This window comes from Artemia sp. Qi Xiang Cuo, chromosome 9, assembly GCF_049724085.1.
Source record: "Artemia sp. Qi Xiang Cuo chromosome 9, ASM4972408v1, whole genome shotgun sequence".
Taxonomy (NCBI): Eukaryota; Metazoa; Arthropoda; class Branchiopoda; order Anostraca; family Artemiidae; genus Artemia; species Artemia sp. Qi Xiang Cuo.
Genome location: NC_142802.1, coordinates 31682097 through 31970454, shown reverse-complemented (window position 1 = coordinate 31970454; position 288358 = coordinate 31682097). Strand labels below are relative to the sequence as shown.

The 288358-nt window shown below is 35.8% G+C and overlaps 5 protein-coding genes and 1 non-coding gene across 10 annotated transcripts in view; 2 read left to right on the top strand and 4 right to left on the bottom strand.

The window, feature by feature from the left end:
* LOC148948577 (endoplasmic reticulum aminopeptidase 1-like) overlaps positions 1-12463 on the bottom strand; it is a 76877-nt gene extending 64414 nt beyond the window's left edge. Inside the window, exons 1-3 of the mRNA XM_089093994.1 lie at positions 12371-12463; positions 11336-11494; positions 7984-8172 (exon numbers count right to left, since the gene is read on the bottom strand). Coding sequence (XP_088950120.1) covers positions 7984-8172; positions 11336-11494; positions 12371-12455 — 433 coding nt within the window. The 5' untranslated portion in view covers positions 12456-12463. The remainder of the gene's footprint in view (positions 1-7983; positions 8173-11335; positions 11495-12370) is intronic.
* A 15023-nt stretch (positions 12464-27486) lies between these two features.
* Positions 27487-100942, top strand: LOC148948576 (lysosomal alpha-glucosidase-like). The gene is made up of 3 exons (XM_089094480.1): positions 27487-27619; positions 69705-69876; positions 98587-100942. The coding sequence occupies exons 1-3, from the start codon at positions 27499-27501 to the stop codon at positions 100808-100810; spliced, it is 2517 nt and encodes an 838-aa protein (XP_088950606.1). The 5' UTR covers positions 27487-27498; the 3' UTR covers positions 100811-100942.
* A 3588-nt stretch (positions 100943-104530) lies between these two features.
* LOC148948575 (protein CFDP2-like) lies at positions 104531-105007 on the bottom strand. The gene has a single exon (XM_089094969.1). It carries the CDS (start codon positions 105005-105007, stop codon positions 104531-104533), a length of 477 nt encoding a protein of 158 aa, XP_088951095.1.
* Positions 105008-125508: 20501 nt separating this feature from the next.
* On the bottom strand, positions 125509-165932 carry LOC148948573 (protein transport protein Sec61 subunit alpha). The gene is made up of 8 exons (XM_089094479.1): positions 165776-165932; positions 151400-151533; positions 150065-150275; positions 147850-148107; positions 143085-143252; positions 136005-136144; positions 127617-127865; positions 125509-126000 (listed from the first exon to the last, which is right to left on the bottom strand). Exons 1-8 carry the CDS (start codon positions 165780-165782, stop codon positions 125737-125739), a joined length of 1431 nt encoding a protein of 476 aa, XP_088950605.1. The 5' UTR covers positions 165783-165932; the 3' UTR covers positions 125509-125736.
* Positions 140543-140615, bottom strand: TRNAV-UAC (transfer RNA valine (anticodon UAC)). The gene has a single exon. It is a non-coding gene; the product is annotated as a tRNA-Val (tRNA).
* A 199-nt stretch (positions 165933-166131) lies between the features above and the next one.
* On the top strand, positions 166132-264692 carry LOC148948572 (F-box only protein 42-like). Of its 5 annotated transcripts, none has more exons than XM_089094476.1 (10): positions 166132-166247; positions 175867-175993; positions 179548-179673; positions 188793-188915; positions 235737-235867; positions 246471-246637; positions 254411-254535; positions 256119-256276; positions 258352-258518; positions 263254-264692. In XM_089094476.1, the coding sequence occupies exons 2-10, from the start codon at positions 175867-175869 to the stop codon at positions 263639-263641; spliced, it is 1512 nt and encodes a 503-aa protein (XP_088950602.1). In that variant the 5' UTR covers positions 166132-166247; the 3' UTR covers positions 263642-264692. The 5 variants fall into 5 exon arrangements, with proteins under 5 accessions (XP_088950602.1, XP_088950601.1, XP_088950600.1 ...); XM_089094475.1 differs by having other exon boundaries at positions 166133-166259; XM_089094474.1 differs by having other exon boundaries at positions 166133-166265.
* The last annotated feature ends 23666 nt before the right edge of the window (positions 264693-288358 follow it).

Here is a 288358-nt window from a genome sequence, read left to right as displayed (position 1 = left end):
CGAAAATTGATCTGATTATCAGAAAAGCTGTAAGTTTTTTTCATCATGGTACTATTATCAGTGCTAAAGAGTTTCTGTATAAAGAGCTGAATATTCAGAGCCGGTGTGTGAAAAATGCAAAGGATGAAGATAATGTATTTGACATTTGTAAACAGTTAAATCAGGCGGCAAAGGATAATTCGCCTGTTCCCACTTTTGTTATATTTTCACCTTCTGAAACACCAACAATCGGGGAGGCAGTCTCGGCTACTTTAGTCTCGAAAGTTAATGAACTCTCTCGGAAAATTTACGGCTTTTTAGAGAATGCGACACATTCAGGCCCTGTTTGGCCAGCTAGAATTGATACCAACGTAACAATTAGCCCTGTCCCAGCTCCTACGTTTGCCGTTATACTAAAAAACTGTCCTGCAAACCTGACCTCACCTAATGCTCGTAAGGACTTCGTCGATAAACTTTGCCCTGAGGCCTCAGGTGAAATAAGTGAACTTAAAAAATTGGCTTTGGAATGGAAACTTGTTGTTAAGTCAAAGCGTGCAGCGAATAAAATTGCCGAGAATGCTAAAAACAGTACCTCAGGTATCTCGGTGAGTGTGAAATCCCCGCTTTTTATAGGGATCCTGAAAGGTGTACCGATCGAATACGATGAGAATCAAGTAAAATCTCTTGTACCAAATTGTGTGAAAGTTTCTCACTGCAGAAAGTGCTTAGCGCCGAAGTTCTGCTGTAAATCAAAACAAAACCTCAATCTGCTCATGGGCAATTATGCGATAGTCCGCAACTAAAAGTTGTCTACACTAGCATGTGTATACATCTTTACATGTGTTTTCTAGTGTTATTAAACTTAGTCTTTGGCCTTACAGTGATCCACTCCGTCACTCGGATCTCACTGTGGATCATGCGATCACACCTCAAACAGTGCCTCTCCGTGTTCGGGAAAAATGTTCTGTCTAGAATGTGAAGTTACTGGCAATACTTATTAAAATGTAAAGTGTCCCAATAACAACAGTCAACTAGCAAGGCCCATGGTATGACATGGATGTGTCTACTACTACGCAAGCTGTACTTTCGTGGAATATTAATGGTGGACTTTTAGTCAAAATTCCTGTGATAAAAGGTTTGCTTTCGAATTGTGACGTATTGTGCTTGCAAGAGCATTTCTTGACGAGTCATAGTTTAGGCCTTCTGAAAATTGGCAATAATTTTGCTAGCTACTCGGTGCCTGCTAAACAATCCGCTTCCAGTGGCCACCCCTCGGGTGGTATCGCGATGCTTGTTAGGACCTCGTGCCGGTCGAGTATTTTTGATTCATGTGATTTTTTTCTTGCTGTCCGTGTAAAAGAGTATGTTATTGTAAACGTCTATCTCCCAACAGATTATCGCAATGACCGATCGGAATTTTTATTTACTTCTGCGTGTGAGAAACTAGGGTCTTGCCTTTCAAAGATTTGCCTGTTAGGTAAGTGTTGCATTATTATAGGAGATTTTAACTGTAATTTAACTGACGCCTCGTTATTGTGTACTTCTATTTTGTCTGGTATTTTTGACGATTGGCTTAGGATATTGCCGAAAGATCTTGATTACACTTACACACACCATTCAAGTCATGTATCGAACCTTGACCATGCAGTTTCTTCTATAAATCTCCAAGTGTCACCTATTCACATCGTTACTGATTTCCAACTATCAGACCACCTTCCAATATCTGCATCTATTTATTTTTCCTCTGTTCAGTTTCCTCCCACTACACAACCACTTCAGCCCCACGCCCAATTTTACAGGGACTGGAAAAATATCCAAGATGACCTTTTTGCTGCAGTAACTAATTCTGTCCTTCATAAAATTCATGTTCCGTTCCGGCTGCTCATGGAAAATCAGCAAGTTGATGCAAATGAAATACGGATGTTGCTAGATATTTATCCTGCACAAACTGGCCATGCTCTCCGATGCACAGAAAAAGCCAGTATACCTCTTAAACGTTTACGTCAGGGTGTCACACAGCACTGGTTTAGTAATCCGAGCCTAGTGGGAGCTTGGAGAAAATACAAATTTTGGTACCATTTGTGGCTCCAGTGCGACCGTCCTCGCTCTGGCTGGGTTTCTGACATTCGTCTTTCTAGCAAAAGAAAGTTTGCAAGAGAACTATGTATCCACATGAACCAGATAGTTGAAGAGACATCCCAGTAAGCTTCTCTGTCCCAACCTTCCTTCTGGAGAAATGTAACAAGATATCCTCCAAAGGCCCGACTATCTGCTCAATTTATTCCTGATTCTGAACGGAATTCATACTTCTCTGCTGAATTCTTCCCACCAGATGCCGCCCTACAGTCCGAATATGAAGATAAGCTCGATAAATTTCTGTCTAGGTGTCCAACCGATAATTTTGTTGTTTCAGCTGATTCTGTACTGCGAACAATCCAACGCCTAAAGCGTAAGAAATCTTCTGGCATCGATAAAATAAGCGCTCTTCACATTCTGCATGGAAGCGAGCTTCTGGTAAACCATATTGCTCTTTTGATGCAGATGATTGTTACCCAAGGAGTTGTACCGTCTTCTTTCTCAATCGGAGATCTCACTCAGATTCCAAAGAAAGGTAAACTCGCAACCCAGTGCTCGTGCTTCCGCCCTATAACAGTGGCCACTACCTTCTGTAAGCTTTTTGAACTTCTGTTCATTGACCAACTGAACGCAAAATGCTATGTTCCACCTAACCAATTTGGATTCCAGCCACGTCTCGGTTGTGCCCACGTTTTGTCGGTTGTCGCGAACGCATTGATCGATGCTGATGCATCAGGCGAAACTCTCGTGTTGGCTGGGCATGATGTTCGTAAAGCGTTCGACTCTCTCATTCACGCCGCTATGCTACTCCATGCAGCAAAACGTGGAGTGAGCCCCTCATATATCAGAGCCCTTCGAGACATGTATTATCGTCTTAATGTTCGCCTAATACTTCACCCATTAGCTAAAGTTGACGGCTCTCAAGTCTATGCACCAACCCCTAATATTTTTGTCAATGTTGAAAAAGGTACCCGTCAAGGTGCTGTTTCTTCCCCTTCACTCTTCAATAATGTAGTTCTTGATGCACAGTCAGCTGTTCCCACTTCATTCATCTTTGCCGGTCTTGATTTATCTCTCGTATGTTATGCAGACGACATTCTGAATGTGAGCCGCACTATCCAGCGCATAAGCGAGACTTTCGCAACGCTACAATCTGAGTATGAGAAACTAGGTCTTCAGTTCAATGCTGAAAAGTCCGAATTTGTATTCTTCAATTGGAAGCAAGCGTCACCAAGGGATATTCCCCTCGGAAATAGTAGGATCAAGCGAGTAGATCATATCATCTTCCTCGGTCTTGCCATTGGTTCGTCAGTAATGCACACGCGACAACTATTAATTGCTCACATTGAGCGTAGAGTTGGGTTATCATGTGCTTCTTTTGTAACTAATAAGTTACGGTTCAACCGCCATCTTCTCTCGAAACTTTTTAACTCTGTCGCTCTACCATATTATTTGTACATATCGCCGTTTTGGAAAATGCTCACAAATTATGACAAGTCAAAAATTCGTTCAGTTTTCTTCCGGTTCGCAAAATATCTTTTACGTTTTCCCTCTTGGACGCGTAATTCTTATTTGATTAGAAAATTTAGCATTGGTGACCCCATTATAGCCGTGGAAAAGCGAATTCGTGCTTATAATTCCCGTTTAATGAAATTGAATCATCCCTGGTCGTCAGTATTAACCCATTAGTTAAAATGTATTTGTTGTGTTTTTTTTTTTTTTTTAATTATTTTTTTTTTTTTTTTTTTAGTGTTTGTTTTCGCCCTTAGTGTAATTAGTGTTTGGTTGTTTTTTTTTGTTTTTTTTTACCAATTACGGCTTGATGCAATGATGTTCATATTATTTATGTTTTTTCAGTATTTAGGAGCCTAAAAAAAAGAAAAGAAACATGTCGCGTACCTACAGAGCAGTGTATAATTGTGTTTTTCTTTCTCGTTTTGTGAAATTTGTTCCAACTGCTGATTTATATCTTAGCTCCAGCGTTCGTTACTACAAACCACATGTATAACTCCTAAGTTTATGTGTATTGCTTTTTTTTTTTTTTTTTGCTTATTTCTCCGTCTTTTCCTTTTTTTTATTACGGGTTTTACAATAAATAATAATAATAATAATAATAATATTTACTACAATTTTTGGAGTTTCCCATATGTTGCAATTTGGTTAAAAATATTTGCTAACAGTTTAGCCATTTTGTCTGAAAAAGCTATAATTTAATTGATCAGGATGTACAAGTGGCAAGAGCTTGATTTTTTAAGCTGTTGGATTTGGTTTATAATATCGGAGTGAGGAATTAGGGAGAAGGAGGTATTTAGAGTAATAGATAGGGTTGGGCAAGTGGAAGAAGGGAGGCTTTTTTACAATTGAAGCGGGACTTGACTTAGGTCTCCTGCTGGGTGCTACTCGGCGTAGAGAGTGACGTCTGCCTCCTCCATCCACTTCAGTTTCAGTCTATTGCAAGGGTTTGCGCTTCACTGGTCTGATATTTACCATCGCTAGGAACTCGGATACACTGTCAGATCATCGCTTCTTTGGTTGGCCCCGAGCGCGCTTCCAACCGGGTTTGACAGGGTCAAAGTCAAAGATCATCTTTGCAGGTAAGGGCGGGGGCATTCGAAGTAGATGTCCAAACCACCGTAAGGTATGCTCGGCTGCTTGAGTAGAAAAACGAGACTGCTTGGTGAGATGCAGCAGCTTCTCGTTACTCATGAAGTCGACCCACTGTAGACCTTCTATCATTCTCAGACTCTTCAACTGGAATCTATAGATAGCCATTAGGATTGCGGGGGATGCTTTCCAAGTCTCAGCTCCAAAAAGCATCACACAACCAACAAGGGCGTTGAAAATTTGAAGTTTGGTGGAACAACTGATATTCGGTTTTCGCCAAAGGTCACGGTTCAACCTTCCCATGGCAGAAGACGCCTTGGATAGCCTTGCTTGCAGCTCAGGGAGAAGGGAGCCATCTGAAGAAATCGTGGATCCCAGGTAGGTAAACAAATTGAAGCGGGACATAAGTTTAAATCATGGTAATCTTATTAGAAGCTTCATGAAGATGAAATTTTAGAAGGATATTTTCCACACATCTCTTAACTAGTACTGTAACACTGCTTGGGCTTATTAGAATATAAATTTTTAGCTTTGTTTTGTGAAATATTTTATTAGAATATTACCCTCTGCAATACAGCCTTGCTTAAAAGGTTTTATTTTTCTTTGAAGAGAAAAAACTTTTTGGTCAGAGAAAACTTTTCATTCAAAGGCGTACCAGCAAAGAGTGGATCCACCCTAACAATAGATCCTTCATCAGAGGATCCACCCTAACAATGAAAAAGATGTGTCCTAAATACTATCGAAATTCCTAGTATTTTAACAGTCTATTCCACTATATCCACTACTTCAAAACTTTCACAATTTGCTACTTTCATCTATGTATTGGTTCAGCTAGTGAGACTAAGAACACTTTTTTTTTTTTTTTTTTTTTTTTTTTTTTTTTTTTTTTTAGGACAGATTTCTAAATATAAAGTTACTAATAAAAATTCAAAAGCAAATGGAAGTCCACCACCACTGAAAAAAAAACTACACAGAGCTTGAGCCCCACCCCCCAGATATTTTCGAAAATCTACAAACATGATATATGTATCATATATCATGTATATAAAGATAGAACTCACCATGGACATGTTTTAACCTTTAAAACAATTTAGAATGATTAAGATTAAGTGATTAAGTAGTTTAGAACAAACTACTGTGCCAATAGCTGTCTTTCTTCTTTTGGTATAGCTACACTACAAAATACATGTCCAACACCAGGACCAAAATCAGAAATAATTTGCTCCAGGTTTTCAAGAATTAACAAGGTTTAAATCAGCCTGCTTTTACCAGTTTTTCAATACTAAAATTTAGAGACCAAAGAATACTTACTCGTCGATGCACACAGAGAAATTCTTTAGATAGGGGCCAGTGGATTTTCCCCATGAGGAGCAGAGGGTAGCGAGAAAGGCTATATTTTGGCATAGTGTTTCTATTTTTCAGGGGAGGCAGTCCTTCAGACCATTTGAAGGGGATGGGTTAATCCCTCCTCTATCTTCCGCTTGTGCAGTTATGAACTTTGTTGTTTTACCATCAAAATACGAAAACGAAAAGCTAAAAACACCCAGGAAAACTAGCCTATTTATGGCTGTCGCCAGTACAATAGATTGCTTCTTTTTAAGATTCTACTGTCATAATTTCTTTTTGTGTCATATTGAATAGTTAGTTAAGATCAGCTTTCGTTTCAGAGAGGACGTGAATGATAAGTTGGTTTCGATTTACAGACTTCCCGAAAAGTTTTTAGCAACGAAGAAAAATAAATTTCATTTTATTCGTTATACACAGCTTTGACTGATTTAATTATGATCCACCTATTTACTGATGAAATTCCTAAAAATTTAAACAAAAGTTCAAGCAGAACAAAAGAAAGCGAAACAATTTGAAATCTTATGTTCAGATATACACAGTAAAATATATGGTTCTTTTCCTTGAATCTTTCTAAAAAAAATGGAAAAAAAAACTTTATTTTCATGTCAACGTGTCTCAAAAACCTGAAACTTTGATTTCTCAGAAATACTCCAAAACATTAATACCATATGAGCAACCTATCGTTCAACTCAGTGTTGAGGCTGATTTTACTTTCTTTCTTTTCAGTCATGACTAGTTGCAAGAGCGTTCTCTTAATTTCTTCAATCCAATAACTATAAGTGGCCTCACTTAGCCATAACAGTTTACAGTAGCATTTCAAGGTCTTATTTTACCAGCAAAGAATAATGCTAAACAGACGAACTATTCCATAGTGCACACTGAAAGTCAATCCCAATGCAATGAAAACAGAAGAGTAAATAAATAAGATTTATTTTAATCCTACTGCTTTGATTTATTCGAAATGGCTACCATATAATTCCATTTTTCTCTCCACATATAACAGAAAGTCTTGGGGGATTTCTTCGATTTCTGAGCCAAACCATTTTGGCTCGCATTGACATTTTCTATCAGTGTTATCTTAATAGCAATGACATTATGACATAATCAAGAGCGATATGCCTCCCACACATTATTATAATTTGTTTGGCATAAAAAAGAGGTTTACACAAGCTTAGAGACTCGCAATGAGCCTCGAAAGCCAGTCGGTGACAGATATGCTTTCATATGTTGAATGTTTTTATCATGTACCTACTAATCTCAATAATAGACATAATTTTATCTACAACAGTGAGCAGTCTACGAAACCTATCTATCCCTAGAAATCTATGTTGTCACTGGATTCATTGATATCAGAAGTTTCCATGTGCCCCCTTCCCCTTCACCCGCATCCTCTAGCTAAACCAATGGGCTCTTGAAGTTTCCAAAACAATGATTAGGCTTATAATGAGGCATGAAAGCAAGTCAATGCCTCAACTGCTTCTGTCAAACAACCACAAAATTTCAGGCCTCTAATAGAGTGTATAGAACAGAAATCAGCTGATGCTATGATTTAAAGTGACAAAAGCTAAACAATAACAGTGGCAGCAGAAAATCAGACAAATATTGTATATAGAGTTTGGCATCTTCTCACTCCGAGTACATGTTTCATTTCTAATGGTGTTTCACTAAGAATGCCTTTTCAGAAACTACAATTTGCTTTTTCAGAAACTACTATTATTGGCATACCTAATCCACGTTGACAAAAATCAAGTAACAAATGTTTTAACTGATTTCCATTAAAACTAGGCATAGGAAGGAAAAGCAAGGGTACAAAACCCGCCTGAAATTACAACATGTAGCTCAAAAGCTGAAGTGACAAAAAATCCAGAGAAAAAAACAATGGAAAGGGTGAGGCAAATGGTACAATTTGCGGGAATTCCAGCACAAAAAATAGTACGACGGTCAGCACAAAGATCGAATCAAAACAGCACTATTTACCTTTCAATGCTCTAGTCGTTAGATTTGGTCTTATTTGTATCCTGTACTTCAGTGGTCGAATAAATTTGGGTAGCCTTATATCTTTCCATGGATACGCCTCTCCCGTCGTTGTCAGATAATTCGATGAAGGCTTTCGCAAGCGATATCCTTTTGGTAGTGGAGGTGGGATAAACTCTGGGTACTGACATCCTACAAAAAGAGGGAATGTTAATTTAATACTCTCGAGAAATTGAATACACCTTACCTTTACACCTTAGATCCTTTACGGCTATTTGTAGCACATGAGTAACAAAAGAAGAACAAATACAAAGAAAAAGACAATTTTACCCGAGTCTAAAGACTCAGCCTTAGAAAAAATTATTTGTTTGTTGGGTTAATTCTTTCCTTAATGGTATTAGGTATATGAATACAGTAGAGACGAGCTTTTTCCCATTTTACAATGGAACGTCTATATCAGTATTCAAGGTAGCATAAACACAGATCCCATGGGAAAATCTATTCTATTTTATTCTTATAAATTATCAAAGCCGACAAAGATGTAGCTAAAAGAACTCCATTAGTCCAACCATTATAGTACATGCCTACTATTTGGGACACGTAACCGTTAGTGATGCTGTATGAACGGTTTTTCCCATGCCATCAAGGTCCGACCATTACAATACCAGACGGAGACATAACCGTTTGTATTAATGCATAACCAGTCTTTGACATACCGTCAAACCAGTAAAATGCCAGACAAGTTTTAGGAAATGACGGTTAGGAAAAAATTGTGATAGCCATTCTTTCCATTTCTGCTCATATGTGACCATCCTTGGCTGAGAAAATACAAAAGTTTCATGTATTTACAGATAGGGTTTTGAAATTTCCACTTTAGGGCTAGGTCTCCAGACATATTCAATTTGATGATGCAATTCTCAACTAGATTACTCTTTTTGGGGGTGTTTCTTTTTCTTTTTCAAAACCAAAGTGAATATATGATAATCAATTTTCTTTGGTAACTTTAAACGTGGGGCGATTTACAAACTTGGAATAAGCATAAAAGTCTGACTCTTTTCATGCAAATTTTGGCAACAAAATTCCCAGTGTTTTTGAAGTTTTGGTTTTTACTGACACACGCTGCTATACACTTACCGTTGATAACAATGAACTGTTTGATGACAAATAGAACAAAACCTTTTGCAAGTCAAAAATCTCCTTCTGTATTAATTTTTAATAACACAACATTTAAATATTTAAAGAGGTTTAAAGGCATTAGTTGGTAAAGTTATAGTTGGTGAAATACAAAAACAGGTTATAAAGATTATAAATATCATTTTCCATTTCAGACATCTTACGACTGGTGTATGAACACCTCTTTTGATCGATGACGACCACAAGTTTTAAGTGCATCCTAAAAGAGTTTTTCTGATAGCATCTCCTGTTTCTGTTTGCGAATAAAAAATCCATGCTCAATACGTAGGCTACGTGTCTAAGCACGAAAAACAAAGCAATACACAAATACGCATAAATAAACCATCTCTGTTGCTTTTTGAATACTTTGATTTTTCAATCAGGTGAGGTATGCCAGAAGCCATCCACAACCTGCCCCCTTGCATGATAAACATTGATGTCATCAATGCAGTACTAAATAATGACGTGAAAAGAATCGATCAGCCAGAGATAATAGACGGGGTTGTCACTTGCCATCCTAGCAGTTAATCACTCGTTTAATGATTTATATTCCTTCCTAGTGACGGCTCTTTCTCGTAGTGACACCTTGTGATTTTTGATTGGTCGTCAGCTCGGATATGTAGACTAGGCTAACCCCATATTGTTTAAAAAACTATGTTTGGGCCTTGCGATTTTTATCATTATCAAAACAGAGAAAGGCTGAGGACAGCAGAAGAATTTCAAGGAGGACTGTTCAAGAGTGGTGATTGACCAAGGGTCAAATACCTAAGACTATTTAATAACCACGGATCACTGCAAGAAAAACATCTCTTGCTATAAACAAGGCTGGTAAAACTGGAAGTGAGAGGGCTTCCAGATCAAGGTCCCTCGAGGATCGTGCCGAGGGGGGGAGGGGAGACGGTTGCAATGGCAAAGACTTTTTACACAGTATTATGCTGGTCATTTGATAGTTCACATAAATTTTTTCAGGGGGAGGGGCAACGAGCTTCATATAACCCCAGGCACCAACAGGCCTAGGAATGGCTTTATGTAGAAATGCAAACCAGTAAAATTGGTGGTAAGTTACTAAAGGTGGCAGCCCCAAGTAACTTTATACTTTGTCTTTCTATTAAGCCCACTGAATTAGTTCACTGAGATTGCCACACCATTAAACTTGAAAAGATGGTTTGCTCAACTAATTATGTACAGAAATATATTTTTTGTCTATATAAAGAATGTCCACAAAATATAAGTACATGGGGCATTTCACAATTTTATTGATTTGTGTTTTTTTTTTTTTTCCAATTTGGATGATAGCTTGGTCAAAGACTGTCCGATCGGCCTCTTCGATTCTGCCTACCTCATGTGCTCCCCCACAAAAACTTTAGGATCCTTTGGCTTAGGAAACGTTCCCCCAGAGTTGCAAGCTGCTCAGACAGGTAAGATTAAACCGTTCAATCAGAGAAGCAACAGTAACATAAATACATGACAACAGGGAAATCCCATATTTAGGCCTTACCAGACTTTGCAAACACTCTGTATAGTTGACTGTATTTTTGGTTTTAAGGTTTTACGATGTTCTTATTTCTGTGAACATAGGAATCAGATGAGGAAAACTTCACGGACTGGAATGTTTGAAAACAAAAACAGAATCCTATTACTGATTCGAATATCCAGAAATTTAGTGATATTTCAATTTGTAATAAAAATTAAGTTTCACAGAAAATTCTTAGATTGGGGACAGGGAAAGGAATACTTCTTACACGCAGTGTTTACTGGTGGGATTGTAAGACACCCAAAGTATGCATTATGACTTGTTCATGAATGCCGGTCTAAAGGATTTTGTAGCTAAAAATGAATCTAAGTCAGTCCAGCTTTTGAAGTTAGAAAACAATCTCTATTCCCATTTCGATTGAATCTTACTATTATATTGGAGTTCTAGCGGACAATTCCGAGGAACACGGAATAATTAAACAACTGGTCAGAAGAAACATAATAGACAGTTGCAAACAACTGTTCTAATGAAGTGCCAATGTAATATGACCATAAATAAAGAATTTAACAAAACGTGAATGTAAAAATTTATAGCAAAACTGTGATCAAATTGGAGGGAAAAGAGAAAAAAAGCCCAAGTTTGGAAATCCACTTAAAAAACATCTTTAAATAGCAACGGGTTTTCTTTTCTAAAATAGTATGTCCTCACCTATTGGCCTTGCAAAGGCTATTATAATTGAGATTAAAAAGGAAGAAGCAATGACTACTATTAAGACAATGATTGCTTGTTTAGGAGTACATGATGCAATAACTGGCTTCTCGTAAGTAGCTGCTCGATTCGCTGCAGCCTGCTGATGTTCTCTGTCTCCTAGAATAATACATTTTTATTTCACATATCTATATACATTTAAATATTACAAAGAAAAATCAATAAAGGAGAGAAAATCAAGCGAATTCAAAAGCAAAAATATCAATCAAATAAAAAGGACAATCAACATTAGTGGTATTCCTATCATATACATAAAAATAAAAGTGATAGGGACATTTGTAAAAAAGAGTTTACTTTTACAATGATTCAAAATATGTAACTTTTCGGTTAATATTTTTGTTCCTGTGAAAAGTAAATTGCGCTAGAAAGAACTGACCGGTTTCGGAAAAATGAATATTGCGCCTTTCTCTGAAGAAAGGGGCATAAATCATGAAAAAATCATATCGGTGGCAAATCCAAAACATCAGGAGAATTCTTATCGTTTTTAAATCCATTTTGATTTTCAAACCCTCAAGAAGCAACATCTTCCCGCAGCTATTGTATTATATATTAAGAAAAACTATTTCTGGTATTTATGATGGAGGCTGGAAGCATAGTACCCCTCCAGGGTGGAGAGTCTTCAAGTATTAATCTTGTCCTTCTCGGTCAAAGATAAAAACTATAAAATATTCAGAATGTTGTGAAATTCACCAGCCGAATTTCACTAGACTAAATTAGGCAAGAGAGCCAATTTGTCATAGACTGAGTTCATCAACCACATTCTCAACTATTGATTTATCAGTACTTAGTACTCAAATTATCTTACATAGCATTTCAATTTTTCCGTTAGCGTACGTAGTTTTGCCTATTTCGTTTACTAAAAAAAAGGAGAAAAACATTTTAATTTGTTTGCTGGTATCTTGTAAGTGAAAAACTCACTTAAACTAAAGAAATTTTTTTTTTACAGTATTTCAGACTTGCTCTCTTCTACTAGACCTGTTAAGAATGCCACATCATCGACTTCATTTTCATGATCTTGATCTTGATATACTCTATTATTCCCTACAGCGGAGGACGGCATGGTCACAACAATAATTAGAAACTGAACTTAAACTAAATCTCAAGTTTCCTAGGAAAATAGAAAGTCGATATAACCTCCTTGCGCAGTCTCCAATACCTAATGAGATCTCGTATCTAACTTGGGAATAATTGCTACTGACAAGTGAAAGAGGGGAGCCTTTTTAAACATCTCGCTTGTTCTCCGACATCATTATATTTGAGAGTTTTCATTATGCCGCCTTTTGATTCTAAGAAAACACTTCAGTGAACAGTATGAGGTACTAATGTTTTCGCTTGAATGTTCAAAAGGGAACTACTCTTTAATTACAGCACCAATGCCAAGGATTTATTTTTACAACGGTTTATTTTTGCAAAATCCGAAAAACACGGGCATTGCTGCTAAGGAAGAAGGAGTACATTCTCTCAAATTTGGAACTTTGAAAAAATAAAATAACTACAAAAGACTTCGTCACCAACAATTACCTCTGGTCGTCTTGAAGGAACTGGGAAGACGGAACATTTGCCTCCTAGATTTTTTGCCTCCCTCTTCCCCCCTAGATTTTCAAAAATAGCTTTTTTTGGTATTTTCACCGCAAAATGGCTATTTTGTATTTTCACTAAAAAGTTGATTAAGGACAAAATTGGCCCCCCCTACATTTTCGTGAATTGGCACCACTGGTTCTCCATAGTATATAACAGGAAAAAATGTATGTTTTTAAAGAAAAAGGTAATTCTAGCAGACAATAAACAGAAATAAACCAAAGGTAGGCTGTAGCCCCTAAATATTTTTTTCCATATTGCAATAGATTTTGCACCTTCTTTAAAACAAAGAAAACTTTTTTACTTTTCTAGTCTTCAAAATATAATAGAATCCTGTAGAAGGCATGTATGCGGGGGGAGAAGATTTTTAGTCCTTACTAAGTGTTAAGATTTTACGATTCTCTCGACAGTTTTTTAAATTTTTACTTGCTTATGATGTACCTATTTTTGTCTCGGTTTTGAATTGGTACCCCCTACCCCGAATAAGTTTATCCGTATGTGTCAGAGCGTTGCAAGCGAGTATATTAAAATTGTCAAAGTTTATTTTAATTTTAAGGATTAGATATTTGTACTGATTTTTGACATAACAGATTTCCTGAAAACAAAATTATACTAAAATCATAAATAATGTACTAATTAGCATATAGCATATAATTGTTAGAGTGCTTTGCGTCCAGAACTATCAAAATACAGGTAGGTAAGAACAATCTTTATACTTAACTTCTAATAATTCTATAAAAAAAATGCGTAGCCCAATAAAACAAAAGCAAAAAATACTAAGTGTTACAAAATGGGATTCGATAATTTGGTTTTCAGCTGTCGTCAGCTCTTTTTAGAGCAGACAATCAATATAAATCGTATTTCCCCTAATCAGGAGGCATAGAAACTAAAATATAGGACACGCGGGTTTTAAGAAATGTTAAGCCACAGCAGGGTCATCAATTGACACAATCCGTCGTGACAAAAGTTTACCGAAGTAGCCCAGAAGCTTCGCCGCTGGGCCCCGGCACTCGGAGCGCTGCAGGCTTCTTTATATAGATTCTCACTGTCGCTTGTCTTTTAAACGCAGACGATTTGAGCCTTTTCTTGATGTCATGACGTCGAAAAAGACCTTAAATTAAAAGTGGTGCCTTTATAAAACTACATATTTTTTGTTGGACCTTTGACTTTTGCCTTACCTTAACTTTTGTCATTATAAATGGCATATTGATGAACGAGGGCTTCTTTTAGTTGTCCGCGTAGTGGGAAAAAAACTTCTTTTTCTTCTGACAATTTTGCAAGCCCAGAGTTTTGATTTTCTTAGGCATTATAGGCAATGACAACCAGCTTTCTTTGTTTTAATTGTTCCGATGGTGGGACAAAAATTTCTTCTTTTGCCTTGGCTTGTCTTTTGTCATTATAAAAGACGTAGCACTGAACCTTTTGTTTCTTACAATTGTTTAGGTGATGGGAAAAAAACTTCTTTTTCTTCCAACTATTTATCCAGTCCATATTATTTATTTCAAAGGTATGGTCGGTATTGATGACCTTATCCATGTCAAAATCCAAAACCCAATCATCATCGCTATCATTTTCAATTTATTTGCTTCGTTACACCTCGGCTTATCTTTCTTCATTTCGAAATACATATCTCCGAAACTTTGTTTTCTTAACAAAGGTATGGTAGGCACTGATGACCTTATCCATGTCAAAATCCCAAACCCTATCATCATCGGTATCATTTTCAATTTTGATTCTCGCTGTCCAGGTTGATTTTCATTGACTCGCTGCTCTTCATTTTCACTTTTGACAATTTAGCAATGGCCTTTTCTTTTAGCTGTCCGTGTTGGTGCTGTCGCAATTGATGGTCCAGATTGTCAAATTTCACGTCTTATAACGTTTGACAGTTCTGGTGTTGGTTCCAAAGAGTCATCATTTATACTAACTGCAATTGCAAATTTTCGGTTTTTGGTCTTTTCAATAGTCATTAAATTATATAAATAACTGTTGCGTTGGAAACGCAACAATCTTATTTATGCTATGCATGATTTCATATAAGAAAATACTTACAGGATGCCATATATGATGTCATACGAAATGCTTATATGATGCAATAACATAGTACATGACATCATTTGCAAAAATAAAAATTAAGGCTCTTTACGATTTTTCTCAGACTTCTGACCTATCTAGATCGTTTTTTTTATGCGAAAATATCCAAAGATACTAATTTTCCCGAAAAAATATGAAGCCGTTTTCTAGAAAAAATACATAATTATTACTCACGTATAAATATAGTATATATATTTACACATAAACACATTTATATATATATATATATATATATATATATATATATATATATATATATATATATATATATATATATATATATATATATATATATATATATATATATATATATATATATATATATATATATATATATATATATATATATATATATATATATATATATATATATATATATATATATATATATATATATATATATATATATATATATATATATATATATATATATATATATATATAACCAACACCTGAACTATCAAACGTGATAAGACGTGAGGTTCGACAACCTAGACCATCAATTGCGACAACAACAATACGGACAGCTAAAACAAAAGCCATTGTTAAATTGTCTGAAGTAATCATAATCCAAAAACGTGTCAAAAAAGAAAATGAACATGGTTGGAAGATATGCGAAGACCACAATTAGAGCGTGTTAAAAATGAAAATGAATAGCTAAGACACATGCAGTTAGAGGACATAGGACACCGAACAAGTGATGGATTCAAAAATCAGAATGAAGAGTCGTGAGTCTATGAAAATCAACCTGGACAGCGAGAATCAAAACGTGTCAAAATTGAAAATGATAGGGATGATGATTGGGTTTGGGATTTTGACATGGATAAGGTCATCAAAGCCAACCATACCTTTGCTAAAAAAAAACAAAGGTTCGGCGATATGTATTTCATAATGACGAAAGATGAGCGGAGGTATAATGAGGCAAACAAATTGAAAATGATAGCGATGATGATTGGGTTTGGATTTTGACATGGATAAGGTCATAAATACCTACAATATCTTTGAAAGTCAAAAATATGGACTGGATAAATCATTGGAAGAAAGAGAAGTTTTTGTCCCACCCCCTGAACAATTGAAAGAAACAAAGGCGGTCGTTAATGCTTCCCATACCTTTGAAGAACAAAAACCTGGACTAGATAAATCGTTGGAAGAAAAAGAAGTTTTTGTCCCACCCCCTGAACAATTAAAAGAAACAAAGGTTCGGCGACATGTCTTTCATAATGACAAAAGACAAGCTGACGCAAAACTTAAAGGTGCAATAAAAAATTTTTTTTTTACAAAAAAGGCTCAAAACTACAAAAAGGCTCAAAACTTCAAAAAAGGCTCATTCGATTGGAAATTCAAAGGGTTAGTGCCCTTTTTAATTGTCAAAAGTGATTGAAGGGCAACTAGCCCCCCCCCCACACGCCCATCATTCCCCCAAACACATCCAATCAAAATTTTGAAATAGCCATTTTGTTCAGCGTAGTTGATTTCCACATAGAAAATATGTTTTTGAGGAGGACACTCCCCTACAACCCTCGGGGCAAGAGTTTTAAGATATGCCCTGGGGGCACACAAGGTTTTTATAGAAGGCGTTGTCGCAGAGACTTCAAAAAAGGCTCTTTCGATTGGAAATTCAAAGGGCTAATGCCATTTTTAACAGTCAAAAGTGATTGCAGGGTAACTAGCCCCCCCCCCCCGAAAGCCATCATTCCCCAAAACACATCCAGTAAAATTTTTGAGATAACCATTTTGTTCAGCGTAGTTGATTTCCAGATAGAAAATATGTTTTTGAGGAGGACACTTCCCCAAAAGCCTCGGGGCAAGGGGTGTAAGTTATGCCCTGGGAGCACATAAGGTTTTTATAGAAAGCGTTGTTGTACAAATTTCAAAAAGGCTCATTCGATTGGAAATTCAAAGCGCTAGTGCTCTTTTTAATAGTCGAAAGTGATTGGAGGGCATCTAGCCCCCTCTCTCACCCACCATTTCCCCAAACTTATCCAATCAAAATTTTTAGATAGCCATTTTGTTCCCCGCAGTTTAAAGTTTGGGAAATTATACCGTTGAGCAGGACACTCCCCCCAGAAACTTCAGGGCAAGGGTTATAAGTAATGCCCTGGGGATATATAAGGTTTTTATTGAAATCTTTGTCATAGAAACTTGAAAAAGGGCTAATTCGATTGGAAATTGAAAGGGCTAATGCTCTTTTTAAAAGTCAAAAATTATTTAAGGGCAACTAGCCCCCCTCTCACACCCAAACTTTTCCCAAAACAAATCCAATCAAAATTTTTAGATAGCCATTTTATTCAACGCAGTTGAAAGTTTTGGAAATTAGGTCTTTAAGGATGACAACCCATCCCCCCACAACCTTCAGGTCAAGGGCTTTAAGCTATGTCCTGGGAGCATGTAAGGTTTTTATAGAAACCGCTGTTGTAAAAACATCAAAAAGGGCTCATTCGATTGAAAATGGAAAGGCCTAGTGCCCTTTTAATAGTCGAAAGTGATTGAAGGGCAACTAACCCCCCTCTCACGCCCACCATTTCCCCAAACATATCCAATCAAACGTTTGAGATATCCATTTTTTTAAACGTAATCGAAAGGTCTAGAATTTGGGTCTTTTAGGATGATAACCCCATCAGAGCCCTCAGCGTAGGGGTTGTAATTTATGCCCAGGAGCCATATAAATTTTATATAGAAAGCTGTTTTCGAAATTCCAAAAAGGGCTCATTTGATTGGAAATTGCCCTTTTTAATAGTCGAAAGTGAGTGGAGAGTAATTAACCTCCCTCTCACGCCCACCATTTCCCCAAACATATTCAATCAAAGTTTAGAGATAGCCATTTTGTTCAACGTAGTTGAAAGTTCTGGAAATTATGTATTTAAGGATGAAAAACCCCCCAGAGTCCCCAGTGCAAAGGTTGTAAGTTATGCCCTGGGGGCATATAAGGTTTTTAATGATAAAGCTGTCGTAAAAACTTCAAAAGGGGCTCATTCAATTGGAAATTGAGTTGAAAGTGATTGGACAGTAACTACCCCCCCGCTCACCCCCACCATTCCCCCAAACACATCCAATCAAAATTTTCAGACAGTCATTTTGTTCAACGTGGTAGAAAGTTCTGAAAATTAGGTCTGTGAGGATGACAATCCCCCCCCCAGCCTTCAGGGCGAGGGTTATAAGTTATCCCCTGGGGCATATAAGGTTTTTATTGAAGCGTTGAAACTTCAAAAGGGCTCATTTGATTAGAAATTGAAAGGGCTAGTGCATTTTTAATAGTTGAAAGTGATTGGAGAATGACTAACGCCCCTCTCACTCCCACTATTTTCAAAGACACATCCGATCAAAATTTTGAGATAGCCATTTTGTTTAACGTAGTTGAAAGTTCTGGAAATTAGTTCTTAGAGGACGACAACCACCCTCAAAGCCCTTAGGGTAAGAGTTGTAATTTATGCCCTAGGGGCATATAAGGTGTTTATAGGAAGTGTTGTCGAAGAAACTCAAAAAGGGCTCATTCAATTGGAAATCAAAAGACCTAGTGTCCTTCTTAATAGTCTAAAGTGATTGTGAGGCTTGACATTTTCATAGGCAGCGCGATGGTAAAGAACGATTTAATGCCTAAGTAAAAAACGATAAGGGCAAAATGTATTAATTTTTTTTTTCTTCTTCTTTCTCCATACCCGGGCACTTCGAATCCAAGGAGTTGTCGTACAAACTTCGAAAAAGGCTCATTCGATTGGAAATTGGAGTGGCTAGTTCCCTTTTTAATAGTCGAAATTGATTGGAGGGCAACTAGCCCCCCCCCACGCCCTCATTCCCCAAACATATCCAATCAAAATTTTGAGATGGCCATTTTATTCAGCGTAGTTGATTTCCAAATAGAAAATATATTTATGAGGAGGACACTCCCCCAAAAACCTCGGGGCAAGGGTTTTAAGTTATGCCCTGGGGGCATATAAGGTTTTTTTTTATAGAAGGCGTTGCCGTAAAAACTTCAAAAAACGCTCATTCGATTGGAAATTCAAAGGGCTAGTGCCCTTTTTAATAGTCAAAAGTGATTGGAGGGCAACTAGCCTCCCACCCGCCCATCATTCCTCCAAACATATCCAATCAAAATTTTGAGATAGCCATTTTGTTCAGCGTAGCTGATTTCCGGATAGAAAATATGTTTTTGAGAAGGACACTCCCCCATAACCCTCGGGGTAAGGGTTTTAAGTTATGCCCTGAGGGCATATAAGAACGACGTTGGCATAATGTATTATTTTTTTTTTTCCTTTAGATCAAGGCACTTCGTGTCGAAGGAGTTGTCGTAGAAACTTTGAAAAGGGGTCAGTTAATTGGAAATTAGAGTGGCTTATGTCCTTTTTAATGGTCGAAAGTTATTGGAAGGCGACTAACACCCCTTCCACGCCCACCATTTCCCGAAACACATCCAATCAACATTTTGGGATAGCCATTTTGTTCAGCGTAGTTTATATCCGGATAGAAATTTTGTTCTTCACGAGGACAATCCGCAACACCCCTTAAGGTAAAGGTTACAAGTCATGTCCTGGGGGTTTATATGGTTCTTATATAAAGTTTCGTAGATATTTTAAAAAGAGCTAATTTGATTTAGAATTCAAAGGGCTGGTGCCTTTTTTAATAGTCAAAAGTGATTGGAGGGCAACTAGCCCCCTCCCCTCCCCAACACCCATCACACCCCCAAACACATCCAATCAAAACTTTGAGATAGCCATTTTGTTCAGCGTAAATGATTTCCGGATAGAAATAATTTTTTGATGAGGATACTCCCACAAAACACTCAGGGCAAGGGTTGTACGTTATGCCCTGTGTGTTTATAAGGTTCTAATTTAAAGTTCCGACGTATAAACTTCCAGAAATGCAATTTCGATTGGAAAATTCAAAAAGCTATAGCTCTTTTTTATATTTGAAAAGGATTGGATGACTACTAACCTCCCTCTAACACCCAACATTTCCCAATAAACATCCAATCAAAGTGCTGAGATAACAATTTCGTTCAATGTAGTTGTAAGTTCGGTAAATTAGGTTTTTGAGGATGACAATCCCCTCAAAGCCCTCAGGACAAGGGTTGTAAGTTATGCCCTGGGGGCATATAAAGTTTTTATAGAACGCGTTATCGTAGAAACTTCAAAAAGGGCTCATTCGATTATAAATTGAAATGGCTAGTGCCTTTTTTAATAGTCGAAAGTAATTGGAAGGCAGCTAACACCCCTTCCACGCCCACCATTTCCCCAAACACATCCAATCAAAATTCTGAGATAGCTATTTTGTTCCACGCAAGTAAAGTTCATGAAATTATACCTTTGAGCAGGACACTTCCCCCACAGTCTTCAGGGCAAGGGTTATAAGTCATGCCCTGGGGGCATATCAGTTTTTATTGAAATCTTTGTCGTAGGAACTTGAAAAAGGGCTCATTCGAGTGGAAATTCAAAGGTCTAGTGCCCTTTTTAATAGTTGAAAGTGATTTGACGGCAACTATCGCCCTCCCCCCCCCTTTTTCACCCACCTTTTCACCAAACACATGCAATCAAAATTTTAAATAGCAATTTTGTTCAGTGTTGTGGATTTTCAGATAGAAATAATGTTTTTGAGGAGGACACACCCCCACAGCCCTCAGGGCAAAGGTTGTAAGTTATGCCCTGGGGGCATATAAAGTTTTTAATGATAGTGTTGTCGTAGAAACTTCAAAAAGGGCTGATTCAATTGGGAATTGGGAGGGCTAGTGCCCTTTTAAATACTTGAAGGTTATTAGAAGATAACTAACCCTCCTCTCACACCCACCATTTCCCCCAACCCATCCCATCAAAATTTTCTGATAGCCATTTTGTTCAACGTAGTAAAAAGTTTTAGAAATTACGTCTTTGAGGATGACAACCCCCCAGCCCTCCGGGCGAGGGTTCTAAGTTATCGTCTGGGGGCAAATTAGGTTTTTATTGAAAGCGCTGTCGTAGGAGCTTCAAAAGGGCTCATTTGATTAGAAAATTGAAAGGGTTAGTTCCCTTTTTAATAGTTGAAAGTGATTGGAAAAAGACAAACGCCCCTCTCACGCCCACTATTTTCCCAGACGCATCCAATCAAAATTTTGAGATAGCCATTTTGTTTAACGTTGTTGAAAGTTCTGGAAATTAGGTCTTAAAAAATGACAACCGCCATCACAGCCCTTAGGGTACATTTTCATAGGCAGCGCGATGGTAAAGAACGATTTACTGCCTAAGTAAAGAACGATATGGGCACAATGTATTCTATTATTTATATGCATTTTATTATTATTTATTTATTATTTATTTATTATCAATGTATTTTTATTATTTATTTTTTTCTTCTTTCTCCATTCCCGGGCACTTCGTAGCGAAGGAATTGTCGTAGAAACTTCAAAAAGGGCTCATTCGATAGGAAATTGGAGTGGTTACTGCCCTTTTTAATAGTCGAAAGTGATTGGAGGGCAACTAGCCCCCCACGCCCATCATTACCCCAAACACCCCCAATCAAAATTTTGAGATAGCCATTTTGTTCAGCGTAGTTGATTTCCAGATAGAAAATATGTTTTTGCGGAGGACACTCCCCACAACCCTCGGGGCAAGGGTTTTAAGTTGTGCCCTGGGGGTATATAAGGTTTTTATAGAAGGCGTTGTCGTAGAAACTTCAAAATAGGCTGGTTCAATTGGAAATTAAAATGGCTAGTGCCCGTACTAATATTCGAGAGTGATTGGAGGGCACCTAGCCTCCTTCCCACGCCCCTCATTCCCCCAAACACATCCAATCAAAATTTTGAGATAGCCGTTTTGTTCAGCGTGGTTGATTTCCAGATAGAAAATATATTTTCGAGGAGGACACTCCCCCACAACCCTCAGGGCAAGGGTTTTAAATTATGCCCTGAGGACATAAAAGAACGATGTTGGCACAATGTGTCATTTATTGTTTTTTTCTTTTAGAGCAGGGCACTTCGTATCGAATTAGTTGTCGTAGAAACTTCGAAAAGGGCTCATTGAACTGGAAATTGAAGCGGCCTGTGCCCTTTATACTTGTCAAAAGTGATTGTAAGGCAACTAACACCCCTTGCACGCCCACCATTTCCCGAAACACATCCAATCAAAATTTTCAGATAGCCATTTTGTTCAGCGTAGTTGATTTCCAGGTAGAAATTGTGATTTTGAGGAGGACACTCCCCCAGAGCCTTCAGGGCAAGGGTTGAAAGTTATACCCTAGGGGCATATAAGGTTTTTATAGAAGGCGTTGTCGTAGAAACTTCAAAAATGCTCATTCGACTGGAAATTCAAAGGGCTAGTGCCTTTTTAATAATCAAAAGAGATTGGAGGGCAATTAGCCCCCCTCCCTACGCCCATCATTCCCCCAAACACATCCAATCAAAATTTTTAGATAGCTATTTTGTTCAGTGTTGTGAATTTCTAGATAAAAATTATTTTTTTGAGGAGGACACTCCCCCACAGCCCTCAGGGCAAGGGTTATAAATTATGCCCTGGGGGCATATCAGGTTTTTAATGATAGAGTTGTCGTAAAAACTTCAAAAGGGGCTCATTCAATTGGAAATTGAGATGGCTAGTGCCCTTTTTACTAGTTGAAAATGATTAGATTGTAACTAACCCCCCTCTCACGCCCACCATTCCCCCAAACACATCCAATCAAGATTTTCAGATAGCCATTTTGTTCAACGTGGTAGAAAGTTCTGGAAATTAGGTCATGGAGGATGACAACCCCCCCCAGCCCACAGGGCGCGGGTTGTAAGTTATCCCCTGGGGGCACATAAGGTTTTTATTGAAAGCGTTGTCGTAGAAAATTCAAAAGGGCACATTTGATTGGAAATTGAAAGGGCTAGTGCCTTTTTTAATAGTTGAATGTGATTGGAGAAAGACTAACACCCCTCTCACGCCCACCATTTTCCAGACACATCCAATCAAAATTTTGAGATAGCATTTTGTTTAACGTAGTTGAAAGTTCTCGAAATTAGGTCTTATAGGACGACAACCACCCTTACAACCCTTAGGGTTAGGGTTGTAATTTATGCCCTAGGGGCATATAAGGTGTTTATAGGAAGTGTTGTCGTAGAAACTCAAAAGGGGCTCATTCGATTGGAAATCGAAATACCTAGTGCCCTTCTTAATAGTCGAAAGTGATTGGAAGGCTTGACATTTTCAAACAGTTCGTGGTAACGAACTGTAAGTAAGGAGCGACCCGGCTCAATGGTAACCGAAACTCTAAAAACCGGAATTTTGGTACCAATAGATACATCAAAAGAATCAGACTTTAATTTTAATTTCAAATATATAAATTTCATCAAGTTTAATCTTACCCATCAAAAGTTACGCGCCTGAGAAAATTTGGCTGATTTTTGAAAAAAGGAGGAAAGACCCCCTAAAAGTTATAGAACCTTAATGAAATTGACACCATCATATTCAGCGTATCAGAGAACCCTACTGCAGAGGTTTCAAGCTCCTATCTACAAAAACGTGGAATTTTGCATTTTTGGCCAGAAGAAAGTTCACGGGTGCGTGTTTGTTTGTTTGTTGTTTTTTTTCCCAGGGGTAATCATATTGATCCAGTGGTCCTAGAGTATCGTAAGAGTGCTCTTTTGAACGGAAATTATAAGTTATAGTTCCCTTTTTAAGTGACCAAAAAAAAATTAGAGGGCAACTAGGCTCCCTCACACGCTCATTTTTTTCTCTAAGTCACCCAATTAAAATTTTGAGATAGCCATTTTGTTTAGCATAGTCGAAAATCTAATAAATATGTCTTTTACGATGACTTAATCCCCCACAGTTTCCAGGGGAAGGGCTGCAAGTTATGAACTTTGCCCATTGCTTGCATATTGTATTGATTATTAGGAAGTATACAGACATTTTCAGGAAGAATTTTTTTTGGTGGGGGGAGGGGGGCTAGAGGAGGGGGCTACTCGGGAGAATCTTTCCGTGGAGGATGTTTCTTTGAGGTATGGGACATTTCTATGAAGTGGGCGCCGGATTTTCAAGCATTATTTCAAAAAAGATCAGAAATTAAATTAAAAAAAAGTTTTTTCAACTGAAAGTAAGAAGCAACATTAGAAATTAAAATGAACAAAAATTATTACGTATATGAGAGGGTTCTCCCCCAAGTCAATACCTCGCTCTTTACGCTAAAGTTTTTTTTTTTAGTTCTTTCAAAAGAGCTATATATTCTAATTAAACGGCCTTTGTGAATCAGGGGTGTGTAAATAAATTTTTTTTTTTAAACTTTTAACGTAAAGAGCGTGGCATTGACTAAGGGAAGAACCCCATCATATACGCAATAACATATACGTAATAAAAAAAAACAATAAAAAAAAAACAAGTGATACGACTCAATAGTAATCGAAACTCTTAATAACGAAACTTTGATGTCAATAAATGTATCAAAAGAATGGGCTTATAATGCTGATTCTAAATATACAAATTTTGTTAAGTTTAGTATTACTCATCAAAGGCTACGTTTTTGAGAAAACACCTGATTTTTTAAAGAGGGGGGAAACATCCCCTAAAAGTGAAAAATTTTTAATGAAAATCACTGTCAGATTCAGCGTATCAGAAAACCCTATAACATAGGTTTCAAGCTCATATCTGCAAAAATCTGCAACTTTGTATTTTTTTTCCAGAAGAAAAATATACGAATATAGAAGTTCGTTACGTAAGTTAATTTGTAAATTACGTCAGAACCAAATTTAGAGACAGCCATTAAGCAAAAGAAAAGTAACATTTTTATGCAAATTTTGTTTACTTATTCAATGACGGTGAGCCAAAATAAAAGCTGCATTAACTAAAAAACGATCAGAAAGTAAATAAAAAAAACAAGTTTTTTAAAATGAAAGTAAGGAGCAACATTAAAACTTAAAACGAACAGATTATTCTGTATATGAAAGGGGCTGTCCCCTCCTCAATGCCTCGCTCTTTACGCTAAAGTTTGACTCTGTCTCACAACTTTATTTTTTAAAACAATACAAAACTATAGCGTAAAGAGCGAGACGTTGAGGAGGGGACAGTCCCCTTCATATACGGAATAATTTATGTTCGTTTTAAGTTTTAATGTCGCTCCTTACTTTCAGTTTAAAAAACTTGTTTTTTTTTATTTAATTATAGTAAAGATCGATGTGGGTATAATGTATTATTTTTTTGTTGTTGTTGTTGTTTAGACCAGGGCACTTTGTATCGAAGAAGTTGTCGTAGGAACTTCGAAAAGGGCTCATTCGATTGAAAATAGAAAGGGCTGATGCCCTTTTTAATAGTCGAAAGTGATTGGAGGGAAACTAATCCCCCTCCCACGCCTACCCTCCCATTTGACTTTATGTTTAAAAACTAAATGTTGCCATAAGATTAAATCAAAATGCACTGTGTTAATGCTAATTCCCAACAAGGCATCTCAGCAGTATCCTAAGAGCGACTGAGGGTATTATTTCAAATTTTCGGGGCTGCTTCTGCTCTTAAAATTTAACCAAATCAAAATAGCGTAAGTCTATCCAAGCTATCAAAGAAAGTAAACAGAGTTTTTTGCGAATAGTATCAAGTTTTCCATTTCAGGTCGACTAGAGGAGGTATGAAACTAAATTAAACACTACTATTTGTTTCCAGATTTTTAAGAGGGTGTATGTAGTTAAAAACTGCTGAAAATTTTTCTCCAGCATACAAATAGCAGGCCAAACTATAAATTCATAAAAAAACAAAAATTTTTAAAGTATTATTTTCTTTTTCTCTGAAAAGACTAAGTCAATATACAACGAAATGGAATTAATAAAAAAAAATTTCCACAAAATAAGTTTTTCAAAGAAAAGTAAAGAGCTACATTAAATAAAAAATGAGCAAAAATAAAATCAAATAATCTACCAAGCATGAAACTACCACAAATCAGCATCGATAAATAAAGGAAACCCAAAACGAACAGAAATTACAATAAATAACCGAGTCAAACTCAAAACGAGTCGAAATTAACATAAGTGGGGCTCAAAACCCCTATGCCTTCCAAAGGCCAGAACATAATTTGCACTTCACTGAAAAAAATACAAATGAATATGCATTGTCAGTTTAATACACATATACTGATATTTAGTCATCAAAATGTTAATTATCATTTGATTTATTAAAGTCATAAAAGTAAAACATTTATATTTTTTTTCCGTAAAGTGCAAATTATGTTCTGGCCTTGGGAAGGCATAGGGGTTTTGCGCCCAACTTGTTTTAATTTCTGCTCATTTTGAGTTTGACTCAGTTATTTATTTTAATTTCTATTAGTTTTGGGATTCATTTATTTATCTATGCTAATTTGTGGTAGTTTCACGCTTGGTAGATTATTTGATTTTATTTTTGTTAATTTTTGATTTAATGCAGTTCTTTACTTTTCTTTGAAAAACTTATGGTTTGAAAAAAGTATTTTTAATTAATCTATATATAGAAGCCTGCCACGTGCCGGGGCCCGGCGTTGAAGCCACCGGGCTCCCGGTACTATATATATATATATATATATATATATATATATATATATATATATATATATATATATATATATATATATATATATATATAACGAACAAAAGAAGCAGCTCTCCCTAAGTCAAGAGGTTAATGATGTAAAGGGTCAACAAATAAAGGCTTGTAAACATGGAAAATCTGATATTTCAATCTTCCTATTATTTATAATTAGTCATTGCCACAGTGCCACATCTTTTGGATAAGGAATTTAATTTAATAAAAAAAGAAAAAAAAAGATGCACAGAGCTTCAGTAAAAAAAAGAACCTATATTTTTGTATACACGTAAAGAGCGGTTAAAAATTAGAAAGCGTGAAAACTAAATATGGAACGGATTCACATCACCTGTAAGCGTGAAAACTAAGTATGGAACGGATTCAAATCACCTGTTAGAATAAGTATCGTACCTGTTATCAATTCTTTTGTATTTTAAGAAAAGGGCAATTTGCATCCCGGCATGGTTAGCAACGGTTATCATCATAGATCCCTGATAATTTTTGAATATTTTAATTTCTAATTATTCTTTGCTTGTGGCCAAACTTCGCTTTTTGTTTAATTTTTTCACATACTGCTGCACACATATTTGCGTACAAGTATACGTACGTACTTCATGCATACGTACGATAAATCGGGCTCTATACGTATTTTGCCTTTTGACAGCCAGCTGGAATTCTTGTTTTTCCCAGGAAAGATTATAATATTTCCTCTAAAAAAAAGTTTATTTGCTTCTTAGCTCCTAGCTACCACTGATTCGGAGTTTCTTCATTGTAGCCCTTTAATATCTTCAAAGTACTTCTAAAACTACTTTTATAAACTTAAGAATGCAAAGCAAGCTTAACAAAAACAAAACTGATAACGAAAATTTCTTATCTTAATAATTGAAATAACTCGAATGATGAAAGCAACTTAGATAATCAGTATTTTAGAAAGTTATCTATGAAATAAGTTTTGCCATGGGATGGAAAAGGCAATTGCACTTGAATTTCCGGAATTCTTTTTTTAGCAGGGATTCTACTACTTCAAACGAAACAATCATTTCTGAAAAGAAAGAAAAACCTATCAAAGAAAAAAGAAGTAAGTTTTCGTGCTTTCAGACGCTTCTGCTACTACTGCTATTACTGATAACTTACTGCGGCATAAAGCCGCCTCAAGCCAACACAGCTATGCAGGCTCCTCTTCCCTCCCCCCTCTATTCTAAGCTTAACTATTCACCCCCCCTTGAATTCCCTACTTCCTTTAAATCTCTTCTTATGACCTCTTCCAATCCTATTCGAATCCGTCCTGGTTTTTGTTTTTTGGAAAGCTGGCTTTCCAAAAGTACGATTTTTGGCAAGCCATCATCGTTCATCCGTAAATCACGACCTAATCAGCTCAGTCAATCTTTCATTTTCATTATAGCCCTAGAAAATCGGATGGAACTAAATCTGTCACACAGTTAATTGATTCACAGACGGCCATTCAAAAAAGTACCGCAAACTTTCCCTCGGACAATTCGCCTAGAAAGATTCTAGCATATCTTCCTCGATTTCGAAGCACCCACGTTCAAAAGCCTTATTTGACCATTTTTATTACAGCGGCTTTTAGTGTTTTAATCTTAAACCTTGGAAATCGGCATAACAACATTATAAATGTTCTAAGGTATTAGGTTTTAATATAAATCATTTACGCTAAGATTTTCAGGCCCAAAGAGGGGCTGGGCAAAATTCTCAGCCCCGAGCCTCCTTTCAATTCAATTTATTGAAATAAAAAATGAAACATAACACCAATAATAGTATGGATCCTGGAGAGTGGTTTATAAAACAATGAAAAAATATAAGAATTGTCGTCAACACCTATATGAACAATTATTGAATAAATGCATCTATTATTTATAGGTTGCGAGAATAAGGATTCACAGTGTAATAGCCTGGTGAATTTTAGACTTGACCGGAAGTAAAGAGAAATGTCACCAGAGGACTTGGTTAATTTTCTTTCAATATGAATAGCTTGAAAGCCAGGGAGGGAAAATTCATTGTTATCATCAATTTCTGAAAGCCACGTCTCCGTTATTCCAATTACGTCGAAAGGGCAGTAACCGTTAATTAAAATTAAATCTTTAAAATTAGTCCACTTATCTCTTATGCTTCTGATGTTAAAGCAGATTATATTAAGTTTGGTCTCTTCCATTAGCTTAGGTTTTTCATTTTTTACAAAATCAAAAGTGTCGAGATATTAGTAGAGATGCCTTATTGAGTCCGACGCCCACAATACCCCTTCGAATCCCGATCCGGACACTTTTTTTAAAAATTCCGACGCCCACACCAAATAAGGGCATAGAGTCATTAGGGAGAATGATTGCGTAATGGGGTCAATGACCTCTTTCACCAGGTGTGTTTTTGGCACGCCCTCAGCGAATGTCAATGTTGTTGTTATTGTTTCCGAGGCAAAATGCCAAGGTCAATGTTGTTGTTGTTTTGTATAGAGTCATTAGGAAAAACACGTGGTTAATGGGGTCAATGTTGTTGTTGTTCGAAGCAAAGTTAATGACACTTCCTTCCCGTTCGAGGCAGATGTTATGATCCGGAAATAGTATTTGTTTTTGTTTCCGAGCCAAATGTTGTTGTCGTTCGAAGCAACGTTAATGACATTTCCTTCCTGTTTGAGGCAGATGTTATGATCCGGAAATAGTATTTGTTATTGTTATTCGAGCCAGATGTTATGAGGTTCCCGGAAACAGTTAATGACACTTCCTTCCTGTTCGAGGCGGATGTTATGATCCAGAAATAGTATTTGTTATTGTTATTCGAGCCAGATGTTACGAGTTCCCGGAAAGAGTTAGATCATGTGTTTCCTTCTCAGCCAATCAGCGAGTCGGTTACATCCCCCTTCTCAACCAATCAGAGGGCTTGTTACATATGGTTCTCCCCGTTACATAACAATTCGCCCTTGAGATTTCATATATAACGGACATGCAATGTGACTAAATTATCAGAAAGTAGTTTGACACTGTGTAAACAACCTGACAATGGATAAAACAATTAGCATAATTGATGAGCTTGAGGCCTTGGCAGCCGCAATTGGCAATGTAAGTGCATTTTTATTTTCAAACAAATTTTCCTTCGACACCCTCCAATATATTCAGCTAAAACGTAAATTTATTCCTCTACCCCCCCTCCCCCACCATTGTTTTACAATCCCAAATTCTCGCAAAAAGAAATACCATTTCGATAAATTCCTTCCCTCTACATTTCCACCTAAATCCCCCCACCATTGTTTTACAATCCCAAATTCTCGCAAAAGAAATACCATTTCGATAAATTCCTTCCCTCTATATTTCCAGCTAAATCCCTCCACCATTGTTTTACACTCCCAAAGTCTCGCAAAAAGAAATAATTATCCTTCCCTCTATATTTCCAGCTCAATCCCCCCTCCCTCCACCAATGTGTTACAATCCCAAATTCTCGCAAAAAGAAATAATTATCCTGCCCTCTATATTTCCACCTAAATCCCCCCCCCTCCACCATTGTTTTACAATCCCAAATTCTCGCAAAAAGAAATAATTATCCTTCCCTCTATATTTCCAGCTAAATCCCCCTCCCTCCACCATTGTTTTACAATCCCAAATTCTCGCAAAAAGAAATAATTATCCTTCCTTCTATATTTCCAGCTAAATCCCCCTCCCTCCACCATTGTTTTACAATCCCAAATTCTCGCAAAAAGAAATAATTATCCTTCCCTCTATATTTCCAGCTAAATCCCCCTCCCTCCACCATTGTTTTACAATCCCAAATTCTCTCAAAAAGAAATAATTATCCTTCCCTCTCTATTTCCAGCTAAATCCCCCCTCCCTCCACCATTGTGTTACAACCCCCAATTCTCGCAAACAGAAATAGCATTTCGATAAATTCCTTCCCTCTATATTTCCAGCTAAATCCCCCCCCCCCAAACCATGCAATCTTTATAGTCAATGTAGATATATTCATATACCCTCAACCCCCCCCCAAACCATACAATCATTATAGTCAATGTAAATATATTCTTTTTACCCTAACCCCCCCCTGTCTTACAACCCCAAATTCTCGCAAAAAGAAATAGCATTTCAATAAATTCCTTCCCTCTATATTTCCAGCTAAATCCCCCCCCAAACCATACAATCTTTATAGTCAATGTAGATATATTCATATACCCTCAAACCCCCCCCCCCAAACCATACAATCATTATAGTCAATGTAAATATATTCTTTTTACCCTAACCCCCCCCCTGTCTTACAACCCCAAATTCTCGCAAAAAGAAATAGCATTTCAATAAATTCCTTCCCTCTATATTTCCAGCTAAATCCCCCCCCAAACCATGCAATCTTTATAGTCAATGTAGATATATTCATATACCCTCAAACCCCCCCCCCCAAACCATACAATCATTATAGTCAATGTAAATATATTCTTTTTACCCTAACCCCCCCCCCTGTCTTACAACCCCAAATTCTCGCGAAAAGAAATAGCATTTCGATAAATTCCTTCCCTCTATATTTCCAGCTAAATCCCTCCACCATTGTTTTACAATCATATTCTCGCAAAAAGAAATAGCATTTCAATAAATTCCTTCATTCTATATTTCCAGCTAAAAGCGATCACTTACCTTTGTCAATTTTAATGAAAATGCCGTTCTGTTTTGACATAGCGTGAGGCCTAAAATTAGCAGTCACCCTTTTTCCGGCTTACAAACGAGGTCAAAGGAACTACGCTTCTTTCAAATTAAAACACTTTGAGACAATTGTATTTTCGTAACCTATATGGAAGGAGAGAAACAGATTAATTTCAATATATTTAGGATATTAAGTGAAAGGGGGGAGGGGGCAATACATCGCTTCTAACAGCTTCGTTGTAAGTAAAAGTAAGGGGGATTCTGTGTATAGACATGTACGCCCATTGACAAGAAAACTAATGTGTAAATATATAATTTTTTCAAGACTTCAATAAAGTTTTTTTTATGTTCCCAGGCTTGAATCCAGGATTTTTGTTGGGGGTTAGCGATTTTATTAGACATAGAAAAGATTATTGCTTCTCTTTCGATTGAATAAAACGCATGATTAACTTTATGAGAGGGATGGATTAATTTTCTTAAATTTAGGGGGGGAGAATATGGGTTTTGTGCTTTCTTAGTGATAAACTAAACAAAATAATGTTTAATAACTTTCTTTCTTTAAAAAGGGGAAAATTATTTTGATTTGATTTTTCTTCTCTTCTTTAAGGCGAATTATGAAGAATTTGCGGACACTGCTTTGATGAGACCTATGGCTGGCGCAAATAGCGAAGAATGCGTGCCCCCTCCTTCCAAGAAAGCGAGGGCCAATAATGCGCCCCCTGTCATGCAATATGATCGCTGGCCAAAACCCCCCAGCTCCACACTACCTGCCCAAGTGCAGCCACCTACGCAAGCCACTCTTAATCGAGCCACAATGCTGTCTGACCAAATATTAAAGAGAGAGTGGACGAATAGCTTCACTTCCGAAGCCCCACCCATACAAACTTTTTCTACGGGCTCAGAAGCCTCCCTGGTTACACAAATCACAGCTCCCATACCAGAAATTAACGTCACCAGTCTCTTTGCCATCAAACATGCACTACCTGGTCCTTCAAGAGCTGACCCAGTTGCAAAAGATCATGAGGTTACCATCCAACATGTACTACCTGGTCCTTCGGGCACACAAGCCCAGACGGATTATGCAAATGTAAGTATTTTTTCCTACATATCTTATAGAAATATATAAAAACAAAACTTTTATTTTCAACCCAATATAAACTTGTCTCAGAGATATATCTAAATATAATTTTTGCAAAGAAACCACTCTTTTCTCTGTTGCTTCACATATAGTTTTAGATACCTTTGAAACTCAAAATACTATTTTTTCTAATCTTTACTATTTTCTCTGCTATTATCACATATATTTTAGATACCTTTGAAACTGAATGCTCTTTTTCACGTAATTTTAGAGAGAGATTATTCCATCTGTCGCATATTGACGTTCTAATTTACACTGAATATTTCTATCGTGCCAAAGATTTTAGTGAGGGGAAACCGAGTTAACGGTTCAATCCTGGAACACTCGCGTTGTGGCTTACAATAATTGCGAGCTAATGAAGAGTTCACCGAACTTATAGAACGGGATTAGAGAGAAACTTGGACTTATGCAGTCTAAGAAAATATTTCAACTTTTTTGGGACATTATGTACACGGCTGGGCGCCGCGGCGCCGAGGGGTCGGGGGCGTGCTGGGGGGGCACGGTTCGGGACGCGCCGGGGGGAAGCGCCACGGGTCAGGAAAGTGTCACAGGGATGCGCCACGGGCTGGGGACGCGTCGCGGGAAGCGATGCGGGGCCCGAGAAGCGTCACAGGGATGCGCTGTGGCTCCGAAAGGCGCCAGGGGTCAGGGAAAGCGTCACAGGGGTGCGCCACGCGTCAGGGAACCGTTGGGGGAAGGGCCACGGGTCAGGGAAGCGCCAAGGGGCTCGAGAAGCATCGCGGGAAGCGAAGCGGGGCCCCAGAAGCACCACAGGGATGCGCTGGGGCTCCTAAAAGCGTCCCGGGTCAGGGAACCCGTCCCCGGGGTGCGCCACGAGACAGGGCCCCGTTGGGGGACGGGACACGTGTCAGGGAAGAGCCACGGGCTCGAGAAGCATCACGGGAAGCGCTGCGGGGCCCGAGAAGCGCCAGCGGGATGCGCTGTGGCTCCGAAATGCGCCCCGGGCCTGGGAAGCGCCACAGGGGTGCACTGTGGGAAAGTGCCACTAAAAAAAAAAAATAATTTAACACTGAAAATAAACGATCAAATTGTCGCCTTCTATGTCATATCTTAGATTATCTTCAGTTGAATTAACCAAATGTTATTAAGCAATAATAATCCAAATTTTAAAAGCAGTAGGGATGATTTGAACACTTTGAAAATAAGCTATTTTTTCATTTGTAGGTTGTCCTGGTTCCATACTCCCCATCCCCCCCCTGCTCGTCAGTTGGAGAAGGAGAGGAGGCCCACGTGGAGCTCCCCAGCAATTTACTATGGGATGATTTACATCCAATTCCTTTTAATATTGATGAGTTTTTTGCTGATTTTTTTAAAGTAGATAGTAGCACAGTTGAGCTGGTAGACTTGAGCCCGAATACTTTACAAATTTTAAATGATTTTACAGGGAACCCTCCTCCCACTGATTACCCACTTCAAACACCTGAAGTGGAACAGAGTCCGAATATTGTTGAACAACTGGGGGGAGGGGGTAATATACAAGAGGGAGAGGAGGGTACAACTCTCCCAGACTTTCAGCTGTCCAACAGAATTTTAAATAATATAGTTGTTTTCACTGCAATGTTTGGTGACCCTTTTAATTCGCTTTTTGTGGTAATTTTGTCTTTGACCCCGTAAGAATTGTGCATGCCTATGTAGAAAAAATTCGTGCACTTCTGGAGAACCAAATTCAATTGTGGGGAGGTAGGGATTCAATTAAGGTTTCCATTGTTCTAAAAGTGTTCTATTTGAATGAGGGAAAAAGTGAGGTTTACTATCATTTTGTACATTCCGAGATGCGTTTGGTTTATTCAAATTTAGAAAATTTTGAGGGTGTTTTCATAGATTGGGTGGATCAAATTATAACGCATCTCGAGAACTATAACGAAAATGGAAGTGGCTCAGTAGTTCTTTTTTTTTAAAATTTAAGCGTAAATATATGTAAATTTAAGAAAGATTTTATTTTAAGAGGGGGAACTGGGGGAGGGAGGCCAGTAGAATTAAAATATAATCCAGATCTAGTAGGTTGTCAAGGTGTCCAGAATATACGTTTTGAAACAGATCATATGTGTTTCAGATATGCTTTCCTCATATCAGCCTTTCAGCCTCTAGCAGATGACGCTACCAAGACGAATTTAGACAATTGGGCTATACATGGGAAGGAGGGGTCCCATTTCCCCATTGTAGATTTTTCTTGCCTAGAGGGGAAATACCCAGTAACGCTAAGATCCATTGACATGTTTGAAAGGGCTAATGCCCACTTACATATCGGCGTTACTGTGGTACAATTCGAAACAGAATTTGAAGATGGGGTTCGTTTAAAAAAGAAGGGGGTGGTCTTCCCCGTAAGGGGTCCCTCAGTTGATTTGGTTAAACACTGGGTTTGGTTGCTATACACACCACCCAGTCAACCGAACACAATCGGTCATTTTAACCCTCTCACTGACATTAGTAGAGTTCTGGGGGGGGGTAAGCGTAGGGGGGAATATTTCTACTGTCCAACATGCCTCTCTAGATTCCGTAGTGATATAAAACTACGGAATCATATGAAGCACTGTAGCCGCCACGGATATCAGACAGTGGAAACGGTTTCAAGGGATAGGGCAATTCTAGGATTTAAAAATTTTCAAAATACCCTTCTCCAGTGCAACAAAATATCTTTGGACTGTGAAGCTAAGCTGGTGGAGGTGAATGACCCCCAATATCCAAACCGAGTCAAAGAACATCAGGCTATTTCAGTGTCCTACGCCCACGCGCAAAGAGACAGTTCTAACACCATGCGGTTGTTAGAAATAGTTGAAACATTGGATGAGCGCGAGTGCATGGTCAAGGAATTGACTAAACTGATTAGCACGGCTAATGGTGCTATTTCTCGTTTGAGAAATACCCATTATCCAATGGTGCGGTCTGCAGAGGAGCGTCTCGCGATTAAAAATCAAAAAATATGTGGGGTTTGTAAGGGGGAGTTTGCAGATTTCATGGGTAAAGGGAAAAGAGGGGGGAGGGGGAAAGTCAGAGATCATGACCATTTGTGGCAGGAAATATCCTCGGGGGGTAGTAATTTTAGGGGGGTAGCGCATCAATCGTGTAATTGAAATGTTAGCCAGCCGTTTTGTATCCCTGTTTTTATTCATAATTCCAATTATGATTTAAAATTTATTTTACCGGCACTGGCACGTATGCAGAGGGAGGGAAGGGGAGTAGATAGTCCATGGGTAAATAGTTCATTTATATACAACATCATTCCCAAATCAGCTGAGAAGCTATTGCTTCTCAAGCTGAAATGGCAGGTAGTGGATAATGAGCGTTCGTGCTGGAATAAAATTAGGTTTTTAGATTCCTTTTGTTTTTTTCCCACGGCATTGAGTCAATTGATTCAAATGCAAAAAATCAACAATTTTTATAGTTGTCCAGTGCTTAAACAGCACTTTCCAGACGGTGAAATGTATGATATGTTGACCTTCACAGGTGTATACGCATACGACTATTATGGCTCTGGCGCAAGCTTAAGCGAGTAAAAACTACCTCCAATTGAAGCTTTTCACAATTCACTGACCAACAGTGAATGCACAGCCAAGGAGTATGAGTTTGCCAAGAAGGTGTGGTCCAAGGGGGCTTGTAAAAATGGGGGGGATTATTGTAGACTGTACTTGACCAGTGACGTTCTAACTCTGTTGGATATAGTCTGTAAGAACACAGACCAGATCTATTCGGAGTTCGGGTTAGATATAGGCTATTATTTTTCCACACCTTATTTAGTGATGGATTTAATTTTAAAAATTAGCAGCGAGGAAATAGGCCTAATCATAGATGTAGATCAGCACCTTTTTGTAGAGCGTTCAATGAGGGGTGGGTATGCTTTTCACGGGGACCGCGTCTTATCAACCGATCCGAGCGGGCAAAGCACCGGTGTAAACTCAAATGCAGTGTTCTTGGACATGAACTCGTTGTATCCCTCGGCAATGTCCCACTACTCTTTGCCGTGTGGGAACTATCAATGGCTCGACACTCCTTGTGAATTCCCTGACATTAACACCGTCAAAGACAACGGGCCGCAAGGATGGTTCTTTGAAGTTGACGGTCACATTCCGTTGGCGCTTCACGACTCAGTCAAAGATTTTGTCTTTCCCTGTATCAATCGGCCGGTGAGCAGGGACTCTCTGAGCCCCTACAATCTTTCATTGGTTGAGGATATGGGGATGCACTGGACCCCTCTAAACAGAAACTGATTGCTTATTTGAACCAGACCTTTTATATTTTTTGTCACCATGTGATCGTTAATTGTATGGTTAACAATTGCTACGAACTTATCAAACTACCTATTTTCTTACATGTTAAGCAGCGACACTATTTTAACACATGCAGTGACACTTTTGTTGACACACGCTATAGGGCCCATTCACTTGGTTTAACGGACACGTCTAAACTCATCCAAAATTCAGTGTTTGACAAAATGCGCGAGAGTTTACGTAATAGATCTTGCTGCGATGTCGTGACTGACTCTCTAGTGGGTGAACGACTTAGGGCCGATCCCACTTTGACCCCGGTCTCGTGCATAGAGACCCGCATTACTTTACGAAACAGATGAAATATGCAGTCGGTACTGAACAAGACGATCGCAGGCTGCAGTTCAGTACTGTAACTGTCCAAAAAGCTCATGTTGTCGCTCTTTTACAATGCGTGCACGGTGCCCTGGCCCCGGGAGGGGGAGGCTCAAGTTTACTAGGGGGATACAGATTCTCTGCTGTTAAAGGTAAATGGGACTGAATTGGATTTATTGGGTGATTTAGAAAAGGGGGAACACATCAGCTCGCGGATGGATTTCACCAACTGGAATCCATCGCTCTACCCCGAGCTGGTGAAACGTCAAGCTCCCAATCAACTACTAAAATAAAAATTGGAGACGGGGAGGGGTTTGATATCTAGGGGGGTGTTCTCGTGTCTCAAAGTTTAGTGCATTGAAACTCATAGTGGAAGCGAAAAGACGACATGTACAGGGGTACTTACACATTTTGTAAAGAGCAATTTTAACATGAGCGTGTACAGAGACTGTGTAGAAAGTAGCCTAGTCCCGAGAGCACAAGTGCTTGCAATTCGCTCTCTACAGTATAGAAATTATACTGTGAGAGTGGAGAAGAATGCAATGTCGTGTATATCTGACAAGGTCTATTTGCTCGAGAATGGTGTGAGTGTCCTACCCCACGGCCACTACCGTATTTCAGATCGAGTTGAATGCATTGACTATCGCAATCAACTTGGTCTGGATAAATTAACCTAACCAACTAACCTCCACCACTCAACCTGTTCATCTTACCCAAGCACTAACCACCACCACTACCCCGTAGCCGTGACGACAACTATTCTTTTTCCCGCGCGGTTCCCGGGGGGGGGCCTTCCCGCGGCCGCCCAGGGGTGGGGGTGGGGGGTGGGGGGTCCCGCCCGCGGCCGGCCGGCCCTCGGCCCCGTGGCCCCCGGGGGGTGGGGGGATCCCACCTTTAAATTTATCATGTTCAACTGTGCTACTAGTTCCAAGTGTGTGTATTTTCTGTTGTACAAAAAGTGTTGTATAGAAAAGTGTTTAAGTTGACAAAAAGTGATGTATAGAAAAGTGTTGTTGATGATGGACAAAAAGTGTTTTTTATTGTACAGAAAAGTGTTGTACAAAAAAGTGTTTAAAGACAATAGGTGCTTATTTATAAAGTGTTATCATTGCAGCTCATGTTGAACAAATAGAGTTTTCATGTTGACCGTGAAATTTTGTCACTTTGAACAAATGTTATTATTTTTATCGTTGTTCATGTTGAATAAGTGTTCATATTGCTGTAATAAATGATGCCATGAAATGTTGTTTATGTTGTTCTTGAATAGACGGGAAAATTATTGCTACCTACTCATTGAGCACATATGATTTAGAGTTAGTTGCAGTCTGACTGTTGTCCCCAACAGCATGTATCAATTTAAAACACCATTCCGATCGTTTTTGTGTGGTCCGTCAATGTCGGGGAAAACAACGCTTTTAGCTAGAATAATTCAAAATTGCCATAAAATGATTTTGGAAAAGCCGAAAAAAATCTACTATTGCTATAGTATTTGGCAGGAGTCCTATGATAAAAATAAAAGCTATTGCCACAGCATACCAATACAATTCATACGAGGACTTGATGTTTTCAATAGTATTTAATCAAACTCGTGGCTGATTATTGATGATTTAACTGAATCCATTGAACAGTTCTCACAGGAAATGCTGCAATTGTTCACTGTCCGATCTCATCATGAACATATTTCCATAGCCCTAGTTTTACCCAATCTGTTTCATCAGAGCAAATGTATGCGAACCCTTGCATTGAATTGTACCGTCTAAGTTATCTATTGAGCCGTTCGGAATTCTATCTCGCAAGTAACATTTAAAAAACATATATATACTGGAACCTCTACATATCTTTTGTAAGTGGACAAACCGGTGCTTATAAAAGCCAATGGGTACAATTTTTTGGATCTTAATAAGAGTACACCCGAGGATCTACGTGTAGTCACCGAGATTTTCGACATTGAAATTACAGTATATCTTCTTGTGAACAGTAGAAAAGTCTATTAGTTGACGTTATGACATTGAAGAAACTACAAGAACAACGGCATTTATTTTCCCTTTAGGCACTTCAAAACCATAACTAAAAATAAACTAAACTAAACAATACTAAAATCTAAACTAAAACTAAACACTAATCTAAAACTAAACTAAAACCGAACTAAGCTACTAAATTAAAACTCTAACTAAAACTCTTTAGCAAACTGTAGCTAAACTAAAACTCTAATCTAAACTAAACTAAAAGTAAACTAAAATTAAACTAAAAATCTATACTAAAGTAAAACTAAACTAACTAAAACTAAACTAGAAATAAATTCTAATCTCTAAACTACTAAACTATAACTAACTAAAACTAAACACTAATCTAAAACTAAACTAAACTAGAAATAAATTATAATCTCTAAACTACTAAAGTATAACTCTAACTAAAACTAAACACTAATCTAAAACTAAACTAAAACCAAACTAAGTTACTAAATTAAAACTCTAACTAAAACTCTTTAGCAAACTGTAGCTAAACTAAAACTCTAATCTAAACTAAACTAAAAGTAAACTAAAACTAAAACTAAATATCTAGACTAAACTAAAACTAAACTAACTAAAACTAAACTAGAAATAACTTATAATCTCTAAACTACTAAACTATAACTCTAACTAAAACTAAACACTAATCTAAAACTAAACTAAAACTAAACTAAAACTCCAAACTAAAACTAAACACTAATCTATAACTAAAATTAAACCAAACTAGGCTACTAAATTAAAACTCTAACTAAAACTCATATGTAAAACGAAAAATCTTAGCTAAAAAAACTAAAAGTAAACTAAAACTCAAACTATAAATCTAGACTAAACTAAAACTAAACTAACTAAAACTAAACTAGACTAACTAAAACTCTAAACTAACTAAAACTAAACTAAAACTAAACTAAAACTCCAAACTAAAACTAAACACTAATCTAAAACTAAAATTAAACCAAACTAAGCTACTAAATTAAAACTCTAACTAAAACTCATTTGTAAAACGAAAACTCTTAACTAAAAAAACTAAAAGTAAACTAAAACTCAAACTAAAAATCTAGACTAAACTAAAACTAAACTAACTAAAACTAAACTATAAATAAATTCTAATCTCTAAACTACTAAAGTATAACTCTAACTAAAACTAAAAAATAATCTAAAACTAAAATAAACTAACTAAAACTCTAAACTAAAACTAAACACTAAAATAAAACTAAACTAAAATATAACTAAGTAAAACTAAACACTAATCTAAAACTAAACTAAACTAACTAAAACTCTAAACTAAAACTAAACTAAACTAACTAAAACTAAACTAAAAATAAATTATAATCTCTAAACTACTAAATTAAAACTCTAACTAAACCTCTTTAGCAAACTGTAGCTTAACTAAAACTATAATCTAAACTAAACTAAAATTAAACTAAAAATAAAACTAAAAATCTAAACTAAAAGTAAACTAAACTAACTAAAACTCTAAACTAAAACTAAACACTAATCTAAAACTAAACTAAACTAACTAAAACTATAAACTAAAACTAAACACTAATCTAAAACTAAACTAAAACTCAAAACTAAAACTAAACACTAATCTAAAACTAAACTAAAACCAAACTAAGCTACTAAATTAAAACTCTAACTAAAACTCTTTAGCAAACTGTAGCAAAACTAAAACTCTAATATAAACTAAACTAAAAGTAAACTAAAACTAAAACTAAAATCTAGAATAAACTAAAAATAAACTAACTAAAACTAAACTAGAAATAAATTATAATCTAAAACTAAACTAAACTAACTAAAACTCTAAACTAAAACTAAACACTAATCTAAAACTAAACTAAAAATCTAGACTAAACTAAAACTAAACTAACTAAAACTAAACTAGAAATAAATTCTAATCTATAAACTACTAAAGTATAACTCTAAACTAGAACTAAACACTAATATAAAACTAAACTAGAACCAAACTAAGCTACTAAATTCAAACTCTAACTAAAACTCATATGTAAAACGAAAATTCTTAACTAAAAAAACTAAAAGTAAACTAAAACTCAAACTAAAAATCTAGACTAAACTAAAACTAAACTAACTAAAACTAAACTACAAATAAATTCTAATCTCTAAACTACTAAACTATAACTCTAACTAAAACTAAACACTAATCTAAAACTAAACTAAACTAACTAAAACTCTAAACTAAAACTAAACACTAATCTAAAACTAAAATTAAACCAAACTAAGCTACTAAATTAAAACTCTAACTAAAACTCATATGTAAAACGAAAACTCTTAACTAAAAAAACTAAAAGTAAACTAAAACTCAAACTAAAAATCTAGACTAAACTAAAACTAAACTAACTAAAACTAAACTAGAAATAAATTCTAATCTCTAAACTACTAAAGTATAACTCTAGACTAAACTAAAACTAAACTAACTAAAACTCTAAACTAAAACTAAACACTAATCTAAAACTAAACTAAACTATAACTAAGTAAAACTAAACACTAATCTAAAACTAAACTAAACTAACTAAAACTCTAAACTAAAACTAAACACTAATCTAAAACTAAACTAAAAATCTAGACTAAACTAAAACTAAACTAACTAAAACTAAACTAAAACTAAATTCTAATCTCTAAACTACTAAACTATAACTCTAACTAAAACTAAACACTAATCTAAAACTAAACTAAAACTAAACAAAATATAAATTATATCACTAAACTAAAAATTAAAATAAAACTAAACTAAAATCTAAACTAAACCAAACTGAAACTAAACTAAATAAAGGTAATAAAAAAAAACTTAAAATAGACTAAAATCAAAACTAAATAGGTAATAAAATAATAAACTAAAAATCTAAACTAACCCAATCTTCAATCCTATTTTTCTAATTTTTCCGCCCCCCCCCCCTAATTGACTTAGAAGGAGATGTAAGCAGGTCTCTGATTGGCTGAGAAGGGGGATGTAACCGACTCGCTGATTGGCTGAGAAGGAAACACATGATCTAACTGTTTCCGGGAACTCGTAACATCTGGCTCGAATAACAATAACAAATACTATTTCTGGATCATAACATCCGCCTCGAACAGGAAGGAAGTGTCATTAACTGTTTCCCGGAACCTCATAACATCTGGCTCAAATAACAACATCAAATTCTATTTCTGGATCATAACATCTGCCTCAAACAGGAAGGAAATGTCATTAACTTTGCTTCGAACGATAACATCATTTGCCTCGAATAACAACAACAAATACTATTTCTGGATCATAACATCTGCCTCGAACAGGAAGGAAGTGTCATTAACTTTGCTTCGAACAACAACAACATTGACCTCATTAACCACGTGTTCTCCCTAATGACTCTATACAAAACAACAACAACATTGACCTTGGCATTTTGCCTCGGAAACAATAAAAACAACATTGACATTCGCTGAGGGCGTGCCAAAAACACACCTGGTGAAAGAGGTCATTGACCCCATTACGCAATCATTCTCCCTAATGACTCTATGCCCTTATTTGGTGTGGGCGTCGGAATTTTTAAAAAAAGTGTCCGGATCGGGATTCGAAGGGGTATTGTGGGCGTCGGACTCAATAAGGCATCTCTACTGATATTCACAGTTAATATGGCTTAAAGGGCTATCAGGGCTAGCTAAGGGGTTGTTGCGCAAATTATTTTGTTCATCGTAATAGTTAAAAACAACATTATTGCACAGTGATAATTTCGTGAGAAACGTAAAATCTTGCATAGTATACATTTAAACATCCATTGTGGTAAAAGTCTCATCATTTGCTTGATTTGAATATTGAGATTCTTCTTCAGCCGACGAATTATCGTTGGTGGTAATTTTGGACTGGGATGGAAAGTTAGCCGTTTTTTTCTTAGATTTCTTGCCTTTGACTAGGGCAGTGGCACCGATTTGATTTGCCGTTGAGTCAGCGGGCTTAACTAGCTTCGATGTGGAATCTATTTCATTTTTGATGGAAGATAGTTGGGCTATAGCTGTTTGCAAGATGTCATCACCTAGGAGTTTGGTGATAGCTTTCTTCTTGAGAATATTTTTGGTTTCCTCAGGTTGACCTGTCAAGACGTCTTGTTTTGAAATAAATGACGCTTGTGATTTTTAAGTGAAGACGCGAGATCAGCCTTGTGAACTTTTCTTTAGCAAGTACCAGTGCTAATCCTGGCTTAGGCGACCAGGTTTTAGTTGAAGATATAGTTTCCAATTCAAGGTCTGTCTTGTTTTTATTCCTTAGCCTAGAATGTCCCATCCTTGTAATGAATGCTACAGAAAATGTGGAACTGGGTCTTTCCAATGTTGTAAGTGCAATGCTTGGTTGCACCCTGCTTGTGCTGGCAGTAAAAAGTAATTGCCTTAAAAACCCTAATTGGTTATGCGTTCAATGCCGAGCGTCGATGGTTGAAAATGACGTGATTAATACCATCGATAATAAACCAGAAGTGGTTCAACCAATCGAGGCTGTAAAATCCTCTGTTATTTCGGATGAAAAAAATTCATCCATCTCCAACGAAAATCAACTTAAAATGATCGTTCGAAGTGGTATTACAAATCCCCCTACTATACCTTGTGCTTCAAGTAATGTCAACAATAGTTCTGATGGATCGATTGATTCTACAAAAATAACTACAACCCATCATTCCCAAATTTCCCCCCAAATCTATGGTTTCAGTAAAGGTGAATCGGCAAGCATTGCAGAAACGGCTAGTGTCTTCGAGCCCCATACCTGTGAAGATCGCATAAAAAAAGACGCGGAAATCGTCAATCTCAGGAAACGGATTACTAATCTTGAATTTCTTTATGATAGTTTATCTGATCTTTATGAACGTCAGAAAAGTGATCTTTTCAAGGACAATGAGATCAAAATGTTAAAAGTCGGTTTTCAGCTAGCAATTGTTGATGCTATACATGCATTAAAATCCCCTACATCGCCCAGTGTTTCTCCTTCAGCTGATACTTCTAATTAAAATATGCATTATCCAAATTCTTCAAGTTGCGTAAAAACTGTAAAACCCTTTGAATCTGAAAACGTCACTATATGTAATCAAGCAAGTGCTAGTTAACTTCCCTTGGCAGAATTTTTTCAGGGGATTAAAAAGGTTACACAAACTAATTCTTCTGACCTTGTTTTAACTGAAGATACTTTATTCTTAAAATCCAGTAGTAATGACACATCTTTAAAGATTGACAATGATGTGGAACTTACAAGCAGTAATTATCACCCAATGCAATAATATATTCAAAAAAATGAGTTCAGTGATCTTAAGTGCAATCAACCGAATGTGTGCTTTAGTTTTTAAGACAGTAGATGTATGTCTAGTAAATGTAAATATCTACAAATTGGTAAGTTTCATGTTTTTAGCCGTTGTATGAATAATTTTTTCAAATACCCCCATGTTGATATCTGCAAACGCTTTTCAAGTGGAAGATGCTTTGGCTGTGCAAAACATCATATCAAATTGCCCATTAAGAGTCGTAGTAGGTTCCACAAAACTGAGCAACAAAACCAACGTTTTTTAGGGCGACGCCGACAGTATTCACGACCCCCCCTCCTCTAGGTCGTGTTCCATTCAACTTTCAATCTTATCCCCCTGCATACCCGATACAGCGCAGTATACCTCAGGAACCCATCCCTCGAAACAATCCTCCGCCCCATATACTTACGCCTGCCCAGTCAGTCCAACCCCCACAATCACTTTACTCAATTCGGACCATCCCCAAACCCCCCCCCCCTTACTCATTTTCCTCCCAAAAATCCCCTTCCTTTCGACTCCGTTCTTCTCCGTGCGTCCAAGAAGTTACCGACCGGTTCTGGACTCCACCCGTTATTTGCCAAAACAAACCCAACCCCTCCCCTCTCAGACACCCCCACCGTACTTCCCTCCCTCAGCATCATCTTGCCCCCCCCCCAACCCCCATATAAAGAACACTCCCAATTTGACTTATTCCCAGATCACCAGGAAACCCTTCTCCCTTCCCTTGCACTTTATCCCCCCTGGCTACCCTCCCAGTATAACTCTGGTTTGAGAGTAAGCAGGCAGAATGATTCACAGTTAACACATCCAAGCAAAATTTCTAAAACTTCAAATAGTAAGACGAATTCCACCGCAGTTCCATCCCAACTTAATAATATTCCCATAATTCGTTGGCTGTCCTCCTTTTCTCTCAAGCCCGGTCCAGTCCCGCCTTTTAATAATGCCTCAAAACCACACCCTTACCCACAACACCCTTCTCATAAACTTCAACCCCAAATAACTCCATCACGAATTGAAAAAAATCCCAATACCCAAATCGGTTTAAATTTCCAACTTTCCTACTTACCAATTCTGAGAGCCTGAATTTTGAAAAAATTACCGAACTCGAGGGTATCTCTGAAATTCATAAAATTAATATTATTGCTGTGACAGAGGTTCAGTCCCAGAACCCAGATTTCCTAAAAATCAGTAATTATACTCAGTTCATAAAACTTCGCTCTCCCGATCACCCTCTCGGGAAAAAAGGGGGTGGTATATTATTTTTTGTCCAAGATAACCTCCAACCTAAACTCATCCCCACCCCCAACTTATCAGATCATGATGAAATCCTATGGCTAAGTCTTAGACCGAAAGTACTTTCCCGCCCTTTCAATTTAATTGTAACCACCGTCTTTTATCATTCCCCTAACCAATGTATTGACCAGAAACGCAAATTTATCCAACAATTTCTTATAAGTGCTGACTTTGTGTTATCAAAGTATCCGAACGCTGGTATTTGCTTACTTGGTGATGCGAATGACCTGAGGATAGACTCTATCTGCACCTCTCTTAATATTAAACAACTGGTTAAAAAATCTACAACAAAAGGTAACACCTCTCTGGATGTTATTTGTTCAAACATGAGTAAGTTTTATAACTCCCCGCAAGCACTGCCACCACTAGGAGGCAGTTACCACTATTGTCTTCTTTTTTCTCCCTCCTCAGCCATTGAACATTCCTTTTCTACCTCCATTGGGGTTTGCTGTCCCCTCAGTGACGCAGGACTTTTTTCTTTTGGATCATGGTTGACCAGTGAAAGTTGGCCTGACCTTTATAATTCTAATAACCTTGACGACAAAATTTTGATTTTTCACAAAAAACTAATTGATTCCTATTTATTATGTTTCCCAGAAAAAAAAAAATCAGAAAGTGCTCCAGTGATAAACCTCATATAAATAATCACATAAATATATTAATCCGCAAAAAAATAAGCTTATTTAAGAGGGGTAATTTAGCTGAAGCAAATAATTTAAGAAAGGAATTAAAAAGTCAAATTAGAAAAGCTGCCAGAGTCTATTATAAAAATAAAATTAAATACTTGTGCCATGATAAACCAAAGAACTGGTACTCTGAAATTAAAAAACTTACCGGCAAGAGTCAAGAACAACTAAATTTTAATATAAATGAACCTCCAAAGACCACAGCTAATAACCTCAATAAGTTTTTGGCTTCAATTGTCCAGAGTCTCCCGCCACTATCTTACGAATTTCCAGATATTACTGTTCCTTTTTCACTCCCACATATTTCTCCACTTGATGTTGTAAAAAAAAATTGAAAAACTAAAACGATCAAGCATTTGCTTTTTAGATATTCCTGTTCCTCTGATTAAAGCTTTCAGTGATTACCTCTCAAAACCCCTATCCACCCTGTTTAATGAAATTACCGAATCTGGACAGTTCCCTCAATATTGGAAACAAGGCTTTATTACCCCAATCAAAAAGAAAAATCGGAAGCCTGGTTTTGATGGCATTTGTCCTAGTACCATCACCTCAATTTTTTTAAAATTGTATGAAAGTTTTCTCGCAGACTGGCTTAAGATGAGAGTTCTCCCCCTCATTGTTCTTAGACAGTTTGGTTATCTTAAGTCCATGTCAACCTCTCGTTACCTGATCCATCTTGTTGATACCATGAGTAAATTACTTGAAAAACCTAACACTTGGCTTAATCTAATTTCTATTGATCTTCAAAAAGCTTTCGATTTGATTAACCACAATTTACTCCTAGATAAACTTATAAATGAATTCCACATTGAAACTTTCTTTGTTAAGCTTGTTGCCTCTTTTCTTTCTAATAGATCTCAAGCAGTTAAATATTTAAATTGTTTCTCAGATTATCTCCCCATATTTAATGGCATTCCTCAGGGGACTATTCTAGGCCCTCTCCTTTTTTGACTTATGATTAATAACCTTTCAACCCTTTACGACAATAGATGGAAACTTGTCGATGACTTGACAGTTTTAGAGATATGTCATAAAAACATCTTTAGCAAACCAATGGGCATACTCCAAGATATTGCCTGTGAGGCCTCTTCCCTTGACATGACAGTTAACCCTTCTAAATCCGCAATAGTCTCAGTAAGTTTCCTTAAATCCCCTCCCCTTTTTCTTGCTCCTATACCTCCTGAAACTTCTGTCACATATCTTAAACTCCTTGGCGTTACAATTTCTTCCAATTTGAAATGGGATGCCCATATAGATAATATCCTACGACAAGCAAACTCCTCGCTTTCCCTCCTTAAACTTTTAAATAAATTCAGTTGCCCCCAATCACATTTACTACAAGTATACATTTCTTTTGTGCGTCCCATATTAGAGTACGCTTATCCTGTGTGGCACCCTGGCCTCTCTAATGAAGCAACACAAAAAATTGAAAGTGTCCAAAAGAGAGCTCTAAGAATTATTTTTAAAGAGGGCAAGATACCGTATTTGTATTTGTTAAATATTTCAAACCTAGAGACCCTCGAGAGACGAAGAAATAATTTGTGCCTCTGTTTTGCAAAAAATGCCATAACAAACCCTCGGACGGCAAGTATTTTCCCCAAACGTCACTCCCCATCCAGATTACGGCCGCCTCGAGCTGTTTCTGATCCCATCCCTGTTTTGTCCCCCATTCACTGCGTTACTTCGAGATATGAAAGAACTTTTGTCCCCTTTATTACAGGAAAAATGAATAAAATGTCCCAATAGTTTCTTTTTTTTCTTTTTTTTTGTCTCCCCCCCCCTTCTTGACCAGTTTTTATTTTTTAACTCTTTTATTAACTTACTGTAGTTGGATTATTGACACTTTCTTAGTGTCTCTTTTAATTCATATTCATTTATGTCTCGCTCTATTTTTTCTGTGCATATGCGTTTATTCCCCCCTCCCTTTTTTTTATGTCCGTTATAATTATTTTTCCGATTCGTATTTGTGTAAGCTTAGTTTAATCAGTTTTTATCTTTTTAACTTTTTCATTGACTTTTTACAGTTTTAATTATTGACTGTTAAATGATTGTTCATTATGATTTTTCTATTTCATTGTTGTTGTTTCATTTTTGGCAGTTTTAGTGCTACCATTTATATTGTCGACTCCGAAGTCCGAATTCGGCCCTTTGTGGGTTTGTGATAGTGATCTTTTTGAAATAAATATCTTATATAAATAAGTCTTTGCCATTCTTGGCAACTTTAGGATGAATCTTTTGGAGGGCAGGATGTTGAAGTAAACCTAGGTACGGGATGGGGGGACTGACTAATACCTTGAGTATGAACATTGTTTGCCTCTTTAGGAAATGATACTGTATTTGAATCTTCTACAACAACTGTTGCTTGGCTTCTACTGGGCCTATGGGGTGTGGTTTGCCGAGGGATTCTTGCAGCTACAACTGAGTAGGGTAGGTTCATTTTATCCGATATTCTAAGGATTACGACTCGCTTTTGGTGAGCCGGGCAAGATTGTTTTTGGAGGACTCTGCGTCCCTTACGGTTACGATTTCTGCAGAAAGGGTCTGACTCAGGGCATTCACTAATTGCGTGGCCTCTTCTCCCACACTTAAGGCAAGACGGATGGGACTGTTTGTAGTGTTTTTTTTGCTGTTGCCGTGGCCCAGACAAGTAGAGCATTATAGGGGCTTAGGCTTATAAATCTTATAAAAAAGGGACATACCGTACAAGAATATTTCTCTGTTTAGCTCAACTTTGCAGGAAATGAGGATTGAACGGCTTGGGTGAAGGACTCCTTCTTTGTTTAAACTTAGCCTTATTGCAGTTGAAGGATTTATGAGAAGGCCTGAAGAATCTATTAGTTCAGTTTGTATTTCCTCCACTTTTACACTCCACTATCAACACCATAAAGCACATACTTGTGTAACTTTTCCACATTTTTTTTTTGTGGGTAAAATTTTCGAGCCATCAAGAATTATTTCTTTGGATTTGGACAGGACATGGTCTGCCGCCTGAGAAGACGTAAAGTAAATATCAATAGACTTGTCCTGCTTGAAAACAAGTTCAAAATTTACCTTGGCTATCAGAAAAATAGCTTTCCTAATTTGCATTATTCGATCTTTTGAAAAGGGTTGACCATTGATTTTATTGATTGAGACAGTAGCCTATAATAATTGGGGTAATGTGTACTACTAGTTTCTGGGACACTTGAAGGGAGGGGCTGCACTATCACTGGCGAACGAGTTTCATCCTTTCTCCTCTTTTTGCCAGGCGTCTCACCTCTTTCATTGGGGTTAGTTGTGGCTAATGCCTGAATTCCTGACAACTGGCTAACTGTTTTCGACCGCGTAGTTGGGGGGGGGGTCTAGAAAGAGCTTTAGAAGTAGGTAGGAAGGGCGACTGGCCAAGGGTTTCAGTGGGAGTATCCTTCTCGGGTGGTAGCCTTGGGGGCTGCTTTTTTCCCGACATTTATTCTGATGAGACACTACAGATTCACGAACTGTTACTCAGTCTTAATTCAAGATTACTTGACCAAAAGTAAATATTCAGTTTTGGAACTAATTTATTCACTATGATAAATAATAACTCACTTTGTGTGAAGTGAACAATCCCTCACAATTAAATCCACAAGTTAATTGCGCAATCTAACACAATACAGTACAAAGATAATCCGATTAGGTTCATAAGTTAGTTCCTTTTAGTTCAGATACTAAACTCATACTTCAAGGGGCACATTTCAATTTTTTCTAATGTAGAAGTTTATATTAAAAGCTTGTTGTTTGTTTTTTATTAAACAAAAAAAACAAGTTTTTTTTAACTGAAAGTAAGGAGCGACGTTAAAACGAACATAAATTATTCCGTATATGAAAAGGGCTGTCCCCTCCTCAACGCCTCGCTCTTTACGCTAAAGTTTTTTATTGTTTAAAAAAAATAGAGTTGTGAGAAAGTCAAACTTTAGCGTAAAGAGCGAGGCGTTGAGGAAGGGACAGCCCCTTCCATATACGGAATAATTTCTGTTCGTTTTAAGTTTTAATGTAACTCCTTACTTTCAGTTAAAAAAACTTGTTTTTTTTTATTTAATTATATTAAAGATCGATATAAATATAATGTATTATTTTTTTGTTGTTGTTGTTGTTTGGACCAGGGCACTTCGTATAGAAGGAGTTGTTGTAGGGACTTCGAAAAGGGCTCATTTGATTGAAAATAGAAAGGGCCCGGGGGGACCGGGCCCGGAGCCCCCCCCCCCCTGCGTATGCCCCTGCCAGACCCCCTCCCCCTCCCCACTACCAGGAAAAATCTCCCCTGAAAACGTCTGTACTGTATACTTCCCCATAACGAAGACTATATGTTAACATTGGGTAAAATTCATAACATTCAGCACTCCCCTTGGGTACTTTGGGGGATTAAGTCATCCTAAAAGACATTGTCATAATATTTTCGATCATGTTGAACAAAATGGTTATCTCAAAATTTTGATCAAATGACTTTGGGAAAACAATTAGCGTGGGAGGGGGCCTAGTTGCTATCCATTTTTTTTGGTCACTTAAAAAGGGCACTAGAACTTTTAATTTCCATTCCAATGAACCTCCTTACGATATTCTAGGACCACTGGTTTGATACGATCACCCCTGGGAAAATAATGAAATAAACACGCACCCGTGATCTTTCTTCTGGCAAAAAATACAAAATTCCACATTTTTGGAGATAGGAGCTTAAAACCTCTACAGTAGGGTTCTCTGATACGTTGAATATGATGGTGTGATTTCTATTAAGGTTGTATGACTCTTAGGGGGTCTTTCCTCCTTTTTTCGAAAATCAGGCAAATTTTCTCAGGCGCGTAACTTTTGATAGGTAAAATTAACCTTGATTAAACTTATATATTTGAAATTAGAATTAAAATTTGATTCTTTTGATGTATCTATTGGTATCAAAATTCCGTTTTTTAGAGTTTCGGATACCATTGAGCCGGGTCGCTCCTTACTTACAGTTCGTTACCACGAACTGTTTGATTTAATATACAGTCGGAATATTTTTCTTAAGTTTATTTATCACCTTTTTTGTTGCATCCAGGCCCATCCAGTAGCATAAATTCAAAAGACGCACATAGCCAAAATATTTCAAAAATAAAAATAATTACTGGATAACAGTAGAACTCTCAAGACTTTCAGGGAGGTACTCCCTCCCCCTTTAATGCAATTTTAAGCAGAAAACAAGAAGTTATGTGGAATGAGGACTTTTTGTGAAAACGTAGGCTAAAATGAAACCAGGAGGGAATTTTGGCTACATGATCAATATGCGTCCTCGTCAAAATACAAAAAGGAATAGTTTTTCGTTAATTGATGATTTGACACCCTTTTTGGATTTTAGTTTGTTTTTTATACAGGCTGTTTTTATTATACTTATTGAGCGTGACTTTCTTTGATCACTTCTTCAATTTGCCCACCTTCAATTTCACTGCAAACGGCTCTTAGTCACATAAATGAAACTAATTAACAACAAAATTCCACAAGTGAAGTTTGTGAAATAAAAGTAAAGAGCTACATTAAACCAGAAATGAGGAGAAATAAAGTCAAACAATTTTCCAAGCGTAAAACTACCGCAAATTACAATCAATAAATACCTAATCAATAAATGAAACCCAAAACGAACAAAAATATACAATGAATAATCGAGTCAAACTCAAAACGAGCGATAACTAGGATGAGTAAGGTTGAACCCCCCCCCCTCCTCCCCCCTTGTGCCTTCTAAAGATCAGCACATAATTTACACTTCGCTGAAAATAACCCCTATTTTGCGCTGAATGTTTTTATTTTTCATAATATCAAAAAAAAAACATCATAACCAAGATTACTGAAAAGAATACATGAATGTGGATTGATAGTTTAATATATATATGCATTGACATTCATTGTCAAAAGTCTCAAGAACTTCGGATTAGCCCTATTCATCTTAGTTTCTGCTCGTTTTGAGTTTGAATCGGTTACTTGCTGTAAATTTTGGTTCGTTTGGTGATAGCAGTAGTAGTAGCATTAGTTGTAAGCAGTATAGTATTCATATTGTGCCTTTTTTGTCAGGTTCAAGATCCCATCCTCATCCCATAATAGTTTCAACTTAATATTTTAAGCCGTTTCTGAGATATTGCTGATAAGTCCCGTTGATAAATTGCATGTACATAATGTGTTTTTATATAACTCAACATTCTTCTCAACAGTTTCTGGAAGTTCCACATTCACACAATTAGTTTTGGTAATATCATAGGCAGCGCGATCGCGCTGCCTAAGTAACGAACGATGTGGGCACAATGTTTTTTTTGGTTTTTTTTCTGCATACCCTGGCACTCCGTATCGAAGGAGTTGTCGTAGAAACTTCGAAAAGAGCTCATTCGATTGGAAATTGGAATGGCTAGTGCCCTTTTAAAACTCGAAAGTGATTGGAGGGCAACTAGCCCCCCCCCCTACACCCATCAGTCCCGCAAGCACATCCATTAGAAGTTTAGAAATAACCTTTTTGTTCAGCGTATTTGATTTCCAGATAGAAACTATCTTTTTGAGGAGGAAACACCCCAACAACCCTCGGGGCAAGGGTTTTAAGTTACGCCCTGGGGGGCATATAAGAACGATGTTGGCACAATGTACCATTTATTATTTTTTTCCTTTAGAAAAGGGCACTTCGTATCGAAGAAGTTGTCGTAGAAACTTCGAAAAGGGCTCATTCAATTGGAAATTGGAGTGTCTTGTGCCCTTTTAAATAGTCGAAAGTGATTGGAGGGCAACTAGGCCCCCCCACGCCCATCATTCCCCCAAACACATCCAATCAAAATTTTGAGATATCCATTTTGTTCAGCATAGTTGATTTCCAGATAGAAAATATGTTTTTAAGGAGGCCACTCCCCAACAACCCTCGGGGCAAGGGGTTTAAGTTATGCCCTGGGGGCATATAAGGTTTTTATAGAAGGCGTTGTCGTAGGAACTTCAAAACAGGCTTATTTGATTGGAAATTCAAAGGGCTAGTGCCCTTTTTAATAGTCGAAAGTGATCGGAGGGCAACAAGCCCCCCCCCCACGCGCAACATTCCCCCAAACACATTCAATCAAAATGTTGAGATGGCTATGTTGTTCAGCGTAGTTTATTTCCAGATAGAAAATATGTTTTTGAGGAAGACAGTCTCCGACAACCCTCAGGGCAGTGGTTTTAAATTATGCCCAGGGGGCATATAATGTTTTTATAGAGGCCGTTGTCGTAAAAACTTCTAAAAAGGCTCATTCGACTGGAAATTCAAAGGGCTAGTGCCCTTTTTAATATTCGAAAGTGATTTGAGGGCAACTAGCCCCCCCCCACGCCCATTACTCCCCAAAACACAACCAATTAAAATTTTGAGAAAACCATTCTGTTCAGCGTAGTTCCTTTCCAAATAGAAAATAGGTTTTTGAGGAGGACACTCCCCCACAACCCTCGGGGCAAGGGTTTTCAGTTATGCCCTGAGGACATATAAGAACGATGTTGGAACAATGTACTATTTATTATTATTTTTCCTTCAGAGCAGAGCACTTCGTATCAAAAAAGTTGTCGTAGAAACTTCGAAAAGGGCTCATTCAATTGGAAATGGAGTGGCTTGTGCCCTTTTTAATAGTCAAAACTGATTGGAAGGCAACTAAAACCCCTTCCACGCTCACCATTTCCTGAAACACAAATCCAATCCAAATTTTGAGATAGCTATTTTGTTCAGCGTAGTTGATTTCCACATAGAAATTATGTTTTTGAGGAGGATACTCCCCCACAGCCTTCTGGGCAAGGGTTGTAAGTTATGCCCTGGGAGCATATAAGGTTTTTATAGAAGGTGTAGCCATAGAAACTTAAAAAAAGGCTCATTCGCTGGGAAATTCAAAGGGCTAGTGCCTTTTTTCATAGTCGAAAGTGATTGGACGTCAACTAGCCCCCCCCCACACCCATCATTCCCCCTAACACATCTAATCAAAATTTAGACATATCCATTTTGTTCAGCGTACCTGATTTCCAGATAGAAAATTTTTCTTTGAGGAGGACGCTCCCCCACAACCCTCGGGGAAAGTCGAAAATTTTAATAGTCGAAAGTGATTGGAGGGAACTAGCCCACCCCCACGCCCATCATTCCCCCAAACACATCCAATAAAAATTTTGAGATAGACATTTTGTTCAGCGTAGTTGATTTCGAGATAGAAAATATGTTTTTGAGGAGGAAACTCCCCCACAACCCTCAGGGCAAGGGTTTTAAGTTATGCCCTGAGGGCATATAAGGTTTTTATAGAAGGCGTTGTCGTAGAAACTTCAAAAAAGGCTCATTCGATTGGAAATTCAAAGGGTGTTTGCCCATTTTAATAGTCAAAAGTGATTGGAGGGCAACTAGCCTCCCCCACGCCCATCATTCCCCGAAACACATCCAATCAAAATTTTTGAGATAGCCATTTTGTTCAGCGTAGTTGATTTCCGGATAGAAAAAATGTTTTTGAGGAGGACACTCCCCCAAAACCCTCGGGGCAAGGGTTTTAAGTTATGCCCTGAGGGCATATAAGAACGATGTTGGCAAAATGTATCATATTTTATTTTTTCCTTTAAAGCAAGGCACTTCGTATCGAAGAAGTTGTCGTAGAAACTTCGAAAAGGGCTCATTCAATTGGAAATTAAAGTGGATTGCGCCCTTTTTAATATTCGAAAGCGACTGGAGGGCCACTAACACGCCTTCCACGCCCACCAGTTCCCGGAACATATCCAATCAAAGTGTTTATATAGCTATTTTGTTCAGCGTAGTTGATTTCCAATTAGAAATTATGTTTTTGAGGAGGACACTCTCCATAGCCTTCAGGGCAAGGGTTGTAAGTTATGCCCTGGGGGCATATAACGTTTTTATAGAAGGCGTTGTCGTAGAAACTTAAAAAAAGGCTCATTCGATGGGAAATTCAAAGGGATATTGCCGGTTTTAATAGTCGAAAGTGATTGGAGGGCAACTAGCCCCCCCCCACACCGATCATTCCCCCTAACACATCTAATCAAAATTTTGAAATATCGATTTTGTTCAGCGTACCTTATTTTCAGATAGAAAATTTGTCTTTGAGGAGGACGCTCCCCCACAACCTTCGGGAAAAGGGTTGTCAGTTATGCAGGATGTTGCCATAATGTATTATTTATTTTCTCCATACCCAGGCACTTCGTATCGAAGGAGTTGTCGTACAAACTTAGAAAAGGGCTCATTCGATTCGAAATTGGAGTGGCTAGTACCCTTTTTAATAGTCGAAAGTGATTGGAGGGCAACTAGCCTCCCCCACGCCCAGCATTCCCTGAAACACATCCAATCAAAATTTTTGAGATAGCCATTTTGTTCAGCGTAGTTGATTTTCAAATAGAAAACATTTTTTTGAGGAGGACACTCCCCCACAACCCTCGGGGCAAGGGTTTTAAGTTATGCTCTGAGGGCATATAAGAACGATGTTGGCAAAATGTATCATTTTTTATTTTTCCCTTTAAAGCAAGGCACTTCGTATCGAAGAAGTTGTCGTAGAAACTTCGAAAAGGGCTCATTCAATTGGAAATTAAAGTGGATTGCGCCCTTTTTAATATTCGAAAGTGATTGGAAGGCAACTAACACCCCTTCCACACCCACCATTTCCCCAAACACATCCAATCAAAATTTTGAGATAGCCATTTTTTCAATATCGTTGATTTCCAGATGGAAATTATGTTTTTGAGGAGGACAATCACCCACAGCCCTCAGGGCAAGGATTGTAGGTTATGCCCTGGGGGCATATAAGGTTTTTAGAGAAAGTGTTGTCGTAGAAACTTCAAAAAGGGCTCATTCGATTGGAAATTCAAAGGGCTAGTGCCCTTTATAATAGTCGAAAGTGATTGGAGGGCAACTATCCCCCCCCCCCACGCCCCTCATTCCCCCACACACATCCAATTAATATTTTAAGATAGCCATTTTGTTCAGCGTAGTTGATTTCCACATAGAAATTATTTTTTGGAGGAAGACACTTCCCCACAGCCTTCAGGACAAGGGTTGTAAGTTATGCCCTGGGGGCATATAAGGTTTTTGTAGAAAGCGTTGTCGTAGAAAATTCAAAAAAGGCTCATTCAATTGGAAATTCAAAGGGCTAGTGCTCTTTTTAATAGTCGAAAGTGATTGGAGGGCAACTTACCCCCCTCTCACGCACACCTTTTCCCAAAACAAATCCAATCAAGATTATTAGATAGCCATTTTTTTCAACGTAGTTTTAAGTTCTGTAAACTAGGTCTTTGAGGATGACCCCCTCACAGACATCAGGACAAGGGTTGTAAGTTATGCCCTGGGGGCATATAAAGTTTTTATAGACCGCGTTGTCATAAAAACTTTAAATTTAAATTCGATTAGAAATTGAAATGGCTAGTGCCCTTTTTAATAGTCAAAAGTAATTGGAAGGCAACTAACACCTATTCCACGCCCACCATTTCCCCAAACACATCTAAGCCATTTTGTTCCACGCAGTTAAAATTCAGGAAATTATATCTTTGAGCAGGACATTCCCCCCACAGTCTTCAGGGCAAGAGTTATAAGTTATACCCTGGAGGTATATAAGTTTTTATTGAAATCTTTGTCGTAGAAACTTGAAAAAGGGCTCAACTAGCCCCCCTCCCTCGCCCACCTTTTGTCCAAACACATCTAATCAAAATTTTTAGATAGCCATTTTGTTCAGTGTTATGGATTTCCAGATATAAATTATATTTTTGAGGAGGAAACTCCCCCACAGCCCTCAGGGCAAGGGTTGTAAGTTATACCCTGTGGGCATATAAGGTTTAGATAGAACGCGTCGTCGTAGAAACTTCAAAAACGGCTAATTCGATTGGAAATTAAAATGGCTAGTGCCTTTTTTAATAGTCGAAAGTGATTGGAAGGCAACTAACACCCCTTCCACGCCCAAAATTTCCCCAAATATATCCAATTAAAATTTTGCGATAGCCATTTTGTTTCACGCAGTTTAAAGTCCAGGAAATTATACCTTTGAGCAGGAAACTCCCCCCACAGTCTTCAGGGCAAGCGTTATAAGTTATGCCCTGGGGGCATATAAGGTTTTTATTGAAATCTGTGTCGAAGAAACTTCAAAAAAGATTCATTCAATTTGACACTCAAAGGGCTACTGCCCTTTTTAATAGGCAAAGGTAATTGGAAGGCAGGTAACCTCCCTCTCGCCCCGAGCATTCCTCCAAAGACATCTTATAAACATTTTTATATAGCCGTTTTATTCACCGCAGTTGAAAGTTTTGGAAATTACTTCTTTAAGGATGACAACCCATCCCCCCCACAACCCTCAGGGCAAGGGTTGTAAGTTATGCCCTGGGAGCCTGTAAGGCTTTTATAGAAAGCGATGTTGCAGAAACTTCCAAAAGGTTAAATACATTGGAAAACTAGAGTAACTAGTGCCATTTTCACAATTAAAAGTGACTGAAGAGCAACTAGAACGCCTGAAACGCCTGCCGGTTCCGAAAACCCAGCCAATAAAACTTTCGAAGTGACCAATTCCTTCAACGTAGTAGAAAGTTCTTGAAATTAGGTATTTTAGGATGATAACCCCCTCAGAGCCCTCAGTGCAAGGGTTTTAACTTATGTTATGGGGGCATATAAGGTCTATATAGAAACATGTTGTAGAAATTTCAAAGGGGCTCATTTGATTGGAAATTGAAATTGCTCTTTTTAATAGTCGATAGTGAGTGGAGAGTAATTAACCCCCCTTTCACGCCCACCATTTCCCGAAACACATTCAATAAAAGTCTAGAGATAGCCATTTTGTTCAACGTAGTTGAAAATTCTGGAAATTATGTATTTAAGGATGAAAAACCCCCCAGAGTCCCCCAGGGCAAAGGTTGTAAGTTATGCCATGGCATATATGGTATTTAATGATAGAGTTGTCGTAAAAACTTCAAAAGGGGCTCATACAATTGGAAATTGAAAGGGCAAGTGCCCTTTTTAATAGTTGAAAGCTATTGGAGGGTAACTAACCCCCTCTCACACCCACCATTCCCCCAAACACATCCAATCAAAATTTTCAGATAGCCACTTTGTTAAGCGTAGTTGAAAGTTCTGGAAATTCGGTCTTAGAGGATGAAAACCACCCACACAGCCCTTAGGGTAAGGGTTGTAATTTGTGCCCTGGGGGCATATAAGGTGTTTATAGGAAGTGTTTACGAGGAAAATCAAAAAAAAGTAATATGATTTTAAGTCGAAAGGCCCAGAGTCCTTTTTACTATTAAAAAGCGATTGGAGGGCCTGATGTTTCTATACCAAAAATCGATACGGGTATAATGTATTGGTTTTTTGTTGTTGTTGTTGTTTAGGCCAGGGCACTTTGTATCGAAAGAGTTGTCTTAGGAACTTCAAAAAGGGCTTATTCGATTGAAAATAGAAAGGGCTAATGCCCTTACAATAGTCGAAAGTGATTGGAGGGAAACTAAACCCTCTCCCAAGCCCAAACTCCCATTTGGCTTTATGTTTAAAAACTAAATGTTGCCTTAAGATTAAATCAAAATGCACTGTGTTAATGCTAATTCCCAATAAGGCATCTCAGCAGTAGCCCAAAAACGACTGAGTATATTATGGTCAAACTTTAGGGGCTGCTTCTGCTCTTAAAATTTAACCAAGTCAAAATAGCGTAAGTGTATCTAAGCTATCAAAGAAAGTAAACAGATTTTTTTGCGAATGGTATCAAGTTTTACATTTCAGGTCAACTAGAGGAGGTATGAAACTAAATTAAATACTGCTATTTGGGTCCAGATTTGTAAGAGGGTGTATATTGTTAAAAATTGCTGAAAATTTTTCTCCAGCATACAAATAGCAGACCAAACTATAAATTCTTTAAAAAAACGAAAAGATTTAAAGTATTATTTTCTTTTTCTCTGAAAAGACTATGTCAATATAAAACTAAAAGAAATTAATTAAAAAAAATTTTCCCACAAGATAAGTTTTTCAAAGAAGAATAAAGAACTCCATGAAACAAAAAATGAGCAAAAATCAAATCAAATAATCTACCAAGCATGAAACTACTACAAATCAGCATTGATAAATAAATGAAACCCAAAACGAACAGAAATTACAATAAATAACCGAGTAAAACTCAAAATGAGTAGAAATTAACATAAGTTGGGCTCAAAACCCCTATGGCCTCCCAAGGCCAGAATATAATTTGCACTTTACTGAAAAAAAATATAAATTTTTTTACTTTTATAACTTTAATAAATCACATAATATTAACATTTTGATGACTAATATCAGTATATGTATATTAAACTGACAATGCACAATCATTCGTATCTTTTTCCGTAAAGTGCAAATTATGTTCTGGCTTTGGGAAGGCATAGGGGTTTTGAGTCCAACTTATGTTAATTTCTGCTCGTTTTAAGTTTGACTCGGTTATTTATTGTAATTTCTGTTCGTTTTGGGTTTCATTTATTTATCGATGCTGATTTGTGGTAGTTTCACGCTTGGTAGATTATTTGATTTTATTTTTGCTCATTTTTTATTTAATGGAGTTATTACTTTTCTATTAAAAACTTACTTTGTGGAAAAAGTTTTTTTTTAATTAATTAGTACAAATAGCAGGAGTAGTTCTACTATTAGTAGTAGCAGGCATATAGGGCATATTTATTCCTACAACACATCCGTCAAATTGCCCTGAAAGTTTTAATTTAATACTCTAAGCCGTTCGGATACTACTGATGAGGTCTTTTAACAGCCTGCATACACAACTGCTACTACTAACAACTCACTGCAGCATCAAGCCGCCTGAAGCCAACACAACTACGCACGGCCCTCCTCAATCCTAATCTGTTAAACGCCTCCTTCTTTACACCCTCCAGGAAGTTCCAATTTCCCCTAAATCCTTCCGTACGAAGTCCTTCCATCCCAAACTGGGATGACCTGTTTTCTGTTTGGCTCTAGACTACTACTACTACTGCTAACAACTCACCGCAGGACCAAGCCACCTGAGGCAAACACAGCTACGTACTCTCCTCCTCCTTCCCAATCTATTCAAAGCCTGCCTTTTTACACCCTCCCAAGAAGCTCCGATTTCCTTTAAATCTTTCTTTATGACGTCCTCTCACCCTAGACAAGGACGACCTGCTTTCCATTTAGCACTAGATGGTTGGCCGAAAAAAAACAATCTCCGGCAATCTGTCATCCTTCATCTGCACAACGTGCCCTAGCCACCTCAACCTTTCTTTCATTATAGCCCTAGAAAGCGGTATTAAAAATTTTTTGTACAGCCTACTGTTTGAAATACGGTCATTCAGCCGGGTCCCCAGAACAGTTTGTAGGCAATTTTTTTGGAAAATATCTGACAAATCTTTGTCTGCTTTTTGAAGCGCCCATGCTTCAGAACCATATTTGACCACTGTCATCACTGTAGCTTCCAGGATTCTTATCTTAGATTGCAGACTTATCTTCCTATTCTTCCAAACTTTTTTTAACTGTCAAAAAACACCCTGAGTTTTGGCTATTATACTCTTAACATCTTCACTGCCCCCACCGTCTTCACTAATGATACTACTAAGGTAAGTGAAGCTGCCCACCTGATCAATCTTTTCGTTACCCAGCGTCACCTTTTCATCTTCACTTATTCCTAGCCTTAGTTACTTAGTCTTCTTAGCATTAATTTTCAAACTTATTCTAGCATCCTGAACTCGGAAAACCTCTAAAAGTTCATTCATTTTGCTCACACTTTCATCTAGAATGCTTAAATCATCAGCATAATGTAAGTCCAGGAGATTTTTTGATCCCCATTTGATTCCATGGTCTCCGATTGCCTTTCCTGTGCTCTTTAAGACAAAATCCTTCAAAATAATCCATATAATGGGGGATAGGACACAACCCTGCTTAACTCCTGATTTAATACAAAACCAGCTGCTAACCTCATTTCCTACCTTATCCGCTGCAGTGTTATTCTCATACATAGCACTAATCACTTTACTGTATTTGTCTGGTATACCATACAAGGATAAAACCTTTGCTAAAGATCTTCTATCAACAGAATCAAACGCTTGCTCATAATCTATAAAACTAAGGACCCAAGGTGTTTGACAACTCATTCCTCAATTATTAACCTAAGAGTGAAAATTCGGTCGACACATCCTCTACCTTTTCTAAAACCGCACTGTTCTTCTCTTAAAACTTTATCTACAGCATCTCTCAATCTAAAAAGTATCACAAGTAATTTCCTACCTACATAGACAAGACTAATGCCTCGATAATTACCACACTCACTCTTATCACCTTTCTTATAATCGTTAGGTACTTCCCCTTTTTCAAAAATCATATTCACAATCTTCAGTAACTTATTTCTAACCTCAGGGCCACCGTATTTAAGATTCTCATTTACTTTTTACATTATAGAAACTCATTTACATTATTTTTTAATCCTTTTAGTACTGTTGCTAATTCTTCTACTACTGCTACTACTACTAACAACTTACCGCAGCACCAAGCCGCCTGAGGCTAACACAGCTGCGCACGCTCCTCCTCCATCCCAATCTTTTCAAAGCCTCCCTTTTTACACCCTCCCAGAAAGTTCCCATTTCCTTTAAATCTTTCTTTATGACATCTTCCCACCCCACACGAGAACAACCTGCTTTCCCTTTAACACTAGATAGTTGGCCGAAAAGGAGAATCTTCGGTAATCTGTCATCCTTCATCCGCACAACGTGCCCTAGCCATCTCAACCTTTCTTTCATTATAGCCCTAGAGAGCGGTATTGAACCACATTTTTCGTATAGCCTATTGTTTCAAATACGGCCAGTCAGCCAGGTACCCAGAACAATCCGTAAGCAATTTCTCTGGAAAACATCTAGCAAATCTTCATCCGCTTTTCGGAGCGTTCATGCTTCAGAGCCACATTTGACCACTGTCATCACTGTAGCTTCTAATATTCTAATCTTGGTTTGCAGACTTATCTAAATTAAACGCTAATAATTCTTCCAGACTTTTTTTAAGTGAAAAATTTCTTCCTAACAAAACAAATCTTCGTTCACAACCAAGGTATGACAAACTTTTTCACTCCCCTCTCCCTTTTCTTTTTCAATTCTATATTGTTTTAACACAATCTTAGAATGTTACACACACCTTTCTCTAACTCTTTCTTAGATATTTATGACTATCACATTCCTATCTTTAATGGAATTTGTACTGGATTAGCAGCTCCCTCTCTACTTGTGAATGTAATAGCACAAAATTTTACTATTATGCCGTCTAGCTGAATCTTCCAGATCCTTGGCAATTTTATCCATGGCATCCACTTATACCTTCTTAGTTCATATTTTAATACTTTCTCCACTTTCTTTACATCCTTTTTGTTTTAATATGATCTATCACTCAGATTATTCTTGTACAAGTCCCTTCTCCTTTCTATTATACATAAAGCTTTTTCCCTAATATTCTTAGCTACAGTCCTAGCTTTCTTCCCTAATACAGCTTCAGCAACTTCACAAATTATGTTTCTAAAATTATTCCCATCTTCCACATTGTCAAATTTTAAACTTTCAAGTTTATTTTTCAACTGTTCCTGGAATGTTTCTATCAAATTCTCATCCTAGAGTCTACCAGCATCATAACTTCCCGGGAGGTAGTTACCCTTTCGAAATTTCAGCTTTAAATTAACCCTAGACACTACTAGATGGTGATCTTTATTTTTAAAATCAATAACAGCACTCCTACATACACTAGTATCTTGTATTGATCGTGCCAGTCTTCGGTTTACTATAATATAATCAATAAGGTTTGCCGTCTTACCATCACGTGAATACCTTGTTAACTTATGAGCCATTTTACGAGCAAAACCGTATTGTTATATACTAATATAACTGATACCTTGAACTTTTTAGTCATAAAATGAGCAATTAGTATTCTATTATTAATACCTTCCCAGCCTAAACAAGACTTAGCAGCTTCCTTATTCATCATCAGCCCTACTCCCTGTCTATGTACTCTATCTTTCCTGCCTGAATAAATAAATTCTATATCACCTAATTTCATGCTTCCTACCCCTAGGATATGACTTTCTGAGACTCCTAATAAGTCCAGTTTGAATCGTCTAAATACGTCAGTAAAATGTCGATACGATAGTCATTTTTAACGTCGTAACATTCCAAGTTCCAATTTTCATATTCTTTAAACCATTGATATTATTTTGGCCTCAGGAAAAGCAATGATCCCGGATACCAGTGCAGGACGGGGATAACATCTTCTCAAGTTTACACCGAACTGCTTAAGCCGGCTTAGAACCGGACAGCAAAAAGCTCTATACCCTAGACCTAGATCATTCCTGGGATATTACTAATGAGCACTTTTGACAACGTGCAGAGTGTGTTTTACCTTAATTCAAAGTCCCACTGGACACTTCCTGAAAGTTTCACCTTCCTACCCTTATCATCAGTTCTAGCAGTCATAGTAAAAGTAGCAGAAGTCACAACAGTAGTAGTAGTATGCAGAGGGTACCTTTTGGTTACCTCTCAACACGCCTTGGAAGTTTCAACTTAATACTCTAAGCTGTTCCAGAGAAATCACTTATAAACTCTTTTGGCAACCTGAACGTACACTGTGTGTTTTGATTTAATTCAACATCCCCCTAAACATATCCTGAAAGTTTCACCTAATTAGGCTTAGCCTCAATAGAAGTAAAAGTCGTAGCATTTGTAATAGAAACAATACTGGTAACATGCATATAGTGCCTTTTGGTTAGTTGAATATTCGTCTTAATATACCCTGAAAATTTCAACTTAATAGTATAAGCCGTTCCTAAGATATTGTTTTCATGCCATTTTGACAATGTGCATGCATATAGTGTGTTTTATTTTAGTTGAAGCTCCCCCTGAACATTCCCTGAAAATTTCACCTTAATACCATTATCCTCACTAGTTGCAGGAATCGTAGTAGTATGGACATACTACATTTTAGTTACTTCCAATCTTACCCATCATACCCTGGAAGTTTCAACTTTCAAAGCTGTTCCTGAGATATTGCTGGTACACACTTTTGACAATCTGCATGATCATAGTGTGTTTTGATTTAGTTCGATATCCCACTAAACATTCCCTGAAAGCTTCGCCATAATGCCATTTTAGTTACTTCCAGTAGTTAAGGCCATTTTAGTTACTACATTTTACTTACTTCCAATCTTACCCATCATACCCTGGAAGTTTCAACTTTCAAAGCCGTTCCTGAGATATTGCTGGTGCACACTTTTGACAATCTGCATGATCATAGTGTGTTTTGATTTAGTTCGATATCCCAGTAAACATTCCCTGAAAGCTTCACCATAATGCCCTTAGCTTTAGTGGTAGCAACAGTTGTAATAGCATAAGGAGCAGTATGCACATACCACCTTATGTTTTTCTTCAGTATCCCCCTCAACACATGCTGAAAGATTCATCTTTTTTCTGTATTAATCAAAAAAACTTTTTGCACAAAATAAGTTTTTCAAAAAAAAAGTAAAGAACTCCATTAAACCAAAAATAGAATCAAATAATTTACCACGCATACAACTACAACAAATCAGTGTCAATAAACAAATGAAACCCAAAAGAAATATAATTTAAAAAAAGTAAAACTCAAAACGATTAGAAATTAATCTGAGTATGGTTCAAAACCTCTGCATTTTAGAAGCTATAATATAATTTTTGCTTTACTGAAAAACATTCAAATGAACTTACTGAAAAAAATGTGCATTGTCAGTTTAATATACATAAGCTGATATTCATTCCTTAAGATCTTGATTAATTTTTGATTTCTTAAAGTTATAAAAGTGAAAATATTTAAAAGAATTTTTTCAGTAAAGTACAAATTATAATCTGGCTTTTAGAAGGCATAGCGTTCTATGATTTAGAACCCTACTCAGATTAATTTCTGCTCGTTTTGAGTTTGACTTATTTTAATTTATGTTTGTTTTGGGTTTCATTTATTTATTGATACTGATGTGATAGTTGTATACTTGGTAAATTATTTGATTCTATCTTCGTTCATTTTTGGTTTAATGGAGTTCTTTACTTTTTTTTTAAAAATTTATTTTGTGCAAAAAGTTTCTTTGATTAATTGCTCGTTTTTGATTAACTGTTCGTTTCATATTGACATGGTCTTATTCAGGGAAAAAGACTGAGCCTCTTCTGAAGTTAAACAACCATTCATTCCATAATTTACAACATTTTACAACATAACTTACAACATTAGCCCTAAGGCCCAGGGGTGGGGCTCGGGGTTGTGATCCTCAAAGACCTAATTTCCAGAACTTTCAACTACGCTCAACAAAATGGCTATCTCAAAATTTTGATTGGATGTGTTTGGGGAAATGGTGGGCGTGAGAGGGGGTTTAGTTACCGTTAACCTCCAATCACTTTCAACTATTAAAAAGGGCCTTTTGAAATTTCTACTACAACGCTATCTATACAAACCTTATATTCCCCCAGGGCATAACTCACAACCTTTACCCTGAGGGCCCTGGGGGGGTTTTTCATCCTCAAATACGTACATAATTTCCAGAACTTTCAACTACCTTGAATGGCTATCTCAAAACTTTGATTGGATATGTTTGGGGAAATGGTGGGTGTGAGAGAAGGATTAGTTGCCCTTCAATTACTTTCGACTATTAAATAGGGCACTAGCCCTTTCAGTTTCCAATCGAATGAGCCCTTTTTCAAGTTTCTACGACAAAGCTTTCAATTAAAACCTTATTTGCCCCCCGGGCCAAAGTTACAACCCTTGCCCTGAGGGCTGGGGGGGGGGGGTTATCCTCCTCAAAAACATAATTTCTATCTGGAAATGAACTACGTTGAACTAAAAGGCTATCTCAAAATTTTGATTGGATGTGTTTGGGGAAATGGTGGGCGTGGAAGGGGTGTTAGTTGCCTTCCAATCACTTTCGACTATTAACAAGGGCACTAGCCATTCCAATTTCCAATCAAATGAGCCCTTTTGGACGTTACTGCGAAAACTCCATCGATACAAAGTGCCCTGGCCAAAACAAAACAAAAATACATTGTGCCAACATCGTTCTTTACTTATCGCGCTGCCTATAAAACAGTTCCTGGGCCATTGGTGATACGTCCTTTTCACAACCTGCATCCACAAAGTGTGCTTTGATTTAGTTCACCACTGTCTCAACGTTCCTTGAAAATTTCACCTTAATATCCTTAGCTTTGGTAGCAATATTTGCGGTAGAAGCAGTAATAATAGTAGCAATAGCAGTAGTAGCAATAGCATGCAAATATTTATCTTTCAGTTATTTCAACATCCCTTGTAAATTTCAACTTTATACTTCAAGCCGTTCTTAAGATATTGCTGATATGCCCTTTTGACGGTCTGCATGCACAAAGTTTGTTTTGATTCAGTTCAACTTTCCCGCCTCAATCATCCCTGAAAATTTCACCTTCATACCCATATTTGTAACAGTAGTGACAGTAATACTAGTATTACTACTAGCAGTCGTAGCACTAACATTAGTAGCTGTACAACTAGCAATAGTAGTATTATATTGCCTGAAAGTCAGTTGAACATCCCCCTCGTCAAAAACTGGAAATTTCAACTTAATAATATAAGCCATTGCTATGATATTACCGATATGCCCTTTTGCTAACCTGTATGCACATAGTGTTTTTAATTTAGATCGACTTCCCCCTTAACTTTTCTTCTTAATACTCTTAGCCTTAGTTTTAGATGCAATAGAAGTAGTAGTAGGAGTAGCATTCACAGAAAGTTCCGAATTAATACCTTAAGCCATTCCAGAAAAACGCCCTTTTGAAAACCTGCATGCACATAGTTTGTTCTGATTTAGTTCAATTTTCCCGTCAATATTCACCTTCATACCCTTAGTCTTTGTAGTACTAGTATCATATTATTAGTAGCAGTGTTGTATTAGTAGTTGTAGTAAAAGCATCAACAGCAGCATTAGCTGTAGCAGTTGAATGCATATGGAGGTCCCTTTCATAAGAAATTGATTTCCTGTTTTTTCTAAATTTTAAAGACATTATAAGGTTTTGAAAGTTTCCACTAACCAATTCTAAAAATCAGATTTCGTTCTCATTGTCCTTGGTACTTTAATAATAAGGGTTAACACCCCGGAAATAAAAAAGAAGGCCATTTTCCCAGCCAATTTGTCGAGCTTCACACTGAAATATACTTCAACACATTTGCCGCACCAAACACCTAAGGCAGCCTCAACAAATTCTATACATTTTTTTTTTTTATACCTGATAACTGGTAACATACAATCAAAATTTTCAGTCTGTATTACTTGTCACTCTTCTTTGCCATTTGTTTTACGGAGTTGAACGTTTTGGTAAGTGACCAGGTCAAAAAGCAGAGGCCTGATATGAGGTGACCGTTAACTATCCTGAAGATTTCACACGAGTATTTGACAATGTTCCCTCTCATAGTTCTTCTTCAACCACAGTCTCAACTTTTTCGTTGTTGCTTATATGCAATTTAAGTATTGCATTCTTTACTTCTTAATAATCAAACATTATTTTTTAAAAATCACACGGGATTGAGAGGCGGAATGAAATGTTTTTGTTTAATTTACAGCAACATTGAAGAAATCGTTTTTCAACAGCTTGATCCTAACAAAGTATGAAATTTATAATGCATTTATTATGATGATGTGGGGTATATCTAAGATTTTACCGAATTCATTACAAATTTTCAAGTAACTCAATCACATCCAGATAAAGTATAAAACACCTAGAAGACATTCTATCTTACTTATACGCTAGCTCAAAATTTCAATGCAGTGAATAAAAGTCATGGTTGAAGCAACAGTTTCAACCTAGCAAAGAGCGGACAACAGCCCATAGTAACCAAAAGTTAAAAAACACGTTTAGAAAAAACTGTCCATGGGAAAAAATAACGATTTTTAAATAATTCTGGAACGGTAACTATTATTTTGATTAACTTTAATAGTAAAAGTTTATTATAAAAACAAATTTATAGAACTTTCGAAAAAGAGCCTCAAACCCCTCAAAAATGGCGTCAAATCAAAATAAAAAGCACATCATTTTAAGGGCTACGGTCAGATAATTTGTAAAGGATGGTTATAGTCCTTCCTCATCTTGAACAACAAGGAAAATCACTTTTTTTGTATGAGAATTACTGATATGTCTCCTTTTTTCTTTTTCTTTTCCAAGGGGTGATCGGATCGAACCAGTGATCGGAGAATATTAGAAGAGGGCTTATATGAAAGGGAATCGCCATGCCTAGCGCCCTTTTTAAGTAACAAAAGGTATCATGCCACAGCAAGGTGGTGTCTGCAGCCACTTTGAGCCACAATACATCAATATTTCCCCAAAGAGGTTCAAAATGCCCGGAAATACGAATTATAAGACCTCCAATCGATTTGTCATGGTCTTAAGCCCTCGAATAAAGGCTTTAAGCTCCCACCTCGAAAAAGGAGGAAAACCACTTTTTTGCACAGTTAGCATCGCATTATTTATTTAATTTTTTTTCTGCTGGGGCCAGCAGCTACCGCAAGATCGGAGAGAGATGTTTAATAACTCATTTAAAAGCTACTGCCTCCCCTTTAATAGCAGCCTCAAGAGTATCACAACTAAAATTAATAGGAGATTATTCAACAAACGGAAACGTTGACAAATATAAATATGTGCTCGATGCTGAGATCTCACCAAGTCCAAAGCTCCGAATCCCAATGTTATATCCCCAATGATGCATGGAGATTCTACCATTTTTGAAATTTCATTCTATGTTGGGAGAATTTTTCAAGCGATTTAAGATACGTCATTTTAACGTTTACTATTGCCGCCTTTCAAAATAAATAATTATATATATATATATATATATATATATATATATATATATATATATATATATATATATATATATATATATATATATATATATATATATATATATATATATATATATATATATATATATATATATATATATATATATATATATATATATATATATATATATATCTAAAACATATAGACCATAGGCAGTCTGAAACAGTTTTAACCTCGGGGCATCTCCCCTCCAGTGCAGTTCTACTTTTTTAACCCTATCTTCATTAAAAAGAAACTCTAACAAACTGAAATTTTAGTCTATCATGAAGAATTCGCAGCAAACTTTTCCCCGTTAATCCGCGTATCTACACTTGAGAATTACAAAGCTACTCAAAATTGTTCCTTTTACCCGTTGTTCAGTACACCCTACCTGGGAACATTTCCCATTGTACTTTGTCTCAGCATCTCCCAAAAATTGGAAATTTGTCTTAATAAAAATAATATACTTTGATGGCAACATTAATTCACACATAAAGTCAGTTTGTGCAAAACCAAAGCACTAGGTAATGGACTTGTGTAATTCAATCGGCCCCAGAGTTATCAAATATGCCATCTACATAATTTTGAATCGTCTAAAAATCACCTTCATCCCCCATCACGCAGTTCTGAAACGTTTCAAGAGAGCCCGATAGCCTTTCAGGTAGTAATAAAAACGATTATCTACATCTGGCTTTCATAATCGCTTGTTACCCTGGTTCACACGTTCTTTTTTTTCAGGGAAGCCAGGCTGCAGTGACTACCTGCTTTTTGACTGGCGCATGCGAATACTTTATGTAATTTTACTGGCGGGAATCCTAGGACTCCTCATACCCATATTGCTTGATCGATATATGCCAGAAAATGACCCAACATCTCGCCCAGGTTCTTGTCTCATCGACTACAGAATAAGGTACATATCTATATAAACCAAAAGCATAACCAGGGTAAGTATCAGTTAGACCTTTCATCCAGCCCTCAGGTCACTTAAACTCTCGGGGAAGGTAATGACAAAAGTAGTCTTTGTTAACTATTTAATCAGAGGCAATGCTGTAGTGTTGCCTATAGTAAAGGCCATACGGCTCCAATGTTTTATTATTTATTTATTTGTTATTTTTTTCCACAGAGGCACTTCATACGGAAGAGGTCGTCGTAGAAGCTTCAAAGGGGGCTGATTCGATTGTAAATTAAGAGTTCTAGTGCCCCTTTTAATTGTCGAAAGTGATTGGAGGGCAACTAACCCCCCCCACACCCTTCATTCCTCCAAACAGATCCAATCAAAATTTTGAGATAGCCGTTTTGTTCAGCGTAGTTGATTTCCAGATAGAAAATATATTTTTGAGGAGGACACTCCCCCACAACCCTCAGGGCTAGGGTTTTAAGTTATGCCCTGGGGGCATATAAAGTTTTTATACAAGGCGTTGTCATAGAAACTTAAAAACAGGCTCATTCGATTGGAAATTCAAAGGGCTAGTGCCATTTTTAATAGTCGAAAATAATTCGAGGGCAACAAGCCCCCCCCCACGCCCATCATTTACCTAAGCACATCCAATCAAAATTTTGAGTTGACCATTTTGTTCAGATTAGTTTATTCCCAGATAGAAAATATGTTTTTGAGGAGGACACTCCCGCACAACCCTCAGGGCAAGGGTTTTAAGTTATGCCCTGGGGGCATATAAGGTTTTTATAGAAGGCGTCGCAGAAACTTCAAAAAGGCTCGTTTGATTGGAGATTCAAAGGGATAGTGCCCTTTTTAATAGTCGAAAGTGATTGGAGGGCAACTAGCCCCCCCCCCCCACGCTCATCATTTCCCCAAACACATCCCATCAAAATTTTGAGATAACCATGTTGTTCAGCGTAGTTGATTTCCAAATAGAAAATATATTTTTGAGGAGGACAATCCCCCACAACCCTCAGGGCAAGGGTTTTACGTTATGTCCTAGGGGCATTTAAGGTTTTTATAGAAGGCATTGTCGTAGAAACTTCAAAAAAGGCTCATTCGATTGGAAATTCAAAGGGCTAGTGCCCTTTTTAATAGTCGAAAGTGATTGGAGGGTGACTAGCCCCCCCCCCCCACGCCCATCATTCCCCCAAACACATTCAATAACAATTTTGAGATAGCCATTTTGTTCATCGTAGTTGATTTCCAGATAGAAAATATGTTTTTGAGGAGGACACTCCCCCACAACCCTCAGGACAAGGGTTTTAAGTTATGCCCTGGGGGCATATAAGGTTTTGATAGAAGGTGTTGTCGTAGAAACTTCAAAAAAGGCTCATTCGATTGGAACTTCAAAGCGCTAGTGCCCTTTTTAATAGTCAAAAGTGATTGGAGGGTGACTAGCCCCCCCACGCCCATCATTCCCCCAAATACATTCAATCAAAATTTTGAGATAGCCATTTTGTTCAGCGTAGTTGATTTCCAAATAGAAAATATATTTTTGAGGATGAAACTCCCCCAAAATCCTCCAGGCAAGGGTTTTAAGTTATACCCTGGGAGCATATAAGGTTTTTATAGAAGGCGGTGTCGTAGAAACTTCAAAAAAGGCTCATTCGATTGGAAATTCAAAGGGCTAGTGCCCTTTTTAATAGTCGAAAGTGATTTGAGGGCAACTAACCCCTCTCTCACGCACACCCTTACTCCTTACACATCCAATCAAAATTTTGAGACATCCATTTTATTAAACGTAGTTTTAAGTTCTGGAAATTAGGTTTTTGAGGATGATAACTCCCCCACATCCCTCAGGGCAAGGGTTGTAATTTAAGGATTCTCCGAATCCTTCATATTATTTCTTATGGAAGGGATGCTCGTATAAACTTTAGAGAGGCCTCATTTGACTGGAAATTGAAAGTTCTTGTTCACTTTTTAATAGTCAAAAGAGATTGGAGGGCAACTAGCTCCCCCTAACGTAGTCTAAAGTAATGTAATTTACTTAATTAACGCAAAATTGCGTTAATTAAACTTTCTCCTAACGCAAGTTTATCGGATCAACCTATTTCCCCCCCCCTAAAAAAAATCCTGGATCCGCCCCTGGTGTAAGGGCACTATAACTTTTAATTTGTAATTCAATGAACCCCGTTCCAAAGCTTATGCGACCACCTCTTCCATATAAAGTGCCCCTGGAAAAATAAATAAGTATTAATTCATTGAACCCTTATGGCTCTTTACTTAGGTAACGCTATAGCATTGCTTCTGACCTAAAAAATTGAGTAGAAATTTCAGCTTCCATTTTTATGAATATCCGAAATTATCTGAGGGGAACATGTTTGGGGGAGCATATTCCCCAGCTGGTAGATTTCTGCTGGGTGGAATTTAACGCGGGGGAATTATCAGCAGGAAAAGAAAATGTTTTTGGAGGGGGGAGGAATTTCCCAGGGGGTTTCCCCTGCTGTCTACGCTAAAGTTTTCTTCTTTATGCCAACTACACTGCCCCCATTCCAAAGACTTTAATAAGGTAAAGTTTTGTATGGAAAGAACACATGGTAAATCTACTATAAAATACAGAAAATTACTACCATAGTTAAAATCAGGTTAAAATGCATACTTTGCAATAAATGATAAATTGTTGTGGCACAAAAATCCAAAAAGTGGTCAAATCAGAACGACACTGATCTTTCTGCATAAACAAATGGAATAGCCTAACTTCTGTCTTTTGAAGCTATTATTTCGAACCTTTCATTGTTGCGTGAAAAAATCAGGTTTGATTTTTAAGAGGCATGTAATTAAGCTGTCTATAGCAAAGGCCATAAGGCTTCAATGTTTTATTATTATTAATTTAAAAAAAACTTACATACAAATAAGTTTTCTAAGAAGAGTAAAGAGCCATTTTGAGCTCAGGGTCAGTAAAAATTAATTCCTATTATAGTTAAAATTAAAAAATACCAGAAATTACTGGTAAAGAATAAACAAAACCCTAAACAAACACAAACTAAGATTAACTATCTTACAAACATAAAGATAACCTTTGCAGATATAAATAAATAAATAAATCTTATATAGCTTTAATATTTTTTAATTATTTCCCCCCCAGATCTGCTTTATATACAAGGGTTAAAATTACCATTTTGTTAAAAATAGTTGAAAGGTTAAGTAACAAAACTCTGGCGTCGACAAAACCCCCCGGGGCCCGGGGGCAGGAAGGGATTCTCGTATAAACTTCAGAGAGGTCTCATTTGATTGGAAATAGGAAGTTCTAGTCCAGCTCGTAAGAGTCAAAATTGATTGAAGGGCAAATAATCCCCCCACGCCTGTTTTCCCCACCCCTTCCTTTGAACTAATTCTGCTTGTACCTGAAGGCCCAATGAGAGTTAGAATGTTTTGGTATTAACACACACCTATTAGGCATCTGCTCTCCTCTCTAACAAGGAAAGAAAGAGAGAGTGTAAGGCAAAGGTGGATCCAGGGGAGGGGCGAGGGGGGCGCTCCCCCCCCCCCCTTAAGTAATCAAAAGTAACGTAACGTATTTTGTTTACGCAATTTTATGTTTATTGAACTGGCTATTTTCTCAATCCATTCATTGTTGCCAGTCACTATTAAGAGGTCATGGACGCTTTCCTTTGTTCGTTTGCAAGGTTTTTATCAAAGACGTAATCGTATAGACTTTGAAAAAAGCCTCATTCGATTTCAATTGAAAGTTCTAGATCCGTTTTTTAAAGTCAAGAATAATCGGACAGTAGGGAACCCCCCCCCCTCCCATGCCATAAAAACTTGAAACTTTTTGCAATCAAAAACGGACAAATATTAATTAAAAAACATCTTTCCGAAAAATAAGTTTTTCAAAGAAAAGTAAAGGCCATTTTAAACTTAAGCTCAGGAGATAAAAATACCTGTTAAAATTCAAACTCAAAACGATTAGAAATTACTATTAAAGAATAAATAAAACCAAAAACGAACAGAAATTAAATAAATAATCATAGCAAAAAACATACAACAAATAATAATATAAATGAACAAATAGATCTTAAAGCGAGTAATGCTTACATTGAATATGAAAATCAAGCTTAAAACGAAAAAAAATAGTTTGCTATTAAAGTATAAATGAAACTTAAAACGAACAGAAATTAAATAAACAATCAATACGAACAAGCATGCAATATATATTAATGTAAACGAATAAATAAATCTTAAAACAAGTGAAACTTAAATTGAATATGCAAATCAAGTTTGAATCGAATAAAAATAACTACAAACAAGAGTTTGGGTATTGCCTCACTGCAGAAGCCTAAAACCTACTGCATCATTGGCGCTTTACTGAAAACGAATTATATTACAAATGTTTTCTTTTGTACTTAATATTGAAGATAAATATTAAAATTACAGTAAAATTTTGAAATGATGAGCTTTCAGCAAGTAATATCATTATACGTAAAATATTAAGTTTAATTTATTAGTTCTTTCCAAGATTGGTCAAGACAAATATAGTTTCACTACAAACAAAATTTGGATACTGCCCCCTTCTTTAACTGTAAAAACCTAAAGCCTTCTTCGTCATTGGCGCTTCACTGAAAACGAATTACTCGTATATTACAAATTTATTCTTCTCCAGTTCATACAGCATTGAAAATGAAAATAAAAATTGTAGTGAAAAAAAAAAATCTTGAACTGATAGATCTTTCAACAATTAATATCATTATATATCTAATATTCAATTTGATTTTGTTTATACTTTCCAAGACTGTTCAAGGGTCGTATAGTTTTCAGTAAGGCGCCAATGACGCAGTAGGTTTTAGGCTTCTGCAGTGAGGCGATACCCAAACTCTTGTTTATAGTTATTTTTATTCGATTCAAACTTCATTTGCATATTGAATTTAAGTTTTACTTGTTTTAAGATTTATTTATTCATTTACATTAATATATATTGTATTTTTGTTCGCATTGATTGTTTATTTAATTTCTGTTCGTTTTAAGTTTCATTATACTTTATAGCAAACTATTTTTTTTTCGTTTTAAGCTTAATTTTCATATTCAATCCAAGCATTACTCGCTTTAAGATCTATTTATTCATTTATACTATTACTTGTTGTATGTTTTTTGCTATGATTGTTTATTTAATTTCTGTTCGTTTTGGGTTTACTTTATTCTTTAATAGTAATTTCTGGTCGTTTTGAGTTTGAACTTTAAAAAGTATTTGTATCTTCTGAGCTTTAGTTTAAAATGGCCTTTACTTTTCTTTGAAAAACTTATTTTTCGGAAAGTTTTTTTAATTAATATAATTAAAACGATTACATAAATATAAAGGCTATGGCACTTGCTTTATTAAAACTCGTCAGGTATCGTAAACAAACTCCACACCATTCAACTATTACTATTCTAAAGTCTTATCCCCCCCCCCCGTTCATTTTATCAGCCCTTTGTACACCTATTGTACAAACTAAACTGCGTCGTTCTTCATTTTCAACACAGCAGTTACGAAGTAAGATGAGTTACTTAGCAAGAAATAAAAACAAACTCTTACAAAGATGGCATTGAACAGAAATAAATATTTTTCCATCGAATTTAGTGACTAATGGTCCGTTCAGATGCATGGGAAAACCGGCGAGAAAAAAGATCGGTACGGGGTGAAAAGTTTTCACACGATAGGTGCAATATTTTTCCGAAAAAGCACAGATAACATGCCATTGTACGCGCCAAGTCTCTAAGCCAAATGTATTTCTTGCCAAGTATCTTCCTCTTTCGTGCTAGCTTAATACAAAGCATTACTTGTGTTGGATAAAACTGATGATTCACCGAATCTCGAACTTTTGCGTGCTTAACAATTTACATGCTTTCCATTTCCAAAAATGCTTGCTCATTTTTGCTCGGCGACACACGAAAAACCGATCGGTACAATAAGGAAACTACAAAATATTCGTAGCCCCAAAACTGACTGGTACAATGGAAAAAACCGGTCGGTTTTCCCATGGTACCGAACGGTTTTTGAGCGTTTTCTCTTACGTATAAACGGGCTATAAAGTCAGTTTACTGCAGGTCATTGGTGATAAAAGCAAAGAACTGACCGTGTTCAGTAGTATTTGTGTGCCATTCGTACAGTCAAAAGAGTGAGGGAAACTTTAGCACTTCAACATGGGGTTTATTTAAGAAATACTAGCACTTCTCACAGCACAGCGTTGCCCGGCAAAAGTAGAAAAACTCAAAATAAGCTTAATTTTGATCGGTTTGAATATCTAATAGTGATCTATGTTAATTTGAATCCAACCTTAAAAGAAAACTCTGAAATTAAAATAATCACATAAATTACTTAAGTACATACAATAATAACATAAATCGCATAAAAACAATAATAATCACAGTTATACTTGTTATCATTCTTTGGCAAAACAAAAGGAAAAATGAAACAGATAAAAAAATATATAACTAATAGTTTTATTTACGTTTTTATAATTATTCCATGGATTTTCTGGGTAATGCTAGACGGCATTCATTGTTTTTCAGGGAAGAACTTGAGTTTACTCTCTCACAATCTTTTGTGCTGTTTATCCTGCAACTGATTGAATGCTTATTCCTATTGTGGCTGAATTCTAATTTGCAGCTGAACTGTACAAATGTGATGAGAAACCATAAGCTTTTTAAAATAAAGTCTAATAAAAATAGGGCACCAAATACTTCGAATATTAAGCGCTTGAAAAAAGAACTATTTTAAACACTTCTGCCTGTATCTCCTTTCTAATGTCGTTCATTAGGGCTAAATGGACGTAGATTTATTTAAAGTCTACGTGTAAAAAAATTTCAGCTTTTTTCAAACAAAACAGTATTTTTGTTGCAACAACTTATGAGGATTTTCTTTCGCTCTGTACATCAAATTTTAAGCAATGATCTTCTGCGCCCGCAATTGGAATATATACAAATTCACCTTTAAGAACATTTAGTGTTGCTTAGTCATATTCAAGAGAAAAAAAGTCGAAGTAAGAAACAATCAAAATGTTGGTAATCTAAACCCAATTTTCAAGTTTAAAGCTGATGTTAAACCAAAGATAAAATGTATATTACAGAGATGTCCACCTGAGGAATTATTTGATAAATTCTTTGCTCCTGCTCCTCTATTTTGATTCTCTCCAAAAAAGTTTCCCTAAGTGTTGCCTGTTAAAACCAATCTTTTTCAGAGCATTTGATTTTTACCTACTTACTCCCTTTTTTGCATGCTGACCATGGTCTGCATAGCGCAGGTCTCCTGATTTTCCGCCTTCGGCCGGGAACTCAATGCGGGGTTGGGGGCAAATTATCCGACACTTCTTTTGTTTCCCCCCAAGATTACTTAAGGTACGCTTGTAGAGCTAGGTAGACTCTGGCTGAGCTTACAGAGTCACACTATTAACCCCCCTTTCAAACAAACTAACCAGCGACACCAGGGCTCCAACCCGAGTCCTCAGCATTTCAAATCTACCACGCTAACCACTCCACTAGGACGCTTTAATTGGATCTTTACAAACGAAAATAAAGAGCATTAAATATAACATATGACATAGTTGTAAATTTTCTAATTATTACTGACCAGTTTCAATCCTATGATCGTTTACTAGATATTGATTAATAAACATGAATTGATCATTTTAACAAATCAATCGTTTAATAAACATGAGAGCACTGTATTAAACATACAACACCATCATTATAAATAGCCTCAAGGCCCACCAATTACGCAACCCCTTTTTTAACATTGTAAGATAGGTTCATTAATATCTGTAAGCCTATTATATACCCTTTATCCATGGGCGTAGGGAGGGGGGCTGGGGGGGCAGCTGCCCCCCCCCTAGACCTTCAAATTGACATTAGATATTGCTGAAAAAGCAGATGGTTTGCAAAAAGCAGTTGATAAAACTCCATCACACTATCGACTGCCCCCCCCCCTAGACAATATGCTGCCGAATGCTGCCTACGCCGATGCCTTTATCAGTGGGTAACATATACCTACTTTCTGAAGGTAAAACTCCTCTTTAATTTCAGAGTTCTGAATTTCAAGTTTAACTTAGCTCTATATTTGCATAAAAGCTATTTTTTTACTATTACCCAAGAAGGTGGTATAAGAAATAATATTTATTAGAAAAATAAATCCAGTGTCAAGCTATAAAAACGGGATCATTTTTATTAATTAGTAAATCATCGATTCAAAATAAAAGCGTAATTTTTGTAAACCATCTAACTAAAAATATAATTTGTCAATGTAAATATAACCGTGTCCATTGGATCGGAATTTTATTGAGAAATTATATTTTTCATCAATTAATTATTGAGATCTAACCGATGACATATACTACGTATATTATACTACTATATATTTTGTATACTACGCGATATCGACGATGGACTTGTCTGAAAACTGTTCAACCATGATTTTTTTTTTTTCTACATTGTGTAGCTCCCAATAAAAACAATGCCTGAGACCACTAAATGTCACCATTTTCCAAGACAGGCTGTTTGTTTTGTAGGTATTTTTTTTTTTTAATAAAAGAAAAATTAGCATAATCTTAAAGGAAAATTAATTTCGGAAAATTTAACGTAAAATGGCAATTTCAAAGAGCTACATGACATTGACCAGACAACTGGTAATAGATCGACCGATCGTCCTTGTATAATTTGTGATATTTAACATAATGAACAAAGTTAACGACATGAATTGTAATTACTTCATAATAAATTAGAATTATATTAATAACATTGGGTGTCCACTAGACGGCGCTTAAATGACTCAACATCAACCCCTCCTTCAGCAGCCGAAGAGGATAGGTTATTCCACTGTTCCGTGACTGCGTCAGTAAACGGAAGCTTTTGATTTTTTTGTCTTTTGCTTTTTGACATAAAGCTAAAAGAGATGACGGAGAGTTGAATGGTATGCTATTGAGTTGGCGAGGATCCTCCAGGGCCATTGACGGCACATAGGGCATTGACGTTTCGATTGCAAGGTTGTTTTTACAGTGACTGGTAGCCAGCATATCGTCCAAACTTGAGGAAGCAGCGATCGAACCCCGGGCTCTGTACTGCCAAGCAGAGATCGATCCACTACACTACCACAAAATTAAGGGTAAGCAGCCTCCAGGACCATCGATAGTGCATGGGGTGTCAACAATTAATTTATATCCGAATTCGTATGATTTGAAAAATTCTCCCAATTTACAAAAATTTCAGGAAAACTTTGAGAATATTCAACATTAGATGGACACACTAAATACAAAAGACTTTTGTTCTAGCATGCGACAGGATTTCTGCAAAAATCAAAGCTTTATCTGCATGACAAGTCAGACTCCTGCGTTCATTCCTTGTATAAGGGGAATTTTTTTTTTTTTTTTTTTTTTTTTTTTTTTTTTTTTTTTAGTAGCGTACCGTAAAGATTGACCTGTTTTGAAGCATCCTAGCATAGAAATAAGTTTTTTGTTAGCAAAACTATGGGATCTTTGTTGTAATTAATTAAAAAAAACTTTTTTCACAAAATGAGTTTTTTTTAAAAGTAAAGAACTCCATTAAACCAAAAATGAACAAAGAAAATTCACATAATCTACGAAACATACAACTTCCAGAAATCAGTATCAATAGATAAATGAAACCCAAAACGAACAGAAATTAAAATAAATAACAGACTCAAACTCAAAACGATCAGAAATTAATGTGAGTAGGTTCAAAACCCCTATTCTTTCTAAAAGCCAGAATATAATTCGTACTCTACTGAAAAAAATCTTTTAAATGTTTTCACTTTTATAACTTTAAGAAAGCAAAAATTAATTACGATTTTAAGGAATAAATATCACCATATGCATATTGAACTGACAATGCACATTCATTTGAATTTTGTCCAGTAAAGTTCAAATTATATTCTGGCTTGAACCCTACTCATATTAATTTCTGCTCGTTTTGGGCTTCACTTATTTATCGATACTGATTTGTTGTGTGCTTGGTAGATTATGTGATTTTTTTTTTGTCCATTTTTGGTTTAATGGAGTTCTTTACTTTTTTTAAAAAACTTATTTTGTGGAAAGTTTTTTAAGTTAATTTCTGTTCGTTTTATATTGACATAGTCTTTTTCAGGGAAAAAGAAAATAATAGTTTGAATCTTTCTGGTTTTCCTTTAAAATTTCATAATTTGGCCTGCTGGGAGAAACTTTTTCAGCGATTTTTAACAACATATACTCTTTTGAAAATCATGACACAAACAGTATTGTCTAATTTAGTCATATACATCCTCTAGTTGACCTGATAAAGAAAAGTTAATACCACTCCCAAAAAATTATATCTATGCTCTTTTACAGCCTGGATACAATTACAATCTTTTGATTTAGTAGAATTTTAGGAGCAGAAGTAGTAATAGAAGCAGCCCCAAACATTTGAACTTAATTCCCTCAGTCGTTCTTGGTATGTTGCTGATATGTCTTATTGGCAACCAGCATGCAAACAGTGTGTTTTAATTTAATTTTAAAGCGCCATTTAGTTTTTAAGCATAATGGGCAAATTACAAAACTGTGGGGGGTTGACCTAACCAACACCCCTAGAGATATAGTTGCTAGACCATTCAGCTATTCTGGACAAAACGGTTGTCTTAAAATTTTGATTGGAAGTGTCTGGAAAATTATGAGGTAAAGAGGAGGGCTGATTGCCCCCCAATCACTTTTGACTCTTAAGAGGGCACTGGAACTTTTAATTTGCAATCAAATTAGCTCCTTTAAGATATCAACGATATTACTCGCTATGATAGAGTATTGCTGCCTATGTCCTTATATGCCCTTTTAATGCCTGCATGCATATATGTTTTTTGTTTAATTGAACCTCCTCCTAAACGTACCCTAAAAGGTTCAACTGAATTCCATTAGTGTCGTTAGTTACAGTAACCTTAGAAGCAGCACACAGTGTCTTCTGGCTAGCTCAAAATCTAGAACCTGTGAAGGTATGAAAGTGAAATTTTTAGAGAATATTTCGGTTGTACGGATGACAAGCTGCGATCCGTACGCAGGTAGTCAAAAGGGCATATCAGCAAAATCTTAGGAACAGTTTCGTGTGTGAAATTAAAACTTACAACGCTTGTTGTGGGGGGTGTTGAACTAACCAAAAGACAATATTTCCATCACAATACCACTGCTTCTATTCCTAAAACTACTGCTATTATTAGTATTAGTACTATTAACTGTACTCCTATTGCTACTACTATATTTGCTGCTGCTACTACTACAACTAATAAACCTAAGGGTATTAAGGCGAAAATTGTGGGCAATATTGTTACTGTATTGAAATAAATCAAAACACACAATGCCCATATAGACTGTCTAACAGGACATATCAGCAATGCTTCAGGGTCGGTTGAGGATATTAACTTAAAATTTCATCGTGTGTTGAAGGGGATGTTGAAAAAAAAGGTGCTATTTGCATACTGCTACTAATGCTATGACAACTATTTCTACGCATAATTACTGAACCTTTCAGCATGCTGAAAAAATTGATGTCTCAAAACTTTCTTTGAGTATTTGTTATGAGAAGTGATGAGTGTGAGGGAGGAGGGGGTTTCTCTCAAGTCACTTTGACTCTTAAAAAGGGCACTATAACCAATTTAAAATCAAATGATACTCATCTGAATTTAATACGACTACCCACTCCATAAAAACCTTACATGCCCCTAGGGCATAACTTAAAGCCCTTGCCCCAGGGCTCTTGAGGGTTGTGCAAACCCTGGAAGCATTGTTATTTGTTCTTTGGACTATTAAAAAAAAATTTCCATCGCACAATTTCAATCAGATGCATTTGGTGAAAAGAGGGGTAGTTGGGGGGGGGGGTGCTACTTGACCTCCATCACTATTGACTCTTAAAAGTCAATGTTTTAGAGAACTTCCGATTTCAACCAGAACTTCCGATTTCAACCAAATGAGCCACCTCTAAAGCTTATACAACCATCCCTCCCAGAAGAACCTTAAATACCCCAAGGGCATAACTTACAACCCTCGCCCTCAATCTCTGGTGGTTTGTATCAACCTCAAAAGCCTTGTTATATGATATTTGGACTATTTTGAACAAAAGGACTCTCTCAAAATATGTATAAGATGCATCTCAGGAAAACACGACGTGTTTTTGTGTGTGTGGGGGGGGTAGCTCCGCTTTGATCACTTTTACTCTTAAAAAGGGCACTAGAACTTATGATTACCAATCCATCGAGTCCAAAGCATATACGACCACCCTTTTTATAAGAACCATAAATTACAACACTTTCCCTGATAGCTGTAGGGGGGGGGGGGCTGTATTCATCACAGATATAATTTACAAAACCTTCAACTACAATGAATAAAATTGTTATCTCCAAATTTTGATTGGAGGCATTAAGGTAAATTCTGGGCGTGGGGGGGCTTGATCTTAAATCACTTTTATTCTTAAATAGGAAACTATAACTTTCAATTTCAAATCAAACAAGCCCCATCTGATGTTTATACGACCGCCCATTAAAACCTTATATGCCTTCATAAAATAACTTACAACCCTATCCCCAGGGCGCTGGGGGCTTTTGTCATCCCTAGACATTATTATATGTTCTTTGGGCTATTCTGAAAAAAAATCGCTGTATCATAATTTCAAGAAGATGCGTTTGGTGAAATGAGGTATTGTAGGAGAGGGGGGGGGGCTAAATTCCGTCCATCACTTTGACGCTTAAAAAGGAACTAGAACTTTCAGTTTTTAGCCAAATGAGCCTCTTCTAAAGTTAAACAGCCATCCCTTCCATATAAACCCTAAATACCCCCTTGGCATAACTTACAACCCTCGCCAGTAGTATGGTAATAGGCACCACTGAAGATACATGCACTTTCACAAGCCTGAGGCATGGATATGTGTGTAGTTTAACCGGTACATTAGCTTACCAGGGCGAGTCACCTATGACTACGAACGTTATAATAGTAACCACTGAATATAAATGCACTTTCACAAGACTGAGGCATGGATATGTGTGTAGTTTAACCGGTACATTGGGTTACCAGGGCCAGTCACCTATTACTACGAACGATACATGCCTTAGCAGACAGGTTTTCTAATGTGACACTAATTTTTTTGTGTGTCAATCGGTTAGAGAGAGCTGGTGGTTACTCCATATGATAACTTGATTAGTCGGTTTTTTAAAATACTTGGCAAGCTATAATGTACTCAAGCAAAAACCCTATATAATGCTCATACACTGCATTCCAATTTTCATTATGTTTTAACACATTGATTATAGTACACTACATATTATTAACTTTGAAAACAATGGATTCGTCAATTTTAAATTTTAGTAAACTTTTCATTATTTTATTTCCCAAAAAAAAAACAAAAAAAAAACTTTTTACTAGTAAATTCAATTTTCAGGGGAACTTAGCCCCCACCCCACCAACAAAAAAAAATCTTAAGAATATGATGAGTATATTAGATAGAAACGGCAAAGCACGCTTTTTTCTATTATGTAAATAAAATCTCTCCTCCACAGCTATGTTTACAAGTTTTAATTGTTTTGAAAAAACAGTTCTTTATCATTCAGAAACAAGCTTTTTCCAAACATGTTGTATTTTTCCGGTTTGAATGAAAAGCTTGCGTGTTACAAAGAGAGTGACAGTTTTGGGAGTCAAATTTCACAGGCTCTTGCTATAAACGGGCTTAACGCATAGAAAAAAACAAATAAAACCCACGGCTTAAAATACATTGAAATTTGTGGTATCTAAGCCACATGTTTTGGCCCATGAACTTAACCTTGAAAAAAAAAAACACATTGTTGTCATTAGGAGCTTAAAACCTCTTCGAAAGGGTTCTTTGATATGTTGAATTTGATGGTGTGATTCTCATTAAGATCGGTTGACTTTGTGGGAATCACTCAAATCACCCCTTTTTCAAAAATAAGACAAACTTTCCAAGGCTCACAGCTTTTGATGGGTAACATTAAACTTAACGAATTTAATATACATGAAATGAGCATTAAAGGCCAATTCTTTTAATGTACAAATTGTTTTCAAAATTTTCTTTTTTTGAGTGATTCGGTTACAATTGGGCCGAGTCACTCCTTTCTTACAGTTTGTTACCACGAATTGTTTGATTATTATATTAAATTGTTTTTGCTCGTTTTAGAAATGGCTGTTTACTTTTCTTTAAATTAAAACTTTCTTTGGACGATGTTTTTTTACGTATTTTTAATTGGCATGTTTTTTTTTATTGGTTTGCCGAAACATTGGCTTGTTGTAACTTACAAATAACCTTATAAATTGCAAGGGTTTTCTTTTTCTCTGCTAAAGAATTAAAATGTTCGATTATTTTAAATTCTGTAAAAATTTTAATTTTCATTCAAATACTCAATCAGAATAGTTTACTGCAAAGAATTTTTTAAAACATTTTTTAAGGGAAGAGGAGGGGGTTAATTATTAATAAGAATGGAAAATCTGTGTAGTTTTTGATGTTCTATACAATTAAAACATCCCTGGTCCTATCCTCGAATATGCCTAGGAATCTCGGCCTAATTTCATATTTATATATTTTATTTGGTATTCCACAGCGGTGATTTTCACCAAAGCTGATGTTTATAAAGGTTTTAGTAATAGCTTAAAACCATTAAAACTGGTAAAACAAGGCGAATAGATGTCCCGCAGACGATGCTTGAGTTCCAATAAAACTGGTAATTTTCGAATTGTATACAGGCCTATAAAATTTCTAACACCCTGAAGGCTCATGTATCTCATTAGCCTAAATATGTGCATGATAATTCAGTTATATTGTGCCGAAAATTTTTTACATGTCAATCATGAAATAGCATTATTCACCGCATGCATATAAGGAGTCGATTTACTAAATCATTAAAATATTTTTAGAATATCTGTTTAAAACTTACGTCGATAATCACAGCTAGATTGCCAGATTCCTTCTCTGCTTTGGAATGGGGTGCGAGAGGAATTACAGTTGATCTTTTTGCATTCAATGATTCAATTAATCCCGTCTCAGTCTTATCCAGAGTTTCATCCAATTTTGCGCGTTTTTGCTGCGATGATTGATCAACAACATTCTAAAATGACACAATTTAATTAGGGACTTCAATTTTTACTTATTCAGAATATTAATGGAGGGACATTGGGTCTATCAATTCCATAGTACCAAACACAAAAAGTTGACAATTATAGATTTTTTTTTTATATGCATAGCTTTTAAAACTTTTTATATACCTAAATTGCGAAATACTTAAAATCACAGAAAAAAGGAAGAAGGAAGACTCCGACATAATCTAAACCAAAAAATTATTAAGTATATGAAGGGGGTCGCCCTCTAGTCAATATCTCGCCCCTTTACGCTAAAGTTTTTTTTTTTTTTGCACTTTCAAAAGAGGTATCTATTATAATTAACCAGCCTTTATGATTCAAGAGTTCGTGATTTGAACAAAATTCGAACTTTAGCGTAAATAGCGAGGTATTGACTAGGGGTAAACCCCTTAATACATGTGATAAAAACATATAAATATAGAAGTTTCGTTATGTAAGTTAATTCGTTAGTTAATTCATAACTCAATTTTGAGAAAGCCATTTTTAGCCAACAAATTTGTAAGCATGCTCTTCTTAATCAGATAGTGAGAAAACATCCCTTTACAGGTACAAGAACGTAGTGATTTGATTATTTTATTGGTGAAACTACCTGTCCTGTTTTAATATTAACACCTTTCTTCAGGTGGAAAGGATGAAAAACGATTTTACTATTTTTATAGCGAAACTGACTGGTCCTGTTTTTGAATATTTACCGAAATTTGATGAAAAAAAACAGGGACTTTTTAATTAGAATAGAAAGCTTTTTTGAAAGCGCTAACAGCTTTAGCGTAAAGAGCAAGATATTGAGGAGAGGGGGGACCTTTCATATCTGCCGAAACTAACATAGAAAGTCCAGTTTCAGAATTCCTATCAAGTCGAACAATAAAGCAAAAACGAAAACAACTACAAAAAAAAACCCAATTTTAAACAGTTTTTGGGAAACAAGGTGAAAGTAAAGTGCAACTCGTATAAATGAAACCTAAAACAAACCAAAACTACAATAATTAACCGAGTCAAACTCAAAACGAGCAGAAATTAAAATAAGTTGGGCGCAAACCCCTATGCCTTCCCAAGACACGAACAAAATTGGCACTTTACTGAAAAAATACAAATGGTTTTACTTTTACACCGTTAATAAATCAAATGATATTAACATTTTGATTACTAAATATCAATATATGTATATTAAACTGACAATGCACATTCACTTGTATTTTTCAGTAAAGTGCAAATTTTGTTCTGGCCTTGGGAAGGTATAGGGGTTTCGCGCCCAACTTATGTTAATTTCTGCTCGTTTTGAGTTTGACTCGGTTAATTATTGTAATTTCTGTTCATTTTGGGTTTCATTTATTTATCGATGCTGATTTGTGGCAGTTTCACGATTGGTTGATTATTTGATGTTATTTTTGCTAATTTTTTGTTTAATGGAGTTCTTTACTTTTCTTTAAAAAACTTATTTTGTGGAAAAAGTGTTTTTTTTTTTATTTTTTCTAATTAATAACGAAAATCTTTTTGTGGGAATAACTTGTGATTTTGCGATGAACATCATTTTTGTAATGAGACCCAGAAAGCATTTCAAAAAAAATTCTGCCCTGGATTTGCCATAAATTCGCTGCTTACGCTGAATAACCAAGTAAGCAAATATATCGAAGAAAAGAAGACGTCTATAAGGGTATTTCAGTCCTTTACGCACATGTAAAGGAACCAATAGCTTCCCCCCAAAAAGCTAAATAGTTTGAAGACTGAAAATGATTTTTATATTTTAGAATGCTGTTGATCAATCTTCACAGCAAAACACCGATTCTACAGATTGTATTATGGAAGTTCATTACACTGAGGATAGGCTATCATATACTTCAGATGATTTGGTGAGGAGGGGGCCGTCGGGTCGGCTCTTTGTCGACGATGACGAGCGTTTATATTATGACATGCCCCCACTGGTGAATATACTGATAGTAGAAAATAGTGATGATGATGATGATGTTCAAGTAATTGAGCCTGACATCATATATTTAAAGAGTATTATAAATATTGATTTAACGAATAAATAAAGGATTAGAATAATGATTTTATTTAAATAGCATGGACAAAAAATGAAATGGATGATTTCTTAAGAAGAAGAAGAAATACATTACATAGCTAACTTCTATGATTTTTCAAATTAAGCCCCTTCTTATCAGATTCAAAACACTTAATATGCCCAAGCATGGGTATCAAAATTCCAGTTTTTAGAGTTTCGGTTACTATTGAACCGTGTCGCTCCTTACTTACAGTTCGTTACCACGAACTGTTTGAAAAAAAAACGGTTGCTTTACAATACGAACATCCTTCCAGTTTCTTCATATATGGAATAATTTATGCTCATTTCGACTATTAGTGTTGTTCCTTACTTTCAGTTGAAAAAAAAACTTGTTTTTTTTTTATTTAATCCACTACAGCTTTTAGTCTTCGCGATTTTTGTATTAACCAGGAGTTTTGTAACAGCATGCGAACAAGCTATTAATTGGTTTTAAGAGTTTCGGTTACTATTGAGCCGTGTCGCTCCTTACTTACAGTTCGTTACCACGAACACAATAGAAAAAAAAATAAGCACGCATCTGTTATCTTTCTTCTGACAAAAAAAAATGAATAATTCCACATTTTTGCAGAGAGGAGCTTTAAACTTCCGAAGTAGGGTTTTCTGATACGCTGAATCGGTCGGTATGATTTTGATTAAAGTTCTATGACTTTTAGGGGGAGTTTCCTCCTTTATTCAAAAATAATGCAAATCTTCTCAGGCGCATAACTTTTGATTGGTAAAACTAAATTTAATGATTTGAAATCACTTATATATTTAAAATCAGCATAAAAATATGATTCTATTGATGTATCCATGGGTATCAAAATTCCGGTTTTTAGAGTTTCGGTTACTATTGAACTGTGTCGCTCCTTATTTACAGTTCGTTAACACGAACTGTTTGAAAAAATATTAGTGTTGTTCCTTACTTGCAGGTGGAAAAAAAAATAGTTTTTTTTTTATTTAATCCACTACAGCTTTTAGTCTTCGCGATTTTTGTATTAACCAGGAGTTTTGTAACAGCATGCGAGCAAGCTATTAATTGGTTTTTAGAGTTTCGGTTACTATTGAGCCGTGTCGCTCCTTACTTACAGTTCGTTACCACGAACACAATAAAAAAAAAATAAACACGCATCTATGATCTTTCTTATGACAAAAAAAAATAAATACAAAATTCCACATTTTTGCAGATAGGAGCTTGAAACTTCCGAAGTAGGGTTTTCTGATACGCTGAATCGGACGGTATGATTTTTTTTTGTAGTTGTTTTCGTTTTTGTCTTATTGTTCGACTTGATAGGAATTCTGAAAACAGGATGGTCGAGACTAAATCAAACATGTGGTGAAATAATAACGAATAATTGTTCAAACTTAAATTTTCTGTAAAGCTATGTCTAGCGATAAACTTATTAGAGTGACAAAAACTTTTTTCTTGGGTTGATTTAGGTTCACTTAGAGTCGCGCGCGACTCTAAGTGAACCTAGATCAACCCAAGAAAAAAGTTTTAGGTCACTCTAATAAGTTTATCGCTAGACATAGCTTTACAGAAAATTTAAGTTTGAACAATTATTCGTTATTATTTCACCACATGTTTGATTTAGTCTCGACCATCCTGTTTTCAGAATTCCTATCAAGTCGAACAATAAGGCAAAAACGAAAACAACTACAAAAAAAAAATCATACCGCCCGATTCAGCGTATCAGAAAACCCTACTTCGGAAGTTTCAAGCTCCTATCTGCAGAATTGATGAATTTTGTATTTTTTTTTTGTCAGAAGAAAGATAACAGATGCGTGTTTATTTTTTTTTAGTTTTTTCGTGGTAACGAAATGCAAGTAAGGAGCGAGACGGCTCAATAGTAACTGAAACTCTAAAAACCAATAAATAGCTTGCTCACATGCTGTTACAAAACTCCTGGTTAATACAAAAATCGCGAAGACTAAAAGCTGTAGTGGATTAAATAAAAAAAAAACTAGTTTTTTTCCAACTGAAAGTAAGGAACAACACTAATATTTTTTCAAACAGTTCATGTTAACGAACTGTAAATCAGGAGCGACACAGCTGAATAGTAACTAAAACTATAAAACCTGGAATTTCGATACCCATAGATACATCAATAGAATCATATTTTTATGGATATTTCAAATATATAAGTGATTTCAAATCCTTAAGTTTAGTTTTACAAATCAAAAGTTATGCGCCTGAGAAGATTTGCCATATTTTTGAATAAAGGAGGGAACTCCCCCTAAAATTCATTGAACTTTAATCAAAATCATACCGACCGATTCAGCGTATGAGAAAACCCTACTTCGGAAGTTTCAAGCTACTCTCTGCAATTATGTTGAATTATGTATTTTTTTTTTGTCATACGAAAGATAACAGATGCGTGTTTATTTTTTTTTATGTTTTTAGTGGTAACGAACTGTAAATAATATGAAACACGGCTCTATATTAACCAAAACTCCATAAACCAATTAATAGCCTGCTCACATGCTGTTACAAAACTCTTGGTTAGTACAAAAATCGTGAAGATTAAAAGCTGTAGTGGATTAAATAAAAAAAAAACTAGTTTTTTTTCCAACTGAAAGTAAGGAACAACACTAATAGTCGAAATGAGCATAAATTATTCCATATATGAAGAAACTGGAAGGATGTTCGTATTGTAAAGCACCCTTTTTTTCAAACAGTTCGTGGTAACGAACTGTAAGTAAGGAGCGACACGGTTCAGTAGTAACTGAAACTCTAAAAACCGGAATTTTGATACCCATGGATACATCAAAAGAATCATATTTTTATGTTTATTTCAAATATAGCTCGTATAAGTGATTTCAACTTCTTAAATTTAGTTATAACAATCAAAAGTTATGCGCCCGAGAAGATTTTAATTATTTTTGAATAAAGGAGGAAACTCCCCCTAAAAGTAATAGAACTTTAATTAAAATCATATCGACCGATTCAGCGTATCAGAAAACCCTACTTCGGAAGTTTCAAGCTCCTCTCTGCGAAATTGTATAATTTTGTATTTTTTTTTGTCAGAAGAAAGATCACAGATGCGTGTTTATTTTTTTTTTATTGTTTTCGTCGTAACGAACTGTAATTTGGATGCAAGATGGATAAATATTAACTTAGACTCTAAAAACAACTTAATAACTTGCTTACATGCTGTTACAAAACTCCTGGTTAATACAAAAATCGCGAAGACTAAAAGCTGTAGTCGATTAAATAAAAAAAAACTAGTTTTTTTTTCCAACTGAAAGTAAGGAACAACACTAATAGTCGAAATGACCATAAATTATTCCATATATGAAGAAACTGGAAGGATGTTCGTATTGTAAAGCAACCGTTTTTTTTTTGAAACAGTTCGTGGTAACGAACTGTAAGTAAGGAGCGACACGGTTCAATAGTAACCGAAACTCTAAAAACTGGAATTTTGATACCCATGCTTGGGGATATTAAGCGTTTTGAATCTGATAAGAAGGGGCTTAATTTGAAAAAATCATAGAAGTTAGCTATGTAATGTATTTCTTCTTCTTCTTAAGAAATCATCCATTTCATTTTTTGTCCATGCTATTTAAATAAAATCATTATTCTAATCCTTTATTTATTCGTTAAATCAATATTTATAATACTCTTTAAATATATGATGTCAGGCTCAATTACTTGAACATCATCATCATCAGCATTATTTTCTATCACTATATTCACCAGTGGGGGCATGTCATAATATAACCGCTCGTCATCTTCGACACAGAGCCGACCCGAAGGCCCCCTCCTCACCAAATCATCTGAAGTATATGATAGCCCATCCTCAGTGTAATGAACTTCCATAATACAATCTGTAGAATCGGTGTTTTGCTGTGAAGATTGATCAACAGCATTCTAAAATATAAAAATCATTTTCAGTTTTCAAACTATTTAGCTTTTTGGGGGGAAGCTTTTGGTTCCTTTACGTGTACGTAAAGGACTGAAATACCCTTATAGGCGTCTTTTTTTCTTCGATATATTTGCTTACTTGGTTATTCAGCGTAAGCAGCAAATTTATGGCAAATCCAGGGAAGAATTTTTTTTTGAAACGCTTTCTGGGTCTCATTACAAAAATGACGTTCCTCGCAAAAACATAAGTTGTTCCCACAAAAGGATTTTCGTTCTTAATTAGAAAAAATTAAAAAAAAAATTTTCCACAAAATAAGTTTTTCAAAGAAAAGTAAAGAACTCCATCAAACAAAAAATTAGCAAAAATAACATCAAATAATCTACCAATCGTGAAACTGCCACAAATCAGCATCGATAAATAAATGAAACCCAAAACGAACAAAAACTACAATAATTAACCGACTCAAACTCAAAACGAGCAGAAATTAACATAAGTTGGGCGCGAAACCCCTATACCTTCCCAAGGCCAGAACAAAATTTGCACTTTACTGAAAAATACAAGTGAATGTGCATTGTCAGTTTAATATACATATATTGATATTTTGTATTCAAAATGTTAATATCATTTGATTTATTAACGGTGTAAAAGTAAAACCATTTGTATTTTTTCAGTAAAGTGCAAATTTTGTTCGTGTCTTGGGAAGGCATAGGGGTTTTGCGCCCAACTTATGTTAATTTCTGCTCGTTTTGACTTTGAATCGGTTAATTATTGTAGTTTTTGTTTATTTTGGGTTTCATTTATACGAGTTGTACTTTACTTTCATCTTGTTGCCCAAAAACTGTTTAAAATTAGGGTTTTTTTTGTAGTTGTTTTCGTTTTTGCTTTATTGTTAGACTTAATAGGAATTCTGAAACTGCACTTTCTATATTAGTTTCGACAGATATGAAAGCTGCCCCCACTCCTCAATATATTGCTCTTTACGCTAAAGCTGTTAGCGCTTTAAAAAAAGCTTCCTATTCTAATTAAAAAGTCCCTGTTTTTTTTTCATCAAATTTCGGTAAATATTCAAAAACAGGGCCAGTCAGTTTCGCTATAAAAATAATCAAATCGTTTTTCATCCTTTCCACCTGAAGAAAGGTGTTAATATTCAAACAGGACGGGTAGTTTCACCAATAAAATAATCAAATCACTACGTTCTTCTACCTGTAAAGGGATGTTTTCTCACTTTCTGATTAAGAAGAGCATGTTTACAAATTTGTTGGCTAAAAATGGCTTTCTCAAAATTGAGTTATGAATTAACTAACGAATTAACTTACATAACGAAACTTCTATATTTATATGTTTTTATCACATGTATTAAGGGGTTTACCCCCTAGTCAATACCTCGCTCTTTACGCTAAAGTTCGAATTTTGTTCAAATCACGAACTCTTGAATCATAAAGGCCGGTTAATTAGAATAGATACCTCTTTTGAAGGTGCTAAAAAAAAAAACTGTAGCGTAAATGGGCGAGATATTGACTAGAAGGGGACTCCCTTCATATACTTAATAATTATTTGGTTTAGGTTATGTCGGAGTCTTCCTTCTTCCTTTTTTCTTTGATTTTAAGTATTTCACAATTTAGGTATATAAAAAGTTTTAAAAGCTATGCATATAAAAAAAGATCTATAATTGTCAACTTTTTGTGTTTGGTACTATGGAATTGATAGACCCAATGTCCCTCCATTAATATTCTGAATAAGTAAAAATTGAAGTACCTAATTAAATTGTGTCATTTTAGAATGTTGTTGATCAATCATCGCAGCAAAAACGCGCAAAATTGGATGAAACTCTGGATAAGACTGAGACGGGATTAATTGAATCATTGAATGCAAAAAGATCAGCTGTAATTCCTCTCGCACCCCATTCCAAAGCAGAGAAGGAATCTGGCAATCTAGCTGTGATTATCGACGTAAGTTTTAAACAGATATTCTAAAAATATTTTTATAATTTCGTAAATCGACTCCTTATATGCATGCGGTGAATAATAATATTTCATGATTGACATGTAAAAAATTTGCGGCACAATATAACTGAATTAGCATGCATATATTTAGGCTAATGAGATACATGAACCTTCAGGGTGTTACAAATTTTATAGGCCTGTATACAATTCAAAAATTACCAGTTTTATTGGAACTCAAGCATCGTCTGCGGGACATCTATTCGCCTTGTTTTACCAGTTTTAATGGTTTTAAGCTATTACTAAAACCTTTATAAACATCAGCTTTGGTGAAAATCACCGCTGTGGAATACCAAATAAAATATATAAATATGAAATTAGGCCGAGATTCCTAGGCATATTCGAGGATAGGACCAGGGATGTTTTAATTGTATAGAACATCAAAAACTACACAGATTCTCCATTCTTATTAATAATCAACCCCCTCCTCTTCCCCTCAAAAATGTTTTAAAAAATTCTTTGCAGTAAACTATTCTGATTGAGTATTTGAATGAAAATTAAAATTTTTACAGAATTTAAAATAATCGAACATTTTAATTCTTTAGCAGAGAAAAAGAAAACCCTTGCAATTTATAAGGTTATTTGTAAGTTACAACAAGCCAATGTTTCGGCAAACCAATAAAAAAAAACATGCCAATTAAAAATACGTAAAAAAACATCGTCCAAAGAAAGTTTTAATTTAAAGAAAAGTAAACAGCCATTTCTAAAACGAGCAAAAACAATTTAATATAATAATCAAACAATTCGTGGTAACAAACTGTAAGAAATGAGTGACTTGGCCCAATTGTAACCAAATCACTCAAAAAAAGAAAATTTTGAAAACAATTTGTACATTAAAAGAATTGGCCTTTAATGCTCATTTCATGTATATTAAATTCGTTAAGTTTAATGTTACCCATCAAAAGCTGTGAGCCTTGGAAAGTTTGTCTTATTTTTGAAAAAGGGGTGATTCGAGTGATTCCCACAAAGTCAACCGATCTTAATGAGAATCACACCATCAAATTCAACATATCAAAGAACCCTTTCGAAGAGGTTTTAAGCTCCTAATGACAACAATGTGTTTTTTTTCAAGGTTGAGTTCACGGGCCAAAACATGTGACTTAGATACCACAAATTTCAATATATTTTAAGCCGTGGGTTTTATTTGTTTTTTCTATGCGTTAAGCCCGTTTATAGCAAGAGCCTGTGAAATTTGACTCCCAAAACTGTCACTCTCTTTGTAACACGCAAGCTTTTCATTCAAACCGGAAAAATACAACATGTTTGGAAAAAGCTTGTTTCTGAATGATAAAGAACTTTTTTTCAAAACAATTAAAACTTGTAAACATAGCTTTGGAGGAGAGATTTTATTTACATAATAGAAAAAAGCGTGCTTTGCCGTTTCTATCGAATAGACTCATTATATTCTTAAGATTTTGTATTGTTGGAGGGGAGGGGGCTAAGTCTCCCTGAAATTTGAATTTACTAGTAAAACGTTTTTTTTATTTTATTTTTTTTTGGGAAATAAAAGAATGAAAAGTGTACTCACATTAAAAATTGATGAATCCATTGTTTTTAAAGTTACAAATATATAGTGTACTATAAACAATATGTTAAAACATAATGAAAATTGGAATGTAGTGTATGGACAGTTTATAGGGTTTTCGCTTGAGTACATTATAGCTTGCCAAGTTTTTATAAAAACCGACTAATCAAGTTATCATATGGAATAACCACCAGCTTTCTCTAACCGATTGACACACAAAAAATTAGTGTCACATTAGAAAACCTGTCTGCTAAGGCATGTACCGTTCATTGTAATAGGTGACTGGCCCTGGTAAGCCAATGTACCGGTTAAACTACACACATATCCATGCCTCAGGCTTGTGAAAGTGCATGTATATTCAGTGGTGCCTATTATACCGTTCGTAGTAATAGGTGACTGGCCCTGGTAAGCCAATGTACCGGTTAAACTACACACATATCCATGCCTCAGGCTTGTGAAAGTGCATGTATATTCAGTGGTGCCTATTACCATACTACTCTCGCCCCTAATCTCTGGGGTTTGTTTCACCCCCAAAGTCCTTGTTATATGATATTTAGACTATTTTGAATAGAATGGTTATCTCAAAATTTCTATTAGATGCATTTCTGGACAATACGAAGTGTGTGTGTGGTGGGGGGGGGTATCTGCCCTCCGATCACTTTGACTCTTAAAAAGAGCACTAGAGCGTCTGATTAACAAACCAATGAGCCTCCTCTGAAGTTTCTACGACAACGCTTTCTATAAAAACCTTATATGACCCCAGGGCATAACTTACAACCCTTGTCCTGAGGGCTACGGGGGGATTTGTTATCCTCAAAGACATAATTTCCGGATATTTCAAATACGTTGAACAAAATGGCTATCACAAAGTTTTGATTGAAATTGTTTTGGGAAATGATGGGCGTGGGAGGGGAGTAATTTGCCCTCTGATCACTTTAGACTAATAAAAAAGGCACAAATCTTCTCAGTTTCCAATCAAATGAACCCTTTTTGAAGCTTCTACGACAAAACTTTCTATAAAAACTTAAATATCCAAAGGGCATAACTTACTGCTCTTGTCCTGAGGGCTATGGGGGAGGGTTGTCATCCTAAAAGAGATAATTTGCAGACCTTTCAACTACGTTGAACAAAATGGCCATATCTAAATGTGGATCGGAAAGGTTTTGGGAAATGATGGGTGTGGGGGTAGGGTGATTCTCCCTCCGATTACTTTTGAATATTAAATAGGGCAATAACCCTCTTAATTTTCAATCAAATGAGTGCTTTTTGGAAGTTTTCACGACAACGCTTTCAATAAAAACCTTATATGCCCCAAGGGCATAACTAACAACCTTAGTCCTGAGGGCTTTGGGGGGGGGATTGTCATACTCAAAGACGTAATATCCGAACCCTTCAACTACGTTCAACAAAATGCCTATATCAAAATGTTGATCGGAAGTGTTTGGGGAAATGATTGGCGTAGGGGGGGGGAGGGTATTCGCCCTCCGATCGCTTTTGACTATTAATAAGGGCACTATCCCTCTCAATTTCCATTTAATAGAACCCTTTTTGAAGTTTCTACGACAACGCTTTCAATAAACACCTTATATGCCCCAAAGGCATAACTTATAACCTTAGCCCTGAGGGCTTTGGGGGGATGTCATACTCAAAGACGTAATTTCCAGACCCTTCAACTACGTTCAACAAAACGGCTATATCAAAATATTGATCGGAAGTTTTTGGGGAAATGATTGGCGTAGGGGGGTGTATTCGCCCTCCGATCACTTTTGACTATTAATAAGGGTACTATCCCTCTCAATTCCCAATTAAATGAACCCTTTTTAAAGTTTCTACGAAAATGCTTTCAATAAAAACCTTTTATGCCCCCAGTGCATAACTTACAACCTTTGCCCTAGGGGCTGTAGGGGGTATATCATCCTCAGACATAGTTTTTGGACCTTTCAACTACGTTGAACAAAATGGCTATCTCAAAATTTTGATTGGATGTGTTTGGGGAAATGGTGGGCGTGAGAGAGGGGTCAGTTGCCCTCGAATCAATTTCAATTATTAAAAAGGGTTATAGCCCTTTCAATTTCCAATCAAATGAACCCTTTTTGAAGTTTTTATGACAACGCTTTCTAAAAGAATCGTATATACCCCCAGGGCGTAACTTACAAACCTTGCCCTGAGGGGTGTGAGGGTGTAGTCATCCTCAAAGACCTAATTTCCAGAACTTTCAACTACGTTGAACAAAATGGCTATCTCAAAGTTTGGATTGGATGTGTTTGGGGAAATGGTGGGCGTGAGAGAGGGGTCAGTTGCCCTCGAATCAATTTCAATTATTAAAAAGGGTTATAGCCCTTTCAATTTCCAATCAAATGAACCCTTTTTGAAGTTTTTATGACAACGCTTTCTAAAAGAATCGTATATACCCCCAGGGCGTAACTTACAAACCTTGCCCTGAGGGGTGTGAGGGTGTAGTCATCCTCAAAGACCTAATTTCCAGAACTTTCAACTACGTTGAACAAAATGGCTAGCTAAAAATGTTGATTGGATCTGTTTGGGTAAATAGTGGTCACGAGAGAGGGGTCAATTGCCCTAGAATTACTTTCGACTATTAAAAAGGGTACTAGCCCTTTCAATTTCCAATCGAATGAGCCCTTTTTGAAGTTTCTACGACAACACTTTCTATAAGAACCTTATACGCCCTAAGGGCATAACTGACAACCCTTTCGCCCTTTACAACCCGGAACTTTCAACTACGATGAACAAAATAGCTGTCTCAATATTTTGATTGGATGTGTTTGGGGAAATAATGGGCGTAAGAGGGGGGTTAGTTGCCCTCCAATCACTTCCAACTGTCAAAAGGGGCACATGCCCTTGCAATCTCCAATCGAATCAACTCTTTTTGAAGTTTCTACGACAACTCCTTTGATACGAAGTGTTCTGGTATAAAAGAAAAAAAAATACATTGTGCCCACATCGTTCTTTACTTAGGCAGCGCTATTGCGCTGCCTATGATCAGAAAATGCCGTATGGAAAACTGTACCTCAAACATATGGTAAAACATCATTTTTGGCAAAAACCAACAATATGAGCAGTGTACAGCAACAACTGTGGTTTAGAAGAATTAGGTTTTGTTCGTCGCATCAAAAGATAAACACCTAAAATTTGTTTATTAAAAAACTTGTATATTGCCTAGATTGCTTTTGTTCGTGTTTTCTTGAAAATACTTCCGCAAAACATTGCCCATCAATTAAAATAGATTTATTTTGCAAATCCAGTAATGGTCTAATGCAGAAGGTTCTCAAACTTATTTAAATACTGCATGATTTCTTACCCACAAAACATTTTAGGTACGCCTTCTCAGATACCAGTACTGGTACATTTTAGGTACCGGTACTAAGTAAACTATAGCTAAAATATAAATAAAATTCCCAGTCCTAGATTTAAAGGTTTTTTTTTTGTTGGCTGGCCGCGTACCCCCCTAAAAGTTTTGCGTACCCACAAGGGGAACGCGTACCACAGTTTGAGAACCACTGGTCTAATGGGTAGAAAGGCAAAGAGGGTGCTAAACTCAGAAGATAACAAAAAAGAAAAGAGGATGATTAATTTCTAAATTTACTTAGCTGTTTCGTTGATAATAAAACCCCCTTCACTGCGATTTGTGTAAGGGGACCAAATAGCTTTTCAAGCGTTTTTTGAGATTTACTAAACTAAATGAGGCATGATGTGAAACTTTCGCCGTATTTTCGAGGTTTTCACTTTGTTATTTCCTTACCATTAATTTCCAAAAAAATGAGTTTACCTTGGAGTTAGAATTATACACTCAATAAGCGACTATATTAAAGTTATACTTTGGGAAAGTAATTACGGCATGACTTGGATAATTCGTATTAAACATTCTAATAATATAATAATAATATAATATGACATTCTAAGCATCTAATGGGAGGTTTTTTCATCAATTAAACCAAATTATGGTAATGACGAAATTTCAGATACGTGTTATCTTTTTTAATAAGAAGATAAGAATTGTAAAATTTCTTTTATTTTAACCAGTATGTCAATTTTTATCGCATAAAAAGTTATTTTTTTGGCTTAGTTTCAGAAAGACTCTGGTGGACATTCCTTCTATTAGAACTCAAACTCGAAACCGTAGTTTTCGAGTCAATAGTCTTTCACTATTTTGTCATATGATTTTACTTTTCAGAATTGGCATACCTGTTGAGACATCTCAAGAATGTTTTCTAGTGGGCGGATGTTGGAATTCGTCTGCCTCAGTCAACGGCGAATCGCCGAGATGCTACCACACAAACCCTAGTCGCTATTCTTATAAAGTCACACGCATTTATAATACTTTTACTGGAGAAGGAGGCATAGGAGATATTGAAGCAGAATCTTATGTTGATTTAAAACTAGCGCCGGCTCATCTAACAGAAACTATTTACAAAACTAGCATAAACACTATACGATTTACAGCTTATGCAAAAACAGCAAGCCATTTAGTGATAAGAGCAAGCAAACACCTTGGGAAAGAAGAATTGAGTGAAATCACGAACTTTAAAGACTCGGATTTTAAAGTATATGCAACAAATTCTGTAGGGGATTATTTTCGACTAAGAATATTTAGACGTTCCACTAAAGAGCTCATTTTCGACACAACATATGGGCCATTTATATTAAGCGACGAATATAATGAATTCACAACAATAGTGTCAACACCTTTTGTCTACGGTTTAGGTGGACCAGCGAAAACAAACTTAATGTTAGATTTTAGTAACAAATCAAGTTGGGTAATACACAATGCTCCAAAGCAAATGAATAGTGATTATCATCCATTTTATTTAGCCTTTGAGGAAAGCAAGAGTGCATATGGTGTACTCATCTCAAGTGGAGCAGCTATGGAAGTAAGCCTCTTGTCCGCACCTGCAGTGAATATTAAAGCCGTGGGAAACGATCTAAAAATTCATGTTTTAGCTGGACCAACTCCAAAAAACATATCAGAACAAACTGCTAATTTGCTTAATCCATACGGGACAGGTTTATATTCACAGCCAAACTGGATTTATAACGGGTTGCACATGTGCAGAGAAACAAATAACGCAGGAGCTTTCAAAAATGTAATCGAAGCGCTATTCAATAATTCAATTCCCGTGGCATCCGACTGCATTGATAACCGTTTCTTCCCTTTTGGAGATTTTCAACCTGATTCGTCAGCACATCCCAATTTTGCTCAAGACATCGAATGGCTAAAGTCAAGGAACATAAAGTTTGTCCCAACTGTTCCTCCTCATACAAAAAAGACCGGACAAGTCTACGACGATGGTATAGCCTACAATATTTTTCTTAAAAGTAGTTTGTTTCTGAATGAAAGTTTACCCAATTTGGTTCAAGATGGCAAGTATAATAATGAATTAGTAGTATATCCAAGCTTTGGAAGTGATTCTCTTCCCGTTTGGTTGAATAAAGTGCTTTTAAGTTCTAATCTGTTATTTGATGGTCTTTTTCTGGTAGACAATAGTCCTTTAGATAATTCTAATCAGATATGTGACTATAAGCCACCGTATGAACCTTTATCAATTTCACTTAGTGCGAATACGATTTGTTCTGAGGCTTTACACATGGAGAGTATGTATCCAAAGCATGTTTTTCGCCACAACAGGTATGGCCTGAGTCAGATGGAGAAAATCTTCAACGAGCTCTATTACATGATTAGTTGTGGGGCATGTGGCAATAACCTATTCCTCATGTCTGAAAGCAGCTACATCGGCACAAACTACTTTGACTACTACTCATTGGAAGCAAATACAGGCCTTTATGGATCTGCTTTTCTCGGCGACTTTACCCTTGATTGGTCTTCCCTGAAGATGGCTCTGACTAGATTATTAGAATACGGGTTTTATGGTAACCCCTTATCTGTAATGCCTATTTGTGGAACTTTAAATTCAGTGAAGGAACAAGAAAAAGCCAAATTAGAAGAAATATGCACTAGGTGGTACCAAATAGGGGCATTTTCCCCTGTCCCTTATTCAATGAGTAGAAGAGGCAATGCACTTACAAGCCCAAATGTCTGGACAGTAACCTTTCAAAAACATGTAAGTTCACTTTTTCAAATGAGGAAAGACATTGGATATGAATCAATTGTCCGAGACACATTAGGAAGGAAAGAAGCAGTCATCAGGCCTCTGTTTTATGATTTCCCCCAAGACAAAGAAACATGGGTCATTGACACTCAATTTATGATAGGTCCAGATTTAATGGCTGCTCCAAATATCTTTGAAAATCAGCCAATTATACTTAACATTTATTTCCCAAAAGGTGAATGGAGAGATTTTTATGACGATACAATAATTATTTATAACAATAGCACCAACGGTGGATGGCGAACCATACAAACAAACCCATATTTGATTAACTTGTTCAAAAGAGGGTGAAGGTTTGTCTACTATAAAGCAAAGTGACTTTTAAACATTGTGTTTTTGTGTTTATTTAATTTATAGATAGCCTGTGCAAGCTGGATCATTCTCTATATTATGAATAAAATAAAATAAAAAAAATTATTGTAGCATCTGAAATAACAGTTATGAGAAGCACATCTCCAGGAAAGTGCTAAAGCTATTAGAGTAACCAAAAATTGAATACAGATTCCAAAGGCTTTTTGAAGCTTACTTCTATTTTAAAGAAAACACTTTGAAATGTTGGCCATTAGCGTACACTCTCTCAATAGCAGCGCTAATAATATTTTACTTGTATTGGGAATAATCAACTACTTTTTAGACAATATTTTCATTAATTATGGATTAACAGCAAATAGTAATTATGAGAAAGGTCGACTGGAAAAAATTCACATAGCTTCAAATCCTCGCCTTCTCAATAACCATTGTAAAGTACGTGCGTCGAATAAATAACAACTTTTTACAAACTCCACTGCGTATATAAAATCATAAGACATAGAATATTTCGTCACCCAGAATTCGGGCTACAAAAAAAACAAGCAACAAATAATATTACAAATTCATACCCAAGATACAGGAAAAAATAAATGAAAAATAAAGCAAAACGAGAAAAAACCTTAGGCAGTGATAAAATGTAATAATTCGCTTAGAAACCAGAATCATAGAAGTAAAAACAAATCAAACCTTAACAAAAACAAATACAAGAAAATTAGGCCTAAAAAAGGCATACAAAATTGAAATTTAAAACAAAGAAACAAGAACTGAGAAACCATGGATCAAAGCAAAAAAGCTACATCCACGTTGTTATACATGGTCCAGCGGCGTAGAATAATCCAGGCACATTCATAAATTCCAGTCTGCACAATCACCAGGATTAGTATTTCTTAAGGATGGCAGGATTCGGTTCCGCTTCCATAACCGTACCCGTTTCATCTATAACGGGGACATCTCCAGGGTCTTCTCCAACTCTGCATGGCTAGATTGGAGTCATAAATAATCCTGGCAATTACATTTTATGGTAGACACATGACACTGCTGTATTAATAGTGACATCGTGTTTGAGATGGCTGGACAAAAACGGGATAGCTTTGACAAGACAAAATTTGTCCCACTGAAGAAACACTGTCATTTTTCACAACTAAGAAAGTTTTGCTGAAGTCCTTGCCTAAACACCTGCACTCTCTCCATATTTTTTAAATAGTCTGATAGTTTTTTTTTCTTTTATTTTGTTTTATTGATAAGTCTAACGAGTTTGGTCTCAGATTTTTTTTTTACTTAGAAAAGAGCCTTCAATAAACAAAAAGAATCTGAAACGAAAAACAACTGGGCATTTTTTTCAACCAGATATATAGTACATTGAATTGAAAACCAAAATTAAATCTTCTTACGGATACTTATCTCTTGGTCCTTTCATCATCTCAGTCAAATTGGCTTCTGAATGATTTTTGCAATATTGCTGGAGTCCAAAATCCAGCAACCTACCCTCTTGGGTGAAAATACAGAATAATGACTTCCTGCTACCTACAATATGTATTCCACTCTGTAAATGCAATATTCGGAAATTGATCTTGAAAAAAATTGATTTAAAAAAAATATGTTTTCAAAGAAAAAATGAAGAAAAATAAAAAGAAGCCTTGGCCATCCTCAAATCTCGGTCAAAAGTTTGCTGCAAAGGGTTCTTTGGACGACCACACCTTCTTCTGTCGCCTGGTTTCCAATTGTAGGCTGTCCGAGGAAGGCGGACCTTCTTTCAGGCAGAGTATATGTCCTAAATATGTCGATCTCTTCTGCCTTAGAACAGCAGTAATGGGAGGCTGGCCAGTTCTATTATGAACTACAGAGTTACAAACTCTCTGTTGCCAGCTTATATTTAAAATTCTTCTTAGGCACATATTTTCGAACCCGAAAATTCTCTTTTCAAGCTGTTGATTCATTTTTCAGCACTCACTAGCATAGAGGAGTATGGAGGGCACATTGCTATTGAAGAGACGTAACTTTAGTCGTGAAGAATATTTCCTGCTCCTCCAAATGGGCTTTAGTCTATTAAAAGCTCTGGTTGACCGACCAATTCTGCGTTTTATCTTGGACATTATTTCACCATCACAATCAATCCAGCTACCCATGTATTTGAAAACTTCCACCTTTTCTATATTTGTGTTCTTGTGATGCAGAACAAGCAGTGAGTTTGTGATGGACATGCTCTTTGATTTGTCAACATTAATGGTTACCGCGATTTTTTCTGAGTTGTCTAAGATTGCGTCAAGTAGCTGCTGTAACCTCTGTTTAGAATCATCTAGTAAGACCACGTCATCCGCGAAATCCAAATCAGATAGTAGCTTACTACTTACTTTTAAGTCATATCCAGAGTTTCGTCTTAATGTGTAGTTCATTATAATTACAAAAAGAAATAGGGAAAGTACAAATCCCTGACGCACACCAGAAATAATCTTGAAAAATCTGGTTGTGCAATTCTCTGTCATGACACAGCACTCAGTCTCTTTGTATAGGGAGATAATCATGCTCACTAGTTTTCTTGGCACCTCATAATACTTGAGGACTCTCCACAAGCATTCTTAGTCAACCAAGTCAAACGCCTTTCCGAAGTCTATAAATAGTAGATATGGTCTGTTGTTCTACTCTTTTGATTCCTCGACAAGCATTCTCAGTACAAAAATCAAGTCAGAGCACGATCTGCCACTTCTAAAACCATGCTTCTCTTCTTGCAGATGAGCATCTAGTGTATCTCGAATCCGATACGATATAATAGAACCCAATAGTTTGCATGGTACCAGAAGAAGGTTGATACCTCTCCAATTATCAAACAACATTGTGTCTCCCTTTTTAAAGATTTCACCAGTATCCCCTTGGTCCATTCATAGGGAACCTTCACTATATTCCATATATTGGTGAAAAGATCAAGCAACACTGACAGACATGTTCTTATTAAATACTTTAGCATTTCTGCTGAGATCCCATCTATGCCAGGAGCTTGTCAGTTTTTCAGCTTGTTTGCTGCATACATGACACCAGCAGGAATTGGTGGGTCTGTATTGATGCTGAGCTGTAAAAATGGTGTATCAGGTACATTTTTTCAGTCACTGGGTCTCAGTCTATTGAATAGTTTCTCTAAGTGGGCAGGCCACCTTTCGTCAATTTTATCTGAATCTGATAAAATCACTTTATTCTTGTCTTTGACCAGGGTGATTCTGCTGCTCTGTTTCCCAGGCATCTGATTAGTTAACCGGTAAACAGTTTTAGAATCCCCCTTTCTGGCGGCCTCCTCTGCTAAAGCAGCCTTTTATCAAAGTCTTTTATCTTTCCTAGCACTCTTTTTAATTTCTTTGTCCTTTCCCTTGTAAAGTATCTGTGAAGCTGACTGTGCACTCTGTGGCAGCAGCCAGTAAGGCCCTTTAAGTACCTTATGCTCGTCAATTAACTTCCATGTGGTGTTGGGGATCCACCTTTCCTTTGCTTTCTTCCTGAAACCTAGCTTTTTTTCAGCAATCGTAGTGTATACCCTTTTCACGGTGTCCCACTTCTTTTCAGTGCTTCCTGGTTTGTTGGCTTCTACTGCTAGGGCATCAAACTTATTTTTATAGTCATACAAAACTCTCTTCGAACCTTACGGTTATGCAGTTTTTCTGTACTATATGGTTTCTTTAGGTTTGAACTGGGTTTCTGAGGAGCAAAAAGCTTTATCTACATGTAAGCAATCATAAGCATATGATCAGTCTGTGCGTCAGCTCCACGCACATCTAAAAGGCTTGTGCGCCACCTGCGGGAGATCAGACAATGATCTATCTGGTTCCATGTTGGGCTGCCTGGTGACGACCATCTGTATTTAAGCACTGTTTTGTGATCGGAAAACTTTCCCGCAATAACGAGATCATTACTTTGAGCATAGTCTACTAGTAATGGACTATTTTCATTAATGTCACCAAGTCCATGCTGTCTTAGAAGTTCTGAGCAATACTGTCTATCACTTCGTACTTTTGCATTTAAAGCCCCTAGAACACACACTGCATCATGCTTGGGTATGTCTTTACTGACAGCCTGTAATGTTTTGTAGGAACTGTCCTTTATATCGTCATCCACCTCATTTGTAGGCACATAGCACACTATCACTGAGAACTTAAGAGTGTTCTGTAACGAATTGAGCTTACAATATCCTGTCATTCACAGGTGTCCATTTAAGAACAGATCTATGAGCTTTGGGGGACATCATTATTCCTACCCCTGACCTATAATGAGCATTATCACCACTATAAAATAACACTATTGTAACAATATTGTACTGTTTCATCTCTCAGAGCACTTGCTCAGTCTTTGATAACTGACTCATAGTTCTCATATTCCAGAAACTGATTTTCGTTGGTTGTTTTGCAGTCAACAATCATGTCTGGGGGCATGCTGAGTTCATTATCAGGAAAGATGATTCATCCAAGACTAGTGTTGACATTTCCATTGCTGGATTGCATTTGCCACAAATGCAAATATGATATTTGGAAAGAGCAGGAAATAAGTTATTTAACAGTACACCTTTCATTTTACTAGCACATTTCCTTCTTTGGGGCCACTATTATCAATTGTTACAAAAAAAGGATTTGGCCCAATTTCAAGCCTTATTAATAGACAAACTAATACATGTTACATTTTTTGTTTGTTTGTATTGGAGTCTTTTTCATGAAAGAACTTCAGTATATAAGAACCAGAAGATGGTCAAGCAGACCAGAGAAAATTTGTTTGTCCATTTTTGCAATCATTCTTTATAGGAGGCAAACCCTCAGCCTATACTTTTTGTTATATTGAACAAAAAGTGTTTTTCGTAAAATTCTTAGGGAGTTTTCAGAAAATTGATAAAACTTTTAAAACTGAAATATCAATGCGAAGCATCAAATATCATAATCAAATGTCATCGCTTCATCGCATTATTCAAATAAAACTTATTTTTAACTTGATTATCGTTGTAAATTCATTCTTTGTCTTTCTTTCCATTATTAAACCAATGTTAAATTTACCTTTTGCATTATTACAGCCGTATATATATATATATATATATATATATATATATATATATATATATATATATATATTATATATATATATATATATATATATATATTTTTTTTATATATATATATATACTACGAAAACTTTACAAAAAAGAAAGTTTTTTTTAAAGAAAAGTAAAGGCCATATTGAACTTAAGATCAGTAGAAATAGAAGCCTACAATAACTCAAACTCAAAACAACCAGAAATTATTATTAAAGAATAAAAAAGGAAAGGAGAATAATTGGTATGGCTGTAACACTGCATATAAATTTATATAAATGTATATACAGTGGGCTGTAATAATACAAAAGGTAAATATAACATTGGTTTAAGAATGGAAAGAAAGACAAAGAATAAATTTACAACGATAATCAAGTTAAAAATAAGTTTTATTTGAACAATGACATAAAGCGATGACATTTGATTATGATATTTGGCGCTTCGCATTGATATTTCAGTTTTAAAAGTTTTATCAATTTTCTGAAAACTCCCTAAGAATTTTACGAAAAACACTTGTTAACAGACGTTTGGTATTTTCTTGGAAAGGGCTATTGTGGCAACTTTTACCACAGCAACCAATAATTAGAACCCAAGTCCTAGAAAGGTCTGCCCATTTTATACGAAAACATTGATTGAAAACGAAACTAGTCTTATCTATAAAATAAATATCGTAGAAAATTAATAACACGACGTAAAAAAATAATGATAAACCACCCAGTGGTAGATCCAGAGGGGGGGCGAGGGGTGCCCCCCCTAAAGTAGTCTAAAGTAGTGTAATTTATCTAATTAATGCAAGTTTGAATTAATCTAACTTGCTCCGAACACAAGTTTATCGGATCAACCTATTTTGCCCCCCCCTAAAAAATCCTAGATCCACCCCTGAAACCATCACACCTATTCCACCAGTTATTAGAAGAAAAAAAAATTCCTTATTTTCACAAATTTCATCAATCCCCCGCCCCCTTTTTTATAAAATCCTACATAAGTCAATCAGTTGAGTCCACTGTATATAAATAATAGATTAAGTCATAATTTGTATATAAATTAAGTCATACCTGTGAGATGGGAAACATGCAAACCACTTGGCCGGCTCACCAAGCTTTTTTCTGCTATCGCAATTACGAATAATGCACTTTGTAACCATTTCTCATTGATTGACACAAACACACTAACCCGCTAATGCAGAAATAAGTGGGAGGAGCTTTTTCTTCGCACCGAGAATTAAGAGCCAGAAATCATCTGCGGTAAAATTACTGCCTAATTATATAAACTGTGGCTTTCCCTGTGCAAAGTCAACAAAAACCAACTGACCCTCTAAAACAACTTGTTGGGGGGGGGGGCCTTGCAAAGTTCCAAAACTTGATATTTTTCAACATGTTGGTAAGCTGGGCAATTCCAGTGGCTCTACTGAGAAAGAACTTATTGGGAGATATTGTTGTTTCTTTCCAAAACATGAAAAACAGCTGAAATATTTTGCTAATACATGAGTTCATGGAATTACAAGATTGTACTAAGTTTATTTAGAACTATACCTCTTTCTCTTATTCTTGAAGCCCCTATAACAAATCATTTAATAAAGGGTATGAAGGAAGAAAAATGCAAGGGAAAGAAATAATTTTTAACACTAGATTCAAAAATTTTGCTGCTTTGCAACATTATATTTATTTGAAGATTTTGTTTAACAAAAACTTTTAAAAAGGAAGGCAGGAAGCCTAGTAGCCTAGGTTGTATTGCTACTCTCAAAGAAAATTCTGTAATCCATACGTACATTAAACGAATTCATGTGCCCGAGAATCAGTGGCGTAATTTTGTCAAAATCCTGGGGGGGGCAAAGTCGGATCCCAAAATCAAGTGAAAATGACAGTAAAGCTAAAAATAAGCCACTTGGTACCATAAAGGTACTATTTAGTACTATAAAAGTACTATAAAGGTACTTTATCCAGAAACCAAGGTTATGGGGGGGGCAAACCAAGGTTTAAGAGGGGCAGTTCTTAAATTTAGGAAAAAAGTCTTGAATCAACTTTTCTTTTTTACATAATTTAGCTATAAAGAAAGTGAATACATCACTTGATGCCTTTTTTGTGCTCTTTCCAAATGTAACAATTACTTCTGGGGGAAATTCTGTTTTGAGCCCTTAAAGGATCCCAAGAGATTACTTATTTCTGTCACCACACAAAATAGAAATGTGTTTAAAAACAGGTTAAAAGCATACTATTCATGGTACTCCTATGTTAAATGGACTCGATTATATAGTGCTAGTTTGGTTAATGCTGATGAAATAAAATAAAATAGGATAAATATATAATTGTTTAGAAACCAATTTGGGCTATATATTTGCAAATTACGGGTGGTGGGGGGTAAAGCATAGCATACATTAAATATGTAACCTAACCTAGGTACCTTTTTTCCCCCCCTTAACCCCAAAAACCACAGTTTAATATTGTATATGCAATGAAAACCGTGCTATCATTGCCTACTCTATAGAGGTTAACATGTCAAAAACAGGTTTTATCCCTGCCTACTCTATAGTGGATGCCTCGGGTTTTCATGATTGGTTTTAAAAGAGTCTATTTAACATAGGAGTGCCCTATTCATTTATAAATCAATTATTAAAAAGAAATATTCCAAAGGCACTGATTTTTAACAACCTAACAAAAATCTGAATTTATTAATATTATCCTAAAGTGTTAAATATTCTCCTTAAATCTGTACAAAAGGGTACTTTTTCTGCATGAGAAACTTTGCTGCAACCAAATGATAGCAAGTAGAAAAAATAACCTCAGCCTCAAATAAAAGATTGCTTTCTTTCAACAAAAATGATGAGAAACAAACAGATGAAGGCATAGAAAAATATCAGCAAGGTTATATCAATGTTGTTTATCAAATTCATTATATTAGCATGGTTTATCAAATTAATCATGTCAATGAGTGAAGATTGTACCTGTAGGCCTATGTACCTTGTGGCAGCTTCTAAATTTTTTGAAAGAGATGATGCCAGCAGTGATTTTTTCATGAGGTACCTTTTTCTTTTGGTTCATGTTACTTTTTGGATTTTTTTTTATTTTAGTTCTGAATTTATTAGTTTAGCTCACATTAATTTAAAAAATAGCTTTATAATTTTCTTAATTTAAGAATTATGTAATTTAGCTTCTTTTCCATCACTTTGTAGAAGAATGGCAAATGGCTATTTTTCACTTAATTTTTCTATTCACTATTGTTATCCTACTGCAAAATTTATTGCACAGAAAACATGCCTTTAATTATAGATGCCAGGAAAGAGCGGCACTTTACTGTTGTAAATTTAAATACTCTTTTAATTAGATCTTTTGCAACTGGAATGAATAAAATGACACTAGAATATATTACTGCAAAGTAATGGATTTAATGGTATAGGCCTAGATTAGTCCCTTCACGTAAGGAAACATGTTAAGAAAACAATTCTTACTTCATAATATGCAGAATAATTATAGTTAAAACCTAACCTAATTTCCCAATATTTTTCTATTAACACATTAGAAATAATTAGATAGCACTGATGGTGTTTAATTTGTATTTAAAAATGGATAAAATAGTACTAACGATACTTTAGTGCCCAGCGCCCAAGAACCCAAAACATTTACTTTAGCGCCCAAGAACCCATAGCGCCCACAGCTCCCAACTTGAAAGATAAATACAAGCACACCCAAGTATCAATTCATAAAACTAACTATTAAGTCATTTGTTGTTGTTTGGGGTTTGACTCGTTCAACCACTAGGTCATATGCGTTCGTATCACTCAATTGAAGTTATTTTACCTTTGGTACAGGTTCAGGTTCTTTTATTTACAAACTAAATACAACTACAATATGGGCATGCCCGGCTGAGAGTCTAGCTCGTATTACCAGGCAACCGATAACAAAAAAAAACAACAAAAACACAATATATAATTGTATTTGAACATAATCACACTCTTTTGTAAATAGATAAAAAAGAAAGAAAAATGTATGACGTACCAAGCATCACCCAAAGCCAGCAGCCAAATGGAGAACAAACTAAAACAAAACACCAAAAATAGTGAATTGAAGCCGTGGGGAAACCCTACCAATAGAATGTGCCACCGGGAATACCATAACTGAATAAAAAAAAAAATAAAAAAAAAATAAATAAAATGAAATTAAATAAAATGATCAAAGGGTTAGTGAAAGAGTTTTTAAATGACCCCGCAGTGTGCCAACAGAAAGACTAATATTAAGACCCGACCCATGCACATTCCAAAGTTTGGTTATGCAGTGCCTGAGTGAGAACCTCGATCTCTCAGTGCAAGCTCGGGTTCAACATACTTAGAAGATCCCCTCGTTCCATAATCGTACTCACATTGGTTAAATAGATCCTTAGCCTAGAAAATTTTCGGTAGAATTTTAGCAAACTACTTAACACAAAACATCAGTCCATGAAAAGAAAAAAATAATTCCACGGGTAATATATTAAGGAAAGAATATACACATTTGATTGGTGATTTTGATGGTAGGGATAATTGGGAGTGGATGAAAACTTTCGGGATACACATTGCTTTATTTTGTTGTTTTTGAAGCGGTTTTATATGAGTTTTAAATGTATTCAGAAAATCAGGGGACAATAACTCAGATAAGAAAGGACTAGGTCAAAATATACCGATCTCATCGCATGAAAAGGTAGAATAAATTTCAAATGCCGCAATATTCCAACATTCCTTCCAAACTTCATCCGCAATTTAGCAATGTGTTCCTTCCAACCATATTTTGATCAGCTAGAACACCCAAATATCTAATTGTAGATACATACTCTAAATAAACAGATTCATCAATGGGCAGTATACTAAGTTCAGGTAATGACTGGTCACTACGAGAGAAAATAATGAACTTGGTTTTTGACATATTAACAGATAATTTATTTGCACTAAACCAAGTTTCTATCCTCTCGAAAGCTGCCAACAAATTCTTCTTAAGCGACCTTTCATCAGTACCGCTCCCTTTGCAGCCGTATCATCAGCGAATAGGACATTTAGCCCGAGATCATCCAGCGCCCTGTTGATGTCGTTAACATAAATAAGAAAGAGTAGAGGTCAAAGTATGGACCCTTGAGGAACGCCGACTTGACCAGTAATACCAAATAGTGAAGAGGTAGCATTTCCACTATCCACAAACTGACTGTGCCCAGTTAAATATGAGTCAATCAGTTAATTTGTCGGTTCACGTATACCATAATTTTCCAGTTTACGAAGCAAAATTGTATGACAAATAGTATCGAACGCTTTTTATATATCTATAACTATAGTAGCTGGAATTTCTTTTTTATCCAAAGTGTCGTGTATAAACTGTGTGAGTGTCAGAATCGCATGTTCAGAGCTATGACCCTTCCTAAACCCAAACTGAAGGTCATTATAATATCCCCTCTTATCAAAAAACTTCACTATACAGTTGTAAAGACATCGTTCAATTACTTTTGCGAATGAAGATAGGATCGAGATTGGCCTGTAGTTTGTTGGATCTTTCACGCAAATTCTTCTTTCTTCTTCAAATAGCGATTTAAAAAACTATCCTAACTTAAGTTTGTAAATCACAGATGGTGCGGGCATACATAAAAGAATTCTACTAGTCACAAAGATAATTCAGTTTATGTCAGCAAATGCAATGTGTCGGCAAAGGGAACTTGACAAAGAGAGATCATATCAAGTTACAAAAGGGGAAATTTGGCTTCTGTCGGCAAACACATTTCGCAGAGACATATCAAGTTACAGGAGAGATCAACTTTGGTTTCTTTCTGGGTGTTCACAAATATTTCAAATATGTCATTCAGTTTTGGGTTCTGATAAATTAAAAATGCTTGTATTACATGCATGCGGGCGTTGGCCTCAATTGGGCTTATTATGCCCTATGCAGTGTTTTTATTAAGTAAAAAACAATATCCCTTGGATTTATCATAGAATGGAACATGTGCCCCATTGCTACAGCTCTTTGTGACTTTCTTATTTAACAAAAGAAAAAAACACAAATGAATGTGCATTGTCAGTTTAATATACATATACTCATATTTAGTAATCAAAATGTTAATATTATTTGATTTATAAAATTTATAAAAGTAAAAACATTTATATTTTTTCAGTTAAGTGCAAATTTTGTTCTGGCATTGGGAAGGCATAGGGGTTTTGCGCCCAACTTATGTTAATTTCTGCTCGTTTTGAGTCTGGCTCGGTTAATTGCTGTAATATCTGTTGGTTTTGGATTTCATTTATTTATCGATGCTGATTTGCGGTAGTTTCACGCTTGGTAGATTATTTGGCTTTATTTTTGCTCATTTTTTGTTTAATGGAGTTCTTTACTTTTCTTTGAAAACCTATTTTGTGGAAAAAGTTTTTTAAATTAATATACACAAAAACACCTCACAAAATGTTTCGTGCCAGAAATGCGTACTCAGTCTCGCCTGAGGAGCGTGTACCCCTGTATGGCAACCTCGCTCCTCAGTATCTCGTGGTGAGGTTAGTCTCAGTAACGGACATAGTAGATGGTTTGACAGAATTCACCAAATATATATGAAAAGAAAAAAGAGGGAAAGAATACGGTATTGGACTCTACAGTCCCTACCAGCGGTGTTGATCTCCGTATATGGCCCTAGAGCCAGGAAGTGCAATACGGGGTAGGAACTGGTTGGAACCAAACATAGAAACTGGTCAATTTTAATCCAAGACCTCGTACATTCATTGGGCTACTGTAAACATGTCTGTGGGCGTGCCGAAGGTCATCAGCGGGAGTTCAGTTTCATCCGAGGCTTATTTTGATGAATATTTACCATTTAAAAGGCGCCTTTTCGGGTGAAAATCCTTGTAGAATTTGTCAATCAGAGCCAGGGACGAATCTCTGGCGTGTTTATTGGGGGGAGGGGGGCAAGAGGGGTCCATATCCGGATAGTCAAAGGGCAGGAAAACTAGAAAAAAATTCAAGCTCAAATCGACGCTGATTTCTTTTAAAATCGGCACTGATTTGGAAATCAGTTCCCGAAATCAGCTATGTGTGTCCAGCCCTTTACTGAAAAAAAAAATAACCGTGGATTGTCAGTTTAATATACGTATACTGATATTTATTCCTTAAAATAAAAAAGGTAAACAAAAGTGAGTAAAAAAAAGTTTTTTACTTATTTAATTAAAAACAGTGAAAACATTTAAGCATATTTTGTTTTCAGTAAAGCACAAATTATGTTCTGGTCTTGAGAAGGCATGGGGGTTATCAACCATACTAATGTTAGTTTTTGCTCCTTTCGAGTTTGACTCTAGTTGATTCTAATTTCTGTTCATTTTGAGTCTCGTTTATTTATTGATAGTGATTTGTGGTAGTTTTATGCTTGGATGATTACTTGACTTCATTTCTGCCCATTTTTGGTTTAATGAAGCTCTTCACTTTTCTTTGAAAAACTTGATTTAAAGGAAAAGTTTTTTTTTAGATTAATTTTTGTTCGTTTTTTACTGACAAAGTTACTTTCATGAATTTTTTTTTATATCTTTCGGTGTTTTTTCTATAAGAATCTATAGTTTGGAATAATTTTGAGGGTTTGACATGCCCAATATCCCTAAAGAAATAGTTGCTGGACCGTTTTACTATGCTGAACAAAATACTTGTCTCAAAAAATTTTTTACTAGATGTGTTTGGGAAATAAATCGGCTTGAGAGACGGGCTTATTGCCCGCCCCCCAATCTCTTTATAGTCCTAGAAAGGACCCTAGAACTTTTAATTTTGAATCGAATTAGCTTCTTTAAATGTTTCAATGATATTTCTAGCTATTATAGAGTGGTGAGGCCTATGATATTGCTTATATGCCTTTTTGAAAACCTGCATGTATACAGTTTTTCTGTTCAATTGGAACGCCCCCTAACACTTCCTGGAAGTTTCATCTTAATACTCTTGGTGTCATTAGTTACAGTAACTGTAGTTGTAGTACTAAAAGTATACACGTAGTGCCTTCTGGCTTACTCTTAAAGATCTTACTTCATAATATTAGTTGTTCTTGAGATATTGCTTTGTCACCGATTTGAAAGTCCACATGCTCATAGTTTGTTTTGATTTAGTTCAACGTTCGGCTAAATATTTCTTATGTTTGTTTACTGAAGACGTTGTTATATTCTCTTTGGACTATTGGCTACAAAATGACTATCTCACAATTTCGATCGAATGTGTTTGGGAAAATAGTATATAAGGGGGGGGGATATTTTCTCTCCATCAAGCTTGACTCTTAAAATGGAACTAGAACTATGCATTTCAACTCAAATGAGCCTCCTCTAAATTTCACAAGACCACCTCTTCCTTAAAACCTTATACCCCCCGGGGCATAACTGAAAACCCTTATCCGGGGGTTGTGCCAACCCCAAAAACCATGTTATGAGATCTTGGATTATTTTTTGACAAATGGTTATCTTAGTTTCTATCGGATGTATTTGTAGAAAATATGACGTGGGGTTGGGGTATAGCTGCCCTCCGATAAATTTGACTTTTAAAAATGGCTCTTCAACTTCCGATTCCAATCCAATGAGCTTCCTCCGAGTTTCATACGACCCCTGTTTCCATAAAAACCTTAAATGCCCTCGGGGCATACCTTACAACCCCTGCCCTGAGGACTGTGAGGGGGTTCTCATCCTCAAAGATATAATTTCTGGACTTTTAAACTACGTAAAACAAAATAAATATCTCGGTGGGGGGGGGTGGGTGCCCTCCAATAACTTTTGACTATTAAAGAGGGCAGTAGCCCTCACAATTACCAACCAACTAAGCCCTTTTCAAAGTTTCTACGACAACAAATGGCCGTCTACAAATTTCTATAAGATGCTTTTCGGGAAAATGCAACGTGTGTGTGTGTGGGGGGGGGGGGGGGTATTTGCCTTCCGATCACTTTGACTCTTAAAAAAGCACTATAATTGGTTGCCCTCCATAAGGTCTTTTTGAAGTTCCTATGACATTTCTTTCTATAAGAAGTGCCCTGGTCTAAAAAAAAACAAAAAACAACATATTGGGCCCACATCGCTCTTTACTTAGGCAGCACTATCGCGCTGCTTATGATATTTTGTCTTGAGATTTCAATTATACAGTACTGGGAGTGCCGAAAAGACCAGGTAAGCCCCCCCTAAAATTCAGCCTATGGGTGCCCATGCTAAACCCTCCCCGAGAATGAAAATGTTTTTCGATTCTTGTTCATAGATCATTCTCGGCGATGGATAGAAAATTCCAAACTATAAGAATTTGTTATTCGTTTCTTCCTTAACCTTTTTCTCGAATGAAAATAAAGAGTAATATTACGATCTAAAACAGACGGAACTTATCCTGCTTATAAATAGACTACCTCCCTCTTTAGCTCTTCAAGCTAAAGTTTTACTGAAAGAATTTTGAGTACATCAAATATTACTAGTTGGAAAATGCTAACGTTTTATTTACGGATTGCCTTAAAAAAAAAGAACTTAACCCATTCATGCCTGTGGTCACCATATGGATACCCCTTGCCCCCTATTTTTTTCTCTCGACTCAACAAAGTTATAACCGTGATTTTTTTTTCACTACATAGCGCTTTCTTGGCTCTATCGCGTTTGAATTTATTATCCCTCAAGGCTTTACCCGAGCGGTCGAGCGAGCGTCCAAGTTTAGACAAAACATAAAATGTCGAAAAAGAGGAAAGGTGCAGATTTTGACCTCGATGACCTGGACGTTTCTGATAAGTTCAGAGCCTGATTATGACATTATTTTGTAGCTAAGAATGCGATCTTTCGAATGAGATATCACTAGTCTAATTCTGAGCTGTAGTTTAGCCCCAAACAAGGTTGCTAACGATCGGTTACCAAATGGTCACGTGGACTTTTAAAAATGGCTCTTCAACTTCCGATTCCAATCCAATGAGCTTCCTCCGAGTTTCATACGACCCCTGTTTCCATAAAAACCTTAAATGCCCTCGGGTCACACCTTACAACCCTTGCCCTGAGAACTATAAGGGGGTTCTCATCCTCAAAGATATAATTTCTGGACTTTTAAACTACGTCAAACAAAATAAATATCTCAGTGGGGGGGGGTTGCCCTCCAATAACTTTTGACTATTAAAGAGGGCAGTAGCCCTCACAATTACCAACCAACTAAGCCCTTTTCAAAGTTTCTACGACAACAAATGGCCGTCTAAAAATTTCTATAAGATACTTTTCGGGAAAATGCAACGTGTGTGTGTGTGTGGGGGGGGGGGTATTTGCCTTCTGATCACTTTGACTCTTAAAAAAGCACTATAACTGGTTACCCTCCATGAGCTCTTTTTGAAGTTCCTATGACATTTCTTTCTATAAGAAGTGCCCTGGTCTAAAAAAAAACAAAAAACAATATATTGGGCCCGCATCACTCTTAACTTAGGCAGCACTATCGCGCTGCTTATGATATTTTGTCTTGAGATTTCAATTATACAGTACTGGGAGTGCCGAAAAGACCAGGTAAGCCCCCCCTAAAATTCAGCCTATGGGTGCCCATGCTAAACCCTCCCCCGAGAATGAAAATGTTTTTCGATTCTTGTTCATAGATCATTCTCGGCGATGGATAGAAAATTCCAAACTATAAGAATTTGTTATTCGTTTCTTCCTTAACCTTTTTCTCGAATGAAAATAAAGAGTAATATTACGATCTAAAACAGACGGAACTTATCCTGCTTATAAATAGACTACCTCCCTCTTTAGCTCTTCAAGCTAAAGTTTTACTGAAAGAATTTTGAGTACATCAAATATTACTAGTTGGAAAATGCTAACGTTTTATTTACGGATTGCCTTTAAAAAAAAAGAACTTAACCCATTCATGCCTGTGGTCACCATATGGATACCCCTTGCCCCCTATTTTTTTCTCTCGACTCAACAAAGTTACAACCGTGATTTCTTTTCCACTAGATAGTGCTTGCTTGGCTCTATCGCGTTTGAATTTATTATCCCTCAAGACTTTACCCGAGCGGTCGAGCGAGCGTCCAAGTTTAGATAAAACATAAAATGTCGAAAAAGAGGAAAAGTGCAGATTTTGACCTCGATGACCTGGACGTTTCTGATAAGTTCAGAGCCTGATTATGACATTATTTTGTAGCTAAGAATGCAATATTTCGAATGAGATATCACTAGTATAATTCTGAGCTGTAGTTTAGCCCCAAACAAGGTTTCTAACGATTGTTTACCAAATGGTCACGTCAGACATTCATTGCCAAACCATGCCTAGGCAGATTTGTACAGCAAACGAGGCAGCAAGTCTTTTTTATGATCTTTCGAATGAGATATCACTAGTCTAATTCTGAGCTGTAGTTTAGCCCCAAACAAGGTTGCTAACGATCGGTTACCAAATGGTCACGTCAGGCATTCATTGCCAAACCACGCCTAGGCAGATTTGTACAGCAAACGAGGCAGCAAGTCTTTTTTATGATCTTTCGAATGAGATATCACTAGTCTAATTCTGAGCTGTAGTTTAGCCCCAAACAAGGTTGCTAACGATCGGTTACCAAATGGTCACGTCAGGCATTCATTGCCAAACCACACCTAGGCAGATTTGTACAGCAAACGAGGCAGCAAGTCCTTTTTATGATCGGGAATAGGCACATTTTCTTTCTGTTCCTCCTTTTTACTGGTAACAAGGGTAAAAGAGCTATTTTGTGTGATGCCTCAAGCAAGTGTAGAGGCCAATGGCCTATTTTATTGCATTATATTATTATTATTAAGTGATGCACTTACCTTGAATTTCCTTTCAGCTGGCCCAAGCAGAGCTCTGACTCCATGAGAGGTCATGGTCCTAGGACGTTGGAATAGAGTCCGATCAAGGAAATAAGTAGAAGAGCTACCAAGAAAACGACTGCAGAAGAAGCAGCAAGTCTTTTATGCATACCTGATTGTGATTCAGATCTTGATATCTCGTCCGACGACGACGACCCAAACTGGGCACTAGACAATCCAGATCAAGAATTTCAACCTCTACGTTCTCTCAACTGTTATGGCAATGAAGACAGAAGTGATGAAGAGGATATTGACCACACAGACGACATCCCTTTATCAATGCTTGGCAGGTTCGAGTTAGACAATGGCGATGACACGGATCAATTCGATTCGCCTCTCCCGGGCTTGAATGACACAGCAGCGTCAAACAGTTATTCAAGCACATCATCAGCACCAGTGGCAACTTCTTCTGCGATGCAGTCAGCAACAGTTATTGCACCTGCTGAACCCTTTGTCCTTACAAGAGCTAAGAAAAATGCTCCTTCCCAAGCAGTGGCCGGTCTAGTAACTCCAACTGATGCTCCTCAGGTCACGGCAAAACCAGTAGCAAAAAAGAAGTTAGTAAAGGAGGCAAAGCAATACAACTGGATAAAAACGGAGCCCAAACCTCGAGATATTACCTGGAAGGGTTCTATGCCACACTATGACGAGGTACAAACGCCCCTTGATCTCTTCCGAATGTTTATCACAGAAGACATTCTTTCAAACATTGTGGACCAAACGAACCTGAATGCCAAAAGAAAGAAGAATCTTGTTCTGAAACTTTCTCTTGAAGAGCTGCACAGATTTCTTGGAGTTCAAATGCTTATGAGCATTCTCAAACTTCCGGCTATGAGAATGTACTGGGAGAATGGAATACGATATTCCCCGGTGGCTGATGCCATGAGCAGAGATAGGTTCATCAGCTTGAGATGTTTTTTCCACATTTTTGATGACGCCTTCACGATACCGAAAGGCGAGACTGTTTACGATAAACTGTTCATGATCAGAACACTATATGACGCATTCATGGAGAATCTGAAAAAAAATAGACCCTGAAGAGATCCAAAGTATTGACGAACAGATGATCCCGTTCAAAGGAAGAATTGGAGTTCGACAGTACTTGAAGGACAAGCCCCACTCGTGGGGTGTAAAGGTTTTCACAAGAGCCGGCATCAGCGGAATAGTGTGTGACATAGAGATATATACAGACAAAGGATCTGTTGAAATTTCTGAACTTGGCCAAGGTACTGACGTTGTCCTTCGGCTTGTAGAAAATCTGCCAAGGTTCATGAACTTCAAGCTGTTCTTTGATAGCTTCTATACGGGCATCGATCTCGTTCACAAGCTTTGAGTTGAATTTGGCATCGAGTCATGGGGTACGATACGCAGGCAACAGAATGAGGGGCGCTGTCCTAGATACCGACGCCAACATGAAAAAGAATGGACAAGGGTTAGTGGACTTCCGTTTTGAAAGACATTCAGAAGTATCGGTAGTAAAATGGTATGACAACAAACCAGTCCATTTGGCTTCGTCATACTGTGCAGTCACCCCAATTGATAAGTAACAGAGATGGGATGGCACAACACGGAAATACGTCGAAGTTGATCGCCCCCGAATCGTCCGTGACTACAACAAATCAATGGGGGGCGTAGATCTTGCTGACATGTTCCTGGAGCTTTACAGGACTGACATTCACTCGAAGAAATGGTATATGAGGATTGTGTACTACTTCTTTGACATGGCTGTGAACAACGCCTGGCTGATACACCGCCGACAGTGTAAGCAGACCAATGTTCAGCACATGTCTCTACTGTAATTCAAAATGGACATTGCTCGTGGGTTGGTTCTTACTTGCGTATCTCAAAGTCCTCGAGTTGGAAGACCATCCTTATTAGTGACGAAGTACAATACGTCTACCTCGCGACACGGGATGCCTTCGGAATCAATGAGGTTTGACCAGACCTCGCATTTTCCGGAGACGAATGAAAAGGGAAGGTGTCGCTATGAGAAGTGCGTTAGGGGTGGAACAAGTCGAATCATGTGTTCGAAGTGCAAAGTTCGACTGTGTTTGAACTCAGATCGCAACTGTTTCACAAATTTTCACCTAAAATAGTATCTGTATATACCTGACGTGACCATATGGTAACCATTCACAGTTTGGATTTGGAATGAAATAAATTTTTTAAAAAATAAATATGTTCTAGTTGAACCTCCAGGATCACTCTCTGCTATTTTCAGAATTTTTACGCAACTCCTTCTTGGTTCAGGTCTGAAAGGGTTAAAATGCCATTTTTCAAAGCAATTGCACATCAAGAAGCCCATCTATTCCTAAGGTATTTTGAAAAATACTTTCTGTCCCATTCCCTTTGCTCTTTTGTAACAGTATTCGTTCAAAAAATATTGTGGAAGTAAGTCAAACTTTATTGTAAAGAGCCGAACAAGTGCATGGTGAATTACAGAGAAGGGGAGTGCACCTATGAAAATTAACATTCTTGTGGCTAATTGGCCAAATGAGCGTATCTCTTAAGTTGCAAGCTGATTAATAAAAAAAAGCCCCATTAAAACCGATATAATTTTCGTTTGTTTTAAGTTTTAATTTTGGTCTATATTTTACTCTAAAAAGGCTTGTTTTCTATTCGGTTTTTTTTTATGCCACATCCATGGTTTTCCTAAATATGAGGGGGGGGGGAGGGTACCGTCTCTTCAGCCCCTACTTTGTACATTGGATTTTAACTTTTATAAAGCGACGTTTCGAGAAAAAAGGGTACATATAGGTGCAATAGTTTTTTTTTTTTTTTTAAAAAAGTTGACTTATCCTAAATAAGAGGGAAACAAACCGCTACTCTCAATACAAGCTTAACTTTTTCACAATTCTTTTTTATTTAGACTTATGTTTCCACTAAAAACAATCATCGCCGTAATAATAATGGAGCTTTCGGCGTCTTAGCTCCCACATTACTCGCTTAATCCTAATATTCGTCTATATACATGTTCTTGCGAAGGAAGATACATAAGAGGCTAAATTTACATCTAGCTAACATTCAATTTATTTAGCTGAAGTGCCTCTCATAAAAAAATTGAAAACGTTTGCCTGAAATATCTTTTGAAGGCCTTTGAACCCTGCTGATCTCTGATAGAAATATGCTGATCTCCACCCTAATAACTGATACACAACTATGCAATACTCTCTAATCATTAGGTTTACTGGATCTAAGTCATATAATTACGGTTCATTTTTATTAGCTATTGACATGTTTAGGGAAGGAAGTTACACCACACGCCAGTATGGTATGCGATATTAGAAGGCTATACAAAGATCCTTCCAGTGGCACCAAGCGATCTGGATTTTTTTTTATAATTTTGCTCGACTTCATTTCAGCCCTGATTTGGCCAAAATTATTGTTTGTGGGACAAAATACTAGAAATCGGCATTTTAATGGTGCATAATCTCGTTTGTTACCTTTGAAAAAGCAAACTAGATATTTAAATGTTCACTGGAATGAACCTTCTTTGGATAATCTACGAGCGTTTGATAAAATTACCTCCGAAAAAAAAAAACAACAGCTCATGCTTGACCATCTTTCAGGGAAAAAATACACTTTTTATCAAATAATAGCTGTACAGTTCTGTCATGATGAATTTTATTCTAGTTTTTACTAAGATTGCACTTCTTTTTGGGGGACATACAACCTCTTTTCCAAAATGAGGGAAATTTCAGTGTGCAAAGAACTTTTAAAGTTTCAGTTTCCATTGACAAGGGCTATTCTTTGCTTTCAGTTTGTTGCTATGAAGTTTTGATCCAGAGCTCTTTTACAAGTAAAGAAGGCTGTCACCCTTCTCCTCAACCCCCATTCTTGAAGTTCAGAATTCTTTCAGCAATGTTTCGAGAATGATAATCATTATTTAAAAAGTACACTCCTGAATATATTTTTCAGCGACAAGAGGGTCCGAAATACCAATTATGAATTTGAGGGAAGTTATGCCCTGCGGCATATAAAGTTTTATTGAAAGCGTTGTCGTAGAAACTTCAAAAGGGCTTATTCAATTGGAAATTGAAAGGGCTAGTGCCTTTTTTAATAGTTGAAAGTTATTGGATAGCGACTAACACCCATCTCAAGTCCACCATTTTCCAAAACACCCAATCAAAATTTTTGAATATCCATTTTGTTCAACGTAGTTGAACGTTCTGGAAATTAGGTCTTTTAGGATGATAACCCCTCAAGCCCTCATTGCAAGGATTGTAAGTTATGCCCTGTGGACATATAAGGCTTATATAGAAAGTTGTTGTATAAATCATAGGCAGCACGATCGCGCTGCCTAAGTAAAGAAAGGGGACACTCGAGAACGAGACAAGAACCGGGGACTAAGTAAAGAGGAGGAAACTCCCCCACAACCCTCAGGGTAAGGGCGTTTTGGTATTTTTCAAGTAGATTTCCGAACAAATCATAGTTTCCGGGTTTGCCTATACTGCTAGTCTAGCCCAAACTGTGGGGCTAGTCAATATAAGTTGACTCAGTTGCATATGCTGTCATTTCTTAATATAGCACTGTTTACAATCTTTTTGGGCTGAAATTCTGACATTCAGATTATCCACTCTCTTTTCACTTGATATTGGGAGTAATAAATCAGTGCCAATCATTGGAACTTGTTAAGTTTTATGCTTCTAAGCTGTCTGATCGTTTGTTTAGTATTTAAGCCCATATTGTGAACACCTAAAGCTTTCTCTCTGCATCAGCTCTTAGTCTAGAAAAATAATTGCTTCTCAGGCAATACTTACCTTAAACATTTGAAAAAACTTATAAAATTTTAGATCATAGACTTTCTGCTATCTTTAAATGTAGTCGAGTTAGGAGGATTGTTGGGGCTTCCCGCCCCGTGCCATTTAACCAAACACTTGGGAAACTATTTGCCTCGGGCAAATAAATGGGGAGAGGGGGGGGGGGGGAAGCCGTAAAACTCCAATTTCAGAGTCCTGTTTTAAAGGTTCTTTTAACTAGATCTGTAATTTATAATTGATTTCAACTCTTTTCAGATAAATGACTTATTTTCCTTTTCTTAATTACATTTGCTTGGATTTGCCTATAATATAATTTTCAATGGTAAGTTAAACTCTCGTCATCAAGGCAACCATTTTGCAAGAGAAAATAAGTTGACTGGATTACAATTCTGTATGAGTCATTACATGGGCTTGCTAGATCTCAAGCCATTGATTCTTAATATATGCGTAGGGCCAACTCAATTGAGGGACTTGATGCATTAGATTGGCCCACGTCACACCCCAAAGTTCCTAGATTTTTTTATGTGTTCAAGCATTATTCTTTAGTCTACTTTGAAACTCCGTTTAGAGAGGCTGTCTTGAAAGTTGTATATGTGTGTTTTGTGACCTTTTGGAAGAATACAAGTAAGCTATTTTCTACAGCTGTGTGAGATTATTTTTTTCAGGAACCCAGTTAGGGTAGGGAAAAGAATTTGCGAGAATTTTTTTCAGGAACCCAGTTAGGGTAGGGAAAAGAATTTGCGAGAATTACCGGCACTAGTATATCGACAGGGGGGCCGTTTACCCTCCAAAGAGATAGAAAGAGATATTAGTGGGGGTACCCTTGGCCTAGGGTTGGCCGTTTCACCGTTCGATCACGTTACCGTATCCTGGAACAGGGTATACAGTAATAGTGTATTAAAATACTCTATATATTTACGGTACAGTAGTGGTGACCGCGAGATATTCCGTTACAATATTTGGCCCTAGCCAAGCTCTCCCCTCCAAATAACTGGTGCATTACCATTTCCAGAATACAATTTTCAGAAGCGGGACTGATCGGAAATTTTGCCCAGGGTTATATTTTCAACCTTCTATCTCTGCTACCTCCTATTTCTAAAGCTTAGTATTTTTCTATTTAATTTTAGTTTGAGTCTACTTTCCTCTTACTCTAGGTTTTAAATGACTCCAATGAACTGAGCATGCTTCTAAGCTATATTAAGTCTAAAAAAAAAAGGAAAAAAAAAAAGGATAAATTTTTACTAATTCTTAGACACCTTATTAACAAGGACTTAGGAAAGGAAGAACGCTAAAATCATTTTTCTTATGCCTTATTGGTGTAGTACACATATTTCTGGAGTGGAGTACCAAGGAGAGTGAAAGTGAAATCTGACCGTTTGAATTGGTCCATATGTATTTGAAGCAATCAGGAAGAATCAGCAATTTTTTTTTCCAGAAAGACCTTCATTGGCGATTATACAGTTTTCGGCAGTAGCCGGAGCCAGGTTTAAAAAAGAAACTTTGGTGAAAAATCAAAAAAATAAGCTAAAAATATAGAGCACCAAACAGCTTAAGGCGTAGCTTTCTTTCAAAATGAACAGATGGTTAACGGTCGAAGATCTTAAGAAAAAAAGCGTTGTCATATTTAGCATATTGGCTTTAGTTATTATATTTCCTGGTTCAACGTGTTAACACTGACGAAACAGTGATACTACCCTCAAAAGTTCATAATTTTGAAACAACAAAAAGAAAAATCGTGGCTTTCAGGCATGAATGTACCCAAGACGGGCCCATAGCAAAAATATTTTTATTTGATATTCTTCTTTTCAGAAAATTTTGTTAGGACATCATCTATCTAGACCATTCCTGAGTTTTATACATCTCAGTCAACTCATTTCCAACAAATCAATAAGCCCACCATCCTGAATTTTACTAACTAATCTCACACAGGGCCCAAAGAATAGGACCACGAAAAAGATTTACATGCTCGTCGTTAATATATAGATCCAATCCCCCTACCCCATAGAAGCATAGTTTGCCACAACCAATATTGTATGTACGTGACTGAAGTCTTAGATGAATGAAACATCGCGAAAAAAAACTTGCTTGTAATGGGTTCAGTATAATTGTTTAAGATAACCATTATTTTTTTATGAACTACGCTTACTCCAGGAAAAAATACATCACCACTCAATCATATGCTATAAAAGGTGTGACGTTAAAAACTTTTATTTTTAAAAAAAAAAAAACTATCTCTTAAAACATTAGCTTGATTCAAGATGAAAATGTTGTTTTGTAGCACAAAATGGCCAAAATTATAATTTTGTTGTGATGCAATCTCTCTCATCAATTAAAAAGGCCCTATAACTAAATTTCTCTTGGAATGAACACTCTCCTAATATTCTAAGCCCATAATCCATTTCCTTCCACCATCAAAAAATAGAACTCACCCACAACTTTCAGAAAGAAATGCAAAGTTCTGCATTTTAGTGGACAAAGGGCAGGAAACACGGTCGTAGGATTGTCGAATTTCTGAAGGTGTAATTTGCATCAAAAACCACACCCATAATGGCTTTTCCCCCTTCTTTAACACTGACCAAATTTTCTTTTACTAACAAGATTGTATGAAATTTTGATATTTGGAATCAGCATAAAAAGAAAATACTTTTCATCTTACAGTAACCATTAGCTTAAGCATATAAATATTCGTATAAAAAGTGGCGTCAATCGATGGAGAAAGAGGGGGGAGGCTGTCCAATGTAGATTTAGAAAAATATCTTATCTGGAATAATTTCACTGAAAAGGCCCTTTTTGACATTGAAGAAAACGAAAACTTTGACCCCTCCCCTTTTTCCAAGACCTTGAAAAATAAATTTTGACATAACTGCTTATAACACAGACCTGAATACTGAATATTTTTAATCAAGTACACTCTAATTTGTTCTACCCTTCCATATTTTCAATCCTGACTATATTAACCATAAATAAATAAAAAAGGATCGATCCTCTGAGCAAATTTATAACGAAAAAAAGAAACCAATATAGTTGATACTATATAAAAAGGAAAATAAAAATAATAATTGTCAAAAATTTCCTCTAAAAACAGTTTTTCATACTGTAATGCAATTGACTCCTAAGAAGGAAATCACTTTAAGAATATAAAAAAAAGGAAAAAAAAAACACAAAAAACAACATATAATACGTTGTCCAAGTCCATCAATTAGAAATAAATAACGACACTTTCACTCTCACATGCTTTCTCCACGGGGAGATAGACAAGACGCAGTAGTCTCAAATATAATCCAGAAATCACTCCCACTGGAAAACATTTGTCTTATAAGGTCACTTTTTAAAAGAACATTGAACTCATTCCTCCAACCTCAGACTGTTCCTTTACAAATATCTCAAAATATTGATATATAATTGTGACAGCCAACAGAATACCAGTGCCTGAGCCAATGGCACCAAGCATATCAGCTAAAACTGATAAAGCACCAATGCAAAGGCCACCGAATGCAGCAGCCGTTGGGATATACCTGTTCAATTGATGGATCATCGACTTCTCCCTATGGCCTCTCATTACCATTTGCTGCTCTTTAAGTTGCTTGGCAACCTGAAAATACAGCCAGTTTTTAAACAGTTTATTAGATTCCACTGCATTGCCATTTACAAGAAAAATGAAGTGAAAATATGCAATGGGTAAAACTTTTAATTAAGACAGTGAAAATATATTGAAAATATAAATGCCAATATCAGCTTACAGTTTAACATCCGAAAGCCTTTGTTAAAAGAAATTAACAAAAAAAAAAACAAAAAAAAACAACAACAAAACCACTTTATGTCTGATGAACTATAGCTGTATATTCGGGCTTTTATTAGAATATACATTGTTTCAATGTCTCAATTAAAAGATTTGTCCGCTAGTATACATTATGATTTATAGCCAATTTTTAACAACACAAATGAGACTGAGATATACTATTAAGGCTTCAGACGACAGTAGAAGTGTATATTTCGAATATATAAAAAATAACTAACGAAACTATGTTTTCCATTTGTCGTATTCAAAAGTCGCATTTTTATGAAGAAAAGGTGACCAAAGAAAGAAGATAAACTGAAAAACTTTCTTGGATATGCATTAGTGAGATGTGCATGATTACATGGTCACAAAAGTTTAAATTAACTTCTTAGTTCTGAACTATTTGGGTTCAAATTTTCCTAACTTTATGACTAAATAAATAAGAAATTACTATTTGCTTTGTCAACAAAAAGTGCTGGGGTGCTATAGCCCCAATGATAGAGACATATTGATAAAGCTAATCATCACGACTCTTTGGCAAAGAAAGAAAGAAAGAAAGAAAGAAAGAAAGAGAGAGAGAGAGGAAAAATAACTTTCAAATTATTCACACGTTCTTTTTTCATCATAAAAAGTTAAAATTTTGAAGAAACTTCACCTGATACTCACTGCAACATCTTAAAATTTCATAAAATTTCTTCTGATCCTTCATTCAAGGTACCATTTGTACTTACCCATTAAAATAGCTACTATCATTTTGGGATTTATTTTAAAAACCAATCATTACAGTCGAGTTTAAGCTTCTTTCATTCAAGAATGAATGATTTAATTCAAGAGATGGTATAAATAACCACTATGTCTGCAGTCTAAAGCCAATGTCTTTTTATGTCTCTATATTATATTCAGTAAGATTAACTCTTTACATAAATGTTCCAAATTTTGAATTAAAGTTATTCGAGTAACATAACTTTTCATCCTCAACTAGACACTTTCATAAAGAGATTCTTACTTCCTTACATTCGGACAATTCATCGCATTTAATTAGTTGGGACCATCGCCTAGTGCCTTGATATAGGCCTAGACTATAGTTAATTTTTGACTTTGCCAGACTTTTTGATTCAAGAATTTTTGGTAGGATATAAGCCTAGAGCATAATCATACTACATTGGAATGATCCCTTTAAAAAAAGGTCTCAAATATATTTCATTTACAAAACATCTTAAGGAATAATGACGAAACCACACATTTCAAGGCTAACTCAAAACTTCGCCACCATCATTGGATCAATTCCGGATTTTCTGATAGCATACATACAAACCCAGAATAAAACCGGACTACACGGAATGGCGTCTTAATGAAACATGCCTTGAACTGCTCAATTTACAAAACATTTTAACAAAAGGGAGTCAGAAGCCTAGATTTAGAATACTTACATCTTTAGCAGATGATCCAGAAATGTCGATCCAAGATTTGGAGAAAAAAGCACAGGATCCAAGCATTAAAATAATGTAGATTAAGGCATGAATTGGATCATCAGCTATGCTACCCAAGCTTTCCGGGGGTGACAAGTAGTAACACAAACCTCCAATTGGATGAGCACGAGCAGGTCCTCCACCCGCAACGTCAGACCATACACCAAGTAGGTTTACAAGAAAGTTACCAGCAAATCTAGCAGACAACATCTGTTGACAGAAAACAATTTAAGTACTCCAATATTTGTACATATTCTGCAATATGTATAGGGCAAAAGAACAAAAGGGAAAAAATGAAAGAGAAGAGTTATAATAAATGACTGCACAAAAGTGATCTTAATGAAAGTCACTATTCACTAGATGGTGCAACCTCATCAAAATTCTTAAGGACCCCGAACACATAAATTGGATCAGCATGTGGTCTATAATAATGAAAAAAAAAAAAAAAAAAAAAAAAAAAAAAAAAAAAAAAAAACTCAAAAACTGGTAAGTTTTTGGCAGTGCCGAAAACCTTTAAGGTATTATGCCATCTCGTAGTCCTTCTCCCGACTATTTCTACTTTGATTCCACCAGTGAAATTAACGGGGACCCATAATGAGTTACATTATTCCAAAAGAAGACGAACAAAACTTTTCTATACCTTAAAGAAATAACATTTTAAAACTTCTTTTTAGAGTTAAGAGGCAATAGTTGGTAGCTCTTAGAACTTAAGACACATATTTATCAAATCTCAAATGTACTTCGTGGTTGCAGTAGTACCTACAACCTAGTAAAGGACGAACCGCGGCATATAGTATCAAACAGTTCGTGGTAACGAACTGTAAGTAAGGAGCGACCCGGCTCAATGGTAACCGAAACTCTAAAAAATCGGAATTTTTGTACCAATAGATACATCAAAAGAATCAGATTTTAATTTTGATTTCAAATATAAAAGTTTAATCAAGTTTTATATTACCCATCAAAAGTTACGCGCCTGAGAAAATTTGGCTGATTTTCGAAAAAAGGGGGAGAGACCCCCTAAAAGTTATATAACCTTAATGAAAGTCACACCATAATATTCAGCGTATCAGATAACCCTACTGTAGAGGTTTCAAGCTCCTATCTACAAAAATGTGGAATTTTGCATTTTTGGCCAGAAGAAAGATCATGGGTGCGTGTTTATTTTTCATTTTTTTTTTTCCAGGGGTAATCGTATTGACCCAGTGGTCCTAGAATATCGTAAAAGGGCTCATTGGAACGAAAATTAAAAGTTCTAGTGCCCTTTTTAAGTGACCAAAAAAAATGGAGGGCAACTAGGCCCCCTCCCACGCTCATTTTTTTCTCAAAGTCACCCAATTAAAATTTTGAGATAGCCATTGTGTTTAGCATAGTCGAAAACCTAATAAATATGTCTTTTACGATGACTTAATTCGCCACAGTTCCCAGGGGAAGGGCTGCAAGTTATGAACTTTGCCCATTGCTTACATATTGTATTGGTTATTGGGAAGTATACAGACATTTTCAGGAAGAATTTTTTTCTGGTGGGGGGGGGGAGGGGGGCTGGAGAAGGGGGTTACTCGGGAGAATCTCCGTGGAGGATGTTTCTTTGGGGTAAGGGACGTTTCTATGAAGGGGGCGCCGGATTTCCAAGCATTATTTAAAAAACGATCAGAAATTAAATTAAAAAAAACAAGTACTTTCAACTGAAAGTAAGAAGCAACATTAGAACTTAAAATGAACAGAAATTATTACGTATATGAGGGGGTTCTCCCCCAAGTCAATACTTCGCTCTTTACGCTACAGTTTTTTTTTTTTAGTGCTTTCAAAAGAGCTATCTATTCTAATTAAACGGCCTTTGTGATTCAGGGGTTTGTTAATTAAATTTTTTTTAAACTTTTAACTTAAAGAGCGTGGTATTGACTAAGGGGAGAACCCCATAATATACTTAATAAAATAAACATAATAAAAAAAAAACAATAAAAAAAAAACAAGCTATATGGCTCAATAGTAAGTTAAACTTTTAAAAACGGAACTTTGATGCCAATAAATGTATCAAAAGCATGGTACTATAACGCTGATTCTAAATATATGAATTTTTTTAATTTTAGTATTACTCATCAAAGGCTACGAGCCTCAGAAAACTCACCTGATTTTTTAAAGAGGGGGAAAACATCCCCTAAAAGTGAAAATTTTTTAATGAAAATCACACCGTCAGATTCAGCGTATCAGAAAACCCTATTACATAGGTTTCATGCTCATATCTGCAAAAATCTGCAACTTTGTATTTTTTGCCAGATGAAAAATATACGAATATAGAAGTTCGTTGCGTAAGTTAATTTGTAAATTACGTCAGAACCAAATTTAGAGACAGCCATTTAGCAAAAGAAAAGTAAAATTTTTATGCAAATTTTGTTTACTTATTCAATGACGGCGAGCCAAAATAAAAGCTGCATTAACTAAAAAACGATCAGAAATTAAGTAAAAAAACAAGTTTTTTAAACTGAAAATAAGGAGCGACATTAAAACTTAAAACGAACAGAAATTATTCCGTATATGAAAGGGACTGTGCCCTCCGCAACGCCGCGCGCGTTACGCTAAAGTTTTAATCTGTCTCACCACTTTATTTTTTAAAACAATAAAAAACTTTAGCGTAAAGAGCGTGGCGTTTAGGAGGGGACAGCCCCGTTCATATACGGAATAATTTCTGTTCGGTTTAAGTTTTAATGTCGCTCCTTACTTTCAGTTTAAAAAACTTGTTTTTTTTATTTAATTATAGTAAAGAACGAACTCTAGCCTATAGTAATCAAAATATTAAAACAAAATACAATTTTCGACAAACAATAAATCATAATATGCATGAAGATGCAACACACTTGTCTTTAGGCAAGATAAGATATCACAAATATCTTTAGGAAAGTTGCTTCTCTGGGGTATGGTGACATATTTGACTGACTTCGCAGCCAAATTCCCCGTGGTTCGTTCTTTACTATCCGAACATTGAATTGAAAATAAAGTATTTTGCAGTAGGCATCAAGACATGGCTAATTTTAGAAAAAAAAACAAGACAGATAGTTCCAGTAATTGAGAGGCAAAAATGTTTAATTGGCACGGGTAAATGGTGGGAGTAAGTATGACTCTCTTATTGTACAAATACTTGTGTGTTAGTTTTTTGAAGACACACCTGCCTAGAGTCTCAGTCAGGTTGACCAAGAATTTAAAATTGACCCAGGACCATTAGATTGCCTGGAATGAGAGGGAAACAAGGCACGCCCGCCTATGGTCTTAAGAAGGTTGGCCAAGAATTTAGAATTGACACAGGATCATTAATTTGCCCGGAATAACAGGCAAACAATCGTTTAAAGCCATATTCATCTTCCAAATAGTACCTATTCATTGCCTAAGCTCAGCCCCGCATTCTGAACCAATTTTAATTTTTCACAAATTTTTCAAATTTTTGGGTCACTTGCCCATATTGTTCCAAATTCCTTTCTCAATTTAGCACTTGTTCACGGATGCCCACAGTCACCAATCACTTTCCAAATAGTATCTATTCAATGCCTAAGCTCAGTCCAGCATTCTGAGCAAATTTCAACTTTTCACAATTTTTTCGAATTTTTGGGTCACTTGCCTGAGACTATGGGCGAATTCCTCTCTCGCCTTAGAACTTATTGACGGATGCCTAAAGCCGTGAATGATTTACACCGTACCAATACATACCAACAATATTTTTTTCATTTTCACACGGTGTCCCAATCTAGCCAATGTCCATCGCTTAGCATCCAAGCCTTTTGGAAAGGCACGCCTGCCTAGTCTCAGGTAGGCTGACCAAAAATTTAAAGTTGACATAGGAACGTTACATTGCCTGTAATGAGAGGCAAACAAGGTACGTCCGCCTATGGTCTTGGTAAGGTTGACCAAGAATTTAGAATTGACACAGGACCGTTATTTTGCGTCCTGTGTGAACTAGAGATACAAAGACTACACAGACAAATATTGACAGCATTAAAAATGGGTGATGTCATCCCCTGAATAAATACTTTGCCCAATAATCCTTTTAAAATTTTAGTTAGACCAAAACGATCTAACTCAGGTATACCTGCATGATAGTTTTGTAAAGTGAGTATTCCAATGCAGGATTTTTTCTTTTATAAAAAGTGGTTCTTATTATCTATTATCATATCATTATACATTCTCTCTTTGCTCGTTTGTTACAATAACAATTTTTTATGCTATTCATATTTAGCTGTAAGGGTGTGCGTGTAACTGAACCCCATTTAACTAAACCATCGTGCAACTGAACCACTGAACTCAGTTTTTAGTATTCTAAAAACATGAGGCAATATAATTGGGTAGAACACAAGTTAGAATTTTTACATGTTCAACCTTGTTGGAATTGTTTGTTCCTAAAAGTCATGATATAAACGCCTGTCAAGATCATTCAAAAAAGCTTTTTTTTATTTCTAAAAAAAAGAACAAGATCCGATGTGACAAACCTAAAAATTAAAGCTGATTTGTATTTCTCTTTTTTCCGATGAATCAGACCTTTCTGGACGTTAGGTAATAAACACGTGTTTATACTACTTGACCTTTGTCAATCTAGATAAAGAATTTTGATCAGATGTCTTTGAGGAGATTGCAGCTAAAAAGGATATGGAAGGGGACTGGTTGCCCTCCAACCTATTTTTTCAACATTCCTTCAACACGCCCAGAAAGTTTAAATTTCATACCCTAAGCTATTCGCGACACATTGCAGATACGTCGTCTTGTAAAACAGGATGCACAAAGTATCTCTTGATTTAGTTGAAGATACTCCTAAACATTTTCGGAACGATGTGGTGGCTGATACCATCATCTATTGTAGATATTGCTAGAATTTCCTTTTCACAACTAATAAAGAAAAAAAATGTCTTTTGATTGTGTTTGGCATTCTTCTTGACATTTCCTTAATTTTTGACGTTAATGCTCCGTGCTTTTTTTTTATTTATTGGATCAAACATGCTAATTCTGTATTTATCCGAAGGCTATGAGAGTTGAGATGTTTTGGCATTAAAATGCAGCCTTTGAGGTATCTCCCTCTCTCCCTGGCTACAAAACAATCAGAGAACTCCATTACAGAAGTTTAAGTATCTTGTTAAGCTCTGTAATTCGTCCATCAAACAGTTCGTGGTAACGGACTGTAAGTAAGGAGCGACCCGGCCCAATAGCAACCGAAACTCTAAAAAACGGAATTTTTATACCAATAGATACATCAAAAGAATTTTGATTTCAAATATATATGTTTCATCAAGTTTAATCTTACCCATCAAAAGTTATGCGCCTGAAAAAATTTGGCTGATTTCCAAAAAAAGGGGGAAAGACCCCCTAAAAACTATAGAACCTTAATGAAAATCACACCATCATATTCAGCGTATTAGAGAACCCCACTTTAGAGGTTTGAAGCTCCAACCTATAAAAATGTTGAATTTTCCATTTTTTGCCAGAAGAAAGGTCACGGGTGCGTGTTTATTTGTTTTTTTTTTCTTTTCCCCAGGGGTAATCGTATCGACCCAGTGGTCCTATAATATCTTGGGAGGGCTCATTGGAACGGAAATTAAAAGTTCTAGTGCCCTTTTTAAGTGACCAAAAAAATGGAGGGCAACTAGGTCCCATGCTCATTTTTTTCCCAAAGTCACCCGATCAAAATTTTGAGATAACCATTTGTTCAGCACGGTCGAAAGTATGATAAATATGTCTATGAGGAAGACTTAATCCCTCGAAGCCCCCAGGGGGTGGGCTGAAAGTTATGAACTTTACCCAATGTTAACATATAGTATTGGTTATTGGGAAGCATACAGACGTTTTCAGGGGGAATTTTTTCTGGTAGTGGGGGTGGGCTGGGGGCTATATGGGAGGATATTTTCATGAAGGAAGTTTTCATGGGGGAAGCGACATTGCTATGAAGGGGGCGCCGGATTTCCAATCATTATTAAAAAAAATAATAATCATAAATTAAATATAAAAAACAAGTTTTTCAACTGAAAGTAAGGAGAAACATCAAAACTTAAAACGAATAAAAAATATTAGCTATATAATTGGGTTCATCTTCTAGTCAATACCTCGCTCTTTAAGCCAAAGATTTTTTAGTACTTTCATCAGAGCTATTTATTCTAATTAACGGTCTTTGTGATTAAGGGGTCATTTTTAAAGAATTGGAACAAAATTTGAACTTCATCTTAAAGAGCAAGGTATTGACTAGTGTTACGTAAGTTAATATGTAAATTACGTCAGAACCAAATTTCGAGACAGCCATTTAGCAAAAGAAAAGTAAAATTTCTATGCAAATTTTGTTTACTTATTCAATGACAGTGAGCCAAAACAAAAGCTGCATTAACTAAAAAACGATCAGAAATTAAATAAAAAAAAACAAGTTTTTTAAACTGAAAGTAAGGAGCGACATTAAAACTTAAAACGAACAGAAATTATTCCGTATATGAAAGGGGCTGTCCCCTCCTCAACGCCTCGCTCTTTACGCTAAAGTTTGACTCTGTCTCACAACTTTATTTTTTAAAACAATAAAAAACTTTAGCGTAAAGAGCGAGGCGTTGAGGAGGGGACAGCCCCTTTCATATACGGAATAATTTGTTCATTTTAAGTTTTAATGTCGCTCCTTACTTTCACTTTAGAAAACTTGTTTTTTTTAATCATTGCTTACAGATAGCGTTTGTTATTGGAAAACATACGGACACTTTTTGCGTGGGAGTTTTCTGAAGGGGAGGGTTTCTGGAGGATTTTCCGTGAGGAGAACATTTTTGCACGGAAAAGGCGGGCAAGATTTACAAATAAATTCCTCTTTTCCACTTTCTTTAGCACTTCTCAGCTAGACTAAAAAATAACACGAGCTCAAATAAAATATTCCAAAGTAGAAAACCATATTTTCCGTAACGGGGTATTTTCCAGGGGAGGGTTTTTCCTTACGAGAGGGGGGGGGGTAAACGAGACCCGTAGACAGTGACAGGGCGTAGGGGAACCCCATTAACAGACATAAAAAAAGGAGAAATAAATATGGCTTTAAGAATTTGTGACGCCCGACTTTCTTTGTTTTTGTGACAACAAAACAGAGCTTTTGTAATAATCATCTTAACAGTCATTTATATTATGACTTTACAATTGCACGAGAGCTCAGTTGCACGGTGGTTCAGCTGCACGATGGCTCAGTTACAATGGAACCAGCTGCAAGAGTGATAGCACTGCTCTTGTAAAGAGCTGCGTGGACACAGTGATTACAACGTGGTTCGTTCTTTACCAGGTAACTTGCTAAGAAAAAGCCGGAGGTTTTTTCTTGTAAGTAACATATTAGTGGAAAAACCGTCGGTTGAAGTTGATTTAGGAACAGTAACTGTTATTTCGGCTATTTAGATACTAATACAAATACAAGACTAACTAATTCAAAGCTATAGAAGGATGCATTCAAATACTTCAGACAGCTTGACGGAACCTTTGTAGACATGGGACGTTTTCCTGTTGCAGAGCTGATCATTTTCAAACTTTTTATTTTATTTATTTTCAATGTTTTTAGTGCATTTCAGAGCGAAAGACCTGTGTGTCATGCTTTCAAGCTCAGAAGGGGGAAAATGTGCCCGCAACAATATTTCAGAGGAATGTGCCAGCATTTCAGGTGATAAATAGGTTTGCCAATCTTTCCTTACAATAGAGGAAGATTCAGTCTCTAGGGTTGTCTGAAGTTCTCTTGATTGGCCGTTAAAACTAGACCGTATTTTGTCTACGACCATTCTACATATTATCTTCGTAATTACGTTAGTATTCGTATTCCATTCAGTCCATTAGCCTGATCCGATTACAACCCCTTGACTCCTTGTCATTCTACCAGAAATACTTTGCTGGATTTGGCTAGAAAATTTCACTCATTTCGCACAATTAAAAGGATTGTAAACACATTTGTAATCTCAGGCTCATTTTTTTAGCGCCCACGTGCAGTTGATGTCTCTGGTCCAATTTTGAATTGTGGGTTAATTTGATAATCATGTGAGATAATTTGGACTGGCTGGGTTTTCGGCACTTACTCGTAGGCGGATGGTTGAGTGTTTTTTATTCCTTTTTTGTCTTTTGTTTTTCTTTTCTTTATTCCTGCACTCCCGGCCACAAGGACTTCATAGGAAGGTTTTGATGTTGAATGTGTTGTTTTTGCTGACTATCAGTATAGCATTTATAATTCTTGGATGTTTTTTTTTGCTAGAATAATAAATTTTATTATTAAGGGATTTATTTTAGAATTTTATTTAAGCCCAGCACCATTTATTGCTAATATATCAGTAAAATAAATATCAGAACATTCGCAGAACGTAAAAAATTTGATTTCAAATACATTCTTACCTGGGACAAAACGTAGAGGTTTGATACAAGGGCGGACTGAAGAATAATAGGAATATTTGAAGTGTAAAACAACTTGATGGGATAGCTGCTATACTGGCCCCTGTAGCGGGCTGACTTAATTGGAAGATCGACACGGAAACCTAAAACAAAAATAACAGATTATGTTAATGTTTCCATCTATAAAAAAAACCCAGAGATATCTGAAATAAATAGGCTTGTAGTAAGAAGAAGAAACATATGAAATGAGTCCTAAAAATTGTATTTCCTTGCCCAAGGAGTGTTTCAACATATATTTTTTGGCCAAATAGCAGGTATTTGGCCAGCAAAAGGCTCACAGGATTCTTGACAAGTGGCCGCTTTTTGGGTCAGGGTGTTTTGCATCTAAGGTTTTTCACTAAGCTGAGTTACAACACTTGTTTATGATATTGAAGCTATTTCAAGCATTGTGCATGATTATAATCACTAGTTATTAGACATAAACTTCTTACAAGAAAAGAAAGGGACTACCACATATGTATTAAATTATTTATTGTTTGAACGCAATCTATACCAATTAGACTATGCAGATACACGTTTTTTTTCAAATAACTGTTAGAAAAACAATGCCAAAATCTATAATTGCATTATAGAGCAACAATAATGCTTTCTTAGCTTTTTCCATGATCAGCAGTCTCTAGCACGGTAATGGTAAAACGTGACGATTCAAACATTTTGTTTTACCTAAAGAACAGAAATTATCACTTTTGAATCTATGCAACACACATCTAAAAAAATAGCTCAAATAAACAGACTCGTAATCTTAAGGACCAATTAGTTAAGAATCAAACAGAATAGTTTTTTTTTGTGGAGTTGATGTCCCCTGAGTGTTTAGTTTTGTTCTATGGTGGTCTTCTCTGCGCTATGACTCCCAGGCCTCAGGTATGGTCTCTTTTTAATTTTATATGTTGTTTGGCGATTGATTTCTTTTTTATGGTTGTTTGATTTTTTATTGATTTTTTTTATATTTTTTTTTCTCATTCCCCCTTGTATCCCTGGCCATGGAGCCTTTCGAGGGGGATTAGGAGTGTTGTGATTGGATTGTGTATGTATTGTGGAATAAAATTATATTTCCCTATATTTATAGGTTTATGCAAAAGTAAGACTTAACTGAAAACACAGAACCCACACAAAAAGAAAGGATATTGTCTCAGGCGCAAGGACATTCCTTCAGAAAATAGCAGGTTAATGATGAGGCCATAAAAAGAAAATAGTCAGTGCAAAGTCACGATTGAAATACCAAATTCGATTTTTTGCTTGTTTTTAATGAAACTTTTATTTCAATTAAAATTCTGTGTGTATTAAGCTTGGTCCAAGAAGTATACAAAAACACGTCCAGCTACGATCCGACCCATTGATGGGGGGGGGGGGATGGGCAGGGTGAGGATGTGGTTCCCCGGAATTTTGGCGTCAGCACATCTATTTGCAAAAAGCGGTAGTCATATCTCAGCCAAACTTTATGAAATTAACAGCTACTGTCCTAGTTTTGCATTTTGGGAGTCAGGATACAATCGAGCTTCTGTGAAGGGAAGAGGTCCCTAAGTTCTTGCCAACAGGAAGTCTAATCTACAAGAAGAGAATTTAAGGTCTCAACCAAACTTGGTGGGACCTAAAGGCAGGTATCCTAGCTACGCCTTTTGGGTGGCCAAAGCAATCCAATCCAACCTCGTAAGGGTGAAGGATAGGGCTCTTAAATTCCCGTTTTCAGGACAGCTTCCAGAAAAGGCTGTCATATCTCAACCAAATTGAAAGGAAGTAAGAGATAAAGGTCACAAAATGTTCGTCACCGGCACCTCTACCAGAGAAGTTGGTCAAATAGAATCAAACTGGAAGAGCTAGCGTCTCAGTTATGCCTTTTGGAGGTTTCAACTATGACCTATTTGAGGAGGAGTCCCTCCTCAATGTTTCTCTTCAACACAACATCTACCATAGCGGACTGCCAGATCCCAATTGAAAACAGAAAATATACAACACGCGTCCTAGATATATATATCTACAACCTGACCTCTACAGGGGGGGGGGGGGTCTGGAATTCTATTCACACTTAAGGGAAGATTGATATTAAAACAATTAACTATTACTAGGAGTCAAATCCGCTGCTAACTATACAGGCAGCTCTATCGCTAAGTTAATACAGCCCACCGACAAAATTTTATCCATCTTTTTTTGTAACTTTGCCACTCTTGAGACACTAACCATGAATAGTGGAAATGTTTGCAACAAAAGGGGAAAAAATATAGAAATATATGCTAAGACCAAGCACAGTCCAGTATATACGAAGTGCACTATTAGACCTGCAACCTTCATAACAAATGATGGAAGCTTGCATTAAAACTTGCCGTTAGTGAGAGACGGACCCGCGAGCCTCGTGGTTACTAGACAAAAAACTCTGCCATTGAACTACGACAGCCAACCAAAAAATTTATCTAGCAAAAATATTTTTATATAACTTTGCCGTTTAAAATGATAAGAAAGTGTGGTAAATTCAAAACATAAGAAACTTTAAGTGACAAAGGGAGAGCTATCGCGGCTTCTTTTGTATATTTTTATTTTCTCTAATTTCGTAAGAAAATTGTCAACATCTTAATGAATTTTGGCTTCGTATTAAGATTAGAGTACAAGAGGAAAATCATTGTAAAAAAATAAGGAACCGTGTTATTACCTCTGTTATTAATATCGTTGTTTGACGTAAATTAAATTGCAATTCAACCATGGCGAAATTAGGGTTTATTTTTATTTTTTTATTAGCTGTAAAACTACCGAATAACAAATTACCTGACAATCTACATTAAAAAAATTGGTCTATTCAAAACCTGGTTTAAAACTTATCTAACGTCTTCCCGAGCTCTAATTCATTGTTGAAAAGATTTATGGATGAGCTGATATTTTGAAAAACAACAACACATTTATAAAAAAAGTAAAAATGAGGGGTGACATTGGAAGTTAAAACAAAAATGAATCATTCCATAAGAAGAAGGTTACCTCCCTCGACCCCCCCCCTTTCCCACGCTTAACGGTAAAGTTTAAAAAAAGCTTAACATAATATAAGTTTATTTTGTACATGAAGGGGCTGCCCCCTCATCCCCGTTCTTTTTACAAAAGTTTGAACTTTTATCCCATGCTCTAAGAATTGATCTAACAAGGGCAATTAGAATCAGATAAGGATATTTTTTTTAATGCCTCAAGAATGGAAGAGTTTATTGATATACCTTTCCTTTAAACAATATATTTCTTATTCAAATATTGTAAAAGACAATCGGTTAATAAAACGCTTGCAATTACCTATTAACTACATTTGTTGCACTGAGAAATACTTTCAGCAAATCACTATAAAACTTTGCCATCTAGAGCAGGGGGGGGGGGGATTAGGTGAGTGTTACCTTGTTCGGGCCAAAATTTCTGTCTTGCAGCAAAGAATGGCAGAATCAGGACATAGATCTGGTTAGATCTGAAACTAGTAGATCTTACTCTGAAAAAGGCTCGTTCAAATAGAAATTAAAAGTTCTAGAACCCTTTTCAATTAACAAATGGAATCATGCTAAGTCGTTTTGTCTACAAATCGAAATTTTTAACTCTTGAAAATAATTCTAAAGCGGTTGGTGAATCTTGGTGATCTAAAAATTTTCACTCGGTAGCATTTGCCCCTATTTGGGCTAAAAAGTTTGATTTGTAGACAAAACGACCAAGATCAGCATTTTCTGCCGCATGATCCCATTTGTTACTTAAAAAAGGTGCTAGAACTTTTAATTTTTATTTGAACGAGTCTTAATCCAAAATTCTATGACCGCCACTCGATTTGAACTAACCCACAAAAGTCAACACATTTCTTTAAAAAAAAAACCTGTAAATTTCCGTTTTTTTACATGCAGGAGTTTGAAACTTCTGCCATTGGATTCTTGGACATACTGTATATAACACTTGCTATTTTAATAGCACACACTGCCTTTTCATAATACAAACCACAAAAGGTAAAACAACGAGGAAAAATTTTAAGACAATGAATTTTTTTTCTTAAATTAACATTTTTAATCTATATCTTGAGGGAGACGAAGGGGATTTCCTGGCATGATTTTAAAAAAGGTTCGAAATTAAAAAAGATTAAAGAAGTTTTTTTTTCAACTGAAAGTAAGGAGCAACATTAAAACTTAAAACGAACAGAAATTATTCTCTATATCAGGGGGGGGCCTTCCTTCCTTAACCCCAACTCTTTAAATTAAAGCTAGACTTTTTGTCAAAATTCTTTGGGAAAGACTGCTTAAACACAATGACCGTTGTATTTGAATACGAAGCATTTTTAAAGAACTTTAGAATAAGGGGCGATGGCTGAGGAAGGGACACCCCCTGCCTCCACAGAATAATTTCTGTTTGTTTTAAATCCTATTTTTTACCCTAACCTCTTTGATTCGAAGAGAAAGCTAAATGCCGAAATTAAAAAAATTACCGATAGAGTACTTCAAATCCCAGCTTTAACGTTTATTATACTACTTATAAAACATTAAAAATGGTTCCATCCGGGATCGAACCGGAGACCTTCTGCGTGTAAAGCAGACGTGATAACCACTACACTATGGAACCTTAACTTCTTCTATGTCCTAATCATATGAAGAATAATGCAATAATTCTGAAGCATAATATTTGCAAGAACCAACAGAAATAGTAGACACTACTAACATAAATGCAGCCAAAAATTGCGTTGGTGGCACGGGGAGTGGTGGGGGAGGTGGAGCTGGGTAAATTCAAGGTATTTGTTTAAAATCCGGGCAACACGCGAGAACAACCACATATAGAATCTCAAAGATGCTATATGAAAAACAGGTTTCCGCTAACTTGTGAGGTATTGCTCACTACGTGCCAAAGATTTAAAATTTAGTTTTTTGGGGTTAAAAGGGCTAAAAAAGGTACATAGGTTATAAGCTATGCTTTACCATCACCCCCCCCCCTAATGTGCAAATATATAGCCCAAATTTGTTTCTAAACTAGTATATTTTTTATCAAACTTTGTTTTATTTCATTAGCATTAACTAAACCTCACTTATCGCGTGTTGCCCGGATACTAAACAGAAGCTCCCTCTAGAGGGCCCTGACCTTTGATGACCTTTAAAAATCTGTGTATTATAAAAGTGAAATCTTGCAAAATTGATCTACTGCTTAAATGAAGTACGACATTTTTTTTCAGCTTCACAACTTTGCTCAATCCCAATTTATAAGGTTTTCAAAATATGTAAATACATTTCCTAAATTTTGGAAAAAAAAACATTGACATGGCTTAAAATTCTATTCAAATAACAGGAATTGCATTTTCAGAACTAAAGCCAGAGAAAAAGACACTGATAAATGAAAAAAGGTAAAATATTGTTTTGTCAAAATTTCAATAGGTTATGTAGGCAACTTTCAGGACCCTATAGAGGGAGAAAGAGTGGAGGTAGGTACTTCAAAATACCTTCCCAGAACATACTTGAGCCTGTAGACCCATCCCTGAAAGTTTCATTTTCCTAACCTAACCTCTTTCCTAGATAGCCAAAAGTAGATAAATATCTGTCATAGGGACAAGATGAACACGCCACTTGATTCCTTTTTATGCTCTTTCCAGATATAATAACACCTTCACTCGTAAATACCCCCCCCCTCTCTGATGTTACCATTATGGTACTTCCTTGTTAGCTAGTTCACATTCAAGAATTGAAGTTGGGTTAATCAATAAAATATGCCAAAATATGATGCAAATATAATAGTAATAGTTTAGTAACAAAATTATGGAAACTAAAACAAAGAATTATGGAATGGGGGCCACCCATAGCGCATTATATTAAATACCTTACCTAATCCAACATAACCAAAATACGAACTAAACATTTAATTAAACTGTAGCTATTATGTAGTTTCCCAATGAGCCGAAGGTAATTGTCTGGTATAGACAGCGTGAAGACCGGGTATTGTCTGATCTTTGCGACACAAATTCTCGAGTGTGTACTAGCTAACAAGGAAGTACCCCATATATAGTCCAAGGAATATCTAAAAACTGAAAAAAAAAACACTAAACAATGAAATTCTTACTGAGTTACAACGCATGACTGCATTGATGTAAGGGAGAAATACATCATTAGCGTTATATGTGGGACCATCAGAAAGGGGAGGGGGGGGGGGGTGCTTGCACTTGCGAATGAATTGATTAGTATATTTGGAAGGGGTGTAAAAAAAAGAAATCGAGTAGTATGTTCCACCTTGCCCCTACGCCAGTTAGTTCTAGAATCTCGTATATATATTGACCAGAGGTCTTTTGCACAAAGAGCAGTCTTACGTTTTACAAAGCACTGTCACACTGTGTCTCTCAAGCATACTTGCACCGTGAGTCCAAATCTTCTCCTAGCAAAACCAATATATTTAAAGGAATATAGGCTTTGAATAAATACAACAATTCTCAACACGGTGGCAGCCTCAATCCCCCCCCCCTCATGCATAATTATGCTTGTCCCGTCCCTATTGATGCCATTGAATCAAGAAGAAAAGAGGAACATTAGAAAAAAAATACTCTAGGACAATAAAAGAACTGAAAAGCGTTTATTTAGTTCTTAAGCATTATAATTCTGTAATTAGGGTGTTAGCTAGAAACAGGTGATCTCACCCAAGTTACCAAACCTGAAAACCCAATATTTTAAAAATATCCCACTTGCATGCTACATTTTTACCAACATTTACGTGGCTAGAAGTAAGCTTTCAAATCGAATTTTAAAACGTTTAGTAAACTTTGTTTTTGGTTTCATGATACTGAAACTGTTTCATAATGAGCTTTAGCCTGCTACCAGCTCTTGTCTTTCCCTGCAGTTATTTTTGCTAGAGGAAGGGGGTTGGTGTTAAACAACATCTCTTCACCTAAAAGTGTATTATTTTTAGGATTTATTATTAAGATACGCTAATCATATTTTTCATAGAGTACATGTTTTATTGGTCTTCCCATGGGGGGCGTGGATTCCAATAAGTATTATAAATATTTACAAATCGCATTCTAAATTCAAAAACACTAGCATATAGATGACAAACAATTACCTTGAAAGTAGATAACAACAGCGAATACGAGGACAGTTGCCATCAAGTTCAAGAGGTTGGGTAAATTTTGCCTATAGAAAGCTTCACGCAATGCTCTGACTTTGTCTTGTCTGGTGGCTAGCAAATGGAACAAAGCAATGACTGCACCTTCAAATTCTGTACCTCTTCCTGGAGAACAAAACAACAATGTGTGAAAGAACTGGAGTCAGAGTTTCAATTATTTTTTGTGTATAGCATCCTCCCAATCAACATAAGAGGGGTGAATATACAAAGAGAATAAAAGAGAGGTACAATATAAACAGACAAATTAATATTACATAAAAACGACACTAGAGCAATTCAAAAATTCAATCATAGTAGAAAGAATAATAATAAAAAAAAAATCCAGGAACGTAATTGTTTCGTTCAAGTAATGAACGTTTACTGAATACTTGCGTTTATGCAAATTTTTAATACATCTTACTCTGTTGTAATTTTATCTTACTGGTTAGATAAGCAAAAAATCAAAATCCTACTAAATATTGAATTCCCCCTGAACAAAATTTTGTTTTAAAGGGGAAGGTTAAGTTTGTCTAAAAGAGTAGATTAGAAAATATTCTACACAGACGCGAATTAGTGTGACCAAACAATTAGCAAAAAATAAGAAAAAACAGCTTACACCTACAAGGTGTGTCAAAATTAAATAAGGCAACCCTTTTATAAAAACACAAACAAAACAAACCCATTACTAAGAACTAGCAGCAAAGCCTGTCAGACAACAGAAATAAAAGAAAATAAAGAAATAATGGAGATCTTAGTTTACACTCTTTGTGAGGACCAGAAAACCATCATTTTTACCCTTTCCAACACAAAACTGTAAGCCCCCCCTCCCAAAAAAATACCTATGGAAGTCCTACTTTAAACAAAATGGGGTAGAATTGGCAGACCCTAACTTTGGAAATACTTATTAAAAGGAGAAAATCCCTACCTCACATTAAACAAATTCCATATCCACCTGCACATGAATTTATTCTTTAAAAAGGCCTAACTTTTCGAAGTTAGAAAGGATGGAAACTTAGAACTACACTTTTCCTATTTACTTGATGGACCTGACAAAAGACACAGGGTTTGCAGGCAATACTTCGGAACAAATTAGTATTGATACAAGCTCTTAAAACCCCTTCCTTGCGATTTCCATTATTCGCCACTATCACAGTGTTTCGCCACTAACACTATTAATAATAAATAGTAGATAATATACTCAACATTTCAATGGACTACTCTAACAATCTCACCCTTCCCACCTCAATGTTGAACAGACTAAGACGGTTCAGTAGATTACCTGAACATTTCAAGTACATGCTCTTGTTTAGTTTTTTTTTTTAAGCTCAATTACAAATGTGTTTTGAAACACACTATGTATTAGCTATATTTACCTTCCTGACTCTCGTTCCTAACCTGTTTATTGTCTATAGCCTACATTAATACTGGAAATTTCCTTCGTAGGGCACTTTGATTACTTTCAACCTGTTTTTGCCACTTACTGTCCAGCTTTGCAGACTCAATTGATATTATAGCAGATAAAATCTTGCAAAAGCAGGCACTCAGCCTGTAAAAAGGATGCTGTGTTCATATTATAATAACGGGATATTTGAAATTTCAACAACATTTGTAAAAGAATTTAGTAATATATACATGATTAAGATATAAAAAGAACCAACGGCATTACATATCTATAACAGATACAAATTCGAAAGAAAAATACTTAAGAACAAACATACGTATATTTTTTAATACGTGATAAATGTTCAAAAGCTCAGTACGCAAACCTTTATTGTCTATAGATGATTGAATATACAATTTACAAGTGTTGGGAATACCTAAAGCAAAAATTACTTAAGTAACTATTGAAGTAAATAATCTGAGTATTCGTACTCTACTTAAGTAAAAGATTCCGAAAGTACTTAATATTCCTACTAAGGTAAAAACAAGAAGTACTTGAGGGCACTTAAGTAATCAAGTACTTTTAAACCAGTGTTTAATTTCAATATAAACTTTGATGGGAAGTCACTCACTACGACACTTTTGAATCGTCTAACAAGGAATTCTACTGTTCTGAAATAGTACCCAGTAGCTGAAATTTCGAACAAGGAAAGCAAGGAGTATGTTGATTTGTTTTTTATTTTGAACGGATAGTTTTTTTAGATTAACGGAAAAATAGATGCAGATAGGGCCGTTTAAGCTGTGAAGTATGGAAGACTATGATTCGTGGATTTGAACTGACAGACTATATGTCCTGGATTGCGGACATTTGGTCAACAAAATTTACCTGGTAATGACTGCCCATTTGCTTGACGAAAATCCTAATTAGAAATTTTTTGCTCTAGCATGTTCACGTTTGAATGGCTCACATACTTACGACAAAATCACTGAGCAAATTTTGCGAGACATAAAATTGCAGTTGAAATAAAGGTATGCGGATCGTTAACTGGCATTGTCTTACACCTCAGAGAATTTCCGACAATCTTCGGTGATGAGGATAAAGTAGGTGGCGATGAGGATGAAGATGAAGCATGTCAAAACGACTTATTCTCGTTTTAAATGTTGGAGAGATTCTTAGTAACCAGAATGAACAAGAATACTTTGCGTATAAGCCGAAGATGTTGTTAAAGAGGCATACGGCAGACAGCTCATCAGGCCTGTGACAACTCGATAGAATTCGAGATTTTCGAGACGTTCGATAGATTTTCAAAAATAATAGAAGCTTCATGATGTCTGTGATACTTTTGAGAAAACTTGGTTTGGAAGAAAGGTTGAAGGACATAGATCCATTAGCGGTTGCTCTGGATATCCTTCAGGAGGAAGAATAGTTCTTCTTTGGTACAATTTACCCAACTATTCGATATTTTGAAATGAAGCTTTAAAAGCAAAAGATTTTATTGAGGTTTTGCCAGCCACTGGTATATGCTCTTCTTGTGGATCTAGGAGATATTTTCTGCTATCCTGGACGAGATATTTTTTCGCGCCAAAGATTATGTTGTTTGCCACTTCAAGTCATCCTAATTCAAACTTCAGTGGTCCCCTGGTGAGAGTAAGGATATAGCTGTTGAATTCATGGTAGAAAAAGCAAGAGAGATTGAAGCTCTCAAAGCTGATAATGAGGCTGAAAGAACTGACAGAGCTATCTACTCTTCTGGTAATGAAGACTTTCAGAAGGATGACGAAAGAAACTATCACAGACAATTCAGAGAATCGTGAACGCCATGAAAACAGTGTGAAGGTTCTTTAATGTGTGGCTGATAGGCGAAAAGAACTAACCATCCAAAAAGACTACCCAAGAGTAATGCAAGTCCGGAAAATTTAACTGCATAATTCCGTCGGCTGCATCCGCAGAGCGACTGTTTTCGGTTGGTGGAGGAATTTTTATCCTAAAACAGAACTTGCTTGAGATGCTATGTTTAAAAAGCTACTACTCTTGAAGAAAGAAAGCAAGAAATCCAATTGAATTGTTATGTAGCATTAAGTGAGGCACGTTTGATATTGTTTTGACTATCTAGCATTCTGCTCTTTTAAATGGATCACATTCCCATTATCTATGAGTTCCTGTATCTCGCAATCGAAGTAGAAAATAGTTTCCATTGTTCTTGCTAGGGATCTTTTCGATAGAGTTCAGAGTCAGATATCTAAGGACAAGCTTTTTACTTCTGAAAACTAGCAAAACGCATAAACACAGTCTATATGGTGCACCATTGCCGTAAGAGTTCTTTAAAAAAAGCCTTTCTGGTAGTCAACTCTGTGAGGTAACTGCAAGTGGTATTCCTTCCTACCTCACTCGTTTGGTCTTTGTAAGTACATACCGGGAAACCAAGTAGACACTACAGTGGTGATTTATGGATTATGAGAAAAACCTCGATTACTGAACTTCCTTACTGAAGCACTGTCAAAATACTTGAGTATTTAAGTAGAATTTTAGAGGGATACTTGATACTTGTACTTAAGTAAACATTTACTGGAGTACTTGGTATTTCTACTTAAGTAAAAAAATAAAAGTACTAGGCACAATACTACAATTACTAATACTTAGTTACAAGTTGCCGCTTGACAAACCAAAACATAACTAAGTTTTTGAGCTGTCTTTTAATTTTTCAAGAAACAGATTGCAATTACATAGTAATAAACTACATACTCAATTACTTCTTTTAGCTTATATTTTATTTTCTCAAAAAGATACTGGAAAGTGATGCTAAATATTGTACCGAAATTTTTTTTTGCCACTTTTTTTATGTTGGTTCTTTTTTATATTTCCTTTGTCATTCCGGCCATTTTTGTCCAAAAAATTAATATCTCTATGGATGAATAACGTCAATAAAACAACAGAATGCATACGAATTAAAAAGTAAAAAAAAAAGTAGAAGAATAGTTTACATAAAAATAGCAGGATGTTAAAGCAGCAAGACTCCTTTTTTATTAAAAAAAAGAGAATAAAACAAAACAGCAATTTTTTTTAAGAGGAGGCAACTATATAAGTATTTTTTAACTTGCCATTAAGGAGAAATTCACATTTCCCGTTCTTTTCTATTTGCTCAGAGATGGCAAAACACAAACAGCCCTATAATTCAAATGGCATATACAAAGGAGTACAAAAGTGAAATTGTACCTATTCCAAGAATTGTCACTTTATTAGCATACAAATAAGACTGAAAGGTTAATATTCAATGTAGAATTATCATGTTAAAAGTAGCGATTAATTAAAATAGAAATTAGAAAAAGATGTTACTATACTTACCAGTGTTGACTGTAGTGGGACTGAATGCTTTCCAGATAATTGTTTCACAGATATTTGTTGCAATGAAAAGAGAAATTCCTGATCCTAGTCCGTAGCCTTTTTGAAGCAATTCGTCCAAAAGAAGTACAATCAAACCAGCAACGAACAATTGTATGACAATCAAAAGACCAACTCCTAAGCCAATATCACTTGGATCACCATACATGCCAGTCATCACATATACAATTGCTTGGCCGACAGTAATAATCATGCCAAATACTGAAAAGAGTGTGAAACATGCAAGTTTCTATTTGAATTAAAATCAAGTATTTTGCAGTGGTCATCAAGACATGGCTAATTGTAAAAAACCCAAGACAGATAATCCAAGTAATTGAGAGGCAAATCTGGGATAAGCCCTTTTTAGGATTGTATAAAAATGATGTCATTTCATTTGTTGATAGATAAGTCACTACACAGAGTAAGGAGGAATCCTTCAAGACTGACTCAAAGGAGTACATAGACTAAAATTTTTGGAGAAACACATTAAACATATATACAACTGAACATTATATTTAAGCTTTCATACCGTAAATGCAATACAACCATGATTTGTAAACGAGTATGCCAATACAGGCCCTTTTAGCCAAAAGTTACACAAATTATGAACAAGCGTTTGATTCAGCCAATAAAAGAGCTTTAGCTGAAGATCCTTTCCTTGCATGGTATACCAGATAAACACATTTAAGGGCATAGTGCCATGTACAAGAACAACATTGCTGCAGTTGCGGCAAGATATAAGAGTTAAACAGGTTTTGTACTGAATCAAGAGTTAAGCAGGGTATTGTTCTATCCCTATTTAAACGGATCATTTCAATGGACTTTGTCCTAAGGAACGCATAAAGCAAAGGCTATGGGAGAGCGTTGAATTAAATGGGAAGGTAAAATTTCCTATAAACTTAGATTACGGTGATGATTTGAGTATCCTAGATGAAAATGTTAGTAAAATTAATGATTTTTGAGGGGTCTCGAGATTTCAGGGTGAAACAATAGGTTTAAATATTAATGTTAAAAATACTAAGTCGCTTAGACTAGGAAAAAATGAAGGCGATGTTGAGATGAATTTCTGGATGTTTTGAGAGTTCATGGTGCAAGAATAGGTTTTAAAATTAATTTTCAGGAAAAATTGAAGGTAAAGAGGTCATGTTTGGTGCCGAAGAGATGTTAAAAGTAAAATAGCCAAGACCCAGGGTATTTTTTCAGAGTTAAAAAGTTTTGAAGGATATGAAGATAAATCTCCAAACCAAGATTAGAATATTGACAGCTGCAATGATGACAGGGGTCAGATGTGGTTCTGACACGTTCAGAAGACGGTTTTGAAGCTTCAGAAGATGGAGGAGGATTTGTTAGATGGTTTTTAGAGAAATTGTCTATGGAATGTTTGGGTACCCATTTGACTGACAGTATTTCAAACAGTAATTTGTACCTTAAAATTTGGTTCTATCCCACTTCCTAGGGCTATAACGAGAGAAAGATTGAGATGGCTAGGGCAAATTTTGAAGATTAGGACTGACAGATTGTCAAAGGTCTTCCTACTTGGCCATCCATCTAGGGCTAAACAAAAGTAGGTTGTCCCTCAATAGGATACGACCCCAAGGTCGTAAGAAAGGATTTAAAGAAACTAAAATTTCTTGGGAGGCGAAAAAGGGAAACTTTAAACAGATTGGAATAGAGGACGAGCATGCGCAGCTGTATTGGCCTCAGGTAACTAGATGTTGCAGTAGGTTATTAGAAGTAGTGGCTTTTATGGACCAAGTTAATCAACAAAATATGATTTAAAAGAATTTCAGTAATCCTGTCTCAAGTAACCTCCAGTTACAATATGTTTCCTTTGTTTAATTACTTACATCCAGAAAAGAAAACAAGAAATAGTTACAACATTTTCAAACTTTTGTTGTGGTGGCTCAGCCCCCCTCCCCCCAAATAGCCCAGGGTGTAGTTACTTTTAGCCCAGGTTCCTTAATTTTGGCATCCTTGTGACCAGGTACATAGTTATAATAGAGGTACGGTACAAAAATGAATAATTATGTTAAGTGTGTTCAAGTACAAAACACTATCTGTCAATAAACTGGAAATCAAGAAGATCAAGACAAAATACATTGCTTTAGGAATCTATAAGAAAGGGATCATCTACAGATTTGGCCTCCTCTCCTATACAATGACAAATAAAATGCCTCACGTTTTTGTGCTCCATTGAAGAGTTGTCTATCTCTCGGGGTATCTCCAACTTCGATCATTTTGGCTCCAGCTAGCAATTGCATAATTAGTCCAGAGGTCACAATTGGTGAAATTCCAAGTTCCATCAAAGTTCCTCTGTTTGATGCTAGGATAACTCGAATCCAGTAGAAAGGATCTGCTGAATCTGAAGACATGATACCAAAAAGTGGTATCTAAAAAGAAAAGAATATTGAGCTGATTATAAATATATTAAAATTTACACATAAAGTTAATACTTACAAGTAAAGGGGTGGAAAGGAGGAGAAAATCTCCCAAAGGTTGATCCAAAGCCTATTGCCTTAAAACACACTACCTTCTAGAATTTTGGCCCCTTTCCAATAAAAAAAAAATTCCTCAACCATGGGTATGACCTTCGTATTTTGAAGACTGACAAGAGCGAGGCCAATCGACCCCCCCCCAGAGAAAAAAAAAAAAAAAAAAAAAAACAATCCATGATTTTTTTTTATAATTCGATTTAAAAGTTTTTTGGGCCAATTTCTCTGTCTCATCCCTAAAGATTTAACATTGAAAGATTGTGCGCCTAAGGATATGATGACCAGCATTGTCAAAAAAAGAAAATGAGCAGACCTTAAACAGAATTTTAAAACATAGTTTTACATTTTATGTTCGTCTAGTTGAGGAATATACTTGCCTGCATTCCTCTTGAATAAATATCCTTTGAATGCTTGAGATAAGACATAAGCCTTTACCAGTAAATTTGATATAGCAGTATCTATGGTAATTTTTACTTAGCTGATGAAATATATTAATGTATAGTAAAATCTAATGCAAATGGATAACGAGAATACCATAGATAGGGGGTGAGGAGGGTGTGCTCCCTCTCTTCCCTCTAGACTTTAGCCTGTATTTATCTATGGTTATAAACCAAGACAAAAATTGCCAAGTTTTATATGATACATTAAAAACATATATTAATTGAAAACAGTTCAGTCTAAATGATCGGTAAAAAAATAAATAAAAAAATATTGCTCTGATTTGCTACAGTGGCAATCAAAGGACAGCTAAGTCCCAATCTGAAATAATGTCCCATATGAATACTATGAGGCAATTAACAACTATAAGGCTTGAGTCATAGTTCATCATATTGGAATTGATGTTAATGTAATCAGCTTTCATGATCAATTTATTGGTAAGTAGATATACCAGCACAAGAAAGTGGGGTTTTCCATGAATATTGGTCAAAACGACACCCTCTCCTACACTGCCCTTCAAGGGCCAGACTTGTGTACATCCATGAATTACAAAAGTAAACTATATTTAGAGTTTTTCTGCTTACCTGGCAGCAAATCAAGAATATGAAAAGGGTAATCGCTGTCCATAAAACTTTTTCCTTGAACTGAACCTTTCTCTCGGGTTTGGTGATTTCAGGTAGTATACTGCAGAAGGGTTTAATGACTTCCAAAAACTTGACTGAAAAAAAAAGAAGTATTTATTACACAAAAACTGAAATGTTGAGCAACAGCTAATCATCATGCAACAAGGCATCCAAGCAAAATGAAAAAAAAAAAACTATATGCACACAGGGCTGCCAAGAGGAGGAGGAGATAAAACAAGGGTCTGTGTTGAAACATGGTAGGATTTTTTCCATTATTATTTTTAGCCTCACAAATTTATGCCTTTCTCCTTATGGGACCAGATATAGCCATAGACTAAATAAACAACTTTGGCAAATTTGCTGTTCTTATTCAAATTGGCAAATATTTTGCATGACCCCTTAAATCAAAACACCAAGCAATTGCGGATGCTGGGTCTTCAATCATGTTTTTGTTTTGTACAAGGTTCCAAATGTTTATGACACAGTATCAGAAGAAGTTGCTTTTAAACTTCGTTTTTGCTCTTCTTTGAAATGAGTTCATTGGATAGACTTTTGTTCTGGCAGTATTATCCTAATAGTAGGAATATTCTCCAGAACTAAGTAGCTTACAGGCCATAACAACTACCTCTAATTTTTTCTGAGGATGGGAAGCTTGAGCCTTTCAAAATGTAATTGGTAATCAATATTAATCATGTTTTAATGGTCATCTTTGCATAGACTATAATGCTGGCTGAACTTCTTTGTTGAATAGGGTGGCAACGCACATGCCAAACTCCACTTGAAAGAATATAAAGGCTTCAATTTTTATTTGTCATAATAGCAAGCAGGCAGGTACTGAGGGTCTATTTAATTACACCTAGCACTTGCATGGCCTTTCCCACAGTTGCTTGAGCATGGTGATCAAAATTGAGCTCTTCATTTATGAAGACATCAAGATCCTTCTCAGCATTTGTTGCAGGGCAGGCATGCCATGATCCATCTGTGAAGTCATGTGGAACTGCAACACCTGTTTTTTTTTTGCCACAGTTCATTATTTTGCACTTCTGAATATATATCAGCAGATACCACAATTCTACCCAAATAAGGAGCTGACAAGGTCAGAGTAATGCAATGAATCAATAGAGAGGGCTATAAAATTTGAGTCATCAACATAGAGACTCATCTTGCTCTGGACAACTCTTGGGGCATCATTTATATAAATACTAGAATGCGGGTCCCACTACTGTTCCCTGAGGGTCTCTACTTTAAACATTGTTGACATTCAACAGGAAGATCTTAGCATTCTCCTCATAAATTTTAACTTGTTTCTGTTCTTTTTGACAAGAATTAATGAATATACACTACAAAGAACAAATTTATACATGTAGCCTTCAGGTTTAGATGAAGGTGTTGATGACAGTCCTTGTCAATGGCTTTAGCAAAGCCAAGAAGAACCAGGTTGACAGGAATCCCCTAGTTGAACAGATCAGTTATATAGCATAAAGAGCAGGGTGATGAGAAGGGGACAGCCCGTTTCATATACGGAATAATTTCTGTTAAAGTTTCAATGTTGCTCCTTACTTTCAGTTAAAAAAAAACTTTTTTTTTAAATTTAATTTCTGAATGTTTTGAATTAATGCAGGTTTTGAAGATTGCTCATCATATATGAAAAATTAAAACAAAATTTCATCAGTCCATTTGCCTTAATATAAAAAAAATTTAGCCAGTAAAATAGTAGTGTTTTGCACCACAATACTAGATGCCCCTGGTCATCTAGGTGCACATTTAAGTCTAGTGATTCCTGGAACAACTTAGCAAGAGGGGCAGCTAAATTACATCAAGTCTCTTTTAACAGCTTTGGGCAAATTCTATCAGAGCCTACATATTTATTTGTTGCAAGTCTTTTTTTTTTTAATCTGGTTCTGAAAGTCTAGCTGTTGATGAGAAATAAGTACAAAAACTAATTCATACCAACAGAATCTGCTAAGTTTCATACATAGGCTAGAGTTCAATCTGGATTGATTAGGAGGAATTGAATGTAATATAACTCATAGGATCCACTCATAGACGGCTGCCAGTGACTTTGGTGTCCTCTGCTACACCATCAATACTATAAACATTACAGTTTTTGCCGAAAAATATTACAGTTTAAGCTTGTTTGGCTGCCTAGGGCGTGGGCGTCCAGACTGAATTTTAGGGGGAGGGGGCTTATCTGGTCTAATCGGCACTTCCAGTGCTGTATAATTGAAATCTCAAGACAAAATATCAAGTAAAGAGCAATGTAGGCACACTATATTTTTTTAGACCTGGGCACTTCTTATAGAAAGAAATGTCATGGGAATGTCAAAAGAGCTCATGGAGGGTAACCAGATCCCCATCCCCCATGTCAATCACTTCCCCAAACACATCCAATTAAAATTTTGAGATAGCCATTTTGTTCAGTGTAGTTTTGAAATCCGGCTTATGACTTTGAGAATGACACCCCCACCCCACAACTCTCAGAGCAAGGGTTGTAAGTACTGCCCGGGGGGGATATAAGTTGTTTTTTTATAGAAAGGGTGGTCGTATAAACCTCATAGGGGGCTCATTTGATTGGTAATCAAAAGCTCTACTGGCCTTTTAACAGTCAAAAGTGATTGGAGGTCACCCCTTCCCCATATAGCCCTCAGGTCAAGGGTTGTAAGTTACGCCCTTGGGGCATACATGGTTTTTATTGAAATGGTGGTTGTATCAACTTCAAAGAGGGCTCATTGGATTGGTATCAGAAGTTATAGTGCTCTTTTTAAGAGTCAAAGTGATCAGAAGGTAAATAGCCCCGCCCCCCGCCCCCCAAACCCAAACACACGTTTTATTTTCCAAAAACACACCTGATAGAAATTTTAAGATGGTCATTTGCTGTCGTAGAAACTTCAAAAAGGGCTCAGTCAGTAGGTGATTGAAAGGGCTAGTGCCTTCTTTAATAGTCAAAAGTGATTGGAGGGCAACTACCTCCCACGCCCATCATTTCCCTAAGCACTTCCAGTCAAAATTTCGAGATAGTTATTTTGTTTGACATAGTTTAAAAGTCCAGAAATTATGTCTTTGAGGATGAGAACCCTCTCACAGTCCTCAGGGCAGGGGTTGTAAGGCATGTCCCGAGGGCATTTAAAGTTCTTTTTATGGTCATATAAACTTTGGAGGGGGCTCATTGGATTGGAAGTTGAAGAGCCATTTTTAAGAGTCAAATTTATTGGAGGGCAGCTATATTCCCCCAATGCATCCGATAGAATTTTAAGATAACTATTTGTTCAAAAATAGTCCAAAGATCTCACAACATGGCCTTTGGGGTTGACATAACCCCCAAAGTATGGGGATAAGGGTTTTAAGATATGCCCTGGGGGGATGTAAGATTTTGTATGAAGAGGTGGTCTTGTGAACTTAAGAGGCGGCTCATTGATTGGAAATGCATACCTCTAGTTCCATTTTAAGAGTCAAACGTGATGGAGAGGAAATAGTCCCCCCTCTGCCTGATATCCTCTTTTCCCCAAACACATTTGATAGAAATTGTGAGACAGCCATTTTGTAGCCAATAGTCAAAAGCGGATATAACAATGTCTTCAGTAATCAAAAAAATGAAACATTTCGGCGAATGTTGAATTAAATCAACACAAACTATGAGCAGGTGGACTTCCAAAAAGGTGACAAAGCAATATCTCAAAAACAATTTATATTACTACGTTAGATCTTTATGAGTAAGTTGTGGGGCATTCTGAACTAGCCGGAAGGAACTATATGAATACTTTTAGTACTACGACTACAGTTACTGTAACTAATGATGCTTAGAGTATTAAGAAGTGTTTAGGGGGCGTTCCAATTATACAAAAATACAGTATACATGCAGGTTCTCAAAAGGCATAAAAGCAATATCATAGGCAACATCACTCTATAATAGCTAGAAATATCCTTGAAACATTTAAACAAGCTAATTCGATTCAAAATTAAAAGTTATGGGGTCCTTTCTAAGAGTAAAAAGAGATTGGAGGACATTCAACCCGTCTTTAAAGCCAATTTATTTCCCAAACACAACTAGTCAAAATTTTGAGACAACTATTTTGTTCAGCAGAGTAAAACGGTCCAGTAACTATGTCTTTAGGGATATTTGGCATGTCAAACCCCACAATTATGCCAAACAATGGATTCTTATAAAAAGAAAAAAAATTCTACCACAGATCACTATCAATAAATAGCTGAGTCAAACACAAGACGAGCAAAAATAAACATTAGTAGGGCTGATAACCCCCATGCCTTCTCAAGATCAGAACATAATTTGCGCTTTACTGAAAAAAACATATGTTAAGATGTTTTAAATTTTTTTTTAATAAATTTTTTTTTTAAAAATTTTTACTTTAAGGGATAAATATCAGTATAGTTAAATTAAACTGAAAATGTACGGTCATTTTTTTTTTCAGTTAAGCAAGTTCTTTGTTATGGTTTTGAAAAGGTCTTTGGGTTATCAGATCTAGCTCAGTTAAATTTTTGATCATCTTTTATTCGTATCGAGTATTTACCGTACTTCCTGGTCGTTTGGAGTTTCATTTAATTGTTGATAGTGATTTGTAGTAGTTTTATGCTTGGAAGACTTTATTTCTGCCCATTTTTGGCTTAATAGAGCTCTTTACTTTTCTCTGAAAACTTGTTCTGTGGAGTTTTTTAAATTAATACAAATATATATGACACCGCCATTCAGCAAGGAGGGGGGGGGGCTGGCACCCCCTCCTTATGGGCACCCATGGCCTGGGGTGTTTATCCCCTCTAGCCCCTCGTAGATCCAGCCCAGGACATACACACATGATTGTGTTCCCAGGGAGAGTATTCACAGCTTTGAAAAAAAGTTACCATGTAGTCCTGAGTTACATGGTAAGGATAAAAAGTTAGAAAGACAAATCGGAATGGTCAAGATTTGGGGAAGGAGGGTGGGCTGAAAAGCTTGGTTTATATTTAAAAGATTAGTCCAAGGCTGCGTTAAAACAAGAAAAGATGTTATCAAGGGTGTATCCAGAATTTTTTTTTTGGGGGGGGGGGAGGGGGAGACAAAAAAATTTATCAAAAATTTGTTTATATGCATTTTTGTTACATTTTTATGAGCTGGACAATTTTTTTGGGGGGGGGGGGGGAGCTAACGTGTACCAAACAAAATCATAGTTCTGTTCCTAGTCATGTGCATTCAAGTGTTCTGTCAAGAATTGGTTCCAATATAGCTTGGATATTCTAAAAGTCTACTCTGGGCATATTTAGAGCTGTTGATTGTAAAACTTTTTGGGACTGGCCTCTCATGGTTTGAAGTTTTGCAGGCTGAAAATACTTTTGAAAGCTGAATTTTTCCAGTTTATTTATTATATATTATATGCTTTATATATTTGTATTTGGTCCCCTTGTCTATATCTATACTTTAAGGAGGGTAGGTGTTGTTTTAGCAGCTGATCCTTGTAGCTCATCTCTTTCAAATCCCAGAAGAAGTTTTGCAGCATGCCAATGGACATTTTCTATTTGCTAATGGATCGGCTGTGTGCTGGGCTCCCTATATAATGTTACCAGCATTCAATAGCAGGCCTCACAAGTCCTTTGCAGAGCTTCAGAAACATCAGGTTGTTAATGTGTTTAAAACTCCATCTGATTAGTCCTACTTATTGTGATGCTTTTGTTTTCAATTGTTTGTGTTCATGGAACTTTCATTCAGAGCCAATGATAATTCCAAAATTTCTTTCAGATTCCACTTGAGTTAAGGGTATCCATAGACCTATCCTATCATTTATTGTTAATTGTGGAGTAGGTGACTCTCTTGTGTTTCCTATACAGGTTACCCTAGACTTGCTTGAAATTCAGACATAGGCTCTGTAGATTAGTAGTTAGCCTGTCATTATCACCTTGATGAAGAATGGTGTCTGTTGGGGATATTATTTTTCTATATAGTTTGGTATAATCTGCTTAGGTCTTTATTGTGCTTTCAATACCCTTATTTATTTCTTTAATCTTATGGTTCATGGTAACAAACTGTAAGTAAGGAGCAATTCAGCCATATAGTAATTGAAACTCTAAAAAAGAAACTTTGATAACAATTAACACATCACAAGAATTGGCTTTTTATGCTGATTCCAAACATGTAAAATTTGTTAAGTTTAAAGTAACCCTTCATAAGCTACAAGACTAAGAAAATTTGCCTGATTTTTGAAAAGCAGAGAATCACCCCTAAAAGTCAAACAGTTTAATGAAAATCACACCATCAAATTCAGCTTATAAGAGAAACATATTGCAGAGGTTTCAAGCTCCCATTTACAAAAAAATGTGAAATTTTGTATTTTGTCAGAAGAAAATCATTTTTTATTTGTTTTTCTCAGGGGTGGCCACATTTATTTTATTCAATACAGGAGAAAGCTTGTCGCATTGTCCTATAAGATTGGGAGAGGGTTCATTCAAATGGAAATCTAGTGCCTTTTCTAAAGTAACTAAAACGATTGGTGGGCAACTAGTCCTCCTATGTCCCCTTTTCTCAAAACATCTGATCAAATTCTGAGATAGCTATTTGGTTTAGGAAGTTAGGTAGCTTGCCCATTAAATATATATAGTATTTGTTATTGAGGAAATATATAGACATTCTTTAGGAAGAGAGGGGGGAGGAGGAGCAATTTTTAATGGAAAAATTTTCTATACTGAGAAAATTTTCAGGTGGGGACAGTTAGGTAGCTGGCCCATTAAATATATATATAGTATTTGTTATTTAGGAAATATATAGACATTCTTTAGGAAGAGAGAGAGAGAGAGGGGGAGAGGAGCAATTTTTAATGGAAAAATTTTCTATACTGAGAAAATTTTCAGGTGGGGACTTTCCCAAAGAGGGGAGAGGGGGATTTCCCGGCATGATTTAAAAAAAGGCAAAACTTTAATATTAATAAAAGAAATTTCACCTGAAAGTAAGGAACAACATTAAAACTTAAAACAAAGAGAACTTATTCTGTACATGAGAGAGCTGCCCCTTCTTCAATCCCTTTCTCTTTACACTAGTTTAGCCTTTTATTTAAGAACAGCTCCTAAAACACAAGGACTATTGAGTTTGAACAAGGAGTATTTTAAAGAATTTTTAAACTTTAGCATAAAGAGCAAGGAGAGGGCAACTCCCTTCACATATGGAATGATTTCAGTTTGTTTTCAGTTTTAATGTAGCTCCTTAGTTCCAGTTGACTTATTTTTTAAAATTTAATAAAAGGAAGAGGACCACACTAAGCACACTAACTTGTATAACTTGCCTAGTTATGTTGATGGGTTCAGATAAAATATCTCTAATTTTGAATCTTTGTGTTCTGTTCTTAAGAAATGCTTCTACCCAGTTTAGAATCTATTTTCAGAAACTAAATTCCAGTATGGAGGAATCCATACTGAGCTGTGTTCACTGGAATGTTGAAAAAGACATGATGGAGGATTCTGTCTCTAATGTATCTTTTTGTCAGTTTAAAAGTTAATGCAGAAAGGCACACTGGGCAATTGCTTTTCCATATTGGCCTTTTCTCCTTTTTGATAAATACAAAAGATGTCAAGTAGTGGGCCTTTAAAATAGTTTGTACATTCTTTAAGCCAAATTGCTTCCATTCCATCTGGGCCTTTTTATTTGTAGGCATGTAGCTTTTTAAGTTGTTTTTGTTATTTTCTCTTCAGTGTGGGATAGTTCCAATTTTATTCTTTCTTGCATTAGGATTGTACTTGTCTGTTATGGTTTGAAAGTAGAGCTGAAGAGTGAATTGAATAAATTGGCTTTGTCTAGGTGTGAGGTTAATAAAAGACTATCCTACTCTTCTAGTAGTAGGTTTGGTACTCTATGCTGCCAGAGTTCCCTGGGGACTGATTTGCTTCATTGGCAATCTTCTCCTCTAACAGGATGGCAGGCCCCCATTGCACTTCCTGGCTGCAGGGCAACGAAACAGAGATCAGCACCACCGGTTTGGACCTTAAGGGTCTAGTGCTGTCATACTTACTTACTTCTCCTCTTGTTCTTTTTTGGGCCCTTGTAGTGCTACAGACTTTATATCTTGGTCTGTTATACCCAACCCTACTGGATTCTATCTTTCCAAATCTTGAACTTTCTGTTCTTGATATTTACAAGCTGCTTCAGTTTGTAATCTAAGTATGGCAGTGTTTGTGTTACACAGACTCTTCTTTTCTGTGCAGATTTCCGCACTCCAGGTCAAGATATATCTCATTCATTGGTTCTGTGCTGTCTGAAGTACAAATTGACTTGCTGGACTATTCCTCTGAATTTTAACTTTGTTTAACCAATTTAGTTTTTTCCTATAATGGTACTGTCTAAGGTTCAGACTTAAGTTAGCTAAGAAGATGGCATGGTTACTTTTTCCAAAGTGGTGCAATGATTTTGATATTGTTCTTAGTTTCAGGACTATAAGTTATGATTTGGCCAAGGTTATTTTCACTCTTATTTTGTATTTATCTATTTGGCTTTATCATAAGTTGCACTAAATAATGATCATTGACAACAGAGATAAAAGTGACCTGCTGGTTTTTTTTTCTTGTTCAATTTGATTTATGGGAAGTTAAAAGTTACCAAGGATGTAAATAGTGATGATTGAATTTAGAAGAACTATAGATTTTATTATTTGCCCTGGTGATGGTCAGATTTGTTGATAATCAACATTATCAAACAGTTCATGGCAATGAACTGAAGTAAGAAGCAATGTGGGTCAATAGTAACCAGAGGGCTATTTTAGTGACCAAAATTCATGGAGGGCAAGTAGCCTCTCCCTAACCTGATTCCCCCATGTTGTCTGATCAAAATTTCGATAAAGCCATTTTTTTCAGCATTGTTGAAAGGTCCAATAACTAAGTCTTTGGGGATTACATGACCCCCCACAGCCCCTGGAAAAAGAGCTATATGTTATGAAACTTGCCCATATTTTTCACATATAGAATTTGTTATAGGGATATATAGTTCATAGCAAAGTGATAGAGCATTAAGCTGCAGATTGAGAGGTTACTGTTTTAAACTTTATAGTCCCAATAATTTTTCATTTGCAATCTTAATGACATAATGGCAATCTAGGCTGCATGGTACTAGTTTGTTTTTTTTTTGCTGATTTTTAACACACTTACCCTTTTTTGAAGATTTTTAAATTGAAAAATGCTTTTTTTCTCGTATCTTTAATAGAAAAAAAAACTGATTCCCCCCCCCGAAATCTTGAAAAAATATATTTTACCTCCTTGCTAATTTTAGGTGAATTGACACTACTGAAGGAGTGCTGGGTTTCCTACCTCTCATGCAGGAAAAATAAAATTAATGCGTTTCAAACAGTAAGTAAGGAGCAATGCAGCTAAATAGTAACCAAAACTCTAAACAACCAGACTTTTGATAACAATAGATACATCAAAGCAATTGAATTATTATGCTGATTCAAAACATAAAAATGTAACACATCAAAAGTTACAGGCCTGAGTTACAAGTTACAGCCTACAGGCCTGCTTGTTTTCCCCAAGAGCAATTATACCAAACGAGTCACCCTAGAAGATCATGAGAGGGCTTATTTGATCAGAAATAAAAAGTTCTAGTTCCCTTTTTAAGTGACTGAAAAGTTTTCCCCTGATGTCATTTGATCAAAATTTTGAGATAGCCAACTGACTCAGCATAGTTGAAAGGTCTGATAACTATGCCTTTGGGGATGACATGACTCCTCATAGTCCCTGGAGAAAGGGCTGTGAGCACCAAGCTATGCAATTTGTTATTGCTCACAGATAGTATTTGTGTATACTATGTGAAAAATCAGTGTGTGATACATGTTGTTACTAGGAAATATATGGAATTATTTTTTTGGAGGGAGAATTTCCCATGGAGTGGAAAGTTCTTGGGAGAATTTTCTAGGAGAGGCAATACATCAGGAAAAGGGAATTGCCTACCATTATTTGAAAAACTATAAGAAATTAAATATGAAAAACAAAGTTTTTTCAGCTGAAACTAGGAGCAGCATTTAAACTTAAAACAAACAGAAATTATTCCATATGAAAGGGGCTACCCTCTCCTCAATACCCTGCTTTTTATGCTAAAGTTTGACTATGTCAAAACTCTGAAAAACAACTCCTGAAACACAAGGGCTGTTTAATTAGAATAAGTGAGATTTAAAAAAAAGTTAACGACTTTAGCATAAAGAGTGGGATATTGAGGAGGGGATGGTCCCTTTCAAGAGTAATTTCTGTTTGTTTTAAGTTTTTATGTTGCTCTTTACTTTCAGTTGAAAAACCTTTTTTTTAATTAATCCTGTACATAAACTGTACAGTCTCTTCCTCCATCCATTAGGTTTGTTGCTGCTATTTTGTATCCTGCTATAACAGTCTTTACTTCTACTAGAATTTTTGTTTATCTTGGTTTTATTTCTGTGATGCATAATATGCAGGATGTTTTTATTAATCAGATTATTATTTTTCCTTCCATTATAATACACTGGTAGTTTCTGTCCTCAGTCACTGCTAATACTACTACCACCAACAACTCACTGCAGCATTAAGTCACCTGAGGCCAACACAGCTAAATATGCTCCTCCTCCATCCCAATCTATTCAAAGCCTCCCTCTTTACACTCTCCAAGAAAATCCATTCACATTAAATCTTTCCTTATCATATCCTCCCACCTTATTTAGGGGAGACATGCTTTTGGTTTGGCCCAAGACAATTTGCTAACAAGGATGATCTTTGGCAATTTGTCATCTTTCATCCACATAATGTGTTCTAGCCATCTTACTCTTTTGCTCATTACAGCTCTAGAATGCAGAATAGAACCACAATTTTTGTAAAGCTTCCTGTTTGAGATACAGTCAGTCAGTTGGATACCCAAAACAATCCATAGGTAATTTCTCTGGGAAATCTGGCAAATCACCCTCTATTTTTGAGTGCCTATGCTTCTGAACCATACTTGACCAATGTTAATGATCACTGTCAATCACACAGGAAGATAAAAAATTTGCAGACAAAGAAGGTAACCAGCTTATATATGAGCTATAACATATGACTGAATTGGTATAACAGAGAAATACAAAAGGGCTGTTTTTTTTTGCTCATCAATGTGCTAAGATCTTACATCTTTTGTCAGAAAACACACAAAGGGAAGTCTTTGAACTAAGATCTTACACCTTTCATCATTTTTATGCAAACGTCCTTCATCATTCTGCTCTGATCAGTGGTCTGAGAACAATGATGAGTATATCATCAAAGTTCTCCTACCATTGTTCTATATGGCAGAAAAATAGCATTCTTCACACTTTTTGGTAATATCATTGAGCTGTAAGATCTTAGAACAAAGATGAGTTAAAAAACAATGATCTATGCAGAAAGATGCAAGATCTTAGTGCTAAAATCTTAGTTCTACAACATCTAGAGTCCATACTCAATTCTTCTTGACATGTATTGTCAACAATTGGAGCAAATTATCTAATGAAACTGTTACTGCTGGATCTGTTGATGTTTTTAAATGAAGGCTAGATGCTGAGTGGTCCCCAAAAGAGTATAGATTCAATTTGGATGCTATCAAAGACGGAGCAACACCTGGTCACCAGTGATTCTTGCATACAACATTGCTACTAGCTGCAATTTAAGGTAAGGTAAAAAATGGCCCTATTATTATAAAATGGCTATATAAGTGAGCATCAGTAAGGGGGAAGATGTAATAGCAAGTAATCTTAGATTGATTAGTATATTTGGATAGAGCATAAAAAAGAATCAAGTAGTATGTTCACCCTGTCATTGTTTCAGTTATAGAATCTTGTACACACTGACTTTGATTTCTGTTCTAGGCTATATTATAAATCTAATGCTTTGGGTCCATAGTCAATTTATCTGGAAAACATCAGATCCTCCTTTGTCTTTTGGGTAGATTTTGTGTTGTTCATATTATTGACTTATGAATAAAGTAAACATACCACTTGATGCCTTTATATGACCTGAATTGGTATATGTAGGAGTGGGGGTAAAATTCATTTCCAACAAAAATAATTATCACATTTGGAAAGAGCATACAAAAAGGCATCAAATGGTATGTTTACTTTATTTGTAAGTCAATAGGCCTGTTCTTTTACTCATCTATGTGCTAAGATCTTACATCTTTTGACAAAGAACACTTAAAAGTGAAATCTTAGCACTAAGATCTTATATCTTATGGCATTCTTTTGCAAATGTCTTTCACCATTCTGCTCTGATCAGCAGTCTGAGAACAATGATAAGCATATCATCAAAGTTCTCTCATCATTGTTCTATATGGCAGAAAGATGGCATCTTTCACACTTTTTGCTAACATCAGTGAGCTGAAAGATCTTAGAACAAAGATGAGTTTAAAGAATGGAAATCCTTGCAGAAAGATGTAAGATCTTAGTGCAAAAGAAAGAGCCTAATAATATGAACAATGAAAAATTTACCATCTTTTGGAGCCACCATGCTTCAGAACCATACTTGACCACTGTTAATCACATAGGGAGATACATTACATACTAAGAAGACTAAGTTTAACAGACCTATAGGAGCCATAACATATGATGGTGATGGTCTAGAGTAGGGGCTATTGAGAAGGAAGCAAGTTAAGAAAACAATTTATACAACATGAGATGTAGAATAATTGGGTAAATATTTACCAAATCATATTATTGAGTTACAACTAAAGTGAATAGGCTATACCACTTGATGCCTTTTTTTATGCTCTTTACAAATATAATTATCATTTTTGTCAGAAATGAATTTTAGCCCCCACCCCTATATATACCAATTCAGGGTATATATTTGCACATTAGAGGGGTGGGGGTAATTTTGCTTCTGATGTAAATGAGACGTAAGTTTAAACTTTCCCGCACCCCCACTAATGTGCAAATATATACCCTGAATTGGTATATATAGGGGTGGGGACTAAAATTCATTTCCAACAAAAATGATTAGCCTATTATATTTGTAAAGAGCATAAAAAAAGGCATTGAGTGGTATATTCACTTCTGTCTTAGCGCTGTTATATGATTTGGTAAATATTTACCAATAATCGTAGCAGGCATATTTTTTATGCAACAAGCTAGGCTATTTTTTACCCCAAACCCTCCCTAATGTACAAACATATGGCCCAAATTAGAGGTCTATATTTATAATGCATTCTGCCACCCATCACTCTTGTTTTTGTTTAACCATAGTTGATTCAATTTAATGGTAGGGTAAAATACCTCTTTTTGGGAAAGACCACTTTTCTTTGGCATTTTGGAAAAATAGCAATGAATTTTTGGACCACCCTTTTTTACTACAACATGAAGCAATGTGAGGGCAGTAACAAGAACCCCACCTTCTTGGTCAAATTTTCACCAATGATTTGTCAGCATAAATTGAAAATATGGTCTCTGTTTTGAAAAGCAAATGAATAGAAAAATTTTATATTTAAATATTTGTGATTTATAGAATAAATATCAAGCAATAAAAGTTACATTTCTGGAATCAGAAGAAAATCAGCTTTCTGTTAATAGGCCTATATGAATAAAACTGAAACACTAAAAGGATATATACATCAAAATAGGATAGGCTAATTGGTATTTCCAAAAAGAGGTCCCTGCAGGTAAGTCAATAAACTAAGAATTTCAAGTCTCTGATCTTAAATAATAATCTGAATAATAACCATATTGATGCATAGCTTAGACTTTTAGCTATTCATTAATATACCCAATCCTTCTCAATTCCTCTTTGGTAATAAGATGTGAGGGTTTTAGTTTTTCATAATTTTGCTCAATTGGATAGGCCTACTGGTTTTTTACCCTACATGGGTTGAACCAAGAAATATACTTTGGAAGAATACATTAGAAATATCTAACTTTGGCTAGCCTATGTTTACATATTAGGGGGGTTAGGGGTAAAGTATAACAGAGCTGCATGCAAAATGTGGTAGCTAGCCTACAAATATTCTGCATAGCCTATTATGAAGCAAGAATTGATTTTAGCCTATAACATGGTTCCTTCTAAAAAGTCCCTAATCTAGACCTCTACCCATTTGACTCCAGTGTAAATAAGAAATAGCCTAGCCTACATTATTAGAGCTATATATGTGACCATCAGGAGGGAAGGCATTTGCAAGTAGCCTACTCTAAAGTGATTAGCCTAATATATCTGAAGAGCTTAAACAAAAAATCAAGTAATATTTTCATCTTATCCCTATAGAATCTTGCATATACTGACTTTGAATTCTATTCTAGGCCAAGACAGACATAATGTTGTGGGTGGCCCAGCTAGGAAAATAGGGAATCAATTGAAAGTAGCCTAACCAATATTACTGAAGGGTATTTAGGCATACAACAAGAAGTTTAGTTTTAAAAAACTTACAGGCCATATTTACAGTAGGTTCCCTCCTTCTATATTCTTCCTCCAACTGTTTACCGATCTGTCACCTTTCTAATGAACAGGGTTAATGATGGTGAAGCAGAATTTTGTTTAAAATTAAGCAGCCAATGAGGAAAGAGCTTCCCATCAACGGTCTAGCGTCTTCTTCTTCCTTTTTCAGTAGTTACTGTAAAATTCTGACTTTTAGTATTATATTTTTTAAACACTTATATTCACATTTTATGGTTTAAACTAAGATTGTATGACCTAACAAATATATTAAAATATATATAAACTTTTTTGAAACAATTTGGTAAACAAGAATTTGGCAACCGGAATTAAAATTTCGAAACGAGATCGTTTTAACTAAATAGCCAACATACAATAATTTGGATCTATAAATCCAAAAAAGGCGTCCTTCGGCCACCAGGAAAAAAAGAAACCGAAGTCAAATATTACCATTAATTTAATAGAAGTATTAATACAAGTTGAGGTTACCTCTTTTTAAAAAATTCATTATTTTTTTTGTGTGTGTGTGGGGGGGGGGGTCATTAATTTGCTAGCTAAAAGATAAACATACAACATAATGTTTCTTTTAAACACTGATCTAAATTTTACTACTTTAATACAATCCTAAATTGCTACCCTTGCAAATGCATCCCAGTCTTCATAAGGAATTCAGTGGACCTAGGCTATTTTAACTTTTCTTTTTCATAATTAGTCTATAACATCAGAAATTGCAGAGGAATCCCTGTAATTATATTTAAAACAATCAGTGATATAGTTTTAGGGGTTGGAATTTCTGGAAGGAAGCATTATAAAATTCTGAAAACTACTTTTAAAAAATTCTAGGCTTATACTCACTTAGCATATATCTTTTCTAAGAGTTGGCTTAGTCAATTTAATTGGTAATTTCTAGTGGGCTATGTAGTTTAGCTAATATGAAAGTGAAAACATCATTTGATGCTTTTTTATGCTCTTTCATAATTTAAAAATCACTTCTGGGGCCTATTGCATCTTGAGCCCTTAATGAGGCCCCATTGGTATTTAATTTTTGTAACCACACAAAGAAGTTATCAACACTAGGTAAGTTATTGAAAAGTGGTTAAAAACATAATACTAGTTTATAAATAGGTTGTTCAAAAGTAATATCCTATTCCAAAAATACTTATTTATAACAATTCAAACCTCATTTATTAGGTAACTACCATTTCACCTACCCTTAACAACCATTACAATTGTTTTCCTACTATTTCAACTTTCTTGAATGCCATTGACAAAAATAATGCGGGATTTTGCAATTTGAAACTTTGCTGTTGACAGTTCAGGGTATATATTTGCACACTAGGAGGTTGGGGGCAGGTAAATTTCATGGTTAGTTTGCAATGGGCCATAAAATTTAGGTAGGATGAAAGTGAAAACATCATTTGATGTTTTTTTATGCTCTTTCGTTATTCATATAAAATACCTTCAGGGCCCCTTAAAGGGCTCAAGATGCAATTAGCCCCAAAAGCAATGATTCAATTATAAAAGAGCATAGAAAAGGCTCAAATGATGTTTTCACTTTCATCTTAGCTAAATTATGTAGCACACTAGAAATTTACCCTTTAATTTACCTCTCCTTCCTTAATCATAAATATATGGCACATTTGCAGTCTTCAACATAATTTAACTAGGATGAAAGTGAAAACTTAATGGCACCTACTTCACTTGATGCCTTTTTATGCTCTTTCATAATTTAATAATTGTTTCTAGGGTAAATTTAATTTAGAGCTCTTAATAGGGCCCCAAAAGGCAAAACACTCCATAGCAACAAAAAGAAACTTGTTTCAATACTTATGTATTATACCACCAACACTCAAGTGCTTCATTTAAGTAGAACTGGTTTCATTTGTTAGCTTCTTTCAGCTTAGCAGGTGACATGACAAAGACAAGGGACAGAATAGATAGGAAATATATAATTTGCTATATATTTGCACAATAAGAGAGTGGAGGTTAAGTATTTGGATAGTTTGAATTTCATGTGCAGAATAATTGTACCTAACACATTTTGCATACATAGGCCTACCTGCTATACTTAAACCCCCCTCCTAATGTGCAAATATATATTTATTTATTTATTTATTGATACCAAAATATGGTAAGCTTTAACAAGCTTGTTGCACTAAACAATTATAAAAAAAGTCTATGACAATGTTGACAACATAACATAAACATACAGTAAACATACACACTGAAAACATAATAACTGAAACATACAGTAGCATACCAAACTAACTGAAACATATCTAATAATAATTGAAACATACCAAAAAGTAAGCCTACAAAATAACTGAAAGCCACACTGGTCACAAATCAGCTAATACAAAAGTAATCTGTAGTACTAGGTCTTATCCCAATAAAAATGGATTGGGATAAGACCTAGTATAGAAATCTGTAGAGGCTAAACTACTTTTGAAAGACTTGACTGTGGTACTTGCAACTATTACTGATGGAAGGGAATTCCAAATCTTCCACACTCAGCTAGACCAAGAGTTTTGGCCTAATCTTTTCTGTGAACATGGTGGGTAAATTTTATGTTGGTGTTGATGGGTACTACTGTATTCTGTAAAAGTGAAAAAGTGAGTTGGACTGGTATTATCAATGTTCCTAACAATGTAGAATTTTTTTATTAGGTCAGCTCTATCATGTTGGAACTGAAGACTAGGCAACTATAGTCTCTGAATTCTCTGGTGGTAAGGTAGATGTCTCAGGTAAGGTATGAGTTTGGTGACCCTATGTTGCACTCTCTCAACCCTCCCTCTATCTCTTTTATTAAGGGGACACCTTACTGATGAGCAATACTCAAGTATTGGATGTACAGTGGATACATAAAATGAAACCAATGAGTGAAAATTTAACTTAGAAAATGGATGCTTTAAACATAGTAATTGGTAATTTGCCTTATGGGTGATATAGCCCAAATTTGTTTCTAAAGTATTATATTCTCATCATATTTTGTGATATTTCATTAGGATTGAGAATCAGAGAAACAAGTTCTACTTAAATGAAGCACTTGAGTTTTGGTGATATAATACATAGCCTAAGTACCCTTGTTTCTGCAAAAAACTGTCAAGTGAGAAAAAATTGCCATTTGCAGATGATTCAAAAATTGTAATTATTATTTTCTTAGACTATTCTTAGTAGTAAATTGCTATTTTGGAAACAAATTTGCAGGAATGTATAGAAAAACCCATAAAACCTCTTGCAAATGTCACAGCAAAACTGACATCATTTATGAGGGGTGTCTAGCTCTTTTTAAAAATCCCTGCAAATTTATTTTTAAAATAAAAACTTACTTTTGAGATTTGGGAAAATAATAATTGCCATTCCTGAATCAGCTATAAATGGCAATTTTTTATCATCAGCCAGTTCTTTTAGTAACAAGTTTTTAAACTTTTGGTTACTATGGGCTGTTTTGAGGCATTTTAGCCCTTTAAGGCCTCACAAGAATATAAAAAAGGCATCAAGTGATATATTCACGGGCACCCTAGCTAAATTAGGTTGTTAACTGCATATTTACCAAATATATACTCTAAAATGAATATACATAATGCATTTTCCATATGTTACTCTTTTCTTCAAATTTCCAGGAGTAGATGCAGCAGTAATGCTTTCAAAAATGTCATCAACAAAACCTGGGTTCCCCTGTTGATACTTTGTGCACATTGACCCTTGTAACTAGTGTAAATATCAATTCTTTTAGTGGGGATATATGCCTCTAAAACTACCACCTGGATCTGTGACTGAGTCAGTACTTTTAATAGTTCTTTTCATTCATCTTGATTATTATAGTGAATTTTTTTCTGATATGCTGGTAACTAAAAGCCCTACTTTTCAAAAAATGTATTCTTTCCAATCAAAAACAAACAAGACACATGCCATTTAGAGGGTTTGAGAGGGATTAGCCTTGTGGTAATATTTGTTTGTTATGTTGTTGACATTATGACAATTAAAAGCACACTGCTTGAAATAAAAATTGCTTTTAAGAAACTGCAGTTATAGTCATAAGATGAAAAATTGCCTAGACTTCATAGAATTTGTATCATATTTTAAACAATCAGTCTGTTTTTATTAGTTCTTTCCAGTAATCAAGATTATAATGACAATTTATTTATTTTTCTTGTTTTAAGAAATAGAAACCATACCATTCAAAATATATATTGTTTTAATGGAATAGAAATGACACTTAATCCTTTCAAAGGATTTTAGAGAGAGGAACAGGGTTGTAATAGCACTATTTATATTTATAAACCTTGATTTGCCCTGACATTTTATTTTTTGAACTAAAGCACAAAGGTTGCTCTGGCTTTTAGAAGGTTTAGGGGTGGCCTTCAACCTATTTGTGGCAATTACTTTCTTATATTGACTTGATTACCAATAATATTTTTTTTTCATTTATTTTAATATCTGTCTGTTGTCAAGTATTGATTAATATATTATAGTACTTTATTCCTGCTTGTCTTAGATTTTAGTGTGGCTTTTAACCTTGTTTTTGAGAAACTTTTTTGTTGGAAAATATTTTAAAATTCAATACTAATAAAAGCTGAAATATTTTGGCTTCACATCCAAAAGTCTTTATCAACAGAAAAAAAATGAATACTGGATCAAACAAGCCAACAAATACTAGAAAATAATATTGAAAGAGGAGAAAATCCCACAAAATAACTTTAAAAAGAAAGCTTTTTATACAAACATGAATACAAGTCTAAATATCTGGTTATCATATCCGGATGACTTTATCAACCAGAAAAAAAAGAGAAAAAACTGGATTAAACAAGTTAACACAAGAATAGAAAATAAGAAAAAAAAAGAAAAGAAAAATGCTAGTCAGACCACACTGCCTTTTGATTTATTAATATGAAGTAAGAAATATAACAGGTGAAAGTTTTCAATTAAGAGAGTAAACTTTGAAAAAAATAAATTCTAATAAAGTTCAGGTATTTAGGCATCATTTCTAGAATCCTTTAGTTATTTATTTTATTCAATACAGGAGAAAGCCATAGGCTTGTCACAATACAAACACAAGAAGTGACAGCTCAAACAGCCACACTGCAAAACACAAAACAAAAAATATTCTTCAGCAAAAACAACTATATTACAGAAACTGTTTTTCATAGAACTCAGTTTCAATGAGAGCACTCTTAAATGTTTGCACTGTTTTTGCAGAAACTACTGTAGCCTATCAGGTAAACTATTCCAAAGTTTTGTTGCTTGGTTAATAAAGCTACATTGACCTTTTTTGTGCACTTGTGGCTGATACAGTTTATACAAGCTTTGTCAAGTGGCTAAGTAATGACTAAGCTTGAGGAAATCAGCCCAGTCCACCTTACCAACACCCTTCAGAATATAGAATATATTGATCAGGTCAATTTTGTCCTGTTGAAACTGCAGGGAAGGATCTCCCAAACATTGCAGTCAACTCTGATATGGTAAATGTCTCAAATATGGCACAAACTTTGCTGCCCAAAGTTGACCCTTTTCAATTTGCTGCAAGTCACATTTCCATGTCAGATACCGCACAAAGGAAGAATATTCTATCACTGGGCGTACTATTGTCTTGTACAGTGTCATAAAAATTTGAAGGTTAAATTTGCATAAACTTCTCTTAATTTGAAGCAGACTATAATAACTGTTTCGCAAAATTATTGGCTCATGCTTGCGAAGCTTCAACTGGTTATCAAAGTGAACACCTAAATTCCTTACTGAATCCACAGATGAAACAGGTGTATCACCAAGAAAATAATTTTAGGTCGAGCTTTTTCAACAGTAATGAAGTATGAAATATTTTTGATGGTATACAAACATGGAGTTTGGTTTACACCACTCATTTAGGGCATTCAGATCCTTTTGAATAAGGGTGACATCTACTGGGGAGGTGACACTTTTATACAGTTTTACATTGTCCGCAAACAGTTTGACAGTGGAGTGATGAAATACTTCAGGCAAATCATTGACAAACAAACAAAATAACACTGGGCCCATACAACTGCCTTGTGGCAGACCACTCAAAATTGGGCTCTCACTTGAAAGTGCACTACTGACTATAACTTGCTGGGAACAGCCTGATAAGTAATCTGTAATCCATGCTAAAGTTCTACTGCCTAGCTCATACTTTTCACATTTTTCAAGCAACAAATTAACTGAAGCTTTGTCAAACGCTTTACCAAAGTCAATGTACAAGCGATCAAACTTCAAACCAAAATCAGCCATATTTTGGAAATCTTTCATAACTTCTAGCAACTGGGTATTGCATGACCTTTGTTTCTGAAACCATGTTGTGATGGATGCCATAATTTATTTTGCATGGAGTACAGTAATCCTGTAATCTGATTACAATAATCTTTTCAAGAACTCTTGAAAAAATTGAGGTGTTTGAAATTGGATGATAATTTGCAAATTGGGACTTAGATCTTCCTTTATGGAGTGGCTTTACGACTGCTTTTTTCCATGCTAAGGGACGTTTACCACTCAATAGACAACGGTTAAACAAAAACGCAAGAGGTTCAGCTAAACACGTGGCTGTCTTCCAAAGAAAAGCTTTAGAAATACCGTCTATATCTGGAGCTTTATTAACAGAAAGGTCAGGGAAAATTTCTAAAACGTGCTCAGAAGGAATATCAGAGTCATTGAAAGGCGCTTTTATCCGCTGAAACAAATTTAGTAAAATGGGGTGGATTGCACACTTGAATGTCATTCGGATTTACAAAAACTGACGAAAACAGTTGATTAAACATATCATCCTTTGTCTGATCATTGCTTATTAATTCACTAGTAGCTGGGTCATCAAAAATGCATGAATCAGTTGAGGAATCAGCCTTTTTTCTATTAACATACTTCCAAAACTTCTTTGGACACCCTCGAACGTTAGTAATGATTGACAATTCGAGTTATTCCCAGTTAATGCGTACAGATCGAGTGGCACGATTCTGAGCCCCTTTATACATACACCACAAGTCTTTTTTTTTCCAAAATATACTGACTTCATTGTTTATTTTTATCACTAATAGCATCAAGTACAAATTTTGGCAGTCGTCTTCTTTTTCTTGAACCTTCTTTTATGCAATAACATGGAATGAACCTATCAAATGCTTCTTTTATGACCTCTCAGATAGACTCAAAAGCAACATCCACATCTGCATTTCTAGACTGAAGCTCCTCAACAATAGAAACAGAACAGATAAAGTTTTGAATTTCATTGTAACAATCCTTACTGTAATCTTAATAAAATTTAGAACCAGAGTTTACTGCTGCACATACATTCATTGATAGAGACATAACAACATGGTTGGTTTTTACCTAGAGGTGGCAGCATCTTAAGGTCTACTATGCCATCTGGAGATTTCATGATCATCAAATTTAGTATATAAGGAGTGGAATCACTTCTGAGTCTTGTGGGATCAACACCATGCTGGTACAGAAAACTATCCTGTAAGGTTTGCACAAGTTTAAACGCAAAACTCTGGTCTGTCCCTGACCTAGCTTGGGATGACTAGTTGACATCAGGTGCATTGAAGTCACCATGAACAAGAATTTTTGAGGAAACAGATGAAAGGTACAACAGATAACTCAGGAGGCGATCGTCATTTAACATAATAAATTCATTTTTAGATGGGCTAAATTCATTATAAAAAAGAAACAAAGGAGAAAAAGGAAGTAGCTTAAAAATTTAAACACAAACTAGAAATTAACATAAAAATATGATGAAAAGGACAAATGCTAAACAAAAATAAAAAACAAGACGTTAATTTTGTGCATTGTACTCATCTTTTATTTTTTAGTAGGCTATGTGTTAACTTGCTTAGACTCGCCTTTATAGGCTATCTTTCTCTCTCTATATGTTGCTAGTTGATAAAAGATTCTGGATGGGAAGCCAAAATATAAAGACTATTATTAGTATTTGGGTAAAATCTAAAGCAACTTTGTTTCTTTTGAAAAAAAAAAACTGGGAAAAAAACTGCCTGAATTCAGGCATCGCATCCATTTTGTAAAAAAAAAAAAAAAAAAAAAAAAAAAAAAAATCAAATTTACCATTATTTGGGAGTAAAATCATATTAGAAGTTTTTTCCTACATTTAAACATAAGAAATGTTACCCTAACAGCCTTGCATATTTAAATAGCCACATTTTTCATATCATATACATGTTACTTTATATTGATTTATTTATAAGAGCACCAAATATAAGTCAAAAAATGGTTGGTAACACTTTTTGGACTTTGATTAACTAAGGACTGGATCATAATAGCAGAAGATTCAGTCACTGTTAGTCATTAGGACTGTCTTCAACAGGATCTGCTAGCCAATCTAGTTCCTCTCCTTCAGAATCAGATTCTGATTCAAGTGACTCTGCCTGTTCTGAAGCCCCCCTCCAAAAAAAGTTCTGGCTACAGCCCTGAATATTATATGTCAATTCTACCTCTGAACTCCCCTCGTCTCTCCCTTAGAACTAATTCTGTACCAATCTGAAGATTCTTTCAAAACAAACTGCTGAAACCCAAGGGCTGTTAAACTAGAATAAGAATTTTAAAGATACTCTATTCAGTAACAACTGATTTGGTTTCAATTGGTTCGAAAGCAGGCTAAATCACAGGCAGCGCAATCGCACTGCCTAAGTATAGAACGATGTTGGCACAATGTATTATTTTTTTTTCTTTAGACCAAGGCACTTTGTATCAAAGGAGTTGTCGTAGAATCTTTGAAAAGGGCTCATTCGATTGGAAATTGGAATGGCTAGTGCACTTTTTAATAGTCGAAAGTGATTGGAAGGCAACTAACTCCCTTCCACGCCCACCATCTCCCTAAACACATCCGATAAAAATTTTGAGATAACCATTTTGTTCAGCGTAGTTGCTTTCCTGATAGAAATTATGTTTTTGAGGAGGATACTCCCCCACAGCCCTCAGGGCAAGGGTTGTAAGTTATGCCCTGGGGGCATATAAGGTTATTATAGAAGACTTTGTTGTAGAAACCAAAAACGCCTCATTCAATTGGAAATTAAAGGGCGAGAGCCCTTTTTAGTACTTATAAGTGATTTGAAGGCAACTAGCCTTTCTGTCACGCCCACCATTTTTCCAAGCGCATGCTATCAAAATTTTGAGATAGCTATTTTTTTCAGCGTAGTTGAGAGTTCTGTGAACTTTGTATTTGAGGATGACAACCCGCCACAGTCCACAGCGCGATTGTTACAAGCTATGCCCTGGGTGCATATGAGGTTTTTAAAGAAAGTATTGTTGTAGAAACTTCAAAAAGGGCTCATTTGATTAGAAATTGAAATGGCTAGTGCCCTTTTTAATTGTTGAAAGCGATTGGAAGCCAACTAATACCCCTTCCACGCCCACCATTTATCCAAACACATCCAATCAAAATTTTGAGAAAGCCATTTTGTTCAAAGTAGTTGAAAGGTCTAGAAATTATATCTTTGAGGATGGCACTCCCCCCACAACCCTCATGGTAAGGGTTTTAAGTTATGCCCTGGGGGCAAATAAGGTTTTTATTGAAAGCTTTATCGTAGAAGCTTGAAAAAGGGCTCATTCGATTGGAAATTCAAAGGTCTAGTGCCCTTTTTAATAGTCGAAAGTGATTTGAGGGCGACTAACCCCCCTCTCGCACCGACGTTTTCCCCAAACACATTCAATCAACATTTTTAGATTGGCATTTTGTTCAACGTAGTTAAAAGTTTTAGAAATTAGGTCTTTGAGGATGATAACCCCCTCAGAGCCCTCGGGGCAAGGGTTGTAGTCTATCATCCATCCTAGCGCAGAACTAAGGTAGGTAGGCATGGAGTAAGGGTAATTCAAATAGTCCATCAGTTTTGTGAGCCATTTGAAGGTAATTGGAAACCCCAAATAAAAGGTTTTTAAAGATCTATGACTGACTATTTCCGCAGGACTTGCAGGCATTTGAGCAACTTAGATTTTGCAAAAAAAAAAAGAATTACGAAGTTATTTACTATTGAGTCAAAAACCAGGTAGATCAGTTTTAGTTGTTGTTTTTTAGGGCTTTTATTTTATTAAATTTTTCAGTTATGTTTACTTTATATAAGTATTTTTAATAGATGAATGAAAACGTGTCAATAATTCTCCCAGATGAAATATTGGAGATAGTTTTTCGTAGCCTTGCACCATATTCAGATTTAAGGAGCTGCAGTTTAGTATGTAAACAATGGAACAGGGTTGCAAAAAGTAAGTTCATTTCAGAAAATTCGCTACTGTTTTCTCTTTTTTATGTCAGATGCCACCAAAGCAAGGAATAAATAATAAAAGTAACTAGAATATATACATTGTAATTAAGCTGGTCAGGATAAAAATTAAGATGTTGAAGACATTTCAGAACAAGTTATGGGTTTCTATGAGTTCATCTTCAAAATAGTCTGAGATGTATAGATCATAGTGGTAAGGCTATTTTGATGGACATTAGAGCTGCAAATAATGAGGTTGCAGCTGAACTTTGTGTTTTCCAGTAAATTAGAACTTACTTTTTGGCATTTTTGACAACCTTTTTGATTTTTTTTTTTTTGTTTTTATTGACTGGATCTGCTATTTTTCTTTCTGCTCTTTTGCTGTGTTGATTTTCTCTGAAGTGCTTATTAGACGCGTATGGCCTTAAGATAGGCATCTTATAGAAATACTGCTACTACTACTAACAACTCACCGCAACACCAAGCCACCTGAGGCCAACACAGCTGCGCACATCTCTCTTCCATCCCAATATATTCAAAGCCTCCTTCTTTACACCTTCACAGGAAATTCTCATTTCTCTTAAATCTTTCTTTATGATATCCTCGGTCTTCGGCAATCTGTCATTCTTCATCCGAAAATCGTGCTCTAGCCATCTCAACCTTTCCCTCATTGTAGGCCTAGAAAGCGGGCTTTAACCACGCTTTTCGGACAGCCTACTGTTTGAAATACGGTCGGTCAGCTGGCTACCCAGAACAATTCGTAAGCAAATTCTCTGGAAAACATCTAGCAAATCTTCATCTGCTGTTTGGAGCGCCCATGTTTCAGAACCATATTTGGCCACTGTCATCATTGTAGCTTCCAATATTGTAATCTTGGTTTGCAGACTTATCTTCCTATTCTTTCAAACTTTATCTTATCTCATATGGTAAACTTATACTAGTGCTTAACTGAATGATAATTGTTCTTTTATGAGGAAACTTTCCCCTTTCCCTTAACCCCTGGCACTTGACACGTGAGTTTGCTCTTTTCTCCAAAAGTTTTAAGAACGATTGTTCAAACAAGGACAATTGGGATGGGATAAAAAAGTATTTTTCAAAGTGCCCTAAGAATCGAAGAGCTTACTGCTACGCATTTCCTATAAAAGATAAAAGTTTTTTATGATATTTTAAACGGTAATCGATAAATAAAAAAACTTGCAATTACCCTATTTGTTGCACTCATAAATTATTTTAGTAAAGCAGTATGCAATTTTAGCGTAAAGAGGGAGGGATAATGGGGAAGATGCAGCCCTTCTCATATACTGGATAATTTCTATTCAGTTAAGCATTATTTGAAGCTTACCATAAAGAGTGGGACTTTGTGGGGGTGGCATCCCATCCTCAAACGCAGTACAATTTTTGTTCATGTTAAGTTTCAATGTTGCTGTTTTCTTTCACTGGAAAAAAAATTCTTTTTTTCGTTTTTAATACAAAATATGGTACAATATAATTATTAGGAGAGCTTTCACCCCCACTGCTCATTGCCTTTACTGCAAAGTTAAACTTTCGCATAACAATGTTTAAAAAACAATCACCCACCAAAAAAACGCCCCCTCATGATTTCTTAAGAGGGCCCCGAAATGTAAAAACGATTTTTCAGGAAGGAAGTGAACGGTTCGATTTTTAATTATTCTACTGCCAAGTTGAGATGCATAGGATTTTGGCAAAATTCATTAAGGGCTTAGCTACTATTTTCGACTTAAAAATTTTCATATGATATCTTGAAAAAATTTCAAGTTGAAAGTAGCAACGAAACCCTCAAAAACTTTTTCAAACTCCTACGCGTCGGAGCTTTAAATTAGAGGAGCATTCGTTGGAAAAATTCTGCTCATGGAGAATGTCCACTGCTCATGCCCACTGTTTTACTTTGGTTCAGGGACGCGTATGATATGATATTTATTGCAATAAAAGCACCCGGATATCCCTTAGTTCTATGGCTATCTACCTTAGTCCTGCCATAGGAATGACGTATGGAAGGATGATAGATTGACTTATCTATCAACAAATGAAATGGTATCATTTTTTTACAATCCTAAATCTGTCTGGATTATCTGTCTTGGCTTTTTCTACAATTAGCTATGGCTTGATGTCCGCAACTACGTGACGGGTGTTAGATAGACTTATCTATCAACAAATGAAATTACATCATTTTTATGCAATCCTAAAAAGGGCTTATGCCAGATTTGCCTCTCACTCACGCGGACTATCTTTCTTGGCTTTTTCTACAATTAGCCATGGCGTAGCATCCACTTAGCATCCAAATTACATACTTAGTCCCTGTTTATGATTCCAACTGAGACGATATTTTCAGGTTGAATTCCTTCTGTACATTGATTGGGAGGACCTCTCGTAACTCTAAGATTAATGTCGTAACTTCCCATGGACAACAATAAGGATAATGAATTTTGAATATTTTGAATCAAGATAAAAAGGAAATATTTTGATATATTTACTTTATGAAAATTTCGTTGCTTAGGGTTTTAGTTACAGTTAGGTGCGCACCCATCGGGAGGGCTAAAGTGGTTGTAGCCCCCCCCCCCCGCTCAGGAAAAAATTACATTCTATTTTTAAATCTTATGTAATCTGCTCGGTTTTATCATTCATTCGTTAGTCCCTACTCAAAACTTACATTCAAAGAGCTAAAATAACTTGAAGTAATGCCAATACCATTTTTAATAAGGAATTTTTTTAAGTTTTCCGTTGGTTGGCCCAGGGACCATTGGTCAGCCCCCCCTCCCCTTAATTAGTTTTTGAGTGTGCCACTGGTGACGGTAGACAGATGTCGTTCCTTACTTACAGTTCGTTGTCACGATCTGTTTAAATGGCCATTGTTTTCATTACTAATATTGTCAAAACAGTTACGTTTTCACTGTATGTGAATTAGGCTTTAAAAAATAGCAACATTTAAGTGTCTCGTGAGCTGTGAGCAGTCTAAAGATATTTATATGTTTGTTGATAACAGGATTTTGATACTCAGTAATTTAAAAATATGTTTTATATAGGAATAATAATATATCTTTAAAATTCTTTATGTTTGTCAATTTTTCAATCAGTTAGTGCATTACACTGTAGAAAACACGTTAAATAAGGCAATATCAGCATCGATGATTAATACAGAAACACTAGAAAAAAATCCTTTTTTTTTATTTTACTCCTTAAGGTTCAAATTACGTCGTAACTAATTGCCGACCGGATAAAAACTATTATTTGGAGGTGTAAACTATAAAAAAGTATTAAAAAACTATTATTTGGAGGTAGGGTTATTTTAGCCTATGTACCTGAATGACAGCCGTGGCCATAAAAGAATCAAAAGAATTTACTTAGGGAGTACTTGTAACAAATATAATAAGAGGACGCATGGCAGCATACATGGCTGCACAAGAAAAAGACACAGTGTATAATCATAGCTATTTTATATTATTTCTATATTATTAGCTATTATTTATATTATTTATAATATAAATAATATTTATATTATTGTATACTATTTTATATTATCAGCTATCATTTTTGTTTCAGGTACTTATAGATATGGGATTGACAAGCTATACTCTGGGCTAAGAGGATCAGCTTTGTTGCAATGCACAACACAAATACACGACATTGCTCCATCAAGGCGTTCACATGTTGCTACTTGTGTTGTTGGTAAGCCAAATTTACTTTAAATTTTTTCAGGTCAGTTTTAATAGGAATATGTGCTAGAATATCATATTATCAGAGTCAGTGCCCTAGCATTGACTTTGCATAGTGCGAAATGCATCCCATGTATTGATTTTCTGTATTATTGCTGTTTCTGGCCACTTGTTATGGAAGGGGTGGTTGTAGAAAATTAAGAGGAGACTTCATTTGATTAGAAATTGAAAGTCTTAGTGTGCTTTTTAGGTGTTGAAAGTGATTAAAGTATAATTAGCTTCCAACCCCCCTCCTTATGTCTTTTTGTCTAGGACATCCCTGTACCCCCCCCCCCCCCATGGAATCAGTATATGGAATAAATGTACTTACAACTATAAGTGCTTGGAACAAAGGGATACTAATTTACAATAAAAATTAATATGGAGGTACGCCCCTAAGCCAATAATGGATTCCTAAAAAAAGGGCAACAAAATTTTTACAGTCAACTTGAGACTAATACTTTTTGTCCTATGGCCAATGAGAAGCCAATTAGCAAGAAAAATAGAGAAAAAATGTTGGTTCCGCCCACGATTGGCCTGAAAAGGGAACAAAAAAGCTTTTTTCTGAGCCAAGGGACCAGGGGTCCTGATAAACAAGGCCCTAAAAAAGCCAAACAATTGTTTTTCTAAAGAGCTTGAAACTTAATATTGCACGTTTCTGGATCAATGAAAACCTTGGCTTGAAACATTTTCTTAAGTCGTTGGCAGGGGCCCCAATTCATGTTAATTTAGGGGTCGCAACCTTTTTTTATTTATTTTTTATAAAGAAGATTCATAAAAAAGTACTTTTCAAAATCAAGGGGGAGAAGAATCGTTTTTGGATGTTTTTCAAGGAAGATACCAAAAAATAACTTTTCAAAATCAAGGGGGGGGGGGGGGGCTTAAGATGAACAGAAATTATCACAACCAGAAGTATGGCTACCACCTCCTAAACCTTCTAAAGTCCATAGCGTCATTTGTGTCTGAAATCGATTTGCACTTCCAGTAGTGTGTTTGCTATCTTTCGTCACGTCAAAAAATCAAAAAACAGCACACACGCACAAATAATATAATAAGTTTAATAAAGGTTTACAAACAAGAGTGGTGCTACTCCCTATCCCTCCTAGACCCTTTTAAACGGTTCGTGTGTTATTTGCCTTTTATTAAACGATTTTTATTTTGGTCAGTCTGGTTTTTAGTTATCAAAATAGAAAAAAAAAAAAAAAAAAAAAAACAAACACCATAATCACCAAGTTAAATGGAAAGAACTAATGAAAGTAAACGAATTGTTTAGCATACAAAGGTATAATTCATGGAAATTTTAGCCGTTTTAGTTTTTTAATGTTATGATTATAAAAAAGGTAATGTTTAAAATATATTCTGTTTTCAAGAAAGTGCAAATGTCGGTCCTTTTTTGGACAAACCATAGAAAAAATGTTCATGCACCCTTATCCCTTTCTCAAACGTAACATTTTGAGCCCCCTTGCTCTCCCTAAATTTTCACTGAAAGCATTAACTCAATCCGTCTGATCGTTCCCGAGATGTTAAAAACATGTTATTCTGATAGCCTGGGTATCTAATATAAACTATTTTTTTTATTTACCTCACTACTTTACTGTGAATAGATTCAATTTACGTCTGCTTGGCCTCCCAACACCCCCTGAAAATTTCAACTCTATCTCCAATACAGTTTCTGAGATAATGTAGACAAGCTATTTTCATAACCTGGGGGCACATGGTTTCTTTCGTTCTAAATTCATGGAAATAGATTCTATTCCAGCAGGGACTCATAGTACCATAAGTTTAAACATTGGAGATCAAATTTTTAGACGCTTCCCTTCAACCTTTTCCCTCAAATCAAGATTCAAAGTCCTCTTCCGTTCTTCCCAACGCTACCTAATAATTTCAACTTGATCCTTAAAGTTGTTCTCAGTACGGCCCCTTAACAGAAAGAGGTTAAAGGCACCACAGAGGATTATAGAGCAACAAAATTTAGGTGGATCGGAGAAAGAAATTTTTAGGATCTTCCTGTCCCATTTTTAGAGGTAAAACTCTTTTGGTCCCCATTTTTGGAGATGAAAATCAAACCTCTTTGTCATCAAACCTTGATTCATCGTACCAAAAACGGTATATTACCGAATGGTATATTAACGGAAAATACTTGTCTGTCTTGGATTGTTATTAACAGCTAAATGGCTAAACCTATAGTCAAAATGAGTATCAAACAGTTCGTGATAACAAACTGTAAGTAAGGAACGACCCGGCTCAATAATAACCGAAACTCTAAAAAACGGAATTTTGGTACCAGTAGATACATCAAAAGAATCATATTTTTATGCTGATTTCAAATATATAAGTTTTTATCAAATTTAGTCTAACCCATCAAAAGTTACGAACCTGAAAAAATGTGCCTTATTTTCGAAAAAAGGGGAAAACATCCCCTAAAAGTAATAGAATCTTAATGAAAATTACACCACCAGATTAAGTGTATCAGAAAACCCTACTGTAAAGGTTTCGAGCTCCTATCTGCAAAAATGTGGAATTTTGTGTTTTTTGCCAGAAGAAATATCACGAATGCGTTTTTATTTGTTTTTTTTTTTTTTTTTTTTTTTCAGGGGTTATTGCATCGATCCATTAGTCCTAGAATATCGTGAGAAGGCCCATTTGAACGGAAATTAAAAGTTCTAGTGCCCTTTTTGAGTGACCAAGAAAATTGGAGGGCAACTTGGCCCCCTCCCACGCTCAGATTTTTTCCAAAGTCACCCAATCAAAGTTTTGAGATTGCCATTTTGTTCAGCATAGGCGACAATCTAATAAATATGTCTTTTAGGATGACTTAGTCTCCCACAGTTCCTGGGGGAAGGGCTGCAAGTTATGCACTTTGCCCATTGTTTACATATAGTATTGTTTATTGGGAAGTATACAGACGTTTTCAGGAGCGATTTTGTCTGGTGAGGGGGGGGGGGATTTGGCGGACGGGGTTACGTGAGAGGATCTTTCCTTGGGGGAAGGGACATTTCTATGAAGGGGGCGCCGGATTTCCCAGCATTATTTAAAAAACGATCAAAATTTAAATAAAAATGACAATTTTTTCAATTGAAAGTAAGGAGCAACATTAAAACTTAAACGAACAGAAATTTTTACGTATATGAGGGGTTCGCCCCCCCCCCCCCAGTATCTCACTCTTTACCTTTAAGTTTTTTTTAGTACTTTCATAAGAGCTATTTATTCTAATTAACGGCCTTTGTGGTTAAGGGGTCATTCTTAAAGAATTGGAAAAACAATTTGACATACGTAATAATACGTAATATACGTAATATATTATATTAAGTAATAATTTTACGTAATAATATACGTAATAATTTCTGTTCGTTATAAGTTTTAATATTGCTCCTTTCTTTCAGCTGAAAAAACGTGTTCTTTTAATATTTTATCTATGAAAAGACATATTTCCAATGTATCTGAAACCTAATATTCTTTGAAAGCTAGAAAGAGATTGAAGAGAAAAAGTAAGAAGTGTGTTTATTTATCTTACATGTACATAAATAGGTTTATTCAAAGCTCTATGATGCGCAAATTGCTAAACCAATAGTCAAAATGAATACCTATCTAAATCCTTCCGTGAGATGTGGCTTGGCAAAAAGTTTGTTGGCCGTTTTCTTGCCCGTTTTGAAGCAAAGCAATTTTTTTACTGTTCCTTCTGCTTTGAGGTCCCCTTAACCTAAAAACTAAACGGTATAAGTTTCGAGCCGATCTGGTGAAATTTTTCTATTTTGTTCTTTTTCTTGGAAGGGCGTACCCTGGAATTTTTTTTCTACGTGAGGTTCCTTTTCCCCCTAGGGCTTACGACTGTAAGCTCCAAACTAATGAGGACAAAAAGCTGTTTGGACCCATTTCCTGGCCCCTGCCCCCATAATAAAATTCCTACCTCCTACCCCCAAGCAATAAAAATTGCTTGATGCCTTTGACCCTGAGAACGATCCCCTGAAATGTCGTGCTAGTCGCACACCCAACATCAAACAAGTAACTTTTTTTATTATTAATCAAAAAACTTTTTGCACAAAATAAGTTTAAAAAAAAAAAGAGTAAAGAATTCGATTAAACCAAAAATTAACAAAAATAGAATAAAGTAATCTACCAAGCATACAACTACCACAAAACAGTATCAATAAGTAAATGAAACCCAAAACAAACAGAAATTAAAATAAGTTAAACTCAAAACGAGCAGAAATTAATCTGAATAGGGTTCTAAACCCTATGGTTTCTAAAAGCCAGAATATAATTTGTACTTTACTGAAAAAAATTCCAAGGGATTTACTAAAAAAATGTGCATTGTCAGTTTAATATACATGTGCTGATATTATTCCTTAAAATCTTAATTATTTTTGATTTCTTAAAGTTATAAAAGTGAAAACATTTTAAAGAATTTTTTTATAGGTTTTCATTTTAAAAACTTATTTTGTGCAAAAAGTTTTTTTGATTAATTTCTGTTCGTTTTATATTGACATAGTCTTTTTCAGGGAGAAAGACTGAGCCTCTTCTGAAGTTAAATAACTATCCCTTCCATAAAAACCTTAAATACCCCGAGGGCATAACTTAGAACCCTTACCCTTAATCTCTGTGGTTTGTTTCAACCCCAAAAGCCTTGTTATATGATATTTAGACTATTTTGAATAGAATGGCTATCTCAAAATTTCTACTAGACGCATATCGAGACAAAACGACGTTTGTGAGGGGGGAGAGGGTAGCTGCCCTCCGATCACTTTGACTCTTAAAAAGAGCACTAGAGCGTCTGATTACCAATCCAGTGAGCCCCCTCCAAAGTTTATGACAACACTTTCTATAAAAACCGTGTATGTCCCCAGGGCATAACTTACAAACCGTGCCTTGAGGGCTGGGGGGATTTTTTATCCTCAAAAACATAATTTCTAGACCTCTCTGATAGGCTAAACAAAATGGCTATATCAATAGCCATTTTGTGGCAATTGATTGGAAGTGTTTGGGGAAATGATAGACGTGGAGGGGGGCATTTGCCCTCTGATCACCTTCGACTAATAAAAAAGGCACTAGTCCTCTCAATTTCCAGTCGAATGAGCCCTTTTTGAAGTTTCTACGACAACACTTTCTATAAAACCTTATATGCCCCCAGGGCATGTCTTACAAACCCTTGCGCTGAGGGCTGTCGGGAGAATGTCATCCTCAGAGAAATAATTTACTGTTTTTTCAACTAAGTTGAACAAAATGGTTATCTCAAAATTTTTATTGGATGGGTTTGGGGAAATTGTGGGCGTGGGAGGGATGTTAGTTCTCCTCCAATCTCTTTTGACTATAAAAAAGGGCACTAGCCCTTCGAAGTTTCTATGGCAACGCTCTCTATAAGAACCTTATATGCCCCCAGGGCATAACTTACAACCCTTGCCCTGAGGGGTGTGGGGGGGTTTATCATTCTCAACGACATAATATCTAGAACTTTCAAATACGTAGAAAAATGTGGCTATCTCAAAATTTTGATTGGATGTGTTTGGGAAAATTGTGGGTGTGAGAGGGGGGAGGTTAGTTGCCCTCCAATCAGTTTTGACTAGCCTATTAAAAAAGACACAAGCCCTTTCAATTTCAAATTGAATGAGCATTTTTTGAAGTTTCTAAGACAACATTTTCTATAAAAAAAACTTATACGCCCCCAGGACATAACTTACAACCATTATCTTGAAGGCTGTGGGGGGGGGGTCATCATCCTCAAAAACCTAATTTCCAGAACTTTCATCTATGTTGAACAAAATGGCTATCTCAAAATTTTAATTGAATGTTTTTGGGGAAATGGTGGGCGTGAGAGGGGTGTTAGTTGCCCTCCAATCACTTTCGACTATTAAAAAGGGCCCTAGCCCTTTTAATTTTCAATCGAATGAGCCCTTTTTGAAGTCTTAACAAAAACGCTTTCTATAAAAACCTTATATTCCCCCAGGGCATAACTTACAACCTTTGCCCTGAGAGTTGTGGGTGGGGGTGTCATCCTCAAAGCCTAATTTCCAGACCTTTCATCTACGTTGAACAAAATGGCTATATCAAAATGTTGACTGGATGTCTTTGGAGAAATGGTGAGCTTGAGTGGGGGGCTACTTGCCCTCCAATCACTTTCGACTATTAAAAAGGGCACTAGCCCTTTCAATTTCCAATCGAATGAGCTCTTTTTGAAGTCTTAACATAAACGCTTTCTATAAAAACTTTATATTCCCCCAGGGCATAACTTACAACCCTTGCCCTGAGAGTTGTGGGTGGGGGTGTCATCCTCAAAGACCTAATTTCCAGAACTTTGAACTACGTTAAACAAAATGGCCATCTTGAAATTTTGATTGATAGTGTTTGGGGAAATGATGGGTGTGAGAGGGGGGTCAGTTGCCCTTCAATCATTGTCGACTATTAAGAAGGGTACTAGCCCTTTCAATTTCCAATCGAATGAGCCCTTTTTGAAGTTTCTGCAACAACGCTTTCTATAAAAACCTTATATGCCCCCAGGGCATGGCTTATAACTCTTACCCTGAGGGCTATGGGGGGGGGGTCATTCTCAAAGACGTAATTTCCAAAACTTTCAACTACGTTGAAAAAAAATGGCTATCTCAAAATTTTAATTGGAGGTGTTTGGGGAAATAGTGGGTGTGAGAGGGGGGTTAGTTGCCCTCCTATCATTTTTGACTTTTAAAGAGGACACTAGCCCTTTCAATTTCCAATTGAGTGAGCCCTTTTTGAAGTTTCTACGACAGCACTATGTATAAAAACCTTATATGGCCCCACGGCATAACTTACAACCCTTGCCCTGAGGGGCTTGGGAAGTTTGTCACCCTCAAAGACATAATTTCCAGAACTTCAACTACGTTGAACGAAATGGCTATCTTAAAGTTTTGATTGGATGTGTTTGGGGAAATGGTGGGCTTGAGAGGGGGGTTATTTGCCCTCTATTCCCTTTTTACTATTAAAAAGGGCACTAGCCCTTTCAATTTCCAATTGAATGAGCCCTTTTCGAAGTTTCTATGACAACTCTTTCTATAAAAACTTTATATGCCCCCAGGGAATAACTTACAACCCTTACCCTGAGGACTGTGGGGGGGGGGGGCTATCATCCTCAAAGATCTAATTTCCAGAAATTCCAACTACTTTGAACAAAATGGATATCCCAAAATTTTGATTGTATGTGTTTGGGGAAATGGTGGGCGTGAGAGGGGGGGGGGGTAGCTGCCCTTCAATCAGTTTTGACTTAAATTTTCAATCGAATGAGCCCTTTTTGAAGTTTCTACAACATTGCTATCTATAAAAAACCTTATATGCCCCCAGGGCATAACTTACAACCCTTGCCCTGAGGGCTCTGAGGGGGTTATCATCCTCAAAAACCTAATTTACAAAACTTTTAACTACGTTGAACAAAACTACGTTTGCTATCTAACTACGTTGGCTATCTAAAAATTTTGATTGGATGTGTTTGGGGAAAAGCTAGGTGTGAGAGGGGGGTTAGTTGCCCTCCAATCACTTTTGACTATTAAAAAGGGCACTAGCCCTTTCAATGTTCAATCGAATGAGCCCTTTTTTCTAGTTTCTACGACAAAGCTTTCTATGCCCCCAGGGCATAACTTTCAACCCTTGCCCTGAGGGTTGTGGGGTGAATGTCATCCTCAAAGATGTAATTTCCGGACTTTTCAACTACTTTGAACAAAATTGCTATATCAAAATTTTGATTGGATGTCTTTGGATAAATGGTGGGCGTGGAAGGGGTATTAGTTGCCTTCCAATCACTTTCGACTATTAAGAAGGGCACTAGCCCTTTCAATTTCCAATCGAACGAGCCCTTTTTGAAGTTTCTATGATAAGGTTTTCTACAAAACCTTATATGCCCCCAGGGCATAACTTACAACCCTTTCCCTGAGTGTTGTGGGAGCGGGTGGTTGTCATCCTCATAGACCTAATTTCAAGAACCTTCAACTAAGTTGAACAAAATGGCTATCTCAAAATTTCGATTGGACTTGTTTGGGGAAAAGGTTGCCGTTAGAGGTTGGTTAGTTGCCCTCAGATCACTTTCGACTATAAAAAAGGGCACTAGCCCTTTGAATTTTCAATCGAATGAGCCCTTTTCGAAGTTTCTACGACAACTCTTTCGATACGAAGTGCCCTGGCCTAAACCAGAAAATAAATAATACATTGTTCCAACATCGTTCTTTACTTGGGCAGCGCTATTGTGCTGCCTATGATTTAACCTGTGTATCAACAACTATAAATTTGCACTATTTACAGCCCTTGCCTCAGGGCCTATGGTGGTCACGTCATTCAAGAGGCCATATTCGTTGAATTTTTATAATATTTTGAACAAAATGTCTAACTCAATGTTTTGATTGGGTGTCTATGGGGCTACGGGGACAGCAAAAAAAGGTTCAGGAGGGGCTTTGGTTGTCCTCCTATGATTTTTGGCTCTTAAAAGGACACTAGAACTTTCAATTTCTAGTCGGATAAGTCCCCTTCATTGTTTCTGCGATCACTCCTTTGATAGAAGTGGGCACAAAAAAAAACGATTATACATTGAAGACTAATAGCTCTTTACTTAGGCATTGCTACTACGTGCATCTTTTTTTAATTTTTATTAAACTTACCGTTTAGGTGCAACAATCTCTTAATATGACGAAGCTGAATCCTTTCTAATCTCGGTCTTTCTCACTCCATAACAGTTTTCAACCACAATGTACGACCAAAATTAACCTTTGATCAAAAATTCTTTTCTGCAGTTCAAAATCTGTCAAGTCTACCTCTTTTGTCCATCTTTTACGATAAGCATTGCAGCCTTGCTGTTCTATATTTTAAAGAAGATACAAGAGATATGATATATTCTTATTTCGCCTAAGTCCTGAGTATTTTTACATAAGACCAAGAACGTTTGCAGGAAGGGGGGGAGGAGGACATTGACTTACTTTCGCATTATGGAGGTAAGGTTATATCGATTTTCCAGTAGTTTCACGTGCTTTGCATGTAGTTCACATTATATTTATTTTTGTTCAAGTTTTCTACCCTCTTAAAACAAATCCCTGCGTGTTTTCCTCCTTAGGATATTTAGTTTTAATTTAGAATGTTGTTTTAAAGGTGACTTCTTGTATGCATTTGGTGGTTCATTTGTGGACGATTACAGAGACTACCGTGCTGCTTTCAACGACCTATGGAAGATGAACTTAAGCTCTAGAAAGTGGGAAAGGATTATACCAAAAGGTAAAACACCATACAACTAGCTATCTTAACGGTAGTCAGAATTTTACCACAGGGAAGAAAAGAGCCAAGAGTTTTCTTGGGTGGGGGGATACTGCTGAATCGCCTAGTTCCTATCCCACCTCGAAAACATTATTCCGTCACTGATGTGCCTTTTTGTTATTTCTTTACTGGATCTTCTTAGAATTCTTCCATTATGACTTCTGTTTTGAATTGTTTTCAAACAGTTCGTGGTAATGAACAGTAAGTAAGGAGCGATCCGGCTCAATAGCAGCCGAAACTCTAAAAACGTAACTTTGACACCAACAGATGCATCAAAAGAATTGAATTTTTATGCTGATTTCAAATATACAAGTTTCATCTAGTTTAGTCTTACCCATCAAAAGTTACGAGCCTGAGAAAATTTGCCTTATTTTTGAAAAAGGGGGAAACACCCCCTAAAAGTCATAGAATGTTAATAATCACACCGTCAGATTCAGCGTATCAGAGAACCCTGCTGTAGTGGTTTCAAGCTCCTATGTGCAAAAATGTGGACTTTTGTATTTTTTGCCAGAAGAAAGATCACAGATGCGTGTTTATTTGTTTTTTTTTGTGTTACGTGGGAGAAGATTTTCATGGGGGAAGGGACATTGCTATGAAGGGGGTGCCCCGAATTTCCCAGCATTATTTAAAAAACGATCAGAAATTAAATAAAAAAACAATTTTTTTCAGCTGAAAGTAAGAAGCAACATTAAAACTTAAAAGAAACAGAAATTATTACGTATATTAGGGGGTTTGCCCCCTAGTCAATACCTCGCTCTTTTCGCTAAAGTTTTTTTTAGTACTTTCAAAAGTGCTATTTATTCTAATTGAACGCCCTTTGTGATTCAGGAGTCATTCTTAAAGAATTGGAACAACATTCGAATTTTAGCGTAAAGAGCGAGGTATTGACTAGGCGCTGAACCCCCTAATATACGTATTAATTTCTTTTCGTTTTAAGTTTAATGTTGCTCCTTACTTTCAGTTTAAAAAACTTGTTTGTTTTTTATTTAATAGCTTAAAAATGAGACTAATCCTCTCGTATTTATTTAGGCTATAATAATGTGATGATTTGAAATAAAAGAAGAAGAAATTTTTTTAAACTATACTCAGCATCAAACCATATCGAACTTGCTGTTCTTGGTTAGTTGCAAGACTGTAGTTATCTGTTGGGATAAGACTAGTTTTTGTGTTATCTGTTGGGTGCTAAACGTACAACAAATGAGAGGATAAAAGAGAATTTCAGGCTTGACAACCTTATTAACCTTGGATAATTTCTGTACGTTCTAGGTTTCAATGTCTGCTGTTTATTTTTGTCGAAACTCTGGTGATTGGTTTTATGTGATTTATGTTCGTTTTTTCTTTATTTATATGTATTGTATTGTTTTAGGACAACTGAACAATGAATAAACAAAAAAAGAGTAAAATATATTCAACGAATAGCTAATTATTTGTCTTGCATAATATTGAATCATAGGCAGCGCGCCAGCGCTTCCAAAGTAAAGAACGATGTTGGCACAATGTGTTTTTTTCTCCATACCCGGGCACTATCGAAGAAGTTGTCGTAGAAACTTCGAAAGGGGCTCATTTGATTGGAAATTGGAGTGGCTAGTGCCCCTTTTTAATAGTCGAAAGTGACTGGAGGGCAACTGCCCCCCCCTCCCACGAACATCATTTCCCCAAACACATCCAATCAAAAATTTGAGATAGCCATTTTGTTCAGCGTAGTTGATTTCCAGTTATAAAATATGTTTTTGAGGATTACACTCCCCCACAACCCTCAGGGTAAGGGTTTTAAGTTATGCCCTGGGGGCATATAAGGTTTTTATAGAAGGCGTTGTCGTAAAAACTTCAAAAAAGATTCATTCGATTTGAAATTTAAAGGGCTAGTGCCCTTTTTAATAGTCGAAAGTTATTGGAGGGCAACTACCCCCCCCTCCCCACACCCATCATTCCCCCAAACACATCCAATAAAAATTTTGAGATTGCCATTTTGTTCAGTGTAGCTGATTTCCAGATGGAAAATATGTTTTTGAGGAAGACACTCACCCATAACCCTCAGGGCAAGGTTTTAAGTTATGCCCTGGGGGCATATAAGATTTTTATAGAAGGTGTTGTCGTTGAAACTTCAAAAAAGGCCCATTCGATTGGAAATTCAAAGGGCTAGTGCCGTTTTTAATAGTCGAAAGAGATTGGAGGGCAACTAGCCCCCCCCCCCACGCCCATCATTGCCCCAAACACATCCAATCAAAATTTTGAAACAGTTATTTTGTTCAGCGTAGTTGATTTCCAGATAGAAAATATGTTTTGAGGAGGACACTCCCCTACAACCCTCCGGGCAAGGGTTTTAAGTTATGCCCTGGGGGCATATAAGGTTTTTATAGAAGGCGTTGTCGTAGAAACTTCAGGAAAGGCTCATTCCTTTAAATTCAAAATTGCTAGTGCTCTTTATAATAGTCGAAAGTGATTGGAGGGCAACTAGCCCCCCCTTGCCCCTACGTCGATCATTCCCCCAAACACATCCAATCAAAATTTTGAGATAGGCCATTTTGTTCAGCGTAGTTGATTTCCAGATAGAAAATATGTTTTTGAGGAGGACACTCCCCCACAACCCTCGGGGCAAGGGTTGTAAGTTATGCCCTGGGGGCATATAAGGTTTTTATTGAAGGTGTTGTCGTAGAAACTTCAAAAGAGGCTTATTTGACTAGAAATTCAAAGGGATAGGGCCCTTTTTAATAATTGAAAGTGATTGGACAGTAACTAACCCCCCTCTTACTCCCACGTTTTCCCCAAACACATCCAATCAAAATTTTGAGAAGGCCATTTTTTTCTACTTAGCTTTGAGTTCTGGAAATTAGGTCTTTGAGGATGACAACCCCCTCACAGTCCTCAGGACAAGGATTGTAAGTTATGCCCTGGGGGCATATTCAGTTTTTATAGAAAGCGTTGTCGTAGAAACTTCAAAAAGGGCTCATTCGATTAGAAATTGAAATGGCTTGTGCCTTTTTTAATTGTCGAAAGTAATTGGAGGGCAACTAACACCCCTTCCACGCCCACCATTTCCCCAAACACATCCAATCAAAATTTTGAGATAGCCATTTTGTTCCACGCAGTTAAAGGTCAGGAAATTATACCTCTGCGCAGGACACTCCCCCCACAGTCTTCAGAGCATGGGTTATAAGTTACGCCCTGGGGGCATATAAGTTTTTATTGAAATATTTGTCGTAGAAAATTGAAAAAGGGCTCATTCGATTGGATATTTAAAGGTCTAGTGCCCTTTTTAATAGTTGAAAGTGATTTGAGGGCAACTAGCCCCCCTCTCTCACCCACCTTTTCCCCAAACACATCCAATCAAAATTTTGAGATAGTAATTTTGTTCAGTGTTGTGGATTACCAGATAGAAATGATGTTTTTGAGGACACTCCCCCACAACCCTCAGGACAAGGGTTGTAAGTTATGCCCTGGGGGCATATAAGATTTTTACTGAACGCGTCCTCGTAGAAACTTCAAAAGGGCTCATTCAATTGGAAATTGAAATGGCTAGTGACGTTTTTAATTATCGAAAGTGAATGGAAGGCAACTAACACCCCTTCCACGCCCATCATTTCCCCAAACATATCCAATCCAAATTTTTGGATAGCCATTTTGTTCCACGAAGTTTAAAGTTCAGGAAATTATAGCTTTGTGCAGGACACTCCCCCCACAGTCTTCAGGGCAAGGGTTATAAGTTATACCCTGGGGGCATATAAGGTTTGTATTAAAATGTTTGTCATAGAAATTTGAAAAAGAGCTCATTCGATTGGAAATTCAAAGCGCTAGTGCCCTTTTTAATAGTTGAAAGGGATTTGAGAACAACTAACCCCCCTCTCACGCCCACCTTTTCCCCAAACACATCCAATCAAAATTTTTAGATAGCCATTTTATTCAACGCAGTTGAAAGTTTTTGAAATTAGGTACTTAAGGATGACAAACCATCCCCCCCACAACCCTCAGGGCCAGGGTGTTAAGTTATGCCCTGGGAGCATGTAAGCTTTTTATTGAAACGATGTTGTAAAAACATCCAAAAGGGCTCATTCAATTGAAAACTGAAGTGGCTAGGGCCCTTTTTAATTGCTAAAAAGTACTAAAGGGTGGCTAACCCCCTCTCACGCTCACTATTTTCCCACCAACATCCATTAAAAATTTGATACATCTTTTCCGTTGAACTTATTCAGAATTTCTGACGCTTAGGTCTTTTAGGATGATAACCCCATCAGTGCTTTCAGTGCAAGGGTATGTAAGTGCAAAGCCAGGGCATGTAACTTATGCCCTGGGCGCATATAAGGTTTATTTACAGAGTTGTTGTAGAAATTTCAAAAAGGGCTCATTTGCTTGGAAATCTAAATTGCCCTTATTAATGGTTAACAGTGAGTGAAGAGTAATTAACCCCCTTCTCACGCCCACCATTTCCACAAAAACATTAAATCAAATTTTAGAGATAGCCATTTTGTTCAACGTAGTTGAAAGTTCTGGAAATTATGCTTTTAGGGATGACAAACCCCCCAGAGTCCCCAGGGCAAAGGTTGTAATTTATACCCTCGGGGTATATGAGGTTTTTAAGGATAGAGTTGTAGTAAAAACTTCAAAAGGGACTCATTCAATTGGAAACTTAGAGGGCTAGTGCCCTTTTTAATATTTGAAAGTGATTGGACCGTAACTAACCCCTCCCTCACGCCCACCATTCCCCCAAACATATCCAATCAAAATTTTCAGATAGCCATTTTGTTCAACGTAGTAGAAAGTTCTGGAAATCAGGTCTGTGAGGATGACAACCCCCCCCCCCCAGCCCTCAGGGCGGAAGTTGTAAGTTACGTCCTGGGGGCATGTAAAGTATTTCTTGAAAGCGTTGTCGTGAAAACTTCAAAAGGACTCTTGGAAATTTAAAGGGCTAGTGCCTTTTTTAATAGTTGAAAGTGATTGGAGAAAGACTAACGCCCCTCTCAAGCCCACCATTTTCCCAGACACATCCAATCAAAATTTTGAGATAGCCATGTAACGTAGTTGAAAGTTCTGGAAATAAGGCCTTAGAGGATGACAACCACCCTCACAGCCCTTAGGGTAAGAGTTGTAATTTATGCCCTGGGGGCATATAAGGTGTCTAAGGAAGTTTATGTAGAAACTCAAAAAGGGCTTATTGGATTGGAAATCGAAAGGCCTAGTGTCTTTTTTAATAGTCGAAAGTAATTGGAAGGCTTGACATTTTTATAGTAAAGATCGATGTGGGTAAAATGTATTATTTTTTTGTTGTTGTTGTTGTTTAGACCAGGGCACTTTGTATCGAAGGAGTTGTCGTAGGAATTTCAAAAAGGGCTCATTCGATTGAAAATAAAAAAGGCTGATGCTCTTTTTAATAGTTGAAAGTGATTCGAGGGAAACTAATCCCCCTCCCACGCCACCCCTCCCATTTGACTTTGTGTTTAAAAAATTAATGCTGTCATAGATTAAATTAGAATCCACTGTGTTAATGCTAATTCCCAATAAGGCATCTCAGCAGTATCCCAAGAATGACTGAGGGTAATATGTTCAAACTTTTGGGGCTGCTTCTGCTCTAAAAATTTAACCAAATCAAAATAGCGTAAGTGTATCCAAGCTATCAATGAAATTAAACAGATTTTTTGGCGTATGGTATCAAGTTTTCCATTTCAGGTCAACTAGAGGAGGTATGAAACTAAATTAAACACTACTATTTGTGTTAAGGTTTTTAAGAGGGTGTATGTTGTTAAAAATAGCTGGAAAATTTTCTCCAGCATACAAATAGCAGGCCAAACTATAATTTCTTAAAAAAAACGAAATGATTTAAAGTATTATTTTCTTTTTCCCTGAAAAGACTATGACAATATAAAACGAACAGAAATTAATTAAAAAAACTTTTTCAACAAAATAAGTTTTTAAAAGAAAAGTAAATAACTCCATTAAACAAAAAATGAGCGAAAATAAAATAATCTACCAAGCGTGAAACTACCACAAATCAGCATCGATAACAGGGTTCGGACTCGCCTATAAATTCCAATAAATTCCTATATTTTAATGCACTCCTATAAAATGCCTATATTTTTAGCTAAAATCCTATTATTCCTATATTTTCGGCTGAAGAGCACCAAGGACATTGCTCATGATTTGCAATTTTCACTGCTCGTTAAGTAAGCCAAGATGTGCTTTTCTTTGCTTTTGACTCTGCTTGTAGACTGTGCTGTCTTTCGGTGTAGATCGATAATTAATAACAACTGTTGAGCTGTTTGAACTTAACTAATGCTTTGTGTGGGGATTAGTAAGCTGCTTCTGCCTGGGCTATGCCGTTGTGTTGACTCAGTAGCCTAAGTTTTGTTTTTTGTCATGTTGGGCCTGTCCGAAATGAGCGAAGATCAGTATAGAGGCTAGCAGTCTCTTCTTAATGAGACTGTGAGTTCTTGCGACTTATGCGTTTCCTGGCTGAACGCTATAAAAGGCTGATGCGAATACGGCCCAGTTTCGGACATATCCACATTTTTTCTTTTTATGGCCTTTTAATCGCGGGATGTTATTTTGCAGGTGATGCTTGGTAATTAAGTATGGGGCCTATCAAGTTCAATAGTTCATGGCTTGCTAAGATGGATTGCAGCGGTAGAAAGATTGGCGAATGGTGCAAGACTGGGAACGACCAGTACTCGTTCTTTTGCAAACTCTGCTTGAAAAATCTTGGTTGCACAGCTGGGGCTGCTCAGCTAAACCAACATTTGCGATCTGCAGAACACAAAGCCGCAGTTACTGCTCAACTATATCCACTACAGCTTCACCTGACCGGACATTCTCGAGTTGATGAAACAACCAAGGATAAACTATTAGTTGGTACAAACATGTTTTGTGAGCGTGATGCCGCTTATAAAGCTGAGTCAACATGGGCACTTCAGGCGGTACAGAGTTCCATGTCTGCTAACTCTTCAGACCATATTGTTGCAACCTTCCATGCGATGTTCCCCGGTAAGATCCCCGACGGAATGTCCCTATGTGCGAAGAAACTCACGTTTCTGATCACCGATGCGCTGCATCCTTACTGCAAGCAAATGCTTGTGAAGGACATTCAGTTATATTTTGTACTAGAATATGACGAGACAACCAACAACGCTGGTATGAAAGAGTTACAGATACGTGCTCGATATTGGTCCTCATACGGAAAAGAAATCCAGAGCAGACATTATGTCAGCCATTGAGCAGAATCAGCTGCCACTTGAAAAACTGATCACGCTTGGAGGTGACCGACCAAACGTCATCAAGAGCGTTTGGAACAAGTTCATTGCAGAAAAAAAGAAAGTGGCGGGAAAGGGAATGTTGAATATTGGTACTTGCAGCATCCGTATTATTCATAAAGCTTTTTCGAAAGATCTTCCGGTGTTTAGAGTAGTAAATTTCAATTCTGTTATTCTCGTGCATTCATTTTTTGATGGTTGGCCAGCACGTTGCGAAGACTATCAAAAGGGCCAAAGTAAAGTGAGAGTGCCAGAGAATGCTTTCATGAAGCATGTCCCAAGCTGCTGGCTGACGATCGGACGTGCCCTGGCTAAAATCATGCAGCAGTGGCCGGCAATCTTGAGTACTTCCTGAACTTCGTGCCGAGAGAGAAAAACCTTTTGGCAAAAAACTCCCAAGTTTCTGAAGATTGTGGCTTATATCAAAAGTGCGACGATGAAGGCCCAACTCGAGTTTGTTCTAGCCTCAGCAGAACTGTTCATGAGTTTCACCCAACTGTTCCAGAAAGAAGAGCCTCTCATTCATGTTCTGCACTCAGAGATCAAAAGACTAGTTGTGACGCTTTGTGGACGGGTCTTTACTCCAGATTTCGTGACCGAGACGAAAAATTTCTCACCAGAATTGTTGAACCTCAGTGAAAAATTTGCAGAAAATCCCATAGTTTAACAAAATGTTGAACGAGCCTTCGGTGAGAAAGCAACACTGAAAGACAAGGCCCTTCTATGCCAATGTACGAAAACATTTTATTGCGGTTATTAGCCATATTTTGAACAAATGTCGTCTGGAAAAGGATGGTTTTCTATAGGCTTTACGCTGTTTGAGTCCGATTAACATGAAGGATTCAAGAAGCATTGCATACATAGCGGTTGTGGCACGCGAGATTGCGATTGCAGTTAGCTCAGACGTCCCCCAGGCTGAGTGGCTGCTTTTGCGAGCGGAAACTGGACTCCATGAGGACATTACTCGGATCGATCATTTTTGGAGCCATTATTTTGGACTGTTGAATGAGCACGGGGATAGCAAGTACCTAGAACTTACCAAGCCTATCAAAGCGGTGATGACGTTGCCGCAAGGCTGCGCAGATGTTGAGCGTGGGTTCTCGTGTTCTGGTAGGATTCCCGGTGAAGACCAGGCCTTGATGTCTGAACGTGTTCTGGAAGCGAGACTCATGGTATATGACACGTTGACGTTTTATGGAGGAAAACCAGAACGGTTTTTTATTACAAAAGAGCTGTTGAATCTTGCACGTTCTGCACGGTCTCGGTATCAACAATATCTGGATGAAAAAAAAGAGCTATCCGAGAAGGAGAAGCAGCTTTCAAAGAGGACAGCAAGCGGAAGTTGCACGAGGTCTGCGACAAAAAGAAAGAAATAGAAGACCTTTAAAGCAAAAGGAAAAAACTTAGAGCATCAGAGCAAGAAAAGAGAACTAACAGATACTCTACTTCAGGAAGTAAACGACGAAATGAAGAGGCCTACTGAGTCTTAGATTTCAATAGATAGTGCCTTAGCTGTTTCCTTGCTCATAGGAGCTGTGAAGTTCAGAACTAGTGAAACAGAGTAGAGGATGGAATCATCAAGAACGTAACCGTCTCTTGCAAAGAGGAAGAATTATCTCATATCGAAATTGATGCCCAAGAAGCAGCAAGAATGATTCCATATATTTTACCTGTATCAGTCAATCGTTGGCACAGTATGTGTATCTGATTTTTTACTTTTTTTTTACTATTTGTACAGTTTGTATTTGAAAAAAAAATAAATAATAATAATAAATACAAAAACTCGGGAAATGGCGAACTTATGTGACCAGGCATCCCACTCCATCTACCACAGATCTGATCCCGAGGACTTCCGAATCCTATATTTGGCCTATATTTGGGCCCGGGAAATCCTATAAAAATAGGACAGAGCTTATAATTTGAAACGAACCGACCTGTCCGAACCCTGCGATAAATAAATGAAACCCAAAACGAACAGAAATTACAATAAATAACCGAGTCAAACTCAAAACGAGCAGAAATTAACATAAGTTGGGCTCAAAACCCCTATGCCTTCCCAAGGCCTGAACATAATTTGCACTTTACTGAAAAAAATACAAATGAATGTGCATTGTCAGTTTAATATACACACACTGATATTTAGTAATCAAAATCTTAATATTATTTGAGTTATTAAAGTTATAAAAGTAAAAACATTTATATTTTTTTCAGTACATCTCCCGAAAGAAGTTATTTTCGCTAGCTATTTGCTTAGCGGCATGGATTCCCGCACATAAATTATCTCAGTCTTCAAACTGGTAAAACTTGTATCGCTACCATAACGCCCATATATTTGTAAACTTTATAAGTGACGGCTTAAAATTTTCTTTTACCCCTGATTCCTCATGCAAAGGCAAGGTCGAAGGTTACGCTTTAGGCCTTTTTTGTGTTACAAAGGTGAAGACTCAGTAGCAGCTTAAGGCCTCATAATCGACAAGGGAGGGGGAAGCTATACCGCAGGTATACTTTCTGTATAAAATAAAAGGCACTCAGTGTTAGATGTTAGAAAAACTGGGTGGAAGCTGCCACCCCTGCCCGGGCCTAGACTGCCGAGACAATAGTGAAGTTCCAGCCTTAAGCCTTGATACATGTGTTGAGGGACAGAAGGAAGAATTGGAGGCAAGACTTGGGGGACAAAAAATACTTATGAATGACAGAGAGCCTGAAAGCCATTGATAGAGGTAACGTTTCATTTTAAAGTAGTAAAGCATTAATAGATACGAGTAGTGATTGCGTAATTTGACTTTCACAATCCTGAGGCATGGATATGCGTGCAGTTTAACCAGTACATTGGCTTACCACGGGTCAGTCACCTATTACTACGAACGATACTTGCCTTAGCAGACGGGTTTTCTGAGGTAACACCCATTTTTTTGTGTGTCAGTCGGTTAGGGGGAGCTGGCGGTTAGTCCATATGATGACTTGATTAGTCGGTTTTTTAAAAAACTTGGCAAGCTATAATGTACTCAAGCAACTAAAACTAACTCAATTTGCAAAAATGATATTCCATTTGCGTAACTCTGCTCTGAATGTCCTTAATGAGGATATAAATAATATAGAATGACATTGTGACTTGACCTAGCTTTACCTCTCCGATGTGGTCTGTATAATACACAAGTAACGTTTGTAAAGTATTGTCAATTTAAAATAGGATCTTACGTTCCCTTCGTCCCCCCCCATTTCTGAGGGGCAGGGGGTGGTAGGAGAGGGGGAGTGGGGAGTCAATTTTGGAGATTTCTGATAACAGGTACCATTCATTGCGATCGTAGCTCTATGTTGGCTCGTTTTAAATACTTCAGCTTATCTATTCATTTGTGTTAAATAAAAATCTTGAATCTGGAAAACGAAAAAATAAGTATTTAAACAAAATGTACGATGCTGCTAATTAAAGAATAGTAGGCTACACTCAGAATTGTTTGCATGAGGGTTCAGTTAAAGAGGTCTCACTTGCACGAGGGTTCAGATGCATGGGGGTTCACTTGCTTAGGGTTCAGTTACACGGGGATTCAGTTACAATGGAACCCACACAAAAACAATGGGGCACACACAAAAGCCAAATGAATGACATTGCGACTTGACCTAGCTTTACCTCTCCGATGTGGTCTGTATAATACACATCTGGGGAGGGGAGAATGGAGGTAGGCATTTAGTTTAAAAAATGCTAGGAGGACTTGAGTTTTGTGGGTAGGGTGAAAAATGGTACTTATTCAATATCCTGGTAAACATTATACCTCATTCTTTTATTCTAACTGGAAAATGAAAAATAAGTATTTAAACAAAATGTACGATGCTGCTAATTAAAGAATAGTAGGCTACACTCAGAATTGTTTGCATGAGGGTTCAGTTAAAGAGGTCTCACTTGCAGGAGGGTTCAGATGCATGGGGGTTCACTTGCTTAGGGTTCAGTTACACGGGGATTCAGTTACAATGGAACCCACACAAAAACAATGGGGCACACACAAAAGCCAAATGAATGACATTGCGACTTGACCTAGCTTTACCTCTCCGATGTGATCTGTATAATACACATCTGGGGAGGGGAGAATGGAGGTAAGTATTTAGTTTAAAAAATGCTAGGAGGACTTGAGTTTTGTGGGTAGGGTGAAAAATGGTACTTATTCAATATCCTGGTAAACATTATACCTCATTCTTTTATTCTAACTTAACTTCTAGGAATAGGACTTCATTCCATCGGCTAAATTAGTTTATTCATCTATAACGGTGAACAAAAAGACTATTAATTCTCCATATTCTTCTGATCATGCGCCCATTCCTCCTTCTCTCTTCTTCTTCTGATCATGCGCCCACTCCTTCTCACTCGGGGTCAGTTGACGTCTCAGTATCCGGTAAAAATTGCATATTCCACTCGTTCTCCACACCTCATAATATCCATCATGAGTAATATAGTGTGAGTCGTCGATCTTAGGTTCCCGATCTAAACATGAAAATTAAAAGGCTTAAAAAATGTGGAATTTATATCACGATCGATCTTATATACATAAAGATAATGTATTAAAAAGACCGTCAAAAAAAATTTTTTTCAGTGTAAGCCCGTGCAACTTCTGTGGTAAGCACCATTTATCAGATAGCTAAGGAGGGTTCAGTTACATGACTACAGTACTGTTCTATTAGCTGTAAACCATACAAGAAGTAAAGCTCGGTTAATGCTAATGAAATAAACAAAATAGGATAAAAATGTAATAGTTTAGAAACAAAATTCAGTTATTGCAAAAAAAAAAAAATAAATAAATATCGGAATGCTATATGATTCCTTTGTCAGATATATTAAAATCTGAAAAATGGCAACTAGTTGAAAAGATAAAAACTGTTAAAACTGAAAAAAATAAATAATACATACATTAACAAATGTTTAAAAAACAAGATAAAAAGGGGATATGGAAAAAAAGAAGAAAAAAAAAAGAAAAACGAGCTGTTTCCTTTATCACATAAGAGATAAGATAAAATTTATGTACAAATTAAAAAATGTTCCCCAAAATTTTTAAGATAGTACATTTTTATAAATATAAAAAAAGTTTAGTAAAATTCTACAGTACTGTGCTATTAGCTGTAAACCCTACAAGAAGTAAAGTTCGGTTAATGCTAATGAAATAAACAAAATAGGATAAAAATGTAATAGTTTAGAAACAAAATTCAGTTATTGCAAAAAAAAAAAAAATAAATAAATATCGGAATGCTATATGATTCCTTTGTCATTTATATTAAAATCTGCAAAATGGCAACTATTTAAAGAGATAAAAACTGGTAAAACTGAAAAAAATAAATAACATATACATTAACAAATGTTTAAAAAACAACATAAAAAGGGGATATATAAAAAAAGAAGAAAAAAAAAGAAAAATGAGCTGTTTCCTTTATCACATAAGAGATAAGATAAAATTTATGCACAAATTAAATGCATTTAATACTTTTCATTTAAACTAAGAATATGCTAAAAGAAGGTTCTCGTGAAAGTTATGTCTAGCGATAGACTTATTAGAGTGACAAAAACTTTTTTTTTCCACAACCCACAAGAGGACATTTTTCAACTAAAAGTAAAGAGCTACTAGACTAAATCAAATATGTGCTGAAATAATAACTAATAATTGTTCAAAATTAAATTTTCTTTAATTTTATATATGGTTATAAAATTATTAGAGTGACAAAAACTTTTTTTCTCTATAATAGAGCATTTTTCACATAAAATTAAAGAGCTACAAGACTAAATCAAACATGTGCTGAAATAATAAAGAATACTTTTTCAAAATTAAATTTTATTTAAAGTTTTTTATATCGATAAACTTATTAGAATGACAAAACTTTTTTTTTCCATAAGAGAACATTTTTCAACTAAAAGTAAAGAGCTACTGGACTAAATCAAGCATGTGCTGAAATAATAACGAATAATTATTCAAACTTAAATTTTCTGTAAAGTTATGTATGGCGATAAAATTGATAGAGTGACAAAAACTTTTTTTTTTCATATGAGAACATTTTTCAACTAAAAGTACAGCGAGGGTCGAGGCGAGGGGTTGTCCCATTCATATACAAAATAATTTTTGTTTGTCTTAAGTTTTAGTGTTGCTTCTTACTTCTAACTGAAAACTTATTTTTAATTTGATGTTTAACCTTTTTTTTATTTTTCAAATCGTGTCATAAACAAATCGTGTCATAAATATCCGTTTGAATAGACCCTCTCTTATCAGTTTAATTCGATTTGAGTACTGGATCGATTTAAGCAGCAAACATTTTTTAAAAAATGCTGGCATTAGTCATAATGCTTATGCTAAAAATGTACTATTAGTTAGCCATACTAGGTCAGGTACCATATCTGGTAACGGACCTAATTTCTTGAAGTAATTGATACTTAATGAAGAAAAAGGTGAAAATTAGAGGTTTTATTGACGTTACGAGCCTATTAATTGGAATTTAACACCTAAACGCACTTGCAAAAATTACAGCACTGGTGTTTTGGATTTGCCACGATTTAAATGTTAAGACTGATAACATTTTAAATCAAATGAATCGCCTAATAATTAAATTATCTGAAGACTCATTGCAAATTCATTTTAATAGTATAACTTTTAATTTATTATTACAGCTTCTCTAATGAAAGGTAAATCTAGACCGGAATTTGATAACAAAAAATGTGCAGTTTATATAAAAATTAGTGAATTACAAAATCAAAATTAAATTGCATTTACTACTTTCCGTTTAAACTAATGTGGTTTCTATAAAAAAATTTGAAATTATTTCGTTTAAAATATTGCAGTCTCTATAAAAATGACTGAATTACAAAATCAAAATTAAATTGCATTTACTACTTTTCGTTTAAACTAATTCGGTTTCTATAAAAAATTTAAAATTATCTCGTTTAAACTATTGAAGTTTCTATAAAGTTAAGTTAAAAAGCTGCTCACCAAGTTTAGCGAAATAAAAGCGTCTATTTGCAGCATTCCCCTTCATCTTCCAAATTGTAAGAAGGAACTGAATGTATATCATCCCATTCTTAAGGTATTTTATACGTTATATCTTGGAAATTAAGTCTCTCTCTTCTTATCAGATTCAAACGCTTAATAGCCCAAGCTTATGCGAGTCAAATTTCACCTTAAAGTGCTAACGTATCTGATAAAATAATTTAAGTCTTATGATCAATTTCGTAGGAACACTCGATACCCTTAAAATGTCTGATTCAAATTATTAAACCTACGGAAATTCTTGATTTTGTAATTAAGTCATTTTTATACAAACTGCACATTTTTTGTTACCAAATTCTGGTCTAGATTTACCTTTGATTAGAGAAGTTGTAATAATAAATGAAAATTTATACTATTAAAATCAATTTTCAATGAGTCTTCAGATAATTTAATTATTAGGCGATTGATTTGATTTAAAATGTTATCAGTCTTAACATTTAAATCTTGGCAAATCCAAAACACCAGTGCAGTGATTTTTGCAAGTGCGTTTAGGTGTTAAATTCCAATTAATAGGCTCGTAACGTCAATAAAACCTCTAATTTTCACCTTTTTCTTCATTAAGTATCGATTACTTCAAGAAATTAGGTCCGTTACCAGGTATGCTACCTGACCTAGTATGACTAACTAATAGTACATTTTTAGCATAAGCATTATGACTAATGCCAGCATTTTTGAAAAAAGTTTTGCTGCTCGAATCGATCCAGTACTCAAATCGAATTAAACTGATAAGAGAGGGTTAAAGATTTTGTTGTTTTTTTTCTTCTAAAAGGCTTAATATTCTCAATGTTTTAGCTTTTGACGGATAACATTAAACCTAAGGAAATTTATGTATTTGGAATCGGCGTATAAAGCCAATCATTTTCATGTATCTATAATTATTAAAATTCTGTTTTTAAAGTTATGGTTACTTTCGAACGAGTTGCACTTTACTTTCACCTTGTTTCTCTAAAAACTGTTTAAAATTAGGTTGTTTTTTTTTGTAGTTGTTTTCGTTTTTGCCTTATTGTTCGACTTGATAGGAATTCTGAAAACAGGATGGTCGTTGAAATTTCTTAATGACTAAAGATTTTGTTTTTTTTTTCTTATAAAATGCTTACAAAATCAAAATTAAATCTCACTAGAATATGTACTTAGACCTTGAAACTAGAAGAAACTAAATTTTCTGTAAAGTTATGTCTAGCGATAGACTTATTAGAGTGACAAAAACTTTTTTTTCCACACCTCACAAGAGGACATTTTTCAGCTAAAAGTAAAGAGCTACTAGACTAAATCAAACACGTGCTGAAATTATAACGAATAATTGTTCAAACTTAAATTTTCTGTAAAGTTATGTCTAGCGATAAACTTATTAGAGTGACCGAATCGATCCAGTACTCAAATCGAATTAAACTGATAAGAGAAGGTTAAAGATTTTGTTTTTTTTTCTTCTAAAAGGCTTAATATTCTCAATGTTTTAGCTTTTGACGGATAACATTAAACCTAAGGAAATTTATGTATTTGGAATCGGCGTATAAAGCCAATAATTTTCATGTATCTATAATTATTAAAATTCTGTTTTTAGAGTTATGGTTACTTTCGAACGAGTTGCACTTTACTTTCACCTTGTTTCCTAAAAACTGTTTAAAATTAGAGGTTTTTTGTTTTTTTTTGTAGTTGTTTTCGTTTTTGCCTTATTGTTCGACATGATAGGAATTCTGAAAACAGGATGGTCGTTGAAATTTCTTAATGACTAAAGATTTTGTTTTTTTTTCTTCTAAAAGGCTTACAAAATCAAAATTAAATTGCACTAGAATCTGTACTTAGACCTTGAAACTAGAAGAAACTAAATTTTCTGGAAAGTCATGTCTAGCGATAGACTTATTAGAGTGACGAAAACTTTTTTTTTTCCACAACCCACAAGAGGACATTTTTCAACTAAAAGTAAAGAGCTACTAGACTAAATCAAATATGTGGTGAAATAATAACGAATAATTGTTCAAACTTAAATTTTCTGTAAAGTTATGTCTAGCGATAAACTTATTACAGTGACAAAAATTTTTTCTTGGGTTGATCTAGGTTCACTTAGAGTCGCGCGCGACTCTAAGTGAACCTAGATCAACCCAAGAAAATTTTTTTGTCACTCTAATAAGTTTATCGCTAGACATAACTTTACAGAAAATTTATTTTCTTCTAGTGTCAAGGTCTAAGTACAGATTCTAGTGCAATTTAATTTTGATTTTGTAAGCCTTTTAGAAGAAAAAAAAATCTTTAGTCATTAAGAAATTTCAACGACCATCCTGTTTTCAGAATTCCTATCATGTCGAACAATAAGGCAAAAACGAAAACAACTACAAAAAACAAAAAACCTCTAATTTTAAACAGTTTTTAGGAAACAAGGTGAAAGTAAAGTGCAACTCGTTCGAAAGTAACCATAACTCTAAAAACAGAATTTTAATAATTATAGATACATGAAAATTATTGGCTTTATACGCCGATTCCAAATACATAAATTTCCTTAGGTTTAATGTTATCCGTCAAAAGCTAAAACATTGAGAATATTAAGCCTTTTAGAAGAAAAAAAACAAAATCTTTAACCCTCTCTTATCAGTTTAATTCGATTTGAGTACTGGATCGATTCGGTCACTCTAATAAGTTTATCGCTAGACATAACTTTACAGAAAATTTAAGTTTGAACAATTATTCGTTATTATTTCAGCACATGTTTAATTTAGTCTAGTAGCTCTTTACTTTTAGTTGAAAAATGTCCTCTTGTGGGTTGTGGAAAAAAAGTTTTTGTCACTCTAATAAGTCTATCGCTAGACATAACTTTACAGAAAATTTAGTTTCTTCTAGTTTCAAGGTCTAAGTACATATTCTAGTGAAATTTAATTTTGATTTTGTAAGCATTTTAGAAGAAAAAAAAACAAAATCTTTAGTCATTAAGAAATTTCAACGACCATCCTGTTTTCAGAATTCCTATCAAGTCGAACAATAAGGCAAAAACGAAAACAACTACAAAAAAAAAAACCCTAATTTTAAACAGTTTTTAGGAAACAAGGTGAAAGTAAAGTGCAACTCGTTCGAAAGTAACCATAACTTTAAAAACAGAATTTTAATAATTATAGATACATGAAAATGATTGGCTTTATACGCCGATTCCAAATACATAAATTTCCTTAGGTTTAATGTTATCCGTCAAAAGCTAAAACATTGAGAATATTAAGCCTTTTAGAAGAAAAAAAAACCAAATCTTTAACCCTCTCTTATCAGTTTAATTCGATTTGAGTACTGGATCGATTCGAGCAGCAAACCTTTTTTCAAAAATGCTGGCATTAGTCATAATGCTTATGCTAAAAATGTACTATTAGTTAGTCATACTAGGTCAGGTAGCATACCTGGTAACGGACCTAATTTCTTGAAGTAATCGATACTTAATGAAGAAAAAGGTGAAAATTAGAGGTTTTATTGACGTTACGAGCCTATTAATTGGAATTTAACACCTAAACGCACTTGCAAAAATCACAGCACTGGTGTTTTGGATTTGTCAAGATTTAAATGTTAAGACTGATAACATTTTAAATCAAATGAATCGCCTAATAATTAAATTATCTGAAGACTCATTGCAAATTGATTTTAATAGTATAACTTTTCATTTATTATTACAACTTCTCTAATCAAAGGTAAATCTAGACCAGAATTTTGTAACAAAAATGTGCAGTTTGTATAAAAATGACTGAATTACAAAATCAAGAATTTCCGTAGGTTTAATAATTTGAATCAGACATTTTAAGGGTATCGAGTGTTCCTACGAAATTGATCATAAGACTTAAATTATTTTATCAGATACGTTAGCACTTTAAGGTGAAATTTGACTCGCATAAGCTTGGGCTATTAAGCGTTTGAATCTGATAAGAAGAGAGAGACTTAATTTCCAAGATATAACGTATAAAATACCTTAAGAATGGGATGATATACATTCAGTTCCTTCTTACAATTTGGAAGATGAAGGGGAATGCTGCAAATAGACGCTTTTATTTCGCTAAACTTGGTAAGCAGCTTTTTAACTTAACTTTACAGAAACTTCAATAGTTTAAACGAGATAATTTCAAATTTTTTATAGAAACCACATTAGTTTAAACGAAAAGTAGTAAATGCAATTTAATTTTGATTTTGTAATTCAGTCATTTTTATAGAAACTGCAATAGTTTAAACGAAATAATTTCAAATTTTTTTATAGAAACTGCATTAGTTTAAATGAAAAGTAGTAAATGCAATTTAATTTTGATTTTGTAATTCAATCATTTTTAAAGAAACTGCACATTTTTTCTTACCAAATTCCGGTCTAGATTTACCTTTGATTAGAGAAGCTGTAATAATAAATGAAAAGTTATACTATTAAAATCAATTTGCAATGAGTCTTCAGATAATTTAATTATTAGGCGATTCATTTGATTTAAAATGTTATCAGTCTTAACATTTAAATCTTGGCAAATCCAAAACACCAGTGCAGTGATTTTTGCAAGTGCGTTTAGGTGTTAAATTCCAATTAATAGGCTCGTAACGTCAATAAAACCTCTAATTTTCACCTTTTTCTTCATTAAGTATCAATTACTTCAAGAAATTAGGTCCGTTACCAGATATGGTACCTGACCTAGTATGGCTAACTAATAGTACATTTTTAGCATAAGCATTATGACTAATGCCAGCATTTTTTAAAAAATGTTTGCTGCTTGAATCGATCCAGTACTCAAATCGAATTAAACTGATAAGAGAGGGTCTATTCAAACGGATATTTATGACACAATTTGTTTATGAGACGATTTGAAAAATAAAAAAAAGGTTAAACATCAAATTAAAAATAAGTTTTCAGTTGGAAGTAAGAAGCAACACTAAAACTTAAGACAAACAAAAATTATTCTGTATATGAATGGGACTGCCCCTCGCCTCGACCCTCGCTCTACTTTTAGTTGAAAATGTCCTCTTGTGAAAAAAAAAGTTTTCGTCACTCTAACAAGTTTATCGCTATGCATAACTTTACAGAAAATTTAAGTTTGAACAATTATTCGTTATTATTTCAGCACATGCCCGATTTAGTCTAGTAGCTCTTTACTTTTAGGCGAAAAATGTTCTCTTATGGAAAAAAATTTTTTGTCACTCTAATAAGTTTATCGCTAGACATAACTTTACAGAAAATTTAAGTTTGAACAATTATTCGTTATTATTTCAGCACATGTTTGATTTAGTCTAGTAGCTCTTTACTTTTAGGTGAAAAATGTTCTCTTATGGGAAAAAAAAGTTTTTGTCACTCTAATAAGTTTATCGCTAGACATAACTTTACAGAAAATTTAAGTTTGAACAATTATTCGTTATTATTTCAGCACGTCTTTGATTTAGTGAAGCAGCTCTATACTTTTAATTGAAAAATGACCTCTTGTGAAAAAAAAGTTTTTGTCACTCTAATAAGTCTATCGCTAGACATGACTTTACAGAAAATTTAGTTTCTTCTAGTTTCAAGGTCTAAGTATAGATTCTAGTTCAATTTAATTTTGATTTTGTAAGTCTTTTAGAAGAAAAAAAAATATCGCTAGACATAACTTTACAGAAAATTTAAGTTTGAACAATTATTCGTTATTATTTCAGCACATGATTGATTTAGTCTAGTAGCTCTTTACTTTTAGGTGAAAAATGTTCTCTTATGGAAAAAAAAGTTTTTGTCACTCTAATAAGTTTATCGCTAGACATAACTTTACAGAAAATTTAAGTTTGAACAATTATTCGTTATTATTTCAGCACATGTTTGATTTAGTCTAGTAGCTCTTTACTTTTAGATGAAAAATGTTCTCTTATGGAAAAAAAAAGTTTTTGTCACTCTAATAAGTTTATCGCTAGACATAACTTTACAGAAAATTTAAGTTTGAACAATTATTCGTTATTATTTCAGCACATGTTTGATTTAGTCTAGTAGCTCTTTACTTTTAGTTGAAAAATGTCCTCTTGTGGGTTGTGGAAAAAAAAAGTTTTTGTCACTCTAATAAGTCTATCGCTAGACATGACTTTCACGAAAACCTTCTTTTAGCATATTTTTAGTTTAAATGAAAAGTATTAAATGCATTTAATTTGTACATAAATTTTATCTTATCTCTTATGTGATAAAGGAAACAGCTCGTTTTTCTTTTTTTTTTCTTTTTTTCCATATCCCCTTTTTATCTTGTTTTTTAAACATTTGTTAATGTATATATTATTTTTTTTTAAGTTTTACCAGTTTTTATATTTTTAACTAGTTGCAATTTTGCAGATTTTAATATAACTGATAAAGGAATCATATAGCATTCCGATATTTTTTTTTTTTTTTTTTTTTGCAATAACTTAATTTTGTTTCTAAACTATTACATTTTTATCCTATTTTGTTTTATTTCATTAGCATTAACCGAACTTTACGTCCTGTATGGTTTATAGCTAATAGAACAGTACCATAGAATGTTAATGAACTTTTTTTTTATTTATAAAAATTTACCATCTTAAAAATTTTGGGGGACATTTTTTAATTTGTACATAAATATTATCTTATCTCTTATGTGATAAAGGAAACAGCTCGTTTTTCTTTTTTTTCTTCTATTTTTTTCCATATCCCCTTTTTATGTTGTTTTTTAAACATTTGTTAATGTATATATTATTTATTTTTTTCAGTTTTACCAGTTTTTATCTTTTAACTAGTTGCCATTTTGCAGATTTTAATATAACTGACAAAGGAATCATATAGCATTCCGATATTTATTTATTTATTTGTTTTTGCAATGACTGAATTTTGTTTCTAAACTATTACATTTTTATCCTATTTTGTTTATTTCATTAGCATTAACAGAACTTTACTTCTTGTATGGTTTACAGCTAATAGAACAGTACCGTAGTCGTGTAACTGAACCCTCCTTAGCTATCTGATAAATGGTGCTTACCATAGAAGTCGCACGGGCTTACACTGAAAAAAAAATTTTTTGACGGTCTTTTTAATACATTATCTTTATGTATATAAGATCGATCGTGATACAAATTCCACATTTTTTAAGCCTTTTAATTTTCATGTCTAGATCGGGAACCTAAGATCGATGACTCACACTATATTACTCATGATGGATATTATGAGGTGTGGAGAACGAGTGGAACATGCAATTTTTTACCGGATACTGAGACGTCAACTGACCCCGAGTGAGAAAGAGGAGTGGGCGCATGATCAGAAGAAGAAGAGAGAAGGATGACTGGGTGCATGATCAGAAGAATATGGAGAATTAATAGTCTTTTTGTTCACCGTTATAGATGAATAAACTAATTTAGCCGATGGAATGAAGTCCTATTCCTAGAAGTTAAGTTAGAATAAAAGAATGAAGTATAATATTTACCAGGATATTGAATAAGTACCATTTTTCACCCTAGCCACAAAACTCGAGTCCTCCTAGCATTTTTTGAAACTAAATACTTACCTCCATTCTCCCCTCCCCAGATGTGTATTATACAGATCACATCGGAGAGGTAAAGCTAGGTCAAGTCGCAATGTCATTCATTTGGCTTTTGTGTGTGCCCCATTGTTTTTGTGTGGGTTCCATTGTAACTGAATCCCCGTGTAACTGAACCCTAAGCAAGTGAACCCCAATGCATCTGAACCCTCGTGCAAGTGAGACCTCTTTAACTGAACCCTCATGCAAACAATTCTGAGTGTAGCCTACTATTCTTTAATTAGCAGCATCGCACATTTTGTTTAAATACTTATTTTTCATTTTCCAGTTAGAATAAAAGAATGAGGTATAATGTTTACCAGGATATTGAATAAGTACCATTTTTCACCCTACCCACAAAACTCAAGCCATCATAGCATTTTTTAAACTAAATACTTACCTCCATTCTCCCCTCCCCAGATGTGTATTATACAGATCACATCGGAGAGGTAAAGCTAGGTCAAGTCGCAATGTCATTCATTTGGCTTTTGTGTGTGCCCCATTGTTTTTGTTTGGGTTCCATTGTAACTGAATCCCCGTGTAACTGAACCCTAAGCAAGTGAACCCCAATGCATCTGAACCCTCGTGCAAGTGAGACCTCTTTAACTGAACCCTCATGCAAACAATTCTGAGTGTAGCCTACTATTCTTTAATTAATCGTACATTTTGTTTAAATACTTATTTTTTCGTTTTCCAGATTCAAGATTTTTATTTAACACAAATGAATAGATAAGCTGAAGTATTTAAAACGAGCCAACATAGAGCTACGATCGCAATGAATGGTGCTTGTTATCAGAAATCTCCAAAATTGACTCCCCCTCCCCCTCTCCTACCATCCCCTGCCCCGCAAAAATGGGGGGGACGAAGGGAACGTAAGATCCTATTTTAAACTGACAATACTTTTCAAACGTTACTTGTGTATTATACAGACCACATCGGAGAGGTAAAGCTAGGTCAAGTCACAATGTCATTCTATATTATTTATATATACGCAAATGGAGTTACGCAAATGGAATATCATTTTTGCAAATTGAGTTAGTTTTAGTTGCTTGAGTACATTATAGCTTGCCAAGTTTTTTAAAAAACCGACTAATCAAGTCATCATATGGACTAACCGCCAGCTCCCCCTAACCGACTGACACACAAAAAAATGTGTGTTACATTAGAAAACCCGTCTGCTAAGGCAAGTATCGTTCGTAGTAATAGGTGACTGACCCGTGGTAAGCCAATGTACCGGTTAAACTGCACGCATATCCATGCCTCAGGCTTGTGAAAGTCAAATTACGCAATCACTACTCGTATCTATTAATACTTTACTACTTTTTAAACAGCGTTTAGATTACTTCGGGAGAGAATTTCCAGTAGGATTTCATGCACACACTTGCATGGTTAAAGTGCTGTGCACCTATGATAAACATTGCGCAATTTCGTGGTATAACGAGAATTCTAGTTCGACTCTTTTTGAAGTTTCAACTCTCTTTTTTACCGAGAATAACCTAACAGGTAAATTCAGTTTTCCCATTGTAGGATGATGAAGCACATTTAGTATGCCATCAAAATATGATTAGTTCTGGTGCTTGTAAGTAATAATTTATTTCGGGTCATGTCTTACATTGTTGGGGGTTGGGCTATTTGGTTCGTTTCCCCAAATACGGCAAAGCCACACGAAAAATACTGAATCCATTATTATTTTAGACAAAGGTTGTGATGCATAGCAACGCTTTTTTTATGAAGAGCATAGAATTTTAATTGAAAGTTGGAAAAAATGGTAAGTCATTCTCTAGGGAAGTAAGAAAGAAAGACATGCTTTGATGTGCTTCGAAATTAATTTAAAGAAAGGTTTAATAATTTCAAATTAATAATAGATGTACGTGTACTCTTTTGTGTTTTACTTTTCGCTCTTTGCTTTGGTTATAACTTTACTAGTATTGGTAAGATAATTGCTAAGATCTGTTCAATAGCTTCTTGCTCATTATTAATGTTCTTTTATTTTTTATTTTTATCCCATTGAGAAGTTCAAAGAAATGATCAAACGGAATCACAATTCCATTTTCCCCTTTTTCCTCCAGAACTTTTACAAGATTGATTCTGCGTTGCTGGCAGTTTTAATTTTCCTTCTGTCAGAAAAGGCTAATGCTACGGTGAAAGCAGTTGTGCATAATACCTTGGATTTAAGCAGTGTTTTTACTTTTTTGAAAAACATTTACGTTGGGGCAGAAAGAATGTATGGACTTTCGGACACTCAAAAGATGTTCCTTCATATAGCCACTGGGTGTGGTTTGTTTGTTGAACAAATTTCGAATTGGTGTTTATTAAGATCAATTAAGTATGTGCAGACAGAAAAGGTTGTAATTAAGTACATTATTGTTTTCCAAACAGTTTTCAAATGCATTATATCGCCTTTGGGCGAGCTTGAACTTTTGGTTCAGACTTTTGAGCTAAGAAATCTATATCTTTGTTATAGTATTAGTATCTTTGAATATATAATTAGTATTGTTGAGGCAATTACCGTTTCTTCGTGTACTTTTGCACGATTTACTCTTATATTCGTCCCAAGTTTGTCCACTAACGCTTCAGACAAGAATGTCATAAAAGTTGCCTTAATTGCAGGCTTTGCCCTCTGCGGTTTTCTAATTTTTGGCGTAAGAAATATTGAAAGCCAGGCCCCTTTTGGCTATTGTATGGGGAATATAACCCACTACTTAGGCTATAGACATTTTCGGATGACATATATTGTATCAATTGTTTGTTTTAGCGTAAGCCTTGCGTTAAATGTTGCTGTCATTATGAAGTCTAACAAAGACAGTGAGAAACTTACTAATCGCCGTTACGTTTCGACGGCTATACCACAATGTGTAAGTCTCGCCACTACACTGTTGATCGTTTTGGGACGTTTACCTTTTGTTTACCTTCCAGCCGAATTTATGACCACGACAAATGCATTTTTTGCATTCCTTCTGACGAGTCATTTATATCATATATTGCTGTCAAGTGCATTTTCCTCTGTATATTGTATTTTTATTAAAATTCAAGACGGAAGAAGTGCTGCAGTAGTTGCACCCGTATTTACAATTGGAATTCAAGGCCCTAGTACTGACACGAATGCTGAACATCAATTTTTTGCTGGTGTAGGTCTGGAAAGAAAGGAGTAGATACCAGTCGCTTCACATTCCTGCTTTAAACTGTATTTTAATAGAATTGGATCAAAATGCAAAAAATGTTTTGTTCTTTGGCTCTTTTAGCATTTGTAGTGAAGAACTGGTAACTTGTGATTGCACCCAATGGAAATTAAAGCTAATCCCCATACTCCATATTTTCCAACAGTTCTCTCTCCTTAGAGTCTCATGCCTTGCTATCATAAAAGAGAGGAGGGATAGCATTTTGTTGTGCTTTGGTAAGTCTGCCATTTCCAACACCCGAACCAAGGCTTCTGAAGTTCACTACCCCACTAAAGCACGTATCCCCCGATTAGCCGCCTCAGCTGTCCCAACTCTTCCGGTGCTGTTAGGTGGTGGTCGTAAACAATATGACTATAGGGCAATAGATGGCAGTAGTAGGGAGTGACGGCTGGATTAATGGATACCATGGGGGGGGGGCTCGGACTTGTAGAGACCCCGTGGAGGGGGCGACCGTCGGACCAATAGAGTCCCGGGGAAGGGGACTGTCGGACCTGTAGAGACCCCAGGGAAGGGCGACGGCGGGACCTGTAGAGACCCCGGGGAAGGGTGCCGGCCAGACCTGTAGAGCCGCCGGGGGACGACGGCCGGCCCTGGAACTCCCTTATTGCTGGGGAGGTGAATTTCCTGGCATTATTTCAAAATGATCAGAAATTAGATTAAAACAAAATCAAATGAAAATAAGGAGCAACATTAAAAGTCGAAACGAACAGAAACTATTCCATATACGAGGGAGGCTGCCTCCTCCTCAATACCTTACTCTTTACGGTAAAGTTTGACTTTTCATCCCAACTCTTTCAGAATGACTCCTGAAACACAAGGACCAGTTTTATTATAATAAGATCTATCTCATTTTTTTATTTATTCTCTTTCAAGATCTATCTCTCGTCATTAACCGTGTCATTCCCTCGGTCATTCCATCCCTATGCTCTAGTTTTCAGCATTGCAAAATTTCCTTTTTTTAAAACCTTAATCTTGGATTAAGGATTATCACTTTCCGTCTTTCAAGTGACCCAGTATGTAAAATATTTGGAGTTTAGAGGATTACAAAGTGTCCTTTTCCGCAAACTTTTCCTTGCTTCATAAAATGACCTCACAATGTCATGCATTAAAAAAAAAAAAATTTAACTGCTTTGGTTTGGAAAAGATCTGGAAAGATTTATGATAGAATTTGATATATGATAGAATAACATTTAAAAATAACAAGTTTTTTCAACTGAAAGTAAGGAGCAACATTAAAACTTAAAAGGAACAGAAACTATTCCGTATATTAAGAGGTTGCCTCGCTCCTCAATACTTTTCTCTTTACGCTAAAGTTTTTAGAATTCTTAAAAAGCTTCCTTCCTGTTCTATAAAAGGCCATTGTCTTTCAGGAGCCTTTCTTATAAAATGGGGGCAAACAGTCAAACCTTAGTGTAAAGAGCAAGGTATTGAGAAGACGGCCAGCCCCTTCATGTACGGAATAATTTCTGTTCGTTTCGAGTTTTAATGTTCCTCCTTACTGTCAGCTGAAAACACTTTTTTCAAATTTAATTTCTGATCTTTTTCAAATAATGCCTGCAAATCAGACTCTGTGAAAATTTCCTCCCACTTAAAATACACCTCCTCTCTTAGAATTCCCTCCGAGCAATTCCATCTTTTCTGAGCCCCTCCCCCCCCCCCGTAAAATTTATTGCGGACGATTCAGCCTAGAAAAAATACTCCTTAGCAAACTTTCATTTGAAAAAGACTTTAATTTCTGATCGTTTTCTTGATCACTCCGGAAATCCCCCCTTCTGTGGAAATTTTTTCCTGGGAATTCAAACACGCTGAAAATAGCCCCCGGAACAATCTCCAAGTGCAAAATTGAGTTGGCAAAGAAAAAGTAAAACAAATAAAAATAATTTCGTATAGGAATTCTGTCAAATCCTCCCCGTAAAATTTACCCTGGAAAGTTCACCCCCAGAAACTGACCTCCCACGGAAATTCTCTCAATGAAAACCCGACTCAGGCAAAGAATCCCCCTCCCGAAAAATGTCTGTATACTTCCCTATAACAAATACTATACGTAAACAATGGGCAAATTTCATAACTTAAAGGCCTCTCCCCACGGGCTGTGGGGGTCATGTTACCCCTAAAGGCATAGTTATTGGATCGTTCAACTATGCTGAACAAAATGACCATCTAAAAATTTTGATCGGACGACTTTAGGGAAAAAGGGGCGTGGGATGGGGGCTAGTTGCCCTCCAATCTTTTTGGTCACTTAAAACGGATACTAGAACTTTCAATTTCCGTTTGAATGCACCTTCTGTCAACCTTCTAGGACCATTATTTCGATACGATCACCCCTGGGAAAAACAAATAAATACGCTTCCTTGATTTTTTTTTTGGGGGGGGGATGCAAAATTCCCCATTTTTGTGTATAGGAGCTTGAAACATCTACAGTAAGGTTATCTGATACGCTGAATCTGATGGTATGATTTTCTATAAGATTTCTTGACTTTTAGATGGAGTTTTCTCCTTTTTTGAAAATCAGGCAAAATTTCTCAGAATCGTAACTTTTGACGGGTAAGACTAAACTCGATAAATCTTTTATATTTGGAATCAACACAATAATCAGATTCTTTTGATGTATTTATTGATATCAAAATTCTTAGGTATCAATTGATATCTAAGATATTTATTGACGTCAAAATTCTCCATTTCTTAAAGTCTCGGTTACTATTGAACCGAGTCGGTCCTTACTTACAGTTCGTTACCACAAACTGTTCGATTAAAAAAAGGCACAATAGTTTTTAATTTGTTTCAAATTTTGTATGCTAATAACTGGTGAGAATATATCTTCAATCGTTGCTTTTTCTTTTAACGCGGATGGAAACTTAAGCTCAGATCAACGATTCAAGTTAAGAATATTTACAAGAACCCGTGAGTTGAAAGTATATTCTTGAACTCTTGTAACCAAGGTCATATTTTGCTTATTTTATTTGTTGCTCACTGTTCAACTTCGGCGAAAAAAAGTGAAAAATAAAATACGTCAAACTAATGCAAAAACAGGAAATTCGATAAGCGAGTAACTTATGTAAGGTCATAAACAGATTTTACTTTCTTAGTTTAAATTACAACAATTTGGTGAAACTACGAACTTGCAAAGTCAACGAATTTCGCGTTTTACCATATCCGTTCCAGAAGATTTACCTGGATTTCGAAAATTTCTCGCGGAATGCAACCAAATCCTCAACTTTTTTTCAAATTTGCACTACGATTTTAGATTTTGATTCGGCTTTAACTACATTCAATAACTAGACACAAGTAGGGAGGGCATAATATCTCCGACGCGTACAAGATTCAGCCAATCAGAGAGCTAGATTCCAACGAGTACAAAACCAAACCCTTTTTCTAGACCGATAATTGATCTTTTAAATACGGCAATCACAATATCAATGACCCATTTTTTAAGGTAAAGGTATTTGTTGTTTTAAGGTTCCCTGTCTCTGGAGTGAAGTTTGCATATGGGCAGTGACGGCAGGGGGAATGTTTTGATCTAGGACAAGTGAATTTCCGAGATATTGATTGCGTAACCGAAGGGGAACTAAATTTCCGAGAAATTCATTGCGTAACCTAACCTAACCTAATATCTCCGAACGGGACTCCATATATGGATATAGACTCCCTAGGGGAAATGGATTTCCGAGAAATTGATTGCGTAACCTAACCTAACCTAATATCTCCGAACGGGACTCCATATATGGGCATAGAATCCCTAGGGGAAATGGATTTCCGAGAAAATGATTGCGTAATCGAAGGGGAACTAAATTTCCGAGAAATTGATTGCGTAACCTAACCTAACCTCATGAGCTCGTGAACCCACACCATATATGGGCATAGACTCCCTAGGGGAAATGAATTTCCGAGAAATTGATTGCGTAACCTAACCTAACCTAACCTCCGGGGGGACTCCATATATGGGCATAGACTCCCTAGGGGAAATGGATTTCCGAGAAATTGATTGCGTAACCTAACCTAACCTCATGAGTTCGTGACCCCACACCATATATGGGCATAGACTCCCTAGGGGAAATGGATTTCCGAGAAATTGATTGCGTAACCTAACCTAACCTCATGAGTTCGTGACCCCACACCATATATGGGCATAGGCTCAGTAAAGGAAATGGATTTCCGAGAAATTGATTGCGTAACCTAACCTAACCTCATGAGTTCGTGACCCAACACCATATCTGGGCATTGACTCCCTAGGGGAAATAAATTTCCGAGAAATTGATTGCGTAATCGAGGGGGAAAGGATTTCCGAGAAATTGACGGCGTAATCGAAGGGGGAATTTTTTTGATCCGATAACGGGAAACATGATCACGTGTCTGCTTCTAAGCCAATCAGGGGGCCGGAAATATTAGCGGGAGAGGATTGCAGAGAATATAAAATATATATAATAATATATATATATATATATATATATATATATATATATATATATATATATATATATATATATATATATATATATATATTATGGGCATAGTGACGTCACAGAAAAAATTTCAATAGACAATACAATTCGTGACGGGGGTCCATATATGGGCATAGTGACGTCACAGAAAAAATATGAATTGACAATACAATTCGTGACAAGAGTCCATATATGGGTATAGAACCCTCTCAGGAGGTCGTGACTGGAGTCGATATATGGGCATAGTGACGTCACAAAAAAATATCAATAGACAATACAATTCGTGACGGGACTCCATATATGGGCATAGAATACTGACAGGAAATAATTTATTCAAGGATTATCGATCGAGTCTAATGAGGTGAAGGTCGATTTATTTGTTGTTTTCAAGTGTATTGTCTCCAGGCGAAGTTTGCACATGCGCATTGACGGTGGGGAGAATGTTTTGATCTAGTACTCGAGGGGGAAGTGAATTTCTGAGAACTTGATTTACATAATCGGTGGGGAGAATGTATTGATTCACGAAAGGGAATTAGAAATGACATCACATGTTTCCTAGGAATTATGCGGGAGTCTAAAGAGGTAGAAATTCTATTTTTAAATACGACTTCTCAGGTCATTAGACTTAGCGATAAATTGATATTCTATCGAAACCATAATAGTGTAACCAAGAACATCTTAGAGATGAAGAGATGAACGCGGGAAATGGTTTCCTAGGAATTTCAAATGTGACAGCGCAGGGATGTCAAAACAAAAGGAACACACAGAAATTGCTTTAGGGTATTATTTGGGCGAAACTGTTTTAGACATTTTAGGGAATTATTTGGGCGAAACAGTTAGAGACATTTTAGAGGATGATTTTAGAAGATGATTTGGGGTGAAACTCTGTGGTCGTTACAATACACAAGTTCCATTTGAACAGTGTTGTGAGGTCCTTTACCCCAACCCCAAAGGGCCCTGACCCCCCTACCCCAACCCCGAAGGAACCCCCCCCCCCGGCCTCGAAGGGCCCCTGATCCCCCAAAGACCCCCCTCCCCAGGCCCCTAAAGGCCCCCCGAGCCCCCATTTTTTAATATTTTTTATGTGCTCTTGACACATAGAAGGGCCCCCATATTTCAAAAGGCTTTATTATATCTTTTAAGAACAATTTCTTTACGTAATGTCCCTCTTAAATCCCCTTTACAGGTTGAAGTACTCACCGTTTTCCACATAACTTTACCTAATGATTTTTTGAATAACCCGACGCCAAGCAGTACTTTTCAAACGCCTTTTATATATTATTTCATAACAAATTCTGCACGCAATGACCTTCCTAAACCAATTTTACAACTTGAAGTACTCATCATTTTCGCCCACAACTTTATTTTGAGGCTGTTAAGATATCCCATCACCAAACAATAATTTCAAAGGCCTTTTTAAGATATATCTTTATATATCTTTTCAGAACAAAAATCAAATATTATTAATAAAATCACATGTATTTTAAATGTGTGCATCAAAATAATACCAGTCTTCTTTAATAACACCAACTGTGTAATGAAAACACAAAATTTTATCTTAGAAGTAATAATTTCCATTAGTGCTAACAATTTTTCTGTTTGAAGTAGCAAGTTTTCTACCAAAGATACCAAATTTTTTCTTAGAAGTAACATTTTTGATTGTGATAACAACTTTTCTGTCAGAAGTAGCAAGTTCTGCTTAAGACTAACAAACCTTCTCATCAAAGTAATGACGTTTTACTTTAATACTAACATATTTTTACTGAACACACACAATTTTCTCTTAGAAATAATATTTGTCATCAGTGATAACACTTTTTCTGTTCGAACTAGCAAGTTTTCGACCAAAGATACCAAATGTTTTTTTAGAAGTAAAATTTTTTTATTGTGATAACAATTTTTCTGTCAGAAGTAGCAAGTTCTGCTTAACACTAACAAACCTACTCATCAAAGTAAAGACATTTTACCTTAATACTAACATACTTTTACTGAACATACACAAATTTCTCTTAGAAATAATATTTTTCGTCAGTGATAACACTTTTTCTGTTCGAACTAGCAAGTTTTCTACCAAAGATACCAAATTTTTACTTAGAAGTAACATTTTTTTATTGTGATAACAACTTTTCTGTCAGAAGTAGCAAGTTTTGCTTAACACTAACAAACCTTCTCATTAAAGTAACGATATTTGACCTTCAAATTCAGAGGATATTACAGAGCACACACACAAATTTCTAACAGAAATAATATATTTCGTCAGCGATAACAATTTTTCTGTTAGAAGTAGCAAGTTTGCTATCAAATACACAACATTTGTTTGTAGACTATACATTTTTTTGATTGTGATAACAAATTTTCTGACAGAGATAGTAGGTTCTGCTTAACACTAACAAACCTTCTCATCAAAGTTAACGACATTTTACCTTAATACTAACTTAATTTTACTGAACATACACAAATTTATCTTAGAAATAATATTTTTCAACAATGATAACACTTTCTCTGTTCGAACTAGCAAGTTTTCTGTCAAAGATACCAAATTTTTTCTTAGAAGTAACATTTTTTTATTGTGATAACAACTTTTCTGTCAGAAGTAGAAAGTTTTGATTAACACTAACAAACCTTCAAATCAAAGTAACAACATTTTACCTTAATACTAACATAATTTTACTGAACACAAACTAATTTCTCTTAGAAATAATATTTTTCATCAGTGATAACACTTTCTCTGTTCGAACTAGCAGGTTTTCTACCAAAGATACCCCATTTTTTCTTAGAATTAACATTTTTTAATGTGATAACAACTTTTCTGTCAGAAGTAGCAAGTTCTGCTTAAAACTAACAAACATTCTCATCAAAGTAACATCATTTTACCTTAATACTAACATACTTTTACTGAACACACACAAATCTCTCTTAGAAGTAATATTTTTCATCAGTGATAACACTTTTTCTGTTTGAACTAGCAAGTGTTTTACAAAAGATACCAAATTTTTTGTTAGAAGTAACATTTTTTGATTGCGATAACAACTTTTCTGTCAGAAGTAGCAAGTTTTGCTTAACAATAACAAACCTTCTCAACAAAGTAACAACATTTTACCTTAATACTAACATACTTTTACTGAACACACACAAATTTATCTTAGAAATAATATTTTTCGTCAGTGATAACACTTTTTCTGTTCGAACTAGCAAGTTTTCTACCAAAGATACCAAATTTTCCACTTCAGTTCAGATTTTTTTCAAAGAGATGAAAAAATTGTTAATAATGTTCCAATTTTTTCATAGAAGATAGAAAAGTTCAAGTTCACTTCTGAATTTTACCAAAGAACACAATTCAATTCTAATTTCTCCAGAGATAATGCAAATCTTCCACTCCAGATTTAAGTTCACCAAGACAAAGAAATTTAAAGTTCTGTTCTAAATTTTTCCGTAGTAGATAGAAAAAGCTATAACATTGTTGCGAATATTTGCTATGAAGATAAAAAGTTCTACTTCAATTTTAAATTTTCTCAATGAAATGAAGAAAAGTTCAACTTCGATTCTGAATTTTCTCAATGAAAAGAAATAAGTTATTAATCAATTCTATTTTTCCAAAATAATATAAAAATTTTCCAATTCAATTCAGATCTTTCTCAAAGAGATTAAAAAATTTAAAATACTGTTCCAAATTTTTCATTGAAGATAGAAAAGTTCCAGTTCTCTTCTGAATTTTACCAAAGAACACATTTCAATTCTAATTTCACCAGAGAAAATAAAAAGCTTCCACTTCAGGTCTTATTTCACTAAAGACACAAAAATTAAAGTTCCAATTCTAAATTTTACCGTAGAAGATAGAAAAAGTTATACCTTAGATGCGAATACTTACCTTGAAGATAAAAAAGTTCCACTTTAATTCTAAATTTCCTCATTGAAAAGAAATAAGCTTTTGTTCAATTCTATTTTTCCAAATGATATAAAAATTTTCCACTTCACTTCATATGTCTCTCAAAGAGCTGAAAAAGATCAAAATAAAGTTCCAAATTTTTAATTGAAGATAGAAGAATTCAGGTTTTCTTCAGAACTTTACCAAAGAAGGCAATTCAATTCTAATTTCTTCAAAGAAAATACTAAAGTTCCACTTCAGTTTTACATTTACAAAAACAAAAAGACAATTAAAGTTTTGTTCTAAAGGTTTAGATAGTTGATAGAATAAGCCATACAATAGTTGTAAATATTTTAACGGAAGAAGAAAAGTTCAACTTCGGTTCTGAATTTTCTCAATGAAAATGAAATAAGTTATTGATCAATTCTATTTTCCCAAAATAATATAAAAATTTTCCACTTCTCTTCAGATTTTTCTCAGAGATGAACAATTTAAAATACTGTTCCAAATTTTTCATAGAAAATAGAAAAGTTCAAGTTCTCTTCTGAATTTTACCAACGAACATGCTTCAAATCTAAGGTCTTAATATAAAATCGAAAGTGCGCATTTCAGTTTTAAGTTCAGCAAGACATATCAAATTTGAAAGCTCAGCTGTGGATTTTACGGCAGATGATAGAAAACTTTAAAACACGAGTGCCGCTGTAACCTTTGAAGATAAAAAGTTTCACTTTAATTATAATTTTTCTTAAATTTCCGTTTCAAACTCTCGTCTAAATTCATAAACAGAGAAAGAAAAACCGCATTTATTTATCAGCCAACTTTTCACAAAGAGATGAAAAAATTTAAAGTTCTGTTCCAAATTTTTCATAGAAGATAGGAAAAGTTATACTTTGATCGTTAATATTCAAGTTCTCTTCTGAATTTTACCAAAGAACACAATTCAATTTTAATTTCTCCAGAGAAAATAAAAGGCTTCCACTTCAGTTTTAAGTTCACCAAGACATAAAAAATTTAAAGTTCACTTCTAAATTTTTCCGTAGAAGATAGGAAAAGTTATACTATGATTGTGATTATTATCCATGAAGATAAAAAGTTTCACTTTAATTCTAAATTTTCTTAAATTCAGTTCCGACTTTTCACAAAGAGATGAAAAAATTTAAAGTTCTGTTCCAAATTTTTCATAGAAGATAGGAAAAGTTATACTTTGATTGTGAACATTCTTCATGAAGATATGGACCTCCACTTTAATTCTGAGTTTTCTCGAAGAAGTGCAAAATGTTCAAGTTCTCTGCTGAATTTTCTGAGAGAAGAGAAAAAGTTAGCTCAATTTTGAAATTTACTAATGAAAATGAAAAAGCTTCCATTTCAGTTTATAATTTCTCAAAGACATAAAAAATTTAAAGTTCAATTCTAAATTTTTCCGTAGAAGATAGGAATGGTTATACTATTATTGTGATTATTTTCCATGAAAATAAAAAGTTTCACTTTATTTCTAATTTTTCTTAAATTCAGTTCGTTCATCTAACCACCAAAAACAATAGGTTAGGTTAGGGATAAATAAATATTAATAAATAAATAGAAACATTTCTCCATGTTTAAGTTAGGTTAGGTTAGGTTAACGTATCATGAGCGGTCATGATAAGCTAACCTAACCTAACTTAAACATGGTAAAAAGTCGACCTGGGGGATTTTCCGGCGAGTATGGTTAGGTTAGGTTAGATTAAGTTAGGTTAAGTTAGGTTAGGTTAGCCTACGTACGCGTGCGTATGTACGCTAACCTAACCTAACTTAATCTAGCCTAACCTAACCATACTTGTCGGAAAATCCCCCAGGTCGACTTTTTACCATGTTTAAGTTAGGTTAGGTTAGCTTATCATGAGCGCTCATGATAAGTTAACCTAACCTAACCTAACTTAAACATGGAGAAATGTTTCTACCTATTTATTAATATTTATTTATACCTAACCTAACCTATTGTTTTTTGTGGTTAGATGAACGAACTGAATTTAAGAAAAATTAGAAATAAAGTGAAACTTTTTATCTTCATGGAAAATAATCACAATCATAGTATAACCATTCCTATCTTCTAGGAAAAATTTAGAATTGAACTTAAAATTTTTTATGTCTTTGAGAAATTATGAACTGAAATGGAAGCTTTTTCATTTTCATTGGTAAATTTCAGAATTGAGCTAACTTTTTCTCTTCTCTAAGAAATTTCAGAAGAGAACTTGAACATTTTGCACTTCTTCGAGAAAACTCAGAATTAAAGTGGAGCTCCATATCTTCATGAAGAATATTCGCAATCAAAGTATAACTTTTCCCACCTTCTATGCAAAACATAGCATTTGATTTTTTTATCTCTTTGGTAAATTTTGGAACTGAATTTAAAAAAATATAGAACTAAAATGAAACTTTTTATCTTCATGGAAAATAATCACAATTGTAGTATAACTTTTCCTATCTTCTACGGAAAAATTTAGAACTGAACTTTAAATTTTTTATGTCTTTGTGAACTCAAAACTGAAGTGGAAGCTTTTTATTTTCTCTGGAGAAATTAGAATTGAATTGTGTTCTTTGGTAAAATTCAGAAGAGAACTTGAATATTCACGATCAAAGTATAAATTTTCCTAAGTTTTCCTAAAAATTTGGAACAGAATTTTAAATTTTTTCATCTGTGTGAAAAGTCGGAACTGAATTTAAGAAAATTTAGAATTAAAGTGAAACTTTTTATCTTCATGGAAAATAATCACAATCATAGTATAACTTTTCCTATCTTCTACGGAAAAACTTAGAACTGAACTTTAAATTTTTTATGTCTTGCTGAACTTAAAACTGAGGTGGAAGCTTTTTATTTTCTCTGGAGAAATTAGAATTGAATTGTGTTGTTTGGTAAAATTCAGAAGAGAACTTGAACTTTTCTATCTTCTATGAAAAATTTGGAACAGTATTTTAAATTTTTTCATCTCTTTGAGAAAAATCTGAAGTGAAGTGGAAAATTTTTATATTATTTTGGGAAAATAGAATTGATCAATAACTTATTTCTTTTCATTGAGAAAATTTAGAATTAAAGTGGAACTTTTTATCTTCAAGGTAAGTATTCGCATCTAAGGTATAACTTTTTCTATCTTCTACGGTAAAATTAGGAATTGGAACTTTAATTTTTGTGTCTTTAGGGAAATAAGACCTGAAGTGGAAGCTTTTTATTTTCTCTGGTGAAATTAGAATTGAAATGTATTCTTTGGTTAAAATTCAGAAGAGAACTGGAACTTTTCTATCTTCAATGAAAAATTTGGAAAAGTATTTTAAATTTTTTCATCTCTTTGAGAAAGATCTGAATTGAAGTGGAAAATTTTTATATTATTTTGGAAAAATAGAATTGACCAATAACTTATTTCTTTTCATTGAGAAAGTTCAGAATCGAAGTTGAACTTTTCTTCACTTCATTGAGAATATTTAAAAATGAAGTAGAACTTTTTATCTTCATTGCAAATATTCGCAACTATGGTATAGCTTTTTCTATCTAATACGGAAAAATTTAGAACAGAACTTTAAATTTCTTTATGTTTTGGTGAACTTGAAACTGGAGTGGGAGATTTGCATTTTCTCTGGAGAAATTAGAATTGAATTGTGTTCTTTGGTAAAATTCAGAAGTGAACTTGAACTTTTCTATCTTCTATGAAAAATTTGGAACATTATTTTCAATTTTTTCATCTCTTTGAAAAAAATCTGAACTGAAGTGGAAAATTTGGTATCTTTGGTAGAAAACTTGCTAGTTCGAACAGAAAAAGTGTTATCACTGATGAAAAATATTATTTATAAGATAAATTTTTGTGTGTTCAGTAGATTTAAGTTAGTTTTAATGTAAAATGTTGTTATTTTTATGTAAAGGTTTGTTAGTTTTAAGAGAAACTTGCTACTCCTGACATAAAAGTTGTTATCACAATAAAAAAATGTTACTTATAAGAACAAATTTGGTTCCTTTGGTAGAAAACATGTTAGTTGTAACAGACAAAGTGTTATCACTGACGAAACATATTAGTTATAAGAGAAATGTGTGTTTGTTCAGTAAAACTATGTTAGTTTTAAGGTAAAATGTCTTTACTTTGATGAGAAGGTTTGTTAGTGTTAAGCAGAACTTGCTACTTCTGACAGAAAAGTTGTTATCACAATAAAAAAATGTTACTTCTAAGAAAAAATTTGGTATCTTTGGTAGAAAACTGGCTAGTACGAATAGAAAAAGTGTTATCACTGATGAAAAATATTATTTCTAAGAGAAATTTGTGTGTGTTCAGTAAAAGTATGTTAGTTTTAAGGTAAAATGTCGTTACTTTGATGTGAAGGTTTGTTAGTGTTAAGCAAAACTTGCTACTTCTGTTAGAAAAGTTGTTATCACAGTAAAAAAAATGTTACTTCTAAGAAAAAATTTGGTATCTTTGACAGAAAACTTGCTTGTTCGAACAGAAAAAGTGTTATCACTGATGAAAAATATTATTTCTAAGAGACATTAGTGTGTGTTCAGTAAAAGTATGTTAGTATTAAGGTAAAATGTCGTTACTTTGTTCTGAAGGTTTGTTAGTGTTAAGCAAAACTTGCTACTTCTGACAGATAAGTTGTTATCACAATCAAAAAATGTTACTTCTAAGAAAAAATTTGGTATCTTTGAAAGATAACTTGCTAGTTCGAACAGAGAAAGTGTTATCATTGTTGAAAAATATTATTTCTAAGATAAATTTGTGTGTGTTCAGTAAAAGTAAGTTAGTATTAAGGTAAAATGTCGTTACTTTGATGTGAAGGTTTGTTAGTGTTAAGCAAAACTTGCTACTTCTGACAGAAAAGTTGTTATCACAGTCAAAAAAATGTTACTTCTAAGAAAAAATTTGGTATCTTTGGTAGAAAACTTGCTAGTTCGAACAGAAAAAGTGATGTCACTGATGAAAAATATTATTTCTAAGATAAATTTGTGTGTGTGTTCAGTAAAAGTATGTTAGTATTAAGGTAAAATGTCGTTACTTTGATGAGAAGGTTTGTTAGTGTTAAGCAAAACTTGCTACTTCTGACAGAAAAGTTGTTATCACAATAAAAAAAATGTTATTTCTAAGAAAAATTTGGTATCTTTGGTAGAAAACTTGCTAGTTCGAACAGAAAAAGTGTTATCACTGATGAAAAATATTATTTCTAAGAGAAATTTGTGTGTGTTCAGTAAAAGTATGTTAGTATTAAGGAAAAATGTCATTACTTTGATGAGAAGATTGTTAGTGTTAAGCAGAACTTGCTACTTCTGACAGAAAAGTTGTTATCACAATAAAAAAATGTTACTTCTAAGAAAAAATTTTGTATCTTTGGCAGAAAACTTGCTAGTTCGAACAGAAAAAGTGTTATAACTGATGAAAAATATTATTTCTTAGATAAATTTGTGTGTGTTCAGTAAAAGTATGCTAGTATTAAGGTAAAATGTCATTACTTTAATGAGAAGGTTTGTTAGTGTTAAGCAGAACTTGCTACTTCTGACAGAAAAGTTGTTATCACAATAAAAAATGTTACTTCTATGAAAAAATTTGGTATCTTTGGTAGAAAACTTTATACTTCGAACAGAAAAAGTGTTATCACTGATGAAAAATATTATTTCTAAGAGAAAATTGTGTGTGTTCAGTAAAAGTATGTTAGTATTAAAGTAAAATGTCATTACTTTGATGAGGTTTGTTAGTGTTAAGCAGAACTTGCTACATCTGACAGAAAAGTTATTATCACAATAAAAAATGTTACTTATATTACAAAATTTAGTATCTTTGGTAGAAAACTTTCTAGTTCGAACTGAAAAAGTGTTATCACTGATGAAAAATATTATTTCTAAGAGAAAATTGTGTGTGTTCAGTAAAGGTATGTTAGTATTAAGGTAAAATTTCATTAATTTAAAATACATGTGATTTTATTAATAATATTTGATTTTTGTTCTTAAAAGATATATAAAAGCCTTTCAAAAGTATTGCTTGGTGATGGAATATCTTAAAAGCCATAAAATAAAGTTGTGGGTGAAAAGGATGAGTACTTAAAGTTGTAAAATTAGTTTAGGAGTGAAATTACGTACAGAACTTGTTCTGAAATAATATATAAAAGCCTTTTGAAAAGTATTGCTTGGCGTTGGAGTATTCAAAAAACATTAAAGTAAAGTTGTGTGGAAAATCATGAGTACTTCAACTTGTAAAGGGGATTTAAGAGGAACATTACGTAAGGAACTTGTTCTGAAAAGATATAATAAAGCCTTTTGAAATGTGGGGGCCCTTCTATGTGTCAAGAGCACATAAAAAATATTAAAAAATGGGGGCTCGGGGGGCCTTTAGGGGCCTGGGGAGGAGGGGGGGTCTTTGGGGGATCGGGGGCCGTTCGAGGATGGGGGGGGGGGTTCCTTCGGGGTTGGGGTGGGGGGGGGGGTCAGGGCCCTTTGGGGTTGGGGTAGAGGACCTCACAACACTGTTCAAATGGAACTTGTGTATTATAACGACCACAGAGTTTCACCCCAAATCATCTTCTAAATCATCTTCTAAAATCATCTTCTAAAATGTCTCTAACTGTTTCGCCCAAATAATTCCCTAAAATGTCTAAAACGGTTTCGCCCAAATAATCCTCTAGAGTAATTTATCTGTGTTCCTTTTGTTTTGGCATCCTTGTGCTGTCAAATTTGAGATTCCTAGGAAACCCGTTCCCGCGTTCATCTCTTCATCTCTAAGATATTCTTGGTTACCCTATTATGGTTTCGATAGAATATCAATATATCGCTAAGTCTAATGACCTGAGAAGTCATATTTAAAAATAGAATTCCTATCTCTTTAGACTCCCGCATAATTCCTAGGAAACATGTGATGTCATTTCTAATTCCCTATCGTGAATCAATACATTCTCCCCACCGATTATGTAAATCAAGTTCTCAGAAATTCACTTCCCCCTTGAGTCCTAGATCAAAACATTCTCCCCACCGTCAATGCGCATGTACAAACTTCACCCGGAGACAATACACTTGAAAACAACAAAGAAATCGACCTTGACCTCATTAGACTCGATCGATAATCCTTGAATAAATTATTTCCTGTCAGTATTCTATGCCCACATATGGATTCCCGTCACGAATTGTATTGTCTATTGATATTTTTTCTGTGACGTCACTATGCCCTTATATGGACTCCTGTCACGACCTCCTGATAGGGTTTTATGCCCATATATGGACCCCCGTCACGAATTGTATTGTCTATTGATATTTTTTCTGTGACGTCACTATGCCCATATATGGGCCCCCGTCACCAATTGTATTGTCTATTGATATTTTTTCTGTGACGTTACTATGCCCATATATGAACCCCCGTCACGAATTGTATGGTCAATTGATATTTTTTCTGTGACGTCACTATGCCCATATATAGACTCCCGTCACGAATTGTATTGTCTATTAATATTTGTTCTGTGACGTCACTATGTCCATATATGGACTCCCATCACAAATTGTATTGTCTATTGATATTTTTTCTGTGACCTCACTATGCCCATATATGGACTCCCGTCACGAATTGTATTGTCTATTGATATTTTTTCTGTGACGTCACTATGCCCATAATATATATATATATATATATATATATATATATATATATATATATATATATATATATATATATATATATATATATTTTCTGTGACCTCATATATATATATATTATCGTCGCCTGAAAGCGGTTTTGCCGAAAATAACAATTTTTGGCGAAACTGAGTTACAAACACTATCTTGTGTAAAAAAAATCTCCTTTCGAATGATCTAATTGACATTACTGTAAGACGTCTCTAACTGCCTGTATTTTGCAGTTCTCCTTTGCCGAATCGCATATTTTTCGATTTCTTTAAAGCGGTTTTGCCGAATCGCATACGGGATTATAGCATGGTCCGTTTTGCCGAAAGTTGCTGATTTGCTGAACACGACCTTGGAGAAGAAGAAGACGATCTTTCTTATCTTGATGAACAAGATATAATTATGAGGCCCAAGAGATTGAAAATGTCGATTTCCCCAGATATTTTTGAAACAGACAGGTAAGAATTAGATATTTTGAGACAGAAATATGTATAGCAGCATTAATTGGAGTTTGCTTCCACAGTTCTAAAGGAGGTGCTAATGAAGGCTCATGGGCAGAAAACAGTCTAGAACACTAATCTGTTTCCTACTTGGGGAGCTAGTCCTGATTCAGCTGGCAAACATCTTCCTGAATGGGATATTCATGTCAATATTGCATTCATGTGTCTTCCTAACTCTGATGAACACCCCAGATAGGCACTGTGATCCTTAATGTATTAAACCTTGGCAGGGGTTAATGACTTCTTTTTATACTGGTTTACCACAGGAAACTGTTATTGCAAGTGGCTCCCTAAAAATAAGATTGAATAGAAAATAGAACTTATTGTTTTTTCATGCTTTCAGTTAAAGAAAACTTTGGGGAGCCAATTGCAATAACAATTTCCTTTGGTAAACAAGTATAAAAAAGAAGTCACAAACCCCTATCATGGTTTAATGCATTTTGGATCACAGTGCCTATCTGGGGTGTTCATCAGAGTTAGGAAGACACATGAATGCAATATTGACATGAACATCCTATTTAGGAAGATGTTTGCCAGCTGAATCAGGACTAGCTCCCCAACTAGGAAACACATTAGTGTTCTAGACTGGCAGAAAAAGCTGGGTCAAATATTTCAGTCAAGGAAACATATGAGGTGATTGTTCCTTGACCTGTCTGTGCGTAGGCTAATGAAAAGGCGTGGAAATGGTTTGTGTCACTAGAGTCATTCTTTGAAAATTTTCCAGTAACATGGGTTAACATAAAGCTTTCTTTTTTTAGCTCCGAATATTTGTCTTCAGATGATGATTTTAAACCGACGTATTTCCCGAAAGTAGAAAGTTATCCAGAATCTCCACCCAGTAAGGGATCTTCATCGGAAGTCAAAAGTAATGCCGTCTGTAAATACATTGGCCAATCCCGCTATCCTACTGCTCAGACAAGTAATAGAACAGAAAGTGAACCAGAGGCTACAAGAGAATTCAGTGAAACAGTTTTTACTAGCATGTCTCCAACCATAGAGGGAAATGATGGTACAGAAACGAGAAATAATGCATCAAAAAAAGTCAGAAAGAGGTTAAATAACAAGGAAAAGTGGGTGAAAAATCAGATGAAGAATTAAGCAAACTCTGAAAATTTTTATCTGTACGCTGCTACCAAAAAAGTATACGGAAAGAAAAAGGAACCGAAATCCTTTAATTACCCTCATTCGTGTCCTTTCGGATGTTTTGAACATTTCTCGGAGACTGATCGTCAAATTGTGTTTCAAAACTTTTGGGCATTGTCAAAAGATTCCAAAAGAATATAATATTTGAAAACAACAAAACCTTTACCTAAAAAAAAAAACAAAAAAAGAGAAACTCGGTGGAAGCATACATTCCACTATTACTTCGTCAGTTCATAAAAAAACTGTGGAGGTCTGCAAAGGATTTTATTTTTCTACCCTAGACATCGATGATAAGCGGATACATTATGCCCATAAGTTATCAAGTGGTGAAGTGCCTCCTGTTAGTGTACCACAGAATCATGTGAATAAAAGTAAAGAAGAGGATCTTGCTTACATAAGAAAGCACTTTGAAAGCTTCCAAACCATCGAATCTCCTTATTCTCGTGCCAAAACCAATAGAAAGTTCCTCTACCCTTCACTCAATATACGCCAAATGAATTCATTGTATGAAAGTAAGTGTGCGGAAGATGGTAAGTTGCCTCTCAAGGAACACATGTACAGAAAAGTTTTCAATTGTGAATTTATTCTTGCATTTCATGTTCCTAAAACTGACAGATGCGATGTTTGTGAAGAAAAAAAGGTGGCTGAACAAAATGGTACTGAAGTATCTGAGGAGGTCAAAACCTCTCAAGCAAAACATGTGAAAGGAAAACTAGAAAGCAAAAACGAAAGAGATAAGGACAGGGCTTCGGATGACCCCGTATAGTTTTTCGATATTGAAAACGTTTTTTCTTTGCCAAAGAGGGATGTCTCATCCTTTTTTTTACAACAGGAAGATCACTTGCTTTAATTTAACTGTTATTCTTATCTTTGCAGACAGACAGGAGAGCTAATAAAAAAAGTTTAATGTTGTTTGTGGTCAGAATGTCTTGCTGGTAGAAGTGCAAATGATATTACCAGTGGTCTTCGTGCTATCCTTGGTAAGGTTTTTACTACCTATCCTGACATCACAAAGTTGGTTTCATGGTCAGGTTCATGTGTACCTCAAAATCGTAATCAAATAATTAGCAACATGATGGAAGACATCCTGAAGAACCGTTTACCGGTCCAAAGTATAAAGATGAAGCATTCTTAGCCTGTCCACTCCATAATTCAGGAGGTCGATGTTGTTCACAGCGTCATTAAGGGGTCTTTGAAATGCAAGGAAGTCTTTTTGCTACTAGACTTGACAAAAAAGCTTTTGATTGTTCGGCCCCGTGACCTGTTTGTCATTATTCAAATGACCAAACAAAAGTTTTTGATTACACCAAAGCGTCCAAGTCCTATAAGTATAACTTAGTGCTATTTTCAAAGGTGAAGTTACTACAGTTTAAGCAAGGACTATGCAAAACGGTGTTCTATAAAACTTTGTTAGCGGAAACTACTCCTTCTGAAGTGCTGATTGCACCAGAAGCTTGCCCAAAGAGGCCATTGCCCAATGTGTCAGCAGTGAATGTTGTGGAAAGGTTGCTGCCTCCTGTACCTTCTAGTACAGTAGTTGAGTTGCCAACAGCAAAAATAAAAGACGTAGAATCGCTTTACCGTTTCATGCCAGCAGTAGATGTGGCATATGTGAAAAGTCTTAATAGAAGTTGTAACAGAGCTGAGGTACCTAGTACTTCAGCTGAAATCACAGCGTGTCCCGAAGCAGCTGCCGTCAATGCTCCGAAGGTTAAAACCAGAAATTCCAAGAAGCTTCTTGCTAACTGACACCTCCCACTGATCTTCCGTTATATTTTATTATAAAACTCTCAGTTAATTGTCAAAATTAAAGTTTCTCTATCAGATTATATATGTTTTGCCGAGAGTTGCATTTCCAATTCATGCTGAGCCGATTCCGTTTTGCCATATCTTACCTATGTTCCGAAATTTTCAGGCGGTTTTGCCGAAACTTATATTCATTCCGTTTTATCTCGGGAAAGCCTCGCCTTAGGCCAGTAAAAATAAGCACACCATATAAGCGACTTTTATTCTTAATTTTGAAACAAAAGTCTAGGCTCTAGCTATAGCCGATTCTGAGATACAAATGTAAAAATTTTCAAACTCGTTTTTCTCCCGTTTTTGGAAAAATCAGATTCGGCAAAACCGCTTTCAGGCGACGATATATATATATATATATATATATATATATATATATATATATATATATATATATATATATATATATATATATATATATATATATATATATATATATATATATATATATATATATATATATTCTCTGCAATCCTCTCCCGCTAATATTTCTGGCCCCCTGATTGGCTTAGAAGGAGACACGTGATCCTGTTTCCCGTTATCGGATCAAAAAAATTCCCCCACCGATTATGTAATCAATTTCACAGAAATACTCTCCCCTTCGATTACGCAATCAATTTATCGGAAATTCATTCCCCGAGGGATTCTATGCCCATATATGGTGTGGGGTCACGAGCTCATGAGGTTAGGTTACGTTACGCAATCAATTTCTGGGAAATCCATTTCCCCTAGCGAGTTTATGCCCATATATGGTGTGGGGTCACGAACTCATGAGGTTAGGTTAGGTTACGCAATCAATTTCTCGGAAATCCATTTCCCCTAGGGAGTCTATGCCCATATATGGTGTGGGGTCACGAACTCTTGAGGTTAGGTTAGGTTACACAATCAATTTCTCGGAAATTCATTTCCCCTAGGGAGTCTATGACCATATATGGAGTCCCCCCCGGACGTTAGGTTAGGTTAGGTTACGCAATCAATTTCTCGGAAAATCATTTTCCCCAGGGATTCTATGCCCATATATGGTGTGGGGTCACGAACTCATGAGGTTAGGTTAGGTTACGCAATCAATTTCTCGGAAATTTAGTTCCCCTTCGATTACGCAATCATTTTCTCGGAAATCCATTTCCCCTAGGGAGTCTATGCCCATATATGGAATCCCGTTCGGAGATATTAGGTTAGGTTAGGTTACGTAATCAATTTCTCGGAAATTTAGTTCCCCTTCGATTACGCAATCAATTTCTCGGAAATCTATTTTCCCTAGGGAGTCTATGCCCATATATGGTGTCCCGTTCGGAGATATTAGGTTAGGTCAGGTTACGCAATCAATTTCTCGGAAATTTAGTTCCCCTTCGATTACGCAATCAATTTCTCGGAAATTCACTTGTCCTAGATCAAAACATTCTCCCCACCGTCAATGCGCATATGCAAACTTCACTCCGGAGGCAATACACTTGAAAACAACAAATAAATCGACCTTGAAAAAAGGGGTCATTGATCTTGTACTCGCCGCATTTCCAAGTTCCCTGATTGGTCTAGAAAGAGGGTGTGGTTTCGTACTCGTTGGAATCTAGCCCTCTGATTGGCTGAATGTTGTATGCGTTGGAGATATTATGCCCTCCCTACTGACACATCACTACGAGAAATCCTTCGCAGAATTTACTGAATTTTGGAACTTCACTGCAAGATCCATTTACTGGATCTTGGATTTGGTATCGAAATTTTAGACTTTTGGTCCAACTTTCTCCAAATCTCCCAAAATTGTGGATTGCTGCCCCCCCCCCCTTGTTGCGAAGCCTTTGCCCGTTACAATGGAGAAAGCCGAATCATTTCTCATTTACATATATTGCGGTTTCCATTGTTCAAATCTTATCCTAGTTAAGTCCGCCAAACTGCGTCTAATTTAAACACTACAAAATATTTGTAAAAAACAGCTGTTTGTTATTTTCTTCTTCTTTTCCAAAGAACTGAGTCTGAATTTCTTTGGTGTTCTGCTGCACACAAAGTACAAAAGCTCCTTCAATATTGTGACACAAACTGGGTTGTAAGATATGATACTGTGATTACTTGGTTTTATTGAATACAACGACAGCTATCACGAAAACACACACGGAGAGAAGTAAACGCTACCGTTTATTGAAAAGCGAGAGATTAAAATGTCTGAAAAAAAACTCTTGGTCCTGCAGCTATTTGAGTGCTGTTGCTTGTGGAGCGTTTTCCTCGAATTTGCGCTAGTCATTATGTAGTACGTGCTCCCAGAGTTATAAAGGACTTTAATAGACTTGTTTGTTTATTCGAATTTTAATTATATACTAAGTTTGTACTTATAAACCCCCAAATTTTTTTTTGCCTCTTCAGGGCTTGTGATAGCAATTTATTGAAATATATATTTTACCTCTTATCTACCACCCCAGGAATGATGTGTCTAATGACTAACGATCTCTTTTTTTTCATTTTTTTATTTATTATTTTTTTTAGTAAGAAAAGATAAATCTTTATTCCTAATCGTCCATCGGTATTATTTTAATTGAAGGTCAATATCCTAAGCCAAGGTTTTGTGCAAATCTGGTTCATCACAACGGCAACTTGATTTTATATGGAGGTAGAATGTTACATCGTTCGCATAGTGTCTTGCAAGGCGGAATAGTCTTATTATCAGTGCCAGTAAGTCTCTCTCTCTCTCTCTCTCTCTCTCTCTCTCTCTCTCTCTCTCTCTCTCTCTCTCTCCCCCTCTCTCTCTCTCTCCCTCCCTCCCTCCCTCCCTCCCTCCCTCCCTCTCTCCCTCCCTCTCTCTCTCTCTCTCTCTCTCTCTCTCTCTCTCTCTCTCTCTCTCTCTCTCTCTCTCTCTCTCTCTCTCTCTCTCTCTCTCTCTCTCTCTCTCTCTCTCTCTCTCTCTCTCTCTCTCTCTCTCTCTCTCTCTCTCTCTCTCTCTCTCTCTCTCTCTCTCTCTCTCTCTCTCTCTCTCTCTCTCTCTGTCTCTCTCTCTTCCCCCTCTCTCTCTCTCTCTCTCTCTCTCTCTCTCTCTCTCTCTCTCTCTCTCTCTCTCTCTCTCTCTCTCTCTCTCTCTCTCTCTCTGATCCCAATCTGAAGATTGGTTGCTTCTATGTAAGAAGTCTAAAACAGGGCGTCGTTCGATTTGTATCGATTCTTATAATTTTTTAAGCTGAGCTGGTTTGAAAATTTGGCCATGTAGACGCCTCTTGGCATGTAGACAGTCGTCCAGATATATGTATACTGGATACTGACCCAATTGACGAAGAATACAAGTTCATTTATTCCACAGCCTCATTGTGCCGAGCACCCTGTATGGATGTGAGACTTGGACCCTGAGGACATACAATCCTCAAAACAAACGGCAATAACTGCGTCGGTTTGGACATGCCAAAAGAATTGTCACCAAACGCTTTCCGAGAATCACACTCGAAAGAACGATTGATGGACAACGACCACGAGGAATGCCATAGAATCAATGGATTGAAACCCTGGACCGTCAGCGCAGTGTACAGCTATCCAGAACGGCACAAGACAGATCGTCATATTGAGCTCTGGTTCATGCATTGTCGAAAGGAGTGGCCCAAAGACGTCCCATGAGGATGAACGAGACTTAACTAACTAGGTCAGACGCTACGATTAATATTTCAGCACTAAAGGAGTAGAATGCATCTATTGAATTCTAGGAGTTTATGTTCCTTCCTATGCTATTCTAGGAGTTTATGTTCCTTCCTATGCTATTCTAGGAGTTTATGTTCCTTCCTATGCTATTCTAGGAGTTTATGTTCCTTCCTATGCTGTTCCAGGAGTTTATGTTCCTTCCTATGATGTTCCAAGAGTTTATGTTCCTTCCTATGCTATTCTAGGAGTTTATAATCCTTCCCATGCTATTCCAGGAGTTTATGTTCCTTCCTATACTATTCCATAAATTTATGCTCCTTCCTAGGCTTTTATATGAGCCAACGTTCCTTCCTATACTCTTTCAGTAGTTTATGTTCCTTCCTATGCTGTTACAGGAGTTTATGTTCCTTCCTATGCTATTCTAGGAGTTTATGTTCCTTCCTATGCTATTCTCGGAGTTTATGTTCCTTCCTATGCTATTCTAGGAGTTTATGTTCCTTCCCATACTATTTGCTTAATGCTCTACACCTTTTCAAAGAGAGTGAGTATCCTCTCACACCTATACTTCCTTGGTACCTTTTCAAACAAAGTGATAAAAAAAACATGTCTTTAGCAAATTTGTTCATCATGATAGTGTATAAGGTTTCAAGCCTACATTCACGCCTACAAGAATATACAGTGCAGTTTGACGTGCACATTGCAAAAAGCGAGGTAACCTTTACCTGTAAAGTGAACAAACACGTTTTGGAAGTATGGTTTTTGATTATATAACGCAACCAGACTGGTTATTGCTATTGATATCAATTGCACATGGAATTACACAAGAATATACAGTGTAGTTTGACGTGCACATTGCAAAAAGCGAGCAAACCTTTACCTATAAAGTGGTGAAACATGTTTTGAAACTATAGCATTTGTGAATTGGATCGTATGAAGGTGGAGAAAAAAGGGTATTACATTTGCAAATTGGACTATACGAACGATATTAATTAAATAATAGGGGGAAAGACAGAGCTAGATAGCATTTGTGAATTGGATCGTATGAAGGTGGAGAAAAAAGGGTATAGCATTTGCGAATTGGACTATACGAACGATATTAATGAAATAATAGGGAAAAATACAGAGCTAGATAGCATTTGCGAATTGGATCGTATGAAGGTGGAGAAAAAAAGGGTTAAACTGATTATTGGACAATTGCCTTTAGTCAAGACTAGTTTGTTAGGAATGTGTCGCTGCTAAAGCTAACTCTAATTGCAAAAAAAGGGTATAGCATTTGCGAATTGGTGATTATCAGTTAAGGTAACCCCTCGGGGTTGTTAACTCATAGCTTATTTATCATAATTTTGGAACAACATCAATCTATGGAAATGGTTAACGATGATAAAATGGTCTTATGACTTGACCTAGCTTTACTTCTTCGATTTGTTCTGTGTAATATACAAGTGGTCTTTAAACAGTGTTGTCAATTTAAAATAGAGTTTAACGTTATAGTATACTAAAAAGTTGATACTAAGAGAGATGTAGATGGCAAGAAAAGAATTTTAATAATGAAATTCAGAACAAACCCTAGAAATCCTTGCAAATCAAGTAGTAAGGTTTGTGTGAGTACGAGCCATCAAGGATCATAAGCACCAACGACCCTAACCACTAGAGACCTCAACCCCCCAAAGGCCCAAAAGTTAAGTTTTTTTTAACTTTTTTTTATTATTTTTTTAACATGACATATTTTTTCAACTTTTTTTTACATGTCTTCGAATGAGATTAAACATACTTAAAACAAAAAAAATCACATTTAATATTTTCAAAACTCAAAATGAGAATGGTATAGACTTGTTAGTCATGACCTTTACTATTAGAAAAATAATGTTTGTAGTAGCACTTTTTTTTATTGGACTAAAAAAAAAAAATTTACTTCGAAATTATTCAACTTTTTTTTTACATATCCTAAAATGACATAAAATATGTTTACGGCTCTACCAATTGTACTCTATGCTTGCTCAGAGACACGATGCAGCTTTCCCAATGGTATTTTATGGTGGGTTATCGACACTATTTAGTTTATTGCATGTAGTAAATAAGTATTTTTTATGCAGTGGAACGATAAACACATAAGTCATTTCTTTAAGAAAAGTGAAGATGGAGCATTTTAATAAAGTGTGTTCACATGACAATGTTATTGTACCATTGAATGCCGACAAGGAGAAGTATTTAAACTATGAAACAAGTACAAGTGGTAGCACTATTGGAAATGTATGCATGCATTGTCATGACAGTAAGGAATTAAATTTCTTTGGAGTACCGAAAAAATTCAACTCTTATGTTGGTGGATATGCAAGATTGAGATCTCCAGAGATGATTGCATTCAAAGAGAATGCCAACATAAAAATAATCGTTGATGATAGAGGACAACTCCTTGCTACTGTTGAAGGTAACACATTACCTACTGATGGTGAACTATTTTATGGAACAGATTCAAAATGTCCAAAGTTGATCATTGATATTAATATTGTATCATAATATATTTTTGTATTAATATTCTACATAGCATTATTCATTAAAAATATATTATGCATTACATTGTTATGAGTTCATTATTTTTAGAGTATGCTAGCATATCAAATGTTTAGAATGTCTATTAAAACATCGGAGAGGTAAGAAAAGGAATTTGCATACATCTATTGTCAGACAGATGGGATAACTCTGACAAAATCTAGGTATCAGAATGAATAAATTCTTTAATCAACATCCGTTGTTGGGTATGTCATTATGAAAAATTTGTAAGTAAGTAAGTAAGTAAGTAATAAACTCTTTCTTGAATTCACCTCTTGGATACGCAATACAGAAAGTTAATTCAGGAAATTATGAAAAAAAAATTGAACAAATTCTGTATTAACATTCATTATCAATTGAAGTCGCTTCCTAGACAGACAATACAGCAATTTCACAAAATCTAAGTATAAGAGTGACATCCATTTCTCGGATACATAGGAAAAAGTTGAAAAAATCTAACTGTTAGAATGAATAATTTTTTTTATCAACATCTTTTGTCAGATACATCGGATAAAATTGACAGAATCTACGTGTCAGAGTGAATAAATTTTTGTATCAACATCCTTTGTCAGATAGATCAAATAAAATTGACAAAATCTTAATTTCAGAATTAATAAATGCTTTAACAACATCCTTTATCGGATATGTCGGATAAAATTGACAAATTCTAAGTATCAGAGTGACTAAATTCTATATCAACATCCTTTTCTCGGATACAATGGATAAAATTGACAAATTCTAAGTGTTAGAGTGAATAAATTTTTTTATCAACGTCCTTTGCCAGATACATCGAATAAAATTGACAAAATCTAAGTATCAGAGTGAATAAATTCATTATCAACATCCTTTGTCGGATTTGTCGGATAAAATGGACAAAATCTAAGTATCAGAGTGAATAATTTTTTTTTTAACAACATCCTTTGCCAGATACATCGAATAAAATTGATAATATATAAGTATCAGAGTGAATAAATTTTTCTATCAAAATTCTATGTCAGATACATCAAATAAAATAGACAAAATTTAAATTTCGGAATGAATAAATGCTTCAAAAACATCCTTTATCGGATATGTCGGATAAAAGTGGCAAAATACAAATAGAATAGTGACTAAATTATATATAAACATCCTTTTCTCAGATACATAGAATAAAATTGACAAATTCTAAGTGTCAGTATGAATAATTTTTTTTTCAACATCCTTTGTCAGATACATCAAATAAAATTGACAAAATCTAAATTTCAGAATGATAAATTTATTATAAACATCCTTTGTCGGATATGTCGGATAAAATTGTCAAAATCTAAGTATCCGAGTGAATAATTTTTTATCAACATCCTTTGCCAGATACATCGAATAAAATTGATAAAATATAAGTGTCAGAGTGAATAAATTTTTTTATCAACATCCTTTGTCAGATACATTAAATAAAATTGCCAAATTCTAAATTTAAGAGTGAATAAATGCTTTATCAACATCCTCTTTCGGATATGTCGGATAAAATTGACAAAATATAAGTATCAGAGTGATTAAATTTTATATCCACATCCTTTTCTCGTTTACATACGATAAAATTTACAAAATCGAAGTGTCAGAGAGAATACATTTTTTTTATCAACCTCCTTTGTCTGATACATCGGATACAATTGACAAAATCTAAGTATCAGAGTGAATAAATTCATTATCAACATCTTTTGTCGGATTTGTTGAATAAAATTGACAAAATCTAAGTATCAGAGTGAATAATTTTTATTAACAACATCCTTTGCCAGATACATCGAATAAAATTGATAAAATATAAGTGTCAGAGTGAATAAATTTTTTCTATCAACATCCTTTGTCAGATACATCAAATAAAATTGACAAAATCTAAATTTCAGAATAATTAAATGCTTTAACAACATCCTTTATCGGATATGTCGGATAAAATTGACAAAATCTAAGTATCAGAGTGACTAAATTCTATATCAACATCCTTTTCTCGGATACATACGATAAAATTGACAGAATCTAAGTGTCAGAGTGAATAAATTTTTTTATCAACATCCTTTAACAGATACATCAGATAAAACCGACAAACTTTAAATTTCAGAATGAATTAATTCATTATCGACATCCTTTGTCAGATATGTCGGATAATATTGACAAAATCTAAGTATCGGAGTGAATAATTTTTTTTAACAACATGCTTTGCCAGACACATCGAATAAAATTGATAAAATATAAGTTTCAGAGTGACTAAATTTGTTTTATCAAAATCCTTTGTCAGATACATCAAATAAAATTGACAAAATCTAAATTTCAGAATGAATAAATGCTTTAACAACATGATTTATTGGATGTGTTGGAAAGAATTAAAAAAATCTAATTATCAGGGTGACTAAATTCTATATCAACATCCTTTTCTCGGATACATAGGATAAAATTGACAGAATCTAAGTGTCAGTTTGAATAAATTTTTTTTTATCAACATCCTTTGCCAGATACATTTAATAAAATTGATAAAATATAAGTGTCAGAGTGAACAATTTTTTTTTATCAATATCCTTTGTCAGATACATTGGATAAAATTGACAAAATCTAAGTATCAGCGTGAATAAATTCATTATCAACATCCTTTGTCGGATATGTCGGATAAAATTGACAAAATCTATGTATCAAAGTGAATAATTTTTTTATCAACATCCTTTACCCGATACATCGAATAAAATTGATAAAATATAAGTGTCAGAGTGAACAAGTTTTTTTTTATCAACTTCCTTTGTCAGATAAATCGAATAAAAATTGACAAAATCCCAATATCAGAATGAATAAATGCTTTAACAACATCCTTTATCAGATATGTCGAATATAATTGACAAAATATAAGTATCAGAGTGATTAAATTCTATATCAACATCCCTTTCTCGGATACATAGATTAAAATTGACAAAATCTAAGTGTTAGAGTGAATATTTTTTTTATCAACATCCTTTGCCAGTTACATCGGATAAAATTGACAAAATCTAAGTGTCAGAGTGAATAAATTCCTTATCAACATCATTTGTCGGATATGTCGGATAAAATTAATAAAATCTAAGTATCAGAGTGATTAAATTCCATATCAACATCATTTTCTCGGATACATTGGATAAAAGTGAAAAAATCCAAGTATCAGAGTGAATAAATGCTTTATCAACATCCTTTAAATGTATTATCAACATCATTCGTCAGATATATCGGATAAAATTGACAGAATCTAAGTATCAGATTGATTAAATTATATATCAACATCCTTTTCTCGTCTACATCGGATAAAATTGACAAAATCTTAGTATCGTATTGATTAAATTCTATATCAACATCCCTTTTTTGTGTAAATGGGATATAATTTACAAAATCTAAGCACCAGAGTGAATAATTTATTTTTTATCAATATCTTTTATTTGTTACAACAATTATAATTAACAAAATCTAAATATCAGAGTGAATAAATGCTTTTTCAGCATACTTTGTCGGATATGTTGAATAAAATTGACAAAATCTAAATATCAGAATGAATAAATGTTTTAACAACATCCTTTGTTGGATATGTTGGATAAAATTGACAGAATCTAAGTATCAGAGCCATTAAATTCTATATCAACATTCCTTTCTCGGATACATGGGGTAAAATTGACAAAATCTAAGTAGCAGAGTGAATAAATTCATTATCAACATCCTTTGTCGGATATGTCGGATAAAACTGACAGAATCTAAGTATCAGAGTGATTAACTTCCATATCAACATCCCTTTCTCTGATACTTTGGATAAAACTGACATAATCTAAGTATCAGAGTGAATAAATGCTTTATCAACATCCTTGAAATGCATTAACAACATCATTTGTCGGCTATATCGGATAAAATTGACAAAATCTAAGTATCAGATTGATTAAATTCTATATCAACATCCCTTTTACGAATACTTGGAATAAACATGATAAAATCTAAGTATAAGAGCTTTTAAATTCTATGTCAACACCACTTTTAAAGATACATGTGATAAAATTGACAAAATCTAAGTATCGGTATTAATAAGTGCCTGATCAATACGACTTAAATTCATTATCAACATCATATGTCATATACATCAAAAAAAATTGACAAAATCTAAGTACCAGAAAGAATAAATTTGTTTTCAAATCTTTTATCGGATACATCAGGTAACAGTCATAAAATCCAAGTTCTATTCATATTTACTTCATGCGTCGTTACGTTGAATTTAAATTAGACCGGTTATAGATGGTAGCCCACCAGCTCAGACACACAGTTATAGTGAGAAAGATATTCAAAAAGTTGAGTTAATTTAGATTCACTTGGAGTGACCAGACATGCATTGTAATAAGTAAACACCCGCCCAGACACACTCGCAAAAAGAGTGAGAGAGATAAAAACACATACAAATATGTAGATTTAAACACAAAAACCAAGAAAGACATGAAGTGTACCCCGCGACGGCGCATACAGTGAGACAGATATGCAAAGTCGACATAGCTTTATTTCATTTTTAAGGTTAATTTAGACTAGGTTACGTGCGCGCATGTTTGTTTTAAGTATGTTTCATCTCATTCGAAGACATGTAAAAAAAAGTTGAAAAAAATATATCATGATAAAAAAAATAATATAAAAAAAGTTAAAAAAAAACTTCCAAAAAAAATTCAAAAAAAATGGGGGGGGCAAAAGTTGGAGGAGAGGGGGCGCCCTTCGAGTTTGGGGATAGGGGGCCTTTGGGGGGTTGAGGTCTCTAGTGGTTAGGGTCTTTGGTGCTTATGATCCTTGATGGCTCGTACTCACACACACCTTACTACTTGATTTGCCAGGATCTCTAAGGTTTGTTCTGAATTTCATTATTAAAATTCCTTTCTTGCCATCTACATCTCTCTTAGTATCAACTTTTTAGTATACTATAACGTTAAACTCTATTTTAAATTGACAACACTGTTCAAACACCACTTTTGTATTATACAGAACGCATTGAAGAAGTAAAGCTAGCTCAAGTCATAAGACCATTTTATCATCGTTAACCATTTCCATAGATTGATGTTGTTCCAAATTTATAATAAATAAGCAATCAGTTAACATCCCCGATGAGTTACCTTAACTGGTAATCACCAATTCGCAAATGCTATACCCTTTTTTTTGCAATTAGAGTTAGCTTTAGCAGCGACACATTCCTAAAAAACTAGTCTTGACTAAAGACAATTGTCCAATAATCAGTTTAACCCTTTTTTTCTTCACCTTCATACGATCCAATTCGCAAATGCTATCTAGCTCTGTTTTTTTTCTATTATTCAATTAATATCGTTCGTATAGTCCAATTCGCAAATGCTATACCCTTTTTTTTCTCCACCTTCATACGATCCAATTCGCAAATGCGATCTAGCTCGGTTTTTCCCTATTATTCAATTAATATCGATCGTATAGTCCAATTCGCAAATACTATACCATTTTTTCTCCACCTTCATTTTTTGCAATGTGCACGTCAAACTGCACTGTATATTCTTGTGTAATTCCATGTGCAATTGATATCAATAGCAATAACCAGTCTGGTTGCGTTATATAATCTCAACCATAGTTCCAAAACGTGTTTGTTCACTTTATAGGTAAAGGTTGGCTCGCTTTTTGCAATGTGCACGTCAAACTGAACTGTATATTCTTGTAGGCGTGAATGTAGGCGTGAAACCTTATACACTATCATGATGAGCGAAGTTGCTGAGGACATGTTTTTTTTTATCACTTTGTTTGGAAAGGTACCAAGGAAGTATAGGTGTGAGAGGATACTCACTCTCTTTGAAAAGGTGTAGAGCATTAAGCAAATAGTATGGGAAGGAACATAAACTCCTAGAATAGCATAGGAAGGAACATAAACTCCGAGAATAGCATAGGAAGGAACATAAACTCCTAGAATAGCATAGGAAGGAACATAAACTCCTAGAATAGCATAGGAAGGAACATAAACTCCTAGAATAGCATAGGAAGGAAATAAACTCCTAGAATGGCATAGGAAGGAACATAAACTCCTAGAATTCAATAGATGCATTCTACTTAAAGGAACCTCAATTAAGATACAAAATGGTTCTGTAGATTCGTGACGTCCTATTTTTCATTTTATTTTAAGACAGTAAAGAGAACTTCTTTTAATAAATGACCTTTACATGCATTTTCTTAAACAAACGAACAGTTACAACAAAATATAAAATAAAGATTTAAATTACAATTCAGTGTTGCAATCCTTAAACATACAATCTCAAAGACCTTACAAATATCCCTAATTTTAACCAATAGCCAATATTAACCAATAAATTAACAAAAATAAGCTTTAAAAATTTTTCTCTTTTATAATTATAACATGTAAAGCCAAAAAATTGCTGGCGCTTCCAGGCCATATAATGCAAAAGATATTCAAGCCATGTGGATGGTTTGTGAGAGAGAGAGGATAGCACCTTTCGTACTTCCTTGATTAGCCTTGTGATATTTTATATTGGTGTGCTAATACTGATGTCATGACAAAAAAATCAAATTAATTTCAGTAAGTAGTCGTTTGTCAAGAGGATATAGGGGGAATACATAAATTGTAGGGGGAAACATAAAAAAAAGAAAATCTAGAAAACTTACTTTTGTTTTTGAAGATTCAAAAGTTTTGAATATAGGATTTCCTTGTGGGTTTTGGGGGAAATCTCGTGTATAAACTATTAAAAAATTTCTAAAAATCTGGGGATCTTTAAGAAATATTCACAAAGGGGGCTTTTCTTGTGGTATACCACTCATTTAAGTAAATTTTCTTACTATTCAGGGTAAATTTGACAGATACAGAAATGTAGAGTAATCTCATATAAGGGATAGGTCATCCTCATTAATTGTGGTCTTGGCCACATCAGGTCATCGGTAGTTCAAAGTTGACAAAGACAGACTGGGTTCACTTTTAATTGTAAACGCTGTTTTGTAGTAGCAAAAAAGACTGATGATTTTATAAGCTCCAAAAGGACTAAGTTCGTCAACTTTCTTCTTGTGAGCACTGCATGACCTCACTAACGCTATAACTCTTTTTGTCCATGTTTTTTTTTTTTTTTTTTTTTTTTTGTAGATTAATGAGATTCATGTCTTTCAAATGGAATCGTGCCGATGGATATCCGATTACCGGACACTTGATGTTGTGCCGCATATTTCTATGTATGGAGTCACAGAACACAAAGGGATGTTGGTTGTAACTGGTGGGCACATCCACTCTGAAGCAGCAATAGCAGAAAATGAGTAAATTTTGCCTTAGTTTTCTCCTTATATCATTTAGAATGGTGCTAGACGTATTTCCACCTTGAAAATTCTTCTCGGAAATCCCCTCCACCCTCCTATGAAAAATTGAGCAGCCAAGGAGAAAGTATGACAAATAAAAATAATGAAGAAAATACGGAATTTTAGAATATTCTACCTATTTTACAAACTATAGGTAAAATGTACTTCGCGGAATATTCTATAGTATTTATGTTTTATTTATTTCTTTTTACGTTGTTTTGGGGATTGAGTTATATCATAACAGAGTAAGATAAAGGTTAAAGGAATTGAAGATTTGCCATTAGTGAACTATGGAAGAGGCTCTAGGATGGTGCACAGAAGTGCACAGAGATGACAGACTGGGACTAACCAGTATTAGAAATTACTTCCCGTTGACTTGGCGTGGTACCGACCAGAGGCGTCAGTAGCCAAAATTTTTGGGAGAGGAGCAATGGGTTTTAGCCACAGGCTGGGGATTTTTACCAACGGATTTAGGTGATATTGCTATTAAATTACTTCATTTTTTATTCTGTTTGTACTGCACCTATTTGTACTAGCCATTAAAATAGCGTCACTTTGCATCACTATTTTACCGATTCAAATTTTTATTCAACAGGCTTAAAACATTGAGGGAAGGGTGTCCTCCTCCCTTCCTCCCCATAGGTGACATTCCTGCCGAAAATTATAGGAAATAATACTAATTCACCCCTTGCGATCAAGAACTTGTCCACTAGGCGTACACCTGGAGGTTTTCCCGTCTGAAGCACTTATCTGTATGGACTACGTTACTTTTCAGGAACGAATGCGCAGAGTGCGGCATTACGTCCTGACTATTCACGAACGAATGCACAACCGTGCGGCATTACTACCCCTGCAATGGGGAGGGCAAAATCGTGGTTGGCTGCCACAGAATGGTAAAAAACGCCACTTTCGTGTGGCAAAATCTTTTTGGTGAATGAGCCCTCTGCATCTTCTAGGAATCTAATGGTACAAATTTTCTCAGGCTCATTACGTTTCATATGTAAAATTAGTCTTAGTGAACCTTATATATTTGGAATCAGCATAAAAAGCCAATGATTTTGATTTATTAATTGTTACCAATATTCTTTTTTTAGAGTTTTGGTTAATATTGGCCTAAGTTGCTCCTTACTTACAGTTCACCACCGTGAACTGTTTGATTCTACCAATTCCGTATCCAGGGGGGGGAATTACCCGGTTTGAACCCCCCCCCCCCCCGAAATTTTTGACCGAGTCGAAAATAAGTCGACAATTAGTAAAACCTAGGTAAAAATCAGTAAAATTAGTCAAAACTGAGTCAAAAGTTAGTAACCCCCCACCCCCCGAAAAAAAAATCCTGGATTCGCCCTTGGATTCTACACCTATTTTTCTGCACGTATTTTAGCACATTGGTAGAGTATTTCAGAATCCCTTGTTTTCTTCATTTTCTTTTTCTTATTTGTCTCAATTTCCCTTTGCTGCTCAATTTTACATGTGAGGAGAATTGTCAGGGGTATTTTCCACGCGGGGGGGGGGATGTGACGGACCCCATTTAGCATGAGTTATAATAGCTTTTTTCTTTTCTGTACAAAATATATGAGTAAAACCTCATATTTTTTGCTTTATTATAGAAATTAATTCAACAAACTTGAATTTCCAAACTTGAATTTTTGAATTTCCAATTGAATGAGCTTTTTTTGAAGTTTCTACGACAACGCCTTCTATAAAAGCCGTATATGCCCCCAGGGCATAACTTAAAACTTTTGCCCTGAGGGTTGTGGGGGAGTGTTCTCTCAAAAACATATTTTCTATCTGGAAATCAAATACGCTGAACAAAATGGCTATCTCACAATTTTGATTGGATGTGTGTGGGTGAATCATGGTCGTGGGGGGCTAGTTGCCCTCCAATCACTTTTGACTATTAAAGCGCGCACTAGCCTTTCGAATTTCCAATCGAATGTTCCTTTTTTAAAGTTTCTACGACAACGCCTTCTATAAGAACCTTATATGCCCCCAGGGCATAACTTACAACCCTTGCCCTGAGGGTTGTGGGGGTGTCCTCCTCAAAAATATATTTTCTATGTGAAAATCAACTACGCTGAACAAAATGGCTATCTCAAAATTTTGATTACATGTGTTTGGGGGAATGATGGGCGCGGAGGGGGGGGGCTAGTTGCCCTCCAATCACTTTTGACTATTAAAAAGGGCATTAGCCCTTTGAATTTTCAATCGAATGAACCCCTTTTGATGTTTTTACGACAACGCCTTCTATAAAAACCTTATATGCCCCCAAGGCATAACCTAAAACCCTGGCTCTGAGGGATGTGGGGAGTGTCCTCCTAGAAACATATTTTCTATCTGGAAATCAACTAGACTACGCCTAACAAAAAGGCTATCTCAAAACTTTGATTGGATGTGTTTGGGGGAATGATGGGCGTGGGAGGGGGCTAGTTGCCCTCCAATCACTTTTGACTATGAAAAAGTGCACTAGCCCGTTGAAATTTCCAATCAAATGAGCCTGTTTTGAAGTTACTTCGACAACGCCTTCTATAAAAACCTTATATTCCCCCAGGACATAACTTAAAATCCTTGCCCTGAGGGTTGTGGGGGAGTGTCCTCCTCAAAAATATTTTCTATCTGGAAATCAATTAGCCTACGCTGAACAAAATGGTTATCTCAAAATTTTGATTGGATGTGTCTGGGGGAATGATGGGTGTGGGGGGGGGGGCTAGGTGCCCTCCAATCACTTTTGACTATTAAAAAGGGCACTAGCCACTCCAATTTCCAATCGAATGAGCCTGTTTTGAAGTTTTTACGTCAACGCCTTCTATAAAAACCTTATATGACCCCAGGGCATAACTTAAAACCCTTGCCCTGAGGGTTTTGGGGGAGTGTCCTCCTTAAAAACATATTTTCTATCTGGACATCAACTATGCTGAACAAAATGGCTATCTCAAAATTTGGATTGGATTTATTTGGGGGAATGATGGGCGGGGGGAGGGGGGGCAAGTTGCCCTCCAATCACTTTCGACTATTAAAAAGGGCACTAGCCCTTTGAATTTTCAATCAAATGAGCCCCTTTTGAAGTTTCTACGACAACGCTTTCTATAAAAACCTTATATGCCCCCAGGGCATAACTTAAAACCCTTGCCCTGAGGGTTGTGGGGGAGTTTTCTCTTCAAAAATATATTTTCTGTCCGAAAATCAACTACGCTGAACAAAATGGCTATCTCAAAATTTTGATCGGATGTGTTTGGGGGAATGATGGGCGGGGGGGGGGGGGCTAGTTGCCTTTCATTAAAAACTTGATATGCCCCCCCAGGGCATAACTTACAACCATTGCCCTGAGGAGGGAGGGGTTGTCATCCTTAAAGACCTAATTTCCAAAACTTTCAACTACGTTGAATAAAATGGCTATCTAAAAATTTTGATTGGATGTGTTTGGTGACAAGGTGGTTGTGAGACGGGGGTTATTGGCTCTCAAATCACTTTCGACCATTAAAAAGGGTACTAGCCCTTTTTGGATGTGTCTGTCTGGAAATCACAAAATGGATGTGTCTATCTGGAAATCAACTACGCTGAACAAAATGGATGTGTTCGGTGAAATGATGGGCTTGGGGGGGGGGGCTAGTTGCCCTCTAATCACTTTTGACTATTAAAAAGGGCACTAGCCCTTTGAATTTCCAATCGAATGAGCCTTTTTTGAAGTTTCTACGACAACGCCTTCTATAAAAACCTTATAGGCCCCCAGGGTATAACTTAAAACCCTTGCCCCGAGGGTTTGGGGGAGCGTCCTCCTCAAAAACATATTTTCTATCTGAAAATCAATTACGCTGAACAAAATGGCTATATCAAAATTTTGATTGGATGTGTTGGGGGGAATAATTGGCGGGGGGGGGGCTAGTTGCCCTCCAATCAATTTCGACTATTAAAAAGAGCACTAGAACTCTCAGTTTCCAATCGAATGAGCCCCTTTTGAAGTTTCTACGACGACCCCTTCCATATGAAGTGCCCTGCTCTAAAGGAAAAAATAATAAATAGTGCATCGTTCTTATATGCCCAAAATCAAACTTTTGAAAATTTTGACATCAAAATTTTGATTGGATGTGTTTGGGGGAATGATGGGCGTGGGGGGGGCTAGGTGCCCTCCAATCATTTTTGACTATTAAAAAGGGCACTAGCCCTTTGACTTTCCAATCGAATGAGCCTGTTTTGAAGTTTCTACGATAACGCCTTCTATAAAAAACCTTATATGCCCCCAGGTCATAATTTACAACCCTTGCCATGTGGGTTGTGGGGGAGTGTCCTCCTTAAAAACATATTTTCTATCTGGAAATAAACTACGCTGAACAAAATGGCTATCTCAAAATTTTGATTGGATATGTTGGGGGGAATGATGGGCGCGCGGGGGGGATAGTTGCCCTCCAATCACTTTCGACTATTAAAAAGGGCACTAGCCCTTTGAATTTTCAATCAAATGAGCCCCTTTTGATGTTTCTACGACAGCGCCTTCTATGAAATCCTTATATGCCCCCAGGGCATAACTTAAAACTCTTGCCCTGAGGGTTGTGGGGGAGTTTCCTCTTCAAAAACATATTTTCTATCTAAAAATCAACTACGCTGAACAAAATGGCTCTCTCAAAATTTTGATTGGATGTGTTTGGGAGAATGATGGGTTTGGGGGGGGGGGGGCTAGTTGCCTTTCATTAAAAACTTTATATGCCCCCAGGGCATAACTTACAACCCTTACCATGAGGGAGAGGGGCGGGGTTGTCATCCTTAAAGACCTAATTTCCAAAACTTTCAACTATATTGAATAAAATGGCTATCTAAAAATTTTGATTGGATGTGTCTGGGGACAAGGAGGTTGTGAGAGGGGGGTTACTGCCTCTCAAATCACTTTCGACTATTAAAAAGGGTACTAGCCCTTTGAATTTCAAGTCGAATCAGCCCTTTTTCAAGTTTCTACGACAAAGATTTCAATAAAAAATCTTCAATAAAAAATCTAAGGGCATAACTTATAATCCTTGCCCTGAGAGTTGTGGGGGAGTGTACTCCTCAAAAATATATTTTCTATCTGGAAATCAACTACGCTGAACAAAATGGATGTGTTTGGGAAAATGATGGGCTTGGGGGTGGGGCTAGTTGCCCTCCAATCACTTTCGACTATTAAAAAGGGTGCTAGCCCTTCGAATTTCCAATCGAATGAGCCTGTTTTGAAGTTTCTACGACAACGCCTTTTATGAAAACCCTATTTGCCCCCAGGGTATAACTTATAACCCCTGACTTGGGGGCTTTGGGGGTGTGCACTCCTCAAAAATTTATTATCTATGTGCAAATAAACTACGCTGGACAAAATAGCTATCTCAATATTCTGATTAGATATGTAGGAGGAAGTGATGGGCGTGTGGGGGGGGGCTAGTTGCCCTCCAATCACTTTCGACTATTGAAAAGAGTCTTTGTCTGTGTGTATTGAATATGTTTGGGGGAATGATGGGCATGGGGGTCTAGTTGCCCTCTAATCACTTTCGACTATTAAAAAGCGTACTAGTCCTTTGAATATCCCGTCAATTGGCCATTTTTTAAAGTTTATATTACAATGCCTTCTATAAACACCCTATATGCCCCCAGGGCATAACTTAATACCATTGCCCTGAGGGTGTTGGGAGAGTGTCCTCCACAAAAAAATATTTACTATCTGGAAATCAACTACGCTTAGCAAAATGGCTATCTCAAATTTGTATTGGATGTGTTTGGGGGAACGATGGGGGTGGGGGGGGGCTAGTTGCCCTCCAATCACTTTTGACTATTAAAAAGGGCACTAGCCACTCCAATTTCCAATCCTGGCTTCTGCACTACCAGATTTCTTCTGTTTCTTAAAAAAAAAAAAAAGTTGTGCGATATCTTCAGTGTCTGTTTTTCTGACTTAATCATGCTTTTTTGAAACATCTGACAATAAATTTAGGCATACTATAATTTGTAATGAGAAAACCAATATCATGCATTCATTTGGTGCTTTATGGACGAAAAGGAAAGTGAATCAGGCAATGAAAGGGTGAGGAAACTGATTTTCGATTTGCTATATACAAAAATGGGTTCCTTAATATCTAATTTATTTGGCATTGTGTCCATAAAACCAAACATTTTCTTTTCAATTCTGCAATATTTGTAATGTTCAAATCGTTCCGATAAAAAGTTATTTTTGAAAAAAGTGAAATTACGTAGGTATTTTGGAAGACCACATTGCCTTTTTATGACGTATAAATAACAGTTCAATAGGGACAGATCCTTTTATTTGACAGTGAAACAACAACAAAAAATCTTTGCATATTTCGGTCACATATGCAGTGGCTGTCATCAGCAGATAAACTATTTATTTGCTAATGACGGTCGGTGTATATTTGACCCAAATCCCCTGATTTTTTTTTTTTTTTTTTTTTATTTTGCTGTCAAATAAAAGGATTGATCCTTATCGAACTGTTATTTGTACCGAATTAAATTTTCTGTACTTGAGCGTGTTTATTGAAAATCTAAATAAAAGTAGATTTTTTTTTATTCATCCAAAAGAAATGTTCAAAAAGGATTTGAAAATGTATTATTTATTGATCTTTTTTTTAAGGTGAAGATCTAGCGTTTTAAAACTTTTTTACTTGTATAATATCTGCTTCTATTATTACCACTTTTGGAGTGAAATTAACATTTGGTTCATTTATAACCATAATTCACTTCCACGAAGTTTTATACTTGTAACCAATTCCACATTAAAATTTTCTAAATACCCAATACTGATAGCCTTTTTGACGCCAAATAGTGGACCCTTATAACCTCAAAACCTCTCAAAAGAGCATTATCTATAATAAGTAAGAATAACGTCTAGAATGATAGGGAATTTCTCTATATTGACTGAAGTTACTATCGCTTATTTAGTAGCAAGTGTCTGCATCTTTTTTAGCCAATCATTAATCTGAAGAGGATCCTGTGATATTATACGGTGGGTACTTAAAGTGGGTATTTCTATGTTGTACAATCAGAGTCAGTTGGTTTCTGTTGCCTACAAGAGATTATAGTTTTTATCCTTTTTTATGTAAACTTATTGGTATTTTTCTTACAGAAGAAGGCAGTTTTTAGAATTTGGTAATGCTGAAATCGATAAACATTGTGTCTCTTTCACATGCGTGCAAGTTACTAGAGAAAGTGACCACTTTCGATAGCCGAAGGCCCGAGGTCCTTACCATCTTACCCAGATCAAAAAGCCCGTTTCGTGAGCTCTTTGTCTATTCTAGCGAAGAGGCTGGCTTCGCCGGTTCCTTGCATAGCCACCCTCTAGATCATCGGTCAGCTATTTCATTTCCGTAGATTACATGAAAAAATTGGTTTTTGCCTCCGGTGCGTTCAGATACCCAAACGTATCAATTGACTAAAATTATTCGTTTTTCTTGAAACGAAATTTCATTATGGTTATGACTTATTAAAATAAGTGGAAACTTATACTTTTACCATTTATTGAAACTATTTTAAGTAATTCGTAATATCTGTGCAATGCCATATGTCCAAATTCTATTTTTATCATGACCTCACGTTTCTTATAGATTTTTTTTTGTAGCTTAATTAGCATTCTTATGGTTTTAAAACTATTCTGTAAAAATCTCACATTCTGGCTTCAATTGATTTACTACAAATCACTGTAAAGGCAGGCCAATACATAAACAGATAAACGAACGCTATATTTATGTTCATAGATTACATGTATTTTTTAAGGCATGTATGGTGTTACTGTATCGAAAGTGGAGATTGGACGAAACGTGACGTTGAAGGGCCCAAGCCAGGACCAAGACGTAAGCACACACAAGTCAAGCTTGATGACGATCATCTTCTTCTCATCGGTAAAATCTTTTACCTTGATATTTGTCGTAAACTATAATTTGAATCAATTGTGATTACCATTATTAATACAGACTGCACGGGCTATATTACTGATAAGTCAAAATATCTATCTTTGTTACTGCTGGGACGGAATTTATGTCTCGTCTGGTAAGTACTAGCATCCTAAAAAGATTCAAATATCCATTATAATTGCTAACACTCCACAATCCTCTAAAAAGAATGGCCCATTTCAATGTTAAGACATTTATTTGAGCTCCTATTATAAATTTAGGGGCACGTTGTGTGGATGAAGGATGACAGATTGCCGAAGATCGTTCTTTTCGGCCAACCGTCTAGGGCTAAACCGAAAGCAGGTCGCCCTTGTCGGGGGTGGGAGGACGTCATAAAGAAAAATTTAAAAGAAATGGGAACTTCGTGGGAGGGTATAAAAAGGGAGGCTTTGAATAGAGGAGGAGCGTGCGGGGCTGTGTTGACCTCAGACGGCTTGGTGCTGCGGTGAGTTGTTAGTAGTAGTTGTATAATTTTAGAGACGTCATTTTACTTGATTGCTTCTTTCTAGGATTGAGGCTTGTGTGGAATATTCCAATTTCCAAACTTTTGTTCAATAGATCGACCTACTCACTTATTTCTTCCACTTAGTACATGATTTGGGAGCTTTTAAATTATACAAGTTAATGCCTCTCTCAGAGAACTAGTGTATGGATTAGCTAATGGGTTTCGCTTATAAATTATAAAAGCAAACTAACTAATGGATTTTATCTTTGATCGCCGAAAAGTCACTCGTATCTGTTTGCTATTAAATATCTATCCTGTTGCAACCGATTACTTTTTAATACGCATTGAATCAACTTCTGTTGATATTCAGATATAGTAGAAGTAGATACCATATCTTAGTAAATATAGACTTTGGCAGACACGTACAAAAATCATATTTTCGGTTGGGGTTTGGACAAATTTGAAAAATTGGATAGTTAAATGGAAAAATACTGAAAATTATAGCGAAGTGTAAAAACAAACAAGAGATTCTGGGAGCGTACGTGCATGAACTTTCGCTAAAATTTGAGGAATTTTCAGATTTTCATAGTGAAAGCCTTTTGTTGAGAGGTTTTACATGCTGCAGTATAGACCAGAAATCGCTAGGTAAGTCAAAAGTCACTTCCTATTTGAGTTGAAGATGATCTTAAATAGTTTGGAGTTGAAAACAATGGAGTCAGATAAGCAAATACTAGAACACTAGGGCTTGGTTTGCTAATTCACCTTTCATCTGTAAATCTTAGTCTATCATGTTCAAGGGAAATAAAAAATATTAACCATTTATTATAAAAACTTAGTCGAGACATAACAGGTATAGGGGATACAATGTATACGTTTTACTCCTGTATGCCAATGACAACCTTATCCTTCATGTTTACAAGCCAAAAGGATTTAAATCTCTCACTCTCCCTTTCTTTCTCTTCCCTTTTCTTTCTCTTTCCTTTTCTACAGTCGTTTTAATGGTTTAGAAACCATTATACCAGTGTGTTTGTACCTAACATAACTTTTGAAATTTATATTGAAGTGTCTTGTTTCCCAAATCGTTTAGGTGGCGTCAGAATTGTTAGAGGGACAGACAATGACGGTCAGCCTCAAAACGATTGCTGGATGTTAGATATGAGCCAGCCAGACTGGAAATGGATACTTATGACCGTTGACAGACCTGCAGAAAATTCTCTTTTATGCTCAAACCATCGTGGCTGTAAGGTATTTTTTTTTCGGTTTTCTTGCTTCCTTTAAATTAATTTCGTATTTGTTCCCAAATCACATTTCACTAGAAAAGTCTGTTGTGAAGCTTAGATTCTCCAAAAGTATTTTCGTTCATAGACCAGGGCCCAAACATCCTTGTTACCTATATTTCTATTCAAAGCTGTGCTTAGGTACTGAGTTCTTTTTATTGGTCTATTAATTTACAACAACAAAAAACTACAAGATAATCTTACCCGTAAGGCTCTGTTGCCAGGAAGTAACAGGGATGAAAAAAATACCAACAAAAAATATCAACGAAATCTAGAATCCAGCCGCCCAACTTAACAATCCCCAAAATCACAAACTAGGCAGGCGAGTAGTAACTCAATTCTACCATTTCAATTGTACACATGGGAATGTGCAAATAAGAGGGAGATTTTTCGGTAAAATTCTAGATGATAGGTTTTGGCCATCTTGGAAAGAAGTTGAACTCGGAGAATTATGCTTTAGGGATGGGTCCAGTGCTTAAATTATGCTACAATGAGATGAATCTAAGCTTCTGTATATATTCTTCCCTGTTTCTAAGGCTTAGAAAATTGTACAGAAATCGTACTTTGTTTCAGAACTTGGATTCGAGTTTACTTGTCTGTGACATTAGGTTTTTAAAATGCAGTTCCAAAAATTTCAGTAGGAATTAAATCGATATTAGGATCTATCATTAAAGGACAGATTTTAATTTAGGTCACACTTTAATTTAAGACACAGATTCTTTAAAACTTCATAGACCAGTACTTAGGAAAGTTTTGAAGATCAATGTACTTTCTTTTGTCCCCATTTGTCCTATAATTTTTGGAAGTTTCACTTTTTGTGAAAGTTTCATTCTAAGTTCACCGAAGGTCTTTACTCTTTGCAGGGGGAGGAAGTAGAGACAGATACTTCAAAAGACCTTCCCAGGGCGTAATTTAGGCTCAAGGCCCATTCATGAAAGTTCATTCATCTAACTCAACTTTCAAAGATAAGAAAAATCCCGTCACCTAGAACTTTACCTGTTTTTAATTGTGCAAACTAACTATTTTTATTGCTTATTCGAAAACAATTATTCTCCCTCCTCCTTTGGAGACAAAGCTATTTAAGGGGTTCTTAAGGGAGTTCTTCACTTGTATGAACGATTAAATAATAGTAATTCTGTTTTGTTTTTAATTCAAGTGCTATGGATAACAATGCTGGAAATTAATTGCGCTATATCAAATCATCCTCATATAAATCGTACTCAAATTACAATTCGACCCAAAATGTTCTGCTACATTAGCTAGAACTGGTGTGACAAATGCTTATTGGAACTATTACTATTTTATTCGCATATACAGGCCTGAACAATAACAAGTATATAGGCCTGGAGAATAAAAAGTAGATTTTCGGGTCATAATTATCTGATTTTCCTTGGGGGGGGGGGGAGTCTTCAGAATAATCCTTCGGGGAAGATATTATGACAATTTCTCCCACATTCATTGATGTGAACTATTCTTTTAATAAAAATCTCTTTCCCTCGTTTACCCTGCTGTCTGAAGGAGGGATTATGTGGGGGGGGGGGAAACAAAATTGTCCTTATTTATATTAACATAAAGGACCTTGACCCGGAACCTTGAGAGAGGGTTGTCGGCAACTAGGGCACAGTTTTTATGTAGGCTACAGTTTGTGTTTTTTTTTCTATGTTATCTGTTTTCTATATACTCACAGGCATGGTATTAAGGCTACTTAGGGGAGGGAGATCATAACCAAGAAAAGGTTAATTTTCCGACCGCAAGTTTTCAGTTTTTCCGGGGTAGGGGGATCCCGAATCAATCTCTGGGCGAGGCATTTATCGCTACCCCCGTTGTTCGCAGTTATGGAACTCTAAATGTAAAACTGATTTCTCTCATTTCTACTGTAGAATTTTATTTGTATGTCCTTAACTCGCTCAGTTATTCAATTGAACTTGAGTTCCCAAGTTCTTTTTTCGATCTTCTTTAATGGAAAATATCTCCGTCACAAAAAAAATGATAAACGGTTTGGCTGTACCCTCTCTTTTTGTTCTTTTATTTTAATATTTATAGGTTGGCGACAACTTGGTGTTCTTACATCCAAAATGTAGCATGAATATAGGGGGCCATCGATGCGGGATAGTCCGAGTTCAGCGAAGACGAAACCCTGCATTTGAGGGGCTACATTTCCCCCGCGCCCTGGAACCGCATGGAATTTATAGAATCCCACCTGAGATAAAGTAAGTAAGTTTTAAAAAGTTATTTTTAAAATTTTTAATGTTATTCCTTGCTTTTTGTGAAGAACCTAATTAACGGCGTTGGTATTAAAGTAGCTCCATATGCTAGTCATTTTTACCTGGTTTTGTTGGTAGGTAAAATGTTTGTAGGTTTGTCAAATCTTTTCTTTGATTGAATCAACCAATAAACCTTTGGTAAAAATGAATAGCTTGCTTAGGAAAGCCGTTCTGAATAGAGTGTAATTCTGACCGAAGCTGTCTCCGAAGTATTTAGTCATAGAACTTTCTTCGTGCTGATAGTCAGAATGAGCTGTGCACCAGTGTGATTCTCTTGTCGTCTTGATAAGTGATGGCATAAAGGAAGAAAGGCTTATCAGAAGATTGTGAATGAATGTAGAAGACAGCCATTGACACTGTACTGAACCTTTCATTTAGAATTATACTGATATATGTACTTGTGGCGGGAATCAGACGTTCCTACCTTGCCATGCACCAAGGATCTTTGTGACCTGTATGGACCATGTAATATGGTCTTCTGGCAGCTGCTTCGCAAGTGGGAGTCGTTGGGTTGTGGCTGAACTGTCTAAACCCATCAGTAGGTTCGAGATCTGATTTAATCAGGTTCCATTATTTTTCCCGCTGTTCTTTTTGGTGTCTCTTCCATGAGAGGAGGGGCTCAACTAGAAGGACTTGGCGAGGCAAGTACTCTGGTGGCCTCCGTAAAGCATGGCCCTACCATCAGTCTCCTTGATTATTATTGCAACGCATCTCTTGGTGCCACATATTGGTCGTATATCCACGTTTGATATGCGATCACGGAGGTGTATCCTGGGGATACTACACAGACAGGTATGCTCAAACACCTTCGGTGCATTTTCATGTAGTTTCTTCACTGACCAAGTTTTGCATCCATAAAGAAGGATTGTTTGAACTAAAGCCAGGTAGACTTGAGCTTTAGTGCATACACGATAATTTTACGCCGGATCCACGATGCTTTTCTGAAAGAAGCAAAGGCTGTCGAGGCTTTCCGCAATCGCTGTTGTATGTCGGCGTCTGAAGATCCATCAGTACAAAGCTTAGAGCCAAGGTATTTGAAGCTTTTACTTGATTTAAAGTTAGCGAAAGAGGATAAGCGTGATTTTTTTGCCATAAATTTTGTTTTCTCTATTCTGAACTTCAAACTAATTGGGATCTGCCCAAGTTACTCCAAATACAACGAAACCAGTTACTAACCTCTATTTCTACGTTAATCGCAGCAAGACTGTTCTCGTACATTGCACTAATCACTCTAATTTATTTATCAGGTACATTATACAATGTTAGGACCTTCGCTTAAGCTCTTCTATCAGCTGAATCAAACGCTTGCTCATATTCTATAAAACCGCGGTTTTACCAAAGGTGTTTGATAACTCGGCCACTTCTCAGTTATTAACCTAAGAGCGAACATTTGGTCGACACATCCTCTACCTTTTCCAAAACCGCACTGTACTTCTCTTAGAACTTATTCTACAGCATCTCTAAGTCTAAAAAGTATCGTCATACTAAGTAATTTGCTTCCTACAGAAACCAGGCTAATGCCACTACAATTACCCCACTCACTCTTATCACCTTTCTTATGGAGGTGTTTAATTAGAGTTTTTCTAAAATCGGTAAGTACTGCCCCTTTTTCAAAAATTATATTCATAATCTTCAATAACTTGTCTCTAACCTCACACCACCATATTTGAAAAACTCATTTACCACACTATCAGCCCCTGGGGTCTTGTTTTTTTTTTAATTCTTTTAGTGCTGTCACTAACTCTTCTAAGTAACACTGGGTTTATTTAAAAAAAAAGTATACATCTTCTATTCCCTGAAGCAAACTTGTACGGGAGAAAACGGTCCTAATAAATCAGTAAACCAAAAAAAAAAAAGATAAAAAAATAAAAAAAATCATAATTCGAGCTCAACTTACCGGACCCGAACTTGTCTTCCTCACAAAATAAATCTTCATTCACATCCAAAGTGTTACAAACTTTTTGATTATTTTCTATATCTTTTCCTGTAATCTATCACGGTTTAAGACATTCTCAAAATTTTCTGCCCAATTCTCTGCAGTTCTTTCTTTATCACTAATTGTGGCCCCGTTCCTATCTTTAACTGGGACAAGTTCAGATTGACTATTCCCTCTCAATTTATTAACGTGCCAGTAAAACATTTTACTATTATGCCGTCTTGCTGCATCTTCCAGATCTTCGGGAATTTTATCCATGGCCTCCACTTCATACCTACTTCATTCATATTTTAATGCTCTCTCCACTTTCTTTACATTTATCTTATTTTCGTATTATCTATCACTCAAACACTTGTTGCACAAGCCCCTCCTCTTCTCTATTAAACCTACATCATTTTCACTAATATTCTTAGCTGCGTTTCTAGCTTTTTTCCCTAAGGCACTATCAGCTACTTCACATGCTATTTTCCTAAAATTATTCTTTCCATCTTCTACATTGTCAAATTTTAAACTCTCCATTTTAGTATTCAACTGTTCCTGGAAAGGAACATTGTCCATTTCCTGGGATCATCTAGATGTTTAAACTTCGGGATGTTACCAATATTATTTCTTATCAGTTACTTCCGAAAGAAGTTTTTTTTAGCACAAAGCAACAAAACTCTCATAAACTCGGTTGAATATCGATGCAACAATGATAGACGTCAAACCAGAGAAATCAATAACTGCTCCTTTTTTTGAAATAGGAGTGATGAACCCGATTTTCTATTTTTCAGTGAAATGTCCAATTTTAGTAATGTAATTTTAAATGACATGAAGAGGGAACGATAATTCTTTCGCAAATGCTTTAGTAAGGGCTACTGGAACATCAAAGGGTACTACCAATGATCTCTTTAAAAACAAAAGTTTCTTTCTAATTGCTGATATTGATCTTTGGAACATTAAATTAAATATGAATGACTCAACCCCAACGATCCCAACCATCTCTTAGCCGAGGAAAAATGATAACTGCTTTCTAACCCTAGTCCTTGTGAGCTTAGAATCGGACCACCACCATTTTAGTTTGTGTTAATGTATTATCAGTTGTTAATGAGTCCAAGTGGTCCTTGCTTCGCACAGGCTGGTTCATGCGAATATATTTTTTCACTTCATCTAGTAAAACACTATGTATCGTATACTCCTAGTTCTTAATAATACCACCAGGGTTAAAATCTATCCAACAAAAAAATTATGTTTCTAGCCTCAACAATTTAGATATAAACCCAGTGCCAAAAACGGCCCGTTGTCTCGCAAAATCCTATGTTAAGGGGGTTTTGTTGCTAAACAGGTCTTTCTTCACTTGGTCTGCCCCGAGGTATTTGCCCCATGTGATTAAGGCGTTGCTGGTCAAGCAGGAAAACTACGTTGCTGGATTTGTCTTTTTTCTCTGATTGTTTCATTCGTCACTACCGTCTATGTTCAAGTACGTCCATATCAAGTGCGTGTTCATTGGATTGGGGTCAGGATGGCAATTTCTATGGCTTCATTCCCATAAAAGTCCAAAAATTTAGCCAGAAGTAAAAATATCATTTAAAAATTATTGTACAAACCTATTCTTATTATACAATTATTATACAAAACTTTACAATTATATACAAAACTTATTAAATTATGGTACAAAACTATATATTCAAATTGTGTCTGGAATTCAAATGGCAATATAACAATTTTAGCTGTAAAAAAAAGCAAAAACTCAAAGTTTCACGACAATTGTTACATAAAATAAATGTTTCACTTCAAAAACAAAGCTATTTCTTCCAAAAAACTCTTTTAAAGAAAAATAAAGTGCTATATTAAAACGTAAAACGGGCAGAAATGAAGTAGTATAGTAAATCAAACTTAAAACGAACAGAAATTACATTGATTAAATAAATTAAACCTAAAACAAACACAAGATAAAATGCATAAACTATTCAAACCAAAAACGTGTAGAAATTATCACAAATAAGAGAGAAGCTACCGCCTTCTCGAACCCCCTACAGGCTTAAGCATTATTTTGGCTCACTGAAAATTTAATACTGCCTAAACGCCCATGAATTTTATCTTTGTATATTATTAAATCGGAAACAGTGAATGTAGTTTAGTAGTCAAATATGCAATAAATTTTTTTCAACGCTTCGTTATTTTATACAAACTCCGTTCGAATGAAAAGGAAACCAGTGGATCAGTCATTTACTGACTCACCAGCTTAAAATATTGCTGTATCAAAATAAACCAGTTGCTTAGAAAATCAACAGCGTTGACGTCTTAAAAATGTTGTTTAGGTATCAACTTTCTGTGTATTTAAATAAAATGGAATTAAAGGGAAAAAATAGTGACAACAAATGTGTCCGTTTAAAATAATAAAACAAAATTGAAAGTCACTAAGGTATGTGTATTTATTCAGAGTAGTTTCAGTCTTTTCACCTTTTAGAAGTTTTTAATCGAATCTTTTGCTTTTTCTCGGAATCAAATTTAGTCCGAAGAATTTTCTTTTTTAATTCTAAGACTAAAGCTAAAACTGTTTAAAGGGGATTGTCAGTGTCTCTTGATCCCATAGCCCATTTATTTGAATTGTCTTGGTCTGAATAGTTGTCGCTCTCTCCCTTTGTCTGAACCTTATGTTGAGCCCAATCTCTCTCTTTCTTTTTTTCTCTGTCTCTCTCACTCTCTCCTTTTTTTCCTTATTTGCTTCAAACTATTTCTAGTTTTCCCCTTATTAATTTACAGCAATCAGAATGATCGAAATGCTATTCGTGTTCAACCCGATATCAATGTGAATGGACGACGTGGAGAACTCTGTCAAGATCGTACTCATACCGTCCGAGGTGTTCAGCCCTATCCAGCTGTTGTGCGGTCATATCAGTTTGAAAAAAAAGAATACTTTGCTTACAGTTTGGACTTAGAAGAAGCTATTGTTAAGCACACTGTTAGGTGGCGCAAGTCCCTACCGTTTTGGGGCGATGAGCGTCTACCAGTACTTGGATTTTCTGTTGACTATGGTGCAGGAGAAATCATAGTGACTGGTGGTCTGCCATTACCTTGCTTTCAATCCAGATGTGACGTTGATAATAGAGAACGGTCATATTTTATAGCGTACAAGTCTGTTTTGTCCTAGACTATTGGAGTTTTCGTAAAATTTATATTGTCAAATTTTGTTATTATTAAGTTCTGACCATATCGAATCTATTTTTTATGTATTTACCTTATTTCCATGAAACGCTTGATTTTCAATAAAATTCACCGTTCTCCTTTATATTGGACTGTTTCTGCTTTTTTTGCATCTACTGATGTTCCAATCCCAATAAATTAAAGTTTTGCTTTGGACCCCACAGGACCCCATTTTCAGTGGGGGGGGGGGTGATTGAGCGATGTTTCTAAGGAGTGGCAAAATGTTCAGAATATTCTAGAGGTAATAGAACTTCTGAGACACCGACATGTTTCTAAATAAGATTTTTCAAAATGAAGAAAGGACATTTTTAAGCGCGGGAGATTCAGGACGTCACTCAACTGTGGGAAATGAAATCTATGATTGCAAAAGAAGTACTCTTTGGTAATCCTGACACAAGACATATATTGGTCTCCAAATGTTTAATTTCACTGTATTTTTAGGACTAAGTCTAGTCTTAAGTACATCAATTCGTGTCAAGTTAGTTTTTTCGTTATTTCAGCCTAAAGTTAGCTCCAGGGGGTTCCCAATCTCTTTGCAAGGGAGGGGGAGGAATTTAGCTAAATTGGCACTGGATTTTACCAAGATTTATTGAAAAGATTGTTGATTTACCCTCTAACAAGCTGCGTTGTATCGCATAATGTACTACAAGGCCAAAATTAGATAAGAATAAAATAAGCTTGTATCCTGCGCTTTTGCGTAATTAGAGAAGATATATGTGTTCCAAAAGATTGCTTTCACATGCCAGTGTTAGTAGCTGGCCAAGTTCTTCGCATTTTGCCGCTTGTCGAAGAATAATATTTAACAATTTTATCCCGCAAAATATCACTTTCCCTCTAGCTGGTATCACAATGATGAACTTTGCCATCTGCAGTATAAAGTGTTTCTACAATAGAAGATGAGACAGAAAGCGTTCCATTTATTCATATTGAAGGTGTAGTGTAAATATATTTATTTAAATCTAGGAAGGCTTGGGTTGAAATCCCCCTCGATATTACTATGAACAACGCCCCCCCCCCCAAAAAAAAAAAAAAAAAACTCGGGAAAATTGGGCCTAAGAATAGACTTGAGGCTTTAGGTAACATCTTCCCTTGTAAAAATAACCACTGAACCACCCTCCCCCACCCCTGTATTTACTTTACTTTGAAAAAATTATTTTTTCGAAAAAAGTTTTTTAGATTAAATTTTTTTAGTTTTATATCGACATAATCTTTTTCAGGGGGGAAAAATAATAGTTTAAATGTTTATTGTTTTTCTGTAATGATTTATAGTTTGACTTGCTATTTATAGTATGGTGGAGAAGCTTTTTCAATAATTTTTAACAACATTTATCCTTTTGAAAATGTTGACACAAATAGTATTGTTTAATTTAGTTTTATACCTCCTCTAGTTGACATGAAAAATAAAACTTAACACCTTTCCCAAGAAATTCTGTCTATGCTCTTTGACAGCCTTTTTTTAGTTAAATTGTAGGGGTAGATGTAGTATAGAAGTGGTTCCGAAAGTTCGAACTTAATGCCTTCAGTCGCTCTAGGGATATTGATGAGATGTCTTATTGGAAACAAAAATACACACAGTGGGCTTTGATTCAATTTTAAAGCAAATTTTAGTTTTTAAGTATAATGGGTAAATTACATAATTCTGGGGGGTTTAACCTACTCAATAACCCTAGAGATGTAGTTACTGGACCGTTCGGCTATGCTGAACAAAATGGTTGTCTCAAGATTTTGATTGGAAGTGTTTGGAAAATTATGACTTACTGAGGAGGGCTGATTGCCCTCCAATCACTTTTGACTCTTAAAAAGGGCACTAGAACTTTCAATTTCCAATTGAGTTAGATCCTTTAAAAATTTCAATGATATTACTCGCTATGATACAGCAGCGCTGCCTATGGTATTGCTTATATGCCCTTTTAATGCATGCATGCATATAGTTTTTTCGTTTAATTGAAACCCCCCTGAACGTTGCCTAAGAATTCAACTTAGTGCCCTTAGTGTCATTAGTTACAGTAATCATAGAAGTAGTGTTAAAAGCATATAGTGTCTTCTGGCTATTTCGGAATCCGCAGTAACTTACCCCGAAAGGTCTATCTTAATAATGTAATGTAAGCCATTATTGAGATATTGCTTCGTCACCCTTTTGATAATCTACATGGTCATAGTTCGTTTTGATTTAATTCGACAGTAGTAGCATTAGTAGAAGTATGAACATGACACTTTGGTTTTCTTCAACATCCCCTTCAATACAAGATGAAAGTTTCAACTTAATACCACCAACCGTTCCTGAAGCATTACGTCCTCTTGGCAACCTATATGGGTATGTTGTGTTTCTGTTTAATTGAACACAGTTTCAATATTGCCCAAAATTTTCGCACTCCCTTAGCTTTAGTAGCAGTAGTAGTAGCACCAGTAGTCAGAGTAATAGTATCAGTAGAATTAATTGTAGTAGTGTTAGCTTTAGTAGCAGTAGTAGCAGCAGCAGTAATAATAATAATAGTAGCAGTAGTAGTAGTTGTAGGACTAGAAGCAGTAATACTATGATGCAAATACTGTCTTATGGTTAGTTCAACAAGCCTTGTAAACTTGTTCTCCTTCATACAGAAAACTGCTCCCAAGATATTGCTGACATGCCCTTTTGACAATCAGCATACGGATGGTGTGTTGTGATAAGGTTTACCTTCTCCCCAAAAATTCCCTAAAAACTCCACCTTCATACCCTTAGGCATAGTTGTAATGATAGTCACAGTAGTGATATAAGAACTCAACTTAATACAACTAGCCATTGCTATGACATTGTCGATATGTCCTTTTGATAACCTGTATATTCATATACTTCTTGAAATTTTCATCTTAATGGTCTTAACCTTTAGCTTTAGTAGTTAGCTTGTTAGTAGTTAGTTGAATTGAAGTTATCAAGTATTTTGGGCAATAGGTTGCATCAAGACTGGGCTGGGTAATTGTAGACAGAGAAAAGCCAAGACCAGATAGTCCAAGTAATTGAGAGGCAAATGTTTCAATGGCTGAGGCATGGGTAAATGGCAGGAGTATGAATGACTCTCTTATTGGACACATACTTGTCAGGTTAGATTTTGGAAAGGCATACCATAAGTTGCAATAGAAGTAGTAGTTGGAGCAATAGTAATAGTAGTAGTGGAGCTAGTAAATGTAGTAGCGCTAGCAGTATTATTAGTAGCGTGGACATATTGCCTTTTGGTCATTTTATCTTCCTCTTTAAGTATCCTCTGAGAGTTCCAACCTAATACACAAATCAATTCTTAAGATGCGCTCTTTTGACAATCTAAATGCACATAGTTTTTTTGTTAGTTAGAACTTACCATCAATTTTCTTTCAAATTTCACCTTCGTAGACTTAGCCTTAATAGTACTAGTATCACAGCAGTTGCAGTGGTAGAAGGAGAAGTTGTTGCAGTGTTAGTGTTGTATTAGTGTTAGTAGTAACAGTAGTAACAGCAGTAATAATAACATTAGTAGCATGTACATCTTGCCTTTTCCTTCGTTCAACATTCCTTTTATGATGCCCCGGAAGTTTCATCTTGATACGGTAAGCCGCCCCAAAAATATTACTGATGTGCCCTTTTGACCCCCTTTTGACGCCCTTTTCATCTTAATACTCTAAGCCTTACAACTTTTTGTAACTGAAGCACGTAGTTGGAGTAGTTTATTGGCAGTAGTGGTATTTGAAAATGTAGCAGTGGTATTAGTGTTTAAAATGACATGCATATATTACTTTTTTTCAATTGATCTTCCCCTTTAAGTATTCTCTAAAAGTTACAATTTAATACCCAAATACATTCTTGAAATACGCTCTTTTGGCAATCTGCATGTACATAGTGTGTTTTGATTTAGTTCCAAATCACCCTCAATACTCTGTTAAATTTTCACCTTCATACGCGTAGCCTTAGTTGTACTAGTATCATAGTAGTAGTTGTAGTAGTAGAAACAGTAGTAACAGTAATAGTGTATTATCAATAGCAGTAGCAGCAGGTACATTTTGCCTTTTGGTCAGCTGAACATCCCACTCATGATACCCCAGACGTTTCCTCTTGATACGGTAAGCCGTCCCAAGAATATTGATTATACACCTGTATCAGCAATCTGTATGCACATAGTATGTTTTGATTTGGTTCAAATTTCCACTGAACGTTTCCTCCGATGTTGATTTCAATATCTTAAGCCTTAGTAGTACTCGCTACAGAAGCAGTAGTATTAATGATGGTAGTGGTAGTAGTAGTAGTTGTTGCGGTAGTACTAGAATCAGTGGTAGTTACAGTAGTAGCAGCGTGTAAATATTGCCTTTTTGGTCATTTGATCATCTCCCTTATCATTTCCTGAAAGTTCCAAATTAATATAATTAGTCATTCCTGATTTATGCCCTTTTGACAACCCATATACACATAACATGTTTTGATTTATTTCAACATTCCCAGAAAGACACACCTGAATGCCCTTCGTATTTTGGGAAACTAGAAACCAAACATGTATACTTTTCCCAATGACATACTATATGTAAAGAATCAACAAATTGCCTAATGTAGAGCCGTGTCCCTGAGGGATGTGGGGGGGGGAAGGGGTCGACGTCTCCAAACGTATAATTACTGAACCTTTCAACAATGCTGAAAAAATGGATGTCTCAAAATTTTGTTTCGAAGGTTCTTTTGGGAAATGATGGGCGTGGAAGGGGGGGGGGGCTAGTTGCCTTCGAATCCCTTTTGACTCTTAAAAAGGGCACTATAAGTTCCAATTTCAAATTAAATTAGCCCCATCTGAAGTTTATACGACCACCCATTGTACAAAAACCTTATATGCCCCCAGGGCATAATTTACAACCTTTGCCCCGGGGCTCTGGGGTTTGTGTCAACCCTAAAAGCCTTGTTATATTATCTTTAGACTATTTTTTTCAACGAATGGCTATCTCAAAATTTCTATTAGATGCATTTCGGGAAAGTACGACATGTAGGGGTAGCAACCCTCTGATCACTTTCACTCTTAAAAATCGGTCGCTAGAACTTCCGATTCCCAATTCTATGAGCCCCCCCTCCGAAGTTTATATGACCACCCTTTCTATAAAAACCTTACTAGTCCCCAGGGCATAACTATACGAAGTGCCCTGGTCTAAAGACCCAAAAGAATAATAATAATACATTTTGTCAACATCGTTCTTTACTTAGGCAGCGCTATTGCGCTGCATATTATACTACCAAGGTAAGTGAAGCTGTCCCCTTGATCGATCTTTCTTAAATTAAATATGCAAATCAAGCTTGAAACTAAGAAAGATCGCTACAAAGAAGAGTCTGGCAACTGCCCCCAAACCTAAAGCCTACTGCGTCATTGGCGCTTTACTGAAAACGAATTACATCACAAGTATTTCTTCAATAAACAATGAAAATAAAAATTGCAGCTGGATAGAATCTTGAACTGATGAGCTTTCAGCATTTAATATCATTATGTATCAAATATTCAATTTAATTTTTAGTTTTTTTCCAAGACACATATAGTTTTCACTAAAAAGAAGAGTTTGGCTTATGCCCTCTTCCCTAACTATAAAAGTCTAAAGTCTGCTGCTTCATTGGCGCTTTACTGAAAATGAATTATAGTACAATTTTTTTTTCTTTTGTACTTATCATGACATCAAAAATAAAATTACAGTGAAACAAAATCTTGAACTGATGAGCTTTTCGCCATTAATATCATTATATATCAAATATTCAGTTTAATTTTATTAGTTCTTTTCAAGATTGTTCAAGACACATATAGTTTTCAGTAAAGCGCCAATGACATAGTAAGCTTTATACTTTTACAATTACGGAAGAGCACAGTAGCCAAACTTTTGTTTGTAGTGATTTTTTTTTCGTTATAAGCTTGATTTGTATGTTCGTTTTATTGATTTAAAAATTTAAGTTTTATTTGTTTAAAGATTTATTTATTCATGTATATTAGTACCTGTTGTATGTTTGTTTGCTATGGTTGCTTATTTAATTTTGTTCATTTTGGGTTTCATTAATTCTTTAGTACTAATTTCTGGTCAATTTGAGTTTGAACTATTATAGGATTTTATTTTTTGCTGATGTTAAGTCTAATATGGCCTTTACTTTACTTTGAAAAACATCTTTTCCGGAAGGTTTTTTAATTGATTTGGTTTTGTTTTTGATCGCCAAAGTCTCTAGTTTTTCAACATTCCCCATTTCAAAATTTTGATCTGATCCGTTTGGGAGGAAAGGGTGTAAGAGAAGTGGTAGGCTGGTTGTCCTCCAATAACTTTTGACCCTTAAAAAGGGAACTACAGCTTTCAATTTCGAAACAATGAGCCTCCTCCAAACCACCCTTTCCATGAAACCTTATATATTAACAATGGTCAACTAGCAAAGTCTATAGCCCTTGCCCCAGGGGCCAGGGGGGTCAACCCCAGAGGCAAATCTATTTTATCTTTGGACTATTTTTACCAAAATGGCTATCTCAAAATTTCAATCGGGTGTACATGGGGAAAAGAAAGTGCCGGGTACGGGGGAGGGGGAAGGGTAGTTGCCCTCTGATCACTTTTCACTCTTAAAAAATGAAATAGAACTTTCAGTTTCCAATCAAATGAGTCTCCTTCAAAGTTTATGTGACCACTTCTTCCATAAAAATCATATATGCCCCAGGGGCATAACTTACAACCCTTGCTCCCGGGTTCTGGAGGGCTGTGTCAATCCTGGAGGCACTGCAATATGATCTTTGGACTACTTTGAACAAAATGGTTATCTCAAAAGTTAAATCGGATGTATTGGGGGGGGGGAGGCGTATGAAGGGGGGGCTTAATTGTCCTCCGATCACTTTTGCCTCTTAAAAAGAGAACTAGACCTTTTGATATCCATTCAAATGAGCCTCATCCAAATTTCCATTACAAGATTATCCCTTCCATTAAAAACCTTATATCCCCCGGATTATAAGATACAACTGATGCCCCTGGACTCTGCGGTGTCGTGTCAACACCGGAGGCATTGCTATATAACCTTGGACAATTTTGAACAAAATTAGTATCTAAAAATTTATCGGATACATTTGAGGGAAAAAGGGCATGAGGGGCTACTTGCCCTCTGTTCACTTTTGACTCTTAATGGAATTAGAACTTTCAATTTCCAATCAAATGAGTCTTCTCCAAAGTTTATACGGTCACCCCTTCCATAAAAATTTTATATGCTCCCGAGACATAACTTACTACCCTTGCCCCCGGGCTTTGGGGTGCTGTGTCAACCCTGAAATCATTGTTTTATAATACTTGGACTATTTTGAACAAAGTATCTATCTCAAAATTCTGATCGGATACATTTGGGGGAGAAGGTGGGGGGGGGGGGGCTAGTTGCCCTCCGATTATTTTTTACTCTTAAAAAGGGAAGTAGGATTTTTAATTTAGAACCCCTGGGCTTTGCGGGGTTGTGCCGACCCTGGAGCTTCTGTTCTCTGATCTTTGAACTATTTTGAACAAATGTCTTCTCCAAAGTTTATACGGTCACCCGTTCCATAAAAACTTTATATGTTCCCGAGGCATAACTTACTACCCTTGCCCCCGACCTTTGGGGTGCTGTGTCAACCCTGAAGGCATTGTTATATAATACTTGGACTGTTTTGAACAAAGTAGCTATCTTAAAATTATGATCGGATTTATTTGCAGAAAAGAGGGCACGTGAGCAGGGGGGATATAGTTGGCCTCCGATCACTTTTGACTTAAAAAGAGCACTAGGACTTCCGATTTTCAATCGAATGAGCCCTCTCTGATGTTTATACGACCACCCCTTCCATATGCTGAAAACTTATACGACCATACTGAAAAATTTAAAGAGATTTTGGGTTCCAAAGGATAAACTAAATTAATTTTATCCGCCCATTTTTATAATATTCATGTCCATCTCATGTTTGGCATTTTACTCTGACCAATTCAGAAAGTGATAGATTGAACGGGTGCAGAAGAGAGAACTACAAATCATCTACGGAAATCCCCTGTCACCTTACTCTTTTTATCTAAAATCATTTAAATTTGACCCCCTTTTGGTCCGCCGAGAGAAACTGGGAATGAATTTTGGCTTAATTCTTCTCTTCCACTCATTTACAGGAACTTCCTCTCGCCTTCCTTTGTATCTCTTAGATTCCAACTTGCCAGAAAAGCGGATATGGAAGACACAAAACTGCCACCAGTTTACTTCTGGTCATAGCGTTATTCGCGAAGCTCTGTGCCGAGTTTTATTCAAGAAGAATTCGATTTTATTGTCAATTTATAAATAATGCTCGTTTCTTTTACCTGGTTTTGTCGTTAGGTAAAATGTTTGTAGGTTTGTCAACTTTTATTTGTTGAATTAACCTTTGGTGAAGAAAGAATAGTTTACTTAGGGAAGCCGTCCTGAATGGAGTGTAATGCTGACCGAAGCTATATCTAAAGGATTTAGACATAGAACTTTCTTCGTGCAGGTAGGTAGAATGAGCTTTCAACCAGTGAAATTCTTTTGTCATATGGATGAGACAAATTTTGATCGTTCACTTAAAACTATGGATGGTTTTGACCGTGTTTGACCTGCGATTAATTTCTAGATCCTTTAGAGTAATTCTATAAGAGTTTTAGGAGTCTCAGTGTCAATCAGATTTCTGATTGACACTGATTTGTGTCAGAATAATCTGATTGACGTCAGATTTGATCAGGTTCTAGTATACCCCCTATATGTGTTGTAGTATGAATGGAGACATTAGGGGCACAGTCATGGGACGTATTAGAGGCGCAGTCATAGGACGTATTAAGACATTATGGGCGCAGAAATAGGACGTAGAGACCCATACTACTGGGGCATAGCTCAAAACACTTGCTCTCCGGCTCTGGGGGTTTGTGTTGACCCCGGAGTTTTTGTTATTTGATGTTTGAACTATTTTCAACAAAATAGCTATCTTAAAATTTTTAATCGCACGGGTTTGGGGGGAAATGTGGGTGGGGGCGAATTTCTCTCAGATCTCTTTTTACACTTAAAAAGTGAACTAGAACTTTAAATTTCCATTCAAATGAGCCCTTTATGAAGTTCTTACGAGTATCCTATCTATAAGAACCATATATGCCTTCAGGGCATAGCTGACAACGCCTGCCCTCGGGCCCTGGGGATTGTGTCGACTTCGGAGGTTTGTTATCTGATCTTTGAACTATTTTTAACAAAATTGCTATCTCAAAATTATTTATCGGATGTATTTGGGGGGGGGGCTGGTTACCCTCCGATCGGTTTTGACTCTTAAAAGGGGCAATAGAACTTCCAATCGAATGAGCCCCCTCCGAAGATTATAGGACCACCCGTTCCATACGAAGTGCCTCTGGGGAAAAAATAATTATAAAACATTGGAGCCATATGGCCTTTAGTATTGGCAACGCTATAGCGTTGCCTCTGATACTTATTATATTAATATGATAAGGATTAATAACCCGACTATTATTTAAGGTAACTTCTGTTAATTCAAATTTAACTTTATTTTGGCAGTTATCCCCCAATAATTTGGAGAAAATAACTATTATTTTCTACGAACCCAAAGTATAATAACATTATTATTCTACGAACCCGAGAAAATTTACCTGATTTTCAAAAAAAGGGGAAACACCCCGTAGAAGTCATAGAATCTACATGAAAATCATTATATCAGATTCAGCTTATCAGAGAATCCTACTGTAGAGGTTTCAAGTTCCTACCTGCAAAAATGTGTAATTTTGTTTTTTTTTGTCAGAAGAAAGATCACGGATGCGTGTTTATTTGTTTTTTGTTTTTCTTCTTTTTTTGACTCAGTGGTCCTAGAATATCGGCAGAGGGCTCATTCGAACGAAAATTAAAAGTTCTAGTGCTTTTCTTAGGTGATCAAAAAGATTTGAGGGCAACTAGGCACCCTCCCATGCCCCTTTGCCCCAAATTTGTCTGATCAAAATTTTGAGATACAGATTTTGTTCATCATAGTTGAATGGCCTAACAACTATGCTTTTGGAGATAAAATGACCCCCAGAGCCCAAGGGGAAAATATTTTAAGTTGAAAATTTGCCAACTATTTATTTTTTATTGAGAAGTATGCATACACTTCTTGGGTGGGTTGGGGAATTTTCTGCTATGGCTTTTTCCACGGGGAGAGTATTCCATGGGGAGGGAAGTTTCCAGGGGCTGAACTTTTCAACGGAAATTCTACGTTAGGGAATTTGCCAGATTTCCTCTATGAAATTATTTTTATATGTCTTGCTTTCTTTCTGCCGACACAATTTTACGCCTGAAGATGTTAAGGGTGATTGTCCGGGGTAAATTTTCACCGGGATTAAAATGTCTAGATGATATTTCCGCGGGGAGGGGGGGGGTCTTACGTGGAGGTGGATTCATTATTCCTGGCATTATTTTAAAAACGATCAGAAGTTAAATAAAAAAACAAGTTTTTCAACTAAAAGTAAGGAGTAGCATTAAAACCTAAAACGAACAGAAATTATAACGTATATGAGGGGGATTCCACCTACTCAACACCTCGCTCTTTACTCTAAAGTTTGAATTTTGTCCCAATTCTTTAAGAATGATTCCTGAAACACACGGGTTCATTTATTTAGAACCATAAGAAGCTTTTTTAAAAGTAGAAAAAAGTTGCGTGGAGAGCGATGTGCTGAGGAGGGGGAAATCCCCCTCATATACGAAATAATTTCTGTTCGATTTAAGTTTTAATGCTGTTTCCTGCTTTCAGTTGAAAAAAACAGTTTTTTTTATTTATGCTCTACAAAGCTACCAACCCTTAACAATCTTTTTACTCAATTATACAAATTAAGCTGTCAGAGTGGTAATTTTCCATCAGTCTTTAGTTACAACGTGAAATTTTTTAATTTAGTTCACAACAGATTAATAATTAATTGCAGACTAAACTATAGTCTGTGATTCATAGCTGGCTATCATAGGCAGTACCAAGGGCATTGCTACAGTATTTTTATTTTATATATCAGTATTTTTATAGAGGGGGTGCTATTCAAGTGGGAGTGAAGAAAAGTAACTATTTAACAAACACGCTACTTGGTGAATTTAAAAACATTACGCAATAAACCATAAATAATCAACACACATTAAACAGTTATAAAGATAAGGGCTGTTTCTTGGCCTTTTACTAAAAGTTTCAGCAATGAGCAGCTGCAGACGACAGTAGTATAGCATAAACAAGCTTTTGGGTGGACGAAGGTAAATGTCATATACACTCAGCTTTTTTCAGCCAGATTCACCACTAATGCTGCAGTATATATCCCCCTTCCTCTTCCCCCAACCGCCACGTCCAGGACAGGATGCTCATTCTCATAATTGAACCAAGCTCCACTCTAATAGTCCCGGGTATCGTGCTATTCATTTGCTCGTAATTTTGAATGGATTTTGACTCCGTAAGATTTAATTTATCGTACTAAACTTTTAATATACGCGGTTTATTGAAGTATTATTCATGATTTTTTATTAAATTGATTTGTTTGCGTGTTCGCAGATTTATGTTGATAAATAGCATTGATATCAGCGGGCCACATAAAGCCGAAACCAAAATTATAGGTAGCGCAATAGTGCTGTCTAAGTAAAGATACAGGATAAGTCAAATCATTACACACAGATTGTATAACATTATATAGCGACATATTCCCACCTTTAAAATTTGAAAGTATTCGAAAAATTTATTGTTAAAGTTAGAATTATTAACTTATCCGTTAGCCATTGTTTGACAAAGAATATCTAGAAAATCTTCACAAATTCTTGGCATCATTGCGACAGAAGCCTTGAATTAATTAAAAATCGCGAGGAATACCAATTGGAAAGGAAAATTGACTACCAGAGTTTGAAAATCATCTTCCCTTTTGTATCTTTATTTAAACAAACGAATTGTATAAAAATTACGCAGAATTTTTTCTTGTGTAAATCAGGATGTACACATATCCGGAAGGGGTTACACTGAACATCGTTTTTATGTCTCCCTTACAAAAGCAAAGCTTGTTCTGCTAGTGCTGCATGATAAAACTGATAATAGTAGAAAAAGAAAATGGTTTGGTACCGCTTATACCTGCACGTAAAATTTCTAAACTGTGACCAAAATATACATATTTTGTTTAAATTCATTTTATTGTATTCTCAGCAGATATCGTAAAACATGCTGATACAGAGATGAATATCCAAGTACCGCTGGCGTTGTGTCAAATGTGACTAATTACAGTCATAATTCTTAGCAAAATTACGTTAATTCTTTTTTTGGAGCTGGTGAAAAGAAATATTTACAAAAGTGAAAATAGCAAGAAGTCAGCATGATAGTGTACATAGAGGCAGTCCTACTTTTGTGGGTTGGTATGTAAATCCGAAAACGTAAGAAGTAGGAAGTTATTAGCTACTATTAGATATTTCGATTACATATAGTGGAATCGGACTTTTAATTAAATACTGGAAATAAAAATTAATACAATTCAATGATTCCTGGAGCGGCTTCCCCTCTGCCAAATTCCATGACCAAACTACAACCGATTTGAGCTATCTAATTACTAGTACAAATATCATTATAAAAAGTACTAAGTTCTATTTTCTTTTTCGATTATTTTTATTTCATTCAAGAAATTATATTTACTAACAGTGAATACAATTTACTGAATGAAAAAAAGAATATACAGAATCAATGCATACAGTATCATCTTATTCTTTAAGTGGGGAATACGGATGAATAATTATTTTCTAATTTGAATGGTGGTGGCTACGGTGGAGCTCGCGATAGGTTGAGTGAGTTGGAGGGGAGATCCTTGAATTTATCCAGATTCTTTCGTACATTGATAGAGAGAAAGAAAATACTTATGATTATTTTATTAATAATTTACCCACGAACAAATACCTTTCTCTTGGAATGATTGTGACTAAACCAACAAAGAAGTGTCTGAGAACAGCATTTCTAAATTGTTGTGGACTTATGAGTAGTTTAGAAAACATTTCAGCATTACTTCCCTACCATAAGATTGATCTTTTTGGTACATGTGAAACGTTTTTAAATGAGCAACCTTTTAGCTAGTTAATATAAATGGGTATAAGTCGTTATTTAAAAACAGAATAGGTAGACAGAGAGGAGGGTTGGCTTTTTTTTGTAAATGATAGTATACCTGTAAGAGAAGTGCATGATTATGATTAGGCTACCTTTATGGAGAAATGTCATTTGAATTTTTTACTATTTATGTCCTTCGAAAGTGTTATGTTGCGCTCTATATAGGCCACCGATTTCGGCTGCTAAACAATTTGTAGAAGAGTTTGATGAACTTAGCTCGGTAATGACCCAAAGAAAATGTAAGTTAATGATTATGGGTGACTTTAATATTGATATTAGTAATGTGCATAGGGATGGGAATTCAAAGCTTTCAAATAATGTTGCCGTTGACTTCGTAAAGATTTGCATGTCCGCGGGTTTACTTCTAACATGCCGGATACCGACAAGAATCACGCAGTCATCAGCGTCGTTAATTGACAATATTTTAAAAAATTTTGAGACACTGGGTTGTAACGTTATAGTTGAAGATACTTCTTACCATTTTATGATCCTGTGCGACCCTCAAACAGATCCCCCCTATGCCCTCTTCTTTGAGGACAAGAAGACTGGACGCTGCTTCGATTGATAAACTAAAGTTTACTGTCCCAAGTCGACCGGTCTCACTGCTTAAAATTTGACGACGTGGACAAAAATACTGAGTTCTTCATCAACCAGTTCGAAATAGTATTTAATAAGGTATGTTCTTTATCAAACCGGCAAACTAGGCGTTATTTTAAACCAAAGAAACCATGGATTACAGCTGCTGTTCTGTCTTCTATCCATTCCTAAAATAACCTCTTCAGGAAATTCATGATAGATCCTACACATGAAAATCAGGCCAAATTTCGGCAGTACAGAAATTGTTTGACAAAGCATTGCGAGAAGCGAAGCAGTCATACTATCGTCATGAGTTTGAAAATGCCGGAAGGTCCCCAAAAAAGACTTGGTTGATTATAAATGAATGCCTTGGGAAAAAGAAAATGAAAAACCTTCCGGAAGAGATATTATCGCCAAAAGACAAGGAAATTTTTAAAGGAAAGCAAAATGTTCTTGGTGTCCTAAATGAGAACTTCGTCAATTATTAGTAATGTGCATAGGGATGGGAATTCAAAGCTTTCAAATAATGTTGCCGTTGACTTCGTAAAGATTTGCATGTCCGCGGGTCACGTAACATCACTTGAGGCATCAACTCTAAGTTTACCCGATTCAGCATATTCTAATTCCATGCCGCCTCCATCTGATTCCTCTCTTTTCCTAACGCCGGTGTCAGCGGAGGAATACTGCAAGTTATTTGCCAACTGAAGAATGGGTCGTCGAAAGGTATGGATGGCTCATCGACAAGTCTATCAGAACGGATAATGCCAGATGCTACAGAATTTTTGGTTTATATTATCAACTTGTGTTTTTCAAGTGGACGCCTCCCAACTTGCTTAAAGTCTGCACGTGCTGTAGCCCTGCATAAGGGTGATGACGTGAAAGATCCAAGAAACTACAGGCCAATCTCGATCCCATCTTCATTCGCAAAAGTGATTGAATTAAGTCTTTACAGCTGCAGAGTGAAGTTTTTTTGATAAGAGGTGATGTTTTAATGACCTTTAGTTTGGGTTTAGGAAAGGTCATAGCTCTGAACATGCGATTCTGACACTCACACTGTTTTTACACGACACTTAGGATAAAAAAGAAATTCCGGTTACTATATTTATAGATACAAAAAAAAAGCGTTCGATACTATTTGTCATGCAATTGTCCCGAGCATGCACTGAAAGATCGAGGCTCTGACTCAGGCACTGCATAACCAAACTTTGGAATGTGCATGGGTCGGGTCTTAATCTTGGTCTTTCTGTTAGTACACTGCGGGGGCATTTAAAAACTCTTTTACTAAGCCTTTGATCATTTTATCACTTTTTTTATTTTCTCCTTTTTTAAAAATTTAGTTATGGTCGTCCCAATGACTCATTCTCTTGGTCGAGTTTCCCTGCGGCTTCACTTCACTATTTTTGCTGATTTGTTATTGTTAATTCTCTATTTGGCTGCTCGCTTGGGGTGATGCTTGGTAAGTCATACATTTTTTTAAATTTATTTACAAAAGAGTATGATTGTGTACAAATACAGTTATATATTATGCTTTTTGTTGTTATTATTTGTTATTGGTTGCCCGGTGATACGAGCTAGACTCTCAGCCGGGCATACCCATATTGTAGTTGTATTTAGTTTGTAAAAAAAAAAGAACATGAACCTTCAATGATTCCATTTTTGCCAAATTTGCAGATGCAGAGCGTGTATTCATTTCCAGTTTTGAAAGTTTTAAAACAAGGGAATCTAATGTTGAACTGATAGATTTTAGGAAATAAAGGTACCGTAAATATCAGGAGAAAAAATTGACCTGAGCAAATGTGGCGAAACCGGAAGCATAGAACATTTTTCAATTTCGCAATTAACTAGGCTCATATTTAGGAAGATAAGTTTTCAAAGGCAGTGTATTTGGAAAACTATCTATGTGGAACATTTATGAATTGAAATGGATCCCTGTTTTTCTCGTTTTCCTTATGTTAAAAACGAGCATTGATTAATCTAAAAAAAAAAAATAACTGCTCAAATTAAAGAGCAAATTTGATACTTAAAACGAGCAAAAATTTTAAAGTTAGTTAATAAAATATTTTTTGTAAATTGATCTATTGGAGGGGCAACTGCCCCCCCCCCCTGGCCCCCTCAGCGACGCCACTGGGCAGTACAATAGCGTTGCGTAAGTAAAGAACGATGTTGCCACAATGTATTATATATTTTTCAGACCAGAGCACTTCGTGTAGAAGGAATTGTCGTAGAAACTTTGAATGGGGCTCAAACGATTGGAAATTGAAAGTTCTAGTACCCTTTTTAATAGTCAAACGTGATTAGAGGGCAACCATCTTGCCCACACTCATCATTTCCCCAAACACATCCAATCAAAATTTTGAGATAGCTATTTTGCTCAGCGTAGTTGAAAGGTTCGGTAATTATGTCTATGAGGATGACAATCCCCCTCCAGATCCCTCAGGGCAAGGGCTATAAGTTAGTCACCCATTTTTACCATATAAGGCTTATACAGAAGGAGTGGTTGCAGTGGCGCCAATTCACGAAAATGTAGGGGGGGGGGCAAGGATTTTTTTTCGATTTTTTTTTAATTAAGATTCAAAAAAAAAAGAACAACATTTAGAAAACATACCTAAAACAGAAGGTAGCGGTGAGGTCGCTGCTTGGCAAAATTGTCAACTAATCTATCCAAATCCAGTTTCTTTACCTCTTCTTTTTCAAAGGCCATTATCATGAGATCACTGAGTCTGTCGTTTCCCATTGTCGATCGCAGATAGTCTCTCACACGCCCTAATGCTGAGAAGAATCGTTCATTACTGGAAGTGGTCACAGGCAAAGTAGCAACTAGCTTCATTAGTTTTAGCACTGCAGAATAGGCAACTGGGAGGTCGGATAAGATTTCGATAGCTCGAAGCAGATCCATTTTTGAAATATCACTTTTTAACAGATGCAGCTTTGCAAGAGAAAGCTGGTATTCTATGGCATGGTCATCGGCACCGAGAATCTCTTGATAATGTCACATAACTCTTTCCACTTTCGAAAATTCGAGAAAATTGGAACTTGAGGGGTCGAAGGCAGATAAAGCATCGAGCAGAGGCATATTCTGCATGAAACGTTGGTCCATCTCACTCGTGAAACGATCTATTACCTCAAAGTACAGAAGTTTACTGCAGTTTGATTCAACTGGCTGACTGATAGTGCGTTTACCGGTTGTTGAGTTTGAAAGAAAGTCTTTGAGATGAATGGAAATGGCTTGACTTCTCTTGCTTAGATCACTGGTTTTAGATTGTGGAGATTTCGATTCATGGATATCGTTTAAAGCCAAGAATTCAGATATGTTTTTGCTCAAGTTGTTCCATTCGTTTTTATTTCTCAGCTTTTGGAGTGTCTCATATGTTCCAGAAATCAGTGCAAGTGCCTTATAAATCAACAAGCTTCCACATTGAAGTTGCTCTGATAAAAAATTTACAATGACTAATACTTTTTCCATTATGTGTAAAGTTGAAACAAAAGAGGCAGAGTTGATTTTGTCCAGTAGTCCTTTTGCTTCACACGCTGCCTTGCCGTTGGAACTATCAGAGACTGCGGCAAGCACAGCAACAATGCAATCAAATCTGGCCTTCACCTTCGAAATAGAGCGGACTGCGTAAAACCAGCGAGTCTGGACAGTCCTCTCTAGCTCCAAGACTTTTTGCCCGCTAATACGCTGGGATTCCACAAATAGCTCGTGACGAGTATTGCTGTATGATATAAATGCGTAAAGTCTTTGCACCACAGAGAAAAATTCAGAAAGTTTGCCAATATTTTGTAGGCAGTCAGTCAAAACCAAGTTTAATCTGTGGGCGTGACAGTGTACATAAACTGCATGAGGCACCTTCTCCCTAAACTTTGCTTGAACTCCGTTAAATTCCCCACTCATAACGGATGCGCCATCATAACATTGGGCAATACACAGCATTGAATCTACACCAAGTTTTTCTTTAGTTTCACAAATCGAGCTGGATAAGCTCTCGGCGTCTAATTTGTGCATTTGATAGCAGCCGATTGGTCGCTCCACTACTTTTCCATTTGATTTGCACCTGAGCAGGATCGTTAATTGTTCTTTTCTAGAAACGTCTTTTGTCTTGTCGACAAGAATAGCAAAGTAATCAGCTGATTTTACTTCTGAAATAATGTCTTGGTGCAAAGCATTTCCTATCAGTGTAACTGCGTCATTTTTGGTACTGATGACAGCAATAGTGACCATATCGGCGCTGTAACTGGGCCTTCAGCTTTTTGTTACCTTTAGACATTTCCTCCATCAATTCAACCAAATTACCCCGGTTTGCAGATGTTTCTGATTCGTCATGACCCCTCAAAGCAAGACCCTGGTGGCCAAGAAATCAAATAGCGCAAAAAATATACTTCACATGATCTCTATTTTCCTGAACATCTTGAGATCGGGATTGAATTAAGGCATTCGCTACAGATTTTGAAGTATCAGTACTCATTATCTTAAATTCCGTCCATGCTGACATAAAACGCCTATGTCTTTCAGAACCATCATGTTGCTTTAATAGAGCAGAACCGTCTTTCCACTTGCAAAATCCTGATTCAATGAAAGCCCTTTTTCCAGCAGTTTCTCCAGCTCTTAGAGTCCCCATAGAAAAATGGTGGCAAGCAAAACAAAACACGGAATTCAAATTTTTTGAGTATTCAATCCATTCATAAGTCTTATAGTAATGTGCACTGAATTTCCTTCCGTTAGAAGTGGAAGCTGGATATCTCTCAAGAATAGGTTGAGCTGGTTTGTCGTGACGAGTCCTAGAGATATCTGAGAGAGTTTCTTGACTGCTACTGGAACCTGCAAGGGGTTCAACGATGCAGACCGAACTTTCATGTTGATCTGAGCCATTTATTGTTCTGCTTGTTTCCAAAATTCTGTCACAGGTGGGGGAATTTATCTCAACTAACCCGAGACTTTGGGCGCTGACACTATTGCCAGTTTCTTGCACTAAAGTTTCTTCATTTTTCTTCTGCATTTTCACCGAAAAAAAATCCAAAGTGTGTTGTCGCTTTTTACTCATATTTAAACGAATTGTAGACAAGGACTTCACTCAGACACGGCAAGAGAAGAACTGAAGAAACACGTAGAAACTCACTTAGAAAATCACTCCCATACTCCCCGGTGAAACTACCCCGCTTAGAAACCCCATAAACCAATCACTTACATTTCCTGTTCACGACAGTCCCATACACTCCACTGGGACTAGTCATCCCATAAATTATTCAACAACGTCAAGAATCTGCTGACCAAAACCCCTTGAAACCCTAGAACATATTTCCTTCCCCAGCTACTAAAAAAGGGAATATACAAAACTCATAGTTTACAACAAATTCTTCACAAGAACAATAACGAAACAGGTACTGACCACATGAAGCTTAGTTTTGAATGAACCCTACTCGGAAATAAAATAGTGTAGACGCGCTCGCTCTTAGACATTTCAAAACAAGATTATATAATTAGGGCACCAGTTTGTTGGTCATATTTATTGGACCAGTTGCTGGTTTAATATAGCACATTTCTAAAATAGAAAATAGCTATGAAATATAAATAAAAAGGTAATTTTCAAAGTATAGGAGAGGGGGGGCCTGCCCCCCCCCTGCCCCCCTAATTGGCGCCCCTGAGTGGTTGCATAAACTTCAGAGGGGGTTTACTCATTGGAAATCAGAAGTTTTAGTACGCTTTTAAGAGTCAAAAGTGATCGGAGAGCAAAAAGTCCCCTCCACATCCTCTTTTCCCCTAATGCACCCAACAGAAATTTTGAGACAGCCATTTTATCCAATATAGTCCAAAGATCATATAACAAGGCTTCTGGGGGTGAAACAAACCGCCAGGGCCTGGGGGCAAGGGTTGCAAGTTAAGTCTTGGGGGTATATAAGTTTTTATGGAAGGGCTGGCTGTTTAAACTTTAGAGGAGGCTTACTTGGTTGAAAATTGGAAGTTATAGTTCCTTTTTAAGAGTCAATAGTGACGGAGGGTAACTAGCCCCCGCCTCTGACTACCCCTCTTTTCGCCAAACGCATCTGACTGAAATTGTGAAATAGGTATTTTGTTCAAAATAGTCCGAAGAACATACAACAACGCCTCCAGAGATGACAACCCTCCTCCCCCCCAGAGCCTTAGGGCAAGGGTTGTAAGTTATGCCCTGGGGGCGTATAATGTTTTTATTGAATGGTTGGTCGTATAAGCTTAAGATGGGGCTTATTTGATTTGAAATTGGAAGTTATAGTGCCCTTTTAAAGAGTCAAAAGTCATCTGAGGGCAACCAGCCCCACTCACCCCCACTTACATCATTTCTCAAAACAAACATCAGATCAAAATTTTATGACCTTCATTTGCTTCAACATTGTCGAAACGTCCAATAATTGTGCCTTTTCAGATGTCAACCCCTACCCACAACCCTCATGGCAAGGGCGGTAAGATAGGCAATTATTTTTGGAACAGCTCACCGTATCAAGAGAAAACTTCTGGGGCATTACGAATGGGATGTTTAACTGACCAAAAGGCAATATTTTCCTGCTACTACAGCTCTTAATACTGCTGCTTCTACTGTTCCTACTACTACTACTAATACGCTATTACTGCTACTACAGTTCCTGCTGTTACGACTCCTACTATGATACTTGCACATTTAAGGCCACGCGTATGAAGGTGAAAAATTTACAGAATACTGACGGAAAATTTGAAATAAATCAAAACAAACTATGTGGATGAACATTGTCAAAAGGGTGTATCTCAAGAATGGATTTAGGTATTCAGTTGGAACTTTCAGAGTATACTTAAAGGGGAAGATAAATTGTCAAAAAGGTAGTATATCCATGCCACTACTAACACTACTACAACCGATACTTTTACTAATACTACTACTGCTTCTAAACTGCTGTAACTTCTACTTCGATTTCAACCACTTGTAAGACACAGAGTATTAAGATCAAAAGGGCGTCAAAAGTGGGTCAAAAGAGTATATCAGCAATATTTTTCGAGCGGCTTACCGTATCGAATTGGAACTTCCCGTACACCATGAAAAGAATGTTCGACTGACCAAAAGGCAATGTGTACATGCTACTACTGTTATTAATACTGCTGCCACTTTTGTTACAACTACTACTAATACAACAGTAACACCACAGTTTATAGACAGTAAGCTTATCGCAGATCATTTCTGGTCTTCGGTCTCGGTGCGAACAAAAAGCTCCTCCCACTTATTTCTGCCTTAGCGGAATAGTCTGTTATCGTCAATCACTGAGAAATGGTTACCAAGTGCATTATTCGTAATTGCGAAAGCAGAAAAAAACTTGGTGAGCCAGCCAACTGGTTTGCAAGTGTCCCATCTCACAGGTATGAATTAATTTATATACAAATTATGACTAAATCTATTATTTACGTGGACTCAACTTATCGGCCTATGTAGGATTTTATAAAAAAAGGGGGCGGGGGGGGGCTGATGAAATTTGTGAAAATAAGGAATTTTTTCTTCTTCTAATAACTGGTGGAGTAGGTGTGATGGTTTCAGGGGCGGATCCAGGATTTTTTTAGGGGGGGGCACAAAATAGGTTGATCCGACAAACTTACGTTACGAGCAAGTTTAATTAATGCAAACTTGCGTTAATTAGGTAAATTACACTACTTTAGACTACTTTACGGGGGTAACCCTCGCCCCCCCCCCTCTGGATCCGCAACTGGATAGTTTATCCTTTTTTTTCACGTCGTGATATTTATTTTCTCATATAATAATCTCAGATCATAATCAAATGTCATCGCTTTATGGCATTGTTCAAATAAAACTTATTTTGTACTTGATTATCGTCGTAAATTTATTCCTTATCTTTCTTTCCATTCTTAAACCAATGTTAGATTTACCTTTTGCATTATTACAGCCCACTATATATACATTCATATAAATTTATATGCAGTGTTACCGCCATACCAATTATTCTCCTTTCCTTTTTATTCTTTAATAATAATTTCTGGTCGTTTTGAGTTTGAATTATTGTAGGCTTCTATTTCTACTGATCTTAAGTTTAATATGGCCTTTACTTTTCTTTAAAAAAAACTTTGTTTTTCGTAAAGTTTTCGTAGTATATATATATATATATATATATATATATATATATATATATATATATATATATATATATATATATATATATATATATATATATATATATATATATATATATATATATATATATATATATATATATATATATATATATATATATATATATATATATATATATATATATATATATATATATATATATATATATATATATATATATATATATATATATATATATATATATATATATTTATATCGGTGCGTACAAACAGCTCCTCTTATTTGATCTGCCATCAGCGGTCCGATTACCCTGGAACACTTATTTTGGCAGATACTTTCTCAAAATGCCTTTGAAACCAACTTGAAGCTTCGAAACCTATTTTTAATTCCTAAAAACATCTAATAATAACATTACACTACTAACTACCGGTTTTCATGTAGGTTTTGGAATAAATCAATTTAAAATTAGTTTCTTCAAAATTAGTGTTCCAACGTTGAAGCCAAGTTTCGCGTCCAAGAGAAATCTGACTTGTCTACCCGTGAAAAGATCTGAGACCGCCTATGTTTATATCTGCCAAAACGTTCTCCGGAGCACTCGCACCCCGGTCCGGGTTTTTATAATGGGTGAGATAGAGAATGATCATACTGCTATTTATATAAACTGTGAGTAACACTGAAAATACTTCTCCTACTTCCACCAAACTACTGTGATAGTAGTACTATTAAAGATAAGTCTATGAAGACAAAATGTGAGAGAATATTGAGGGCAAAATTTAACTGAATCAAAAGACACTATGTGTATTTAGATTGTCAAAAAAGTGTGTATCTTAAGAAATGATTTGTTCATTAAGTTGGAACTCTCAGGGAATACTTAAAGGGGAAGATCAATTGACCAAAAGGCAATATGTGCACGCAGCTCCTAATACTACTACCACTGCTACAATTACTAGTTCTACTACTATTATTGCTCCAACTACTACTTCTAATGCAAGGACTTGTAAGACTAAGAGGATTAAGAAGAAAACTTCAAGAAGAACAAGAATAGAGGCCTAAAGGTTATCACAAGGACAGATTGGGAATATCATAGCAATGGCTAATTTTGTTATGTTGAGTACTATTACTAGCACTGTGACTACTATTACAACTACGCCTAAGGGCATGAAGGTGAAATTTTCAGGGAAGTATTAGGGGGGAAGGTAAACTGAATCACAACACGCCATCCGTATGCAGGTTGTTAAAAGGGTATATCAGCAATATTTTAGGAGCAGTTTTGTGTGTGTAGTTAAAACTTACAGGGCTGGTTGTGGGGGATGTTGAACTGACCAAAAGAGATTATTTGCATCATAATGCCACTGCTTCTACTATTACTACTAGTGCTACTACTGTTACTACTTCTACTGCTACTATTGCTACTAAATCGAAGGCTACTACTATTAGTTTTGCTCCTACTACTGCTACTACTATTACTATTGGTGATACTACTGCTTCTGTTTCTAAAGCTAAGGGTATTACGGTGAAACTTTCGGGAAGTAGTGAGACTGTGTTGAATTAAATCAAAACACACTATGCCCAGATAAGCTGTCAAGAGGACGTATCAGCAATGCTTCAGGAACGGTTGACGGTATTAAGTTGAAACTTTCACCTTGTGTTGAAGGGGATTTTGAAGGAAACCAAAGGTACTACATGCATACTGCTACTAATGCTAGTATTGCTACTACAACCATTGCTACACAAGCTAAGGGTACTAAGGGGAAGATTTCAAGGAACATTTAGGTGAATTTTGAACCAAATCAAAACGAACTATGATCATGTAGGGTGTAAAAACGGTGACAAAGCAATGTTTCAAGAACGGTTTAGATCACTAAGCTAGACCTTTCAGGGTAAGTTGTGGCAGATTTGGAACTAGCCAGAAGACACTATGTACTTTTAATAATACTTCTACGGTTACTGTAACCAATGATACTAAGGGCATTAGTTTGAAACTTTTAGGGAATGTTTAGGAAAGTTTCATCTATCGAAAAAAAAAACTATATGCATGCAGGAAGACCCCGGCTCCGCACCGGCGGATCGACCGAACGCTGCCGACGAGAGGCCCGGTCGACCGCCGCCGAAGAGTCGCAACGTCACCGGTGCGCCACAGGCACGCCGGTGCCGGTCTCAATGGGGGACCTGAGTCTATCAAAATATTTCAATGGTTTCCCAGGGAATTTGATATCATTTTCTTCTGTCTCCACTTTAAATGAAAAAAATAATTACCTTTTTGGCATCCCTGCTTTCAGTAAAAAAAATGAGGTATTATCATTTAAATATGATAATACCTCAGCCCCATATCCCCCCCCCCCGATTTGAGGGCAACTAGTCCCCCTCTCTCGCCCACCTTTTCCCCAAACACATCCAATCAAAATTTTTAGATAGCCATTTTATTCAGTGTTTTGGATTTCCAGATAGAAATTATGTTTTTGAGGAGGCCACTCCCCCACAGCCCTCAGGACAAGGGTTGTAAGTTATGCCCTGGGGGCATATAAGGCTTTTACTGAACGGGTCGTCGTAGAAACTTCAAAAATGACTCATTCGATTGGAAATTGAAATGGCTACTACCCTTTTTAATAGTCGAAAGGGATTGGAAGGCAAGAAACACCCCTTCCACGCCCACCATTTTCCCAAACGTATCCGATCAAAATTTCTTGATAGCCATTTTGTTCCTAGAAGTTTAAAGTTCAGGAAATTATACCTTTGAGCATGACACTCTCCCCATAGTCTTCAGGACAAGGGTTATAAGTTTTCCCTGGGGGCATATACGGTTTTTATTGAAATGGGCAACTAACGCCCCTCTCACGCCCACCATTTCCCCAAACACATCAAATTAAAACTTTTAGATATCCATTTTGTTCAACGTAGTCGAAATTTCTGGAAATTAGGTCTTTTAGGATAAAAACC

Coding starts and splice junctions, on each gene's coding strand:
- LOC148948572 (XM_089094473.1), top strand. Junction 188,916..235,736: donor GGAAAGGATTATACCAAAAG/GTAAAACACCAT, acceptor TTTTAATTGAAG/GTCAATATCCTAAGCCAAGG. Junction 235,868..246,470: donor TAGTCTTATTATCAGTGCCA/GTAAGTCTCTCT, acceptor TTTTTTTTGTAG/ATTAATGAGATTCATGTCTT.
- LOC148948573 (XM_089094479.1), bottom strand. Junction 127,866..136,004: donor ACCTCTACGTTTTGTCCCAG/GTAAGAATGTAT, acceptor TTCTGTCAACAG/ATGTTGTCTGCTAGATTTGC. Junction 126,001..127,616: donor CTGGATCATCTGCTAAAGAT/GTAAGTATTCTA, acceptor CTGTATTTTCAG/GTTGCCAAGCAACTTAAAGA.
- LOC148948576 (XM_089094480.1), top strand. CDS start 27,499: ATGGGATGGAAAAGGCAATTGCACTTGAATTTCCGGAATTCTTTTTTT. Junction 27,620..69,704: donor ACCTATCAAAGAAAAAAGAA/GTAAGTTTTCGT, acceptor CTTTTTTTTCAG/GGAAGCCAGGCTGCAGTGAC. Junction 69,877..98,586: donor CTCATCGACTACAGAATAAG/GTACATATCTAT, acceptor TTTACTTTTCAG/AATTGGCATACCTGTTGAGA.
- LOC148948575 (XM_089094969.1), bottom strand. CDS start 105,007: ATGACAGGATATTGTAAGCTCAATTCGTTACAGAACACTCTTAAGTTC.